Source organism: Agelaius tricolor, unplaced genomic scaffold (assembly GCF_023055355.1).
Source record: "Agelaius tricolor isolate 1412-34295 unplaced genomic scaffold, bAgeTri1.0.p SCAF_1, whole genome shotgun sequence".
Lineage (NCBI taxonomy): Eukaryota > Metazoa > Chordata > Aves > Passeriformes > Icteridae > Agelaius > Agelaius tricolor.
The window spans coordinates 23,228,530-23,516,887 of record NW_027269261.1 but is presented as its reverse complement, the minus strand read 5'-3'; the positions used below and the strand labels follow the sequence as shown (position 1 = coordinate 23,516,887).

The following is a 288,358-nucleotide window of genomic DNA, read 5'->3' as shown; positions in this document are numbered from 1 at the left end:
ATTTTGATTAAATTGATCTTTTTTTTGCTTGCTCTTATGGGTCGTAAAAGTTGAAGTCTGAAAACAGGGAGGCTGGCAAGGAGACTGAGAAATGAATAGGAAAAGTCATGTAAGTAAGAATCTACTCAAATGCTGAAATTCTAAAAAAAAAAAAAATTAAAAAAATCACTCAAATATGAAGTTCTGCATCAAAATTTTATGTTCTCTTAGCACTGGAGCTTGTGAGGCTTCCCCAAAAAACCTTTCTCTGAGGAGATGTCACCAGAGCACAGGGGTGAATGACTAATCCATCCCTGCCAAAAGCATCTCCTGCTGATTACAGGTCATGAGTGCTGCCTGCTTGCCTCATGAGCTACTTTGTGCATAAAAAATGGATACTCAACAGCACAGGTACCATAATTTTATAATCTTTTCATTACTTAGACATTTCTCCTTTCCTAAGGTGTTTCATGGGCATTGCAAGTATTTACTATGGAATGAAAACTTTCTGAAATATGCTTTTAAATCAACCCCCCTTGTCCCACAGCAAGGTGGGCTCTCTCCAGTCTCTTTCCTATCCAGCTCCTCACTGCAGCTGTGCCACGTTGCTGTGGCTGGGAGATTTTTATCCTGTAACTAAACTTTTTATGCCTAATCTTTACAAAATGTGTGAGAGTCATTCCTGGAAGGTGCTCCCTGCAGATGCCTCAACCCAGGCAGACGATCAGGGATATTTTCTGTTGATTTTTTTCTGTTCCAGAGAAAAACAGGACATAGAGGGGGAGAAGCAGTGGTGCCTGAGCAGCATTGGATCCTGGCTGGCCTCTTCTGGCTGTGGCTGCTCTGGCTGCTTCAGGAGGATTCCGGAAAGTGGAAAAAGCTGAGCACAACAAAAGGCTGAGAAAGGGGGCAGCCAAAGTGATTACAGTGATTTTTGACTTGTGGATCTCTAAATGTTTTCTATCATGTGCTTGGCTTTATCCTTCTGCATTGCCTTCCCTGCAGCGGCCGCCACTTCCCAGCTGATCCCTCCTTTCTGTCACTAAAATGAGCAGCCTTGGAATGATGAATATTAAAATTCACCCACTAACACTGCAGTGAGGTGGGGTCTGAGCAGCTCCTACCTCCCAGCCTGCTGTGCCACCCTGCCAGCAGATTCGGGAAGGCGACACCACACTGGTTTATCCTGGTTTCCTTCCCAACCCTGACAGCTGGTTATAACTGGTTGAGCGATGGCTGGAGTTCAGCACAATTCAAATGTCTCAGACAGTCTATATAAACATGGCTCCTTACTTAGAGGTCCTGTTGGAAGCTGTTTCTGTTGGACACTTAGTGAATTACAGGCTTTAGAAACTACCTGGCAATGCCTTGAACCAGACACAAAACTTCCACTAATGCAACCTTTAGAGTCTTAAGTAGGTACTTGGCTGCCAGTTGCTTTCAGGCACACTGTAAAGGGACTCTCTGAAAAAAAAGAAAAAAATCTGACTCTGGACCAGCATCACAGTTTGTTTCATCTCGATTTGGAGCGGTTAAATAGGAATTTGCAAAGGAAATGAATGAGGGGACCAGCTTCTTTCATTTAATAGGCTTGTCTAAGTAGAAGCAAGCAACAAAGGAATTCTGTGTAAGGTTTGCAATTTCTGTTGCTCTTGTCTAACCAGATTTAAATCGTCAAAAACAAAACAAACAAACAAACCCCCCAAACCAACATGAGCGAGTGCGAGCGATTTAGGCTGTATGCATTACAAGTGATACAGAATATGCATTTATGATTCAAAATTTTAAACAGCTGAGAAATAAATATGCAAAGTAGATTGTTCTGTTTGCAGATGGTAATCCTGCCGCACTGATTTTGCTCAGCTGTCTGATTTTTCAGTGTCTGCATTCCCGGTTCCTGGGATTCCTGATTAAGAAATAAAATATGAGTCATGGTGCATGGTTACCTTCTGCACATCTGAAAGGCTAACTCAGTGACTGAAAACAGATTATTAGAGGCTGATCTTGCCCTGCTGAATTCGATTCAATGTCAGGGGATTGAGGGAAAAAAAAAATCCCTTCTCTGCTCTGCCCTTCATTTTTACAGCTGTAGGATAAATGTTCCTGCCAGAGGGGCTTGCAGGAGAGCGTCTGCCCGGCCCTTGCTGCCGGGGGTCTCTGGGTGGGGCCGGCCAGCGGGCAGCCTGCAGCTCGGCAAGGTGAGGCACATCCCTTCCCTCCCTCTCCCCGGGATGACTCAGGCGGTTATTAAAGATTTCCAGCTTCCAGCTAAAAATGGCATCAGCAGCGGTGCCCCAGAGGGAAGAAGGGGAGATGTGAGAAATGGGTTCTGCTCCTGTCTACAGTGCTAACACACACACACACACACACACACACACTCTCTCACACACTTGCAGAGCTGATGTGGAGCTCATCTGGGAAAAGTTTATTTTGCAATAAGAGGGTTTAGTATTCTGCTAAAGGCTTTTGCGAAGACTGGATCCAATTTTCAGAGCCTGTTGCCAATATTTGTGAGTCATTTCCTTGGAATCCTACCTTTGGTGTTTATTTCCCTTAGAAGGAAACTTGTAAAAGAATAACAATAGCTCTCATTCTTCGTGGAAAGTAGCACAGAGCAAAGTGGGAGACAACTCGCTCTTTGTTCCAAAACACTTTTGTGTTTGTTTTGTTTACTTTCTTCGACAGACAAAAAGTGAGGAATGCAATATAATTAACTCCATAAACCATCTCATTTACGGTGCCAGTGACATGCATGTGCTGTGCACGGGAGTGAAAGTTAAGTGGGGAAGCGCTTTTAATTGGTACCTCTCTTGCAGAGCAAGTGATGAGAACTGCCTGGTGATTTGGGAAGTCTCCTTGTGCAACAGCAGGGCTTTGCTTTTCCTCAGCCCCGCCTGACTACCGGCACTCCTTTTTCTCTCCGACTTCAGTCCCAATAACAGCACTGGGAGCACCTCCTCAGTGTGAAACCCCTCGCAAAGGTTAACTAATCCGAAATGCTCTCAGCTGCAGTTTGCAGCAAGAGGAGCACCCTCTGCCCTCGGGCCACTGGAGCGTTTTGAAACCTAAACCCCCACTGAGCCAAGTGCATCCTGGACAGAGTTTTTTATGTGCAGCAAGGCCACGCAGCCACCAGCGGGGTGGAGGCAGAGAGCATATGAGACATTTTGGCTAAGAACACTGGAAAAAATATTTATGCTTACTGAAATGAATACCATGGGGCTTTATTGTTCCAGACCAGGCAGGCAAAGCAGCCTTAGGGAGATGGCTGCAGTAAATGTGATGGCACCTTTTCTCATATCTGCCAGAGCCCTGTGGCAAAATAAATTGCGATTTTGCTTGCATTTTCATATATTTGCATAAATTCTGGGGAAAACTTTAACTGTTAGAACCAGCATTTAAGAGATCACTGCATATTGGCTACCAAGAGTTCTGATAGGTGACATATACCTACAGAGAAATGAAAGAGGAAACATCTCTTCTGTCAGAACAGAAACTTTCTCTTGTTCTGCCTCATAGAAACCAAAAGCAGGAGAAAGTACAAGTGTTAAGAATCCAAAAGGACATTTTCTTTTAAATCTTTTTTTTCGATGAAACCCAGGGGACTCTGACATACCGGTCCAGAGTAACTCCATAAAGTCTTTCTGGGAACAATTCAAGTGAAAAGTATGTAAAGAAAGAAAAATGGAATATGGGAATTAGAAAAATTAGAGAAATATTTGTTTTAAATGGTGTCTGGAGAAAGAGACACTTAAGCATCTGGAGCTGCATAATCTAAATTAGGGTAGAAGTTAAGTGAAGATACCTTTGAAAAACTCCCATGAAAGGGCTGTATCTTGACACTGAAATCAATTTCTGATTTCAAGTTAATTCCTTTTCTACCAAACAGTAAGTCCAGCTCTAGAAAAAGGAGGGGGAAAAAGAAAGAAAGCAAAAGAAAAAAACCAAAACGGTGGATTCCTTGAAATTCCCTGAAGTAAGGGCCAAGAAATACAGGGAAAAACACTAGACTTGGCAGGTCTATAGTTTATCTATACCTCCAAAGGATGAAAAGCTGAATTGACCCTGTTGGCACACAGACCTGTTGTTCTACCAGTCTAGCTATTTCAGCCAGCCTTAACCCTTTCATTTTGCCCCTGGATCCTGCTTCTGTTAGACAGTGTTTTACACATTCCTGGTAGAGGTACAGCTGAAGAAACAGAAAATCATCATTGCCTCGGGCCCAGACCATCTCACTGCACCTGTCCTCATTCCCCTCTTCACCCCCTGCTGCCTCTTGGGTGACTCTCCCTCACCACACACCAGGGACTGCTCTGCACCAGCATGATGCAGTTTCAGTCTCCTCAGCTATCTTATACCAGTAAGGGAAGGAAGAAATCTCCCAGCCACGGGCTGTCTCTTGGAAGTCCAGTTTTCAATTTAAATCCATCATGGCCAACTCCAGAGGCTTTTCCACTTCTTGCAGCCTTGGTGCTCAGCTTGCCTCCAATGCCCTGAGTGCAGGGATTGTCTTTGATCCTTTGCTTTCATTTCCTGTGACTGGACTACCCCAGTGTGTGGCCCCAGTGTGCTGTGATTAGGTGTCCCTTGCATTTCCACTGCTTCATTCATAACATTCCTACAGCTACATACATATCTATCCAAACAATAAACATTTTAATCAAGGCCCTCATTATCTTCCATCTCGGTTTGCAACTTCCTCCTCCTTGAACCTGTGACATATCAGCCAGTTTGATCTATTTAAACACAAGCTCCCAACATCCTTTTCCCTGTCCGAGGCTGTGGTCAGAGCCAAGCCACCTCCTGCCTGTCCTCCTTATTTGCCTCCATCCAGTCTTTTATTTTCCCATGTGAGGTTGTCACAGTTCTGCCATAGCTGTCATCACTCCACCATTGTCTCTACAGCATGGCTCTGCTCTCTTTGCCAGTGATGCTGGCGTCCTGATGCCTTTATCTGCTGCTCCCAGGGGAGCCTTTATGCCCTTTTCCATGACACTCTTGTCCACAGGATGCCCTGCCTCCCTCAGCTAAGTTGGCGACACCAAAGTTTGTTGCATCAACCTTAAAGAGCAGGTGGTTTACAGTGAGATTAGCCTGGACTAGTTTACAGGTGATACAGTCGGGTTTTTTAAGGGAGGTACTTCAGTCTGGGTATGTGTTTGTGCCTTTCCCCTTCCTTTTGCCAGCTGTCATTGCTTCCTTAGACAGGGGGTCTGCACAGCCTGTGTGCAGTGGGATTCCTTATTGCTTCTGCATTGAAAATTTTCTGAAACACCAGAGAGGTAACAGCTACCAAAATGATGGCAATTTTGTTTTCTAAGCACTGCAATCCAGATGTTAACAATGATACAGCACAGCTCAGAAATGCTATTCTCTCCTCAAGCCATGTTGTTATGAAATGGAAAGCTACACACTATGTGATAAAAACTGAACCTGCTGCAGTACTCGGGTACAAACCCAGGGCTAAACAAGGGATAGCCATCTTAAGTCTATTCCCTTGTTTTTATTGGTCTCAGTGAGATTTGCAGCTTTATAGTCATGGGCATTTTATATTTAAGTTTGGGTTTTTAGAGGCATTCTGGAACTGTATAAAAAGCCCCTTTCTCTGACATCGCATCAGGCTTTTTGTAATGTGAATGGCATCATTACAGTTCTCTCATTAACATCATAATGGCTCTGAAGGAATAGGGAGTGAAAACCCCAGCAAATGGAGTAGCGTGGCAATGTATAGTCGTCTTACTGTGTGAAACTGAACACGGAAAAACTTTGACATTTTAACCTTCAGGCTGCTGCAGATGCCTCGGGGTGTCCTCACACTGAATGCATTTGGCTGACAAAATGGAAAAATTCTGGTAGCCTAAGGATGGAGGGCTGGGTTCAATAAAAAACTGTGCCTGGCTTCCATGCCACTGAAGCCCACACAAGGCTCCCAAATGGATTTTTCAAAATTGAATCCAGCCCTAAGTGTCAACCTTTTGCTGTAATTTTATATGGTTAATGTATTGTATGTTCAAATGTACATCTTTCATCCTTTATTTCCAGAGGCGCTAATGGAAATGTAACAATGTGTGTGCTGTTCTGCAAAGTCTCATTGAAACCAATGGGATTTTGGATGAAATCCCTCCATTGCATAAGATAATGTAATAGAAATGGGTTGGGCTGGAGGATGATGAGATCTGGTTCTATTTCTGGCGCTGACACTGATCTGCTGTGTGACTTCTGGCAAGATTCTCAGGAATGGATTTTGCCACCCTTAATGGGAAAAGCAGTAGGCTGGCTCGTGGGGAGCAGTGCCAGAGGTCCTGTTTGCAGAGCTGGGTCCAGCAGCTCTTCCCCAGTAAACACTGGCTCACAGTTCTGCTGTGTCCAACTCTACCTGCAAGGAGGGACTTTTCCCATGCGCTGGGTGCTTGCAGCTCTCTTCCCACTCATCTGCAGCAGCTGGAATTCAGTGCTTCTGAACATCCAAGGGGAACAAACAGCACAACCAGAGCCACGAGACCTTTTGAAAGGACTCATTCTCAGCTTCTGTATGCTGAAGCAATTCCTCTGCCACAAAATAGGATTTATTTTGTAGCTGAGAGCCACCTCTAAATCTTTATAAAACAAACTGAGACCTACAAGCTTTGTTTGGGGCCTTGGTTTTCTGGTGATTGGGGTTTTTTCTCCCAGGGAAGGGATATTATTTATGCCTTGTTTTTATGCAGTTTGGAAACATGGAGAATGTGAGCGGACAGTAGCTGTTTATGGAAGTGAACTAGCCTGCCTCTATTAATTTTGCATGTTGTAAATAGAAGAAACAGTTCATTTACTTTTGTGGCTGTCCAGAGAACTCAGTTTTTCAAGATAAATTAGCAGCACTGGGCAGAAGGCATCCCAATGCTTCCTTCCTTCCTTCCTGCATGTTTCTGCTTGAGCTTAGAAAGACCTGTTTGTGAGGAAATATGGTAAGAAAAAGATGCAGACTTGAAATCTCTGATTCTTATTTTAAAAAAAAAGTAAATTCACAAAGAGGTGCTGAATTCATTACGAGCAAAGGAATCCTGACTTCCAGAAGCAGCAGTGAGTTTCTTCCAACCTTTATTCTCTCAGGACAAACACTGAGTGTTGATGTCTTGCCAATGTGAGAAGATTGATGTGCCCCTGTGAATGATTCCTCCATCTGGATTAATGAGAAGAGTCTATTGCTGCTTTCTAATGACGGTGTAATCTTTTCAGATACAAAATATATTACTTTTTAGCTAGTTCTTGGGTCACTTCTTGGCCCTGCTGTTACATCAGCAGACTGACTCACTTGTTTTGACCACTCCTTCCATGTGTTGGTACTCAGCTGGTAAGAAAAGCTGTGGGGAATAAATAATATATATTGCCCATGCCAGGGATAACTTTCAACGGGCCAATCCAGTGGCTTGCCATTCCCTGTGCTCTTTCTTGGTCCAAGAAAAGGAAGATGGCAAGAAAAATGTCTGAGGGCTGCATGCAGTGTTTTAGCAGTAAATTGGCTCTGAGGAAGGGGTTTAGGCACCTGTCAGTCCGGCTGCAGCAAGGCTGGTGGCCTTTACTGAGGCAAACTGCTTGGGGACCTCAGCTGCCTGTGCCTTCAGCTCCCGTTCTTGCCCCGGTGAGGAGGCAAGGCAGATCCGTGCACGCAGGCATCCAAGACACAAACAGCGCACGCTGGAAGCCGTTTCTTAATAAAGTAGCAGCCTTGTGCTAGGATTTAAGAAAACAACTGGCAGATGTGAACGATTTATTTTTCCTCCCTCTTCTGCTGCGGTTTATTTTTTCCTCTTGTTCGAGAGCGCTCAGCTGCTAACACAAACAATTGCTGAAATTCCACCTGCCCACCTGCAGCCCCTCCTTCCCGCCGCCCGCTCGGGCCGTCGCCTTCCTCCGGGAGGGCTGCGCCGAGGGGAAACTACATCCCGCTTTCTTAGAGAGAGGAGGAGGAAGGAGAGGGAGGGGCCGGGCCGTGTCTGGGCGCATTGTTCCGCGCTCCTCTGCCAAGAAGTAGGTGACTATGAACTCATCCTTCGCTCCTCGCAGAAAGTTTGCCGCCTTCCCCCCCTGCTCCCCTCCCCTCCCGCCCGCTGGCGCGGCAGGAGGCAGCTCGCAGCCCGGCGCTGGCCCCGGAGTCCCCGCTCCTGCTTAATATTCCGCCCGCTCCGCCGATGTTGTGCTTGGCTCCGGTGGGACCTCAACTCACGGCGTGAAACCGGAGCCAATTTTCTGTCTTAGTCTCGCAGTGTTTTGACTGGAGGCAGATCCAGTTCAGTCCGATCGGGGCTAGTGGAAACAACTACCTAAGTCTCCGCTGTCTGTATCGTTTGGGAGAGAAGAAAGAAGAAAGGAACGCGATCCCGGACTGCTGGGCGCGCTCTCTCTCTCTTACACACACACACACACGCACGGCAGACACACGCACCCAGACAGGCAGACTCGCACCCCGCCGGTGCCGAGCGCGCCGTGCCACCGCCGCCGGGAGGAAATGGGAAGCCAGTGAGCGGATCCGTGCCGGTGTGTGAGCGCCGCCGGGGCTGGGAAGGGGCGGCGGGGGGAGCGGGAGCGCGGCCGGGGGCGGCGGGAGCGGGGCCGGGGGCGGCCCGGGGGGAGCGCGCACCAACTCCGGGTGCCGGGGACCCCGCGCCCTTTGTGGGAGAGGGCTGCGCTCTTTCTCCTGCCGTAAGCAGGGGGGGAATAAACCCCAAACGCGTGTCTATGTGAGCTCGATGTGCGTATGTTTTTAATATACGTGTGCGCAGAGGTCTGGCTGCCGGGGGCCGCGGGGGGCGGGACGCGGCGGGGCGGGGGGCAGGTGAGGGCGGCGGGCGCTCACCGCGCTGCTTCGCTTCCAGGTGCCGGCGCCCGCGATGACCCTGGTGCTGCCCATGCAGCGGCTGGGCCGCCCCATCGCCGCCGAGGGAGCCGCCGACCTCGCCGCCTACCGCGCCCTCTGGGAGCCGCCCTGCTGCGGCCGCCCCGGCCCCGCCGCCCCGCCGGCCCCGGCCCCGGCGGCCCCCGGGCCCCCCGCCGCAGGTAGGCACGGCAGGGCACGGCCGGGCACCGCAGCGCCGCGGGGGAGCGGGCGGCACCGGGGGCTGCCCGCGGAGCGAGGCGGGCGGAGGGCGGGGGGCTCCCGCGGGGCCGCAGGTGCGCGGGGCCGGCGGCGCTCGGCACCGGGAGCGGCGGAGCGGCGAAGTTGTCCCTGCGGCGGCCCCGGCTGCCCGCGCCGCCGCTCACACCGGCCCCGGGTCGGGCGCTCGTCAGGAGAGGGTTCATTTCTGATCGCCGCGAATAGATGCGAAAATATGCGGCGGCGTTCTCCTGTAGCGCGAAGGGAAATGAAAAGTATTTTGTTTGGAGAACCTCCGGCAAACCGCATGTCATTTGTCATATCTGATTTATTACCCACAGGATCACATTACAGGGGAATTTCAAATCCTGTAACAACATCCAAGATCACATACTTTAAAAGGAAATATGTGGAAGAAGAGGATTTTCATCCGCCACTCAGCAGCTGTACACATAAAGTATGTTTTCTAATAGTCATTATTTTTACTCTGAGTTTCAGATGCTTAGTAACACTCGATTGACCCATTTCCAGAAGGCTGAAATACTCTGCTGAAATTAGGAGAATGATCCAGCTGTTTGCTCAGAAACAAACAGTTGTCACTTCTTCACATTTATTGTTGTATTGTCATCAATTGCAGAAGAAGCAAAGGCGTTTCTGCATTAATAACAACTGCAAATGGAGATGCTGAGAATACTTTTTTTTCAGATTATTTTGTTCTTAGCTAGTTCATGCCCTGCTTACAGAAACAGATCTGTAACAGCATTTAAACGACAGAAAGGAAGAATATAAGTAAAATATTTCCCACTCATATAAAACTTTCTTTCCAGAGAGGAAAATAGTAAGAGGTTCCATATACCCCTCACTGGTCACAGATCCTCTAAAAAAACAGAATGACTTGGAAAGCGAGTACAAGTTCCCTCAGTATTTAATCATGTTTATTAAAAAGCTAATAACTCCCAAAGAACAGATTAGTAAATGAAGGAATTTTTTTTTTTGGTGAAAGTTGCCAGGGGAGAGATTAGAGCAAACATTTCCCAGGCCAGTGAATACATAAATTGAAATCTGACTTTTTTTTTGTGAGGTTTTATGCTCCTCTTCATTAAGGGCTCAGTTCTGCATGGAACTGAACGCCTGGGGTGAAGTGCTTAAGGATAGCTCATGCCTTGAGACACCATTCTTACCTTGTTGACTCCTACCTGGCCCACGGAAGTCCAGTCCCACCCATGTTCTCTTGGCAATGGGGGAGGGATTTCTGTGGAGGAGAAGCAAGCAGTAATGCTGAGCTCAGTTCCCAAAGACCTTAGAGTAGTTGAAGGAATTTTCAGCTACAAATAGAGTTGTCTGGAAATAAGTACCTGGACCAGAAAGGTGAAAAATTATTAATTCCAGAAGATGTCTGGTCTGCTGCCAAAGCAGTGAATAAACAGCACCAAGGGTGTTGCAGAAAGTGCTCTGGTTAGTGAGTGTCTCACACATGTCACATCACTCTCCCAATTTTCAGCCAGGTTTTTTTTACAAGATTGGATTTTTGTATCAGTGATTAATTTCCTTACAAAGAGGGAGAGGAGGAATAGTTATTTAGTCTTTTCTAACAGCAATAAAAAGCAGTTGTAGAGGCATTGGTAAGCTAGACCCAGCCACTGTTTTGTGCTATTGTTTGCAGAGGTGTAACATGTCAGAAATTCTGGGTCACCAATTTCTTCTGTTGAGCCAAAATACATTTTCTTCTTTACAGCACTGAGCTCTGGCACAGGGAGGATGCCCACAAGGTTTCCTTGAATTTCTTACATGTTTATACCTCTGCCACCCAGTAAAGAGTTATGTTCTGAGGCTACTTGTCCCTTAGAGGGTATAATGGAAGGGCCTGGGGCCTCTCTCCAGAGGGCTGCTGGCAAACATGTAGAAGAAAGCCTCTGACAACTTGTTCCTACTGGTGTCCCTCCAGTAAATATCTCCAGGAGCATCCCAGTTGAAGGCTTACTGGTTTGCTCCAGGCTTTTATGGCTTCACTGACTGTTGCTGCAGCAGGTACAAAGGATGCAAATGAACCTATAGGCTTAATATAATTTAAAATGAGTCATTTATTATAGAAAATTACTCTCTCTAACAAAGAGCTTCAGCTGTGAACTCATATGAAATTATGGCCAATTTTTGTTTTTATGAGGCGCTGTGCTGCTTCTAAGCCTCTCAGATATGACCAGGCTGTGGAAAGAGCTAGAGGGCTGGGGAGAGCTGAATGGATGTGAAAAGCAGCTGTGCTTTAAGCTCTTTCAGTCCTCATAGCTACGACTTCCACTCTGCAAAAATGCTGTAACCATGTGGGAAAGGGAAGAATGATCAAGCCACAGATGGGGGGATTTAGAGCAGTCTCTCTTTGTGCTGTGCTGCTCTCCTCCTACGCGAACCAAATTCTTACTAAAAATGAAAATCAGTTACTAGTGCTTACAGTAGCATGCATTGCCCCCTCTCTTATTTTGATTCCCAGGGTAGTGATTACAGTGCAGAATCCGGGGCCTCCCAGGGGCAGTAACCTGCTCATGCTGCCAGTGCTGAGAAAGGTAGTCTTGGAAGGACCATGGAAGGGAGAACAAATCTGTGGGCGTAGAGCCAGGATTTCTGCAAATCCCTGTCCTCCCTTCATTTCCTGACCTTATCCCTGCCTATCTGCATTCCCACCGGTCCTGTAGAGCACAGGGCGTAGCACACAGGCCAACAGCTGCTCTCCAGATGCTGGGATGCTTTGAGATGGGTTTCTCCCTGCCTCCCTCCCTGCATGCACTTCTGTGCACAAGAGCAGTGTAAGAGCCTGGCAAATGGAGACCTCCTGGCTGGAGGGCCCCTTCCACTGGCAGCAGATGAAATGCTGCAGCCCTTGCTGTGTGAGGCGATGGCTGCTGGCTGCCTCTTGCAAACCTTGGCGCCGCAGGAAGGACCCTTGCTTGGCTTCAGAGCTGTGCAGAAGCCCCACAGGGGATGATGGAATTGGGTCCATTTGCAACAAAAGGCCCCCCTAGCCATCACTGGAGCAAAACTGCACAACAATTTTATGTTCTAGTCCCAAATGTAATTAAAGAGCCAGATGTGTGCATCTGGATTTTACTCTCCCACCTTGGATTTCTGCCCTGCAATTGCCTCTGTGGTGTAATGCTCAGCTACTTACCCTAAGCTCAGCTGCTTAGCCCCTAAACATGGGGGAATGCTGTGGCCAAGAAAAAGCAGGTCCCCAGCTACAAGGATGTGCAAAATGAAAAAAAGCCAGTTTTAGATGCCTCAGAAAAAGAACAGAAAAGTAGTGACACAGAGGGCATACTTTACTTCATTTCCTTTCTCCTTCTCTGTAACAAAACTGGTTGCCTTCAGTTCCATATCGTGTTTTTTGCATTTTCAGACAATCTCCGTGTTTGAGGAGCGGGCCCATATTCTCTACATGTCTTTGGAAAAGCTGAAATTCATTGATGATCCTGAAGTCTACCTGCGCAGATCCGTCCTCATCAACAATCTCATGAAGAGAATCCACGGAGAGATCATCATGCAGAACAACTGGTGCTTCTCCACCTGCTCCTTCAGTGGCACCTCCCCACAAGAGTGGTTTGTGCCTCAGGACTGCCCATACAGAAAACGCCTTCGGATGGCAAAGGAGGAGTACGAGAAGCTCCACATGTGCTGCTTCTATCAAGAATGTGGCAGTCACTATTTAAATGTACCCTACTCTGTTAATGCTAGTACAGAAAGTAATTCCTCTTCTTCTTCCTCCTCTTCCTCCTCCTCCTCCTCCCCCCCTCCCATCTCTTTGCCAAGCTGTTCCCAGCAGGTGGATTATGAAGTTGGCAGCGCACCTTCTTACAGAAATGATGACCAGATACCTGCTAATGAAATATTCATCACTAATGGCAGGTCTCACAGTAATCAGGAAAAGGCAAAATTTAATGACAAGAATGGAGGTGATGAACCTGAAAGAGAAAGCATCGCCCTAAACTGTGAACCTGTAAGAGGCACCCATGCTCTTGAATGTAAAGGCAAATTTTATGACTATTTTGAGACTGGATGTAATGACAAGAGCAACGTAAGTGAGTCTTGGAAAAAATCCTTAAGGAAAAAGGAATCTTTACCAAGTAATAAAATCTGCTGCAACAAAGGAAGTAAAATATGAGGCATCTTTCTTGCTCTATTGAAGCATGCACAGCATGTTCCTTCTCTATCAAATTTTTATTTTGAACGGATTTTTTATAGTTTTCTACGAATGGTACAATCATGCCACAAACGTGACGTGTAGAGCGTAGAGCAGATTGCGTAAAGTATCTCTGCCACCCGCATCAGCAGCTATTTATAAACGTGGAGACTTCAGAAAGAACACAGTTGCATTGCTGCTGAGCACTGTAGTCTGTGCAGCTATGGTGGAGCTCTCGTCGCTGAAAATGCCAATCAGCCAGATGGGGAAAACATATCGTTTTACATGTCCCCGCCCCCAAGAAGTCTGCCATTAATTAAGAAGAACCTCCATTATGTTTACCAAGGAATTAGAAGTCTGGTAAACAAATTGATGCTACCAGCAAGGATGATGTGCTCCTTGTAACTCAGTATTCATTCTGACAAAGGACTGTCTTCATGGATTGGGAATAAACCATCCTTACGTTTTGTAGTGATACTCTTGAATTCCTGTATTCAGCATCTTGTTCAACTGACAAAATAGGACATAGCATAAAGAAATAACCTGTTTATGGAATCTTAATCAAAATCAAACATGCAGCTCAAGTTACTTGCATGTTTTCACCTCGGCTGTAATAACTAATGAGGTTTGTTGTTACACAAAGCAGGTTTTTTTTTGGTGCCTTACTTTTTGTCTTAATTTTTGCCAGTGTGAAAATTAAGTATGAATCTGATACAGCAGGGATTTAACCTAAACAGAGATTAAAAAAGAAACCCACAGGGTGGATCAATATTATTAGAAACCTTTAACCTTTGAAGTACTGAGTTCAACTTCCTATTCAAACATCTCTGTTCTTCCTTTTTGATGCTCAATTGCTTTTTGATTTGCCATCCTTAGGAAGGGATTTAAGAAACAATAGAGAGATGTCTCTTGTAAACAAGCATTCGATGCTTGAGTGTTTCTATGGCAACTGTCTGTTGCTGGGGCTCTTTTTTTTTCTTCTTCGTATAATGAAGTTCATGACCCAGTGGCATGTTTTATACTTTATTCTGTTTCACATAATTTCTCTATTTTAGATTGCAAAAGCATGCAGGAGTTTTCTATTACTTTTGCCGTTGATTTAAAAAAAGACAAGAAGGCAAAAAGCACAATGTTAATTAATAATGTGGCGATAAACGCAGTTTTATCTGAATGAATGTAAGGGGTTTAATTTTAAAAAAGAACATTTTGGAGATTTCAGTGGCTGAGGACAACATTAGGCATCCCTAGGTAGATTGATTGCAAAAGTGTACTGTGTAAAATGCCCAGAAGACATTAGTTGGGGTAGGACCAAGTTGGAGTGAGTCTTAGATTCACCAAATTAATTAGTTCCCACAGTCCCCATAACAACTGGCAGGATGTGCTCAGCAAAATAGCCACATCCAGGCCACAGCTGACTCATAAATAGCTGCCTGTTCCCACAGCATCTTGCACTGAAGTGACATCTCTGCTTGCTTCTTGCCTAAAGGGTGAAGATCACCTCTGTGCTGGGGGAGCAGCCAGCTCAGTGCAGGGCAGGAGTGTCCCCAAGGGGACACAGCCCCAGGCTTGGCGCTGGAGACAGACTCTGGATCTGAGACCTCCTGCTTTGGGTTCATGGGTTCAGCTGGAGGAGTCCTGGGCCATGGTTATTTTGGGTAGCAAAATACATTTGCAAGCTGTATGGTCTTTTTTCAGAAAGCCCAGTGGTCACGGGTAAAAGCTACCCCCCCAGCCAAGGTGAACACAAATACAGCAGGATATAAATCAGTGGTAACCTTTATGAAGTCAGGTGAGTTTAAACTGCTAAGTTTGTAAGGGTTATCATTGGGAAAAATGACAAATAAGGAAAGTACAAGTCCCGCCTGATTTCTCCAAGACAGAAGCTTTTTTATTAATAATAATAATATTAAATATAGATCTCATTCATACAGTGTATGAGTAGGATCATCATTTAGACATTTGTCCACAAGGACCAATTTTTTAAAAACCTGATTTTTCTTGTGTTATATCCAGATAGTCTAGTAATGTCTGCTCTTTTCCAATATTTGATAAACGCTTGATGTTTTAAGCTTAAATATTAGATGCTTGTATACTAACGTGTTGTTGTAGTAAAGTGAAATTTCCTTGATATATATTTATTAAAATGACCAAAATTCATTTTAATTTTACATCTCCAATGGCTACTGGGTCCTTTTCCCCACGTTCCCCTCCCTCACCAAAGAAAACACCGTTTAATCAATGTGCTCCCTGCTCTAGAGATTGCAGAGCTGTTGACTGTGCACTGGGTCTGTGAGGGAGCTCAGCCTTGCCAGGGTTTCAGGAGCATTTAGGACAGTCTGAAGGTGCACTGAGAAGCAACAGATTCTCTGTAGACTTGCACGTACAGCCAAGGAAAACACCTGGCCAAATGCTGCCCAAACCACAAATCAGCTAACACTTTTGGGGGGGCTGAAAGCTTTTTGACCCTAAAGGGCTCCTTGGTCCTCCAGAACAAGCCTGCACACATAACCTGTTGCAGAGGCTTCTCAGTTGAATTTGCACAAGCTGAAGTGATGGATCAGCAGATCTTTGTCTCCTCTGGCCTGTATAATGGCTTCTTTAGTTCCAGAGACTAAAGATTACTGGGTTAATCTGGAAATAAACCTGTAACAGCTTTAGACAGTCTTATTGTCATCAGGGTCTGTAAGGCAGGAAATGGCATCTAATGAAAGTTGCCCTACGGATAAGTGGGGCTTTATGCCTTTCTCTGGACCTTGCCTCACAAAATAATAGCAAATACTGAAGGTAGATGTATTGTAATCAGGAGTCCACTGAGTTATCCTGCTGGCCTCACAAGAGACAGAGGTATTCCACATTAGAAAAGGGAGGTGGAAACACCCTTGTCCCATACCCAGAAAAGCAATAGACCTTGATAGGATCTCCATCCTGGCCTAGACTGAATGGACCTAAATTCAATTTGATTTATGGCATGTGAAGACTGTAAGCCTGATAAGCCTTTTCCCCACTGCACACTCCAGTGCTAAGGACATTTTGCTAGTATCAAAAATTTTCAAGAAATAGTTCTTTTACAAGATTATATGAATGCCTTTCGTCCGTATGTCCCCCACATAACTGCTAAATGAATGCTCCTGGACTTGATCCTGGCCTACCTGCCAGGAAGAGCTGGACAGAAGCGCTTCTCTCTAGGAAGATTGTTTTTCTCTCTGTCATGAGACACTTTGCTCCTAGACTGTACGACTATAAAGTACTGTGCCTTTCAGCACATGCCAAACAGCAACAGAAAAAAATGTTTCTGTTGTCACATCAATTTTGCTGTCACTAGGAACAGAAGTGTCATCTTATCTTCAGGATCCAGGTAATACATTTCACTTGGAAATGCACAGTTCATTTGGGTTTAAAAAATCATGTTTCTTTTTCAAAGCACATGGCATAATATCATTGTGCTTCATGTATACTCACTACTTTTGGTAAAATTTTACTATTTTTACTGTATTAGCTAATCTGTTGAAACAGCTTAACATGGGTACTGAAGCATCCTCAACACTCAGACAGCCTCAGCTGGCAGTGATGTGCAGTGCCAGCAGAGCAGCTGGTTCTGCAGGGAAAACAGCCACAGCCTGAGCCACAGAAATGAAATGCTTCTTTCAGTCCTGAAGGTGTTACGCCCTTAAGCAAAATTGTGGCAGAGACTTCTTTCACATTTCATCTTCCTGCATGCCCTCCATCCTCCTTTTACACCCCTCATCTACCATCTGTCCTTTTGTGTCCCGCCATCATGATGACCATGACACGCTGCCAGGGTGCCACCACCCTTTGGATTTGCGCAGGGGAAGCAGGGAGCTGGTTCAGAGCCACAGCTCGAGCTAAGGCGATGTTTAAACAAAGTAACCAGGTGGCTGCTCTGGTCCCTCTGGAGCCTTGTGCCAGTTGTGACCCCCCACACCTAAATGACTTTTCCAGCTGCCTGTAGCTCAGATTGCCACTACGGCATGATCTGGTGATAAGAGAGTTATGGCTGAAGCAAAGAGGTGAAGGTGATTTCTAGCCTGCATTTGACTTGTGTCCTTTCATTGCCTTCTTGAGCAAGAGGTGTAGCAAGTGCAATGGCTGCTTACTCATGCCAGGAACCTCGACAAAAGAGGTTTCTTAAGTTTTATCACAAAAAAACCCCAAAACCAAACGGGTCAGTCACATCAGGGAAAGGTTTAAACTGCTGTGAGGTGAAGGATTTCATCTGCTGTTGTACTCAGTGAATATAACTCTCACACGGGGGCCTCCCAAAGGGACCTGACCTTTTACATTGTCCATCCCTTGCTTTGCAGCCTCTAAGACAGGGGCTGCCCTCGCTTTCTGGAGGTCACCATTTGGGCTCCTCAGGACTGGTATGAGCTTTTCTACAGCTGCACAAAGCACCCCAGAGGCTTTTCCTGGCAGGGTGTGCAGAGCCTGTTAAAATATCGTAGCCAGGAAAGTGTTTCAAAGGATCCTGCTGGAAATGTTAGGAGATGCGAATCTTCCACATCCCATATAACAGCCAAGCCGCTCAGTCACAACTACTTGGAATACACAGTAATTTCCTGTGTTTTTTCAATCTCACTTAAACTTCTCTGACAGATGGGGAAAGATGACTAAACCAAGGGAGTTTACAAAAGTTCGTCTTGTGGTGTTTGCAAACTGTCTCTGTGAGGTCCATTTTCTCTAATGTAAACACAGCCGTGGCTGGGCGCCGAGTGCCTTTGCAGCAGCTAATCCTGCTCAGCTTAAGGCTGCTGAGACGAGGAGAACCCAGGCAGCCAGTCCACTCTGGGGGCTGAACATGAACCAGCCCTGGGGCTGAGGGGTGTTAGGGGGAGACCTTCCCTTTCTGGGCTTTAAACAACGTGAGCAAAGCAGCTGTGGCTCTAAGAGCAGACCAGGTTTACTATGCCGGGTCAGAGGCTTTCCAAGGAGCCTTGGGTCAGGTGTGGAAGGTTAGATAAAACACCAGGGTAATAATCATGTGAAAGCAATTGCCTTTGGAGCTATAGTTGGCCTATTTTTGATCTCCCTAGTCTTTAAATCCCTTCCCTGCCAGGAAGGTAGTACACCTTAGGGAAAGTTGAGTTTTAGTTCCTTGGCCTTGCAGAAGTGGTGCAGAGTATGCAAAGCTTTTTCACCAGCTCCAGCTGAAAGGCCAGGTAGGCAAATGTTTTAACTTCTTTTATTGCTCAAGTTCCCCTTGCTGAGGAATGCAGGTTGTGTGAGGAGGAGCCACAGATGGGTGGTCTGTGTACACTCAGAAGTATTCATGAGCAGAAAACCCCAAACACCAACAAAAACCCCAAAGCAGAGAGATACTGAATTTGAAAAGTAACTCATCTTCTATAGCTAGTAATTCTTAATTAATCCAGCATCACTCTCCAGTTTACTGTGGAGAGCATTTATTCTGTCATACTGGCATTGCAGCAGGACAATAAATGGTTTGTCTGCTCAAGGTCAGTCCATTTACAGCTACCTCCTGCAGTGGTGCTTTCCCTGTGGAATACCCCACTAGGCTCATCCTTCTGTCTGCTGCTCTGTGTCTGCCCCCTGAAACCACGAGAGGCTCAGGTCCTTGCAGGGGAGGATGATGGACTGCCAGTAGCTGCTGGTCATCTCTCCTCCATGATACTGGCCTGTAGCTGCCACAGTTGCACTCAGCAAGCTCAGAGGGACCCCACAACATCCTTCTACCATCCCCTCACTGCCTTATATTTCTGATACAGTATTTTCCCTTGTGAACTATGACTGGTGTCAGTGGTCTCTAGCAGTTTGCTGGCTGGTATTTCAGAGATTTTTGCAGCTGGATGATGGGTAATGAGACCCTTAGCTGGCATGAGATGATGCTGTGTTATTGATTTTTGGAGAAATTGTGCCTGGTCCTACAAGCTAACCACCCACACCTTTGGTTATTCTTGCTTTTGTCTTTTCCTCATTATCTTAATCAGAAAGTTTTGAAAGACAATCCCTCTCTTCCACCCCACATTTTGTGGGACTGGCTAGTCTGTATTTACCTCTTTTAGTAAGGAAAAACCTCTGCCAGTGGGAGTTGAAGTTGTGCAGCAGATTGTTTTCAAATCTAGTTTTATTCTCGAACTCCAAAATGGTTTGTGTCTCTCAGTGTATGTGTAAAATCTGTGCTCTATTCCTTCATAAATGCTAAAAGCCCTTGTAATTATTTTTCCCACTCCACCCATTGCTTTTTCAGGGTAAAATCCTCTGTAGTTTGGTCTATGAGCAGGTCCCACTAACCAGACTCCTCATCCTCTTAGTGATATGGCTGCCATGGGGCCAATTATTTCTTTGAGTACAGTAGTATGGGTTTGGCTCAAAATGCAGTTGTCCTTTATCTTTCTTACAAACCACCAGACAGGGAACATAAATCTAAGCGTTGCTACATTTTAAGTATAATGTACTTTCAGCATTGTTTTCTTCAAACTTATTTTCTGTGAGTCTCAACAAGTGTTGCTAAAGCCACCTGCTTTCCCCAATTACTGTTAGTATTGTAATTGGCATTAGCCTGAAAATAAAATTTGACTAATTGTTAAATCTTGAGCAGCCTATGTTTTACCTGTGGAGGCTGAATATGTATTATTCCTTCTTTGATTCCTTCCTCTGTGTAACAGATTGGTTTCTGGCTTACCAGCAGACTAACTGGCAAATGATGACAAATCTCATTTTGTCTCTTCTGAAAGAAGTAAGGCACACAGTGTTAATGCAATCCTATATCTCCATTGAAAGATTGCTCCAATACTGAAACCTTAAAATAACCTGTATGGGCATCACAGGCATGAAGAAAATCTTAAAATACAAGTAGGGCATAAGCTACTGTCAGATCGCTTTCCTTACTCTGCATGCAGGCTGAGACAAGGATTTTCATTGTATGGATTTATCCACCCATTGGAAGTGCCTGTTTGCTAATGCTGAGGCTTAAAGATGACAGTGTAATGTCAGCTTTTGAGGTATTTCACTGGTGACCATTATAAATAAGGCATTCAGCTATCAAGTTTGCCCTCCATTCCCAGTGATCCTCTGAGCCTCTCAAGCTGCTGGTGGACCCCAGTAGTACCCTTCCAGCTGCCAAAGCTCCTTTTTCCCCTTTGAATATTTCCATATGCTATCAGTATCCATATTCTAGGCTCTAGAAACACAGGGACATGACAAACTGTCTTTTAACTGAATATCATCATAAATAATGGAAAGGCAACCAGGCTGATAATTCTATTCTTTTAATTGTGGATAGAGGAAACATTTTTTTAAAAATTACTATTAATTGGGAACTTAATTTTAATTTATATAATGTAACCCGTGGATTTTCTGGCTGTCATGAATCTGACACCCATGCACTAAATATCCTTCATGATCATCAGCCCTGCCCTGGTGGGTGCCAAAATCAGAACCTCAGCAGAGCCTCTGAGCATTGACTGGATGTTTTCCCACACTGCCTCATTTTTCCCCTTTGCACAGAAGTGCTTCTTTCGTGAGGAGATGCATGTGGAGGGGGGGATGGTACCTGAGAGAAAAATGTAAATCATAGCAACCTGACTGTCAAGAGGGTATCACTTTTTATTTCCTAGCTCATGTTCCCAGCAACAGCGGAGCTGCAATATTGAATTGTTTTGTTTTACCTCTCGGCTTGGTTTACCGGTGCCAAAATAGTTGCAGCCCCTCGAGCACAGAGGTAAGGGGACCTTGCAACTGAAAGCTTGCCTGGAGGTTTTGTTCCCCTTTGATAGGTCGGGCTGGCTCTCATTGCAGGAGCAGCTGGGAAGAAATAATTAGCATAACAAAGAGCTATATTCTAGTATTGCATTGTGCATTTGGAGCCTTCACATACCTTCACACGTTTGGTTACGTGCTACATAAATCTGAATTACGGGTAGAAATGGAAAAACACAAACTGAAAAAGAGCTCAACCTTTAAAGTGAAAATAATTGGAATACTCTAACTGCAAATGCAGAGCCCCCTCAGTGTTTTGGGCACAGCAGCCGTACGGAGTGCCAGTGGCTGTCTGTCTATGTGGCTGTTTGGAACGCGTGGCCAAGGAGAGCCGTTCTCCCCGAATGGTGGGGGTGGAAGGTTCTGAGGGGGTGCAGGGTGAGCTCTTCTTGGCATACAGGAGCTGATGGACCGGGGTGATGATAAACCAGGCAGCTCAGCAGCTGCTTTGTGCCCCTCCCAGCCCAGAGGTTACCAAGGAGAAGGCTGGGGGTGCAAGTACTTCATGTTTTGCTCTGCTTTCATTGTTGGCAAACAGCAGAGCTGTACTGTGGGGGCGTTGGCGATCTGTATGGGTTTAGTTGCACAAGAGGTTACGAACCCTGCAGAAAGCTCCTTTACCTGTCCAGGTCCCTGCCCTGGGAGCTTCCAGGTGTTGTGCCCTCTCCTCCTGTCTTGCTCACACAAATCTGTCCCACCTGTCTATTACTGCCCCACGGCAAAGGCTGGATGGAGCCTACTAAGGGCTGTGGTGTTTGCAAAACCCGTGGTTCCTTCCCTGGCTCATTGGGAAATAAACACACCATGCCTGCCCAGCTGCCCACTCACTGCAGCATATTTTTCTCCTCCCTTTTTTCCCCCCATTTTGACTGTTTCTTTTGCTGAGGAAAATTATCCATCCTGGGAGTTAGAAGAGAATGGAGTAAAAGGAGCAAAAATTTCCCAGGGAAGGTTTTTCAGAGCTGATCCTCCCCTGGGTCCAATATCTGTCAGACGTGCTTGCAGCACGCAGCTGCATCATGCTGTCAGAAAGAGGGATTTAAAATCTAACCCACATATGCAACTCTTTCTCTTGCTCCTTTGGATTGAGAATCCCTGGCAGGGCAGGAGAGTAAATCCCATCCTAGGAGGGCGGCTCTGTCAGCCCTGCAGGCAGCCTGTATTGCAGCAGAGAGCTGAAAGCTCCATCCCCAGTGGTAGTGATTTCTGTAAAACCTGGATGTACTCTACCCAGATACTTGTATTTGGAATGACTCATCAAGCAAGGAGATGCAAATTGAGCAAAGACCCTGGAAGATCCTAGTGTTCTGTCCTGGTTGTGCATGAGATAGAGAGGCTGCTGTGCCCCTACCTGAGGTAACTTGAGGGAAGAGCCAGAGGTAGGCTTTAAGAACAAGACCAGAGTACTGCATTAGCATTTGATGGTTCTTAAAAGGTTGTGGTAGTTTAGGAAGCAAAACTTTCAAACAGTTACTAAGGGCACAATGTTGTTCAGGCTTTATGGTTGTGATTGTGATAATATCAGAGAAACAAATTTGTCGAAACTAATGAGACTTTTTACATTTAAACCACACTGACGTTATGTTGTGCTTTCCTTCACAAGCAATGTCTAAAGAGTTGTAGCTGAAAGAGACTGGTGAGAAAAAATTACACAGATCTATTCTTTTGTTTACTTGGTGCACTTGACAGCCCTGAACACAATCAGGTTCTCTGCTTTGCCTGTACAGTCTGTCAGTCAGTTTTCTGACATTTGTTTGAGCCTTTACATAGCAGCAGAGAAGACAGAACTGGATTTTATAAGGAAAATATGTCCACGGAAACACAAAGAGTGCTGATGGATTCAGAGGTAGGGAGTGTCATTGGGTGATACTTTGCATTCATCCATTTCAGGGGAAAAAAATTTAGCAGACTGTTGGGTTTGGGTTTTTGGGGTGGGGTTGTGGGTTCTTTGGTATGGTTGTGGTTTTTGGGGGTTTTTTTGGGGGGTGTTTTTGGTTGGTTTTTTTGTTTTTGTTTTTTTTTTTTAAGCAGAGACTGCTTCTTTGCAGCCTGAGAGCATAAGAACATAAAGCACCACACATAAGCACTGATGAAATGTTAAAAAAAAAGAGTTGAAAAAACAAGAATCTCAACTAATCTCCTGGCAGGTGTGGGAGCCACAGGGCTTTAGTCCTGTCCTCACAGTGTACAGCCACAGACCCTGGGACAGTCTTCTTTGTTCATGATAAATACAGTGTGTCCCACATGTGAAAAATCTCTTTCCTAGGCTCTGCAATGGTAGTTACTCTGAGTCTTATAGAGGCACCACCAGATCTGTTTCCTCTCAGCCTGTTTCTAGCACTTCAGAAACTCTGTTGTTCCTTTCTATAACAACCATGTAGCTTCATCAGCCACATCCATCTACAGTGCCCATTTCCTACAGCTCACAGTACTTAGATGGAAAAACAGGCTCTATGACTTCTCTTATCCTAACTTCACCCTTTCATAAGAAGTGTGGTCAATTTAAGCAAAGCATGGAGCATGTCAGCCTGAGCAGAGGAGGGCATGTACACCTCCAGTGATATCAGTAATCTAGCACAGGGGCAGGCTATTTGGGCAAGGCTTGTCAGAGGAGATCTGCTGGGCCACATACCACACCAGGACACCCGTGTAGTTATTTCCTCCTTGCAGAGATTAACTGAAGAAGCAGAAATTGAGCAGGATTGAAAAGGTTTTGAGGTCAGTGAAAGCAGTTGGCTGCAGTGCTATAAACCCTTGATGCTTGCCAGACCCACTGTACTTCCTGCAGGCCAGTACTGCAGAGGTCTGTAAGGTATGAAAAACCTTCCTTGAGAAACGGGAGATTAGAAAAACCAGAGAGGTTGGTATGTGGACTTTACGGTAAGGTATATCCGTATGCATCTTCTTGCACCTCCAAGGCTTGGCAAATATTTGCAACTGCTTGGTGATTGCCAAGCCTGTACATTATGAAGGACCTCTGTGCCCAGCCCCATGTGTGGCTAAGTGGTGTTCTCTGACTGTCCATTTGTCCTGGGATCTGACTAGCCCGAGACATGAAGATTCTGCTTGAAAGATCTGCTTATGTTTGAATGAGACTTACTGGGGAAGAAACAGCTGCCTTATAGCTCTTCCATGGTTGTCTGGGGAAGAGCTGCAGGCTTGCTAAGGCTCCCAGAACTGCAGCCACACAGCATCCAAAGCTGACTGCTCTGACAGGAAGATGCATCTTCAGCAAAGCGCTCTGCTGCAGGTGACCCATGCATCAGCCCTCCTGCCCCTGGTTCTGCTCATCCTGAGTTCTCTCTGGTGCACAGAGGCTGTCAAGGGGCATCTACCGTGCCTTGGAATCTGGGAAATGGAGATGATTTGTGGTGTCTGAACTACAGCCTAACACTTTTTCTTTTTTTTTTTTGCATCAACGCTGCTTTGACTCAAATTCTTTCAGACTCCACATCATTGGACAAGAACTGCTGCCAGACTTTTTGCTTTGAAGCAGAAGAGAAACACCTCCATAATTTGCTTAGCCAGTGCCAAAATATGGAGGAAGTCTGCCATGGTGCATGCCCTGATCCTGCTTTGGGGGAATCACTTAGAGCTGTTCCTGTTTTGACAGAGCTCATTTACCTCTCCCTAACTGCTGTAATCTCTTAAGAGTGCAATTGAGGTTGTTAATGAGAGTACCTTCATAAAGAATTTCCATATGCAAATTCCCAGTCTGAACTTTACTACAACAAAGTCTGTGTTGCTGGAATATATTTCTCTGCACCCACAACCATCATCTTTTATTCTCTGTGCACCATACCCTCTGCTACCTGCTCCGAGCTGCTTTCCAGAAGCTGGAAGTTGTGAGTGTGAGTCTAATTTCACCCTTCAGTAAGCAGGGAATTCAGAAAATTCAGAAGTGCTGGGATCAACACCAGGCACTCACATCTGTGATGGCTTTTGGAGTTAAAGCTGTGCGTGTAGCTGCTTCACCATCATTTGCCCTGAGTGGGAACTGAAACCTCAGTGGAGCCGCCTGCCCGCAGGCAGCGGGAGGCTCTGTTTGGTGTGCCCGAGGGAGGCTGGGTGTAGCTTGTTGGAGAACATGCACATGTGTGCACACATTCTGTGCTGGGCTGTTTCCTGGAGCCCTGGCCGTGTTCTGTCTTGTCTCTGGGCTCCTTAACACGAGGGTCATTAGGACTGTTCACTTTGGCATTTGTTCAGCCACGTCCTTCTCTGTATTAGACAATGTCTACCTTGTAGTGTTTGATCCCGATCCAGCAGAAAATCTTCCATTAACGTGACTTCAAGAGAGGAACGTATTTTTCCCGGCCTTGGTCTGTTGGAGTTAAAGGCGGTGTTCTACTTTGTACATTATGACCTAATCAAACTTCCTTTCATCAGCACCAGCTGAGGTGCTTTGTGCCTAAGCTGGGGATGCAGAGTAAAAATCTCAGGGATCCAAGTCAGCAGGAACTGACCTGAAGTCATTGTGCAGCCTCAGGTCGAGTCTGCATCTATCTCCTGCTGTACTAAGCTGTCAAAGATGAGTATCTCAAGAAAGCCTTTCTTGTATATTTATATTTCATTAATTGGTGGGTCCTCTCAAGCTGGAAATGACATGCGCAGTCAAACAGCAGAAATTCAATGTCATCTCTCAAAGAAAGACTAGATTGATTTAATGAAGGTTGGAGAGGGCATAGCATACATGGAAGTATGCTACTTAGTCTCTGTTGATCTTGATCTTGGGAAATGAAAACAGAAAAACAGATGTGAATTTATGAAGTGACATAAGGGTGGAAAACAGCAACACAAAGACGCAGTGGGAAAGAGGACTATTTAAGATGGCTCTTGGCTATAGAATGGAGCAAGATGAAATTAAGTACATATCAGCAAGATCTGCAACAATGTTGGAACAGCCTCCAGAAAAAACCTGGGAGAGCCTTTATTTGAGCCATTCAACTAGCCTGAACAAGGTGCTGGAAGAGAGGCACTACAGCAAACAATTCTGCAACTGCCATAGGGCTGCAATGATCTAATAGTTCTTTTCCATCTTTAATCTCTGTGATCCTACAGTTAATCATCACATATTCATTGTGAAATCTCTGCTCAGACCATTTGTTAAGCCTCTATGTAACTAGTGAAAATTTTATACTCTCTAGAAGAGGACAAATATAGGAGTTTTTATCCAAAATTACGCCAGCCAGTGGGCTTGGAGCCATAATTTTGCAGGCAGAAATTTCGATCTAGGTCCAAATTTTGTGTCTCTACAATGGGCAGATATGAAACACAGCTTCTTTGTTTCTGTCTTGTGCCACTGTAGTAGCTGCTGCCAAGAAATATAGATAGTGAATCAGAGATGGGTGCTTTTCTCAGAGCAGTGACAGCAACTTGCAGTTGCAAAGAGCTTTGGACTTTTGAATGTAAGGGTGTGAACGGAGGCTGGATTTTCTTCATGCTTTTTTTCCCTTACATCTTTTCCCCACCATTTCAAATGCAGAGAATGGGTCTTAGGTGCAATGAAGATAGAGGTGGCCAGAAGAGAGTTCAGGCCATCTGGAGCTACAGAAAATGCTACGTCTGATTTGTGACATGCAAAGCATTGAGGAGGCAGGGGCAGCTGTGATCCAGGAATTTGGTTTTGTCACTCTGAAAGACGATTATGGATCTGTAAGCAACCCCGTGGCACTGTGTAGGCTTGCACAGCAATTACTTCTGGAACTACTTTTACATCACCCTGCTGATTGTAAACTTTAGCATATCCCAGAAATAAGAGTGAGTTTTGGGCTGATGGGTTCCCAAGCAATAAACTGTCAGATGAGCTGTGCCCTGTTGCTCTTCCTCAGCTGTGGAGCAGGTGCAAAGGAAAGCAAGTAGCACTGCTGTTCCTCCTAATCAAAGGCTCATTGCTGGATGTTGCCTGTAAATTGGAGAATGTGGTGATGGCAAAAGGGCTGCCAACAGTGGACTGAAAGGACATCGAGGGGGAAGAGAAATGTACTGGGTCATGACTTGAAACATATTTCTCTGAAATTTGCTGCCTTCCTTCTCTGACTTCAGTCACGGACAAGTAACTTCTCATTAGAATTTCCATTTCCCTCTATTTCACCACCAGCTTCACATCACTCTTCCTTTGGTTTTCTTTGACCTGATCTTCTCCCTGATAGTCCTTTTCCATATGCATGCACTAGTCTTTATGCAGCCACAACAGCAAAGAAACCCGCCCTGCTCTTAACTAAAACTTTCTGAACATTTTAATTGATAATTCCCTTTTCCTTGAAACATTACCAGAGGGTCCTGACAAACAAATTGCGTAACTGACTTCCCTTGCAAGCTTAGCATTCCATGTTCACTCCATGCAGGACAGTAAAGAAGCCAGGTTTTTCCATAAAAGTTGATACTTTGTGCTCCCCACAGTGGATATGACAGGATATGGTTTAGCAATGTAATAATGTCTTGATGATTTTTTGCATCCACGTTACCACATTAGTAACATGAGCAGCTCCTGGGTATGAGCAGATGTGCTTCTCATGGGGTTTTCCACTGTGTCAAGCATGGGAAGCAGGAGAAGCTGGAGGAACAGGAAGGAAGCAGTTTTGCTTGTAAAGACTGTAATTTTGAGTTCAGATGGTTATGTTTTCACCCAGAAACTTCATAAACTGAAGTTTTCAAGTGGGTTTTGCATGTGGGTTCATTTTCTTGCCAATGTTGCTTTTTGGGTGCAAAGGGGAGGCCAGGGGGAGCTGAGGCAGCTGTGTTCTGAGACACAGTGCAATGCTGATAATACTGTCCATGTTGCCCAGCCCCTGACTCGTTGGTGGCTCCAGGAGGAAGAATAAGCAGTTGGTTATCCATGAACTGCTTCAGGACATGATTGCACATCGTTCAATACATGGACCATGCATGATCATTCTGATCTGCAGATCATCTGATAAAAGGAGAGAAAGCAACTCTGCAAAAATAGAAGAAAGAAAAAAAAAAAGGAAGAGCTTTGCCTTACTGAGCCTTAATCATAGCCCAGAGCACTTAGTGGGGAGGTCAGATGACCCATAAAATACCCCACAATTCAGTTATGCCTGGGACTAGAGTAAACTGAGATCAGCAATAAAACAGCTTTGACACAAGCTGGGTGGATGCTGTAACATGCCAGGGTATTTTGTGAGCAGTGCCTTTTGGGGCTGTGTTATGGCAAGTTACATTTTGCATGGGCTATATCCAGAGATGATCTTCCTCTGGCATTTCTTCTTTTTCTGTTAATACATTTTCTGCTGCATTCAGCCACGGAGCAGAGGCAGTTTGTGTGCTTGTTTGGCATTCTTAAGCAATGGAGTTGGAAGTCAGGCTAAAGGAGTCCTAGGTAGAAAGGGCAGAGGAGTGCATTAATGCAGTAGTGCTGCATCTGCCAACAGATACACTGGTTAGAAAAAGTTGTGAGCTAAAACCCAGCACAATCTTTTGTACCATTTTGAGCCCAAGAAGAGATGCCTTTGTACAATCTTTCCAATTATACTGTCTTACTGGTCTGGTACATGCCTGATTTCTTTAATGATCCTTCTCTTCAGTGGATGTTTCCTGGAATGCTTCAGGAGATATCCTGTCTTATTTAAGAAAGTTGGCTCTGGGTAGGAGGCAGAGATAGCCTTCCTCTTGCCAACTAACTAACTTCCAAACCCACAAATTCAATCTCATGATGAGTGCATATTGAAGTGGGGCTCTGTGTCCAGGGCAATCCTCTGATAATGGCCCAATTCATCAGGAAGCAGCAGGAGCACCAGGTCCAGGCTGCAGTGTCAGGGTAGCTGTTCTCTTCTTGCCCTTGCTCTCTTCTATCTCTCCTGCTGTTGGTCCAGTTTGGATTGCAGTGGACTGACCAGATTGCAGTGGGCTGACCATGGCCAGCTGTCAGATGCCCATTCAGCCATTCCCTTGCTCCCCTTCTCAACAGGTCAGTGGAAGGAAATAAGATTAGGAAAAGCTCATGGGGCAAGATAAAAACAGGAGTATCACTTACCAGTTACTGTTATAGGCATAGCAGACTCAACATGGGGACAATTAATTGATAATCTATTACAATATATTGGATAGTGAGGAAAAAAATAAGACAAACCAGTACCTTCTCCCCCTCATTTTTCACAGGCACAACTTCACTCCCAACTTCTCTACCTCTTTCTTCATAACATGGTGCAGGGGGTGGGAAATGAGAGTTGCGGTCACTGTAGAACAGTTCCTCTCAGACACACACTACACATGTTCTTCCTCATTCCCTTGCTCAGGTGTGGGTTCTCTCCATGACCTGCAGTCCTGCATGGGTGTATCCACAGAGGAATCTCTACTTTGGCACCTCACACCTGAGGGTACCTTAGAATTTTCCTCACACACTTTCCCTGAGGTGCCACCATCATGTCTATAGAGTTCAGCTGTACCCTGGGATGGGTCCACTGGGGGGAGAGGGATGTTTGAGGGGGGTCTTTGACAACTGCATGCATGGACAGGGTCAGAAATCCTTGTCCTTCAGAGGTCACAACTTGCCACCAAGTCAGTCCCTCTCTGGCTTCTCCTGGTCAGTTGTTGCCCATGCTGTTGTACCCCAGGGCACCCTAAGAGTCAGTGGGGATTTCTCAGACCTGGGGGCAAGGAAGGGAGGATGGTTTTTTTGCCCAGGGTGAAAAAAATGGGAGCAAGAGAGGAGTTCTTGACCAGAAGTATTTCAGGGGAAGGCAGGGAGGAGGCGTGTGTGCCTGGAGGAAGGCAGGGACTGAGGCGTGTTGGATTTCCTTAAGCTGTGGGATGTGGGAAGCGCTGTGGGTGACAGACTTGGACGGGTGTGAGGAAAGGGCCCAGCACGGGGTGGGCACCGGCCCAGGAGGAGTGTCGGCCCTGCCGCGGGACGGGACCCTCCCGGCCCTGAGCAGCCACGGCAAGGTGTGTCACAGCTCCCAGAGCCGGCGAGGCTGGCAGGGAGCCTGGCTGGCCTTGCAGGGCCCGCCGGGCCCGCCATCCCCGCTCGGCCGGGCCCGCCGTGCCCGCCTGTGTGAGCCCAGAACGGCCGGGGCTCCCCGGCTCCTGCCAGAGCCTGTGAACACACAGGGCAGTGCTGCTGTCCGACCTGCAGTGACACAAAGCACCAAGTACCTGTTCATCAGCCTGTCTTCTGACTGTGTTAGCACCAAATACCTGTTCTTCAGCCTGTCTTCTGACTGTGTTTTACGTAAGAAATGCAGAGCTTTGCTGTTTTTCCTTCCTAATTAACGATTCATCAAGACAGCTGCAGTTGAGCATGGTTTAAAGTAACACGTTAACTTGGGCTGCTGTTGAAGTTTTGCAGATGGTTGCGTTTTGTAACAGATACCAACATGAACCAAACTTGGATCCAAATACCTCCCAGCTTTTAGATCTGCATCCTTTATGTTGAGAACTCTTCTACTTAATCATTAGTAAACTTGAATATTAAAAATGGTATCAAAGTGTGGCCATGAGCGAGAGGTTTTGTTGGAGTGGTTTAACCTTGGCAGTTTCAGAGCCAAAGCTTTGCATAAAGGAGAAATTCTAGGGTAAATGTAAATAACACACGTCTGGAGGATTAGCTGTCTCTTGTCCAGAAATGCCACACCTTGTAATTAAAGAAGAGGCTGTTAGTATGTGACACAGGAATGCAGAGGGTGTGGACCATCGCAGATTTACAGGCTATCAAGTTTATGAAAGAGACTAAATACTGTTTAGTGTTACAAAGGTGGTAAGACCTTTGTTCAGCATTGCCCCAAAAACCTGGCAAGCCTCTGATGGGAAAACACTTTGCAAGTAAGATCTTGCTAGAAAAAACATCTGTAGGAAAAATTCAGTAGGGAAACTCCAGCGGCTTCTGAAATGACTGCTTTTCTTTATGCACTGCAACAGGATAATGATGTATAGGCTGAATGTCAATGTGTGTGTGCAAGCTGCCTACTGTGAACTGGAAAGTTTGAGTATTTTAATTTAACTTTACAAGTATCCATTAAAATCAAAGTACGTGAGTCAATTTTAGTGCCAAAATAAGTGCAAGAGAAGCATTTCAGTAAGTGAAAAACAGTGTCTGTGATGCAGATCTGAATGCAAGCACAGGGCTGAGGAAATAATTTTGGTCTTGTCCTTTGCAGTGAGCTGCTATACCTCAGGATATTTATAGCTTTGTAGAATAATGAATATTAACACTTGTCATGTCACATCCAAAGTGTCATGTTAAAAAAGGGATTTGAACTCTAGAGATTAATGCAGTAAAAATTATGACAACACTTGGTTCAATGAAAGAAAGGCTTTGAGTTAACCATAAAAGGCTCAACATGGAAAAGGTCCGTCCCCTCCCTCCCCCTCCAAGACCACCATGGCGACTCTCTGCTTCCCACCTTTGAGACCACATCTCAGATCTCTGTAAGGTTCCTACACTCTTCTACAGGCCACTTGTAACATCTGTCATTAAATCTGGTGAGTGTTACCATGGGTTTGGTACTCATGCATGGGCTAGAGAAGAGAATCAAATGTGTTAAAAGGGTCCCAGGAAATAATCAGAGATCTTCACTTGCACAGCTGTGTTCACAAGAAGTTTTCATCAGGTCTCCTGCAATGGAGGCAAACTGAAGAGACTTTTGATTGCCTGACTTTTTTGCCAGGTGGGTATGCTTTTTCATTCTTGTGTAGGCAAAAGTTTCACTTTTCTGAAAGAATCACAGAAATCCCCTTCTCTAAAGGCAATTAGACTTTAAATGGAATAAAGAAACATTAGCTACAGTGCTCTGAGTGAAGGGGGAAGCAGCTGATTCAGATATCTAGAGACTGGAGGGCACCATTATAATTCAAAGCTTGACCTTCAGTTGGATGGTGTTTCCCTAGTCCCGCTAGGACTGGATTTGGTGGTGTCAATATAGACACACCATTGTGAGACCAGATTTTGCCCAGCTGCTACACGGGCACAAAGAGCTGAGAAAGCTGCAGGGAGCCTCTTCGTTGTGTGTTCCTGGACAGCGGCCAGCCTACCATCAAAGGTTGCTCATTCCTTGAAAAAGCACAGGGCTTGCTCCATCCCCCAGCAATGCCATGACTGAAAGGTGTTCCAAGAGAGTTGGAAAGGCTATTTCCAGTGCCCTAGTTAGTGGGCTGGAAAGGGTTTTCAAGGTGGGCTGGAAAGGGAAGTCTGCGGTGGCACAGAAGATAAGCAATGCCTGAATGGGAGGGTGTGGAAAACCATCTCTCAGGGACAAGCTGTGAGGCATGATAGAGCTTTTAATGAGTGAGCTGTCATCAAATGTCTAGTAATCTTTAGTAGTGTGTTTCCTTATGCCTTTGATTTTTGCATGCATTTGCAAAAACTCCTGAAACTCATCTATAAGCTGGTCTGCCTCTGACCAGCACAATTCTTTGTGTGTCTGTGTAAGTCTGCAGCGAATACACCCCAATTCTTATGTAAAAATTCCATGGGAAAATCCAGGAATGACTGCATAACTGATTTGGTATGGCACTGGGCTTTAATTGTTTTCAGATTTCAGTTTTCAAGGCCAAGAAACCAGAACCCTAAATAATGTTTCATTTCTATCCCTCTGCAAACGGAGTCTCTGTGGAATGCACAACTGTAGCATTCAGCCCTGTATATAGAAAAGCACTTCCAGTGTCCTGCAGATGTCTGCTCAGTAGCTTCCATATGGCAAATTACTAGTTATTGGACCAGACTCTGCTCATGCTTGTGCAATTCTGTTGCAGTTGGCGAGGAGGTAACGCAATCACAGCTCGATATGGCCCGTTGGGTCAAATAAACTCTCTGCATACTAGAGTGGGGGTTTCAAGTTGAATAATGTTGCTGGAATAATTTCCATCCCTTGCTCCTGCTGGTGCAGCCCTGCCTTCCAGAGCAATTGAAATGCTTATGGGTTCGGGAATAGGTTAAGGGGTTTCTGCCACCTGAGTGCTGGGTGAGGGTGGGAACTCTCGGATGTTCCTGGTGCAGGACAAAACTTTATTGGCCCAGTGTAATAAACTGGTGGTCTCAGTGAGGCAACGAACCAGCTAATTATAGAAACAAAATCTTCCTCCAGAAACTGTTCTCCCTGTCAAAGCTGAAATATTTTGGCAGAGGCAGCTTCCTCAGTCTCTCTCAAACTCTGTATTTTTTGTGGCTTAAGAGAACACTGCATTCACTCAGGCGTTTGAGCCACCTAATTCCATTCTGTTTTCTATTTATAATATTTTCCATGTTGGTTGTTTTTTTTTTTTTTGGTGAGACTTCTGTGTCTATGTCTGAAATGAAGACCAAAATTTGATTTTAGACTCTGCAACCCAGTCTTGCCAGTACTGGTGTCTGCACAGCCTGGCTCCATGCTCACTTGGTTTCATGCTGGTGGCACTAAGATTTGAGGAAGATATGTTTTATGATGGTGCTGAGTGATGGCTGGAAATTGTTTCTTACATTCAAAACCCCCTTTTGAGGTACTTTAGATGTAAATTTGCTGGCTTCAGGTGAGTTGCACCTGCCTGGTTCAGTTCAACCTAACAAATTCACCTGAATGTCCTTTGGAGGATACCCTGAGCTTTACAGATCCTCCATATTTAATCAAAAACTTTTCACTAAATCAAAGTTTTGTCCATTTAGAAAAGATGAGTTTGACCTGAAGCTTTTAGATAGGTACTGCAGTTAAAGCAGAGTTCAAGCAAGACATTAGGATACTGGCTAGATAAGGCAGAAACACAGTGATGCTAACTTGTCCACTTTTGCAGTACAGGCAGTGGCACACATAAATAAGAGGACTTGTTCTTTTGGCTACCATGTTTTGGTTTGCAATTTGCAAATCAAAACAAGGTAGCTCAGCTAATTGTATTGCAGGTATTTGTAGCTCAGCTAATTTGGAAATGGCAGGAAACTCCATCTAGTTACGAAGAGACACTTGCCATCTGCAGTCTAGCAGTACTTGCCAACTATATGTTTAGGACACAGCAGTCTAGGCAACAGTGGTATCATCTGACCCTAATATATCTATTTCTCAGTTTATGGTGTTGTAAGCATGTCAACAGAGTAACTCTCAAACATGGCACATTTTGAAACAAGTAAATTATAGCACTAATCTAATCTAATGCCTGATTTTGTTTTTCTGACCTACTTAATTAAAAAAAAGCATCTAAAAATGGAAATGCTGCTTAGCTTAATGTGAAGACAGAACTAGCTTTTTTTTCCTCCCAACATCTGTGTCCAGAAAGGAAGAAAAATCCTGTTTTGACTGGCCTTCCTCCACCAGTCTTTTTTTAATTTTTTTTTTTATTTCTTGTCTAAAGCAAAGTAAGTTACATAAACATTCCACCTCTTTCCATAAATTGGCTGCAGTTTCTGAACAATAGAGTTACTGTGAAGAGAAGAAAACCACAGACACACCCCACAACTGTTGGTCACACAGCCAAAGAGAACTAAAGACACATTCTTTGAAAGTACCAAAAAGGAAATCCATGGTCTTAAGGCAAGACCTTTTATGTTATGTTTGGAAATGTTTCTCATTTCTCTCTTTCTTCCCCCACCCCCGCTTCTGCTTTAGCTTTCTTAGTTCAACATGTTGGAGGGAGTGAAATAGCTCTAGACAGAACTTTATTCTTTGTCAAGATGTGTTGATAGTATTTGTCAGTAGTCACTAACCTGAGATGGGATAGTGAAAGAAAACTGAAAAGTGGGATTTTAGAAAGAGGAAAGAAAGCATGTTACTAATAATGCCTTTGAGGCTTCCTCAGTATAAAAAAAATACTTCACTTGCAAGAAGAGAGAGGCTAAGACAGAAATCTCCATTTAAAGCTGATAGTTCTCTGTTGTAAAAGTAATAATTCTCTTTGGAGAACAATAACTCTGTAGAAACATTTGTTTGCCTCTCTGAAGCATCTCAACACGCTTTCCAAATGGGAATTGACCCCCATCAGCCTGTGTTCCCCAGCTGGGCAAGCCAACACACTGGGAGGTTAGAGGGCCCTGTGAGAGTCATGCTACAGCAATAAATACACCCTGAATTACTCCCCTCTGCTGTATGCACCAGCCTGTGCAGCCTTCTAAACACTGAATACCAAGTGGTTTGGCACTGTCTGTTGATATTCCCTCTTGGAGGCTCTGGGATTACGATCTCAATGAAGGCAAAGTTGCTGCTGATTTTAGCGGGAGTTAAGCAAGCGTAAAGTCAGCAGAATCCCGCAGGCACCAGGAATGCACAACAAAGCGGTGCCCATAAATCAGCGACAAGGTGTCTGCTGGCCTCCTGCTCGCTGGCATGTGCAGGGGATACAGCGGCAGCTGTGACACCCAGATGCTCTGCAGCCAGCGAGAGGGCCCGGCGGAGCTGGCCGGCTCTCCTCCGCTCCAGCCTCCCCAGGCGGGCTGCAGCAGCTGCCCCGCTCCCCCGAGGGCTGCCAGGGCTCCCGGCCGCACGCCAGCTCTGCCATCGCAGCCCTCCCCTTGGGGCTCTTCCCCTTGGGCTCCCGTCCATCTCTCGCTCCAGAGCCAGCCAGGAGCAGCAGTCGAATTATCTGCGAGCAGCGTGCCTGCGTTTCTGAGCGTAGCTCTGTGTTACCCAGGGTGTTTGGTGCAGGAAAGCAGCAGAAGTGAGCAAATTCTATACCGTGTAAAGAAGAAAACAAAATAGCAGTAGTTCTACCAACATACTGAGACATTTCAATAGGATTGGGCCCCCTAAAATACACACTGTACATAAGCTGCTTCCAGACCTCCAGTTTAAGACAGAACGCAAACAAAGGTGGAGAAAAAAATGCAGAATTATAATCCCTTGCATGCTATTAGATCCAGATTTAAACAGAAGCTAACTGGTTTTAGACCCTGCAGTGACTGGTAGCTGCAGCACACAGCATGTGGACTGAAAAAGGTTAATTTTTTTCCTTTTGCCTGCCAAATAATTTCTCTGCTCCACCCTTGGTGTCCAACTTTCCTATCCCTGAGTCAGTGTCTGAAGTCAAAACAACCAGCTGGGCCTCACTGAACCTTTCACTGTGGGAAAGCTCAGCTCAAAATGGCTGCATTGTTTCTCTGTAATCTTATCTTGACTGTTTAATATCCTCAGCAATTCACAGAATTTTCAGGATTGTGTTTTGGCCCTATGGGAAATATTGACCTAGATGATGTAAAGTTTTTGCTCTTCTAAGAGAAAACATTATGAAAAAGTAAACTATCTATTTACTATCTTTGTTGATATAATCACCTACCACTTTTAGCAGAAAGATGCAGGACTGTGCTACAAATACTTTTTTTTCCCCCCACAATATTTCTTTAAACAGAATCTGACAATTTCCTAGGATGAAAGACATGGTAGTGGAAATGTATGTTATGAAAGAATATGTCATAGTACCTATTACAAAGAATATGCCATATCAACATCTGCTAACTAAAAATAGTTTGTCCCAAGACTTTCAAACCCCCTTACAAAATTACTCATGGGTAAAATATGCAGTATCTATTACTGTCCAAATATCGTTATATAGACCAAAAAAAAAAAAAAGAAGAAAAACCTATGATTAAAAGTTTACAGGACACAGGAAAAACGTGAGAACAAGAAGAAACATACTAATTTTGGGGATGCTATTATGTTTTAGCAACACTTCCAAAATGTTTGCTATTGGGGTACAGCAAACAAAGGCCACGTTTGAAAAAAGACACATGAGGCTCACCAAATGCAAGGAAATAGAAAATGTAGCACTTCAGTATGAGGTGGTGTGTTACATTTTGAAGGCTGGGAGGAAAGCTCTGGGAGTATTTGCTGTGTGTTGGGCAAACAGGCGTTCCTCCCGCTGAGGAGCCAATTTTTGTGGTACTAGCTAGTCTCACGGGGGGAATTCTTGGAGCAGGTGTCAAGGCAGGTCTTGTGGGCTGACCTCAGCTTTGGCAAGGAAAACTTGAGGAGAATCCTGTTAGTACAGTTTTATTCTCAGCTGTGAGCTGAAGGCCAGAAATCCTACCTTTGGTTGTGAGGCTTTTTGCAGTCCATTGCACGATGATGACCTGTTCTTATACCTGCTGTACAAATCACTTATGTCTGCTGGGGATGGCAGTGGTCAGGCAGGCTGGAAAGCAAAACCAAGGCTTTTCACAGCTCATGTGGAGGGTTGAGAGGAAAAGCCCTTAGGGTTTGCTTTGAGGGGAAAAGCCCTTAGGTTGCTCTGATTTCCTCATTAAGAGGAAATTGCTGTTAATGCAGTATCTGTGAGGATTGACTTATGATGCAGGAAAATGACATTCTGGAGCAAGTCTGAAAAGCTCCAGTGCTTCTCAGTCCTTACAGATGAATGAGTACTGCTGGAGAGTAAGTCTTAGAGAAGCCAGCCGTAGCCTTCTGCTGCTGGACCTGGATCCCCAGCCTATGCTGTTTCATAGCCTTACTCCTGTGTATGGTCATTTTTCTTTGATAAAACCCTTTTGTCTGTGGGACACGTACTTTTTGTCTATGGGACCTGTACTGTACGCTTGTATTGTACTCTGTATTGTAACTTGTATTTAACAGTGCACACTTGTAATCTAGGGGATTTGATACACTTGTATCCTGGGGATAGGAGCTCAGGTCTTGAGATATCTGATGACTGGGTATTGTTTTGTGTGCTGAACTTGGAGAATTAGGCTATAAGCATCATTGATGCATAATGAATATACTTATGTATGTAAATTAGGTTCCTGCTGTTAAACATGTGTCTGTGAAAGAGCTGGTCCTCCCATTTATGGTTCTTTCCCCCTTAGGGAAAGGAACCCATTTTAGAAAACATAGTTATCAGGATATATCCAGTTCAAGTTTTCACTATTACTTAGTGTGCATGAAAAATTACCCTTGACTCATTCCTTTGCAATTCAATGTTTGCACAGCTCTCTTCCCCAATACTTCTGAGGGGATCCCCCCTCAACAGCCACAAATTCAAAAGATCAACTGTGTTGCAATTGCATAAAAAAGAATGTTGCAATTGCAGCCACAGCACATGATACCAAAGGATGTGTTGCTGATCTATACAAAGAATGTTAAAGCTCTTCTCCAGCTATTTGCTTTGGCATTATCCATGGCACTGCCCTTGGGCACCGCGTGAGGAACTTGCCGGCGCCATAGAGGCAATACTTGGGTTTTTGGCTTTCTTAGAAGCAGTCTGCCAGACGTACCCCAGCAATTGTGCAACTGAGAATTCAAACAGATTAGACATGTGTTTTAAAGTGAAATTGGAAATGAGGAGATCAGTGGAGACAGATGCTGCATTATGCATAAAAATCTGCAACTTTGTTAGATTTGAGTTTCACATGACAGTAGATCCGCATAGAAGAGAACTTTCCCTTCTATTGCCTTTTCCTTCTTCTCCTGGTCTTTATACTGCAGTGGCCCTGAGCCCTTTTACTATCCAAATCCAAGCAGGTCTCAGACCTCAGTTCATACAAGGCCCTGTGTTCATAACAAGGCTTTTTCTATTAGTGTAATCCTTAAATCAGAGTAGCCCACCATAAAAATTACAGCAACAGCTAAACCTGTGGAACTTGTCTGCTGGCACAGCTGACACAAAGTCGCAGCTCAAGGGCATGTTCCACCCTGCAGATATGTGAGGTTACTGGGCACTCTGATAGTATTAGGAAGGAAGTTGTGTGAGGACCTTCAGGCTATTGTACTACTGAAAGATATACTTGAGACCATTACTTCTAGTCCAGGCAGATTTGTGTTTGTATTGCTTTGCGGGGTCTCATTTTTTAACCCCCCCCCCCACCCCCCCATCTTTCCTCGTGCAGAGTTGCAGCCTGGTATAGGAATATTCACGTAGGCGTAGGCAAACATCCCTATCTTTTCAAAAAGTGCTGTATTTGTGATAGGCTGTGGCCCAGTCTTGAATAGCTGCCTGAACTCTTGATATCAAAGCTGCAAGAGATGCACTCTGAGGTGAATCAGAAACATTATTTTTAAGCTAAATTATGCACAAATGTCCTTATATAGTTTATGATGCCAGTAAAACTTTACCCCATTTCTTTGTTAGTTGAACTAGGCAAGTTTGTGATGCTCTCAGCTGTAGTATAATCTACTTGTATTCCTCACTGTGTTAATTTTTCTCACAAGTATGTTGTTTTCATTTGAGAGAAATGAAAACAACATTTTCAAACAAACATTTACTTATTTAGCTTTAGCCAGAAGTGTCAGCTCTTTCTACTTGAAGTCCCCAGTCATGCACTTCCACTGTTTTTCCTCAGACCAAAACATAAGCTTTGTAAACCTTACCACCTTCTATAGCAACAAAAACATGTTGTATTTTCCATTAAAATGTCTCAGGTGCCAAGCACAACCCAACTGGCAGTCTGAAGAAACTGCCTCCCAAAAAGGTTGGTGAATATGTGCAAACATGAGCTGTTTTTCTAAAGGCACTTGCCAGAGCCCTTCTGACACACCAAGCTTAGAAAAATATTTGGCATCAAGCCCTTCTTCCAGAATTTCTCCTTTTGCAGGCAGTGGAAAATGCCTTCTTTTCATGTATTCAGATCTTCTGGGTCAATGCGTAAGCAAAGCTTTCTATCTTTAGTTCAGCAATGGCTGGCAAACACACCCACTCTTTCAGCTTTTACTAATGATACCATTTCTTGTGTAGTTGCACCATTTCAGCTCCACAACTCTCCCTTAAAAGGATATTTCCTAGGGCAGGAGCTGTAGGGTGCATGAGTTCTTTGGGCATTTTCCTTTACCCTGGGGGAAGTGGGGTCTCCTGCATCACCAGCTTGCTACTCCTCCTGTGACAAGGAGCTTACAGCATTACATATCAGCAATGATATACCTCTGCATTAAAAATACATATGCCATGTACTTTGAACAGGTTCAAAGACTGGGAATGAGGATTTCTGAAAGCCAAGCAGATGTGAAGACTCAGGGAGATGAGGGAAAAATGAACTAAGGTTACTTCTTGTGCCACTAAGCTATGACAACAATCTGACTCTCTTCATGGGTGTCTCTGTTTCTTCCCATGCAGCTTGCAGGTCTTCCTGTAGGCTTCCTGAATTTCATTAGTTACTTCTTATACACTATATCCCACCATGTGGGCTTTCCCTGTATTGCAAAATGTGGATTTATGAAGTAAGCATTGTATAAATTCTGAAGATGTCCACAGTAAGCTGGTAAATAGGGCAATAGAGCAAGCCAAACTCATATGAAGGTTTCTCCAACTATGCTGTCCAGACATATCTGCCACCCAATCCTGAATTATAATAGGGTATCACTTGGGTTTATGACTCTTTCATAACAGTGTTGGTCTCTGTCAGAAGCCATTGACCCAGCATGAAGACTTTCAGGTTAGACTGACCAGATAAAACTCAAATAATACTCGTGACTTTTTGCTAGTTTCATCTCTTGCATCTCTTATTTAAATCATTACAGAAGTCATGATGAAAAATGCCACAGGTTTATTTCTGGAGAAGCCAGGGTGCAATATCAATAGTCTTTTATTGCTAAAATCTTTATGCAAAGCAACACCTTTCTAGCAGCTGATCAGTGTTTTTCCCCCATAATATCCTTATGCTGGCAGAAACAGGTGACCAAGAAATGCAAAGAAAAAATAAATTGAGGATTAAGTTCAAAGAACAATTCCTTAAGCTGTTTATAACTCAAGTTACTCTGTGGTTGTTGTAAATCATACATGGCCATATATTCTGCATGCACTGGAGGCAGTGTGATTCCATTTCAGTTAGCAGATCCTGAATATTGCCAGCATCTGTAGGGTCAAGTGATCCTGCAAATATTTAATCAAAATCCTTGATGTTGTAATTGTCCAGCTACTACATTAATGCGTGAAGGTCCAATGGCTTTGCTGCATCTTTACCCAATTAACAAAACCAATGGCATTTTTCTGTACAGAAGGTAAATCTTCACACATAGTCATACCTGCTAATAAAGCTCCCTTGTCAATTAGGCTCTAAAGGACAAATTTTAATTTTTTAAAAAATTTTGAATTGTTGAAGTTTCCCAGTCCTCAGATGCTCAGCTCAAGATTGGATGGAGGCCAGGTCTGCTAACATATGTTATATTCATCCACCACAGTGAATTACTACACAGGCAGGTAGCAACATAGTCTAATGTAGGCAAATCCTGGATGAACACTTGTTCCATGAACCTAATTTTGCATAGCGGCAAAAAAAAAATATTCAGAGTTATTGCTGTGTGCTCTGAGTGATAGTAAATTAACGAAAAGAAGGGGTTTGCCTTTTTTCCTTTCACTTGTGACTGATAATGAAGTGTAAAATGTCTTCCTGAAAGGTCTTTTCATAGCTGCAGAGAACCATAAGAGATTGTGAGATATGGGCCTTCCTGATTTATGCCTGCCTACAATTTCTAGCAGCTGTTTGTCTGCCTAAAAACCTATAAGGATGGGAATTGCACAGACTCCTTTGGTAACCCGTGCCAGTGCTAAACTATCCCTTTAGCAACTGCCTGCTCTCTGATGCCCTGAAACAGGTTTGGCTCTTCAATTTGTTTGTTCTGCAGACATAGCAGGACACTGGTGACTCATCTTAAAGCATGCAGATAATACGTGCTTTTCAGGGAAGAACATACTTGGATGAACAATCTGTAAAGCTGATGTTTCTTCCTTTTTTGATTAAACTGTTTGGCAAAAATAGGTATTAGCTTTGCTTTCCTGTTTAAAAAAAAAACCAACAAAAAACTGTTTAGGAACTCTGTGGGAACTGGTCCCACCCAGCTTGCAACCCAGCTGCTTGTCAATGACTATAATTTATCCATGGGCCAGCTTTCTTGTCACAGCCCTGCCAATGTCCTCCCTTGTGTGCTTCTGCTGTCTTGCAGACAGGTTGCAGCCAAGCTGCTTTGTCCCTCTCACGTGCCCAGACTCAGTGCCCATGACCTCTGCCCAGCTGTGGGGCCAGCTGTGCTCTCCTAAGGGTCTGCAGACCTTGGATAGGTATGGACAGGATAATCCTCCCAGGCAAAAAGAAAAATTCCTTGCAATTCTCAACAGAAACATAAACTAAAGAGAATTCTTCTATGTGCCTGCCATTTTGTCTGGCAGCAAACAGAGACTGCCTGTTTCACACAGCTTGGCTGGAGGCTATGTTTCTCATCTGTTTCCCATAGTAGTTCTCTGTCAACTACCAGATCTTTAAAAAGAAAGTCACTTTTGTCCCTCTGTTTCAGTTTCAGAGGCCTTTGTTGTGCCCTGAGTGTGGAAATGTGGATTTTTGGCTTGAAACTGGAAACTATGAAAAACCAACCAAAAAACCTTGAAAGAACAACACAAAAACTTTTCCAGAAATTAAACCACCACAACTAAAGGATGTGTGGGATTTTTTTATATAGTCTTTATATGTGGACTGTTATGTGACCATGCTTTACTATGATTTTATTTTAGTAAGCTTACTTTTTTTTTTATATGGAAGGGATTCTCAAAACTCTCAATAGGTTAAAATTCACTTGGATATTGTAACAGCTGGCTTAAGTATAATTCAAGTTTCTGCAAAATACCATTTTCCTTGGAGAGTTCTCTCTGTCAATGGCAGTTAAATAAGTAATAGACAAAACAAGTGCTTCCAATAAGGTTGCTTGGGGATTCTCTCCACAGGCAATGTGAAATACTATGGGCTTGGGAATTTGGTGTTAATTCCTCTTAGAATAAGCATGATAAAACTGTGTGGGCCATTTATCAAAGCAGGAATTTCCCTCAGTGCAAATACACTTCCAGTCATCTCTCAGACAAACTGAAAGCCCCAGGAGAGAGAGAGAGAGAGAGAGAGAGCAGTGTAGTTGGTGGGCCGTACTTGGCCTCCCTTGACCCTTCCATGCATAGGAATGGCCCAGGGTGAGCATGCCCCATGGCACACAGCAGGGTCACCCCCTGTGTCACAAAGGTGGGACTTTGAGGTGGCCTTTTGATAACAGCTTGATGCAAGAGATGGCTCACAGAGATGTGTATCTGCATTCCTCACACTTGCAGCACTTGCAGGCTGTGGCAAGAGTGCAACAGGGCACCTTGGACTTCTTGGAGAAAAAGAGACATTTTGTACAAAATGGAGAGAATCTAGTCAAAGGGACTGTCTCCTGTGAAAATGGGGAGTGTAATGAGAGAGGAGGGAGTCACTTTTACTGAACAAGCAGCTGGGACAAGGGTGTGATGAAAGAGACTAATCCAAACCAGAGGCCTGTCTGGCAATCTTTGATCCTCCTCAGAGATCTGGTCTGTTTTCTCTGCAGATCCAAGCACCAAAGAGCTTTGTGTAAATAAAGAGCTGTTTCCATTTTTCTGGGGATCAGGAGACTGTACGGTATTTGCAGGGAGAGAAACCACTAAAAACATTGATGGTGCTGTGTGTTTGTTTAATTTGGTTTTTCCCAGTGGGGTTACAGTTTCCATTGTTTTGTGCTGCATTTAGGGTTTGTGATCTATTGCAGTTGTACAGTTTTACTCCAGCAGAGTTTTATTCAAGTATCAGATGGTACTTAATGGATGTTTGAAATCCTAGAAGTATTTTTCCCCTATATCTTAAGTTGACATTGCCATGCATATGCTTTTCCTCTCTCTTCATGAACATCCTGATGATGTGGTATGATGGTATGTTCTGGTAATAGGCTGGAATAGTAAAACCACTTTTTTTTTTCCCTCTTTTCTTTCTTAGAGAGACACTCCATTAGTAAAGATGATGCATTTATTCTTAACCTCAGTTGGTCCTTTCAGGCACTTATCTAATAATATAACCAGTTATTGGGTGACATTCCCTTCAGTTAAGTTACATGCTTGCCTTTCTAAATTTAAAGCTTGGTTGGTGAGCACAGACACTGGTAGGAATCCATCAGTCATCAAGTTTGTTAAGTGTGATATTATCAGCAATTCAGCTTCATGATTTTCCCTATGCTGCAGTACTGTACAGGGAAAGCAAAGGAGCAGGGGAAGTGTGGATGTTATGGAGGATAAGAGTAGAGCAGAAAGCTTCCTCATTCTCTAACAAGTGGGAATTCTTTCTGATAACATATGATTACATTGGATTTACAACCTGGCCATTGAGTTTTACTAAATTGGCGTATCAAAGCTTTTTCTCCCCACTGTCTGCTCATTGAGTGATGTTTGCCTGTTCTGTTTCCAATGAGAGGTTGGAAGTTGGTGTAGGACTTTGCTTGCCAAAGCTTGTAAAGTGACAGTGACTGCAAGGCCAAGGGCTAAGGGAAGGGGGCCACATGCACACTGGTTTTGTACTGTGGAGTAAGGAGGAGCTCTGCTGGGAGAGCGAGAGCTGGGAGGCACAGCACATGTAGGCAGGATCCTGCTCCTAGCTTCATACTGTTGTGTCTGGGGATGTACCTATACCATGAGGCCTCATATTAAAGCTCTGTCTGTTTATATTGGTGTAGCACAGTGCTGAAGTAGTCATCCACCATAAGGTAAATGGGCCTTGAGAGCACCCATTCTGGCTAGGATTTATGGTGAGGTCTTTATCATCAAGTCTGCACAAGGAGCTCCCTGCACTTTTCTATTCTTTGGTTCTCATGAGAGAATAGTCCTTTACATCCCACTGCTTAACTCTGGAAAGTTAAATTAAATGGACAATACAAAATCAAAAGACAAAATGACATTATTGCTAAGCTGTGCCTTTAATTTCAGAGTTGCATGCTGTGGCAGATTGTGACTGCACTTTTGTCCAGCAACTTAGATTTAGGAGGCTAAATAGTGAGTATGTGTCCAGGGGAGCAAGGAGCTAGAGGTCAATGGCATTGATGTCACATTCACTTTGCCTCTGTAAAAGAATTAATTAGGCTTCACACAGGCAGAAAAGTGAAGGGTGAATGAACTGGTGAATGAAACCAGAATGAAAGGCAACACATTTTGCATATTTACTCATGCTGCAAATCTGATTGAGCAAAAGGCCACATTCTCTCCCCTTTGAACCCAAGAATGGCTTAGGGACTCAGAGCAGAGACTTGTCTATTCCAGTGTCTCATTTGTGATATGGGCTAATAGCAGAGCCCTGGGTAAAATATTTAAATATTAGAGAAGCGTACAATTTTATTTCTCTCAGTATACCCTTCCAGTTTCTGGCAGTATGCAGCTGTGGTTTTTTTCAGCCAGAGATTGTGTCCTCATCTCCACGTTGAATATTTTTTAATAGAGTTTTTCAGGGCTCAAAGTTACTTAAGTCGAAGAGCTGTCTTTGCTCTTGAGAATGGGACACAGAAAGACTGTAGAAATACAAAATGACCAGTTTGCCATGAGCTGGTACTTACCAACTCCGTGTTGTGGAAATGAGTTTAGCTTTTTTGGTGTTACTCAGGACTCTCACTTCTTCAGTGTTACTCATTTTTCCTACAGATATAAGAAAACTGGGCCTTTTTAGTATATTGTTTAACAGGCAATGCTTGCACACACAGCAAAACCTTTAGATTTAGCATATGTGGTTTTATAGTCAGAAGCTATTAACCTCCACCTGTTAACAATATTTTTTTTTTCTCAGAAACTAATTTAAAATTAAAAGCTCTTGAAGCTTGCCAATGAAGTCTGTAATTGGTATGAAATGAGAATGAAGTGCACTTTGCATCACTACCTAAATGGCAGCTTCTGGTACTTCAGGTTCTTTTCCTGACCAAGGACTCAATGGAAGAAAAAATCTGCAAAGGAAACAGCTCTTTATATAAGTAACCAGAGTACTGGATATTTGTGTACAAGACTTCTTACCAGAAGCAGATTTTCTCAGTTCATTTACCCTTCCTAAACCAATTTTGGTGGAATACTCAATTCCATCAAGCCAAATACAAGGAGAAGCAGCATTTTGTACTCCTTAATTATGCAAACTTTCATTTTGGCCTTATGTTATACATAATTATGTGTGTGCCCAGAAAGAAAAAAATCATATAATCCTACACATGCCCTCAAGACCTTTCCTCTCCACCACCTCACCCCTGTATGGGTCTTTTCCAGTTGACTCTTCAGGTGACTCTCTGGGGACTACTTGTACATTGTCATTATTATGGCACACGAGCACATTGTGCTTGTACCCTTGCCCAATTGCCAGAGATTTCCTTTCAAATCAGATTGCATGATTAGATTCCAGTAAAAATCCTCAGCCTCTGTGTTACCCTAAGTTCTGTTCATGTTTGAAATATAATTTGGTCCTTTGTGGAAAAGCAGAATTTTTGGAAGAAATTTAATGCTATGATCTGATCTAATGATTTAGACTCACTTTTTTAGTAAATCACAAAAAATTGGCAGTATTCTTTCTTTGGTAATCCTTTCTTGGAAAAAAGTAAGCTTCTTAATGAATCTCAGTAGTCATGGATGGAAATTCACCAACAGCAACAGTCTTATTGACCTTTCCAAAGTGCTAGATTTAATTAGAGATTCATTAATACAGCTGTGTACAGATTAGTCAAGTCAGCTCTTTTCCATGTTTGCATGGAGGAGATTCCCAGCTCCTTTTGGGCTTGACTGGTTGTTCACTGTAAAGGACATGTTTAACTTCTGTCTGCAGTGTGCAGTGGAAATGCACTGAGCCCACTCAGACACTGGGATCAGTTTAAGTGTAATGGTGTGGAGGTGAGCAGAGGGCTAACCCAGCCTTCTTGGCAGGCTGGTCTCCACCTTGACCCTGCCCAGCAAGTGAGCAAGCATGCATAAAGCCAGCTCACTATCTCTACACTGCCCTGCAGTTGCAGTGCAGACACAAAATGCAGAGGTTTAGTGGTGCTTGGTCCTTTGCTTATGTGCTTGTTCAATCAACCACTGAGGGAGCACCTTGCACCAAAGAAAACGTGAGTTTTCCCTGTGTACTTGTCTGCTTGCTTCCATAGTTCCAGTGTCATGCCACAAGCAGCTGTAGTTTTCTCCAGCTATATTATTAGACCACTGCAGCTATGGAAACATGACTACAACATTTAGGAAGTCTTGCTAGCTTCAGTCTTATGGTGGACTTTTATCTTTCCATGTAAAGGAGAGTGTGGAGTTGCAATCATGGTAGAATATCTGATGTTACACCAAATGGAGGTATTCAAACCCTTTGTAGCATTGACATATTTATTATGAGCACTTACATATGAAATTGCTTATGGTACCTTTTCAGCATGTTTTTTCCCTTAGTAACACTGTCTGAAGCTCTAAGAATATCTTCTCATACTTAAAAATACTGGCTGGAGCCATACACCCACACACCCTAATACCTACAAATTAATATTTCCTCAGAGGTTTATTTAATTATAGAGATACAAAAACATAATGTGTTAAGGGCTATCAAAATTGATAAAGTACTTCAAATAAAATGCTTTTGTTCAGTTATTTCTTTTATCTGTTCAAAGCACACAACTCCAGTACTTTGACAGACATTTTCTTGCTACTGAAAATCTTCACGTGTCCATGTTGGAGAGGCTGTATAAATGTATACAAAGTACTTCGTGATGAGTATATAATGCTCAGAATGATAATGAAGAAGTCAATTTGACATCTTGTTCCCCAGAAGACCATACTCTTAAAAGTTCTAGGATGTAAGTTCAAAAATCCTCTGAAGTTTCTCACCACAATTTGTGGCAAGTCAGCTGTGTGAATGTTGTGTATACAGTGTAGATCCCTGTGAGCCATTCAGCCTCCCTGGATTCTCTTTAAACATTATGAAGCACTAATTTAGATCTTCCTAGCTTCTTTCTTGGAGGCTTTGATTAGTGAATTATTTAAATCTGTTGATATTCAGAATATCATTTTTCAGAAGGGATATTAGACAAAACTCCATTAGGAGGGTATTTTATTTCTGAAATAGGTTACCCGGAGAGGTGCTGAAATCTGCTCACTTGAAACTTTTCGAGGCTTGGCCAAGTCTTGGCTCTGCTGAAATGCTGCCTTTCTTTCCACTAGTGTTTTCTATTTTTCTATTCAAAATACTCTGCTTTTCCCTTGATGGATATACTGTAATTTTTGGTATTTCATGTAGTTTAAGACCAGGCTTGACCAGAGTAAAAATTTAGTCTAATCATCTGCATTACATAGACTGCAGAATTTTACCAGGATTTCCTGCTGAAAGCTCTCTGGTAGTCAACTGGCAGTGTGCACTGTAATGAAGAAATTCAGCCTTTCTTTGAGAGTTGTGTGTGGTAGTGCATATTCTAGTAATGTGGAGGGTTGACCCACCATAGAATTAACCCTACAGCTGCTAATCTGAAGTTTGTCACCAGAATTTTTCAACTTTTACTCCTTGGTTTCTCTAGTAGCTGACAAAATCTTTCTCTGCAATGTTTACAATCAGTTAAGACATTGTTTAGTACATTTCATTCCATTAATTCCTATTTATAGGAATCTTCTTCTTTTTTTTTTTTTCTTCTCTTCTCTTTTTTTTTTTTTTCCTGGGTGGCTTTAAGGTGGGTACAAGATCCAGAACTCTGTTATGATTTGTATTGATACAAGCCTGCAGAAGGTTAGTTACGGGACATTGCTTCTGTCTACTATTGTGTTATGAAGCAGTAAAGCAGAATTCTTGAACAAGTATTTACATACATATTTATTTTAAACTGCTGTGGCCTCAGAAGGGGCTTTAGGGTACATTCTTTGGGAAAAGATCATCAGTGTAGTTCATTTTCTGTTCCTCACATTGAGCAAGATTAAATTGTACTCCTCATCTACTGAAATCCCCTTTTTAGACTAAAAATCTCTTCATAGCAGAGGGCATGATTCTTGTTTCCTTATGAAATCACTTTCTGCTCCTTCAGGTGCTATCAGATAGATAAGAGGTGCCATTTGCTGAGAAAAATCTTCTGAAACAGTTACAGAATCACAAAATAGTCTGAGTTGGAAGGGACCCAGAAGGATCATTGAGTTCAACTCTTTAGTGAATGGTCCATACAGGGATCAAACCCGTGAACCTTAGCATTGTTAGCATTGTGCTCCAACTAACTGAGCTAATCTCAGATCAATTGTTGATTGTTATAGATTAGTAAAAGTGTGTACTAAAAGTAACAGGAAAGAAAGCATTCCAGAATTAAAACCAGATTTTTTCATTCCATGTTTTCTCAACCCACTCAAAATGGGAATCTATTTGTGGCCTTTCGTAATCTGCCTGGATCAAAATGTGTGTAAACATAATTCCTGGTGTGATTCCAATGATATTGCAAAACATAAACCCTTTTGAGGACTACTGTGGCCGTATTGTTGAGGGTATCATCTCATACATTGGTTGACTGAATATGTAATCTACAGTGTGGATCAAACCCAAGGCTCCATTACTGGAGCTTTTCAAGATCCCACAAACCAAAACAAACACTTAGACTGACAGGAATCAGCAGTGCTGAGAAAAATATTGTAATGCTGGGGAGGGGTAAGGACAAATCCAGACATGGATGTGATAGCTCCTGTGGGGAGGTGGGAGTTACACACAAGTGTTCAGTGTTGTGTTGCTGGATCGTGATGGAAAAATGAAAGCTCAGTGATTTGTTTTTTCATTGGTTAAGTGTACTGTCATTTGATACCCTGATGGAGAGCTTTCTGCAGGGGAGGGGTTGAGCCCTGTGAAACCTCAAAGCACTTTCTTTCCATTGTGGGCTCACTTAAGTTCTTATTAAACTCAGCTTTTTCTAATTTTGAAATTCACCTCCAGACATTTGCTTTTGCTCCAAACACAATATTAGCTGTAGATGTTTGTCTGTGTGGTATGGGTTGTTTTATTGTTTGTTGTTGTTTGGTTATCCTTTTCTACTGACAGGTATCAATTAAATATTTTTATCCTTCTTTGGCTAAAAAAATAGCTTGCTAATCATCAGACTAATGTTCTTGAATTCAGGGTTTAATTGAGGTTTACTAGTGAAAAAGACATATATTTAGGTGCATTGGAAGGAATGTGTTCTTATTGTAACTTTTGTTTACATACAATGGTCCATAAACTGTATAAATCTTCTGGCACTGAAGACAAAGTTAGTTGAAGCAAATTCATTTCAGTATTATTTCTTAATCCACCAGAACATGCTTCCCTTTGCTAGAGTAAGACTCTTTTCAAGTCAGTTGCTTGAAATGTTTGAAGTGATGAACTGCAGATAGTAAACTGAGCATTTGTTTGAGTTCATGCTTATTACAGCAGTATTCTGGAAAGTGTTTGTGCTCAGGCTTTTAATAAACTCCCTCTAGAGATCAATTACTGTGATTTGTCTAGTTACTATGGATAAGAGGTTTTGGGGGGTTGTTGTTGAAATGTTTTGTTAAAGTGAAAGAGTCTTGAATGCTTTTATTCAGGCAGAATAAAAAGAGAATGGGAAGCAGAACACAGAACCTCCAAGGAAAAATTATAATTGAAATAGTAAAAGGACTCTGCAACATTGCCAGGTCTTGTAGGACAATTTTGTCTGTGTGTTTTAGGCTTGTTCACAGGTAGCCCAGAATGTAGGTCAGCAGGGGAAGACGTGTAAGAAGGAGGATAAGCAGCGATAATACTCTTGACAAAGTTTCCTCACTATAAGGTTTCAGTATAATCAAAACCAGTTTAGCATTTGAGGAAAAGCACCATGAAATGGAGTAATGGAATTAGCTTTTATGTTTTTCCAGGAACCTAAACCACATTTCCTGTCACAACTGTATATTATTAACACAAGGCATCTGCTAAGTCGGAGCTGCCCTAAAATGTGCACACATGTAATACGTCTGGTGCAAATAATTTTTTTTTTTTTGACGTTTGCAATAAAAACATTAAAGCAAGATGCTGCCTCAACCCATCATAAAAAAGAGTATGATTTGGAATACTGCAAGTTTTCAGCATGGTCTTGCAGACAGATAATATAATTCTGTTAATTTTGCTGTTACAAGACTGTTACTGCCTGCATTTTTATGTCTTGCTTCCCTTTCATTTTGTATTCTGTGGTTGCAGCAATTAGTTTCCAGTCACAGAAGGAAATGAGCAGCTATCTTGAAACTCCCTCTGTTTCCCAGCCCCTTGTCATTTAGAACTGGGTGTAGAAAGTTGTTTGTTGTCTGATTTTTGGGGTGATGGTGATGACACGTGTCATCTTTTCTCATGTTGTAACCAGCCTCCACAGTCTTAAGGCAAAAGGCACAAAATCTGCTAATGAAATGGGATATATGTGGGGAATATAATGTGTGGAATATGATTTCCCAAGGGACTAATGCCCTACGCAGAGATTTTTCCACATTAATACCCATTCTGAAAAAAAACTGATTACTGCATTTGAGTGCATTTCTGTATAGATTGCTTCAACATGTACCAAGAATGACTGAGACTTCTCTGAGAGCCAGTCAAGCCTGGAAGTCTGGCACCAAGTCCTGGATTGAGAATCATGACAAGACAACTCGGAAATTCTTGTGTAGTTTCCCTAGCCCTCTCCCAAAGGCCTGGGGGGTGCACTGGATGGTGTTACAGGTATCTGTCCCTTTGTGCTGTTCTTGTCACGTTAGTCTTTAGTATGTGCAACAGTGGGAGTGTATGTTCCCACTTGGTTACATTAGATGGCTTCCCAGAGGCCTTGCAGATTGGCATAAACTTCAGCCAAATATGGTTGTAAGCTGAGATAACCCAAGAGCTCTGATATGGAGAATCTGAGAACAGTTTATTGATAGAGGGTACGTGTTCCTACTGGCGCCATTTTTTGCTAACACCAGGCCAATCTTCTTTCTCTTATGCTTGTGGTGCCAGTGTTGTTTGACTACCTTAGCCTTGGTCTTTTCTCTGTCCCTTCTAAACAGCTGCTACCTTTTCCACAAATTGCGCCAAGAAAAAAACCAACTCCAGCACTTTAAAGGAGTTGTTCTTTGTGAAAAATGAAAACATACTAAAACAATGTACTAGTTTGAAAGCAAACCAGTGGGAGATCCCAAGTCAGAACTACAATTTAATAGGAAGATTAAGATAAGGCAATAATACAGAAACACTGGCTTAAACTGACAGAGTCAAGATACAACCTGACAGCCTGTTGGTCAGGGTGGTGGTAGCAGTCCAATTAAATGGTGGCTTCAGTCCTGTTGAAATTATAAATGTGGTTGTGTTGAAGCAGTGATCCTGTAGAAGGGTCTGTCTTCCTCTGAAGATCCAGTGGTGGTTTTTGGCCCTTGTTCTCTGGGAACCCGGTAGGAAAGGCTGCTTGTGGTGTTTCAAACCTCGGATTATATCCAGGTAGGAATTTTGTTTCTTCCCCTGGGCCAAGCATTTCACAATGGGATGATGTAATATTATGAGTCAGGCAGTGAGATTCGATGGCCCATTAGCAGAAGATAACTCCCTGGAGGGGATAGGGGATCCCCTCATCAGGGATGAGTCCATGGAAGAGATAAAGAGCACCTGTTTTTAGCAACTTATGAAGATGGTGATAGAACACATACTTTTGGTCACATCTAACATTGTAACCTAAGACAAACAAGCAGTTTGTGAAGTCTCTCTTCTGTCCTTTTAATTATTGAGCTTCATCTTTTTTTCATCCTGGGTTTGGTGTGATCCCTTGGGTGTGTTATACCTAATTTAGGGGTTCTGAGATTAAAAGGACAGAAGTCTTGGTTAGTTGATGTCTGCAGTGCTCTGCAGGTTTACACCAGGGAGCACCTGAATTTGATTGTGCTAAAAACCCTTTTACAGTGTAATCAAGTGACAGTTCACATCCCAGGGAGTAACCTGCCACTCCAGCTGTACAGCTGGTTTGAGCCCTGAATATTGGGCTGTAAAATAACAATGATATTTTATAACCTTTTTTCAGAAGAGATTGGAGGATCTGAAAGCCAGGCTGGGTGTTTTAAGGTTGGGACATCTACCAGGATAAAGATTTTGCCATTAGGGTTAATTAATAATTTCCTTGGTTGATGAAATAAAACCAAATCCTACTCTTCCAGTTCAGATTGTGTAAAAAGAAAATATTGTTTGGAACTTACTCTCCAATGGGGCTAATTATTCTTTATATTTCACCCATCACATTATAATCCTTTTAAGAGAAAAGAAAGAAGAAATGATCTGATTAAATTCTGAAAAAGGCATTTTTTTCTGACAAGTTGCTCTTCCTTTGAAGAGGCTAATATCCAATGATGGAAATTTTAAAGAATAAATAAAAAAGCTTAGTACAGAACAATTTACTTAAAATTACACTGTCAAAAAGCTTTTCATAATAACTAAAAGAATTCAAAATGTTTGTGATGAAAACACTATTGAAACTGCAACCTGCTTGCTCACCTGGTGGTATTTTCATGTTCTTACTTAATGAACACACTCTGGGTTTTGTTATTGTAAGGCTGCCTGGGAGAGCTGGGCTGGTAGCATTGATTCTCTCCTCAAAGACAGAAGTCTCAGTTGAGCAAATCAGTTCTATACAGCAATGAAATTAGAAAAAAACTTGAGTATGCTCTCATGTTCTATTAATTCAAATTATTTTCTAGCCTGGAGACTAAAAGGTAGGTCCCTAGTAGCTACCATACTTTTGCTCTATCTTTTTTTTTTTTTTTTTTTTGCAGTAGGACCAGATATTTTGGGCACAGTGCCTGTGTGTTGGGGTGATGGGGTGGAACTGGATGGGAATCCTCTCCTTAGTAGCTGTGTACACACAGTTCTGGTTTCCCTGTGAGAGCAGTGTGTGTTGATACCCATGGGAGACTGTATGGACTGCTTGGATATATGAGAGTTACCTCTTATACAGGACAGAGCAAAGTCTAACACCTTCAAAATCAAATTGTTCTGGTACCATGCCAATTCAAACATGAACTCCCTTAGAAGGTAGACATGGCCAAATGAGGCTTGTGTGGACCATTATGAACCTGGACGTTTTCTCTCCAAGAGTAACTTCATCATTCCTTCAACCCCATCATGTAAGTGTTTTTGATGAAATGTACCTCTTGGCTGCCAGGTGAAGAAATAACTTCTCCTTAGTTAAGGCCTGTCTGTCCAGATGAAGAAAAGCAGATCCATACTTAGTAGATCTATTTATATGTATGAAACACTGTAACTTAGAGCTCTATGATGTTCCTATCTGAACACATGAAAAAAAAAAGCTTCCCTCTGATAGCTAGAAAAGTCTTAGCTGGGAAATAATTAATCTGGAGAAGTGTAGTTTTAAGCAGGGAATAGTTATATTCTTCGCCCACTTGCCTGCCAAAGTGTTACTGAGGGAAGAAAATGTTTCCAGAGAAGTTCATGTCCAGTTTTGGTGATACTGTGGTTATAGACTTGTAACAGTTATATGAGGACAGGTATAAGACTAAAAGGTGATTGTACCAGTTTGAATGAAGTCCCCTGAACAAGAAGTCCATGTTTTAAACAAGCTTCCTTACCCTGTGCCACACTCAGGGTGCTCTCCCTTAGCTGTAGCATTTCTCTGTAGCTCATTCTACTCTCAGCCTCACAGTTTGTCTCTGCGGGTACCAGGTCTGGATCCACAGACTGTTGCTGTGTCCTCTGTGAGTTCTACTTTACAGCTAGTGTTATCCCTTAAAACAGGAACCATTGCTTTTCTTTTTCATTTGCATCCTTTTTCAGGCTGACTTACTTTTCATATAATTTTCTAACACAGCTACTGTCTGGTGATGGAAAGATACCACTAAGGTTAGAAAAGTTATTGCAAGGGCATAATGGCAGGTACCACAATTGCTCACTGTACACTTTTTGAATCTAGTCCAGCCCTGGTGATGGGGATCTTGACAGCAGAGACAAGCTGCTGTTAGAGTAGGGGTCAGAGAGCTGCAGAGCCGACAGCTCCAGGGACACTGTCCCTCACAAAAGGCATTGCAAGGGCACCACGGCAGGGTGCCAACATTGCTGTCTCCTCACTTCCTAATCTGGGTCACCTATGGCAGTGAAAACCTCTGGTAACCTGCCAATAGGGCTAGAGTTGAAGTTAGGATTTAGAGAGGAAAAGGACCTATGTCTCTGGACACAGTGGGGTGAGAAGCAGCATTGCAAGGGCATCACGGCAGGGTGCCAACATTGCTGTGTCCTCACTTTTTAATCTGGGCCATCTATGGAGATGAGGACCTCTGCTACAGTGCCAAGCTGTCATTGGGGTTAGGATTGAGAGAGTAAAAGAGCCTACAGTTCCAGGCACACTGCAGCTGGAAATGGCATGCCAAGGCAATGCAGGCAGGCAGGGCCCCAGCTCTGCTGCTCCTACATCATTCTAATCTAAACCACCATGGTGATGTAGACCACAGTCCCAGCAATAAAATGCCATCAACTTAGAGGTAGGGTTGAGAGAGGAAAAGAACCTAGAGCTCCAGGGACACTTGGGCTGGAAAACACATGCCAGCAGGGTCACAACATTGCTGCCCCCAGACCTTTAGTATTAAGCCTGTGCAAGTGGATGGGCACATAAGCCACAGGCCCAAGCTTGATTACAAGTTAAGGTAAAAAAAAAAATTCTGAAAAGAAGTGAAAACAAATTGAATGAAATTAAGTACAGAGCAGTGAAATAAACTGAAACTTAATGAAATTATACTCATTGTAATCTGCAGATTTCATTTCATTTCATGAAATGTTGAGATTTCACTACATGAAAGGAAATGAAATGAAAAATCATGGAATGAAAGAGAAAGAAAGGAAAGGAAATATAATGAAAGGAAATGAAATTGAAAATTATAAAATTACTTATGAAAAGGAAAATTATTGAAATGCAATAGAATGAAGTGAAGAAAGGAGCTGAAATTTAATGAAATGATAGTCATTAAAATCTTAAGATTTCATTCCCCTTCATAAAATGAAGCATTTTCATTTCATGAAAGGAAATGATACACTGAGATTTCAACTTTCTAATAATTTTCAAAAGTACATTATTTTACAAACTTTTATTTTAACTTTCTGCACTTCATTCCAATCCACTTTTAATTTTGTGAAAAGAAATCTTGTGAATTCAATGATGATCAATTGGGCAAGGTTTGGTCTGTTTCCCTGTACTTCATGTCATCCCATTGTCTTTTTATTGTTTTCACTTTGGTGCAGATTTTTTTTAAGCATTTCAATTCATCTATTTCTTCTCCTCTCTTTTGGATGGACTTTGTTCACTGATTTCAAAATTTCAGTGAGTATAATTTTTGGCAAGTTTTGGTCCTTTTCACTGCATCTCATATTGTTAACTCCCTTGAATTCTCACATAACTTTGGTAAGTTCTAAGGGGTATCGTGAGAAAAAAACCAACCCACCTTTGTGTTTAATAGCTGAGTACTTAGAAACTTAGACTTAAACATTGATGAGCTATCATTCAGACACAATTAATATAGCACAGTTAAACTTCACCCCAGGTGTGGCCCCCATACACAAGTGGTCTCTGCATCCATGGTGAGAACAAGGATGGCCAACCTTTATTACAACAGTCATTTCGTGGGAGGGAAGAATTGGTTATCACTGAAGAAATCCCTTAAAAGGCTCTGAGCAGGAGCTGTGATTGTCAGGGCTTTAGTTAAGAAAAGCAGGTAGTGTATTGATGAGGATGCCTCTGAGATGTTCAGCATGAATCCAACATTGAGCTGCTACAATAGGTAATAATTTACTGTACTTTTTCCAAAAGCAATTTTATGAATTCCCATTGAAAAGAGTGAAGATCCTTTTCCAGACTCAGAGCGTGAAGCAAGTTCTCAAAGTTATAAGGGACTCATTAAATGTGCACAGAAATGGTAACTTCGCAAATTGTAAGCCTCTCAATATAAACACTATCTACATAAATATGGCTAAAGGTGATGAGGAAAAAAATGATTGGCACTTCACAACAAGCCCATTTCAGGGCTAGGAGTCAGAAGAGAGAGGAGCCTTTAAAGATGGGGCTCTGTAATGCTGCCAGCCTAGTGTAATGTCCACTTTTCATTAAGCCAAGCCAAACAAGACAAAAAGGATAAACTTGCATGTTGTCTCCCTAGAGTCCACAACTCCGGGCTTGAGATCTCCAGATGGAGGGTTCACATTAACCTCCACTTCTTAGTGGAAGTGCGTCTTCCAATAATCAAGTTAAAGTCATATTTAACTTGGTTATTGGAAGACTCACTTAGCTCTCTTTGTACATACCATGCCTTTCATATATTTCAGTCTTCCAGTTTTAATACTGCTGGTTTGCTACATGGAGATTTCTTGTCATGGCGGTGATTTCTCCAAAATATACAGAGCTTAGCCTTCTATCTGCTGCTGAACTTCTAACCTGCAAACTCTCAGTGGGTGCTGATTGTGTCCCATCATTCAGATGCTGCATGCAGGGGGCATTGCTGTGTGATTTCCAGAGGGTGAGTGAAAGCAAGAGTCTTGAGTCAATGTGTGAGATCTCAGCCTGGGAGAGAAAGCTCTAGGGCATGTAATCCCCATTTGGACTTTATATTAAAAAATAAAACCAGTGAGAAGCCCTATGCTTTAGCCTCCTTGAGAAATGCACTGCTGGGTTGATAAATACTAATTTTGATTTCTTACCCAATGTGAAACCAACAACAATTGCAAAACACAGTTTCCTTAAAAACCTGATATTTGCTTTATTTTCCCAGCTGCAAAATGCCTCATTTTCCCACTTAATTGTCTTCTACAACTCCCACCTTGCCTTTTATCCATGGCCATGATGAGGCCCTAGAAATAACTAGGTTCTCCTCAGCCCTGGTGAAGCTTCTTCTGGAGTGCTGTGTCCAGTTCTTGGTGCCTCAGTACAAGGGAGACATGGAGCTACTGGAGTGGGTCTAGAGGAGAGCAACAAAGATCATTAAGGGACAGGAACATCGCTTATGAAGAAGGAAGGGCTGAAGGAACTGGGCCTGTTATGCTTGGGAAGAGACAACTGAGAGGGGACCTCATCGATGTCTGTGAGTGTCTGGACTGGGGGTGTCAAGAAGATGGACCAGGCTCTTCTCAGTGGTGCCAGGCAATAGGACAAGGCCAATGTGCAGAAACTGATGCAGGAAGTTCCACTTGTATATGAGGAAGACTTTCTTTACTGTGTGGGTGACAAAGCACCGCAACAGGTTGTCCAGAGAGGTTATGGAGTCTCCCTCACTAGAGAAATTCAAGAACTGTCTGCATGCAATCCAGTGTAATGTGCTCTGGGATGACCCTGCTTGAGGAGGGAGGTTGGACCAGATGACCCACTGTGGTGCCTTCAAACCTCACCCATTCTGTGATTATGTAATCAAGAGTTTTATAAAAGCTCACCTTGCATAAAAAGGCAAAAGTAAGGGCCTCTTTAAAAGGTCTCCTATTACCTCTGTCCTTTTTCATTCTGGATTTTTTTGCTTAAGTTCCTGATAACCACTTCTCAACCTGCCACATAAGAAATGGAGACTTTGACCAAATGGCATTTGAACTTTACAGTCAAAACACAACTCAAGTGCTATGCCAGCTTCAGAAGTGATAGAAGTTAAAAAAGGGGACATGAACATCTACTAGGGACAGACTCTCCACTAGTGATGCCTGACCCAATGTGCAAGATGTCTGATCCTCTGTTCATGGAGGCAGAGGGGAGGACACTGCAGCCATTCTGGAAATGAGTAAGCACAGTGAAAACCTTCAAACAGAAGAGATGCTCCTAATTTGTACCAAGAAAACATCTCTGCCATCACAAATCACTCTGCCTAAGGCTGATTGTTAATTTTGGCCTCAGAGAAAGCTGCTGTGTGTACACAGAGTAACACTGCTTTCTTCTCAAAGGGCAAATGCTTTGAAGAGTCTGCCAGGCCTGTGTAGCTGCTGAGACACAGGGCAAGGGACACATAATACCTGTTACCTCATTGCTGCTCAAATGACAAATAGGACTTTCTACTGCCATTTTCCTAGAGTTTTTGCTCCCAGATTCCACTGCTGTCTGTCAGTGACTATAGGAGTAGTAGAACTTGCTTTTCATTTATGCCATCTAAAACTGTGAGGGCTGTGTCAATGCACAGGTATTTGTGCTAGTGATTTTCAGCAGCTCAGTTTACAGATACTCATGCAAACTTGTTCACTGAGACTTGTCATGTTGTATTATATAAAATAGCATGAATAAGGGTGGGAAAAAAATAATAGTCTAATGTAGAATTCCAGACAGTGAGGTCTTCCAGCTGGGGCAGTTGTCAAGTTTGTCAGTGTTCCTGCTCACTGGGCTTGGCAGTGACCCTTGTGGAAGGGTAGCTGATCACCTGGTCCATACAGGGCTTTTGAATGCCACCACATAACTAGTGATAAAGATGTCCTTTTCAGAGTAACCTGATGTACAATCTGTACCTTGTTGTACGCATTCCCTTTCGCAGCTGGCAGACTGCTGGTGTTATGCAGCCATCTAGAGGGCCTGGTGTCTGTGCCGGCTTCAGACAGGTGACCAGAAACCACAGAACTGCAGGAAAACAAACTTTGCTGACCCTTAGTGGCTGTAACTCAGCTGCAGTGCTTTGGAAATGTTTTCACAAGTTCAGGGCTGCTGGTTTGGTGCTGTTTTGCAGTCTGTTGTCAGGGTTTTTTTTGGCGGGGACGGGGGGAAGGTACTAACTAACCTGATGAGGACAAAAGACTGGGGGAGCACTGTCAGCAGAGACTAGCATCTGGGCATCATAGAGGAGAACATCCCTAACCCTGAGATTTTACAGCAGCTCCACAGAGTAAATGCAATTCATATATCTAAGGGCTATCGCAACTGACACCATAAACTGAAAGTGAGTCATTCTTTGGCAAAGAGAGGCAGAAAGAAAAAATGGAGGGAAAGGCAAAAATCATTCAAGATTATCAGAGGCTCTGATGGACAAATACAATTATTGGAGCTCTTAGGAGATGCATGTCTGATTAAGATAGGGAAGACAACTCCTTGTACTGATGGGACTGATAACTGGAGCTGAGTGGCTGGAAAACGGCGCAGTGGAAAAGGATCCAGGGGTGCTGGCTGAGAGCCAGCTGAACATGAGCCAGCGTGTGGCCAGGTGGTCAAGAGGGCCAATGGCATTCTGGCTTGTACCAGCAATAGTGTGGCCAGCAGGACTAGGGCAGGGATTGTCCTGTACTGGGCAATGATGAGGCCACACCTTGAGTGCTGTGTCCAGTTCTTAGCCCCTCACGACAAGTAAGGTGTTGAGGCACTGGATCATGTTCAGAGAAGGGCAATGGAGCTTGTGAAAAGTCGGGAGAATGAGTCCTGTGAGGAGCAGCAGAGGGAGCTGGAGGTGTCCACCCTGGAAAGATGATGCTCAAGGGGGCTGTATCACCCTCTTCAACTGCCTGAAAGGAGGGTGCAGCCAGGGCACTGTCAGTCTCTTCTCCCAGGAAATTCCTGACAAGACAAGAGGACATAGCATCAACCTCCACCAGGGGAGCTTCAGGTTGGACATTGGGAAGAATTTCTTCATGAAAAGGGTAGTTAAGCATTAGAACTGGCTGCCTAGGGAGGTGGTGGAGCCACCCTTCCCAGAAGTGTTGAAGAAATGACTGGTTGTGGCACTTAGCACTATGGTTTAATTGACATGGTGGTATTCAGCCCAAAGGTTGGACTCAATGATCTTGGAGGTTTTATTCCAACCTTAATGATTCTGTGATTCTTTGATTCTATGCCTTCATCTGGAGTATTAGGTAGAAGTCTGGCTTTCAAAGATCCAGAAACAGGAATTGGAGGGTGCAGCCAGGTGATCAGGGGAACAGAAATATTATTTTGCAAGAGGAACTTTAAGATCTAGCAAGAAAATGTCCTATAGGATATGAAGTATTTCCCCCCATTAAAATATGACACCACTGATCTCAGCAACAGTGAGGATTAAAAGTCAGTGCAAGATCAGATGAGCATAGATTGCTCAGAACCTTTGGGATTGGAAAGTAAGTATGCTTTTCATTCTAGGAACAGTGAGGTTCATTAGTCATGTCTGCAGTGCCAGGAGGAGGAAGCACTTGCTAAAATGCAGGTTGATCCAGGAGGGAGTTGTCACCATCAGCATTTCCAGCCTCATGCTCTTGCTTTGGTGGTGCTGTTCAGACCTGCCGATTTATCAGATTGTGCCGTGATAATGGTAAAAACAGTGTCCCAGCATAAATGTGCCTTGTACTCCGGTGAGAGTGGGCGAGAAGGCTGTGAAAGGCTGTTATGGACACCCTGGGGTGGTGTGTGCAGGCTGGAGGTGTGTGTGAACCCTGTGTGTCTGCACTCTGTAGCTGTGTGCAAAACCTATGAGTGTATTGACACCCTGTAGGTGTATGCATGCCCTCTAGGGGTATTTACACCCTGTGGCTGTGTATTTACACCCTGTAGCTGTGTATTTACACCCCGTAGCTGTGTATTTACACCCCGTGGGTGTATGCACACCCTATAAGTGTATTTACACCCCGTAGCTGTGTATTTACACCCTGTAGCTGTATATTTACACCCCGTGGGTGTATGCACACCCTATAAGTGTATTTACACCCCGTAGCTGTGTATTTATGCCCTGTAGCTGTATATTTACACCCTGTGGGTGTACGCACACCCTGTAAGTGCATTTACACCCCGTGGGTGTATGCATGCACACCCTATAAGTGTATTTACACCCCGTAGCTCTGCATGCACACCCTATAAGTGTATTTACACCCCATAGGTGTATTTACCCCCGCAGCTGTGTATTTGTCCCCCGCAGTGTACGCACACCCCCTACCTGCCTACGCCGACCCTGTAGCCGCGCACACCCCGTGGCGAGCGGGCTGCAGCGCCGCCCAGCGTTCGGCCGCGGGCGCGCAGCGCCGGCCGCCCGGCTCCGCCCCGCTCCGCCCCTGCCGTCCCTCCGCGGGGCGGACCCCGGGCACGGCGGCCGCGGGGTCGCTCCAGTGGCGGGAGCGGCCGGGCGCGGGGTCGCCTTCCCGCCTGCGGGTGTGGAGCCTGCGCTCAGCCCGCCCGAGCCCGCTGCTGCCGCTCCTTCCTCTCCTTCCTCTCCCGGCGGCACAGCCCTCCTCAGGTAAGGAGGCAGCGGCCTCTCCCCTCCCTTCCCGTCTGTCCCGGGTGGGTGAGAGCGGCCGGGATCCGGTCCTGGTTCTGTCTCGAGGGTCCCGCCGGCCGCGGGCCGTGCCGAGCCCTCGGACCCGCGGCCTCTGCAGCCGGCGCGGCCGGGCATGGCTCGCCTGCCCTGCCGGTAGCTGCGGGCGGAGCGGAGCGGGGCCGCCCCTGAGCCCGGGCCCGGCAGCGAGCGCGGGCTCCTGGAGCCGCGGTGCCGTGTCCCGCTGCTCGGTGCCCGTCTGCTCTCCGCCAGGACACCGCTCCCGTTCTCTCTTTCCCCGCAGGGAGGCGGCCGGCGGGAGCAGCTCCGTGCCCATGCTGCTGCCGGCCTGGGAGCTGTGCCTCTACGGGCTCCTGACCGTGGGCTCCCACCTCTACGCTTTCTACGAGGCGCACCAAGTGTCCCGAAGTAAGTGTGCGACGTGGGCGGGCTCGCTCGGGCACAGCTTCCCGCCCGTGGCTGGCCAGGCTGTTTGGTGTGAGTTCTCCTCTCTGGTCGCTTTCTACTTTGTTCCTGTGCGAGGAGCCCCCGTGTTCTTCCCAGCTGCCAGCCTGCTCTGTGCGAGGAAGCAGTAGGCAGATGCCACCTGAGCTGAGAGCTTTGTCCCAGGGCTTTTTTGCCTTTAAGTGCTAGGACTGCCCTCGGTAATGCTGTACTCGGACGTGGCTGTCACGGAAAAGATGAGGGAGACCTCTGAAGCTCAGCTACTCAGATAGGGAAAATTCAGGAAAGTTTGGTTTGAATTCTCTTGTTTTCCATGGGTAGTCACCAACAGCCCCTTGCAGGTGGGTGGTTCAGAAGCAGCTGTGCCTTCTGATGGTACTTGCCAGGCTCTGAACCTAGAGAGGCCCTAGGGCAAGTTGGTGCTCCCTGCCTGGAGCTCTCGTGCAGGACTCAGAGCAATGGTTGGGTTGTCTGTAGAGTTTTGTGGTCAGCTTGTTTCCAAACACCTACTTCTGCCTTGTGTAACCTCTTGGTACCTGCTGTGGTGGCTTGGTTTGGAGCTGTGGACCTATGTATTGCAGAGCAAGGGCGGGATTTTAAACAAATTAAGTACAATTTGTAGATGAAAAGAAGCTGTGTTATTGCACATTGGTATTTAAATGGAAATAAAGGTTGTATAAAAAGTATAAAGGTTGTATAAAAGTATAACAAGCTACAGAGGCTTTGCAGAGAATATATATTCCATCTTATTAGGCTTTAGTTAACAAAGTTCTACATTAATGACTACCTGGCTCTTGAAAGCACTCAAAGGAAGAACAGAAGTGCCAGATAGGCGTTTGCAGAGCAGTGGAAGAAGTTCTGTTGTTGGAACCCAAGAAGTTCCTCTAACTGCCCTGCAGGACTCGAGCCCCTGCCCAGGGGGCTCAGAGACTTTGGCATAGAGCCCAAGACCCCTGTGCCTTTGATTTAGCCTTTAGAAAAAACAATTACCAACCTTACATGAAGAATTACATGCCACGAAAGTTTAAGTAGAATGATAGTGAATTTATCACAGAGTGAAAAATAGATTTTTGGGGTTTTTACAATGGGGGTTCAGGTGGCAAGATGGAAGAATCTGGGTGTGTCTAGCCTTTCTTCTTCTTGGCCTTCATCTTCTGCTGTGATGTTGGCCCTTTTAGATTGGTTTAGAGTAGAAGCTCACTGTCTAACATAGATGATAGTTATTGGAAAGTAATTGTAAACATTGTACACGTAGGTTTTAGTATTCTTTGTAACTGGGTACAAAGCTGTGCACCCATGGTCCTGTACCCAGCAAGTCTTCTGCAGAAGTGGCAAAGTGTGGTGGCAGTGGGCTCTAGAGGCAGCTTCTCTGAGCAGCTCTTCCCTGTTTTGGCTGTACTGGCCACTCTTGAGTCTGTGTCCCCCTTCTGCTCTGGTGGGAGACACTAGGCAGTTCTGGAAAACGGTGAGTGAGGATTAGTGCAGGTCTTGTGTGCTAAAAGGTGGGTGTTGCTGCTACTGTCCCTATGGCCAGGGGGAATCAAAACACTGGTTCTGGGAAACTGCTTTGCCACTACTATGGGGCACAGCTGTGGTGCAGCTGGGCTCCCCACCTAGTGAGCAGGGACGTGGAGACTTGCCCTTCCCTGGATATGGGTATCCTCACTGCTGGAGACCACATGGGGAGGTGTTGCTCTTGAGCAGCAAAGAACCCACCCCTGACTCTTCCTGCTCTGGCTGCTGTGTCCTTATCAAAGGTTTGCTCTTCCCTCAGAGTATGAAGCTGCAATGGACAGAAGGTTTGGGCTGGACCCAGGGATTCTCTTTCGGGGGCTAAAAAAGGTAGGAGGGGTGACAGTGTCTTGCTTTGTGGGACTAATCATGCCTCCCTGCCCTTTGTACATCCAAGCTTCTGATTTAGCTTTAGAAGTTTATAGTAACATGCAGATTTGAATCTTTATAGTTAATTTTAGTCTGATGTTTCTGATGGGGAAGAGAGACTGGCTGGGTGTGTCTGGATCTAATAATCAAAACCAAAGTTCTGTTTCTTTTCTTGATCCCTGGCTTAAGTGTTTATCCTTTGCTATTTATCTTGATAACCCTCTATTTTACTGTTTGGCCTTAAAACTCTGATCAACCTTGACACTTCTTGCGCCTTCTCCCCCTTTTTCTTCTTACTGGGTGATTTGGATAATCCTTAATGTCAATTAACACGTTTTTCTCTTGGTTGGCCTGTAGTACAGCATAGAGGAGAACAGATTTTAAGGTGTAAGGTCTTAAAGAAACATAGTTGGTATTAAAAAAACCAAAACTAAAACAGTAAGAAAACTGGCAGTCCTCTACCCCAAACAAAAAACCACATCCCTACTCCGCTTGCTTGCATTTCTTCAAAAGTTTGTGAGGTCAAAAGCAAATAATGCAACTAATCTTAAGGATTGCTTACACAAAAGCAGGAATGCATGTCTGTGTAAGTGTTTTGGTGTTTAGGCCTGCCATCACTGCTGGTAATGGACCTTTGATATGTGCTTTTTAGAAAGCTTTAAGGCAGTTGAGGTGAACTTTTAGTAAGGCTCTGTGTTGGACATGGGGCTACTGGCTGATCCCTCTTACCTAATTTAGATAAAAATCTCCTGCCACAGGTAACTCCAGCTGGCCTAACTCCATCTGATTGCAACTAGACTTTGCTGAAATGGGGAGTTACACTTTTCTTCCAGCAAAGTACCTTTCTACTGAAGTTTTTGGTATTCCAAGGCAGAGCTGCTCTCTGAATCCCTCAGGAGAGCTGAAGTTGCTCAGCTTCAGCACCAGTGTGAGGCTGAGGAGTCACTACACCATCTAAAGCTCTGTTTTCTTGAACTTTGCCCCACTGGAAGTGAAAATGGTGCTGAGTTCACTGCTGTAAGTGATCCAACTGGATTGCTGAATTGGTATTCCTGAGATGTGGGAGTTCTGTTGGGTACCACACAGCAATTTTATTTTGGAGGTATTCCTTTGTCCCTTATGGCCAGGTACACATAGTGACCAGTTCCCTTCATGCCACAGGACCCCATGGACTTTGAGTGGAGCTACTGGGTTGAATGGGGAAGGGAACGTATTCTTTGGCTTCTGGCTGGTCACCTGCTGGTATCACAGATGTCCAGGCTCTTGGTGGAGAAGGTATGTAGGGATTTTTTTTCACAGTGGGGAGTTTCTGATGGGTTTGTTTACTGTGGCCATGGGAAGCTATGCAGTGAGGCCACTGACAGCAGTAAATCTCATGCTGTGGTGTGTAATTGTGTGTGGGGGTTGGTTGCCTTAATGTTTGGAGACTTCAGCCTCCAACCTCTAAAAGCCTCTGCGTTGTTGTAAGCCATTAAACAGCATAGTTTGATTTGTACACATGAGAGGGGTGCAGCTGTTCCTTTATGATGGAAGTATGTAAAGTGATGGCTGCTTGGGTTTTGGCATGATTGCTAAATGATTGTATGATTGTGGGAAATGATCTATGTGTGGTGTCACACCTGCTAGTCTGAGGAAGGAAAGGAAGAAGTTATGCTCTCCCTCAAATTAGGGAGGCTCTGGTTTTCACGTGATGCTACTACAGAAACATCTTCCTTTTCACTTTCAGGGTTACAGTTGGGTTTCTGTGTTTTTCATGTGTGTTCCTCACCTGTTGGCTATATTTGTCTCTACTGCAGAACCTGTGTAGGTAGCAGAGGTATTGAGTGCCTTTTTTCTTTAGAAATAATTAAACTAAAAGATTGTTAACTTTTCTTTTTCTGACAGTATAAACCATGGTGCTTGATGGTTTATGGAATGGCTGCCTGCTGGTTGTTACTGGGAATCAAAGGCTTTGCTGTCATTTTGTTACATGCAGCTATTTCCTTTGCTGTGGCTCAGTTTCAGCTGTCACTCCTGACATGGTTGTGCTCTCTTATCCTTCTGGCCACTTTACGCATACCAGCTGTGGAAGAAACCAAGGTAATGTGAGAAGGACTAATTAAGCATCAAATTAATTATGGTGGTGGTTGTCTATAGTGGCATCTATCTCTATGGCAGCATACTGTGCCTTCAGTTGGTATGAGCAGGGGTTGGTTTGAGGAATCCTAAGCAGTAGCACTGCAGTGACTTGTGCTGGAGCTTCTCCAGTTAAAGTCACATTTCTCTATCATGGTGGCCAGTGCATTGGAATAAAAGTATGTCCCTTAATGTGTGAGTGGTATTCAGTAGCACTGGAGTGTGATAATACTTCACTAGTGCTCTATTAAACACATTTCATTGGAACTCTAATCATGCCAATTTAAGGTGCTGGGTTTTGGGTTTGTATCCAGGAGTTACTCCAGGAGTTAAGTGTGCCTGTACTTACTGGTGACTGTGACTTCTGCAGGGAGGAAGACTTTCTCCTACAGTTTGAGTTGTACAAATGAGTTACTTGCATCAATTAGCTGTAAGCAAGCTCAGTTTTGCTCTTTGTCTAGTGGCTTTTTCTGGGTAGTACAGATACAGAAAAACTGTTAACAAGTTGTGAGAAAGTGTCCTGTTGTATTTCATTGGACCAATGGGAGAAACAGTACATTTGTTATAAGGGTTGTTGCCCTGATGTTCAGGTGGAGGGGGAATGAGTATGTAGAATCTCTTTTTGTGGTGTGGTCAGTTTTGTGATTTGCTTTGCTGAGGAAGGGGCCCGCTGCCATACAAATTGTCAGTCAGCCAAGTTACATTTGCTGATGTTTCCAAGTTTTTTGCCATGATTGGTTTTTTTGCTGGCCAATGTGTGATACCAAGTGTCAAAGAATCAATAAATGCTCAGTAGTAACATTTTTCCAGCCTGAAGTTTTCTCAGGAGTGACTGATTCTCTTTACAGCCCTGGTAGTCCCTTGGCTATCAATTGTGTTGCCAGCTGGTTTGAATATTGTAGTACTGGACTAAATCTGAGGTAGATAATGTTTCATTTATGTGAGAAGAGCTCTCCTGCTGTCCTGGTACTTCACAGCCTGATGTGTTTCTGAAACCAAGCTGTTGTCTCTTTATGCTGGCTGCAGTAGCTCTGGGGGACCTTTCTCCATCAAAAGTCAGTGCTTGTTGTTCATGTGTTTAGTGCTGTTCGCTTTAGGTTCTTGTTCTCGCTGCTATTGGCTTTAGTTTCTTCCTGCTGCTGACCCCAAAAGCTGAGATCTGAGTAGACATTGCTGTCTTGCCATGCAGAAAGCACAGCATTGCACAATCATGATCTGGTTTTGTTTTGTTTTGCAGAGAAGGTGGTACGACACTGAAAATGAATATTATCTGCTGCTCTTCACGGTGTCTGTCCGCTGCCTGTTCTGCACTAGCTTCAGCCTGGAGTACTGCTGGCATGCACCTAGCCAGAAGTCATCCCACTCCTTCCCCTGGATGCTGGCATATGTGTTTTACTATCCTACATTCCACAATGGACCCCTTGTGAATTTTGATGAATTCAGTAAGCAGGTAACAGTGGTTGTTGTTTGGTTGTCTAAAGCTGTCTTCCACAGAATTATAAAATCAAGAAATAATATTATGGGAATGTTACAATTTTGAGTAATCATGAGAACTTTTTTAATGTCCTGGATATCAGTTTTTAACATAAACCTGTCTCCCCAAGTTCTTCTGCTTCACAGGATGCTCTTGTCTGACATCAGGTTCATCCCTTCAACCCGGGAGCCAGTGACATGCTTTGTTACATTTGGAGAGTGTTCATAATTTTAGCATGCAGCTTCTGGACTGTTTTTTGTTTTCTTCTTCATCAAGTGAAATAATGCCAATGTCTTCAGCATGAACTTGCTCTTAAATCTGAAATGGATTTCAGAGCCACAGAAAGCTGATAGATTGTATTGGGAATTCCTGAAAACTCCAGTTTCTCCTCACATTGATGTGAAAACAGCTGATGACTTACTAGGAGCACTTTGCTTCAACCGACCAGCTTCTTTAAAATATAAAACCTACAAACTGTACTGAATGCTTTTCTTAGTCCCTTGCAGGCTTCTTTTCAAGCCTGCTTTTTACATGATGGGAGAAGTCCATGTTTTCATCCTTTATTGCTTTCCATATTTTCTTACATACTTGAGTAAGAAATGGCATCACAACCTGTTACATCCATGGTTAAAATTATTGTGCCAAAGTAGATTAGTGAACATGTCAAACCATAAAACTGCTTTTTCAGTTTATGTGTAGAAGCCTAGGGATTGCTTGCTTCTGTTTATATTTGGGAATTTTCTGTTGAAGCCAAAGCAAATACTGGGCTTTATGAAAGTGAAACTAGTGGATCCTTGAGTGAAAAGTCCTATGCTCATTTGTTTTCTCTTGCTTTGGAAGATGCAAGGTTGAATGTTATCTTGGGCTGGATATTGTGGGAAAAGTCCACATAGACTTGCATAGAAACTGAGGTAGTATTTTTTTACTAATTATTGTTTTGTAGCTTCTGAAGTGTGTTAAATTCTAACTAAATCCTTGTACACCAGGAGAGGGACAGTTGTACTTTCTTTCCAAGGACTGTTTCAGAAGACCTATGAGACTCCAAGCTGAAAACAGCTTGGGGATAGCTGATAGGAAAAATTGGGGGAGGCTTGCTTTGAAATTTAGCTCACCTGATATGGCTCAGCAAAGAACTATGCAAAGAGCACACGTATTCTTGGTGTGAGAAGAAAAAGAAAGATTGAGAGTAATATGTCTGTATTTGCAGAAGGTTCTTCTTAAATATGTACAGATATGTGTGGTTAAAGCCATTAAAAAGATGGAACAAACTGAGCAACCCTAATGTGTTTGCTGAAGGGTATTGTCAGAGCTCTTACCTGAGCAGAGGGTATTATTACCTTGGCAGATGAGATCAGAAAAGGGTTTCCAAGGATGCAGTGCCCAGCAGTTGATTCAAGATGCACAATACAAAGAGAATCTTTATTGATGCTCTTGTAAGAGACCCCTCTCAGAACCCCTCAACTGAAGCTGAGCCTGGGATGAGGGCTCCTGCTGAGCACACTGGAAAGCAGAAATTCTGGAGCTGGAGACAATGGACTGCTGTATGACCCAGAGAGTGCAATAGCAATTCTGGCAATTGGCATCCACTGCCACTTTGTCACTGGCCTTGTGGAATTGCTGAGTTGAAGCAAGCACAGCAGTTCTAGACATGGGTTTGAAGGCCTGTTGTGCAAATCCCTGTGATAAATGGTAGTCTCCAACCTTTCAGATTGTCATGTAGCTGATACAATGGAGCCCTCCAAATGAGTGTGCATGTTAACTGTACTGTGCTTGGGACTGAGGCCTGTGCAGATGAGTTGGTTACTTCTCTTGTATGTGCTTTTTTGGGGGCCACTTAGAGATTGGAGAAGGAAATGTTGCACACAATGATGGATCTATAACACATGGCTGAATTTTTAGGCAATCCTGTGTTTCTGGTTTTTGATTCTGTTCTCTTTTATTGTGGAAAGGTGGTGCAATAATAATATGCCAGTGTGTTTACTGCAGTCAGCAGTCTAAGAGTTTGGAGCTTCTTGAGAAGCCTGTCAACTGCAAGCTTTGCCTTATTGGATATTTAACTCGCACTTACATTTTCTCAGCACATTCTGTAGATCTTGCTGACTTTGGCAATGCTATGGGAGGAAAATTAAGAACTGTCCTCAAGTCATTGATTCTCTGCAGTTGGTAGAAGTTGGAGATATTTTAAGAGTAAGCAGTTATTGTTCCTGTTTGGAAGGGCTGCTGCTTGGAAAACCTTCTTCCTAGCTGTAGTTTCTTTAATCTTTTTATATTATCTCCAGAGGTCAAGTTGCAGGAGTTAAAGTCTCGTGTCTGGATTCTGTTCAGGTTAACAACAGTTAGCCTTTTTTACAACAGTGAGGTGCAATGTACATACACATTTGCCTTCTTGTTGGTTTCTGCTGCTTACTGAGATTGAGAATGGAGAGACTCCCTCTATAGAGAGTGTGTGAGGAATTTCTAAATGGTGTAGTGAAAAGTTCCCAGGATAAGTATTTTGAGTAAAATGGTCAGTTTTGTGCCAGGTAACTTCTTTGGATTTCTTCTTTAGATGAGGAGACAAGAAGCTTTCAGTGTGAAGACCAATCTCATCATCTTAATTGTGGGCATAATTCGTATTTTCTTTTGGTGGTGCCTGGCTGAGCTGATGATTCACCTCATGTATATCCATGCTCTCTACAGTAGTGCTCTGCCTTTGGAATCTGCATCTTACTGGGCCTTGGGTGAGTATAGAAACAATAGCAGAAATCTTTCTTCTTCCCCCAGTTCAAGAACCCCAGTCTGCACATTATAGCCAGCCACTATCAGAAAGGTGGTCTACAGACTCTTAATATAACATGTGGATTCTCCATAAGCTTAGTTGAACTTACTGAGCTGCTTCCTAAATTAAAAAATATTCTGTGCTTTTTCCAGTCTAGAGTATGTCCCTAAACTTTGGTCTAAGGTGATTCTTCCCCTCAAGTCATAGAAGTGGACACTTAAAAGGAGTTTATTAATTGTGGGGATGAAGAAGGGGAGATGTTAAGAATGATTTTTATCTCCTTCTGATTGATGTTTCTATGCATTCACGTTGAAAAGTAAAAGGACAGAACTTGTAAAAATAGTAGAAGGAAGGACTTGCAAATAAGGTAACCTGAAAGTAGTAGTCAGTGCCTCTCAGTTCTATTTTCCTGCTTGGCTTCCCCCCCTTCTACCTTGTCTGCAGCTCCCTGGTATTTCATTAAAATGCCCAGCTATGAGGAGAAAGAGTGCTGACAAATGCAGTGTAAATCAGCAAAAGTTTTAGGTCATGGTACGTAAGCAACTGGCATATGTGCTTGATTTGATTCCTGCCCCCACTTCCCAAGCTGTCTCACCAGGTAGGAAGGAAAAAAGCAAAGAAACTCCAGACCTTAAAACTGGTTTCTGAAAAAGCCTTGGTGATTTCTGCCTTGCAGGAGGTGTCCCTTGCACCAGGGATTGATACACAGACTGGTATGGAGCTCACCTGTGTCACCACAGTGTGTGTGTGTGTTGGAGAGCACTTGGACTGCACTGGGCTCTGGTCAGCAGAGGGCAATGTGAGCACTCTATGTGTACCCATGTGTGCATACATACACACTTGATACATGTTTTAGTATATAATTTTGATATCTAAAAAAGGGCAAGGGCAGATGGAGAGCAAGAAAGGGAGAGGTATGCCTCAGTGGTTTGTTGTTTGTTCCACTCCTCACTCAATCACTGTTTAGAAAGGGGGTTCTGAGTTTTCTATTCTAAACATTAGTTCATTGATGAGTTAAATCTGTTAGCTCCTCGTGCTTGTGTGTGTTACAAAAAGCTGGCCACTTGATAATGCAGGGAAGGCTCCAGAATTAGGCATGAAATATTCCAGCAGTGGTGCTACTGATGGATTCCTCCCTCCCTTCAAGACTACCAGTGTTGATTTTATATGGAGGGGAGAGAGTTATGTTATAGACAATGGCTAAGTTGTCTGTGTATTTATTTGATGAAATAAAGTGTGTTATCCCTAAGAATTAAAATACATTTTGAACAGAGGGTTAGAGAAGGTGAAAATGCCTCAAAGCAACAGGAGATGAAAGCCACTGTTAGAGCAAGTTTGGACTGTAAAGGTACCTATGTCAAATTAAATTTTTGTATTCTAACAAGCTGCCTGTGGAGACCCTGCCTTTAGTACAGGTGTTCTCAAAGTGTAACCCTATTCTCACTGAGCTTTGTTTTTGTAGTAATCTAGGCAGGTATTTATACTATAAATGAGATTTTGAGCTAGAAGTTGGTCACTTAATTTTCTCTGCAGGTTTTATCACATTGATTATATAGGTTTTCTTAGACTCAAATCAGTGGTAGGCCACTGTTGTGACTTGCTTTAGGGAACTACCAATATATGAGTATGGGTACTGGAAATAATTTACTTTTAAGTCTCACTGGACCCTTATGGATCTCAGCATGCTTCTACACCAGTTCCTGTACAGAGCCAAGCTCTCTCCTCTGTTACTTTGCATGCTGTGTTATTTGAACTAATTTCATCAGATAACTGAGTCTTAAGACCAAAGAAGCAGCTTGCTGTTGACTCAGGAGGATTATCCATGGTATGTAAGCCTTTCTGCACTGATGGGGTTTGTTCATTTTGGGTGTCCTGTTTGACTGCAGCAGCTTCAAAACAGCATGGAGCATCTATTTACACTGTGATGCCTGGCTGCCCTGATAGCCTGGTAAACTTAAGGGAAAGGCTGTGAGGCTGTTCTTCACTCACTTCTAATTAAGGAGCTTATATCCGCTACTGCATTTTTTTTTTCTGGGATAACTTTGAGCAACGGGCAGTAAATGCCAAAAGTGCAGGCAAGGCAGCACTGCTGTGAGGTTTTGCTCTCAGCACCTAAGGGTGATGTCAGTCTACTCCTCATGACTGTGAAGCTAGAGTGTGTTCTGCATCCCTGTGTGGTGTTCCTGTAAGGTGAGACATCAAAGAAATAAAAAAATACTCCAAAACTAAATCCTGAGTAACAATGCTTGTTAAAAAATGCTAGTGTATAACAGTGCCATTTATGGCCATGTAAAGCAGAAATGCTAAAGTGATCTAAACTAACATTGCTAAGGGCACACAGGTATAAAATTAAAAAGTAGTAGGAGAATGTAACCCAGCAGTAGGAGAAGTATTTTCTCTTGTATGGATGGAATCAGAGGCAAATGAGTTTCTAGAAGCAGCAACATACCAAGTGGTGCAATATAGCTTTTCAGTAACCAAATATCAGGTGCCACATCCAGAACAGAATCTAGAATATGATTGGGCTGTGTCCAGCTCTATGCCTCTTTGCTATATATGTATGGTCCTTCAGTTTGTGGAAGGGATGTGAATTTCTGAACACAGAATTAATTTAAAGATGCCAGCTGTGCAATCACAGAACTTTTATTTATTGGTCCCAGGAAGCCATTGTTTGGAGCATGTGAGCATTTTCCAGAATTCACAAATCATTGTGTCTCTGTTCACAAATGTTTGTGTCTGTGGATGGTTAGTTGTTGACATACTGAGCAATATCAGGGCATTTGTGCATTTTAATGATGACTATCAAATGCAGTGTTTATAGCAATTCTGTGGTTTTGTGTTGGTGCTGCATCTCGTTCTGGTAGCATCAGTCAGACTGGCTGAAAGAATTGGATGCTTTCAGAATTAATGACACAGCAGGAAGACTCATATTCCATGTTAATGGAAGCCATGATAGTTCATTCTTCTCAGTTTTAACATTAATTTGGAATAATTTTCTGCCTTTACATTTTACAGTGTAAAATGTAGATTTGCAGGCACCAAGAATAAAAGCCACTATGAATTCCAGTAATCCTGTATCCTGATGAATTGCAGCATACCAGAACAATAGCTACACTGTGCCAGAGCAGAGGTTCATCTGTTCTACAGAGTAATTTTTGGATATGCTATGTAATGAAGCAAGAGAAAAGAAATGAGTAAAAGACAGGTAGATTGGTGATCCTTTTCAATGTCTGTTCTTCAGGCTTCTGCAGCTGAATGACAAATTCACTGACATGTGGTAATGGGGAGCTTAATAGCATTGGTTGAAAGAGCTCAAATTGAAACAAGTGATTCTTTTTTTTCTTTGCTATGACAACGTGGACTATCAATGGTAAAATTCACTCTGCTGAGGTACATTCTATTGTATAGAAACTGAAATGTGTGTTGCTAGGTCATTTGTGTGTTAAGTCTGATTCTGAAAATGCAGATGTTGGAAGAAACACTGCTGTATTTCCCTGACGAGCCTTCACATTTATCCTGGTGATTCAGCACCATCTCTTTATCCCTGCTCATCTGAGCAAAGCTTCACATCCATCTGGCAAGGTGCAGGGAATGAGGGAAGACAGAAATGTGTATGAAAATACGTTGTTGAATATACTTGTTGCACTGGATTCATCTTAATAGCTCTTGTAGTTGTGAAAATATATTTTGCTAGGAATCTGTCTGTGCTTTGCCAGGGGTGTGTGATGTATAGATGTGCATCTGGGCTGTACACACCTGGTGGAATGTTGGGAATTCCCTGTGGGTTTCATGTATCTGTCCTAAACAGGTGCAGTCCTTTTGTTCTAGTGAAGCATGCACAAGGTAGTGTCAATTAGCTATCACTGTTTTAATTATTAACTAGGCTCTACTACTTCAAAAGGGTAATTTCATATGAGGGGCATGTAAGTCAGTCTAGAATATGATCTGTTCAAAGGTAGAGCCACGTGGCTTAATCTGTAGTTGCTGATCTCATGTTTTATTTTGTTAGAAGAAGAAATGTTATGTATGTTCTTCTTTGACACTTAGACCTACAGAGCAATCTGTGTAAATTGGATGTAGGGTTCTGGTTTTGATGTGTTTGCAGTTTTTTATGATAAATCCACAGATAGGAAGTAGATTTCTGAGTTCATTTTCAGAAGCATGCAGCATTTTGCTATTGAAATCAGGGGATCTGTTCATCTAAGTAGTAGTGAAATACTAAGAGGAGTCTTAGATTTTTTCCATCCTGGAAGATAAAGATAAGGAGAAATTGATGAAATATTTGGATCTTGAGGTCTGTTTGAAAACTGGAAATATAAACACAAACCAGAAAACTTCGATTTTTTTTTTCTAGAATATTAAGTTGTTCCCTGTTTTGTTGAAAGAAGTGTTCATGTGTGTAAGTTGTCTTTTTCTAATCTTTCCTGTAGGCTAAACTTCAAGATCCTATTGGCAGTTAACTTACTTCTATGACTTTTCTTTTTACTCATGCATATTGTGGCTTAATCCCAGCTAGAAACTGAACACTACACAGCTGCCCACTCCTTTTCTTTTCTTGGAGAGGTGGGAAGAGAACTGGAAGAATAAAACTGAGAATTTATGGATTGAGATAAAGACAGTTTAATAGGTCAATTAAAAACTGCATGCACAAGCAAAGCAAAACAAGGAATTAATGCCTCACTTCTCTGGGCAGGCAGGTGTTGGATCTGCCCCAGGGAAGCTGGGCTCCTTCGTGCACAATGGTTACTTTGGAAGACAAATGCCATTACTCTGAACATCCCCCCTTTCTTTCTCCCCCAGCTTCAGATGCTAAGCATGAGTATATGGTATGGGAGACCCCTTGGGTCAGCTGTCCTGGCTGTGCCTCCTCCAAGCCCCTTGTGCACCCTCAGCCTTCTCACTGGTGGAGGGTGAGGAGCAGAAAAGACCTTGACTCTCTGAACTCTGTAGTAACAAAAGCATCTCTCTGCTTTCATCAACACTGTTTTCTGCACAAATCCAAAACACAGCCCCACACTGGCCATTTTGAAGAAAATTAACTCTATCCCAGTAAAAAACAGTGCAATGTGATGACTCTTGGTTTTTTTAGAGAGCCTTTTCCTGCAAGTATTTTCTATAATTTTCTATAATTTTCAAAGAACACAATGCTTACAGTAGATATTTTCATATAATGGTTTGGGTTGGAAGGGACCTGAAAGATCATCCAATTCCAACCCCTTTGCCATGGGCATTCCTTCCACTAGACCACGTTTCACAAAGTCCTTGGGAGTATTCATGGTAGGTGTCTTTAAAGCATGTGTGTGCTTGAAAAGCCTTCTGGTTTACTTTAACTTGGAAGACCTGTCTATGCCTTGATTGAGAGTCCCTTGACAGTTCTGTTTAGTCTTGTTTAAGTAATTTCACTCTGGAACCTTTATATCCATTCATCTTTCTCTAAAAAGAAGCACTTAGCCTCCAGGACAAACACTGTGGTACTTTCCTGCCACTCCTCCATCCACAGAAGGATATTTCTTGCTTCTTGTGTGCTGCTGGAAGGCTGAGATATTTTGAACTTGGTGATATGGCCCCAAATTCTGGGCTGTTAGAAATGTCTGCTTCCTATTAGACTTCCGCTATGTGTCAGAACCCTTTTGAAATGTGACTGCATATTTATCTCTGTTTTCTAGTGGAACCTGTGCTGGTACTTGACAGAAACAAACATCTCCAATCAATAATGCCATAGGGTCAATGTAGCTGCAAAAAGGGTAAAGTTGTGATGTTGTGCTCATCATAAAATTGCCTTCTAAGTTACGGTTGACCATGACTTTTGGTATTGTCTTAAGGACAGAAAAATGTCAAGTGTGATTTGTAATATCTGGATGCAAACATTTTGTTGTTTGTTTATGAAAATATTCTGTTTGTTAACTTCTGTCAAAAACCACCAGTTAGAATTTTGAGAATGTGTAGACTAAAATTAAGTCATGTAAATATTCTAATTTGTCATGATCTTTGTTTCAAAGCTCTATGCAACTTAGGAAATGCAGTTCTGCAGTAAACTTAAGGTTAAGGAAAATATTTTAAGGTTTTTAAATATATTTTTAAAGCATAGGAAAGCTTAGAATTTTTTAAGGATGGGAAGATGATAAATTGAAAATACCAGCTTCTATAAAAGTAAATTGCTTTAGTCTGGGACTTCAAACAGCTTGACTGTTGAAATGCATGGGATTAAGATCAGGTACTTTACCTTGATATTTTATCCCTTAACACATTCTGTTTTAAAAAAAATAATCTCAACTTTGAATCCTTTGAATTAATTTATTCTGGAGAAAAGATAGAATCTTGGCGGTACTTTTTCCTCTCAGCTGTGTTATAATACACATTTGATATGGCTTGTTTCCAATTTAAAATAATGCTCATGTGTGTGGAGGAATTATTATATGACAAATTAGAGAAGAAATTGTGATATTGTTAATGAATTTGATTGTTAATTTCATGCTTCTAAATCGGGTGAAGCAGTCAGTTTGCTTCTGGCTACTTTGTGCAAGTGAGTGAAGCAAATGCAAAGCAGCTGGAGTGTCTCAGGTATGCAGGAAGGTTTGAAGCCTGTGCCTGTTGCCACTGCAGCCCAGCTGTTGTGTGGCTGTGAATCTTGCCCTTAGTTTTCCCAGTGTGGCCAGAACTTTCCTACTGCTGGCATGAGCCCAAGACCAATGAGAACTTGATCTGTGTACTTTGATAGGGACCTTTGTGTTGCTGTTTTTGTGAGTCTTAGAATTTCCACTTGCAGAGTAGCTCCTGTGCTGGCTGTGACTGTGAGGTGATGTCTGTGTTTAAGATGCCAGTGCTACTGAGCTGCCTGTTAGTTACAGTAATGATAACCTACGTGTGTATTATTGGAGAGGGTGAAAATGCCTTTTTTTCCCCAACTTGCATATTATGACTTTGTATCAGTGAACTCAATCTTTCATCATTATATTTAAAATCAAATGTATTGATTTTTTTTGGGTCTCAGACTGGAAGCCTGTTTCTAAATACCTTCCCATCAAGCACAGCCAAAAGATTTTGAATTTTACTACTACACAGACAGCTATGATCTTCATAAGTGGTTTGTGTGGGTGTCAGTGTTCAGCTCTCCAATGAAATTTGTCAGAAAAGAAATGAGACACTGAATGAGAAGGGAATTAAAGCAGAAATTTGGCTGTACAGATGATTTAGCAGTAATCTAATATGGAGCTAATTGGCTAGTATCCAAATTGTGCTTCTGATTGTTTGTTTTCCTCCAGGGGAAAATGTTATTGAATACTTGATGCCTGCTGCCCTGAAGTAAAATAACATAAGCTTCATGTCTCAGTATTTTTTTCTAACATCACTTTTTATCTTGTATGGCACAACTGTTTCTTATCATGTGCATGGATTATGATATCAAAACTGAAAATGTTGTACTGTTGTAGGAAAATACTGGCCATGTGTAGGTCAGCAGGAATTTTGCATTTGACGTTATTACTGCCAGAATTTCACTTTAGTACATGAATTTTTAATATTTAGTTTTTGGTTGTCATCCATAGTATACTCATTGGTCAGCAGAATGCAATAGAGATGTTCCCCCCCCCCCCCCCCCCCCCAAAAAAAAAAAGACAGGTTACTTAAATGTTCATGGAGTTGTACTGCTACAGTCAGATTAAAAACTTTGTCTCCAAGGACAGTCTGCTGGAAGGCTTTAAAAATGTGTTGAACGTCTCGAGTCCTTCAGTCAAGTTAGGTAATATAACTGAGCAAAAGCAGAGCACTGAGGTAGAAGGAGATGTAGCAATTGCAGTTTATAATTTTTTTCTGTATTGAAGTATAATTTTAGTTTCCCTTCTTTGTGGTGAGATTTTCTGCATGCCAACTGTCAGATGGAGAAGTTCACCAAAGTCATTGGGTCCTTGAATGACCTCACCAATTCTGTAAAGGTGTTGGCCTCTGCTTTTTACTGGATTTTTACTTATTGGTCAATACTACTTTTTTCAACAAAAAACATTTAGAATATTAGTAGGAATCACCTTCCTTTATAATGCATTCGAAGGTTGTTACTTGCATGAATAATAATAATAATGAGAATATGTATGATTTTCCATCTCAGATCTGTGTAAGATGCTGGAGTTTGTGTCATAACCTGAGGTTGTGAGCAAGCACACTGATGAAATTTCTCCTTTGGAATTAAGGCAGCTACAGGACCTTAAGGAGACCTTGTCTGTGGGTTTAAAAACTGAAATATGCTTTAAACATTATGCCAATGGAGTTCCAGTTTTCTATGCTTTGGATGCAGCAGAAGGGGATCTTGTAATGATGCCTTAGATTTTAGCTTTTATGTTTTTCAGATTCTGTACTGCTTTTTTCAGATTCTGTACTGCAGTTCTGAGCTTCATATTAAGGGATGGTAAGCTCTCTTCACAGACTAGGTAGATAAACAATTCCTTTCCTAGCTTTGCACCAAGGACAACCACCCCAATCTCAGGTCCAAGAGCATAAACAATGTGGACTGAAGAGAGAAGTAAGAAGGCTGGGACTTCATAACCTAAAGCTATAATTGGACAATTAACTCCAATATTCTGGTGGACCAAAACTTATAAAAGTGAGAGACCTTGTGACTGGTTGTCCATTTTGTGACCATTTTGGGTCCATCTTGGGTGTAGCCATGGCTGGGCTCTTGTACTGCCCAAGGTGTATCCATTGAGGCCTTTTCATAAATACTTCTTTATTCTTTAAATCTGTCTAGCCCCTGTTCCAGGTCAGCCTTCACAAGGCATCAGCAGGGGTTATTTTCTGGGGACTCAGTCTAGCAGGGGATGGAGTGTTCGTGGGGATGTCAGGATAACGTGCAGCTATAACCACTGGTTATGGCTCTTCTGGAGCAATAAGTGTAGAGTGGTTGGTTGGGGTTTTTTTTGCAAAGATAAATTTACTGTCCCTGTGGTAAATGTTCATTGCTTATATTGGTATATTCTGATTTTTAGCTCGACATAAGTCAGTTGTTTGTTTTTTTTTTCATAGCAGTCAACACCCACAGTCCAGAGATTTTGGAGACTGGAAGTGCAGATGCATATTTGTGCCTTCATGCTGGAATGAGGGTACCATTTTGTATATGTGCCTAATACCCTAAATGCATGGGTTTGTGTGCTGTGTCTCTTGTGAAGAGACAAATGTTATGTATCCTATCAAGAAATGGTGCTTGCCTTAGTTCTTAGAACAATTGCTGTTTGGAGATCATCAGTATTAACAGGTTTTTTAAATGTTTCAGGACTTGTTTACTGTATGCAAATTTGTTGTTTTTTTTCTTTTAGGTGGCCTTTACTGTATGCTTTGTTGTTTTTTTTTCTTTTAGGTGGCCTGGCGTTAGCTCAAGTACTTTTTTTTTATGTGAAATATCTGGTTCTGTATGGTGTTCCTGGCCTTCTCCTTCAAATGGATGGACTCAAGCCTCCAGCTCTGCCTTGCTGTGTGAGCCTGATGCACAGTTTCACTAAAATGTGGAGGTTAGTCATTGCTGCTTTTCAGGCAGTTTGTTACTGATACATGGCAGTCAGTAAGAGCATGCATGTTCAGACTCACATATGTGTTTGCTTTCCTGTCCTTGTGCTTTTTCTCTCATCCCTATTTTTCATCTTTAGTGCTTTTTAAATGGACTTCAACTTGATGGTTACTTTTTTCACACTGTGGAGGGATAAGGGCAAGTACCCATTTCAGCATTTTCATCCTTTTAATTACTAGAGTTAGACTCAGCCTATCTCGTTAATATAGTAATTTTTTTCCAGTTATCTATTAAATGATTTTTTTTTCAGTCTGCATTTAAACTCCATCCTTCCAAAGACTGAAAATAAATGCTTGGTTAATCACATGAGGAAAGCTGTAGTTATAATATTTTAACATGTAGAGTCATATGGTAGAGGAAGTCTTGAATATATTAAAAGTACCATGAAAATTATACTTGTTTATAAAGTAGGATGGATTTCTGGATCTGCTTTGCTTTTACAGGAGTTCCAGCACAATATTTTTTTCAGAAACCTATGAATTTTTTATCTTATGTTTGCTTTAAATCAGTGTTCACTGAAATATTTTCACCAAAAACTGTCTCCTAGGTGGATTCTGCTTAATGTTTACCTTCTGTGTAAGAGTGGATTCACTTGACTTCTCTCCTCCCTTATTTTCCTCTGCACTAGCCAATATTCCTTCAGGCTCTGGGGCTCTGTGCCCCATACTTCTAAAAACAATCCCCTAATGATTTAGACTTGTCTGTCTTTTAGTGCAGAGGCTTCTCTCCTGTTGTGTTAGTGCAGAGCCTGTCAGAACAGTGCTTACTCCATCTTGTCTCTGACTGCTCTGCAATATGAATAAAGCTTTTAATTTTAGTCATTAAAACAGTGGGCCTGCTGTTATCAGAGTTTTATTGGATGAGATTTTAATTTTGTTTTCAGCTTGAAGCTAGTTGTAACAAGAAGGCTTTATAGTTTATAATAGTTGGCATGTGTAGATCTGAAGTATTCAAAGAAATGCAGCAGGAAGAGTGCAGAAAACAGATGAATTATTAAAAATTATTTCAGCTACTAACAACTGCTTTGGTTTAAATGCTCTTTCAGAGTTTGCACTGAACTTATGACCTACAGAGTTAATATAGAAATCTGTCATTTTTACCAGGCACTCTCATGAGAACAGCATTTCTTGGCCTCCTGGCACTTGTAGGCAGAGTTGCAAACAGCAGCAATTTTTCCCCTTTGTCAGTTCTTATTCCAGGGAATCTGTGTGTTGCACTGGAGGTGCCAAGTGAATTTCAGCACAAATCCTAATACTGTGCCAGGTAGTTATAACAGCCATGAAAAGGTGCTCTGCACCTGCAAATGTGTGTGGTGTATCACAGTAAAAAAACTGGACATTCCTTAAGATATTCATTACTCTTGTACAAAAATTGAAACTAATATCTAAGTAGAAAGCCTTTCTTTACAGAAGGAATAAGTGTCAGGTGCTGATATTAATCTTTTGCCAGATTATTTAATTTCTATCAAGAATTCATTGCCATAAGTAATAAAATTATTTCACAGATTGAATTTGTTTGCTTTGCATGTTGAAAAACGTCAGTTAATATATACCTGGCTTGATTTCTTGCCCTCAAAGTTCTTTAGTAGTAGATTTTTCTGTGGCTGCTGTGTTATGGGACATTCTCAAATAAATAAGGAGCTTTGTGAATGCCCTGAATGATGATGTCCTTATGCCTTTACAGTTAAACTCTTCAAACACTCCACCCAGAGGCTTTGCAGTCTGATGTGGTGCATCAGTATCTTGTATAGGAGTGTTGTGTTAGAAGTAGGAATAGCCCTTGTTTCTGAACTGTATGACTGAAAAGGACAAAAGTTTGCAAATTATGAGTTTAGCATAAAACTATGAAAAAAGGGGAAAGTAAATGGCTTACGTTGTGAAACCTTGTTAACCATGACACTGTTTCCCTAAAGTTCTAAATGCATTTTGATAGTTTGTAAATACAAGACTTTAACAGAAATGTTCCTGACAACTTTATCAGAGTGTGTCAAATTTAAATATTAAGAATGCCATGTCTGTTTTAATCTGGCAGTGTGAGATTTCTACCAGACTGTTTTCATTAAATAGTAGTCTGGTAAAGCTTATTAAAGACTTCTTAGGGCCAGGCTGGGACATGGAGTGGATTGGAATAATCCAAATGACTTGGAGTTTGACCACTCTTACCTTCTGTCTGGCATCAGGGACACTGCTCAGGAAAAAGTGCTTGTGCATGCTTGGCTTACTCTTCCCCTTCTTGCTGGTATCCACTTGAGAATACTGTCAGGAACATGTAGGCTGGACTTTCCAAGCCCAGTATTACAATTTTTGTCTCAAAGCTTTTAGCAGTGCACATTTTGAAGGAGAGAAGGTAGCCTGGAGAGAGAGACAACGTGAATGTCACAAATATGCTACTAAGGAGCCTTGCACCACCACCTGGTGTCCTTTGTGCATAACAACAAAGCTTTTGATGCCATCTGTCCAGACCTGTGTCACTTCTAGTCAGTACATGCTGACATAATTCACTGTGATACAGCACGTGGAAGAGCTTTCAGTCAGGAAGGTAAGAAAGATACCACAGTGTGTCTAAAGGTGTCTAAAGTTTCTCTAGAGCTGAAAAGCAAAGCAGGTGTTAAAAAACCAAATCAAGTAGTCTGCCTCTCTATGGTACTAAACAATAAACCAAATAGTGTTCACTCAAACCTAAAATAAAAGACTTTAATTAAAAAAGTTATCAAGCCTATGATAGGTTCTCCCTAATTCACATTTAATCAGGACAATCTCTAGAGTCAAAAAATTATCAGTCTTGTTTGCTGCCTCAAGACAAATACAGGTGTTGAATGTGTTACTCTGGTTTCATTTCACCTGGATATCATTAGCTAGCTAAATATGCAGCTGCATAGGTAATAAATGCATGATAAATACACTGCTATTCAAAGCTTTATTATAGCTGTGAAAAGGAGTCTCTGAGCTCCTGATTTCCAGAGAGGATAACAGTTCAGTGGCATGCAGTCTTAGTTTTTAATGTCTGCTTTACCTTAAGCCATGATGAATTAAAACTTAGTTTTTGTTATCAGGGTTAAAAGCAAGGTAATGAATTGTGGGAGAAGAACCAATGTTGTTGGAAACTTGTGCCTTAAAAGAATTAGTCAAGGCTGATGCTTGCCATACAATTTCTCAGGTGGTGGGAATGAATTGTGTACTGCAACTAGAAGTAGTTGTGTTACTGCTGAAACTTACAAATTGAAATATGGAAAAATATCCTAGTGGAGGAGTAATGGTTTGGAAACTACAGAAACAAAAGATAGTATATAACTAAATCCTATATAAAATTTGACATATTGGTAAATTATCTTGGCAATGTATTCCATAGAGGAACTTGTCAGTTTGTAAATTAGGACAACAGTTGGCTGTTGTTCATGGAAAAATAATCATGCTTCCATTTTTTATTTTTTTCATACTGTTACAGGGTATGACTCTGCAACAAAAATGTTGGACACATTAGTTAGATATGTTTTGCCATGCTGTGGGAGCAGCATGACATAAACCCCACAGTTATTTCTAGTCACAGACTGATTTGAAATATGCAGAAGCACAACACCTTGATGATGTTCCAGGGCTGGAGCACCTTGCCTATGCAGATGGTTTGAGAGAGTTGGGTTCACCCTGGAGAAGCAAAAGCTCCAGGGAAACCTCATTGCAACCTTCCAGTACCTAAAGGGGGCTTATTAAAAAGAGGGAGAGTGACCTTTTTATGCAGGCAGGTAGTGATAGGCAAGGGGAAATGGTTTTAAAGTGAAAGAGGAGGGGTTTAGATTAGATTGTAATAAGCAATTCTTTAGTGAGATGGTGGTGAGGCATTGGAATATGTTGCCCAGAGAAGCTGTGGATGCCCTGTCCCTGGAAGTGTTCAAGGCCAGGTTGGATGGAGTCCTGATCAGCCTGATCTAGTGAGAGTTGTTCTTACATGTGTCAGGGGCATTGCAACTAGATTATTTTTAAAGGCCCCTTACAACCCCAACAATTCTGTGATTCCATTACTTCTTCTGTCTTTCCACCTTGAAATCTTGTCATTCTCAAATATCCCAAAATAGTTTGGAGACAAATGTGTTGGGGATGAAGTATGCTAAAACTTGATGCATGTTTAATATAGGTTAGTCTCAGCAAGAGTAGAGGCTTTTCAAGAAGGCAGGCAGAAGTAGCATATGAAACATAGATTTCACTGTAAACAGTATTTCCTCTAGATTAAAGAAAATGAAGTTGAAGAATGCTGCCAGAGGAAAATAAAAAATGCAGTGATAAAGATCAGGTCATTTTCAACTACCATGCTTTAGGTTTTAGATTCTACTCTGTGTTTAACATCCTGATTCTTGACAGACAAGAGCCTGACATTAGGCAGCCCCTGATTTTCTTGCATGCCTAAGGGGTGGACTAGGAGGGCTGTATTTGGCATGTATAGACACACACAGTTCTATACAAGCAAGTTAAATTTATGTCAGTGATGTTTTAGTAACATCCAAAAATGGCATCTGGGTTATGATTTGCCATTGAAATTGTCTGCCATTTAGTTTAGTTTACTGGCCTTGTTACTGCTTAAGATTATTCATATGACCTGAAAAAAAGTGGTCTTTGTGCAAGGTCTCAGTGAATTGCTTCAAATTATGGATTACAGTCTGCTGTGGTCTTATCACTTTCTGGGCTATAATAATGTCATATAAAAATAGATCTACAGATAAAAATGTAAATGTATTTGCTTTTGTTTCTTCCTCATCCTGGTACTTTTTGCCTACTTTTACCATTGATCCTGAAACTTTCCTCCTTCTGGAAACAATTCCTTGTATGTCTGTCAAAAAGGACATTGCCAGGGTTTTTTCCCTGGGTTTTCTTGGATTTTTCTGGGAAAAGGCAAGTCTGACACTTATGTGTGAGTGTGAACACAAGAGATCACTGTGACCACATGCAGTAATTCCAGAATGATGAATAGGCTGCAAAAACTGTCTTTTATTTCTGGCTTAAACTCCTGATAGTGTTGTTCAATTGCCTATTAGTTTATGGTGAGGACTGAAATAGATATTTAAGAAAGGAAAATGGACTTCCTGACCTGTAGAGGTAAAGTAATTACTTGAGTGCTTTTTCATCTATGCTTCTTATTGTCTCAACCAGTTTGACATGTACTTTCTGGTCTTGGGCTTCTGATTTTTAGTAGTGCAATAAATAATCTTGGGAATTAGCTTGTTAAGTATATCAAAACAAAAAAGATGCTGAAAGGCTTTGTTAAATACCATTAAAGTAATTTAAATAAGATCAGAATTGGAGTTTCTGTCAGGGCTTGACTTGGAAAGCTTGCCTCCTTAAATTCCCAAATAGCCAATGTTTGGCACAAGTTAACACAAACATAATTGTGTGTAACAATAGCAACTGTAGCTGTGCTGCAGATCTGTGTAGTCAGGATGACATCCTTGCCTCTGGGCTCAGAGTAATGTGCCTTTGTGTGTTTAGGGGCTTGTACTCTAACAAATGGTGAAAGGTTCACTCTTTCTGTTTGGGTCTTGTAGTGCTCTTTTGTTGTGGTGTTTCTGGATAGGCTGATGGATGGTCTGAAATAGGAGATAGCAGATTTTGCTCCCTAAACTCTTCCTTCCTATGAGTTTAGTTCTCTGATTACATGTTAGTAATAACAGCAAATTGCTGTTGTGCAACCTGTCATTTGGAGGTAATTGTAGGGCAGAAAGGAAGGATGATAGGTTAAACTTCTTTACATTGCAGGTATCCTCAGGAGTAGTTAAGTTATCAAGCCTTGAAAAATTTGCATGAGGGAAGGAGAAAGAGGCAGTGAAAAGAAACTCCACATCTCCATGGCAGATGGAAGGAGGGATTCAGCATGAATCACCCAAAGCCTGTAGAAATTGGAATGGCACATCCAGATCTGTGGCTCACACCTGTTGCCCACCCTGCTGTGGAAGGGGTTGCAGCAGCTGCTTTCCAAAGCTGTAGGAAGACTTCCTCTGAGGTTCTGTGCCTGGGGACAGGGTCAGTCTGGGGATTAGAGCCAGGACAAGCCTACTTGTACTATGACCACAGAATCTAATTTTCAGTGCTGTGGGAGGCCTACCAGTCAGCTTTAAGAGGATGAGGTATTTTCCAGGTGGTTTGTTTTGTATTTGTCCTACAATTCTAGACAGCTATGTTTTTGAAAGCACTCTACTCCGTGTTCGTGATGGGAAGTACTGAGCAGCTGGGATGGAGAGACAAGAAAAGGAAGGACATGCTTATGCATGTTTCCCTTTCCTCTAGAGTTGAGGATTGTGTCTTCTGGTACATTTTTACCCTTTGATATTTTCAAAGAAGGAGGTTGTCCAGTATGTTGTAGACAGTGTATCAGGTAGAATAAATGTCTTTTACCTAGGTTCTCACTGGTTTTAGACTTAAAAATATTAATGCTGCAACATTTCTATTCCAAAGTCAAAATGCATATTTTCCCTACTGTGTTTTGGAGGTGATATCTTAAATATAAAAAAGATTATTTAAAAGGGTATTTGGACTAAATACAGTTATGCCCATAGTGTTGCAATAGCCTAGTGCTCATGAGTAAAGGAGAATTTTATTGAAATTAAGATTATTGCCAAAATGTGCAGAAGCCCACATACTTTAACAGACTTCAACACTGTGAAGTCATAGGATTAGGTTTCTTGTCCTGTCTGTACAAGTGTACTGGATCAGATCCCAAATCAGTAGTAAAAATAACATGCAGAAGACCAGTTGTGTCATGGAAAGCTTTTGTGCCTAGAGAGGTAGGTGATGTGCTTTAAAACACTTAAAGAATATTAAGTTTTTATTCTTGAGAAGATTTAACATGGTCTTTGAGGATGCTGAGTGTGAATCTTGGGAGGGAAAGTGCTTTCTTCCTTCTCTTGATACATAAAGTTGAATGTAAGGCAGGTCTCCCTGTATGTTCTTGCCCTCTACAACTCCTGTGGTATTCCTAAGCAGAATGATTTGGTGTTAAATCCACAATCACAGTGTGCACAGACAGCTGGAGTCAAGGAAAGCTCTCCTTAGGCTGTGGAGCTATAACTAACATTATAGTTAGTTAAATATTGCACCTGCTTACCAATATCTGAATGTTATCTGAATAACTTCAACTTCTTGCCAAAAACTTGGCTATTTAGTTGCAGAATTAGTGCATATCTTTAATTGTGGAATAACTTGTTTTAAAGTTTAAAAATAAGTCTCCCTGATTTACTGTATTTTTTGTTAACCGTGGTGATGCTTAAAGCTGAATGTTGATCTGTGATGTTTCCAGCTAAGATGTCACCTGAATATATGAAAGTTTTGGACTTGTTAGCCATTCTCTCTCTCACTGATGAAGACAGAAGATTTAAATGCTTTCAATGTCAGCTAAATTAGTGCATACTGCAGTTACCTGCTGTACTGTACAGTTCAATTTGCTGGTTTCATCAAAGCTTTGAAAGGCTCCTTAAATCTCTTCAATAGAGAAAAAGAAATCTGTTACTCTGGAGTGTAAAAGGAAGTGAGTAATAAGGCACCCTAATCCTTCTTGGATCTAAATTACATAATTATTGGGAATTTATTTGTCTAATGACTCCATTGTCACTGTAATTTGAAATTGCTGGGTTTTTTAACAATCAAGCTAAACCCACCTACGTCTTTTCACCTGTGAAGCCCATTGCTCACTGTATTTGATATGAGCTCTGTGTAGATATAAACTATTACTGCTGCTCACATTTGGCAAGCAGCACTCTGCCTGCTCACAACTTCTGTAGAAAATGAGTAATGGCTGTTAATAAACTTGTTTGCTGTGTTTGCAGTAAGGATGGAGATCTCACAGTAATTGGATGATCACGCTGCAGTGCAGGAGTCTTATGTGACAAAGACTGAGGGAGAACTTCCCCTATGGGAGTTTGCCACTAATGGGCATTAGGTTTCATCCACTCTCCATGAGCTACTACAGGCTTTTGAAGAATTGGGGAAGGTATAAAATTAAAGTAATATTTCTTCTGAAGGGCTTTAGGAGATATTAACAGAATACAAATGAGACTTCGCTTTTTAAAAAAGTGTTTGCTGAGCTGTATCACCAAGATCCAGTGATTGGATATGTGAGAAACAGAACCAATTTGTTATTTTAAAGCCTCCCAAGCAGGCAGACTTGTGTGCAATTTACATACACACTGCCAATGGCTGATGCCTGCTGAACATGCTGCTTCTCTTTCTGTCCAGGAGATTACAGGGGTGAGGAGGAGTCACTGCCTAGAATCATTACAACTTTCCTCAGGCTTTCTGATATAATACAAGTTCTGCATTTAAACTGAAATGAAACAACAAAACATATTAGGTCATGAATTCAATTTGTAGGCTGGAGGCCGCTAGCATTGTGAAGTGTTTCTCTGTGGTCCTCAGAAGAGCTTTCTCCTTGTGGGTGTCTTACTGGAGGTTAATTTTACTATGCAGGTCTCCAGCCTGAGTTCCCAGCTAATAAGCAAAACTGTGCAGATGAAGCTTTGAGACTTACTAATAGCTTCTACTTGGAGATGAAAGTGTATCTAACAAAATGCACACTGAAATTGGACTGTATTCTGCATTATACAGACTGTCCAGAGTCAGTCCAGGTGTATTTCTGCTTCCCTTGAAATCAGTGAGGGTTTTGTGCTCATTTTGATGGTGTCAGTATTTCACCGTGGATTTCCACCGTTCTCCTGGGTACAAGAAGCCCTAACTTCTCCCTGTGGCGCTATGCAGTAAATACTTCCCAAATAAAATGTTTAGGGCTTTTCCTTAAAGTGATCAGACGTATATAGAGAACTGTTTCTGTGAAGTAATGTGAATGTTGGTGCATTTGCCATATTGGTGCTACAGAGCACTTACAGCACTGACCAGGAACCTCTGTGTGGAGGCATCCAGCACAGGCACAAAACAGCGGGAGCTTTGGTTATTTTAATAATGGAGGAAACCAAAAGGCAAGTTGGTATACTGCTGAATCATTCCAGAAGGAAGCACAACAGGGATTCAAAGTGTTTTATCTAAGCATGAAGTGTTAAAATTCCAGGGTCCTTAAGCGAGTGTCAGAGAATGATAAAGGTATCTTCATGTATACACAAGTTCCGCTTATTATTGCTGTAACAAGAAATTGTTTGTCAAAGATATGATATGGAACCATTTGAAAGTCTTCATATTTTCTCTTTCAAATTGCATAGATTTTTATTTTTACTCTTAGGTGCATTTTTACATTGAAATAAAAGGAAAGTGCTGCTAGTTTACTGCATTGAAGATGGTTAAAGTCAAAGCTTGCAAACAAAAGGGTCCATTGAAGCTTGAGATCTAGCCTTACCAAGTTCTTAAGATCTTGATGTTTACAAGAACATTCTCTTAAACAGGAATCTTATCATTGGATTGAGCTATGAATTGGTTTTTTCTAAGTTGCATGGTAAGAGTGGAGATGCATGGGAAATTGTAGGATTGAAGAATGTTTGGAATGCCAAAAGAGTTCCATATATGCATTTGTTCCTAATTTCAATGCCGTATCAGTGGGCAGACTAAAATCTGTATGTGGGTGGAATTCACCAAGTGTCTTGCACAAATTGAAAGGCTGATCGCAAAAATGAGAGCTCCAAAAACGTCCTTGTATGTGGCAAAAGAGTCCCCAGAAAAAATTTAAAATGTGACTTTAAAGGCTTGGTGTCCAAAAGTGTATTCTATAATTTAGGTAACAGATAAATCCAAACCGATAGTTGTATTGGACTGGGTTGTGTTTTTCATCAGGCATCTCTGTCTTCATTTTAAAAACTAACACTCTACACAGTATTCACAGTTTAAGTGAATATTTTCAGTTTGCTTACTCTGTTTCTCTCTCCTGAAAAATCTTCTGTGACAATTTAATTGTTGTTTTTCTATTTGAAGTTGTACATCAGCTTTCTAAATAGTGTATTCATGTATGAAGGCAGTTATGTTATTTAGAAGAGGAATTGTGCTGCTCGTCACTGAAGAAACAAGCTTTACCTGAAACCTACACATTCATAGCAAACTTGCAGAAAACTGAATGAACTCAAGCCATGGACAGGCAAAAGTGTCTTTTAAAAATACAGATGGCTTTCCCAGATGTTTATTTAATAATCAAGGTGATGGTGAATCAATTGGTGGCAGTCACTGCTTGAAAAATACTTGTTCTGTTTGGTAGACTGTACCCCCGCCAGGGGATTTGCTTTAGCAGAGTTTTATAGCTCATTGAGACATTAAATAATAGCACTTACAAAACCTGCATATAGACTTCAGTATCTGCTCTCCTGGTAATAATCTAACTCTTCAGACAAGACTCTGAAATTGCTCCAGATTCACATTGGATGCTTGTAATTATTTGAAATTTGGAAGCACTCATCTTTAAGGCATTGCCTGCTGGGAAGGTTGCCACAGGCAGCATTGGAAAAAGCATGAGCAGATTTAGGAGAATCCAGAAAAGTAGCTCTTGTAAAAAAGCTAATTCTTTTTACAGAGTCTTTTGGGCATCCCTGCTGTAAGGGGCTGCTAAAAAACAGGGGCAATGAAGCAACTTGAGTGCTGTGTCAGTGAAGGCAGCTGTCATTCAGACTCCTCAGTCTCCAGTGCAAAATATTCTGGTGTGGGAGAGACTCTTGCTCAGCAGCTCACTGGCTAAATGCTACATTTATTTGCAAAGACAGCTTATGGAAATGCTAGTCTTGCAACCAATTCTGCAGTTCAGTAGGACAGGCTACTCTGAAGGTATGGGAATGACTTTGACTTCCTAGTGTCAAGTTCAGCCACATTTTAAAGAAAGGGCCAAGAACCATTGTTGAAGCATTGCAGCGCCTACAATGCTTTTTTAAAGAGATGTTGAATACCCAGAGTACTGAAGCCATAATAAATAACCCATTTGTTGGATTTCATCACTGCCATAAGTGGCAACCAGGCTGATTTGAAGAGATTTAAGTGTAATTATATTGTTTGATCCTCTCCCGCTTATAGAAATTACACCATTCCTTTCTGCATTCAGAATTGTTTATGTTCAGTGGCAACATGACTGTTTTTAAGGTGTCTGGGATATTTCTGTCTGCAATGCAATGCAGTCTCTGGGTGCACAGTGTCACTGTTGCCTGTCTCCATCTATGTTACTATATATTTTTTTATTTTTTTTTACAAATGGCAAACTATTTACATAGCTTTACTCCTCTGAAAGTAGGGCCCAAAGTAAGAACCAGTCCACTATCTGATTTTGAGTGCTGATGTACTGACTGCTTGCAGAACACCTTTCTGAAGTCCATGGTTAGCCAAATACTTCCCAGATAATGCTGCACACTGTGCTGTACTTTGTTTCCAGGAATAGTGTGCAGCCCAGCAGTCCTGGGCCAGAACTGACAGGAGATAAAGCTGTACTGGTTTCTCTTCAGCACATGGCTTAAAAATATGGATGCACAAAATCAGAGTTGGGCAATTGACATTATTGGAATTGGTTTCATAAAATATGGCTCTAGTAGCTGGCTTAACTTTGATTCTTGTAATCTTGTGTTCAGTATTTACATTTTTTTATATCTTTATAAATCCTTGGGAATGAGATCTCACAATCAGACCTTGTGAGATTGGGGTGCTTTAGTCATCATGCTGGAATTGTAAATTGTTGTACCTAACACAGCTAATGAGTAGCTGTTTTCATCTAGGCAAGTCCTTAAATATGATAGGCTGGTGCACTTGATTGAATATAAAAGCTGTGTACTAGAGGCTCTCACAATTCTTCTTTTGAGGAACCAGCATTTAGATTTCAGCTAAAGGAAGGCACAGCTTTGTGGAAAGTGGGATTATAAACAATCCACTGGATGCTATGTGCTTAAAATTTTCAAGTTTTTCCTCCATCATCTTTGTTCTGAACGAAGATTGAAGACAGGTTGTTGTAGAATGCATTTAGCTTTCAGAGCAGAAACTGCACATCTGCAATAATTTTGAAACCTCTGCCTGCAATCATACATCCTTCTCCTGCAGGTACATTTTCAAAGATTGTATTTTGGAAAAGGTCTTTGTTGGTTTAGTGTATGAATATTATTGGTCACCAATCTCTGTAGTTGATGTACTGGGAAAAGACAAGTTTGATGATGAGGGATTGTATGTGTAATGTTTCATTGAATTGTATCAAACTAGAGCTTCCATGCTTAAGAAAAGCATGAAAGTTGTGTAAGAACTGATCCAAAACTGCCCTACAGAGGAGCAGAATTAGGGATGCTTTTATAAAGAAAATAGCTATCAAATTGTCTGTACTGTCTATAATGATTATGAAATTGAGGTTAAATATATCTCCCTTTTATTGTACCTTTGGCTAGTTAAGATTTTGCTTTGTTCTAAGACCATTGCTATTTTGATAAACTAGATTTTACTTATTTCTCCAAAATTTGAAATACTTTATAGCTATTGACATTTGAGCAGTGTAGAGAATTGAGCTGGTAAATCATTTTTTACTCGTATAGTTGAGGATATCCTTTCTCTTGTTATTTTAGACTTCATTGAAAACATGTATTTTGAAAAATTGCACTCATTATAGCATTTCTGAAACTTACATAATTGAGGCATTTCTGAAACTTATGTGACTGAGGCACCCTAAATTGCAAGAACCACCAGCTAAATCCTGTATTTTGCAGAGAAGTTCAGGATTTAACAAGTTGTGTGAAGTTGGTTATAAACTTTGTTGTAATATCAAGTAAATATGGGGATCTTTTATAGGCAGTAGATAATCCTGTCAGTGTGCATATGGCAGGTCTAATTGTGTGCTGATTGTGGGGGACACTGCCGTGCCTGATGGGTGGAGTCCTCTGTTGAAGGGATCACTATGAAATTTTTAATGCAAATAAATTGTGATTATTTGTACTCTTTTTTTATTTTAATGAAGTTACTTATTTCACCCCAAGTTGCAGCCTTAACACTGCTGTACAAACCCTCTTTTACCTCTTTTTAACATTTCTATATAAGAATGGAGGGATTAATTGCATCTACTAGATCTGTTTCCATTGCTGCTTCACTTTATTTTCTCTTTACTTGTGGACTTAACTGCAGTATGTATTTAAATATGAAAGAGAAAAATAGTAAAAAGTGTCTGTAGTAATATTTAGTCAAAACCAGTCTCCCATGATTTTTTCTTTCAGTGTTTTTGCCTTGCACAATGTTTCTATTCATTATCCCAGGTGTCTGTGGACAATACCCATAGCCTTAAGTAATGCAACCATTTTTCCCATTTACAATTTGAACTTGTTCAGCCTTGATATTCTTGCTTTTGGAACTAATCAATGATATAGTCTCAAAGTGTCTTTAAGATCTAACTGCACACTCAGACAATGTTGTATAATGTCAAAATTCTGTTGGTCATAGTGTAGTTACATCTTAAAGGGCTGCTTACACTGTTTAGAATTCAGGATTTTGGGTAGACTGTTGAACTGTATCAGTACAAAATCTAACTGAGGAATAATGGGCCCTGTCTGTGTATGCTGAATTATATCTAGTGAGGTTACGATAAATTTTCCTTCTTGTTATTTATTATAATAAATTGGTTCTATGCATGTTTATTTTTAATACTTATTAAAAATATTTCCATGAAACAGCCAATAGCTAAAGCCCCTATGAAATAAACTTACAAAACTTTCCTAATAGCAAGTGTTTTAGATATATGTTTTATATAAGTATATATGTTTTTTAAATGATGTTTTGGAAAGGGTGAAAAATGAGGGAAAAGGTGGCATGTCATGGCACCTACAGCAAACTGTCTTGTTTCCCTCCCTGTCTGAACCCACTCTGCCTCAGCTTTGTCCACCCCAATCTCCTTCAGCTCTGATATTTCAAGTTAGCAGGACCATTCACTTTTTCCTGCTTTTGGTAAGCCATATCCTTTGGCTTTTGGTTCATTGTCAAAAACAGTGATATTTTTATGTTCCACATGCCTGTCCACAAGCAGCTCTGTGTGTGTGTCCTGTCAGAGACTGTAGCAGGTTTGGTGATTGCCATGGAGAGCAGCTGGGAGACTTTGAAAAGATCAGCCTGGCTGAAGATGTGCAAGGTGGCTGTTTAGCATACAGCTCTCTCCTGAAACTCTGCAAATTTCTTCTTCTCCCCTTCCCAGCACAAATGTTCTGAATGCTTGGTCCTAGAAGGAAAAGGTTTTCAGAGCTAAAAATACAGACTGTGTCCAGCTCCAGTACAGAAAGCTGTCTGTACAACACCGAATATTTTAGTGAAGAGAGGGAGCCAAAACAGTATGTATCCAGGCAGGAGGAATGCAGAAAGATAACTGGATGCACTTCATGCAGTTTAATTGCACAGTAATATAACAATAATATAAAAGGTGGAATGATTTCAGGCAAGAAATGAAAAATTTAATGATGACCAGGTACATGTTTCTGGCAGGATGTTTTTCTGTTGCGAGGCAGCTTTTCAGTGAGAAATTTGTTGCTCTCCTATCTGCCCTGCTGAACAAGTGGAGTTTTCTTCCCTGTGAAACTCCTAGAATTTTCGCAGCTCTCATTATCTGTCTGCTGTTATCAGGATGCCATTAACTATGTGATGATTTCTCTTGCTCTTTCAGTTAGAAAGCAGCTCACAGCAAGCACAATAAAACTGTGTTGTACTCAAAATGACCAATTAGGTTTTTTGGAACAGAATGCTCAAGAGATTAGTATATGCCAAAATGTTTTCTGTCTATGTGAAATATAAGCCCATTCCAGATCAAGTCCAGTATTGGGAATAAGACACTTGCATTTTCCATTTGTGCCATTATGCACACAGCTAATCTGGGATTATATGGATAGTCCCATAAAGCTGGCACATACTTCAGATATTAGGTAAATGTCTCAAATCAGCAGATGCCTTCCTGTAGTGTCAAGGATTTGCCAGTGCATTGTTCATGAGCTTGGTTCTCCTGAGGAAGTAGGAACCAGAAAAGGGGAAGAAATGTTGACAGCTACTGTCAATGTATGTTGTTTGGGCTGAAAATTTCAGACATGGTTCTTGTAATTTAATGTGATCTAACTTGTACTTACTGTCAGAAGTCCTCAAAGTTAACTTCCTTACTGATGTGAGTGGAACACACTTGCAAAGTCTGCTTCTTGGAAATTCTATATTTGAAGGAGACATAAGGGGTTTTTGATAATTCTTTATTGTGGGGAGAACTCACGGCAGTCCCTTGCATTTTACTGCAGTACAGAGCAGAAAAGGGGAAAGGGGCTCCACAGCAGTTTTGCACAGAGGATCTACTTGCCTATAATAGAAAATATACTGGTGACTAGGATGCTTACATTATTTCCAGTAACAGTATATGCTTTATGTGTGTTATAATACTCTGAATGTTAACACTTCATTGAATAAATACTCCAACAAGAGATTTGTGAGCTTTTTAACATGCACCTAAATATTTTCATATGATGATGATCTTAAATTCCACACATCATAACAGAAAGGAAGTTGTGTGTTACACCTTTGCTCTTTGCTTCATCAATTCTAGTAACTTTATATTTGGTATTACTGTTTTGAAACACAGTGTTTGTACAATACTCAACAGAGTAGTGTTTTTTAATAATTAAAATTTAGTGTATTTTTTTTTCTTGCAGAAGTTTTGACGTTGGGCTGCACCGCTTTCTGGTCAGGTAAGGTAATACTTGCTTTGAATTGCACTCCCAAATTGCTGGGGTTGAACCTCAGCTGGAGCCAGGCCCCATGCACGTTCCCTCCCTGCAGTGGGATGGGGGACAATTGGAAGGGTAAAACTGAGAAGAGTTGTGGGATGACAGAACAGTTTAGTAGGGAAATTGAGCCAAGCCACACACAGGCAAAGCAAAACAAGGAACTCATTCACTCCATCATGTGTAATGGTGACGTGGGACAACAAATGTCACAACTCTGAACATTCCCCCTCTGCTTCCTTTTTTCCCAGCTTGGTGTGCCAAGTGTGACACCACAGGGTGTGAGATATCCCTTGGGGTCACCTGTCCTGACTGTGTCCTCTCCCTCTCATCCCCTTGTGAACTCCCCAGTCTACTTCTCTGTGATGTGAGGAGCAAAACAGGCCACGACTGTGTGCAAGTGCTGCTCTGCAGTAACAAAAGCATCCCTGTGTTTTCAGCAACACTGTTTTCAGCACAAATGCAAAACACAGCCCTTTACTAGCTGCTGTGAAGGAGACAGACCCTATGCCAGCAAAAACATTAAAAAGCATTTCTGTTGTTATAAGTAGAAATCACAATGTGAATTCAGTATTACTTTATACTTTTTATGGTAAGTTCTTCTTTTGTCCTCTGTTGGTTTTTAGTTTGAAAAACTGTAACTATTTGTCTTTGCAATCTACTCAGTGTCACTCTGTATAATGAACTTCTTCAGGAAAACACTCAGAAAACTTCAGTAAAATGTGAAATGTAAAAATATTAATTTTTCTTACACTGAAGACAAGCTTTAAAAAAAACTCTTTTCAATTGGTAACTCTAGTACCTTCCATACCTTGTAAGAAGTGCTCGAATTTTACAGAAAATTTGGAATGTGGAGGGGAGTAATATATTCTCATAAGAAAAACTAATTTATTCAGTGTGTGCAATGGACTGTTCTGAAGATGAATAAGGAAAATGGAGTCATTGTTTGAGTGCTTTGGTTGATGATATTTAGAGAGATGAAGCAATTAAAGAAGGGCACTTCAGCAAGAAAAAGGAGGTTAATGCATTTGAATTCTACACTGAGAAACTTTTTTTGCTGTTTAGAGTTTTTTGTGTGGGCAAAGTCGCAGATGTTCACCAAGAATATGTTTGCCTTCATTTTTAATACAATACCTATTACCATCTACTCATCTTTACAAAGAAGTGTAGTGGGTACTGTGAAGGATGAATTTTTCTGTGGTCTTTGGACACTTAGAGAATTAATTCTGTCAGTTATTTCATCCACTGCAATGTCTATCAGTGAAGAACTCCACCTTGGAAGAATGAATCCGGTATGTATGAGCCACAGTATACTGGTTGGGTTCCCACCATAAGGATCAGGTGGTGTCAGCCTTTCCTCAAGTTGGCTTTGCTGCTGGACTTTTATTTTAGGCTACCATATTTTCTGGATAAAGACTGTCTTAAGCCTTCAGACATGAGTCCTTGTGGCTTTAATGCAGTGTTTTTTAGCACCAGATATGAGATGATACAAGCCTAGGTTGCAAGGAAAATCGGGTTTGTTTTAAGGTTGCACGGGCCAACCCACTTCTCATAACCCGTGAGCTGTAGACTTTGTGTATTTCTTTCTGTGTAGCATTACAATGTTTAACAGACAACTCCCTTCATAAGGGCATTGTGTCAATATTACTGAATATATTTCTGTTTTACAGAAGTAAGCAGACAACTGAAATTATAAGTTCAGGTATCAGTTCTACAAAATTAGTTACATCTATATTTTGACAAGCAGATTTTGTTTGTAAATAATTGTATAAGAAATTGTAATCTTCAAATTGAGACATGGTTTTAAAGATGCTACTTTATAAAAGAAATAGAGTGTCCAAGAAAGTCTTCTGGGAATGCATATGACTACTTAACCAAGAGTAGAATCATGGTAAGCATTGATGTACTAAGTTTGAGACTCTGGTAATGCTTCTGCCATAGGATATTTTCATTTGCTTTGTACAAGGAGTGTTATATTATTGTCTCATACAGCATTGCTTTGTCTCCCAAGGAGATGATGTATTTAAGTTGTATGTTGTGTGATCCTGGACTGCAAATAGTCATGGGATTGGCATGAGTTGAATGTCATCTTTGACTCATGTATGATTTTTTTCAAAGCCAGCTGTGTGCTGTGCAGTTCCTCTTCTAACCTTAACTTAGACATTTTCAGCCTGTTACCTACCTCTGTTAATTATTCTGTTAACTACATCATCTGCTTTCTCTGTAACTGTGCTGCTAAGGAGGAAGTAATTTTCTGTTGCACCAGAATGAGTTTTGCCTAGACAGTCTCTGCTCTTGAGAACTTGCAGTTCATCTCCTGTGTTCATAAAGTATCCGTCATACATGTTAGACTGTTCTCTTCACAGTTTTCATTTCCATGTGAAATTAAACAGTAGGAAAGAAAAAGCCTCAAACAAACCTGAGTTGCAGGAAGCATTGAAAGTCTATGAGGTGAGATTTGAAATGAAAAAGAAATTATATTGTTTTAAGTATAATGGCTCGACCCTGCCATGGAACAGGGAACCCAGTATGACACTTGCAAATACAAAGTACAGGGACAACAAAATTAAACATAGTCTCTGCTAAAAGGACAATCTGCCTAATTAAATGCTGATTGAAGGAACTAGGACTGTATGTACTGTTACCCTTGTACACACAATGGCTTCTCCAAGTGAAGCATGACGCAAAGTATTACAAAGAATTACAGCTACACAAGGTTTTTTCTCTGTTCTTAGTAAAACATTAATAGAAAATAATTTTCCACCCATCTATGTCTTGAACTGTACTTTTGATACTCTTCTAAGATAGCTTGGAAAAGTTTAAAAATACCATGTTTTCAAATGCACTATGGATAGGTACATATACTGTAATGGCTAATAATGTGTTGTGACTTGGACTAAACTGGGTTCAGGGACTAGATATTTAATTACTGCTTGCAAGCTGAAATCAAGTGGTATCATGGAACTTATATTTGTGAAAGTAAAGTGCAATTGAGGATGTGGGGATCTGGGTTTTGAACATTTGTTAACTGTACCATTATATTTGAAGCAGGGATCCTGGAAACTCACCAGGGAAGGATCAGTACTTTTTTGATGAAAACTGAGGTTTGTAGTACTAATGGAAAATATGCTACTATCCTTGGAAGGTTATTTTCCCAATATTTTCACACAATGATGTGAAAGGACCTATTTGTTACTACTTTAGGATTACCAAAATTATTAATCATGTATTTAAATCACATGAGTGCTATACAAAGTATACTACACATGGGTAGTATATATTACTGCTATATAAATGTAATATATACATATTTTTCCAATGTGACTTCAGGAAAAACAACCCTTTTTCACCTAAATCAGAGCATTCTCAGAATGGAGCAATAGGTGTATTTTCAGAGTTAAAAATATATAGAAATAGCCTTTAGCATAGCAGTTTAGAGGAGAAAGAGAGGCTGCCTATTGCTCTTTGCTCAGTGAAGGTATTTTATCTAGGGATTTCATCCAGTGCTGAGAACAGGGCATTGGATGAAATAAAATTGTTAACTTGTGGGAATATTTACAGTTCTGATGCCAAACAGAACTTCCTTTAGGACAGCACTGATGAAGACAGTGGGGAAGAATGACAGTTCCTGCAGGCATGATTCTTTTGAAAAATCTCTATGCTTTCAGCTCTGCTGTGCCTTTGAAAAAGTGTGAATCATACTCATTTCAGCAGAGATCTGGCTTTGAAGAGAGCTGCAGGACCACACACCCCCAGTGTCTCCAAAAGGCATCCATCTGTTAGCTGTGCTCTCAGCTTACCCCATGGTTTGCAATTACTTCAGCTTGTTTAGAGTTGCAGGTTATTTAGGTTAGCTTAGTCCTGGGTGCAAAGGTACTCTGAATACAACTTGGAAATCACCCACTTTTTAAGTTTTCTCAGGTAAAGCATGGCATGGTATACCTCTAGGATCAAAATCTACTGTGTGGTGACCTCTACTGATTTTTAGTTAGGAAAAGGACACCTCTGTGTAAGGGCAGAATGATCCCATGGTGAGAGAGGGTATTATGGTTCTAACTAAGGTATGATTATGAAAGAAGAAATGGAAAAATCTGTTCATCATCTGGCTCAACTCCTGTATTAGTTTGCTGTGGAATCCCATGGGATCCCACATCTTCAAAGCTGTCCCAAGCCAAAGAAATCTATGCTCCTGCTTAAAAAGAAACTCAAGCAAACCTTTTAATCACTGTATTGAAAAAAAAACCAAAAACATAAAAACTGACCAAGAAACCACAACACACACAAAATTTTCCATAATAACAACCCCCAAACTTCTGAGCTTCCCCTTTCTCTTTAATGCACACAGGTCCTGGAAGGTCAGCATATGCTGCAGCAACTCCATTGCTAGGTAAGCTCAGTGATGATTCTTGGCTCCAAGAGCTGGACACAGATTCTGTGTGAGGTTCAGTGTAGCACATGGCCCTCTTTTGGGAACCAAATACCACTGCTAATACTCTTCATCTCTGCTGCTCTTTTGATTGTAGCTGCCCATAAAATGCTGTTGATGTGCTTGTAGCTGGGCTAGACAGTGCAGTATTAATGAGATTCCACTTTTCTTCAGCAACATTGATAAAGGCATATGGATGACACCTGTGCCTTTGAAAGTGCTAGCTATCCCAAGGATGCATTCTTTTTTCTTTGTTTTGTCAAGAGATTTGACTTTTTGGTTCGCTCTGTGTCCTGGATACCTAGTGAGCCTTAAAGCATACACAGCATTCATAGAATCATCCAATAGTTTTTGTTCTAAGGGGCCATTAAGGATTGCCTAGTCCCTGGAATGAGCAGGTACAGCTTCAGCTAGGTCAGGTTGCTCAGGGCCCTGTCCAACTTGACCTCAAATATTTCCAGGCATGAGGCATCTACTGCCTCTCTGAGCAACTTGTTCCAGTGTTTCATCACCCTCATTATAATGGAAGATTTTTTCCTTCAATCTGTTTGAATCTACCCTCTTTTAGCTTGAAGCCATTATGCCTTGCCCAGTTGCAGCAGGCTCTATTCAACATCTGTCTGTCCCCATCTTTCTTGTAAGCCCCCTTTAAATCTTGAAGGGTTGCAGTAAGGTCTCTCTAGAGCCTTCTCTAAGGTGAGCAGTCCCAGCTCTCACAACAGTGTGTGCCCAAGCTGTTTTCTGAAGCAAACCACAATGTTTTCTCTAGAACAAAAATCTGTGTGTGGTTCTGGGAGTCCTTCACACCAAGAGGCCACTCATTTCTCATAGGTGGTGTGGATACAAATACACCAACTTTGTCATCCTGTGCCATCACCTCGTAGTTCCTTAGCAGTTTTTACCCTTGAAACTTCTATTATCAGGCTGGCATTTTAGTCAGCCTTTTGCCATAAAATATGTGCCACAGTGCTGCACTCACCTTCCTTCAGAGGCAAAATGTGGTGCCCTATAGAACAATTTCTGCATTGTATGGATTTGGCTGGTCTATTCCAAATAAGGTTAATCCTAACCAGTATTGCCAAAGCTTTGTACTGCTTTCCCTGAAAGTCTTGGATGACTGGTTGGAGCAGATCTGTTTGACTTCTATGTGTACCTGTGTCAATGGGAGACCTACAGAATAAAAAAATACTCTTTTCTTTAGTATAACCTGTGGTATGTCTATGACAATTTTATGTATCTATCTCATTTTTCTCACTTGGATCAGTGCTTATACAATAGTATTGAGTGAACAGAAATGTGTCTGGATGAAGAAAAACAGTTTATATTTATCTGTAATCAACAAAGTAATGTAGCCAGTAAAAACTGCTAATGCTGCACATGATGCACTGCATCATTCCACTTAAATCTACTGATAGGCTTCCTGGGGAAGGATCCAGTGATGCTGGTAATTTGTTTGTCACGTGCAGGTAGGACCACTGGGTGTAGAATATGTGTAACTGCTGTACTTGAGTTCTCTTTTGGGTAATTTCTGCCTGCAATTCCTTACCTAGAAGCAAAGCAAGGAGACTTGCAGGGTATGAGACTCTAGTAAGTATTCTAGTCTTGAATTCCTGGGATCTTTGTACTCCTCTGGAAAAGTGCAGATAAAGCCAGTGGAGATAGCAGAAGCAGTATTTTCAGTCAGGAGTGTCCTACCTGTGATACAAGGCTCTGGAGCAGACTAACACAGAAATGGGCTGTTTCCAAAAGGTGATTCTTCCCATCTTTGGGAACATTGTGATGTAGATGTGGTGTGATGTGCTGGAGACAGCTTTTGTAGGGACTTACTTGAAATTTTGTGATTGTAAGCATAAATTAAACCTAAATATGTAGTCTTGTTTGTAATTAACACAATTGTAATAATCAGTAGATGTGATTGAATTGGCTTCATGTCTAATTTATACATCATTTTAAGGTTAAAGCATTTATTTCATTGCTGTGAAGAAGTAGTGGTATTAGCTTAGAGAATTCTTTCTTACTTTCAATATGGGGCCTTAGGGTTTCTGCAAAAATCATTTTAAAGTTTTAAACCAGAAAAGAATAGCAGCTAATCCATCCATAGAGATGTCTGCATGGAGAAGTTGAAAAATATAGCTCTTTTTATAAAATACTGCAGTTACATGCAGCTGTATTGCAGACTCCTGTGAGCTCTGCTTTCAGATGCACTGGAACTTTTGCAATGTTTGCTGTTGTTTGTGATTTTTGAATGGGTCAGCACTGGTCTAAATGTGTTCCTGTTGAAAGCAGTGATGAGAGCAAAGTGGTATTAATAAAAAGGAGAAAAAAAACCTCAGTGAAAACCAACAAGCTGGATAGTGCTTGGAATCTTCTAAAATGTTCCAATTTTTAGACCAACATGGCCACTGCTAAAAGGCTATAATTAAACTCCCGTGGATTGCATTAGGAGGCTGTGTGACTGTTCTCCTGTGTGTGTATTGAGCACAAGTGTGAACTGTACAAGTGACCATGATGTGCGAAATCAGTTCAGGTGTCTTAGAGTAGGACAGTGTCCAAAATACCTTGTTTGTTTTAAAACAAGCCAACCTAAAAACTTGATGAAGCAGTAATAAAGACTAAGTGCTAAATTGCTTCAGAGGAATTGCAGTCTCTCAAACACCTTCTCAGAATGAAACTTTTATTTTTTTAAAAACAGCAAACAATCTGTTGTTATATAATGAATTAGTGTAGAGCATGTTGCAAAAATAAGGCTGGGGTTTGTATAAACAAAACTGAATCTTTATGTAAATGTTATGTAAATGTGACATTTAACTTAAACTGTTGGAGTGGGGAAGTTGGGATTAACAATGTACAGATCTCATCATGTTTATGTGTTGCAACTGTGAATTAAAACAGTTTGTTATTTTTGTTGCAGGGTGTTTGAATTACTATCTACAAGTAAGAAATACACTGTGAAACATGAAGTATTTAAAGATTCAGCTCATGCTACTTTTAAATAATTTTACTGAGTATTTTAACAGAGCTACATCAAATATTGCATTTCAGTGTGTTGGAAGAAAGTGTGTGCTCAGCAGTCTTGAACCACCTGTGATTTTAAGGATTCTGAATTTATTCTTTTTGTAGTCCAGGAAGTTATGTGCACAGGTACCTTTTGTCCCTGACTCTAAGTGCCAGAATTTGGCTGGAGTTTACATGTGATTTCAGTCTGAAGGACTTTGGATCTTATATTTTTATGTATTGCATCAACTTCCACCAAGCACTTCTAGTTGAAGCAAAGCATGTGTAAATTTCCCTATCACCTAGAGTATAAGTTTACAGAAATCTGCTTAATTTTCTTTGCTTTTTGGTTAATTCTTTTGTCTTTTACCCTTTTAATGTTGTCTCTTTTTTCTTCTTGTGGTAGATATTTGTACTTTAGCATTCTGAGAGACATGATTACAATTTCTATATAGGAGGATGGGGCTGGTATAAACTTCAGTCTCAAAGTTGTTGATTGTTGTATTGCAGAAACCCCTATGCTCTTCAAAGTGGAATTGTTAAGATGTAGACTAGAGCCAGAAGAAAATAGGATGAAAAGAGTACTCTTTTCTACTCCAGCTTCTGGTAAATTAGTTGCATGCAGCTCAGTAAATGCCATCGCAGCCAGCACAAACCTCAGAGTGTATCTTTGTCACCGGCCCTGCTGCTGCTCTGAGCTTGCTGTCCATCCCCCCGCCGAGAGCAGAGCGTGTGCCGAGCCTCCCGCCTGTGTTCCCTGCCGCGTGCGGGAGAGAATAAATCCCTCGGTGCCCGTGCCTTTTCGCTTTCTGCCGGGCGGCTGCTCCGGCCCCGGGGCAAGGCTCGGCAGCGAGCGGCGGGGCCGGGCTGCGCTGTGCCGCCGCCGCCGCCCGGGGGCGCTCCTGCCCCGCCCGCTAACCGGGCCCCGCGGGAGCGGCGGCGGCCCCGGGAGCTGCTGCGGGCGGGCGGGCGGCACCGGGCTGGCAGCGAGTCCTGCTGCGCTCGCTCCGCTGCTGCCCGGGGGCGGTCGGACTTGGCTCTCTCTAGAACCTCTTGGGGAATGGCATGCGAGTCCATCAGGCTGCCCGCCTGTTTTTTGGAAGATGGTCCCGCTTTAGGAGATGTGCGTTCTAGGAGATGCGGTCTATTATACAATCTCCTCCGCTTTTGTGCCTTTTCCTCCTGACAGCACGAGATCAGACAGGAGGTAGTTCATATAAAATACAAGCTTTAAGGAAGAGCTGCTCAGAATAACCTATCTAGCTTAGCACCAGAGAATACAGAACGATTCCCTTTATCCCTGTGGGCAGGGAAGCTTGCATGCCTTTCTCTTCCTTGGCTACTTTATTGTGTGGAGTGTTTTGGAGATGTAAGTGTTCTGAATCCTTTCATGAAGATCATGGCTCATCCTTGTGCACAGGGTCAGCTTGCTTCACCTTGCCTGGGTCTAGAAGTAGATTTGAGATGGTTGTGATACAGCATGTCAAAGCAATAACCCCCTACATTTAATCCAAAGCTGCAAGCTACAAAGGTTTTCTCACGTCATTATATCTGGGTAGAAAACCATCAGGTGCATTGTTGAAGCAGAGAGAGAGCATCCTTCTTTTATGGCCATGCAGCAGTGTCTGGCAGTTTCAAGCAGATTGATACCCTGGTAAACTGTGTGGTTGTTAGTACACAGTCTGCTTTCAGTCCTTATCTCCAGTACTTGGTCCCATGTTCTCTGAATGGTACAGGAGAGTTTATAGAGTTAAAGCAGTCTATGAGTTTGAACATCTAACCTAGAGCAAGGTGCAAAGAGAGAACATGGGAAACAAATCAAAAAGAGGAGAGGAAAGGATGAAGCGGGAGGTTTGATAACTCATACCTAGTTCAGGTAGATCACCTAGATCAGGTAGTTTTAGCGTTTGTATGGGGGTGAAAATACTTTGAGACACCTGAGTGGGAGCATCAGACCTTGGTACCAGTATCTGTCTGAAGCAGTATGGATTTCAGTAGTAAAGCCCAAGCACAGCACTTGACTCAGTTATTTCCACCACTGATGGTAATGTTGGTGTGTTTAGAGCTGTAAGCAAGGGAAGGGTGAAGTACAGTGTTTAAAAGTGCTGCCTGTGTGGGGTGGGAGGTGTTTTAGTGATTGTCAAACTGAATAGGATACCATATTGACAACTGCATTCTTTCTGGATTGATGCCTAAATGGTGTATGGAATTGCTGAGTGCAACTTACACGCCACCAGTGTTATGGAAGGCTCTGGAATCCATCTGCAGAGATGAATGCTGTTCTGGCTGACCAGTGGTACTGTCATGGGACGTGCAATTCCAGCTTCACTGTGGGAATTCAGTGAGATCCAAATTTCACCCTGAAGATGTCCAAAGATATCCTGCTTTTCATAGATGAAGCAGGATAATGGTCATCCTTTGTAAAGTACTTTGAGATCTATGGATTAAGAATGCTATATAAGAGCTCAGTGATGTTTAGTGTAAGCACTTTATGTAACATCAAGAACAGATGATAAAACAGGACAGGAAGGAACTATTGGATTTAGACTTGTCCTGTTGCAGATATGAATTTAGAGCCCAAAAAAGGAAATAAAGTGATTTCAGTCTGTATGTGCTCTTAATTGTATACATTTAGGTGGGTTATATATGTAGATAGAAAACTATAGTAAAAAGTGCTCTTTTAAGCAGCTCAGGTAAAATCAAGAGAGCACCTATAAAATACACAAGTTAACATCATTGAAAATATGTGTTATGGTGTGTTGTTCAAGGGGAAATTCTCCTTTCCTAGCTCCTAAAGAAATTAGGCTATGTGAATCAAAATGTCATGCAGACTTCCATCTTAGAGGTGGCAAATAAATAATTGCATAGATTTCATGCTTTTGAAGGAATGAAGGGTCAAAAGCTTCAGACTTCTATTTATCTTACTGTCTGAAATAAGTGAGCAAAATAACATACTGTAGGCTTCCTATTCTAGCCCCAAAATGTAATTGCAGTACTTCCATGCAGTGAAAAATGAGCTAAGGTCGTGGCAACCAAAGGATAATTCTTACTGTCAGCTGTCATACAGTTCTTGCTTTCTTTGTCCTGGAGAAGATTTATCACTTCCTTGCAAGCAACATAGCTGGGTACTTGAAAAGTTGATTCCACTTTCCAACCATCGTCTGCTGCTCTGTTCTGTGTGAACAGCAAAATGCAGTTTGCTCACCTGAGTTACGTGATGTAATCCCAAACTTGAAAAAACCCATTAAATAAAGAAGAATTCTGAATTGACTGATGTAAAGAGAATCAGGTTGTATAAGTAATAACTATTGCTCTACAATTTTTTGTGAATACTAATGCTGTGTAATGAACATTATCTCCTGTAGCTATAGGGATAACAGTATTCCATGTGCTAGTGCTTTCAGAGACAGTTGTGGTAGATTTAGAGATTATTTAAAATGTATCTAGCATTTTGGTACAATGAATTGCTTTTCAAATCTGGATTAGACTATTGCTCTGAAAATATTAAATATTGGACATGTACTAGTGAAGCACAGTAGTTTTAAAACAGTTTTCAATTTTTTGACCAGTGATGGGGAACTGGCATTAATGTAAAGAACAGTAGTGTTTATCTTTGAGTTACTCATATATATGTACATGTGTGTGTATATGTGTGCATATATACATATGTATTAGAAATACATGTATATATGTAAAATATACTTCCTAGATGGATGGAAATGGAGATTCAAAACAGGCCATGTCTTGCTCAGGTAAATGTTCTTGTTTGAATGCCCTCAGAGTGTGGCAGCAACTCAGAGGCAAATATTGTTCAAGAGTAACCTAAGTAGAGTTGATCCTGCCACAGAGAAGAGATTAGCTGATCTCTGCAAAATTCACAGGTTGTCTAACAGAGTAAGTGTGTCATGGACAGAAATTTTTGCAAACACAAAGCAACAGTGAAATATAGAATTGCCAGTAGGATGGTAGACAGGCTGATAGTGTTTAAGCTACACAAGTTTCCAGAACACTCTTTAGCTACAACACAGCAGGAAAAATGTTGCTTCTTAGAAAAAAAATGTCTGTCTCTGAATGTTATGTAAGTTGACTGTACAGTACTGCTTGAGTCACCATCCCTGGAGGTATTTAAAAGACATGTAGTCATGGTTCTTAGGGACAAGGTTTTATGGACAAGGACTCAGCAGTGGTGAGCTAGTGGTTGGACTTGATTATCCTAAGATCCTTTTACAAACTAAACAATTCAATGATTCTAATTAGCACCTTTTGCTGGGATCAGTACTGCAGGACTGCTGTCACCTGTCACTCCCAAAGTGAGCTGTGCTGCTGTGTGATAGCTGTGCATACTTAAGGCCAAGTGCTGCCTCCTAACTGAATGAGGTTGGTATCCAAACATCAAGGACTCCAAAATACCTCCAGAATTTTCCATGCTGGGTTCTCCATATAGAAATTCTGAGCTTTTGATGGTATGTCTGGAATCTTCCCAGTACTAGTGGTACCACAAAGTTCTTGTCATTCTTCCTCCAGGCAATAAGAAGCCTAATTAAAAAAAAAAGTTTATAGGAAATATAAATGACCTGGTTTAGATGACATTTTTGCTTCAAACTGCTGTTATACAAAATTAACCTTTCATTTATGGTGATGACTCAAGATAAGAACTCCTTCTTTATTAGGAGTAAATTAGAAGTAAATGATTAAAACAGCAACTTTTGAAATGGATAGAACTGGAGAGCAGCCTTTGATGATCAGTAAGTTTTAGCTGATAACCAGGCAAGAGCTTTTACTTACATGCAAGAAACCTGCAGTTTTATCATTGGTTTCAAGGCAAGGCATCATCTTCTACTGGAAATAAATTACTGATGAAATGTTAGTAAATGAACTTGGGTCAAGGGCTTCCTCTGTGCACATTCAGTAGAGGTTTGTCCTATGTAATGTACCTGGTAGGACCAGCAGTGAGTAAAGGTCAGTGTGTCTTAGGGCTCCACTGGACAGTCAGCTGTTGAAACAGATATGACATATGGTGGGAGCTTTCTGTTGTGTAGATCTTAATAAATATTTCATTTTTTCTTGTTTATAGTGTCTTGTTTATAGTGTCTTGTTTATAAACTATGTAAGCAGCAAAATGGGGATGGTTAACAAAGTAACCATGGAAACCTCCTTTATCTCCCTCTCTCTGTGGAAACATGTTTTGACAATAGTTATGATTTCTTCCCCTCACTTTGATTTGAACTGGACTAACAAAATAACTCATAAAAATTGTATTTTAAGTTATTGGTTATCAGGTGACAACCAATATTTGTATGATCAGCATAAAGAAGGATTTTGCATTCATTCTCACTGCAAGAATAAAGTACATGCCTCCAAATTGCTGTCTGTAACACTAGCAGCAAGCCATGGCTGGACAAAATACACTCCTGCATTTCTGAAAAATGGCATCTTCCAACTTGTGATTTAAACACTTGGTAGTGCTTAAATTGTGGATGAAGTGTTTCATACTTTTTGGATGATACAGCCTATTGTCAAAGTACAGGCAGCCTTTGCAGAACAACCACCTCTGAATCTCCTGACAAAAAGCAATGTGAAAGGGAATAGTGTTTTATACTTAGAAGCCATTAGGCTTCAGCATTAGAAATACAGAAAAAAGAAGGCCAGTGTTAAGGTTAATTTGCCTTTCTAATTAGTTCCTTACAAAATAACAATTGCGGATAGAAAATACATATTTTATATAATCTGAGACAATTTTAAGAAACATGTAAATATGATAAAATTTGGTGGTAATACTTCACATTTGTATTTTAGTTCTGGACTCTCATTTCAAGATGATTCTCTGTATGTTAGCATAACAGTAATTAAACTTAAACTCAGCAGGAAGGGTTAGTACTCTTTAGTTTTTATTAAATGAACAAACTGTTTCACTAATTTAAAAGCAAATTACTTTCTTGGATTAACTTTGTTTCAGTGATTAGATACAACACAATATCTATTATCTGAATGCTTTTATTGCCACTTGACTTACTTGAGAAGTCAACTCCAGAGTAACTTCTACTAGTCCTTTAGTGTCTATTGTTTATTACAGTACTACTTGTCCTGGATTCTGTCTGGTTTTAAGAACAGCTGTTGCCAGGTTTTGTATCACTTTATGTCTCTGCTTTTATGGGCACAATCCTGGTTCATCAGAGGTGGATAACCACCTCTGGAAGATTTTCCCTGTCTTCTCTTGGTCCAGATTCCAGAACTGAAGGTTTGTTGATGTTTTGAACTGTCTGATCAGAGCTTTGCGTGACGCAATTGTTATAATGAATAATTTTGCAATTTATTATTAATGTTTTTGCCTTTTTAGTTTGTGATAGTACAGGGCATTGTCTTATGTAGGTTTTCCACTGCCTACGGGACTTGTTATAACAGGCAGTATTTAAGCCCTGACTTCAAGTCAAGAAATTTTATAGAAACAATCAGTATTTCACTTCTATATAAAAGATCAAACTTGATAGGGACAAAGTGTTTTGTACAGCAGGAAGAAATTGCTCCTGCAGACCAATCTTTTGTTATTTGTACTTTCCTGTAGATGTGATATACAAGTTCTTTCTTTTGGTTTTTGATTCTCAAAAATTAATAGCGACAAGTTGGCACAGCTATAACTAAGTGAGAAGTTGTGATTGAATTGTCTCTGATTGAAGGGTCTGATACACGAGTTCTTTGAAGAGCATCTGAGAGCACAGGGGCTGTTCAGTCTGGAGAAAAGAAGCCTCAAGACTTTATTGCCATCCACAACTATCTGAAAGGAGGTTGTGGCAAGGTGAGTGTTGGTCTCTTCCAGGCAGCAAGCGACAGGAGAAGGGAAAATGGCCTCAGGTTGTACTGGGGAGGCTCAAGTTGGATATTAGGACAAATGTTCTTCACTGAAAGCATGGTTAAGCATTGGAACAGGCTCCCCAGGGAAGTGGCTGATTTAACATCCCTGGAAGTTTTCATAAAACAAGTGGACATGGCACTTCACAGTGTGGCTTAGATGATAAGGTGGTGTTCAGCCAAAACTTGGACTTGATGATCTTGCCAGTCTTTTCCAACCTAATGGTTCTGTGATTCTCTGAGTTTCTGATCACAGTCTGTGTAAAAGTTTTATGGTGTATGCCAACAAAACTGCAGATGTAACACAGTTATACAGTGATCGCTCAAAGAAGATGTGATCTTATTAATGTTACCAAGTTAAAAGATATTTTGGTGCTAGGAGGGAAGTTACCTGTATTACAGAATATTAATCTTTGTTGCTTTCTGGACAGTTCTTAGAGAGGGGAGTGAAGGTCAGAGGCATAGAGCTCAGAAGGGAATGTTAGAAAGTGAGTGTCTAATACCATACATGCCCTTTGTCCCACTGAAAATTATTTTTGTGCCTAACATTGCTGTTTTCAGCATAGTTTTTTTTCCTCCTCTTGTGTTGAAGTGGGGAAAGACAAAAACTTGATCCATCTCAAACTAGGAGCAGTGGCACATGGTTTTATTAAGTGCTGTAATGTGCATAGAACAAATCCATGGGGAAGGCCTGAAATGATTCTCAAATTTCTTCCACCTTAACAAAAGGCTTAGAAAGCAATATTCAGGCAGGAGTTTCTCACTTCAGCTGATGGTGTCTCTGAAGACTTCAGAAATAAATTACAAAAATAATGACAGCTTTCATTAGGATGTTTCAGCTGTGGAAGTGAATGTCTAGGAGTTACAGGCTTTTGCTAAAGCTGTAGGAGCACAGATCATTCTGGGGATCATACTGACAAATTATTTAATCACAGAAAGCTGACATATCTTTGTGCTGGTTATGCTCAGTGTCTTGGATGCAGCTCCATCCTGATGGGGTCATTATCATTTAATTGAAGTAGTGCAGACCTTCCAAGAGCCTGTGCAGGGTGGTCACAGTATCCTGACTCCTCTCCTCTGTCCAATGGAGACACTTGAGGGCAGAGTAGGAAACACAACTTTGTAGTTATTAAATATTTAATCATCAGTTCACAGAATTGATCTCTTGACATTTTGATTCCAGCTGATAGTGATAAAATAACTTTTTTTAAAGTATAGTAAAATGAATAACTCTGCATGTGTGTGAGTAAATTTTAGTTCACTTTCTTATGAATCACAGAATCATTCAGGCAAAAACTGACCTCCAAGATAATCGAGTCTGACTCTTGACCACTCACCCTGTTGTCAACTAGACCAGAGCACTAAGTGCCATGTCCAGTCATTTCTTAAAGGCTTCTAGGCATGGTGACTTCACTGCCCTGGCCAGCCCATTCCAATGCTTGCCAACCCTTTCTGTGAAGAAATTCTTCATTGTTCCCACCTGAACACTCACTTTATTGGATTAAAGTGATTTATTTTTCTCCTAATAACAAAGTTATTAATGCCATTATGTTGGGCCATAACATTTTTGTGCTTTTTTTTTTTTTTGTCCTCATAACATGTAGCTTCAGACCCCGAAATTTTATCTCTTCCAAGATCACATTTGTGTTGAGATCAACAAACTTTGTTCTGTTTCTGTATGTTTTATAGAAATGAAGGTTTTGTTTCTCTATGAAAAACGATTTGATTTTAGCTCCTAATGCTGCCCCCAAGAACTGCTGATGCAGAAGTCTGCCCAGAGGTGCATGCAGTAGGCCCTAGTTTTGTTAGAATGATTATTTTAAAATAAACCAGCAATCAAAATATCCCATTGTTTAGCCTCATAGGTCCTCCAAAGACTAACAACAAAATTAGTACTTGCACCTCTTTTTAGCCTCCTTTTGATGTGTGAGTTCAGTAAGGAGCTCCTTGCTCTCTCACACGCTACTTTTGCATAATTTCTTATTTGTCAGGATGGACCTTTCCTGAGCTTGGAGGAGGTAATCTCTGAATATCAACCAGCTTTCCTGGGCCCATCTTCTCTCCAGGACTATATCCATGAGGTTCTTATAAACAGGTCTCTGAAAAGGATGGTGTCTGCTCTCCTGAAACCCAGGGTTGTGGTTCTGCTTACTGCCTTGGTCCCTCCTCTGGAGATCCTGAAGATCATCATCACATGGCTACTGCAGCCCAGGCTGCCTCTGACTTTCCCACCTCTGACCAGTTCTTTGTTGTTTGGAAGTACAAGGTCCAGCAGAACATCTTTCCTTGCTGGTTCCCCAGGTTAGGAAGTTATTGGAATAAATCACATGAGACTCCATTTTCTTCATGGTAGAAAAAGCCCATTTTTTGTTCACATAATTCATTTTTATACAGCTTTACAGACCTTGTGTGTGACTCCATTTGGTTAGTAGCTTTCTTGCCAATTACTTTATTGGTTAGTAACAAGTTGTTACCCTGTATTGATTGGTCACTCAAACCCCTGGTGTGTATGTAGTTAAAGTTGTTTGTGAGAGTTTTTATTTTTCTAACAGTGTAAAAACAGTTTATACAGGTACAAGTTTTTTATACATGTACAAGTTGTTTTTCACCCAGGAGTAGATTGTTATGCTAACAAACTGCTCACACAGGATTGCTTTCACATGGGAACTTGCAAAGGGCTAGCCTGACAAGGCCAGCCATTGATTTTAACAGAGCAGGCCTAATTTTAGAAGGCTTTTCTTTATAATTTTTCTACCTTAGTGCAACAGGCAGTTGTCATTAATGCACTCCAATGCTGCATTGCCCGAGTGCTGCTGTGGGAGGGGGAGGTCTGTAACAGGGACACCCATCCCCAGGCACAGCTCCATGAGCTCCAGCTCCTCTTTCACAGGGAACAGGTCCCTGTCCAGGCCTTCCCATGCTGTCCTTCCTGAAGAGCCTGTACGTCCATCCCTCACAGCACTCCAGTCATGCAACTGCACAGAGACTTCTGGCTCCTCCTGTTTGTTTCCATGCTGCCTGCATCAGAACAGAGGTGTTTCAGAGAGCCACCCAAGCATGCTGAGTCCCCAGAGTATGCTTGGGAGCTTTCCCCAAAAGACCATTCCCCATTTATTGCTGAGCAATAAATATACTGTACAAAATATACTGCAAATTACACAGGAATGTGTGGTAGTAGTCCTGAAACAAATTACAGAAGCATTTTAAGTCAATATTCTTTTTTGAGCATGTCTCTTTCCTACATTTTAATTTATGATCAACATTAAGGAGATATGGGGTTCCCTTTCTGTGTAATCAATTTAGTCTTAAGCCTTCCAAAATTATGTTAGTGATGAAAGCTCCCAAATGACTCCATTTAGAAGAGCATTGGATGCTAAACATGGCCTCCTTTTTTTTGCTGGTTTAGCTTGGTTGGGATTTTTGGAAATCAGTGTGATGTTTGTGGAAAGATGCTTAATCCATGTTTTTTATAATAGAAAGAAATGAAAGTGATCTCTAAAGAGATGATTTATTATTTTATATGTAATAAACTAGTAATTATCTGACTTATTAATTTATTCTGAGTTTGATATCATTCCATCTGTGCTTTTTTGAGTTGTTGCTGCTTAACAAAAATGTATCAATTAAATATTTATATATGAGCACCTGGCAACCAGTTGTGCAGGGTACATTTGTGCTAACTTCATGAGAAATGTCAGCACACAAAAGTTGTTAGTGACAGCCTGCAGGGAGGGAAGCACTGACACAGCAGTGATCTTGCAGACCTGATAGAAATGGACAATACACGTTGTCAATCACTAGACCTAGGAAAGGAACCAGGGAATGCAAAATGGGGGAACAATAAGGCAGAACAAACAGAGGGCAGGAGGGAAATAAAATCTGTTCCTATACCAGTTGTCTGAGACAATTCTTTGTCTCTGTGGTGTATGTGCTTCTTTCTCTTCCCTGTTTCTGTAGAAAGGGAAGATAAGAGTATTAAGTAGTCCTGTCTGACTGATGGCACTTTGGAGGTAAATAAGGAGACTAGAGGAGATTTTTTCCTCCATCGCCATGGGGCTAGGAGGAGGAGAAAACAGGACAGTGCATTATTTCTGTTGCATACACAAATGACTCAGAAAACATGATCTAAAGAGATTAGGGGCTTCCAAGAGTAATGGGCTTTGATTCTGCTTCACTTTACAGAAACCATAGTCACAACATGTACAAATAGGCTGAAAATTGCTGTGGTTTGCTTAGAGAAGCATCTTCTAACTCATGCTGCCAAATGGTAAATCATGACACTGGGCATTGGAGAAGCAATTCCTCTGCATTCAGGGGAAGAGTGAAATGATGGGGAGTAGGAAGATGGTGCGTGGATTGAGTTCTGACAGGGTGTCAGGCTGGGCTTCTTGGAGGCAGATGGCATTAAAATGTCAGAGCATTAAAATAAGCATGTCAGGAATAGGATTGGGCATGTAAGAGGTAATTATTCCACAGAAAAGTGATATTTCTATGAAACAGATTCTGAGAGGATTTAGGATGGTTGCTGCTGTAATTAGCTATGTGAAGCTTATCACCCTGTCTTTCAGCTCTGGCAGGAGACTGCCACAACCACTTTAGCTGACAGACTCAATTATTTAAATAAAGGAAAAAAGGAATGGATCTTCCAATCCTACCTTTATGATCTGGGAAAGAAATACCTTTGCTGAAAAGGTCTTCAGAAAGTCTCCTTTTGGGTTAATTCAAGAGCTACTTTGAAATAGGTTCCTATTGATGATTTAGACAAGAGTATTGTTCCTCAGCTGATGTTCATCATTTTTTCATTTTTGCACCATTTGCTGTTAAAGCAGGACCATCTATTTTTTATGTCTTACCTAAGCTGATGGCCCTACTCAACACTGCAGTAAAAGGTGTCTGTGAGTGAAGGTAAAAGTACTCTGTAAGATGTGGCCTATAGATGTTCTTTTTTTCCTAACACAACACATTGAAGGCTATGGCTTTGCATCTGAACTTAAGCCAAGTTTTTGGCTGTAAATTGTCCTCTCAGATAGGTGCAATGGGATAGTTTTGTTTCAGGACTTGGCTCTGGTGTCCACTTTTCAGTAGTCTGGCTGTAAAAGAAATGCTGTTCATCTAAACTGCTGAGGCTCAATTCATCCTACTTATCATGATGGCTCTTTAGGCTGTCTTGTGTGTCTGCTCACTCAATCCTTGTTTTGAGGCAGAGCTGCTGTAGGGTGAGACCAGTGCACTGGTCTGTGTGACTGTCTTCTGGACAAAGAAAGGAATCTCCCTGTCCCTGCATCCCCAGCTACTGTGGATGCTTCAAAAGAATTGTATAGGATTCATTAATTAATTTAGGGTTTTTTCTACAGATGGGCCTTGTGTCGCTTCATTATTTTATTATGAGGAATTTAATCTATTTGTTACTGTAATGTTGGTCATTTAAAACCTCCCAATGTATTCTGAAGAAGGGAGCTATTAAGCATTAGCCCGAGTTAGTTTAATTCAATGTTCACACCCATTGCTTTTACTATGGACTGCCTACATAACTGAGGTTGAAATTTGCATAGTCTCTCAGTTCCTCTAGAGCTCTTTGTATTAAACTGTCTGAGAAGTCCTCCAGTACTCCTTTGGTACCTTTCCTGTTGTATGATGCCAAACTTTTCTAATGTGATTTGCAGTGTACATCTAATGAATAGAATTGTAATAAATTAAATGCAGTAAGTTTTCATTGTAGGGTGAGAAAAAAGCATTGCTTTGTTTCCCTAATGTGTGATAGACAATTTCAGGCAGCCAACATTACCATCTTATGCCTCTTTTGCCTTAGATTTTTCACAGGTTTTGATGCTCTTTGTCTAAAAAATGAAAACTTCTCAGGAAAATTACTCAAACTTGTGAAAAGCAATTAATTAGCTCTGCCTTTCTCTTTTTCTCATTCTAAGTCAGATAGGTTTTTTCCTAACTTTTATAATTCCTGACACTCCTAACTTATGGATTTGCCCTTTCAGCTCACCTGCTTGGTGCTGTGGTGTCCTTCTCTAGCCACTGTCTAGGAATAGTTTTTGATGGTGATGATAAAATACAGCAGTAGCAAGGATGACCATTAATTTCAACTAATTACAGTATCTGCTCCATGTCAATCAGCCTCCATCCAGTCTGCTTTCTCACATCCCAAAGGTCTACCTCATTAACTTTATCTTGGTGGCTGGAACAGACATGGCACTGATGGACAGCATGCATGGCATTGTGGCTGACCTGAAAGCACTTGTTACATCCCTGTGTTTCCATAGTATCCTATGGGATGTGTTCCTGTACTCTGGTGAGCAGTTCAAGGTTTCTCTAAAAATATCCGTGTTGAACTGTGGTTACACATCAAACACACATGGAAATACTGAAAATGTAAACTCCTATGGTTCATGTAGGTTGCTCACTGTTACTCAGTGCTGTGGCTTGTTTGGGTGGGATAATGGCAGTGAGCTCTGCTCATTTTGGCAGCAGAAGGTGATGCGTGTTTCCCTGCCTCCCAGGGTAAGTATTTAGATGCAGTTAAAATGATGAACAATTGGCTTTACCCCTGGAAGGGTGACTTTGAGGGTGGTTCTTATTATCTTTGCAATGGATTGATTTAGGTTGTTTACAACCTCCTTGTCATCTTTGTTTCTTTCCTCTGGTGACATATTATGTTTGTAGGCTGTCATTATGCAATGTTTCATATCTATAGATGGCATCCCTATTTTCATACATAGTTACAAAAGTATAATGGGAAATGTGATAAGCAATTTTCTCCTGTGGTGCAGTCAAGTACTAGCTTATACGACTCAAGTGTCAGGGGAGGACAAGACAGGATTTGGAACTAGATTCTGGTGCAACACTGTTTGATTTTGTGTAGTGTTTTGTATTTTTTCACTGATTGCTTTTTATACCATGCAAACAGACTTGATAATCTCTAGCTTAGCTGTCTTCAGCAGCACAATGTAGTGTGTCCTTGAAACCTTACTCTTACACTCACAGAATGCTCTGTCTTTTTTGGCTTTTGTTGCTGAGAACCTTTGTTCCTGGATAGACTGCCACAGTGTGATCATGTACCTGGAATGGTTCAGTTGGTATTGAGTACTGAACTCTTTTCATTACCATGGGCCCCTAACATTCTATATACTTCTACCCTGCTCACTACTAATCAAGTTCAAATTTTGGGCCCTGTGGGACTGAGAGATACAAAAGATTTCATTGTGAAGATGTGGGAAGCCAGCCAAGGTGAGCAACCCTAACCCCCAAAGATAATGAACCTTTCTACATGCCGGTTGAAGATTGATCTTTCCAGGAGTTTAATTCATTTGGTCATAAAGTCACTCCTTGGTAGTGAGCACCTACTCAAACTAAGGGCCGTGGTATCACCTTTTTGTCCATGCATTTTGGAAAATGCACGCAGTCTCCCTTTGTGCCCTACTGCTGTGCTGTATTGCACACACATTTTTCCCTCTCTGATGAGTGAGGAAGCCACAGAGTGTGGTGGGTTCAGTTTCGGTTTTTTGTGGGTTTATTTGTTTGTTCATAAGACACAACCAGAGTGCATTCAGATACTGTAGCGGTGGCTCTAGGATAAGAGTGTTTGTAGAACAAGCACTAATGTCTGAACAAGCACAGACTGTTTCAAATGAAATACAGAACACTTACCAATTTCAGTGCCTGAAATTGACTTTGGAACAAACAGAGGTCTTTTGAGAATTGTTTTGGATAGATATAGTATCCTGACTCACACAGGACTTGCAGAGAAGAAACTATGTTAAGATGACATTCAGTGTAACTTTCTTGTGTGACAGAACAGAATCTGCATTTTAACCATGACAGTTATGACAAATCTTGTTTAATTTGGTATCTGATGCAATAAGGCTTTCCATGTATTTATTTCATGCATCAATATATGTGAAGCTTTACTGAACCTTATTAGATCAGATTGCATATTTGAAAGGTATTTTCCTAGGCATTTTAAGACTGATTGCAACATGGTAATTTATCTGCCTTGAAAGTAACTTTCCCAAATATGCAGAAGAAAATGATATCTCTTTAGAAAAGTCTAGAAATTTGTTAGAAAAAAATCTTTAGCATGAGACACATCAGTGGAGAATTCATAGATAAGCTGAAGGTCTAGGGAATAAGGACTACTAGCTGTGTTCTTCCTATATGTTCTTTCACCCCCAAAGAGATACGTGTTCATACATTGATAATAATGAGACTTTGGACTTAAATAACTTTCTAACTTCCAGGTGCTGCACAGGCTTTAATTAGTGTCTCACCCTGTTTCCAGTCAGCTCATTCTCATTGAGTCAGAACACATTATTCCTCAGTATGCAATGTTTCAGCATAATCAACTTTCAGCTTGTGAACAGTCTAAAATCTGTTCTTTCTACTGTACATGCAGTTCTTAAGAGTTATACATGGCAAGGTCAGTTGCATTTGAATAATTATGATATAATTTGAAAACATAATTACCATATGGGTAGTAAATCCATTTCCATCATTATTGGTCAAATGTCAAATTTCTAGGATACACTTAATTTCTGTCTCTCATTCCTTCTTCACTCTGCTTTAATTTTAATAAATTGAGTCTTTTATTTTAGTTGTATAGGAAGAAAATTATGCTGAAAGGAATATTATGCTGTGGTTTTTTTTCCTTCTACTGTTCATCTCCACATTAAATTCTTTTCACAGTCTTTTCTCCAGTTCTTCAAACCTGCTGATGAGCAGAAGTAGGCTGCTTGCAAATGATGCCAGCACATTTAGGTGAATCCTTACCTGTGTTTGCTTTGAAGTGTGAGTTTCAATCACTTAGCTATTAGATGAAGCTGATGTTAAAACTTTGGGTCTAAATGAAGTGGTTTGGGGAGTTTGTTTAGTCATGTTATTGCTGTTGGTAATGTCAGAATCATGATAACTTCAGAAAGCCTAGGATTTGAAGGTGGACATGCCAAACAATTATTTTCATATTATAACAGAGGTCAATAGAGAATATTTGACATAGTCAAGTGCTGTCAGTAAAATATTTTCTTCTGTCCTGGTTTGGGACAAATTTGGAAGGGAATTATCAAAGGGATGTTCCCCTAAAAGGCAGAATTCAGCGACTTCTTCCCTGACCAGTTCAGGAGTTAATCTTCTTAGGGAAAAGTGGTAAAAACTATTTAACAAACAATGTATTCACAAGCATGAAAAAGTGAATAATATTGAACAAAGAAGCCTCTTGTTGTTCTGAAGCGATGGCAAATTCAGGAAGTCCTTCTGTGGTTCAGAAGAAGAGTCCTTTTGTAGGGTGTGGCTTGCCTTGCTCTGTCTCTCTCAGTCCCTCTGGGGCTCCGACCTGGTGTCCAGGCTGCAGAGCAGCTGGAGGGTTGGGGGCGAGTGTTCTGGTGGTCTGGACTGGAGAGAAGCCAAACAGTTCCAGAAAAAAAACAGCCCTGGAAAAGTCTTTCTTGCCATAGCTAATGAGGAAAACTAGCAAAAAACCCAAGGAAAACTCCCAGATTTTCTCTCTCTCTCTGTGCCGAGAACTTGGAGATCACTGCCGGGAGCTCGGAGAAAGCTGAACTCTTATTTCTATGTTTTGAATATAGCACGAAAAAATTCCACCACTCCCCCCTTCTCTCTCTCTCTCTCTCTCTCTCTCTCTCTCTCTCTCTCTCTCTGGGCCTAGCTTAAAGCAACATTTCTGAGCAAAAAGACAGACAATGGGGATGCCAGCATCATAAAGTCACCCCAGGACATTTTCTTTCCTTTTCCCTCTCACATGTACATGGAGAAATTCCCATGGAGTTAGGGGAATGATGGCTGGTGGGATACAGGCCTTGCTGTGCTCCTGAGAGCTCTGATTATCCCGGTACAGCGTGACCTGGCACAGAGATACTTACTCCATCAGAAATGACACCAAGGTAGCCTCGGAAAACCCTGCCCAGGGCTCACTCTTTCCTGCCTAAGTGTTGAATGTTGGGTCAGGGACATTGGGTATTGTCTTGAGGATGGTGGAACTGCACTGTGCAAGTCACGATGCTGTCCTAGTTTGTGACCTTTTCCAGAGGCAGGGATGGGATAGTTGAATACTTCGTGCTCAGTGCTGGATCAGTCTGTATGCTTTAGATTTGGTGAGTGGTAGTCCTAAAGGGGTTTGGTTTCTGAGAGAGTCCTCCAGGCATGGTAAATAAGAGGAAAACTTGCAGCAGTGAGTATGCTGGAAAAAAGTACTGTCTGTGCAGTCCAGGAGCCTGTGAGAAACAGAAAAAAAGTGCTGTCAGTTAGTATTTGTTTAAAATAGGGTGAATGGAAAGTGCCTTGGATCACTTGAAAAGGTTTGGGTTTTACATGTTATGTAAGTACATGTGTCTGTTGTTAAGCATGTACATGCTATCCAATTAAGCAAGACAGGTCTGTGCCTAACATGGCAGTAGAGTTTAACTCAGTAGAGTTTAAATACACCACTGGTTTGTACTAATATCGCTTGCCTTGTTCCTTCACATAATGGCTTTCAGAAAGAGTAATGGCAGAACAGGGTTTGTACTGTAAGGATTTAATCTGAACTGGCAAAATGTTAAACCTGAATAGCGTTATCAACTAGAAAATTTTGAAACATGGACAGGACAGACTTGTCTCACACGTCAAACACTGCGTACAGGCTGCTGCCTGATTTTGGGTACTATCTACAGTCTGACATGGCTGTGTGGTTTTGTTGATCCTTGCAGGATTATGTACAGAGAAGATAAAATACTTGGATTCAACAAAAACTTCTTTGCTGCTTTATTTCTTGCAATAAGGAATGTGGAGGAGAATGCTGTCCTAATTACTGAGTCTCAATGACTAGACTAGAAGTGATACTGAAATAATGCTGGGATTCTAATTTTCAATATTAAACTTCAGTTTTAAATAAAACAGGACAGAAGTTGAATCAGTTGAATAGATTGCACAGTAAACAATTGATGCAGTCCATTTCTTCATCTTGTTTGCACTGAAGTGCAAAAAAACCCTAGAGGGAGGAATCAAGCCTGCAGCACACAAAAAAGTATTTTCCACATGTTTGGTTCTCAAAACCAAAGACTGATCTTAAATATGTTTTCTTGATCATTTTACCTTTGAAGAATTCTGATTTAAAATGTGTGGTAGTTTTCATATTGCTGTAGAAATATCCTGTAGAAAGTGGAAAAGCATAGCAAAGGCAGCTGAAGTTAGAAGATGGAGAAGAATGCCCTTGCCATTGATTTTAAACTCTTCCTACTCAGCAAAACAGGAGTCACAGGAATCACAGGTAGGCTACCATCATAGAATGTACTCAGATTTAATATTGAACTCTATTAACAAGGTTAAAAAATTTATGATAATTATGAACAGGTTTTCTTTCTCAGATGCAATGAGCAAAGCATGATACCTGTCCTGTGCAAAGATCCTATTGAACACAGGCATTATCGTTGTGAAGAAATGTGTATTACAGAAGTAAAATTACATGTAAAACTCAATTTATCATTTAAATGTTGCCTGCATTCACTTTTGTTCATTCTTTGTGGTTGTTACACTAGGAGCTAAAAATCACCTCCAGTTCTGAATGGCAGCAGCCCTGCTGGAAATCTTCAACCTTCTGCCAGCAGTGGAAGCTTTAGAGGTTGTAACACCAACTTTTACTGGCTTTATGGTGTCCCCTATAGCTTTAAAGGGATTTTGGAGCTTGCTTAAATGAATGCATGTTCAGATCTTTTGATTTCCAACCTTTCTCATCATGCCAGGCAGGAGCAGAAAAGCCATTGCCTGATGAGATCTCAGGAGTAGCTGCGGCAGCTTGTGCGTTCCAGCTCGGAGGAGAGGTGATGAGGGAGTGAGGGAACAAGGGCTGTCCAAGAGGGATTACCTCAGGAGGCTGTGTCATATGCTCAGCTTGTCCCATAAAGGCACAGAAGAGAGTCTGAGCTGCTGAGAAGAGCGTTTGTATGTTTGCTCTTTAAGGAAAATTGGAGCTTAACAGTGATACCTCCTAGCTTAGCTGCCAAGTTAGTACCATGGATGTATTTGTAAGAGGATTTAACTGGCAGCCTTAATGTTAAGGACTGTAGTTTAGTTTGCACTGTATTTTTTGATGGTTTGATAATTACTTCTCAATAAACATGCAAGTAAAAATATCAATAGATTGTGAAAGCATAGTAAGAGTGAACATACAGGAAGGTTTAGAAGATGAAAACTCTTCAGCCAGGTCATAATTTTGTACTTATTCTGCCCAGTGTATAAGATGAGAAAATCATTGTATCTTGCATGTGGTATTAGGTTTTTAGAGTGAAGAGTTCTTAATGTGCAAAACATTGGTTTTAACTATAAAATGGAAATCCTTTAATGCATGTGCTCTGGAAATTGAACTAACATTCAAATGGAAAGAAATATCTGTCAAGTTCACTCTGCTAAATCCTATCTCCAGACTAAGTTAGTGGTAAATTAATATATTTTTATCCTGGTCCTTTGCTAAATGTGTGCTCTTCTTGATGAACCCTACCCCTGCATCCACAAACCTCACAAAACATGCAGAACATTTGTGTGAATACATATAGAAAAATAAGTACAAACATACAATTATTCAATGTTTTTTTCTCTTGAAATAACAGTTAATTGTAGCATGGTCTCTGTAACTGTGAAAGGTCAAGAAATCTTTCTGATTATTCAAACCTTGCATTTTGAAAATATTTTGTTCGGCAAATTTAGGGGTAGAGAAGAGGATGCTTGGTGCAAAAGGTACTTGGAATGAAAACAAGCATATAACCCAGATCCTTATCTGAAACTGATGAACAAAACCTTGCTGACAATAAAAGAAAATACGGTCTGGCTTTTTCCTTTAGGAGCAAATAAATTCATCTTAGTTCTCACTGTACAGGATAGACTGGAGACTGAGACAATCATGGAATTGCCAGATGGTCACAAGAAGAGGCTGGAGTGGGCTGCTGTTGTGGGACTAGAGGATATTTAGTTTGTAGAAAAAGATGAGACACAAGTGAAGGAAGCTTAGCATTACTAATGGTAACTGTGCATGCAAGTAGAAATGAGAAAGTATCATTTTATGCCCACTCAACTTCACATTAATTCTCACTGAGCATTAATAAACCGTACTGTAATGATGGATCATCATTATCAATCTCTGCAGTGGTTCTGTCAAACAAAACATTAGCATTGTAAACAGAAAATGTTCCAGGATGTTGTCAACAAGCTTGACCCCACATAATTACATTTGGCTTTTTGGTATTCATGAATTCTATGCATATGGCTCTGCTCTGCCACTGTATGGGCTCATAACTGAGAATTATGAAGTTTAGGTAAGAGGTAGGGGAGAATGGGAGACTACTCCTTAAAATGGCTGAGCATTTCTACTCTGCTTCAGGGCAAAGTGTCAAATCACTGGTGAGGGTACACCTGAAATTCAGGTACCTTTTCATTGCTTCTTGGCTTTTGGTCTAAGCCAGGAGCTGATGGATGCTGTACCCCCACATCCTTCCTTCTGAAGGAAACTGTCTGTGGAAAGGGAAGGGGCTCTTGGAGGCAGAGATTTGCTGCCGTGTGAAGGCAGAAAGTGTTGGATATTGCTCTGCTTGCAGCTCCCCAGGCTGAGTGATACCCATGGGGGTGATGGCTTGTGACTGGGAAAAGCCATTTGCCAGTGAAGGAAAATGCCATCTGCAAGATGGTGGAAAATCAATAGCTGAGAGCAGTGGGTGCCTACTGAGGCTGGGGTCAAGGACAAATGTTCCACCTCCATCCAGCATCACCCATGGCTTGGTGTCCAGAGCCCCATGTGTGCTTTTAGTGTGGTGGGATGTTGTCAGTACATGCATGCACTTGCTTTTTTTGTCATCTTTACTGCCTCATGGCAAAACTGCAGTAGGATGGAGGGATTTTGTGCTGTCTGATTCTCTCCCAGGTGTGGAGCTTTCAGCCCAGGGAGGTACTTGCATCCTGTTACTGAAGGGTGGCAGTTATTGAATATTGAAGCACTTTAAGTGCTTTGTTTAACATTTGGTGAATAATTCAAGCAGTTTAAAAGCTGTCTTACCATGACATTCTTTAGATTGTTGGTTAGACTTTAACTGACAGGTTTGGTTTTTTCTTGGGATTTTTCAGTGAAAATAAGCCAGTTTGCTGTTGATGATTCTATTTAATTCTTTGAAACTTCCTTACCTCTTTGAATGCTATTTCTTAGCTGGCTAGCCCTTGGTCCTAGGGATGAGGTGAGCACAAACTATTTTATAGTGTGTTCCCAAGTACCACCAGGAATTTGCTAAGCAGTTCCCAAGCTGGATGAAATTTTTTTATTCTTGTTGGTTACCTCCACTTTTGAATAAAGAAAATGAGTTTGTTTGCTTTTTACAGTCTGTTGAAATCTCAAGAAGCAGAAAACATGAAAAACAAGAACTGGTGACCCAATGTGTAAACCAGACGCTTCCTTGAATACCTTTCAGAGAATTTCATCAAGGCACACTGGCTAGAATGCTGCTGATATCCTTAATGGTCTTTAACCTATTTTCTGTCTTTTCTGGCCTACATTTTTACTTAACAGTTAAAACTAGTTTTGTTGATTCACCATCTTGGAGCTTTTCGTGAGGATAAATGCAAAATTGTTACTTTATCAATCATTATTTGTTCTGTCTTTCTAACAAAAAGAATACCTTTAGACAACTGGAGAGATAAACAGCTCAGTGTTGTAGCAGGATAAGAAGATTTATGGTACATTTTCTACTTAACTTTCCATGACACCTTAACTGATGATTTTTTCCCTGGCACTTTGACCATTTCCTTTTCCTTGAGTATGCACCTGGTTTTTGTCCCATTTTTTTTTACTGTTTTTTCCCCATCCTTACATATAGATTTATATTTTTGGCTGTAACTACAGCATTTCTTTCTCAAGTTCTACCTTTGCATTGGAATAATTTCTTGCTCTATGTTTAAAACTTACTGGTTTGTGTAGCTCTAGCCTCTGTTGCTACTGACTTCACAGGAACTGACATTTTCCACTTAAGTTGTTATCTGGAGTGAACCATGTTCCTGGTGGTAGTTAGGGGTGTGTGTCTATTCTTTGTTTACAAATGAGAAAAAAGATCATTATTTAAGGGTGCTACTTCAACAGAAGTAAATATTTTGCTTCACTTTGCTTAATTAAATTTATGTTCATTCTCACTTAGATGGATTTGGGTCGATAAATGTGTATTGTACTCTACATCAGAGGTGATTTAACTCTGCTGGTGTTTGAAGGGTTTTTGACAAGAGGCTGGAGAGTGTAGAGAAGTTCTTTATTGTGGAAGGTGCTGTATAATCTTAAGTGATCCCAGCTTTGCCTGGACATCTCAATGCCTTGGCTGTACTTTATAACTAGTCATTTCCCAGAACTGCAAAGTGCATTTTCTAAGAAATGTGAGCTCAGGAGAGGTGAGTGAATTACTCTGCTTGGAATAATGTCAAAAATCTAACTCTTCAAACTTTGTGCATGTGCAGTTTGGAGGAATATGTAATGCTATGCTCTCCTTAAGCAGATACTTTGACATTCCTTAAGTTTCCTGCCAAATTTATGCATCATCTCTGTATTTCTGCGTTTCATTAATTACATGCCTTTATTTCAGAGATTCATTGAAGTACATTTTGTTGATTTTGGTTTAAATTTGAAGACCCAAGTCTTCACTGACTTTGAGTCTTTGAACATTATTCTGGTCACAAACAAATTTGTACCTCTGATGCACCCTAGTGAAAGTCTTTGACATCTTGATTTCTGTTTGTCTATAGAACTGTACAGCCCAGTGAAGCAAAGGTATTTCATGGTTTGGTGAAACTGCTGTGTGGTCTGTGGATACTAACAGTGCCCTTGGACATGCATGTGTACAAAGGGATATAAAAATGCAAAAGAATTATCAAACTCTTCACAAAGGAGTCTGCAAAGATTAAACAGTCTTTCTGTTACCTAGCAAATTTTAGAGGGCTATTCAATTTTATTACCTTGTCTCCAAGCAAAAATGGTTTAATGAGGAAAATAAATAGGTTCTGTTGTAGTGACTGCATTTTGTGCACTCCTTTGACAGAGGCATGCTGGAAAAAGTAGCTGTTAAGTGCATGGTGATGAGTGTATTTTAAACATCTGAATTCACACATGCAGATGAATCCACATTTTTTCTGATGTACCTGGCATACTAAGATTAGCAGAATGGCTAAATAGCTTGTGCTTACACCTGTGGAATTTAAATCAGCCTTCTAAGATAAGGGAGAAAATACAGTACTTTATTCTTGTTGTGGTGAAAGCAATAAATGACACATATTTAACAGTTTTTCACTAACTGTAGCACAAACAGTTTGATATGTGCAGTCACATGCAGAGGAAAAGCTGGTCTCTGCTTCAGAGAGAAGAGATGGCAAGGGATGAGATTTGTTGCAAAGGGTTTATTTGTGTGGGAAAATTTTGCCTATGCAGCCTCTGGTTGAGGTATGCAGAGTTCCAAATTTTGAGCTGGGCCCTCTGATATAGAAATAGTCCAGATTATAAACTCTCTAACACAATTTGAAATATTAGAAAGTAGGGATTCTTTATTACAGCACTGGACACATTTGGAGGATTTTTCCTCTAATTGAATGTGTGTTGCGAAACTTTACAGCAGTATTTAATCCATTGTGGTCATACACATTCATTACAATGTACTTCCTAGCTAATAGATAAACATGCCTTTTCATGGAACTAATTTACATGCCTCTGCCCCTTCCTGGAAGTCTTTTGATGGTTCTAGAGGGTCATCTGAATGGGTCTAAAGTAGTCATATCTACTGAGCCCCCAGTTTTGCAAATGACCTTGCCTTGAACTTCTCTTAGGGCATGCACTGTTTCTTGTTATATACCTTTGCCACAAAAACCACTTAGGTTCCTCATGATCTGTTTATCCACTGCTTCCAACTACATTTAGCATCCTGTGTGTCTACTTTTATATTCTTTAATCTGATTTTCTAGCTAGTCTTTAAGCTCTATTTTATAACTTCAAAGGAACTGAAAGTTTCTATTCTCTGTGTTGTCTGTCAAGTCTCCCCTTTTCTTGAGACTGTCTCTTTCAGATAAGTCTCAATACTTCATTTTCCAGCACAAAGTGTTACGACATCTCTAACACTGAATCATAATACAAGCAAGTTCTACAATTAATACAATGACTTCCATGACTACATTTTGTAGCAGTCTCCAATTTGGTAGCCATGAAGTAAGCCAATCTCACCAAGAAGAATGTTCCTCTTTCTGCTAATCTTCTACTGCTCTTTCTATCTGTCTCTTGGGCTTCAAACCCATCACTGATGTAAGTGCAAGACTCGTATCCTAAAATAGCACACATTCCTCCCTGGCTAGCAAGCAGGTAATCTGAGGCCATGCAGTTCTGTACAGCCACCATTCATGTCTGTTGGAGCTCATAGGATGTGCTATTTGATATTTTAATAGTATTGTTCACCATTTCTTCTAATAATTGCTTTAGCTTGTTAATATAAATTCCATAGTGCAAGGCAGCACACAGGGGGCATGGAGTGAACCATAATCTTTTGCTTCCCAAAATCAAAGGAGTTCATTGTGGATTGTCCTGAACTCCCTGGATGGAAAATGCTCTCCTGGCCCTTGTGTGGCCCACAAGTCTTCCTTGTGGTTGTAATGCCTCCCCAGAGTTCCTTAAGGGGAGGCATTAATACTGCTTGGCAACAGGAACCAAGCCATCCTTTAGGAAGCCATTTGTAGGTCCCATTCCCAGTATCAGAGGTCTGATTTCCTATTTCCCACTGTTGCAGTGCTGGTGGATCTAGGGCTCCTATGTGGGCTTCTCTTGTGTGCTTGGTGCAGTGAGGCCAATGGAGTTTCACATGGCATTGCAGCTGGGAGTGGTATAATACTTACACTGATTTGTTTTAGCACTCCAAGTTCTATTTCTATTTTGAGTAAAAGCATATAAATCCTTTCACTTTATGACCCCTAACTACAGTAGTTTTAGGTTTCTTCTTAAGGGGAATATTAGTAAATCCTGTTAAATTTATAATTATGTTTCTGTGTTCTATTGTACAGTTTTCTTTCACTGTTCCTTCATTGACTCCATTAAAAGTCATAGCCCATTACCAAAGTTCTTGCCAGCCCATAAGGGTGAACCATCCAAAGGAACCCTGTGCCTCCCAGCATTATTTGGGAACATATCCATCAATTACTTACATTTACTATTTTAGCTACTTTGATCTTTAAACTTTCATAAGAATTTACAGGACTAATCCCTCAGTGAAATCTAAAAGTCTCCTTGGCAAGCAAAGACTTTGATTAGCTATCAAGGTACAACTCATAGGTATAAATTATACTTCAGTTAAAAGGTTATTCATTCTTTTTCCTCATTGTTTGTATTGGGGACAATAATTCCATTGTCCATGGAGCTGATGCCTTTTTGATTCTAGAATAATGCACCTGAGGTAAGGACCTCAGGTGCATTATTCTAGAATCAAAAAGTCATCAGCTTCATGGACAATGGAAATTATTGTTCAGTTTTACTGTTCAGTTTTACTGTGATGTATGTGGTGTACTTGGTACAGTACTTGGTGGTGTCCCTTTGGCTGGAGAGGTGCTAGATCCCTGTCCCTAAGGTACACTCAGTTTCATGGCTGGAATTTGTGTGCTCGTGCCTCCATTCCCACCATTCCCCATCTGGTGATGACAACTGCCTATCATAAATCCTGCAGTGTTTTACCTGAAGATGTGAGATAATTACTGAGGTCTTGTCGCACCTTTAGCATGCACATCCCTTGGGATGTGTGGAGTTTGATAGGGCTGACCCTAGAGCAGCTTGTAGGGGCTTTGTTTTTCCCTGCCCTTAGGTTGGATCCTAATTCTCTACAAAGCAGTTGGGAGTGCTTGAACCCAAGTCAATGAGGTTTCTTGACAGATTTTATTGAGTTGCAGCTTAATAGTGTAATTCATCCTTTCTGCTTTTCTGCTAGCTTGTGGTCAGTAGGGAGTATGTAATTCCCACTGAATTTCTCTGTGTTGTCTGTCACATCCAGTGTAAGAGCTGGGAGAAGTAAAGAAAATAAGTGGGGAAAAAAGAATTATTTTGTTTATGGTGTTACTTATGCATTTTGTCTAATGATTGTTTAGGGCACAATTCCTGGTGCAGAAATCTGGACTGGAATATCTGCACCTCTCTGAGTAATGCCCTAGCCACAGACTTGTTTTTTTCTTGCATATTCACTCTTTGACTCTCATTTATTTTCTGCCTTGTGGCAGCCTGGTAGCAGACAGCTGGAGCACTCCTCTGAGAGGCAAGATATGTTGGTCTCCCTGGCAAAGAGCCTGACCTCTACCATTTTATAAGCAGAGAGTGACAGTGCTATTAATAGATCCCTCTTCTAGCTGTGTTTTCAAAGGAGTATATAGCCTGCCTGTTGTGCTGCTGAGCCTAGATACCATCAGCACATGGTAGGTGTATTGTGAATATCAGGAGTGAATTGGGCCCCTGAGGGGAGGTGAGTTCAGAACAGCTTCAGGGAGCTCTGCAGATCCTCATGGGAGGAGGCAGGAGTGCCTCCTGCCCAGCTCCATCTGTCAGCTGGGGACACAGCCCTCTGCCACCCAGTAGCTGAGCTATAGGTACTTAACTCTAGGTTGTCTTGGCAATAATATCTAGGCTTCTACTGTCAGCAAAATGTTTGGGGTGCTGGTTTGAACTTAATGCTATAGCCAGTCTTTTGGCTCTTGGGTCATCTGGAAGCTCTCCCATTTCCATTCTGATCAAAGGCAGCTCACTGGTAGTTTTGCACTTGACTGCAAACAGGTGGTTATAGGCAGGGTTTCTTTCTTTCCTAGATACAGCTGGAAGAAAACTAAACACAGCAGTCCACCAGTAATGAAACTTTTTCCATTAGAAGGAAATATTATGATTTAGATTAAAATTTCATTTTAAATAAATGAATCTCTTTGAAAACATGAGCTTCCTTGGAAGAGTGAATTCAAAATGATTTATTCAGTATTCTGCAGTTACCGGCCCTTGACATATGGACTCGACTTGTTTTTTGTGTTGAAAGCAAGAGAAGAAAAGTACTTTAAACACTTCTCAGTTTTTTGGTAGGAAACTTCACACTCAATCTTTGCTGGGAAACATGCTAACAGTTATGAAGTGAATGAGAATTCAGGTCATATTTGTAAAGCTGAGTGTTCCTTCATATGAATATTCTCATTAATGCTTTGTAAACCAAATGGACTTAATTTCTCATTAAACATTTTTGTGGTAATGCAACAAGACTTGCCTGCAGCCAACATCAGCTTAAATATTTTAAAGGATCTGCATTTGTCAGGGTCTCTAAACATCAGGTTAAGCTGGTGAGGTGAGAGAGTCTCTTATAGAGCTTAAAAAGCTTTACCAACAGCCAGCAAAATTGCTAGGCTGTGAGAAATGGAGTTTAACAGAATAAGGCTTAGTCTCCTAAGAAAACTTTGCAAATGGTATTCCAAATATCTCTGGTTATTTCTTTATTTCAGGTGCAAATATGAGTGGCTCAGCCTTCAAAGTCATGTTTACGGGAGATGTTTCTGTGATTTAAAACAAATTATTCCTGTAGGACCCAGTCTTGCAAAGACTTACAGGTGTGCTTTATTTATGCACTCTGTGTAGCTCTGTTCAAGTCAGTGTCAGCTTGAAGTGACAAAACAGGAATCGTGAGAACTCACCCACAAGGAAGAATTTGCAGAGCTGCACCTGACATCTTTTTATTATGCAGCAGAAAAAAATCAATGGTTTAAGGCCATGTAGAGAGTATTAAAAACAAATGAATTAAGGAAGCCCAGCACCAGCATAATGCTGCCTGGACAAGATTTTTCACACGTGTCCACAGAAGAGCACCCTCCCTGTACAGAGCCTAAGGGGTTTCTGGTGTCAGGATGCAAGATGAAAACTGCATTATTGCTTTCTAAACTTTTGCTGTGTTGTCTCTGTAATTGCCCAGTTCAAAACCCTATGATGGTCACACACTTAACCCTTGAATGCTTTGAAACTCACAGAGACATTGGAATGTTGCCTGAAATAAAACACAAAATCCTCATATATTAATTGTATTTACTTTGCCATTGCAAGCAAATTAACTTTTCCTTTTTTTTAATTTTTTTTTACCTTTCACCTCATTCTGGATTAAATGTTCCAAGATCAATGCCTAAGAGAGGGAAAAAAATAATGCATAGCATGCACCTTGCAGTATTACCTTACTTCAGGAGGAAGTTCAGGCACATGTTGAAGAAAGGTCCTGGACAGAGCAGCAGTTAAACGGATGCTTTACTTGCACTTTCTTCAAAATTTAAATATGTTTAAAATTACATGTGCAAGTAAGAGCAGTATGTGGAAGTCTCAAGGAATAATAGCCCTCCTGAATGATTCTTAACTGGTTAAAATGCTTCTTTTAGAGGTCTTCTGAAGTTACCAGAATAAAAACTTTGTAATGTAGTGTATTTTTCAAGGGAATGGTTGTCAGATCTCTTATGATTGTTCTGGAGATTACCACTTCAAGAAAACTAACAAAATGGTTATTGGATTTAAAAGGTATTCTCTGTAAGTAAATGTCACTTTTAAATACTTTAGCTATTATGTTTGTGTTTGTATTACTGTAGGGATTTAAATGGCACCATTTGCATATTTTATCCAATTCTCTAATGTTCACTTAGTGAGTTAAAATGAAGATAAGTTGTGTAAATGAAGCAGCTTGCTGGCTGTGGATAAGGTAATTTAAACTGCTGTACCTGGACAGTAATGCACTTTGGGGAAGACACATACAAAGTACGCTTTGTTTGTGAAAGCAGCATGTTTAATTGCATGTAAGTTTTAGTTTGAAATCGAAAGAGAAATAGAAAGATAGAGAACACCAAAATATGTTTAAGACTGACGTCTTTGCCTTGGGAGGGGAAGGCTAGGAACGTATGTTTAGTCATGTCAGGTGTGGGGGTGTGCATGCAAATAATTTTTACTATATAACATTCTCTCAATATTTATGTGCTTCTAACACACCCCAAATGTTTTGGGATTCTAATGACATGGAGTTCTCTTCCCCTTCTCTCCATGTTACGTACATAACTTTTTCCTCTGACAGCATGAAGTATCTTCCTTTGTTGTCCTTAAGGGAGGTCTAGCCAGCCCCAGCCTAGGGATGGTTGGCAAAGCCTGGCCTGTGGTGTTCCAGTGTTCCTCTCTGATAGTCTGCCTAGAAATCACTGCTCCTTCACCTTCAAATATCTCCTTTGAAGCTCTGGCAGTGATTGACTTTTGGCCCCCTAAGTTAATGTTTTATTTTTTAATACTCACCTAGCCTGCATATTTTTGGTACTAAGCATTTTTCACAGGTCTAATCTTCTTGTCTGTAAATTTCATGGGTCCTAAGGGGCACCATTGCTGGCCATCCCTCTAACACAGCCTGGAGGAACATGACCAATTACTACCCTCAAATCTACTTAATTCAACATCCTTTTCTCCTTGCAAAATATTTTGCTGCTTTCCTTTATTAGCACACCTTTGGCTTATTTACCACCAAGTAACTGCTGAGTTTTCTTTTTCTGTGTGTGAGTTAAGATAAATTTGTTGTATATTGGTGCCACATTTTTCAGCTTTTCTGCCCTCCTTACACTTGTAGAATAAATATGTCCTCTGTTCAAGAGCTGTTAAGAAACTCTACTACAAGGGTGTTCCTTTGAGTTGAGTTAGGCTGTCATGAGTACCCATGGTTACTTTTATGTGCTAATAGACTCCAAACCAGGGATTTTGAACTTCTGTGTGGATTTTCTGTGATTAGAAATGGGAATAATCTTAAAAGCTGCATGGAAGCTTAAAATGAGATATTTATGTAATGCTGTTCTACTTATGGTGCAGCAGGTCAGCATGTTCTACAGCAACCTCTCCATTTGTGTAAACCCTGAGTAAAATACAGGGTTTACAGTACAAAGGGACTGCAGGGAAAGACTGCAGGTAGATATAAGCATTGGTAAGAAAAAGAAAAGTTAGGAAGCATGCAGATATAAAAGACATCGATTTGTAGTAGCCATTACCCCTTAAACTATTCCCCTGCCTCCTTCCTTCCCTCCTCACAGATTTTCTTACTAAATTGGAGGGCAGCACAACTTTCTGAATGCACTGTAAGAGGTTCCTTTTCTTCCCTTGGGGAAGGGTGAACGAGGGACTGTGTAGGGTGTAGCTGCTGGACAAGTTTAAACACAACAAATTGTTAGTTACAAACTGTGTGTTGTGTTGTAGATAATACAGAACTAATATATTTCTTCTGTCATCTGGCTTAATAATGGTTTTCCCAGGGTTATTCTCCCTCACACTTAAGTGTTTGTGCAGCTTTTTGTAATCAAATATGTATTCTTCTGTGTAAACGTACAGGGGAAGTATAGAGGAATGAGATTCTAAACTACCAGGTTGCTCTAAAATAAGCAAAATGCATCTTTGCAGCAATGAGAGTTCTGGCATGGTTGTTTTGCAAGACAGTTTTGGCTGTTGGAGTGTTTTGGTAATGAGAGAGCACAAAGTGCCTGGTGTTGGGCCAGGCTCTGCCCCTGCTGAGCTGCCTATTGCTTGAAGGCAGGGCCTGCCAGTGCAGCAGTGCATGCACACCTACACCACTGGGGATGATGTGCATGGATGATAAGGCAGCAAGTACTTTTTTCCCCTGATGTGTTCTGTAATGTAGCAATGACTTTTTCACATGATTTTTCTGAGTGAAAAATACAGGAATTTACAGAATTGCTCTTCACTCTGTTCAAGAGAAATGACTCAACATCTATCAATCCTTTATAATCACTGTAAAACTGCCCTGACAGGGGAAGGCAAGACACATGATCTGAGAGTGGTCACTGCCCTTGTGACAAGGAATGGAGCCAGCTGCTTGTCCATTTCCTCATGGCACTAGCAGGGAAGGAGAGAGGCTTTGCTTTCTGCTTTCCATTTCTCCTCTGGGGCAGGGAGGCAGGCTCTCCACAGTGCTGGAGGGGAAGGTCAGAGTGTTAGTAAAGATTTTGTTATTCCTTTTGGCTTCTGTCCTTCAAACAGGTCTTCAGGTAGTGGATTTTCACTTGCACATTTGCCATCAGCCTCCCTACAAGCTAAAACTTCACTACCCTTTAACATTAATCAGAATTATGAGTTGTTGCTGCTCAATTATCTAGCTGCTGTTGTCAAACACTAAAAATCAGAAAATAGCCTATTTTTCTCTGCACAGTAAGCTGAAAGCCCTTCAGGCCAACCTAAACTGAGCTGCAATTGGAAACAAATGTTTTGATGCTGCTGAGCTCTTCCTGGCAATGCCATTGCCAGTGGAGGCTGCCTGTGCAGCTCTGCTCTCTTTACCCTCTGTGCCACAGCCCTGCAGGACATTCACTGCTTGCAGACTGCTAAGATAAACCCTTCTGCCTTTAGATTAATGGATTGCAATTGCAATCCATTGTGTCTGTTCAAACATAGGGAGGGGAGAGAGAAGAAAAGCACAACATAAATAGAAACTGTGGATCTTAATTTCTATTTATTTTTCATATGCTTAGTGAAAAAGCACACCTATACTGAAAAACATGTAATCAGATGTGCCCTGTAGCAGATTGAATTAAAAAGGTGTATTGATGTTATGCTAAGAAAAAATTTAGAGCACTTGACACTTGGTTTTTTAATGACTTTTTGTTTACCCTTTAATTATGTTCATCACTGTATTTTATCCCATTATTTATTTTCTTACTTCCTAAGATTAGGAATAAGCAGTGTGTTAATTTCCCTTTTAAATTTTTAAAATGATATTTATCCCTGAATGTGAAAACTGATAACTAGAGATAAAAATTTCACTGGAAAATAAAAAAATCCCCGAATTATCTTAGCAAGTAGGAGTAGTCTCAGATATGAGTACAGATATGCCAAAGGAATGACAGCTGAGGAGAGCTGTCACTGGTGGTTCTCAGATACCACATCTCCTTGCTGGTACCCATGAGCTGGGTGGTGACTCCCCTGCCTGATGGGCTTCTTCAAAGTGTTGACAGAAATATCCAACTCTTTCAGACAGTGTCTGGCCAGTCGTCATTCCTTAATCAGAAAATGATGGGAGTGGATGTAGCTCTTCAGGCTGGAAGTGAAATGACCCACAAAATAGTGTCAGCTTTCAGAATCCCATTGCTTCTGGTATTTTTTCTGAAGCAGCACTGTTTTCTGGACACTTATAAGCATCAATTAATGACTAAGGTTATGACTCCTGAGTTCAGTTTAAATGCAGAATATAATTGCATGGAGAGTGTTCCATATGGGTTTCCAGGCGTTTTTGGTATGAGTCCTCCAAAGGCCATCAGACTGACATGATCCTGAGAGTGTAACAGAAGAACCAGATAGGAAGTATTTACAGTTCACATAATTTTAATGAAATATTTTAAAGGAAAGAAATTACAACCTTTTAGTAATAAAGTATGTTTGCATGCATCTACATTTCTGACATATGGGAAACAGTCTATGGGTTGTGACTGTATGTGACTTTATATAATGTTTTAAATTTTTTGTTAATAATCTTGTAATTTAAGTTCACATGGAGATTACAGGTAATTTCTGTAGCTGACTTAGAACTATTCCAATTTAAAAAAATCAAATATTTGCTATTTGCAGTTTTGAGAATATAGTTTGTGCTATATATTTACCTAATGCAGAGTTCCCAGGACCACAAAATTGTCCCTTTGCCAAATGGTACATGCACATGTTTCATGAAGTGATCTACAGCTTTGCAGAAAATAGGGCAAGCTCTGTAAATAGAGCATGTCAGGTAGTTTTTTCACATTCTTTTCTATGCTACAAATTGGCACATTTGTTCTGTGGTGGATGTTTTTCTGAGATTTCAGTGAAATCTCTAACAGCTCTGCTTGTTTGTCATTTCACCTACAGGTACATTTATGTTCCAATGGGAGGATCTCAGTCCAGTTTGCTTGGAACACTCTTATCTACAGCCCTCACTTTTGCCTTTGTAAGCTACTGGCATGGAGGACAGAGTTATTTGTGGTACTGGGGTGCACTTAATTGGCTTGGAGTAATTGTGGAGTATGGCACCAAGAGGATACTTTCCATTTCAGTTATTCAAGATTTAATTGTAAGTTGAATCTTTCTCCATTTCATGTTCTTGTTTCCTGGCTCCATGCTCATTTGAAGTTGCTGGTTACTAGTTTGGTTGAACCAAGATTAAATAATGGATAACAGATAGAGTCAGGATTCCCTTGCCCACCCTCCAGTATCTGAGGTAATAATAGTTCATATCACTAGAATTTTGCAATGTAGCAGCAAAGCAGATGGTGAAATATGCATGGTCTTAAAAGCTTCCTCTGCAGTCCTAGAGTAAGCAAATGCTTGTCACGTTGTGTAGGGATGAAGAGAAGCCAGTTTTAACATTTGTATTCTGATTTCACTCAGGATGGCCTTAAAATATTCATCTTCACTAAAATTAGGAGTGTATGTTTCTAACCATGTGTTTCCTGGACAAATGTGTGTGTAGCAGCTGCTTGCATCTGGGAACAAGCTTACATTGGGAAATCTTATGCCACTAAAGAGCCAAGTAAAGAAAACGTTATTTTGCCTTGAAAACCTCTGATATTTTCATTTTGCTTATACTTTTGACCTTCATGCTGTAATTTCCAAAGGACAAAATTGACTTTGACGTGCAATTAGATGCAAAACCCACTACTTTAATTTTGATGGTCATTTTAATCTGCAGGTTTGCTCACTACTAAATCCCAAATCTTCTAATAACTGTTTGTAAGACTAATTTTTATGTCTTGCTTCCTTACTAGTGATAATTGCACAGAATTCACACTCCTGTGTATTGTTGTTTTGGTGGAGAGTCAGTCTGCAGCCTGATGGAGTCCTGATGCTCAAGGAATGATGCTTGTTGTCCATCCTACCTATTTCAGTTTTCACTGTTGTGGCATCCTGTGTGTGGCAGCTGATACAGCTCAGTAATTGTAAAAACTGGCTCAAGTAGTCAGTGCTACCTTACATCACCCAATTGTCCATCACTGCAATTTCAGTGATAGTCTGGAAGCAGATTTTTACCTTCCTAGAGAATGAATTTAGCAGATCCATAAATCCTCCCTCTAGGGGGAAACTGAGCTTCACCATCTGACCAGCTGCATATGTGTGTCTCTGGACTGCAAGACAGCATAGTTTTTTAGGCATCCAGCTATAGGAGGAAATAAAAGTGTAGGGGGCTTGCTTTTTGTATCTTATGTCACTGTATTAGAAATTTTAATAAAACTCCTAGGGAATTGAGTTCTTAAATATCATAGAAATTATAATGATAATGACATTATAAAGGTGAGGTTATATATGTTGGATTAATTTCTAACACGTAGTTCTAATTATAGTTAACTGATGCTGGCAGTAGGCTTATTTTTGTATAAATTAAATCCCTAACCAAGTACATTTTACCCCTTTTCTCCACCTTGTTTTCATCCCTTGTTTTTAAAGGCCTATCCAGTGTCTTCCATGTTTCCTTTGTTTCTCATTTCTATTTAGAAATATGGTTGCAGACCTTCTTTAGAAGACCCTTTCATATCTTTTCCTGAAATAAATCTGAAGCCAGAATTTTTAATATGTGTAGTTTTGGCATCTACATTAGTGCATGAGGCAGATCTCACTGCAGCTATGGCTGAGTTATGATTTGCCTTGTGCCTTGAAGGTTTCTCTGCAAGAACATGAGCTACAAACCACTCATTGTTGCTCTCTCCTCACTCTTCTAACTAACTCCCATTTTCTCCTTGAAGGCTGATGCTGGGGGACAGATGAGTGGTTGGACTTTGCATTTTCCTTATCAAGGGATGGAGTGCTATGACATTCTCTGAGATGTACCACATTTAAAAGAAACTGAAAATTTCCCAGTGCCCTGTATAAATTTCCTCTTCCCCCTTTTAATCTGTTTCTTGGAAACATTCCTATAATCCTGTCTTGCTGAGGGGTGTGCTGCAAGTCCAATCACTGTGGTGTTGAAGACCCTCTTCTGGGGGATGGGTTTTTCACTTAAATTTCATCTGTTGACAAGCTGAAATCCTTTGCATTCTTGTGCTTCACTCAGTTGCTGTGTTGGCTCTTGAGAGCTATTTTTGAAAAGGAAAGTCTATTTTTGTCTTCAGAATAGCAGATGAGTTTTTGAAAAAATACAGAGCACAGGTTTATACTTTTTTTAACCCATTCTGTTCAGCAAACCTCCTCATATATTATCCTTAAAGTTGAGATATATAATTCAGTTGAGCAGGTGCTTAGTAAAAAAAATCTAGAGGTATACGTTTAATTTTCTTCTGTTTTTAAGATTGAATTAATCACTAAGAGTACCAAGAATAGTATCAAAACTGCCTCTTTTTTTTTTTTTCCTTACTCAATATTGTTTCAATTTTCTTGCAAAGGGAAGATTAAAAATCAAAAAAGAGCATATTTAGCTCTCATCTTTCCCTGAATCTTTGTGCTAGCTAAATATATATATATGTATATATCACCTATATTTATGCAGATTTTACAGTAGTTTCAGTCCCAGCGCTTGAGACCAGCACAATATGAAAAAATGACACTTTTGTAGCAGTCTGACAGGTTTAAAATATTATCTCAGGCATATTGAGCTAGAATGAACAAAGCAGCACTGTCATTATTTGTGAGAAGTAAAATCAGCATATAAACAAATATGTACTGAAAACAGTAGATTCCCTGACCCAAAAAATTGGTTCTAGAACTTTTAATTTGAACTGGTTTCAAACTGGTGCCTGGCTTCCTGCACTCAGCTCTAGAAGAGCAGATGATCTTTCTTACATCCTTTTCAGCTTACACTCCCCTGAACTTTAGTGTTTCAGTAAGTTGTGTGAGGAGAAGTTATCTCCATGTCTTTTTTTCCTTATTGGTTACTTTTTAGTTCTCAGTAAATTAGAGCTGAATTAATTAACTTTTTTGTTTTTTTCAGCAAAATGTTGTATATAAAACAACAATAAATTCTAGGTTTCCTAAGATAGGGTGAATCTGGGAACTTTATATTAATTGGGAGAAGTTTCATTGTGTTTTTGTCAGATCTTTTTTTCCTTTCTTTTTCAGGTGATATTTAGATCTGTACTGAGCAAGGTGGTGCTTTGCTTCACTGTTTCTGTATTAATTTCTTATGGATGAACAGACTCAAGTAGTAACTCATTTGAAATCAATGACAGAATTTGTATTGACTTTTAATAAATAATGTGTCTGATTTATGAAAGAAAATGCTAATGGCTAACATTCTCCCAGTGATTTCAAGTTTTTCCTTCTCTTTCTTTAAGGAAAATTATCTATAGAAAAGCAGATCTTTAAAATATTGGATTTTGGTATAAAAATAGATTTAGAATGAGTTACACCTTAAGAGTAGCTGGCAACACCTTTAAATCAATGGTTTTTGAAAAAGAAATATGGGGAGATTATCCAAAAGGAAGATGTAGCAAAGGGAGTAAAGCTGACAGATTGATAAAATTAATGTTTTAATCTAAATTGAAATAGCAACATTTATCTTTTTAGTTCTTCAGTTAAGTGAAAACATGTCATTCAGTCTAGTAAGATTTTTTTAAATTGAGACATAAAGATCTCTCTTCTGAAAATCATACTATGATGAATTTCTAGTTTAAGGTTTTATTTTTGGATTTATTTGGTAAGAAACTTAAATACACCATAAGCAATTCATTTTGGGAAACCAGCTACTTTTAGGTATGGCATATTTTAAATTTTTACTATCCTTGTAAGTGTTTTGTTTTTTTGAAGTAGAGAATACTTTGATTTCTACATTTTCATTTATGGCTGCAATGAGGTGCACTAATTAACTCCATTCCAATATGCTGTCATTTCCTACTCAGCCCCCCTTTGCAAAAGGGGAAGCATTTTATATGATGTCCATGTTTTCCTTAGTGGTTTAGATTAGACTTCATTAGTGTGTTAGATTACTATTTTCCCCAGAGAAACGAACTCCATACATTTGTCTCTGTAGTTAAAAGATCACCATTTTTTTGTGCACCAAAGATGGGGTCAATGACAACTGGTATCCTCAGCTTTCCAGAAAGCAGAATTTTAGATGATTTCCATAGTTTGGATGAAGTGAGGCGTTTTTTGGCTGATTTTTTTTCCTCTGCTTAATTTTGTTTGTCCTATTTGTTCTGCTAGATGCATTAAACTTTCTACATTTATTCATAATAAGTTTTGCATTGTACAGTGATCCTGCAGACAGCTGGTGTGGAGCATGGAAAGGTTCTGACTAGTTAGCCTGACCTCTGATTCCACAGGGAATTAAGCTGATCTAAAAGCTCATTGCTGTTGAAGGGGGAAAGGTTTAATTTCTCTTTCCTCCCTTCCTTGCAGTCTCACCTCTTCCTCCTCCTCACGCCTTCCTGCTGGAATCTTTGCTCAGCTGATCTGGTTCTTTATGCCTGCAGAAAGCTCTACTTCCTTGGGTTGTTTTATTGCTAGATGCTTTAGCTCATGGAGAGGAATCTGAAAAGTTCCCAAAGCAATACAGTGAAGAGACAAAAGCCAAGGAAGGGAAATGGCAGGGGAGGAGCTCAACTACTTGGAACCTCCCACTTGTAAAAGTGCGTAAACAGCGTGGGGTAGCAGACTGAACCTCTGTATTTAAGAGCAGTGAAACAAAGAAGCTGGTTGGGTTCTGCTGCATTAATTACTCAGGTTATGCTAGGGCACACATTCAGCCTGACCAAGATGGAAGTGCCTGTGTATTTCACAACCATGTACATATTCAATGTATGTGTCCTATATACATTGAAAAATGAGTAATTATTTCCTTTCAATCTTTTTGCAGATATAACTCACTTTAAACTACCATGAGACAGTAAAGTTTCCTTTTTCAGTAGAGACGAGATCTGACTAAACATTATGAAGTCATTCGAGGGAGGTGTGTTTGTTGATTACCTTGAAAGATTAAATCTTTAATAAGATCTCTGCAATAAATAAAAACCCTAACAGCTGTTCTTCAGCATGCACTGGGCTTTGATCTTCCTCTTACTTCATTTGGTGGAAAAATACTTATATCTCTTGTAAACTATTGTCAAGCCAGTGTGGCCTTTTCTTTTTTCCAATAGTTTTATATAATTCTTACACATTTTTATTGCAGCACAGTGATTTGGTTAAGTGAAAAGCATTACCAATCGTACTTGCTTCATCACATCTTTATGTACTTGCTGTAGAATTGTGTTTGAGTTTGTTGCTGCACTTTCTAAGAATGAACAAATTCCCTTAAGCAGACTCTTGCTCTCTAATGCAGAATTGTTTTTTGAGACTAGGTACCAGCTATAGTGTCAAAACCCAGACTAGGGGAAGGGGTTTGCCACTCACTCCCTACTGCCCACCTTGACATTGAGTTCAGCCATATCATTGCTCTAACCAGAAATCTTTACTATCCAAAGTAGAAGTACTCTGACTCAAAATAGGTGGAAACTTGTTCTTCTAGATGTGAACATTAGTCAGGGCAGATATGTGACTACTGGTCTTTGATACTCAGAAGCAGCAAGCTGAGTCAAGATGCTCTTCTGTACTGAGATGCTGAATGACCATCAAAGGTAAATATGGGTTGCCTGGTACATCCTAGTCAGTCCAGTGACTTCTAGCTTTACTAACAATAGTTCTGAGTCAAGCAATTCTTGCCATGTTTCTGCTTTTGCATGATTTTATTTTTTTTCTCTCTTCTCCACCCTTCTGTGGTAAGGTTTCATTTGTCTTAATGGAAGTAAATCCCATAACCTTTGAGTGCCCTGCTAAAAAGTGCTCACACAGTCACACACTTGCATTGTGGCACTGGTTTTCTTTGCTGAGGGATCTTCTCATCTCAAACTCAGTAACAAAGACTGAAAATGTAGTAGAGGGACAAGCATATGCACTGTGATACAGAATTCTGTGTGGTGAATGACAAAAATGATTGCAGAAATAATTCAGAGAGAATATTTTATTGTTTTCTAGCTTTTGAGGCTTTTTTTTGCCTATCTTTGCAAGAAATATTATTTTTGATGCCAGAAGTGGAGAAACCACTGTGATTTCTCTGATATGGTTACTGCTCTGCTCCAGACAACAATGTCAGCTGTCAAGCCCCTGGCACAGCTGCTTGGTTGTCATAAAAAAACCCCAAAAACCATTCATCCCACCTACCATCATTATTTACTTCCTCTTCCGTTTTGGAGACATTGGGCAATTTTCTGGTGCTAGGTCATTAATGCTGTTTGAAAAGCAACTAAATCATGCCACAGTGGAGAACAAGGCAGAATGATGCTGGTTATGTGCTTCTTTGTTACTGTTACATGAATACAGCCTCCCTCTGTGGTTTGCCTCAAAAATTAGTCCAGGCAATAGATGTCAGCAATTACAGAAATAGGAGTTGAAGTCCTCAGGAGTGGTTGCACTCTGTTCTTCCTGCTCTGCCTTGAGCTACAGAACATTGCTGCAGGGAAAGAATGGTCTTTATTTGCTGGGAGTGTTTGTCAAATGTCTCCATAGGGATTATTACTGTGTATTATTTATTTGGTAACATTCATAAGGGGCAAGATCAAAATTCAGTACTAATGATTGGGGAAGTTGGATCCCTTCCCAAATGGATTACAATTTAAAAGGTAAAAATGTTAAAATGTGGATGAGAGAACTGAGAGAACAACATGGGCAGAATGAGAACCCAAAGAAACAAAACCAGGGATGTCAAGGACCTGGACACAAAGAGTGCACAAATCTCTCGATCAGTGAGAGCTGAGACACATTTACAGGAGTATGAATACTGCCATTACTTGGCTAAATTCCCTGCTTTAAACATAAAACAGAAAAGAGGATGGTGAATTTCAGTGCTGTTCACTTTGTGCTTTTCACAAGCTGCCACTTAAAAAAGAACAAATGGGCAGGTTCTTTGAGAGTGAAGAGTTAAATGTAGAAGTAGAGAAATTTCCTTGTGTGTATGTCAAACTTCCACACATGCATCTGTAAGTGTAGTGGATACATACGAGCTGGTAGGAGGCTTTCTTCAAACAGAAGGGGGAGTTGGCTCTTTGCTGAGAGATGCTATAAATGTAGATCTTTTGGAAAATCTAAAAATGAAATGGTGCTAGTGCAAGACAGCGTTTTGTTGAGTGAATGTTTAGTAAGACATCAATAGAGAAGATGAGTATCTTCTCAAATACTATATATAGCATTTATTCCTAAATTCAGAATCAAGTTCTATTTGTGAAAATAGATCTTAACTGACAGCTGCTTGATTTTAATTGTGTGATCCTCTTTTTTTAGGAGTTATGTAGGGAATTACAGGTTGTTTGCATCATCCTGTCTCTTGGAAAAATGCTGTCAGTTCCTGCTTTTGTGTGTGAAGCTTCCAGGAGCTAATTTTTACCTTTGCTTTGCAAGGAAAGTATATAACTTGAGAAGAAATGGGATATGACCTCAAGCCACAGTTCAGGTTGTGCAGAAGAGAGGGAAAAACTGCAAGCAAGATGAAATGCCAGAAAAATGAAGCAAACTGAAGTAAAGGGGAAGTTTCTGGGTTAGAGTTAGGTGAAGAACAGAACAAACAGGAATGATTGCCATGATTACTGAAGGGTACAGTGTATGTTGATGAGGAAGTAAATTTATTCTTCTGCTTAGTGTGGAAGTTATTGATGGATAAGATCTGGTAGCACATCTTGTTCGCTTTCCTCTTGCAGGCCTGTTCTTATCTTGGTACATTGCAGCCCTGGGGATTCCACAATTTCTTTTAGATGATTTCATAAATTAATATTTTGTACATGTGTTCAACCAGAATTCTTTATTTTTGTTGCTCTTCTCTTCTGTGCTACAGTCTCTACTCTTACTCTGTTGAACATCTGTCCCTCAGCTTCAGAGTGCAGGAATGTGTACCATATTGAGATGTCAGGCTCTCATGAGCTGCCTTTCCCTGGCTCCTGTTGATCTTCAAGCATAACTTCTGTAATCCTTAATGAGCACGTGTAGTCCCTCCCTTTGTTTCTGCAAAGGGAGTCTCCCAAACTCACTTCTGTCGCTATGACCCATTGCCCACTGACAATGTGTATTAACAAACATAAGATGCTCCATTGCTTGGACCCAACCCATCTTTATTTCTACTGCTCACTTTAAAAATTAAATAAATTGACATTCTGTTTGGCAGAGCTTTGTCACAATTTTCAGCCTTTCCTCCGTCCCATCTGCTCCCCCAGCTGCTCAGTCACACCCTGCCCTCCATTTTCAGTCTGCAGATAGATAAAATAACCAGGAACTGTTAGTCAGGATGTGTCGCCTCCCTTCCCACTGTCCCATCTGCTCCTCGCTCTCTTTCAGCTTTTCACCCATGCTCCTGGTTTCTGCTGTCCTGTTATTTTTGGCAAATGGCTGCATTGCGGATGACCCAGATTCAGGATATTTATTAGGGTGTTCGCTCTTGCTGTAATGTGGTGATTCTTGGGGTTCAGGGGCTTGTCATTTACCTGAGCACATTTTCTGAAAGAAAGCACTTGAGGAGGGCTGCCACCTTTAAGATTGATTGAGTGGTATCCCTTCTGTCAAAAAGTATGGATGTTGTGAGGGGGGCTTAGTTCTTTAGTGGAGGGTAAAAACTGAAGCTCAGAAAATTGCACTAGTAAAAAGAACTTTGAGGTTTTTTCTAAGCGCTTTGCTGATATGCATAAGCACACCACCTGTACCCCTCCTGTATTGGGCAGCTTTACTCACAAACATCCATCCATCCATCCATCCATCCATCCATCCATCCATCCATCCATCCATCCATCCATCCATCCGCTCCCTGCAGAAATCCTTGTAAACCCTAAATAACAGACTGTTGCAAAGAAGGTTTAATTTTGGTTTTGTGACGTAAAGATGAGTCAACCTTGCATCAGATTTTAAGCATTGTTTGTCTAATAAAAACCTTGAGGAAATTGAAAGGATGGAATTGTAGGAAGCACACTTAGTCTCCTCTCATAGCAGGAGAGGCAATGAAAGATAATGCAGGACTAGGTGTTATTTTCATGGTAGTTAATTTGCTCTATTTCTCCAATACAATAAATAGTGCAGTTTCTATATCTTATTTGGCTGATAGGTTTGAGTGGGAGAGAATGAAGTCTGTAGAACGGATAGTAATAAAATATTGTATACTTTTAAAAGAAGAAAGTTGTTCTAGGTTATTTTGATCCTTAAAAAACAAAGGCAGATGAAAATCTCTAGTTTTGCAGTTTGTAGTATCAAGTATGTTTCATGTCACTCTGGTCATAGTATCTGGCAGTCTTCTTCCACAGTGCATATGTTCACATAAGAGATAATTCAGCTGCTTCTCCAATTTTATCACACACTCTTGTTTTACCATGTGCTTGGATCATCAATTCTCTGGATGGGTAGTTCATAAAGATATAAATGTTGTGAATCTCTGTTTTACTCCATGAATATAGACTCTTGCTTAAATTGCAGGAAATTTAATTCCTTTACATGGGACTTGTTAAAGTATTTTCAGTATAAGCAAGCTCAATAACATCACTGACTTAATGGAGAAGTTTTCTTTAATCTGTCCCAGAACAGCTGTATAAAAGAGATGTTTTGCAAATGCAGCACACGTAGATATTTTCCATCTTATGAGTGTTTGCCAGGAAGTTACCAGCTAATGTCTGTCAGGGGAGACTGCCTGCCACTTGTCACTCTGTCATTGAGCTGGGTTTGCAGCATGGTGGCAAACATGTGCCCCTGTTCCTGAGCCCTGCCTAACCCAGTGTGCAGCTGTGGACCTGGTCCCAGAACAAGCCAGTGCAGTTGGATTTGGCAGCTCTCTCAATGAGAAGCCTTTGGGAAATGCCAAATCACCGCGATGCACCACTTTTCGAAGGAAAAGCTTGATTGGTTGGTGTAGGAAAATGTAGGGTTGCTTACCTGATAAAATACTGAGGGATCTATTTCTGTAAAAAACTTCAGTGTGATATTGTGTATGGGACTGCCTACTTTCGACTGCTGTACAGAATTCAGTTTTAGGTGTCTCCTCAACTTCATAGAATTACAGAATAGTTTGAGTTGGAAGGGACCTTAAAGATCATCTAGTTAAAACCTCATGCCATGGGCAGGGACACTTTCTATGAGATCAGGTTGCTCAGAAATCCATCCAGCCTGGCCTTGAACAGTTCCAGGGATGGGGCATCCACAACTTCTCTGGGCAACCAGTGCCTCACCACCCTTACAGTGAAGAATGTTTTTCTAATAGCTAATCTAAAGCTATGCTCTTTCTGCTTGAAGCCACTCTCTCTTGTCCTGTCACTACCAGCTGCCATCTGGAAGACTGGATTACTTATCCTGGTCAGTCTTCCCACAGTGTTTTCTCTGTTGTTGGCTAGCTCCAAGAAATAAATGCATTTACCTGGACCCTCAATTTAATCTTTTCATGCCATTCAGTGCTATCTTTGTGAACACTCCTGTAAAAATGCAAATTTACTGTTGGTAGCTCTAAGTGACACTAGAGAGAAGTTCCTTTAAATTCTGCTCTGCTGCCTGAAGCCACTTCTCCTGCCATGTTTGTGTATTTTGTGCTCATCGAGGTGTAATTAACTTGCATAGCAAATTAAATAAGTATTTTCTCTCTAACTCAAAATTCCACCATGTCCTTTACCTTAACTCTTAATTCTCACCTAAATGTTCTATTCTGGTGTGTGTCTTCATCAGCTTTCTCAAGAGACAGCCATTATATGAGCTTCCGATTTCTGGCTTAGTTTTCTCTTAGAGGCTAAATGTGACATGCATGTGTAAGTGGAAATGGATTTAGGAATGGAAATGTTTGGACTGTGCAGTTTCTTTTCACGCCTGTCTTCCTCCTCCACTCTCAAATGCATAAGATTTGCTTGTCAGGGTATCCTACTACATCATACTGCCATTTATTTTTGTAAAATGGCTGCAAAGGCTGCAACACTGGGAGAGCTCTGATGGCAGCCAGTTTTGTTAGACCAAACAGTGTGCAGAGGGAAGATTTTCCCAATATCTGGCAAAAATGTCTGAGGCTGATCTGCATGAACAGCAGGAATGGGTTTGGAATAATAACCTGAACTCCATTCAATTCCAGGAAAGGTGGCCTGAGCCAATGTTATACAAGTCATCTTCTGTGTCATGCTGCATACAGTTGGCCTGAGTATCATGATAGTATGTCTATTTTTTTTGGTGGGGGGGGGGGGGGTAGTTTAAGCTACAGTCACAATGTGTGGGGGAGGTGGGGATGCTGTTGATTACTAAAAGTGAAGTATGGTAAATTATTGATGTGAGATTATAAGATGGAACATTGAGGAGAGATGCAAACCAGAGTTTCAGCCAGCTATGGTTTCATTGTCATTTTAAGACAAGATTGCCATTCTGTCTTCTGGCTGTGTTTCCAACAAGAAGGAGAAGAGAGAAAGAGACAGCAGTAAAATCCAGAGAAACATCACAAATCCCTAGCAGTTGTTTATATTGATGTAATGGAGCATATTGTGAAAAGCATTAAATGGCATAATGAAGAGTTGTGGGTGTGGAGAGTTTTTTAAAGTTTGCTTTGATGTAAACAATTAGCTGTACATTCACAAAATTTACAAGCTTGTAAATATTTAAATAAAATCGTTGTTATGAGTTATTTAACCAATGTCATTTCTTTTTCCTTGCTAAATAATGCTTTCAGTATATTAATTTGAGCACAGTACCTGCGTGGGTACTTTCCCAGTTAGCTTATTCTAGATGGCTTGAGATGTTTAAGGAAAGTTTTCTTTTTTACTTTTATAGCAGCTGAGTAAAATCTGCATTGCCATCAAAGACTGTCAGGAAAATGTTTACTGTGTTTTGGACCAATGGCTAGCCAAGCTAATGGAAATTAGCTACAGCAAAACCCAGTGAAGATTCAATGCTTGTCTAAACTGTGTCTGTCATAAGCTGCTCCTTTATACCTTATAAATGGCTATGGGCTTTTATGGTCTATACTACATTTAACTTGCCTTGTTTAATGTGCAGCACTTCTGTAAAAGGTGATGTACTATATGTGACAGTTTAATTAGTTTTTTTAGTAACTCTATTCATTAAAACAAAAAAGGTAGCGGAGCTGTTTTAGCTATTTATATTGTTTTAGTTCTACTGCTTTTGTTTCTAGAGGCAAACTCTAGAAAATTAACAAGTCTGATCATTACCTTGATGAAAAATGCAGTTCAACACCAGCTGTCGGCTGGGTTGTCCATCTCCAATTCTTTCTATTGTTTAGCAGAGGATTTTTTACCTTTCCTAATTAAAACTGTTTTTCCTTAGAGTTGACAAGTAAATTTGACAAAGGGAGAGTGAAAGGTAGTTCTGATGATAGAAAATGCCCTATCTGAGCTGTAGCTTAATCCAAGCTACCATGATCATAACTTGTCCTTACTTAAACTTTGCTGTTAACATGGATTTCATAGCAAGGTTTCAATTGTTTTCTCCATGTGCCTACACTTACACATTCTGAAAAGACATACATTTTTCATGTGTGGGACCATACATTGAAACTATGCCTTTCAGGAATAGACAAACTTAAGCTGTCCTCTGTGTGTGTGTGAACAGAAGGAGAAGGTATTGGAAGTCCTTGGATAGCTTTGGAGATGTGAAGTACTAGAAAGGGAAAGCTTCTTTCACTAACTCAATTGTCTGTGTCTGTGAATATTTATATAATTTTTATATTCTCTACCTCTTCCTATCATGCCCTAGTTTTCATCCAGAATTTTCAGAGAGAAATCTCAGTCTCTGTTTTCATTCATGACTCTTATTCATAGCATTGTGTGGAAGATTGGCTATTGCTCTATTGTACATACTGACTGATACAGAGCAGTCAAACCTTATCTGTCCTCATTTTTGTGCTGACTCAGACTGACTCATATACTAGATATAGTTCTGACCAAGGCTAACGTTCAATTTCCCAGAGATTACTTTGCAGTAATATGTTGAAATTTTATTTCTATGCCTGTAACTGTCATTTATTTGAAGATTTGTCTCTTTATAATCTAGCACTTGAAACATTTGTTTTGATGCTTACAGGAGGAGCAATTTAATTGTCTAGAAATGTATTTTTCTGTGTGTTTTGAGCATGTGTTTATGTTGTTTCAGGTATCTGAGCATGAATTCTGGCCTGCCTGTAGCTATTAAAGATTAATTACTGCTCTTTTTTTGGGGTTTTTTTTTGGTGCTGCAGTCACAAGACTTTGCTTTCTGCAACATCACCATTTATGAGATGAAGGCTGAGCAGTCCCTGATACTTCCCTTATTTTCCATGCCCTGGAAAATGGTCATCATTTCACACAAAGCATTCAATCTTTTGTAAATTCGAGCACTATGTACAGAGGCTTTCAGCCTGGGGCCATAATGTACAGGATATTCTTCCTTGTGTAGTAATGAGACAATATTTCTTGGTGAAGTGCTGTAAATGTTCTTTAAATTTTCCTCTAGCAGCTGAATAACGGAGGAAGCTAAAACTCCCTCATCCTTCTTTTCCCATCTTCTTGCAGTCTCCATGCTGCACACACACCTCAGGTGACAATGCAAAATACAGATTTAGAAAAATGTAAACTATTATATGGCAGAGAGAGACCTCCTTTATTTGTAGCATTAGTACCAAAATATGGGTAATTACACTTCTTGAACATGAGCAATAACATTTGCACTGAAAGAAAATTTGAGGCTGCATGTATACATGAACCTTTTTTTAGAGGTAACTATTTGTTAAGAGTCATTGCTATAACCAGATCTAATCTGATCCTAGAATCTTTCAGTGATGTCTTATTAATCAACCAGAGGATTGATGACTTCTGAAGTTGTTTGATGCTGTTTGCTGTGTACTGAAGGGTTTTACTCTATATTGGATCCTATTGGAAGTATCACCCACCCTAGAACATTGCTACTGCTCACATCTGTCAGCAAAAATTCATCAAGGAGCATATTTTGTAAAATAAGAATTATCCACTGAATGTATGGAACTGTGTCCCCCTTCTGGGCTCCCCACACCAGGGACATGGACATGCTGGAGTGAGTCCAGCCAAGGGACTGAGAGTAAAGGGACTGAAACCTCTGCTGTAAGAGCAGAAGCTGAGAGAGCTGGGACTGTTCAGCCTGGGGCAAAGAAAGCTCAGGGGAATCTTATCCATGTGTATAAATACCCAACTACAGGCTTTTCTAAGTGGTATTCAGTGACAGGACAAAAGGGAGGGGGCACAGACTGAAATCCAACTAAAATATAAAAAAATCTCTTTTAAGGTGAGGAGTTGCCCAGTGAGGTTGGGCAGTCTACATCACTGGAGATATTCAGAACTCAAACAGAGATTCAAAAACCAAATAAAACCCTGAGCAGCCATCTCAAGCTGACCCTGCTTTGATCTCTAAGTAACCTCCAGAAGTCATTTCCAGCCATAACTATGATTCAGGACTGCTTTTAATCAGGAAGCCTTATTCCAACTTGAATGGCATTGGTGAGAGGTTCTGTTTGATATTTTAAAATCTTTGGGATCTGTCCCATAAAGATTTGAACTTCTGTATGAAAGTTGTTTGTTGTAAATGGCAATGTCTTTTTCTAATGCTGCTTGAAGATTTGCAGGGATTGTTAACTTCATGGACACCTTTTGTTTTGCCCCTCAGGAACGTTTCTTCTCGCCAAGATTTCGTCGTCGACTTCATGCTGTCCTAGCATCTGTTAGCACTTCAATGCTGATTTTATCAAATCTAATATTTCTTGGAGGAAATCAAGTTGGAAAAATCTACTGGAACAGGATCTTTATGGAAGGCAAGTTTATTTTTATGTGCTTTCTAGATAACAGAATGTTCCAAATGTTACCTTGGGTGGGCTGAGCCAGTTTTTTCTCTCACTGCACTAACTGGGAGTTAATTTTTTTCTGGTCAAAACTATCAAAAAATCTGAGAAAATTCAAATAACTTTACAGGCTGCATGACTACAAAGAAACATTGCTTTTCTCCCATTCAGTCTAGAAGGAGGGCTGTCAGGCTTCTCTGACAAGAGAAATCACTGAAGACCAAGTAATAAATCCGTGACAAGCTACCAAGTTGAATTATCTCCCCACTCTGCGTTTCACACGTGTCAGTAAGGATGGGCATACTAAAGCTATCTCCATACCTTCTGTGGATAACATCTGCATAATAGAGCATAATTGAGCAAGCATTCATGGCTATTTTTTTGTAGTGAATGTGATTTCAGGCTGGGGACCTGCTGACTATTGAGGACAAGTGTGGGGACAGGGGAACTTGGGTGACAGTGTCAGCCTGTGCTGCTGCTGAATAAGCAGTATGGGATGTGCTCTGAGCTGACTCAGGAGACAGAGTGAGCTTTAATTGTTTTGCCAGAGGTCAGTGTAAGTAGGACCAGTTTTCTTTTTAGGTTCTTACTGCTGCCAGTCAAATGAAGATCTTGTGGAGGAATATTTCTTCCTCCAGAGGGAAGTACTAATAGGCTTCTGTGCCTAGTAGTGTTCTCTTAAAAAGACCACCACTGTCTATTGCAGTGTTTTCTCCTCTTGTTCCTTTCAATGGCTTAGAAATCAGCTCTGGAGTTCCAAGATCCTACTTAAGCATCCCAAAATAGTGAAACTCTTTAAGAGTAAGTTATATATATGAGTGGAGCAATTTATCTTCTGAACTAAAGGAGAAAAACCATTCAAAGAGCTTGAAGGAAGGAACATTTTTAGCATGAAATATAGTGAAGCTTTTTGTTAATACTGGGCAGGAAAGAGGGAGTGCTAGATTTTGCTCTTTAAAGCATAAAATACATGTTTTCTTTTTTTTGAAAAATTGTTAAATTGTTTCCTTCCAGTTGGTTGGCTAATCGTAGAAAATAGGCTGAGAGAAAAATTTGAAAGTAAATTTGAGCATCTCTTCTTATTTATTAAAAGAAAAAAAAAGGATTAGTGACATTATCTAGCCCAGGCTTACAGCTCCATACAAATTATTTCCATAATGCAATCTGTATATTATTTGAGAATATGTATCAAGAAAGCATGCCTTCCTTGTTAGAACGGTTAGTGGTTGTGCAGAGGTTTGCAGCTGATGAAGGATAATGTTTTATGAAGTATAACAATATTTAATTAAAACAGAATCAATCAATTATTGATTGTGTTTCTAGGTTTGTTTTTTTTTCTTGGAGGAGATAGTTCTTTGATCTATTCCTCCTGCACTTGAATACATAGAGTTACTTAAGATTAGGTACCAGTCATCTAAGGCAGGAATAGGAAATTAGTTTAGTCATTTGCATCTTTGTTTCCATGATGTTTTAATCAAATTAACTTTATTTTTAGAACACGAAAGCTTTTGCTTGGCGCAGCTCATACTCCACCAGTAGAAATCTCAGTATTCAGCTCTGTGAGCTTTGCATGCCTCTAGTATTTGATCACTCAGATGCCTGTGAGTGTATTGTTTAACTGCATTGTTGTTCTGACAACTCCCATGTACAAGCTGAAACATCCACGAAAATTTTATTGCATCTAGACACTTGATCCATTGTGGTTTTCTTACTGTGGAGCAAATGGGGTGAACTCTGGTGTCACTCCAGGGTGGCGATGAACAGATCGAGAGCAGCTCTGCAGTGAGAGACTTGGAGGTGCTGGTGGATGAAAAGCTGGACATGACCCAGCAATGTTCACTGGCAGCCCAGAGAGCCAAATGTGTTTTGGGCTGCATCAAAAGGAGCCTGGGCAGCAGGCCAAGGAAGGGGATTCTGCCTCTCTGCTCCCCTCTGGTGAGACCCCTCCTGCAGTGCTGTGCCCAGCTCTGGGGTCCCCAGCACAGGAAGGACATGGACCTGTTGGAGGGAGTCCAGAGGAGGCAACTGAGATGGTTAAAGGGATGGAGCACCTCTCCTGTGAGGAAATGCAGAGAGAACTGGGATTGTTCAGCCTGGAGAAGAGAAGGCTTCAGAGTGCTCTAATTGTGGCCTTCCAGTACCTGAAGGGAGACTACAAGAATGATGGAGAGGGACTTTTTACAAGAACCTGTAGTGACAGGACATGGGGGAATGGCTTCAAACTGAAAGAGGGTAAATTTACATTAGATACTAGGAAGAAATTCTTCCCTGTAAAGGTGGGGAGGCACTGGAACAGGTTGTCCAGAGAAGCTGTGGATGCCCCATCCCTGGAAGTGTCCAAAGTCAGGCTGAATGGATCTCTGAGTAACCTGGTCTAGTGGGAGAAGTCCCTGCCCATGGCAGGGGGCTGGAACTGGGTGGTCTTTCAGGTCCAGTCCAGCTCAAGTCATTCAATGATTCTATGATTGAAGACCAGTCAAATCTAGAAGAACTATTCAAAACTTGATCTTCAGTTTCAACTAAATTTAAGTGCTGGTCTGTAAGAAAGACAACAAAAATCTACATTTGGAGTGTGCAGTGGTAAAAGCTAAAGTTAAATAAATTTGTTGGTAGTCTGCAGTGTTCTGGTGAATCCAATTCATCAGTATTTACAGACTAAACTAAACACTATAAATATGTACCCTTTGATCATTCCTTTGTCAGCCCAAGAACAGATGAGATGATCTAGCTACTTGGCTTGAACTCAAGCTTTTGTCTTCACCTTTGGAAAAATTCAGTGGAGTTATGCTTGACTTGTTAGAACTAAGGGTGATGGTGGTGAGTGGGTGTTCTCTTAGGCAGAAGGGCATTTGTGTGGGTTTTTATATTTGTACTTCATTTCTGGCGTGATGCAAGCAATATAAAGTTCCCAAGAGTTAAGATTTTCTTTTGTACATTATGATTCTGGAGAGCTTTGATTAGAACAGATGTTGATATTCTGTCATTGACTTGTGAAAAATAGTCCAGAAATCTGGCAAAGGACCCCCAGAGCTCTTTTGTGTGTAATACCCAAATCTGGTATTGTGATAAGTGAGTCATTTCACTCTGTAGACAAAGCAATGTTACAATGTGCAGTAGGTTACTGAGATCTGCTAAATATGTATCTAGTTGCTTTGAGTCAGTAATTGTTAGCTTTGGGTCAAGAAGAAATAGAATATTCTGAATTTCAGGTTAAAATATTAAAAATAATATTCTCTATTTAAAAGCTTTTTGATCTCTTTGAAATTGACCTTGATTTAGGAAACCTAAGCAGGGTTTTGCACCACTCTAAAACCAGAGAGTAGACATTTCCATTGGGAGGGCATCTCTGCATTCTCAGGAACCCCCCAGCAGGACTTGACATTGGCTGACTGAGGTGGCAGAGGGCTCTGCAGCACTAGTGTGCCATAAAATCCCTCTGAGGTCAGGAACAGAGAGATGTGGAAACAGAACCTCCCATCTGTGCACTATCAGCTGCAAAGAGTAGTCAGTTCCTTTCCTTTGTTCAAATCCCACAGAATTATGTCTATAAAGATCTGTACATGCATGGGTAGGAAAAAATAGGAGAATAGATGTGTGCTTCACAGTTTGTAAATGTAATTGGCATTTGTAGATCACTAAAATGTAGTCAAGAACATATAGGCTAAAGTCCAGTGATAAAATGCATCTCAGAGCAGAAATCAGATCTGCAGGTTTAGGTGCAACATAAGATGTTGTGTGTGGCATTTTCATGTCTGGCAAGTAAATGAACCTCAGAATATCAGTATTGTAAGGCCCTAAATGCCCAGCATTTCATGGTCAGAAATTAGCAGTTTTGTTGTATAATACTGACAAACAGAGCACTGAGGAGCAGCTTCCTGCTAGCCTGTGTGTGACAGTGATGCAGCTTTAAACCAACAAGCTCTTGAAGGAAAGTTTTACTGAAGCTTAAGATGTATGAAATGCACTTCTAGGTTTGCTCTTTGGTTACTGGGAGGGATCTACTCTGTTCTTTTGTAAAGACTGAGTATTGTGAAAAATCTCTACAGTTTTTGGAGAGTGGAGAAGAAAAGATATGGATATTAAAGCACTTAAACCTCAGAGCCAGCACAGTCAGTTCAAGGAGAGCCATGCAAGTGGGATACCTTTGTTATCAAAGGTTTGTGAATTGCATTTTAAGAACAGGATTCAGATGAAGTTTCCTGGGATTCTGATTTGACTGATACTTGTTTTGAAGTGCTTTGGCAGTGTTTTCCACAGTTCCTGTACCACAAACAAGGGGAGTTAATATCTGAGCATGTATTCTTTAGTATTTATTTGTTTCCTTTTGTGAAAAATAGATTAAATTTATCTGGCTTGAAAAATAATTTTGTGCATCATTAAAATCACTGGTGTCAAAATTATGAGAGCAGAGGTCTGCGTGTCTTGTGTGTATGAATATTTGTTCTTAATTTTGTTCTGAAAGTTCTCTCTGTTCTTTCTGTTCAGACCAGCCTCAGTGCTTGTTTCTAAAATGTAATTTGGCCCTGTTATTTGCAAAGAAAAAAGTTCCTATAGCAAGCATTTACTTTGATCTTTCTTAGCAAGAATTTTCTCATGAGGGACAGTGTTACATGTCTAATAAGAAAGTAGGAGAAATGTCTTCTTTGTAACAAACCATTTTTAATCCTGTATTCTCCATAATTAAATAATGCTCCACTTCAAAATGAGATGCTCCAACAAGAAGGGCTCTCTTTGGAAGGGCTCACCCCTGCAACCAGCACTGTGCAGTGCTTTTGGTTAAGAGACTGAAATATTTTATCAAGCATGGACAAAGGCATTAGGCTGGGAGGGGACATAAGAGTATTGGGTGATAAAAGTCTAAAATTCTTCCTGGTCTTTTTCTGGTTTACCAGGAACAGAGTCCAGATCAAAGAGGAGAGCACACAGTGCATTTCAGGTGTATTTTACTTTAAACAGCTGTCTGAAAATTGGACAGCTGTGATTTAACTTAACTGTAAGCCAGTACTTTAGCTATCCAATTTACCTTGCCAAATTGTGAGGAGTGCCTCTCTGGAGGGCAGTTCAGCCCATGTACATCTGTCTTAGCATGGGATGAGATGCACTGTCACTTTTCAGTATGTTCAGGGGCATTTTGTACAGCCTAGTTTAGATTAGATTGAACACCCAACCTTTGAGAAGGTGTCCTTTAGTAGACATCCAGCAAAGAGTGAATTTCACCCTCACTTAGGAGTGATTTACTGCAGGGGTACAGAACAGCAGGCTGGGCAGAAGTGCTGCAGGGAAGGATGTCTGACTGCTCCACCAGATTGTGAACTTCCTGCATCAACAGTGTCGTACCACCTACAGCAAAAATAGATCTTGTGCAAAGATGCATTGACAGCAGTGCAAAATGCATAAATGCTCTTCTGCTACATGATGTTCTGAAGGCTAAAGTTAAAATATGTGCACTTTTGGTTACTGCAGTTTAAAAAAGCAGTAAGCTGACAATTAGGAAGAAGGAAATACAACAACACAACTGGAAGTCTAGAGCCATGGTCCTGAATAAATGATATTGCTATGTTTTGAGAGAAAAGTATTGAGGGGAGAAATGAATACATAAAGGTTTCTGCAAATTAAATTTTACAAAAATATTCTGATCAGCAGTGGGTCAGGAGAAGGGAAAAAACCCTGTAAAATGTAGCAAGTACTTGCACTTTGGTAATCCTTATGGGTCCCTTCCAGTTCCAGCTCTGGATATTCTATAATTATATGACATTACCTAGATAAACTGTTGAATTGCCAACTTCAGGGGATGGTCCCCAGGTAGAAAAAAAATCTGTCAAGCAATGTAGGAAATACTGATGTCATCATGATGAGGGAGTAATCTCTAAATTGCCTCCAGACCCATTCCAAACCCTGTTTTCATTAGGCAGCTCATGAGCAATTAGAGATGTTTAAGGCAAAACTAAAATTTATTTCTCCATGTCTAATATTTGTTCACTAAATGAAGATGGCGATGCCTTTATTTTGCTTCCAGTTTTCCCTTTTTGGCTTGCTTTGAAGCAAAATCTGTTCCTATGCTAATCAGAATTCAGATAATTGATTAATTCATAGGGAAAAGAAAAGATGTTCTCATTAGCACCTTACCTGCTTTACAGAGGCAGAAAGCCTTTGGACTTCTCCCCAGCTGTGCAGCCCAGCAATCTCGGATTGTAGTTTCACAGGGCATCTTAGGCACAGATTTGCAAGTGGGAATTTCCACAATCATGGCATACAAAATTCAGAGGTATGAGTGAAACAAAGAGTTTGGTGTATCACATCTGTTGTAACATGCCTAAATGTGGATTTTTTTGGCTTACTTTGGCAGAAATAGTGGACCATTATCTTATGATATTAAAATAAAATGATGCAGATTTGTAAAGACACTGTATCTATCACAGGATTGAAAATTATTCTAACAATTTCTATTTGTTTCATTTTATGGAAATCACTTTGTGCATGAGTCGAGAATTGCAATGGTACCAGTGTCTCTCAAGGCATTGTCCTGATCTATTGTTGCCTTTAGAAGTTTTGCCCTTGGTTGTGAAGACAGCGAAATTAGATTGTGGCTGTATAAAAACTCATTTCTATATTAGTAGTAGAGATGCCTGAATTCAACATCTAAATAATTTAAAAATTATGAGTTACTTATTGTGCAGCTCCACTGCTGTGTGAGATGTCAATAACCAAAAGGGTGAGAGATTCCTGTACTGGTTGTATGTTCGAGTCTGGCTCATGCAGGATCATGTCTTCCCATCAGATAAGTTGTTGACTGTATGCCTCATGTGCAGGCAGTGTAGGTAGAAGGCCTCAGGATAAGGCCTTCAGAAGTTCATCCTTCAGAAACTGAGTGCTGCTGGTCAGATTAGGTCATACATTTAGCACATTTTAAGGGCTGAAAGAAGAGGCTGAGGAGCAAAGTAGTTAGAACTTGTTTTCCAGCAGGGTTTAGTTGGACATTTTAGCTCTGAGGTCTTGCCAGATAATATACAACAATGTCTTAGGAGCCATTTTGCTTGTAACAATTTCTGAAATGGGTTAGAATGATAATGTAATTATCTAGCTGTGAAGGAGCTTAAAGGTGCAGGAGGAATGAAATCATTCAGCAAAAGAACTCAAAGGAATCCACAAAACCTGTCAGCTGGGGCGTCCCTGTGAGTGTGTGATACTTCACTGTCTATTCTGTGCATCTCTTGCAAAGTCATTGTTCAAATTTCTTTGCAGCTGGATGAAAAAGGAGGGCTGCTTATTGGCAATTCAGAGTTTCAGATGGCCCTTGTTTTAGTATGGAAAATTCTGTTGTAAGTAGCTGGCATATGGTCTTACAGCATTCTTGTTCTGTGGAAATTCCCCCTGAGGGTTCCCCTGATGGGGAGACCCCTAAAAAAGTTCTGTTCCAGGACTGAGAGACAAATGGGACTTTTGGTTTTTTCGATCTTCAGGTTGCTGTTTATTTTTCTCTTATCAACAATTCAGCACACTGTCTACATACCAGACTTAGTATATGAAGAGAAAGGCACCAAAAGTCACAAGACACACAGGTTCAAAGTCTTTTAAAACTATTTTGCCCAATTAACTCTTAGAATGTATTTTGTTTCTACCTTTCTACCAGTAACTAATTATTTGTCTGTTCATGCAACATCTGCATTGTGGCGCTTTTTAACCAATCACTCTGTGGTACCAACACTGCAGAAAAGGGAGTAGATGAAGAACAAGAATGAGATCAGACAACACCTGAAATCTTCCATCTTGTCTTCCATCTACCTCCATACTAAAAATCCAAAACTCTAAGTCTTTCACCCTGTAATAAACGACACTACTATCTATTTCACACACTCAGAGATTCCAATTCATCCCAAAGTCTTGAAAAGCCTCCATGGACAAAGGTTAAAAGCAGTGCTCCCCTGGGGATCAGGACTTCTCAGGATAGGCAGAGAAATATTCCCTGTGCCCTGGGTTCCAATATTGTTCCTCCAGATTTTCAATTTCAGTGAGAAATCCCACTTGCTGCTGTTATGCAGAAGCTTACTTAGGGTTTTTTTCCAGAAATACATTTATGAACATTATATTGATGAATTGCATAATTTAGAGCAATATTGCATAGTGGCAGAAGTATTACTGAAGATGTCACATTTTTCTAAGTGATTCATTCTTCTTCATGCACAAAGGAAACTTGTTTTCACAATCACTTATGTGACCTTGCTTAGTGGGTGCAGTTCATTGGGATGTGAACTGGCATAATACCAAGAAAAAATAATTTTGGTCTGCAGCAATAAGGAGCCAGTATTTGGGTTTTTTTCCTCCTGAATCTCCAAAAGGATGACAGCTGTATAAAAGTAAATATTCTCATATTTTTGGGGGGCATTTTCCTCAGAGTTTAAACAGTAAAGTGTGTTCTGCCATTTTCTGTTAAATCATGTTGGTTTGAGACTGTTCTACGTGAAAATTGTTGGAGAATTGTTATGTTTAAATTCAACTCTTGCTGTTTAATCTCAATAGTTTACCATTTGTCTTTAATTTGTCTTTAGATTCTTAGGACTTGATCCTGCAACCAAATCAATGCAGAAAGATCTTTCTGTCTAGAAAGTTCCAGAATATGTGCAGGGATCAATATGATTCCAAGGACAGAATCAGTCATAAATAACCTATATTTCATATACCTTATTAAAGCCTTTATTTATTTGTTTAATAAGCCTTAAAGGCTTATTAAAACTTTTATCTTATTAAAGCCTTTACATAGTGCATGTACAAGTGAAAAAAAATGCGGGTCAGTGCACACTATGACTGCACATAGAGTTCCCTGTTGTCCATTGTGCTGCATCTGACCTACAGAACTAAATAAACTACTCTGCACACAGAAAATGGGGAGTTGCTGAATTGTGCTGCCTTCTTGTCAATTTGCAGCTCTTTCATTAAAATACAAGTTTGCTACTTTGTGAGTTTTGTTGATCACAGGCAAAATGCCCCAGATTTTCAATTACTTTGGCAAGGTTCATACAACCTTTTCCAAATTGTTGTGATCTTGCTAGTGAAGTACAGTATGGTATGATGAGCAATTGTTATAGTAGGTTGGCCAAGTCCATCTTACAGATGTAACCTTGCTGATAGCAGCATGCTTAGTGTGGAGGCTGGAATGAGTGATGCCACCAAACACACTTGCCCTGCTGGTGTGGCAGGTCAGCATCTGCTGGTTTAGCATAGTCTTTCAGAGGCTGAAGCAGTTTGAATGCGTGGATTATTTATGCCTTAAACATAGCATTTACATAAAAAGAACAAAACTCATTTTTCTGTCAAAAAGCTTAAAATTGCCATGACCTCATGACTGCTCATCAGAGGGTAATTCAGCTTTGCCTTCTCATTCCTCCTGTATATTTGCCATACATATCAAAGCCTCACAGTGGCCCAAAGTAACATAGCTGGGTATAGAATACTTTAAATGCTGTGGTTCCTATGCTTATTGGGAAATTTATACATAAATGGACTCATGGTTATGGTGGCATGGATGTGTCTGATTTACGATACATTATTTCTGCTAAGATGTGCAACAATCAAGAAAAGTTTTCTGAGGAATGATGTAATCTCTTTCTTTTCCTGTACTCAGAAATTTCCAGGAGTCTTGTAGGTCTACTCCTATCTTGTCATTGAATCCTGTTTCTTTTGTCTGTCAGCCCCTTTCATTTGTCCTCAGATTTGAGCTAGTCCTGACTCGCACTTATTTTTAACAAATGCTTTTTGAGAGAACAGTCCCCACACACAGAAAGTAACCTTCTCACAGCAGGAACTGGAACACCAGCTGTATTTAGCTTTGCAATCATTGAGACTTTCATGACAACTTTCTAAGTTGTTTATTTCCTGAAAATAGTGTTAAAACAGCATTGTGGTATTCCACAATTACTGCCACTTGGAGCCTGCTAGATCAAATTTTCTCAAGTTATAGCAAAAAAAAAAAAGACACCTTTTTGTTTTTGCCCCAAATGCCAGCCCTGCATATCAGCTTGAGATGTAGAACTCTAGCAGGTTTCATTCTGGTTCTTGCACCTCTACCAGTGAAGTCAGAGGTGAGAACAATCCTCTTGTAAAGATGCATGGGCCACAAAAGGGGCTCATCTTTTCCTAAAACGAGTGTTCCCTGTGCACAAGCATGAAAAGCAGTTAAGAGCTTATTTTTCTTACTGAGGAAGTCTGAGAGGATTTTTACTATGCTATAGCACAGTTCTGCTGCATTTTTACACTAATGCTGTTTTGCTTGTAATTTCATTCTAGGTAAACAAGCAAAAATTGTTGTCTCAGATTATTTTAGCATCTTTTCTTTTTAATCTCTGAATGAATTTATTTCAGCCATCTTTAAATAGCTGCTGCTTTAAAGAAAAGAGGAGCTAAAAGTACAAGAACCCAGAAAAAAATGAGTTGTTTCAGCCTTGTCTTGACTGTTAGATTTTGGGAGAGGGTTTGTTTAGTGTTTGTTTGGGCTTTTTTAAGAGGGAGAGAGCAAAGCCTTGTATTGGTGTTCAATAAAATTTATAGACTTACACCCTTCTAAGTGCTGGCAGTTCTGTAAAATGACTTCTATCTCATGTCATTCCATTTACTACTAAATTGCATGCTGGGACATGTTTTCTTAAGGCACTTTGCATCAGCCAGCAAAGACCTGAAACTCTGCAGAGCTGGGATTTGAGTTCATGCTGAACTTGGAATGCAGCAAACTCTAAGTGGGCATTATCAAACCCAATGAGAAGCAGCCCCATATGGTGGAGCACACGGCTCTGCTGTCCCCAGGGAAGCACCATGAGGCAGAAGTGTGTCTCCTCCCTAAACAGCTGCATTTTTTCCCTCAGTGCTACACCAGTCACTGATACTGTTCAGTGTGGTAGCTGTAAAGGATGGATAAGCAGGGAAGCATGTGGCTCTGCTACGTTTTTAATCTCTTTGGGCATTGTCTTCCCCTGAGAAAATGGAGAAATATCTGTTGTCTCCTGAAACCTTGCTTCTGTCTCCTGCAGAGGCTGCACCCCTGGGGTACAGTGCTCTCCAGTGCTGTCGTGGGGGTGACTTGTAATGACCATTTGGATACATGAAGTGCATGGTTTGGCTCTACCTAAGCTCTGTGAGATCTGATAGAATTAGAACACTAAATGGGACAGTTCCCAGAATTGATTTAATAATCCTAGAAATATTACAATTTTCTGTTAGTGCATGTACACCCATCTTTGAGTAACAGAATGTACCTGAGATATTAGGCTAAATAAATGCAAGAAATATTAATGCCTTAAAGCCAGTCAGAGATCATCATAAGCATTCCCAGTTATTGTTACAAATTACATCTGATGCTTGCAGTTCATTCTGTAGTGAAATAATGATAATCTTCAGAGCAGAGAAATTCCTCAAGAATGTTTCCTCCAAGAAAGTAATGGATTTCAAATACTAGGGTAGTTTTTGTTTAATACACTGTCTTCCATTCTATCTTTTTCATTTCTCATTTATTGCTTCTAAATTTCCTGATCTAAGGTGAGCATGTACTGAAGCCCAGTAGTGACCTGGTGGCTTGTGGCTGTGTTTGTAGGTGTTGAATTTTCACTGTTGGTAGCTTAGCTTAAAAGCCTGTTACAAATGCCTTGGCTATCCATGCTTTAACAAGATCCATTTTATTTCTGACAGTTGTTGAGATACCTGACAGAGATTTTCCACAAATCTCTGTCAAGCTGCCAAACTCATGTATTCCTGCCCATTCTGAGGGCATGCAATAAATGGTGTGAGTCACTTGAAGCTACAGACCAGCAGCCTGTGTTTAGGCATCTTAGGCAGAAAAAATGCTCTGTTGTTAATAACTGATTCATAATTGATTTTTCTTTTAAAGCTACTTGCTTGTTTTTGCAGCTTGCATCAAAAACTGGTAAATAACATGATAAGTTTTTTGTGTTGTTAGCATCCATCCTCCCAGCCATGTAAGAACATTGGACTATTGATTTTTATCCTTTCTGCCCTCTTTCATGTGGTTTTTTATTAGACCCACAGCTAAGTCCTCAATCAAATATAATAATCCATCTGCAAATTCTGACTTAGGCTTTAAAACAATCCTTGGAGAAGAGTGACTTCTGTATTATACTAAAGTATCCATAAAAACTCTCCCAGTGGTGGGACTTTTATGTCTGAATAAAGATTCATCTTGCATCTAGATTGAACACAATCTCAAATCCTTGTACTTGTGTGGAGTGTTGTTGTTGAAGAGGGTTTCTTTGCTCTTGAAAAATAGTAGCAAGTTGTTACTGAAGTAGTTGCATTGTTCAGAAGGAAAACCATCATCTTTAGTAGTCCTTAACATTGAAAGAAAACTGTACATATACTATTTCATTGCCTGCAGGTTAATATGTATCCTGCAGTGAAGAATAGTTTGCAAATAATTGAAAATGTTTTAAACTTGAATCTTCTGACTATAATGCTCTGCCAATCCCTATGTCTATTATTTATAGCGAAAGTGTCTTCTATTTAACAAGTAGTTTGCATGTAAATACTTGAAAATCAGCTTATCAGAGAACCTTAATGTTGTCCCAGTTGCTATTACCTATGGTCTTTGTTTTAAAATGGTTAGAACAGTGATCCTTTTTCTAGCATGTCTGTTGCACACAGCTTAGAATGTTACATATATACATACACACATACATATATATATGTATATATATGTATATGTATTTATATGTGTATATATATATATGTGTATATATATGTATGTATGTATATATATATATATGTATATATATATCCTTTCACTGCTGTGTATAAACACTGCTTCAGGTACTTTTTTACTGCAGCAAAAAGAAAATTAAATCCTATATTTGCAACAGCATCATCTTTAAGACAGGGGCACTGTTCATCACATCTGAAGTCCGACTTGTGGATATCTTATTCTTCACCCAGCATTGAGACAGGTGACAATTTGCACATTTCTGGCCAAATGGCAGGTTTAAATGTTTTAAGAACTGTCAACCTGTACCAATGTGGAAAATGAAATGCTGAAAAACTCTAGAGAGCTGCTAATAGTGCATACAGGCTTTCACCTTAGCTTCAGTTTATATTTTTCCAGGTCAGAAGCACCTTTCAGTTTGTACCACCTGGTAGTTTTTTCTGTCCCTCTGCTATACAACTGGGAAGAAGGGATTGGAGAAAGTTGCTGTTGTTAACACAACCTCAGCAATATCATGGTGGGTCTGCTGATTTCTCTAGGAGTGGAACAAGCTTGGAGACTGAACTCTTGCTCTTGTCAATAGTTTGATCACTTGAGACCACAGCAGCTTTCATAAAAGCTATGAAAAATGTCCAGAAAAATGTCCATCCCATCTGGATGTGCCAGGAGGGGAATTTACATGGGGGTTTGTATATTAGTTAGAGTAGCACAAACAGGGTCACTCTAATGTATTGTATTCCAACCCTTACTAAATATATCCTAGCAGAATGAGATTCTCTTTTCCATCATTTTCTTACCCAGAGTGTTGCAGTTTCATCAGATGTAACAGGAGATCTGCATGACTAGTACCGGAAAGTGCCCTGTAAGTCAGCACAAAGAGCCAAAACAAGGATCACCAGGACCCTCAGAGTAAAAACCATCACTAGACCTCTGATGGAAAACCATCAGTAGCCCCCAGGCCTCTTAATATTATTTGACTCAAAATTCTATGAGAGAAGACTGCTGTATTGGTACATTTTTAGTCTCCACATGCCTAAAGCCCTCACTCAAAGTGTTTACTGAGGTGTGTAAACACTATTGTGACCAGTTTAATACAATCTTCTCAATGTGGTTTGGCCAGTGTTGCATATTAAATTAGTGACAAAAACAAGTAGATGGAGAAATCAGCACTCCTGGGTCCTATTCATTAAATCCTCCTTCCATGAAGACTTAATGGGTATAGTTTGAGCTGTGTAGTTCATATTTTGCATCAGACCAGCCATGTGATACACTGATAGTGGCTCACCTTTCCAGTCAAGAGGAGGAATTTCATGAAGGGTCTGTGCTCATTTTCCTTGGATGAACATTCAGAGAAACACAGAAAGCAGTATTTGTTAGTTAGCTGGGACTCATTCAAGTTTTACAAGCAAACTGTAAAGTTGGGCTGTCGCTAAAGACACTCACTACTCTTTTTAAAAGTGCAAATATTCTTTCACCATTGGGTCAGACCAAGTTTTAGTACATTGTCACACTTAAAAATCAATATTTTTGTGGTCCCAGCTGTCGTGGTAGCTTCCAGAACCAGATGTTCAAGGCAGAAATGCATAGGGAATGGACCAGGTCTGGAGAGCTCAGGACAGCAAAAGCTTTTGTTACAGTGAGAGCCATTGCAAATGAGATGAGTGAATGTGTTGCTGACAGTGACTGCAGTGAATGTCCTCATGCACAGGGCAGGACATAAATGCTGGGCAGTACTTGGTGGTGCATAATGTTACACCTCCCAGAAACAGCAGGATTTAATTTCTCTTGGAACTGAGAAAGAAGTCATTATTTCTTTATCTTACAAATATGTGTTGGGTCTCTGCACTCTTCTGCTGTTGACAAAAGTCTCAGATATTTTGGCTTAACTACAACTAAAGTGTGAGAACAACAAAAGACAAACACTAATTAGTATTCTTTTGACTGCTGTTCTGAAGAAATGGAGCTGTATTCTCAGCTCCTTCTTAAGCTCCAATGGAGATTAAAAGAAGGCAATGACTATGAGGGAGGACCAAAAAAAGAGAAATGGGAGCAAGGCAGATCCAGACAATTTCTCCACAATGCAAATTTATGCAAATTAAACCTTGAAGAGAGACCTGCATTGAACCATTGCTCCATCTTTGCAGATTTCCTCCATGGCTTTTGCAAAGGCTCTCACTCTTTGCTTGGAGAAAAGCTGTTGTCCAGTTCCTTTTACTGGGCTGGTTTGTGGAGCACAAAGTCCCATTGCAAAGAAGCACAAGGAGCACGGATGGCATTTCATGCAGTGCAGGATACCAGTGGGATTAGCACCTGGCTGCAAGAGCACATTGTGTTGAATGAATTCGTTATACCTGCTTAAAAATGTAATGCAGACCAACATTTTTAATTTGTAAAAGCAGAGTTCAGCTTCACATCTGCCTGTGGCTGCATTAATTAGCTTGTGTGGCTGGCACTGACAGCTGCTGAGGATACCCCCAGCAAGGTGCCTGGTCTTGGCACTGGAGGGCAGCTCACACAAGCTGTGGAATTACTGGCTTTTTCTTGGGGTTTTTTGTTAGAGGGACTTAGCAATCAAAGCTCACATGCTGGAAACAGAGGTTTTTTTGTCCAGGTTGTTTCTCTTAAAAGAAGTTAAATGGACAGGAGACAAGATGGACAGGAGCTTTTTGGACTCTCCAGTAATGAAGACAACTTTTTCCTTGGTGATAGAGGTTAGAACAGCTGTAAATCTTTTTCATTTTCTGCAGAAATTTGGAACAAATTACAACAGTTTTCAGCAGGCTGAAGATTGCAGAATGTAATAGATTCTACTGTAATTTAATGAAGTTCAGCCAAGGCCTAGAAAAGATGTAAAGTCCACTTACTCTGGCTGTGCCACCTCTGATCATTTGTTCTTTTTCTTGATTGCTAAACCAAAAAATACTCATTTATCATGTGCAGAATGACTTTTTCTCTGCTAATCTTCCATTTTGAAGAGGAACATCAGAAAGTATAACACCTTTTAGATGCATTTCTCTTTAATTTTCCTTTTAAAAAAAAAATCAAAACCCTTAGAAATGAAAAAGTCCTTGCCTACAAATAGTGTCATCTGGAATAAAATCTAAGCCATATTCAGTCATCTCAGATTTTTACAAATAGGTAATGTGCTTAACAATGTTCTTCCCTGCATGTTCTTTCCCTAATTCCCTGAACAAATAAACCAACTAGTGGGTTGAGACTTTATTATCATTATTATTAGCAGAGCTGACTCAAGAAAAACATACATGAGTTTGACTTCATCAACACCTACATTTTACTGAAATACCACAAGACATTAGGGGAGCTTTGTGTTTAGCAGGCACTCTACTTGCAAAGCATGAAAGAGGCAAATTGTCCTTATTTTCTTCTTTTGGTCATATTTTAATCCTTTGAAATCCTTTTCCTAAGTCATTCCCAGAGAAGAATTAAAGGCTTGACTACTTTATGACTACTTTTATTTTTTAAAATTCTTTAATGGATTGCCCCTTTTGACGGTTTTGGATTTTCCTTGTGGTTGTTAAAAGGCATCAGGATTCACTCTGGCTAGAGGATGTGTGGTCCATCACTCTTGGCTGACTGGCAGACTGACAGGAATATTGCTCTGCAGTAGCTGCCACAGATCTGTTTAGGATGTCATGACTTTTATGGGTCACCCCTCCTAGTCCCAATATCACCCTAAATATCTCCTTGATACAAAAGAATCAGAATAGTTTGAGGACATTAAAGAGAAAACTGCCTGAAGAGGCTGAGTAGCATGCAAATGAATAATGAAATTACCTATTTGGCACTACTGGCATTATGTTTTAGATAATGTATTCAGGAGGAAGTAAATCAGTAAAGGGATTTAAGAAGCACAAAAGGAGATTTCAGTATAATGAATTTCATTCTCAGAGGTGATACCAAATATCTATAGATATTACAGGAAGGGTTTTTGTGTGAAGCACAAATAGCTTACTCAGATTTTTAACTCTGTTGAGCACTGGATTGGTACAGTATCTGTTGAAGATGGCATTAGTGCTTTGTATTACTTTCATCATTCACCCTGTTTCTGTTGGGAAGTGAGTAAGTTTCCCCACCATGTAAGAAATTACAGGACTTCATTAATCCTTTGATGGCTGCTTGAAGAAGCTGAGAATTTTATAGCACCTGAAATCATAAATCTCATTCCTCACCATATTTCCAAATTGTTTCATTGAAGGAAACAGCACCAATGTGAAATCTTCAAACTAGTATGCCCACATGTTCAGGGGTGCTGCAGAATGTACTGTTAATATTTCATTAAAAAAACCCTGTGATGTGATATGGCCTCAGTTGCAATGGGGTGATTTCAAAGTTTCCATGTTTTTAATTGAAATATCTACCCATGCAGAATTGGTTTGATACAACTGTCTTCCCACTGACTAATGGAGGAGGGGGAACTGCTTGCCTGATATCATTTTACTGTAGGCTAATTCCCGATGAAGAGATAAAGCAGATTTGCTTGATGAGAGTAGTCCAGTGCTTGGTTTTGAAAAAGCTCCTGTGACAGTCCCAGAGCTTTTGTAAAGAGAGGCTGATTGAACATTTTGGTTTATGCTGAACTGTTTAGGAACAGGTTTGGTTATGCCATTGTTGGCATCAGTTGTACTGAGCTGGAGTAGGAGTGCTCACATGGTCATTTCTGCTTAATTGAAAGGAACTGAAAACATACTGTTTCATTAGACCATTATAATCTACAGTTTTGTTTAGGAAAAGGAACATTAATAGGATTGAATATTAGCACTGATGTAACCATGATCCAAATAGATGCATATGCACAAAACCTTAAACTGAAATGACTCTGCCATTTTTCCTTTTACTTACCATAAGATGAGGGAAAACTCATGAGGTAGCTACCACACACTAATGTATACACAGCAGCTTTTCAGGGTTGATCAGGTGTCTGAAATTACCTGTGTGCTTGAGTCAGGTAGAAGTTTCCCTTGAATATTGTCTGAAAAATTTCTTAATGCTCAAGTTTTCAAACAGAGGAAAGGAGTGTTAAAAAGCTGAAAGTATTTTATAAGATGCCCTCGGGAAACCTTCTTACACATAATTTTATTTTAATCTGATGTGCTGGAGCTGCTTTTTAAATTTTGTTGGTTTTGTGTTTGGTTCAATTCTGGTGGCTGTAACCTCCTGCCTTAGCAGTGCCCTCTGTGTCTCATGGGGAGTGGTGGCCAAAGGTGAGTTCACAGGGCACCTTGCTGTTTCCTGATAACTTATCTGAAATGTTATGGACTTATTCCAGGATTTCATCTTTTTCCTTTATGACAGTGATTACTTTTCTGGATTTATCTCTTAATTTGTCATGCTACCAAATTTCTGTTTCTTAAAATAATCATTCTGTTGCAATGCTTCTAATTTCAGTTATTATTACAGCTCATCTGTGTAGAAAAGTAGTGGCAAAATTCCAAATTAAGGAATCTTCAATTTAAGGTGCCAGAATTAGTACAGAATAGCATATTCCTGGTCAGTGTTACTGAGCAGAAAGCCTCTCCATTTTGGCCTCCAGAACATAAATGTGCACTGCTTCATTGGCAACTGAGCTGTGCTTTCTTTTAATCTGATGGCATGGCATTTTTCCCTTGAAAAGGGAGGAGAAAGCAGCTTGCTGGAGACATGGCACAGAGCTTTTCAGCCCAACAGTGAGTTTTTACCCTGTAACACCAAAGGAGACACAGAACTGTTGTGTCATAGATAGCCCGGATGCTTCAGCAAGTGAAAAATAGCTTGACAATGTTCAGTGTGAGTGAGGGGTGGGCAAGTTACAATTTCTGAAAATCCATGTATTTTGAAATATATTTCATTAGAAATATTAGAAATTAGAAAATTTCCACATTAGGAATATATTTCTGCCACTTAGGCAGAGGTCAAGTACATTTTACTTGTGAAACAACATTCTGACTTTTGGTGAAACAATGAAGAAGCCCTGTGGCTACAGAAATCAACGCCCATGGTAATACAGTAGGTTGGTTTGGACTTTGGTTCCCCTCCCCCCAGATGAAACAGTGTTAAAAACCTGTCAAAATCTGGGTTTTTTCCCCTGGCAATTCAAATGATGAAACTTTATTGAAGCTGAAGTAGAACTTGCATTGAAGGACAAGAATTTCGTTCCATAACTTAAAACAAGCAGCACAGAAGAATCAGCCACACAATTTTGCGTAACAAGGTGATTATTACTGTGTTAGATTGCTCCAGAATGCTGTATCAGCATCTGAATTTTGGAGGACGTGTCATTTATTTCCTTCAGTTAATGGCAAAGTTTAAGAGGCAAAATTCACTTTCCTGTTGCTCTTCCCACCATTCTGCTATTTGATATAGTTCTGACCTGCAACTAATTATAGTTCTCTAAGGACATTTAGGAATTCTTTTTCCAAGTTTTGTTGTTTGCATTTCCTCCAGAATGTCAAGTATAACCTTGTGAGGATAGTTTGACATTTCTGCAGCTGCACTCCATCCCAGTATGTTTTGCTCATGACCAGATTTAGCAAATTTCCTATGTTCTTTTTCCAGAAAGAGAATAGATTTATTGGACATAATTAGTTTGTTTTAAATCATGCCTACTTATCACTCTTACCTTTGTCATCACAGAAGTTGTTTGTAGTTTTTGTTATCTAAATATTTGTGGCATTCCTTTAGTAATTATACATGCCAGCATTTACAGCTGCTCTCCATTAAAATGAGCCTGACTGCTCTGCAGCTACTTTTTCATCATTTAGGAAAAATTGGTTTGTGATTTGGAAGGGAGCTCTACTCATTTGGCATCCTGGAGGTGTGTCATGTAGCTCTTGGATACTCTGGAGTGTCAGTGGAGAAGCATTGGGTGTGCCTGTTGAGTCACAGGCTGGATCAAGCAGACAAAGGAGAGCTGCATTTCCACTGCTCCCTGTCCTGCTAATCATAAGTGCACCTAAGAAATGGGGGACCTCACGGATGATGAGTACAATGTCTGCATAACTAGATAAAGTTGAGCTGATTCAGACTTTCTGACTTACAGGGGTTTTCTCCTCTGTATAGCTGTCTGCTCATTATCAGTATAGAGTAAAGAATGCCCAGCAAATGCAGCCAATTCTGTGAATCTCAGCTTTATTGCAAAAGTAAATAAATCTGGGAGAGGTATTGTAAAGGATTAGCAATGGAGTGTGTTGCAGTTATAAATAGTCACCAGGGTTCATGATTGTGAGCTGCATTTACACACTTTCCTCCCAGTGACAGAAATAAATTGAAAGGTGACAGGAAGGTGATGGATGAAGAATTGATGGATGCAACTGTCCTCTCTTGGCTTCTTTTTAAAAAAGGAAAGCATTTTGTATTTCTGTCATGCACAAAGCCAGTACCTTTCTTGAGGACCATGGAAAAGGTAGCACAGAATTCAGCTTTGTATTTGCAGTTCTGGAGCTTGGGGGTCACACACTGCTTCATTAGTTCATGTGTAGGAGTGACAATTCAGGGCAGAAAGGAGATTAGCTTCTATTAATTACTGTAAATCCCTTACAGCATCTTCTGTGGTGGAATTAATAAGCAATTAGTTGCTGCTGGAAGCTATTGAGATTTCAAATATATAAAAAAGTAATGATGAGTCAGAACTGTATCACATTAGCTTTGTATGAATGTTGAGGTTGAAGATGACCATGAAATTGTGACAGTGACAAAATCCCACCAGCCATCTAGACAACTGCCATTTCAGACTGGTGTTTGTAAGATCTGAAGCATTTTTAATTCTCCTTAATTCCTATTCAGGACCAGTACTGAAGGGATGAGTTTGTATTCAAGGGCGTGTTTCTTGGCTGTCTGCTGGAAGGGTTTTGCTGAATGACTTATTTGGGCTAATGTAATTAAGCTTCTCTGAGCCAAGCCCATACCTGAGTGAGTGTGCTGTGGGGCTCCTGGGCACGCTGTCCTTGCTCTCCCTGCACACAGATGGCAGGGCAGGGCTGGGGCTGCATCCCCAAGCAGCTTTGTGCAGCACAAGCAGCAGGTGACACCAGGGTCTGCTGATTGCAAAATGCTCTTGACAAGAAAATTGAAAATGTTAACGTGGTGTAACACTCTGAAAGCAGAAACTCTATCTTAGGTGCACATGCAAAATTTCAGGCTTGAGAGGATCTTTCTGCTCTCTCAGATATCTAAGGGGAGGGTGTGGATAAGACAGGAACAGAGTCGCATCTTAGGGTTGCAATAATAATAAGGACAAAAGGCAAAAGTCACAAGTTGCAAAAAGGGAATATGCAATTAAATTTTCTGGGAAAAAGTTTCAGAACAGATTGGCCAGAGGAGATAGTGGAGCTCTCCTGACAAAGCCCAGAGCAACCTAAACTGGTGGTGATGACACTGAGGGAAGATAAGAGACCCTTCTGACCTAAATTATAGTCTATAGTCCTAGACTACCTTCACAAGTCCTTGCATAGTGTGCTTCATGAAGAGGTTACTTCAAAGAGGATTTGTTGGTTAGCACTGGGAGGTTTTAGTTTCAGCAGAGAGAAATCCACTGCAGGCAGATTGTGTTGCTCTGTGATGCTTTAAGCAGAGGCAGGCAGAGGATTCACTTCCAAAGCATATCTTTTCATTTTTAAAGGGACTTTTTTTTTTTAACTCTCCCTTATGCATTTTGTCAGGAACATCTAGCATGAACTAGATAAGTAACTCTTACACAGGCTCAGATCTATTGTTTAAAATGAATCACAAGTGAAAAACTGTTGTTGCAGAACCACTCTGTGTAACAGTCTGGAGCAGATTGGAAAAGCTCCAACTTGCTTCTCATACTCATATATTTTCATGGTCTCTGGTGCTGTGATAGATTTTTGGTTTCTGAGATTTGAGTTTAGCTTTTAGATTTACTTGAACTGCTTGAACAATGAAATGTGGTTGTGTGGTGAGGCTTGCAGCTGAGTATGGCAGATAAAAGGCTTATCTGTCTCCTAGTGCATTGTTCAACATTTTTAAAAGTTACTTCTAATTTCAAATGGGAACAATACAGAGAGGATTAGCTTTGTCTTAACAAATGCAACAAAACAGTACAAATTATGTGCAAAGGCATCTAGGCTGAAACTCTTACTTGTACCTCTAAGGTGCATGCAGTGTATGGATGTTGACACACAGTTCAATTTTCTTCTTTATTCTGGCCCAAATATCTGCTTTTTAGACTTTTAATTTCATCTTTGTCTCTTTTTCTCTTTTCATTTTCATTTTCCTTTTTCCTTTGCACAGACCATTTCCTTATACCCTGTCCTCAGCTATGTCCTTATCTGCCTATCCTGCAGGTACTTCCTCCCTTTTCTTCCTTTTTGTTACCTTTTTTCTGCTCTCTTCTCTGCCACCCTCAGCATTAGTCATGCACAATCCCACTTTCATTTCTACCCATAGTTATTGTTACACAATTGTGTAGTCTCTTCTTTATGCCATTTTCAAGCATGGAAGGATGTGATTTTTCTTCTGCAGAAAAATCCCCAGCAGTTCACTGAAATGGCTCTTTGCCAGCAGTAATGATCCCACAGACCCCAGGCCTCCCCCCTCCAGGGCAGCACTGAAACAGAACAAGCTCATAACTGGGTGCAGCTCCGTGGGGTCTGTGGAGGTTTAGGGGTCTTTGGAGCAAGCTGTGAAGTTTGTGCTGTTGGCCTTTCCTGAGCTTGCCCTTGCATGCACACTCAGCAGAGTGCTGTGCTGATGCCTCTGTAGGCTTTCTCTTGTGCCTGCTCAGGGTGACCTGTCCCAGGCTTCCTTTCCAAAGCAGATTTCTTTTTCTTGTCACCTCTGATTAGTGTGATATAAAAAGATGTTTCTTCAGTCTTCTGTCTGCCACTGATTTATTCTGGTCAATGGCAGCCTCTTGAAAGTTTCATTGCCCAGCTTCATTTTTGCACATTAACTGAGTTCTGTAAATCACTGCTTGCCCTGCCCCCCCAGTTTTTCATTATCTGATACTTTTTGCTTGGGGCAGTTATCTACATGACAGATCAGCAGTAGACCTTAAATGAGTTATGGCTTTGACTCCTGAACCTGGTACTTAGAAATGTGGGAGCAGAGAGGCACAATGTGTTCAGCTCCTGGTTTTCTGGCTGGTGTTACAGCCATGGTGTGGGCTGAGTCAGTGTCAGGTCCAGAGCCAATACAGTGATATTGAAAGGTGCTGGAATCCTATTGTCAACAGTGCTTGTCATCCTCTTTGTGAGTTATATGGCTTTGTATGGTAGAAAACCTTCTAGCTTTTGACTTGAATTTCACATATTAAAAAGGAGAAATTGAAGAAATGCTTTATTTCCCAAGTTGCCTTTCTTTTTTACAGTAAAATCAATGATGGAGTGAACACAATCTACCTGTCTTTTTGCTCTGCTGTTTGCCAATGATGCATCAAGTTGCAGGGGAGGAATTTGAGAGCAGCTCATGGTGGCATCTGGCCAACTCAGTGAGAGAGGCTGCCTGCAGAATTCTGTGGCTAATGAAATGGCCCATTTCATTGATAGGTATTGATCAGCATTGCTGTGGGTTTCTGGGGCTGATTGCACAGAAAGAGACATAGGGAAGGAAACAAGCTGTACATTATGGTGATCGACCTTGGTGTCCAGCAAAGCCACTCTGTTGCTTCCCCTTCTCAGCTGACAGGGAAGAAAATGTAACAAAAGGCTCATGGGTCAGGATAAGGAGTGGGAGAGGTCACTCAGCAATTACTGTCATGGGCAAAACTGACTCAACTAGGGGAAAAATTAACTCAACTTATTACCAAACAAATCAGAGTAAGGTAATGAGAGATGAATCTTAAAAACACCTTCCCCCCATCTGTCTGTTCTTCACTCTTGATTTTTCTACCTCCTCCCACCCAGCAGTGCAGGGGGACAGGAATGGGGGATGTGGTCAGTTCCTCATGTTGTCTCTGCACTCCTTCCTCCTCAAGGGGATGAGTCCTCACATCCTTCCTCTGCTCCAGCATGGGGTCCCTTCCATGGGAAACTGTCCTCCATGAACTTTTCCAGTGTCAGTTCTTCCCATGGACTACAGTTCTTTGTGAACAACTCCAGCCTGGGTCTCTCACAAGGGGTACAGTCCTTCAGGAGCAGGCTGCTCCAGCCTGTGGATCCTGTGGGTTACCCCTTGTGTCCCCTTGGTGTCACAAGTTCCCTGCAAACCTGCTCCAGCATAGGCTCCTCTCTCCATCATTCAGATCCTTTCAAGAACCTGTTCCAGTGTGGTCTTCCCATGGGGTCACAGCCTCTTTTGGGCATCCACTTGCTCTGGCATGGGATGTGTCACAGGCTGAAGGTGGATCTCTTTCCCTCATGGACCTCCATGGGCTGCAAGGGCCTTCACCATGGCCTGCAGGGGAAACTGCTCCAGTGTTTGGAGCACCTCCTGTGCCTCCTTCTGCACTGACCTTGGGGTCTGCAGAGCTGTTGTTCTCCCATATTCTTACTCCTCTTTGTCAGCTGCAATTGTGTAGAGTTTTTCCCCCTCTTCTTAACTGTGTGATCCCAGAGATGCAGCCACTGCTTTGGGCTGGCTGGCATTGACTCCACTAGACACAGGGAAAGCCTCTCACAGAAGACACCCCTGTAGCCCCCTGCTACCAAAACATTGCCATGCAGCCCAATACACACCCAGTACACCTTGGGTTTGCATCTTGGGCTTGTGGAGACTTTGCTGTAAGGGCTGAAGCAGTGCAAGAAGTTGTGAGACAGGGAGGAGCTAAATGCAGGTCTGTTATGATGGGCAGTGACAACTCCTAATGTTCATATCAAGTCAGGTGCTGAGGACAAGGAGAGAAATGGTGGCAGAGAGGAAGGTGCAGGGCAAGCAAGTGACCCTTGTGTCCTATAAAGGAAGGAGCTGAGGGAAAGCAGTGGCACCAAGTGTCTCAATACTGTTAGGTCTGTATTGTTTAAGCAACTGGCAGGAATGCTGTGTTTCTGTGCTTGGAATCAGTAGAATGCAAGCTCACCTGTACTGCAGGACTGTAGTGCTTGCCATCACCCTTAGAACATTTCATTGAGAAGCCTTCTGTCCCTGTCTCAATTGTGTCTTGCCCATGAGATACAAGTGCAAGGTCATAAGGGTTGTTCCATAGTCCTGTGCCTGACAGAGGAGATGAGCCTTGTAGAAATTGTTCTTTCTTTGTAGAAAAGCAACTAAAAAATGTATTGACAGCATTGTAAGCAGCACATTGAGTGTCTTCCTAGACAAGGGGCTGGGCATCTTCATCCTCTAAAGCGTCTCAAACTGCAGAAGCTACAGATAAGGGGAGTTTAAAGAGTTACTCATTTATTACAGAATTCAGCAAGTTATTGGGTAAAATAGAACAAGGCCACACTATATTCAAGGTATTGAATCCAATTTATACTGCTGATAAAAGTCAAGGAAAATAGGACCTCACTGTAGCACCTAACTAATAAATCTATTCTGAGAGAAAGAGCAGGAACCACAGGAGTTTTGTTGCTGAGAGTCACTGGATTTTGTACATGGAAATTAGTGGGATTCTGCTCACGCTGCTATCGAGTGACAAAAATCTCCCTTTCATGTAGGTAAAATAAGGCCGTGCTTTGTAGTATTTCTGTGTAATGATGGGCTCCCTGCTTCTCTTTACTCTGCTGTATTTGAACTGGTTATAATTAGCAGTGACACACATTTGGCAGGCAGCGGTGGGCAGGTGGCCATGCCACTGAGCAGAACTGCAGCTTAGGAAGCAGTGAGTGCTGGCCCAGCCCTGCTCTGCCAGCTCAGGTGTGGCAGCTGACCCTGCTGAAACCCTGGCTCCCCCAGCTTCTGATTTTTGTGTGGGAATTCTGCTGGTGAGCCAGACTTCATATCTTTTTTTATAGTATTTGACAATGGCTTTCCAACAACATTCAGCACGTCTCTCTATTTGAGCAAAATCAGGCTTTGGGAAGAAAATAGCTGTGTCATGATGTACAGAGGAGTTTATCAGCTGGTCTGGTACTATTTTCATGATGTCTGTCATTAACTCCATTACTTCTTGTTGCCATGCAGTTTTATTAAAGGGCAGTAGGGACCCTTATAGCTTGTTAAATCCAGTAGTAGTCAACTTTGAATAAACTGTAGTTAATTAAAAATTCACTTGGAAACCTAATGTGATGTAAAACAGAATTACATAGTTCCCCTTCCTCTGTTGTTGTTGTTAAGTGTTTTTCCTACTAGTCTGGTATTCCCAAAGAACAGCGTCTCATTTTTCTGTTGTTTTAACTTTCCAAAGTAGCTCCCTTGTACTTTCAGAGTGGTGATTCAAAATAAAGGCTAAAATTTTAGGAATTATTTCAAATGTCTGAGGCAGTCCCTGTCTATCTTCCCCCCTTACTTGAGCAAGCATTGAATGTTAAATTATAATAATAAATGTTAAAGGGGAAAATGTCACAAAAGAACTAATTTGGTCACAAATTAAGACATCTCATGTTACAGTGAGCTGCAAACTGGTTTCACTTGGATCTCCTCCTCAACATTGCCAGATGTAAATATCAAAATACCAAAAGTCTGATTGCACAAGGTGTGTTAATGTCTTGAAAATAATTTTAGAGCTTTGTTTCATTGGCATTTTCTATCATGATTTTGATATCTTGGCCATTAGCTTTGGTCCAGTTGTGTTTCAGGTAGCTTTCAACAAATATCATGGCTGAATGCAAACTTTAGTTTCAGTGAAAAACTGAGTTTTTAATGCAATTCCAGCACCTGGGGCTTTTTAAAAATCTAGTTTGCCCAAGATAGGAATTTTGCTTTCTGTAACTTTAGCTAGAAGTTGAACATTACGACTTCTTTTTGTCTCTGTGTTTGAGCTGATTTTCAGCTCAAGAAAGAAAACAGAAAGTTGAAGGTTGAAATAATCATATCAGGAGCAATTAAATGGACTTACAGAGGCCGTGGGGGAAATGTATTCCTTTCTATGTGCCAGTGTTAAGTTCTCACTCTCCTAAGTACTTGTTTTTTGGTTGGTTGGTTGTTTTTTTTTAAATTCTTAGTGCTATTTTGAGAGAAGTGTTTCTTTGTTTTGGATTTGGTTTTGGGCCTTTTTTTCAGGACAATTATGACCTGCAAATTTTGCTTTTCCAAAAATGGTTTGGGTTTTTTTTTTAATTTGGTCATTTCATGATAAAATGAAATAGATAAACGACATTTATAACTCTTCCCTTGACCCTGCCATAGTCACTCCACCGTGGAAGGGGATTAGGCTGGTCAGGCAGTACCTGCCCTTGGTAAAGCTGTGCTGGCTGTCTCAAATCACTCCCTGTCCTCCTCGTGCCTTAGCAGAGCTTCTCAGAGGATCTGTTCCAGGATCTTCCCAGGCACAGACAGGTCACTATTTCCCAGGTTCCTCTTTTCTGTCCATTTTACATCTCTGTTTCCCTTTTTCCAGTCACCAGGGACTTCACCTGATTCTAAGACTTCTCAGATACCATGGAGACTGGCTTGGCAGCTACAGCCAGTTCCCTAGGACTCTGGGATACATCTCTTTAGGTTCCACAGAATTATGTATATTCAGGTTCTTCTAGTGAGAGCAAACTTAATCTGCTCTTGCAGTGGGAAGGACTTTGCTCCCCCAGTGCCCTTCTTGTGGTCCCTTAACTACAGGGAACTGTATGGAAAACTGGTAGAAAATGTTCTCATACAGAACCTCTTATTGCCACATATAGAATGGAAACTAACCTGTATTCATCCCTTGGCTGTGGTTGCATCTAAGAAAATGCCTTTTAAAGTTATGGCACAAGCTGCAATCATTCTGAAGAAAATACTCTGGAAAGGCTGTGTAGAAAAAATCCCCATGTGAATTCTAAAACATGCATAACAAAACTCACCTTCTGAACCTGTGCTTTTTATATCTTGTGGTGACTGTGCTCTTTTGTCCAAGTAGCCTGTGTACAGTGCAGCAAATGTGACCATATGTTATATTGTTGGGTTCTAATAAGGTTCTCCTTGAGATGAAATACTTCAAGCAGCAATAAAGAATGATGGGAAGCAAATGCACTAAATAAATAAATGGGGTTGTAACAAAATTGTCGTGCCACATCCATATGTGTGTATCTGTGTGAATTCAAAGGAAACAAATAAGTAAACATGACATCCTAGCATCCAAAGCTTGTGCCAGATGTCTATTCTTGAAGTCCTACATGAATCAAGAAAAGCTGTTGAGTTTAATTAAAAGTCGATTCTGATCTACTTAGCTTGTTCTCATGCTCAGTAGAGAGCTCATCAAGCAAAGACTACATCTGTGAAAGTAGGAAAACCCCTGTTGTGTTGTCCTTGGTGTGTGGTTCCCAGTATTTAATTCCCACTGTACTTAATGAAGTAGAGGAAAAAAAAAACCCTGATTTTAGTTTTCTCCAATTCCTGCTGGTATCCAAGGAATTCTCTGTGCTGGAGAATATAAATTCTCTAATCCCTAGAAATGAGAAGTTAGGAAGCTCTTGCTGGAGCAGTGAGGGAGCTGTTGCATGCCTGATACCACACATCCAGCCTTTTTGGATAGAAAAGGAAATTTCAGGGCTGATCTACAGACTGCTGTTGCAAACAGGGCAAATCAAAATGCCAATGTGCTCAAATACAAATGAGAATGATAGTGAGGTCTACTCTTCATGGTTCACATTACCAGTGTTCATTGCCATTCTTTCCTCTAGAGAGAGACTCCAAAAGACAGACTAGAACTGTCAAAAGTGAACAGGAATAATGGTAAATTTGGAAATCTTCCAGGAAGACCAATTTGTATGGACCACAGCATATATGGGATTTACTGTAGTTTGGTGTTTATATCTTGCATTTCATAGAATCATGGAATGGTTTGGGTTGGAAGGGACATAATGACCATCTAGTTCCAACCCTTCTGCCATGGGCAGGGACACTTTCCACTAGAGCAGGCTGCTCAGAGCCCCATCAGTTCTACAACAAGGACACAAAACTTCTAGCTGGTGCAGAAATAATTACAATATATGGTGAAATTGAAAATTCTTATCTTTAATTTTACAGAGGAGGAAACAATGAGTTATTGGGAGGTTTCTGCTCCTTGGTCTGAGTGTTGCAGAGCCAGAAAGAAGATATGGATTGCATGTTCTGGTTTTCCTCTTTGAAGTACTCAGATTCTGCTGGGCAACTTTGAAACAGAAGTAAAAGGGCAGTAGGTATTTGAGACCAGTTTGAATTGGAGCAGGTGTGGTCTGGGTCAAGGTACACGAGTATCTGATTCTGTTCACAGGTCAGAAGGGTAGATACCTAGTTTGTGGTACTGTGCTTCAAATTACAAGGTTGGGTAATGGGAGAATGAGAGAAATTTTCATGGTTTTCAGTGATGTCACCTCAAACAATGGTCTTCAAAGTAGATAGGCAAATACTAAATTGGTTTAAAAAATTGCAAGATCAATATTTCCACTATGAAATACAGCAGCATCCACTGGAGTCAGTTCCCATTAAAAGGCTAAGTTACTTTTCTTTGATATTGGGGGCTCAGCTCCCAGAGAAAGGGAATTAGTTTGGGAAAGGCTGTACCAGTGTGGGAGGGTTTCTTTCAATCACCTCAAACGACTTCCTTAGATAATCCTGCTTCCTATGGGGAAAGTGCCAGAATAAATATGCCTAAATTAGATGCAGGAGTGTATTTCAAACAATGCTCATTCAGAAATCCTGCCTGGTTTGTTCAATGTGCCATTTGTTACAGCAAATATGCAGGATGGCAGGAAACAGCTTGCTGTGCATTTCTTCCCTGCTTAAATGGCTTGTTGAGCTGATAATTAATAAGCAACAGGACATTAGGTTTATTGTAACTTTGCTGGATGGACGGTTAATCACTGGAGGTAGAAAGTACAGGAAATGTCTTATCTATTAAGGCTTTTCAACATCTGTAGGAACTGCAGCCACTGATGTGTGGAGTAGTACACTCCCCAAGAACTGTGATGTGCACATGAATTATTATTGTGTGAAAATCCTACCTGGGGTTCTTAAGGTATTCTCATTTTCTTCAGCTGAACACCAGGTACAATAGTTTAGAGTGTCTTAAAATCACAAGGTCTTAAAATCACAAAGTAAGAGAAATTTGGGCTAACTAGCAGTCATATATGGCTTCTGTGGATCCATCTCCATTGACATTCACTTAAATGTAAACAATGATGCAGGACTACACTGAGATTAGAGTATTGCCTGCTAAATCCTTAAAAACCAGAAGCTTCTAAAATATCCTCCAATTTTCCTTTCCTAATTCTGCTGGGATCTGTTTCTCTTCAGACGCGGCGCTCCAGGGAGGCTGTGTCTCCTGCACGCGTGCCGAACGCATGGTGTAGGCAGTAGAACGAGGCAGGCTTGTGTTCAGCAGGACAGGAGGCTGACATGCAAGGCATATCCTGTGGGTAGGTCCTGCACAAACAGCTGGGTGCTGGGGAGGGCTGCTGAGCACGGTCCTGCTGTGTGCGTGTCCTCCAGGAAGACGGTGGAGGGGGAGCAGGTGCTGCTGACTTACAGGCTGATGAGAGTGCGGATGCTCATCATGAGCAGCTGGCTGTGAGTAACACTGCTGCACAGGAAGCCTTGCTGTGCCTGTGGCTGTCTCTCTTAGCAGTTTCTGTTCTTGTTTCCTCTTAAGGTCAGCTCTTCTGTTAAGGTGATCAAAGTGCATCTTCAAGGCGGGGATGAGAGAAGCTCGGGGCGATGAGCGCGTTGATCGCGCTCGCGCCTCCTGCTTGTGGATGGCAGCGCTGGGCCTGTACTTTAACAACGGGCTGCATCAGTGACTCCCTTGTGTGCTGATGAACCCACCTGCTCCTCAGAGCTCCCTTCAGTGTGCACACAGGGGATTGCTCATACTGACAGCCTGTGCAGTGCACTGGGGCTGCCTCGCCTTCTGCAACTCAAGTAAAGCTGCGAGTCAGGGCATTGCCTTGTTCCTCTCTTTTTGTCACTGCACTGCAGCTTGTGGGAGCAAGTTCTGAGTGTTGTCCCTACTGAAAATAAATAAAGTCCTAGAGTCTAAAGGTGTCCTAGAGTCCTAGAGTCTAAATACAAAAGGCCTGGTAAAGTTACAACACTCTACACTCATTGTAAAATTTCTTTTTGCTGTTAGAGACAGGTAAAAGAATTTGAAGGATTTTCAGTCCTTTATGAACAATATTCACTCCCAAGCTTCTGCTGGGGCATGGAGTAGCAAGGGCACAGCTGCATATTGAAGGCCTTTCTCAGTTCATGCTTACTTAATGTGAGCATCACTAAGCAGTAATGAAATTTTTGCATTTGAACTGTTTAGTTCTTTGGAGAGGCACTTTTTAGTTCATCTTTAGAAGCTTGAGGACATTTCTTCATGGCAGTCTGCTAATGCAAGGACAGTGCTAACAGGTTGGGGCTGCAGTGTCGGAGTCACTGAGGAGCAGCAGTGAAAGAGCTGCATGATCAATCAGATAGGACACTTCATTGTCTCTGCTTTGGAGAGCACCAGCTGCTTGGCTGCTTGGAGGCACCTTCTGAGCAATGGCAGATGCTTGACCTGGATGCAAACAGCAAGGTCTGTAGCAGATAGGTGGTAACAGCTTGGAATTCCCTTCCTCCTGAGAGGCAGCAGGCACTCTTCCACTTCAAATAGAAATTATTGGCCAGTGTCCTGTGCTGGACTTGTTCTAATCCAAAAGATTCTTTCTTGGATGCCAGAGCAGGAAGTGGTTTTCTTGTCTCAGGGAGGTATTGAATCTCCAAAAAAATATTCTCTCATAATATGGGTTAAAACTAGTCAAAAAGCAGTTAGTTTTCCTGACCTGTCAGATAGGGTCTAGGGAGGTGTGTTTGCCTTAGATTTAATCTTCATTTAGATTTGAATTTTTTTTAATTGAAAAATAAAATCTTAGCTTGCATTTCAAAACAAACATTTGTGGGCAGGGATTACTCTTCTATCCTGATGTAGGAAATGGAAAAGGTTTCATTGGGGTTTTTTAAAATGAGAGACCATACACAGAAAGTTTGTATAAATTTGGCTCTCTCTGTCTAGAGTTGCAGCCCCAGTGTGAGAGTATATTTTGGATGAGGAAAGTTCTCAGCTCATTACTAGTAACTAAATACCTTGTGTAGAGTACCAGGACATTTCAGTGATCTCCTAGTACAACATATTTGCACATGTTGAGTTTGAATGTTTCATTCTGTAGGCTCAGCATCAGATTCTTCAAAGGGAGAGAAGAAGTTCAGGCAGAATTGCAAAGATTAAGAAATCCTGGATGGAGACAGTAGACTGCAAAAAAGCAGCAGGTGACCTACAGTTCTCCTCCAATTGCAGTTCTTCAGCAATCTTTGCCTTGTTAACCATTGGCAACCAATGCAGTGGTTTACTCCTGGTTGTTTTCAGTCTGTACCAAAATGTACCAGATTAGACATTGGTCCAGTTTTAGGTATATAGTGTAATATAAATATATCTTTTTAAAATTGGTTTCTTACTATCTCAGCTTGGAAACGATGCGTGTGGCTGGTGAGTGTTTCCACTCTGTGCCTCCAGCTCTGACTCAAATTGCTGCATGAATTCTTACCTGCTTAAGGCATTAAACAATTATCTGAAGAGGAAGGATTTCAGCAGGGCTGAAGCTCACTGCACTCTCTCCAATTCTTACATCTTGTTATCCTCACTTTGCTAATTGTCTGGCAGACAGATGTGCTCTTCTGTTGCTGTCTGCATACAAATATTTAATTAAAACAGGAAGTGGTAATGCTTCTCAGAGGCAGCTGCTGTCCCCATCTCCCAGTGCCGTGTCAGTTTAATAATAGCTTCAAAATGCCGAGAACCAAGGAGTGACCTGGCCAGTGCTGGCATCTGGTGCCTGTGCAAGGAGGGACCAGGAGCAGTGTCTGTCCATCAGGGCACTTGGCAGTGTGGTTGGCTGCAGCCTGCCTCGGGTCACACAGCAGCAGCCAGAGCTGTCCTGCTGGAGAGCAGGATGTTCATGGAGGAGCCAGGCTGTCAGAGAAACAAGGAACTTGGGGGTGCTGCGAAGCTGGCCAGACTTTTAAAAGCAGAGGAGCTGTGATCACTCAGTAGTGAATATAGGGGATAAAAATCAGTCTGATGGTTCTGCTAAAGCCTTCAGCTGCCCTCCAGGCCCCTTTGATGAATCATCACACTCAACAGCATCGCAGTGCTAACTGGCATCAAAGTGCAGTTTACCAGAAAGCAGCACACTGAAAACTGTCACTAATTTTTTTGTTTGTTTGTTTGTTTGTTTTGGTGCAGCAGAAGCACTTTTGGTGTGTGAGGGCAACAGCACTATGCTGACTGCTGCCTTTCTTGTTGGAATGTCTTGGCAAAGATTATTGAAAAGCTTCCTTGGCTTGTTCATCCCACAAGCACACAGGCAGGATATTCAGAAGTAGGATATTTTAAAGAAAGTCCCATATGGTATATTTTTTAATAATGAGAACCATTTCTCTGAGTTATAATCAAAACTTGGTATATTTATATATGAAAAAGTTTTGTACAATTATCACAGAGAAGACAGAAAATATAAAGATACAGAGAGAAAAGCCATGAGGGGAAAAAATTCCTTCATTATTGTCTTCTTGCTTTGATCTTGGATTTTTTGATGTTAAGAAATGTTTCAGTTAAAAGCAGGAATTGTCTAGAAAATGTATATATGCACTAATTCGTTAACTAGCCAGCAGGTGAACAAGAGCCATAGCTGGAGAATGAGTTGCCAATTCACTGTATAACCTGTTGGTTTTACCAGAATACAGTATTCCTGACAGTGATGTAGAAGAATGATAGTCCTTTCCAGGACAATATGTTCCATGCTGCAGGCTTAATAAAAAAATGAAACTGAAAGGGAAAAAAAATGTAGTGAAACTGAAAGGGAAAAAAAATGTAGAGAGAGAGAAAAACCCACACTCATTGAGGACTAAGAGGCAAGTATATGGAAATCAGATCATAATTCCTGTTTGTCATTTTCATACAAAGTTTTGAAAGAAAAGTAATTAAAGTAATTGAAGTTATTTCTCTTGGATTGGCATCTATTAAAATCCCCTTGAATATGAAATGAACGTGGTTAATATAATAAAAGATCTCTTTTATTCTGTCTCTCACCTTACCACTTCACCCTGCTGTTGAGTGCTTGAAAATATTTTTTTTCTTAATCTAGTAATGACTATACAAAGCATTTGTTACAGTTCTTCCTTTAAAATAGAAAAAGAGCAAGACTATTTCACTTTTCAGGTTTGCTGGGCATGTTTTAAAATCAGTAAACATGGTCAAATGTTCTCACATAACAGAATGCGTTTAGCTGTTCAGGTTTAGAAGAAAATCTCCTCTTGCAGGTGTGTGTGTACACATGCACACACTTGAGTGAATCTGGTATTATGACAGATTAGATGCAGCATCTGATTTGGAGTCCACTAATGAGAAAGCAGCTCTGCCTTATTTCCACTCCTGTTTGTGATGAGATCCCATTCCAGTAATACTGATTAGCATCAGGTAGAGTTTTCCTTTAAGAACTGGAGAGCATCCCTGGCTTTTTCCCTACAAAAATAGCTGCTAGTTGGTAATGAGCTTTTGCACAAGCTCATGAGAAAAAAAGAAAGAAAAAATCTTGATCCAGCTGCTTCTTTTTCTTTCTGCTCCTTTATCTGATTGAAATTCACAATACAGTTTTGCCCAGAGAATGCACCTCTCTCACTTTTGCTCCCACTGGTTTTTTGGTAGTTCATTTCTAATGGTGTTAATGAAGCTCACGGTTTAAACAGATGAACTAAATTAATAAAAACCTTAACATTGCAAGTGCATAATAACTAGTGATCAGTACAGTACCTTGCTCCTCAAACAAGACAAAATCTATTATTCTATTTACACAACAGATTTTTAAGAAATCGGCCTCAAGACAAGTAACTCTTTGATTTGATGCCTGAAAAAGAAAAAAAATTCTAATACTGACTTTCTGTATTTGCTGCCATACTTCAAAATTTTCATTCTATAAAAGCTTTACTCTTATACATGGCTCTAAAGTGTCTGTGAAAATTAAGCATCAGGACAACCCTGCCTTCAGCAAATACTTTAATAAAAGTGCCTTAAGAGAATGAGAACAGCTGGGATATTTCATCCTTTTATAATCCTTTCAAATCCGTGTAATTTCTCTTCAGTGAGGCAATTTGACTACCAGTGTTCTCTGAAGTTTGACATTCCAGTCACAGAATTGACTGGTTGCAGTAATGCTTATTGGTTGGTTCCATTTATTATAAATAGAATTCTCCAGATTTGCTTCAGACTTTCTGTCTGACATCGTAAATCACAATTTTGGAAATTAAATGCTAAGATTCAGATTTTTAGCTGAACTTTTCTTAAAAGTCAGTTTTCATGCAGAGACTGCATTAAATTATATGAGTTTGGTCAAAGAAACATATGCAGTAAGCATTGATTGCAGAGCTCTACTCATTTTTGAAGCAAATAGTCTTAACTAGGTTTGATTAAAAATATGTTGAAGCTGTGTTCTTGGAAGTTATGGGTGTCTGAGCACTATGTTTCAATTCTTGGACTGTTTAATCAAAATATAATGATGGGGTTTCAATAAGCTGAACAGGAAGTTTCTCTGCATAAGTGAATATCATGTATCACCTCCTAGAAGATAGATGGGATAAGCAGGTTCTATTTTGTCATATTTCACATCATCACTGAAAAAGAACTTCTCTTGAAATGATTTTGTGAAAAAGCTTCAGCTGTTTTTGTAAGAAAAATTGAGCAATCACACGCAAAAAAAGCAGAAGATGATGATGATTATTGTTGTTGTAAAGTGTGACAGTAGATGACCAAAAGGGATTTCCAATAGCCCAGAAGAGTTGACAGTACCTTTGGAAATTTAAGACCTTCAGAAAGTCTGGCCCATACTGAGTCCTTAAGGGCTGAGAGCTTTACAGCTCTGCCAGTTTTGCTTTCAAAGAGTGGTTGAATGGTTTGGGTTGGAAGGGACATTAAAAACCATGTAGCTTCATCCCTGTGCCATGGGCAGAGACTCCTCCCACTAGACCAGGCTGCCCAGAGCTCCATCCAGCCTGGCCTTGGGCAGCTCCAGGGATCCATCCACAGCTTCTCTGGGCAGCCTGTGCCAGTGCCTCACCAGCCTTAGAGGGAAGAATTTCTACCTGCTGTCTGACCTGCGCCTGCCCTGCCTCTGTTTAAAGCCATTCCCCCTTAGCCTCTATCTGCCTCCTCATAGGCTTCTTTCCTCCCTTCAGGCAGGCTCCCTTCAGGTACTGGAAGGCCACAATTGGGTCACCCCAAAGCCTTCTCTGCTCCAGGCTGAACAACCCAAATTCTCCCAGCCTTTCCTTGTATGAAAGTATGACCTACTACATTGTAGGTACTTTGTAAGTAAGAGGAAGATGGACACCAATTTTAGATTCACATTGTGTTTCTAACTTTTGGCTACTTTTAAAAAATATAAAAATATCTTCCTGCATATTTTCTGAGAAAATAGAATCTGAAAATTAGTTAGGACAAAACTTCTTCATTTTCATTATCAAAATTAAAAATACTTGCATTTCTAGGTAGAAAAACACTTCGCACAGGGCATAAATTCACTTAGTTACTTCTATCACATTATTTACTGCATTATTATAGAACTCGAATTGACATCCACAGCTACAGCTCTTACTTATTCCATTCCTACATTTGTAAAAAATCATCACCTTTTAACTTATTAAACTTTACAGCATGATTCACTAATACAGTATTTCTTATATAAATTTCTTCAACAGATTACCAAAAATATTAGGTATTCAATAAATTCACCAGTGGTTCTTATTAAATTTTAAAGGAATTTGTTTAAAAGGTAAAATGCATTAAAACATCATTTACATGGTAAAAATTAATTCAAAATTAATTCCTTCATCTCCATGCAATTGTGGATGCAACTGTTTAAAGGAATGGTTCTTGAATATTGGACTGTATCTTTCATCAGCAAGTGCTGGTGTCCACTGGTTTTGCTCCATTGGCATCTCCAGTCTGAAGTCTGAACTCTTCCTCCTCTGTGTCTCCTTCCTTCACTGCTCTGTGTAAGTTCTCCTCTCTGTTACACCTTGTGCCTGCACCTCCTCTTTCTGCTTTCTAAGATCCTACATGGAAGGAAATTCCAGTGAGATTCTGTGGCTGCTTTCTGCCAATGGATGTACATACCATACATGTTCATTGTCCATCCGGATGCTCCTTCCACATCCACATGATGCTTCTGCACACAACAATTGCTCAATTAGGTACAGAGTCTGAAAGATTTTTACAGGGATATTGGTGAGATAAGGAGCAGGCCCTCAGGGAAGCTGCTGCAAGTCTCTTGACAGGGAGTACTTACACCAGAATTACTGACAGGTCATCCTGACAGAGGAGCATTTTATGTTCCCCAAGTCTTTTATTGCAGCACATGTGGGGTCTGTAAAGTGCTTTGATGTTGGAGCTGTATTTAAGTGCTGGGCATTTATTGTCTTGAATCCTTTGGGTTAAGAGTTGTGGACATGGGAGGCTGGTTTTTGTTAAGCTTTCTGTTTTATCTTCTTCACACATGGTCTCCTGCTGCACGGACTTGGCTTAAAATTATAAAATGCAGAATTAAGTATTAAAGAGGATTTTGGAAAGGTCAGTGGGTGACTGATGAACAATCTGGACTTACCATGTAAAATCACATGGAGGAAAAAATCCTCCCAATGTGAAACTGGAAGGACTTCTCTTCCTTGCTCTGCTCTGGCATGCCATGTGCCAGCCTGAGCGCTCTGCCTCCAAGGTCGGGGCTGAACTAATGCCTACCTGAATTCACAAAACTAACAGAGAGCACCTCTTTTTCTCAGAAACAGAAAATACAGTTTCCATTTTGACTGTTACACTACAACTGTCATGTTAATTTGTAGGAAACAATCCTGGGTAGAAGTTGCTTTGTATACAATTTCCTGATAATTCCTGAAAAGACCCTTTTCCTTTACTGTGAGCCATCTTTTAGTTCTGTGTTTCCAGGGCTGTTTGTGTCAATGTATTTCTGTGTTCAGCAAAACCTCAAAAGCCTGGAGCTGCTCATTTAAGAGAGTTTGATGGTGATTGCTCCTGCCACCTCCAGAGATCTTCTGAAGTGGAAGGAAGATTGGAAAGATCAGAGGGTAAAAATTAGGTTTTAATGGCAGTTCCAAGAGCACGTAGGAGAAGTAGATGTGAGGCTCTCTGTTGTTTTTAGCTGGATTGTGTGCTTTGCATGCAGAATGAGGGGAAAGCTGGGTTCACAGTACTCTGTGTGTGCTTGGTTTTTCAAGGCTATCCAGTCTTCTCCACTGCTGTTTCCTAATCAGTGACTGATTCATGCGATAAAGAAAATTCCGAAGAGGCTGCAGATTTTGGTTACTGGAGAATTACTTTTGGTACTTTTTTTCCAAATCAGAAGTACCTCAAGCACCTGAAACATACTAAGGCAAAACCCTGAGTGCAGGTGATGCCTAAATGGCCAGGAAAGTCAAGGAGTGAGACTTTGAACACATCTCACTGGCTGAGTGAGTCCTGCTTAGGCATCCTGGGATAGACTTCCCTGTTGCCATATGAAGAAAAGCTACCAGACCTTGTAGAAATCTGGTCTCTTTCAAATCTACTCCAGTGGGATGAGCTCAAGGAGAACCATGAGCAGTTTTCCCACCTACTAGTAAAAAGCAGGTAAGAACTGAGAGGCAGAGTAACTTTGAAATAATATGTTTAACCTAAATATTTCTATACATTTCAACCCTAAGCACTTAGTCATGCTGAAATAAGACTGCATACTCTTAGTTTTTTCCAACAGTGATATTAGAAAACTGAAGAATAACATTAACATCTCTGTATTATAATAAACCTTTAAAAAAATGAATTGATGTATTAGTATGGTTAGGAGGACCTCACATTTCTTGCTACAGGACCATTAATTGTTTATTTGCTTTTTGGCTGCTTTTTTTTAGTTTTTATTTCTCCTTTCCCTCAGGCCAATTCCTAGAAGAAACCACTCAGACAAAACCCTTCAGGCATCTCTAAGTGTGGGGCTGGAGTACATACTGCCAGGTTGGCAGGCTTCTTTCAAAGGCTGGAGGCAAGGCTTGACATTTAGTTGGAGATGAGGAAAAGGAGAAGGGAAGTGTGGGGAGCACTTCACATTTGTGCCTCAGAGGTGAAGAACAATTGCCTCTGTCAGCATTTGGCTTTTTGTCATGTGGGAATTGACCACTTTTTTCTTACTCAGAAATTCCTGCTGAAGTTAGCAAGGGCTGTTTTGTTCTTTTGATATGTAAATGTTATTTAAGTTATTTACAGAGTCTGAAGTGAAACTGTGTCAGGATGCAGGACAAAGCCTTAATGCTGGTGAATGCTGTGACTTCTTTGCATCTTTCTGTCCTGCTTGTCAGTGCTTGCAGGTGATGCACTGTGGTCTAGACAGAGATGCAGCCTGGAGCAGACACCACTGGACTGTAAAGGTGACTCTGACTTTGTCCTGTTCTCTCTCTGGTTTTGGGGAAGAAGAAATCTTTGCCTGGGGGGCACATATTGCTGCTCTGCTCAAATCCTGTGCTTGGTGGTCCACTTTGTTCATGAGAGTAAGAGCATGCAGCAGAGCTTGGCAGGTTTTGGAGAAGAGCAGGAGGGTGGTGAAAGGATGAGATGATTTCCATTTACAGGATTCTGAAGATAGGTAAATTTGTAGCTGAAAGGTAACCAAATGCTGCAGTAAGGAAGTCGAGTAGATGGAGAAATTACAGCAAAATTGGTTCAAGTGAAAATTGCAGATTCAGAGCACACAGGTGTCACCTTTTGTTTTCTAAATGCTTTTCATGGAAGTTAGGAGATCTAACACTTTTCAGAAGTCTGACAGTTATTTGTTAAAAAAATTAATTTGACAGAAGTATTTTGATCTATGCAAAATTGTGTCCTTTTTTCACTGAAGTAGACAAAAAGTCGTTTATTTTCCTGTACTCTACTCCAACTGTTTTACTAGAAAGATACATTATTTTAGCACTCAAGTGTTGCTATTTACTAAAATATTGAATTAACTCCTTTTCTCAGATGGAATGGTGTGGGGGACAGTTTGCAGGGTGGGGCAGGGGAGGATGGTGAGAGAAGGTCCTGTCATGTACTCATAAGTGGGAAGTCCTGAAAGGACTGTTGCAAGCAAGCAATGTGTATTGCCTCATTTCATGAGGTAGGCATGAATATTTCCCCTACTTTCAAGCCAAGTCCCTCCAATTACTGAGTGCTCAGCTCCCAGCTGAGTTGCTGGAAGTGGTTGTCACTGTACAATAAAGAGCATCATACCCTGGCAACCCAGTCATATTTCCTTTAAAACTGGTAGCAAATCCCCACTATTTTGTCAGTACCAGATTTAAATGTCTGAGTCTTCTTTTGTCAGGTAAACTAATTTTCTACAAAGACCAAAGGATTTAAATCTGAGCCTTATTATGTCATATGAAAATTTTAGTAGGAGCCTATCCTAGATATGTTAAACCTTCTATTTACTGCAGTCAGCCTTGTTTCTTTTGCAGACACTTTCATAGCCTTAAAAAGCACCATCAAGGTGTTGTTTTTAAGAAACCTTCTCCAAGCTGTGAGACTGTCTCACAAAAAGCTAATTTGGGTAAGCTGCATGCTGGATTTTACACAGCCTGCTTTCAATGCACTTGCTGCTCTGTGCTGGCCTGAAGATCTGTTGCTTGACTCCAAAAATGAGTCCAAGTTTTGTCACATCAACTCTCTGCAGGAAGTTGCTGTTTTCAGCTATTGAGCTGCTTCAACTTGTGTGGTGGCAGTTGTGTCTTTTACCCATAAACAGTTCAATGCCTTTCTTTTATTCTGGGTCATGCTGCAAAACAAAGCAAACAAAGAAAAAAATCTAAAGGAGCCCAAAGTTAATTTTTACTTGATAGCAGCATGACAGTGCTTCCTGGGGGGCATTACTAATGGCTGCCCTTGGTGTAAGGGACAGAGGGCCTGGTTAGAGGGAGAGCTGTTGTATTTAATTATGTAAATAATTAAGCTCTGGTCCACGCACTTAGGAGAGGTTATCCCTGAGTGATGCAAAGTAACCTGAAGATGCCAAATTTCTCAAGGACTAATGGCTTCCTAAAGAATGTCTGGAGTTGGTCTGGGATTCCTTTGGAGGACCACTTTTCAAAGAGGGTAAAACCATGAAGGGATTTCTGCCAGAACCCAGCTGAGGCTTGGTTCTGTGCTCTCACTTTGTGTGGCTGGGACCATACCTATGCAAAGGGCACCTTTGCAAGGGCAGGAATGCCCACAGACTGTACCACCAGGACACCTCACATAAATCCATGCCTTGTGCCATTTCAGTAAAACTCTTCCTTGGGCTGAAACAGCATATAGTGTCATGAATGTACTTGTAGCTTTTACCAGCACAACTATGTAAAACAGGGATTGAACCTTTTTATACTAGTGTGCAGCTTAGTCATAAGGGCCACAGAGTTTTGCTAGGGCATTTGATGCCATTTTTCTGCTTTATGCTGAACATAAATGCTGTCCCAATCACAGCAACCACAGTTAAAACCGTTTTCTAGTGGCAGCAAGATAATTCTGTTGTTTCTCAGGCATCCTTTCCAATGAGCCTGATGGTGACACTATCCTGAAGCTCCGTGCACATCACTGTGTGAGCTAACCTGTTTAATGATGCATTAAACATTAAATTTGCATTAACCTGATAATGCTAATTTTACATCATGATGCTGTTTCTGAAAATAAAAATTAAATAGCACCTGTCTTTATTTCACTAAAATGTCTCTTGCACTTAGCAACGTTAGACAAAATTGCTCAAAAGTGTGCCAAAACACCTGTCCTTATAAACCTGGTTTGTCAAAAATTGTTACTCCTGAGGAGAGAGCAAGTGAGCATGGTTTCTTCTCCTAAATTCATTTGAATCTGCTTTGGTCACTTTAAGGTTACAGTAGATTGCCAGGTTTCTTAGCAGCAAAATATGGCACTAGATGTGTGTATCCTCTTGTTGTCCTCTATTGTACTTTTGACCTAAACATTTGAAGAATTTTGTGATTCCAGTTGCTTTACAAAAAGCAGAGGGAAACAAAGGGATGGGGAGAAGTAGTAAGTCAGTAGTGAAACTGGGAGTAGATTTTGGCTCTTGTGCCTGATGTCAGTCAGTAGTAATTCACATTCATTTCTCCCTGTAATGTGCTTTTCCACAGCCCTACTGTGACACCACATTCTTTGGGGTTTGTGAGTGGAGCTCAGTAAGCACAGAGAGATGAGCAAGAAGTGGTCACAAAGCAGAAACTTCTGACACTAAAATAGTGTTAGAACATCCTTTCAGTGCTTTGGTTTTTGTGCTTCTTGAGCTGCCAGTAGTCTTCTGTGGCAGCAGTATATGAAAAATCCACTGTATTGTCTATAAAAGGGATTGCCATGAACTAGCCATTTCTCAATTTGTTTGACTTATGCCAGATTTAGAAAGGTCAAGTCCTTGTTAAAAATGTCATCAATGCAAAGGTGTCTTCTTTTTCACTGGGATAAGCATTGCTGCTCTGTCTCTCACTGAAGCTGGCTCCTGCAGTGCAGTCAAACACACAAGATCTGTCTCATACTTCTTTTGTAAGTAACAATATTGCTGATGAAAGGTTGTGAGATGAGGACAGGAGAAGCTGGGAGATAGAGTCAGCATTTACTTGCTTTGACAGTCTAGAAGAATTGTCAAGATATATCTCATGAGATGAAGTAGCTCTTTTGGTTGCATCCCCCTTTTTCCCTCCAGGATTGTCTGTCTTAGTGTGTTTGTCATGCATAGGTTAGGAGTCCTTTATGATGCTTTTGTTTTCATTTGTGTGGTTTTTCTCTTCCTCTGAAAATCTGCCCTCACCTTTGCTGCCCACTGCTCAGGTAATGTGGAATAGTGAGATGTTTTTCTCCGTGGTCTGGGCTCTTGATGCCTCCTGGGGAGTGCTAAAGACTATCTGGAAGCATCTGTAAGCATGTAGCTTCTGCCAGTTCTGGGCCATACTGGAAAATCTGATTTACTTCAAGTATTTACTGAGTGGAAACCAAATGTAGTCTGGGGAGCAGGGAGAGGACCACTCTCTTCCATTTTGCTACAGTAGAGTGTGCAAGCTGTGAGGTTACAGAAAATGCTGGGGTGTTTATGCAGTGATTCTAATTTCCTTTCAGGGGAGGCAAAGGGCTGTGCCCAGCACTGGGGGCAGCTCCAGAGGGAGCCTCCAGCTGAAGCTTCCTGGGGAGAAGCATGTTTTCCTTTGAGAATCTAATCCAGTATCACTACTACCCCATCAAATGCTCATTGTTGCTGCAACATGGTTTGCAGGTGCTCCAGTGAGCATGGCTACTGACAAAGTGAAAAAAGAAGGAAGACCTGCCACAGACCCAGATGTTTGGGTCTGTGGCAGGTCTTAGAATGCTAAGTCTTCAACATGATTCTGAGAAAATAAGGAGTGTTTTAGAATTTTTTGTCTTGCTTGCACTTTGCACTTTCTGTATCTTCCCAACTGTCTGTGGTGTTACATAATGTATGATTTTATCTCAGGGCAGGCACAGTGGTGCATCCAACTGCACAGGTCTGCCTGCAGTAACCTTCCTGCACTTGTGTTACCAGAGTAAGTGCTGACCCATCAGATCTCCTGAAACTGAGACCATGGCAGTGCTGTGCTTGGCCAAGGACACACAGTTTATGAGAGTTTTAATCACTGAAGTTAATTACATCAAGACCTTGTATTACATGCAGTACTTTGACAAATTTGTACTGGGTTTTAGGTAACACAAATTACTTCCATGACAGTTCATAGATTATTCCAAATTAATGTATAGTGTGATTAGATCTCCATTAGTCAAAGACAGTGGTTATTTTGTTGAAAATGTTAACATTTACTTAAGACTTTTTACAGAATTTTTCTACCATCATGTGAGTTTTGCAGGAGTAATTTAATTATTAATTCAATTCAGCTTCATGTACTGCTGCCTTCATCAAAGAAGTTGGCTACTGACAGCACTTGTATTTAATGTTCTGGTAAGCCTGATTGAGATACAAGATTAAGCCCACTTGTATCTCCAAGGGGAAGGCAATAAAATTTTTCTGCCTTAATGAGATGACAGCTATAATTAAGCTGCTGGTCAACCTGTGCCAAGCCTACAACTCCTCACTGTAGACTGTCTTAAGTCTTCAGACTGAAACAAAACTGGCATCATTAGCTCTGAAAGAAAGCTCAAAAGACTGGACCTGTCTTTTTATCTGGTAAAGGCCACCCTAGTTAGTCCTAACTTGGTATTACACACTGATCATTTTTGGGGGTCTCTCTTGCCACATGACCTTTGGTATCCATTCTGCACGTATGGGATGCAGGAATGCACCAAAGGCACGAGGCAAGCTGAGCTGGCTGTTGTCCCTGCTGAAGGCACTCTTATGTGCTTGTGTTGACATACAAGCTTTCTTTACTTTTATGGCTAAAAATAACCAATTCAGATTTGAAAAAATATTTTTTCATTGAATCTTTCTTACAGTCTACTTTTCTAAAAAAAAGTATTTAAGTATTTTTTAACAGAAGTACTTGAATGTTTTAGTCTCTCATAATGTACTAGATTAAGATAATTTGTCATCTGAGGTGACATATAGTGCCCATTCTTTGCCCATATTCTAAATGAACTGTTAGATCAGTATTGATGAGCTGAGGAAGCCTCTTATGTCTTCTTTTTTAGTGAAGAGATAATTTTTTTTCAAATCTGTGAGTTTGATTCTTGCTTCCCATCTTTTCTGTTGCTCTTTCCCTAGTTTTGTTCTCAGTCTACCCGAGACATGTCTTCCTTTTTACTGAAGATTTACTTGATCACTTAAACTCTTAAGTGTTTCATATTTTTTGTCTAGAGTAATGCCAATGCATTTGAGTCACCCTTTTGCTCTTGTCCTTCCATTTATTGTGTTTTAAGGTCTCCAGTAGCAGATCAAAATGGAGACACAAATGATGCCACAGCTTGTCAAGTATTCTCCCCAACAATTATAACATCTGTTGTAGTTCAGGTTAGGATTTAAAACAAATTAAGTACATCACTCTCTGCAGAATAAAAGAATAGTTTATTATTATATTTATTATATAAGCCATAGAAGCTACAAGGACTTCAGCAAAAGGGAAGGTAGAGATGTTAGTAAGTTGGTAATGACCTTGCTACATCTGCCAGGGTAATTTTTATCCCTTGGTAATTGAAATGTATTCAAATGTGATTGAAAGGTCATCAAGGATGCAAGTCAAAGACTTAAGCACAGTTTCTGATCAAAACATTTAGTATTGTCGTCGACTTTTATGAAGGGCTGAAGGACTCTGCCAAATGGTAAATTTCACTTATTTAATCAGGCTTCTTTGTTACAACAAACTTTGACTGCAGCTGAGCTCTTCACTTGAGGCCAGTACTCACTGAAGGACAGACGAAGGTCTTTCATCCATAGTTATCTTGCAGTTCTGCAGAAAAGTGAACACTGAGGCAAATCCCAATGCAAAGGAATTCTTCAAAGGGGAAAAAGGACTTCTTATCAAGAGCAGTTTTGACCCATATGAATGATGAATACAGTGTGAGCAGATGTGAAGAATGTTAAACTTGTGTTGCAAAATTTGATCCAAACAAAATTTTCAAAATCTATCTGTTCAAAAGATTTTTTGAGAGGAATTAGTTAGGTGATATATGGTGGCTGTGCAACCAGATTGTGCTTTTAAGATTTTCAAATAGGTAAAAGAACCAGTAAAACAAACTAATACTTTTCTTTTTAAATGTCCATTTCCTGTGCAAAAATCAGCTGCAGTCAGTGACCATGCATAAAATTTGCAAAGCTCTTCCATTTCATCCAGAATATTTACTTCAGCATGAGGCGTTGATTTTTAGTAATAATTCATGTCAAATCAGTAGAAGAGCCAACTGAAAATAAAGGAGAAGGGAAGAAAATGAACCCTCTGTCCTCTCTGTTATGTATGCTAATTATTGCCAAAGAAATTGGCATTACTCTCCTTGTCAAGATCAGGAGTGATACTGCCTTCAGGAGAAAAACAGCCTATTTTGGCAGGGTGAGTCATATAGCCTGTCCCCCTGCCCCCAACCTGGCAGAAAGAAAGGCAATCTTTTGGTTCTCCAGCTAGTCAGGGTAAATTATGGACACTCTGCACTCTGTCCTTCTTCAACACTGGCTTTGCCATGCCCAGCCAACCTCTGTAGCCACCGTGCTCTCTTGACTGGGCATCTTGGTATTTCAGTTTAAAAATGAGGATCTGGGGAAGTGTTGTTTTGACATGTAGTGATTGTAAGCAAAGGTATTTGATCGCAGTCTGGGCCTGCTTGAGATGCAGCTTTCATTTATTAGCCCGTATTTATCTGTAAAATGACTAATCTGTGTAGCCACATCGTTGCACATGGACTGTGATCTGAAATCAGATCAGATCCAGTTCTGTTCTCTTGGATCTTCTGAGCTGATATGATGATTAATCAATTATTCTGGTTGTGTGGCTGATCCCATAAAGGCAGCGAGCACCACACATGCTGGGGAGGGATTTGCAGAGATGATTGTTTAGCAGAGACTGTACATATGGAAATTTGTTCTCATTTCTTCCTTTGTGCTAGCCCATTTGCAAATGGAAATGACTGCTTCGTAGCCAGTTCTCATTATATTTCTCTCCCAGGAGATGTGAAATTAGCTCTAGGAGAAGTCCCACAGTGGTTGGGAGTGAAGCCCAGTCTCTGCCATTGGAGGTTGCCCCACCAGGAGGGGGGAGCAGGGAGTCAGTGAGGCTGGCAGGATCCTGCCCTCTCCAAAAAGTCTCAGCCAGCAACAGAAGAAGAGGAAACTCGTTGGAGAGTACAGAGTTCATGTGTACAAATGGATCCCTCCAGAGAGGTGTGGGTATATGCTGGTTTTGTAAGGAATTAGTAAGATTAGTAAGATGGTTTTTAGCAAGATATGTATATTGGTGTTAGTAACAGTCATGTTAAAGATTTGCAACACTGCTTATGTTACACTGAATAGAAGAGCCCAGGTGGGACAGAGGGTACAGCAGCCATGCATCAGATCTTATTCCTTGCTAGCTTTAGTGGGCCAGAGAAGCATGTGGAAAGATTATATCTCATTGCACTAAACTGCACTTTGTTAAATAAGGCAATTTGAACACAGGCAAAAACTTTCTGACAAGGCATAGTAATTCTAGAACTTTTTACAGTTTTATGAAATTGAAATGTTTTGAGAGTTTTTTTCCTTCTAGAAAAGGGAATATGCTGGTAAAGATATGCCAGTTTGAAAAGATGGGGTTCTGTGAGATCTTTTTGTAGTTGCAGACTTGTTTCTGTGTATGCTTTGCTACACCAGGCAGCTTACCTGAAAGGAGCATTGTGAGAGATTCCCTTCAGCAGCTGCTCAGGAAGCTTGCTTAAAACAGGGGAGCAAGGAGAACAGCTAGGCTGTTACAAGATTTAAATCTTTCCATTCCCAGTCTCTACATTGCTCTAGGCCAGGTACAAGGCAAAGAAGGGCTGCATCTCTCAGCATCAGCTTGGGCTGGCAGAATGGTTTTGATCTCCATGACCACGCCGGTAGTAACTCCTTCAGATTTGTGCTGGTCAGATTTCCTCCCCTTGGGTGGCTGCTTACTGGCCTGAGACCACATCCCAGAAAAGCAGAGCAGGGCTTAGCAAATGAGATCCCTGTCCTTGCAGATTTTGCATGTTGATATAGCTGCCTGGGTGTTTCTAATCTGTGTTTTCTGACACAAGTGATGAATGGTTTAGCAGCTTTTGCTTCTGTGCTTGCACAGCTCACCCAGGTAGGCCTGTTTTTTCAGATACTCTCTGGGCTCTGTTGCCCAGCTCACACAGAAAGCAGAGAATAAGGTATTCCCTCTCCAAACTCAGTAGATGTACTCTTGATATCCAGAATGTGTTTTCTGGGAATGTACAAGCAAATTGTCTAATTTTGTCCTTGAAGTCAATTAAATATTGACAACATTCAAGGAATTTTAAATTAGTTTTTTCCTTTGTTTCAAGTGGTCTTGATGATAGACCAACACAGATTTGTTTTTCCCCCCAAAATTAAAATGAATTTACTCTCAACCACAAGCTGTTTATAATTTAACTATTTTACTGATAATTCTTCTATTTATTTGCTATGATTCTGTGGGCTGCAGCAAGATCAGGTCAACTTGTGCAGGTAAGTGAAACAATTGTTCTTTCAAAAAGTGGTCAACTGAGGCAATCCTGTATGGGCCTTTTGCTCCAGATAACTTGTGTGCAACAATTCCATTTCATGGAATATGCCACGAGTGGGATGGAGATTGTTTGTTGTCAAGGTTTTCTGCTGGCTCATGGCCACCTTCAGGCATCACTGTCTCTCTGCCTCCCTAAATCTGCATCAGCCCTCTTCCTTGCCCTTTGGTGACAATGTGAAAATGAGACACAAGCAGAAGGGGAGTAACTTCATCCTGCCTGAGAGCAGCAGTTCAAAATGCCTCAGTCCTGCATCGATTGCCATGGCTCAGTAAATGACTGCAGGATTGCCTGGTTACCTTATCTGTGCACTTCCATCCCTCAAGATATTTGTATTTCTGTTAAGTGAGAACTCAGCTCAATGACCTCACTTGTAGTGTTAGCTTTACACTGATACAGCAATTATCAAAATGCAGTGTTCATGTAAATTAACACTGTGCTCTCAGCCCTTCTCTTACTGCACTAAGCTCTAGTAGTTAATATAATTTTTATCCATGGAGCATTTCAGCTACAAGAGCTCTGTGATAAAGAGCTACAGTTTGTTTGTTGCTAGTGTAGCTGGTTGTAAATACTTGTTAAATTTGTCACACTGTCTGCTTTTTTCCTAATTCTTAATGCTGTGAAGACACAAGACAGCACCATGGAATAGCTGCAATGGTCTTGGAATATGAGTGGTTTTGAGGATGACAAGGAAAAATGGCAGATTAAAAAATGGGTTGCAGGTAGGAAGGGGATTGTGAATAATTAATCTTTAAATCATTCTTCATATTTAAAAATTAATTATTTTATGGTCATTTAAGCATCTTATATTCATGACCACTTCAGGGTACCTTAGCCAGAAATCATGTTGAGGAAATAAATTATAGTGCTTCACCTTTTTACCCAAATGTTTGCTGGCTGGTGATTGATGGCACGTGTCTGAATCCCTGGTTTAAACCCTCTTCTTTTGTGAGTATATAGCTTTGATTTCTCCAGAGCTCCCTAGTACTAAAAGGCAGGAGAAGGAGCTTCATTGTATGTGAAAAGCCTGACACACAAACCTAAATCCAAGAATCCCAGTTAGACTGGTACAGAAATCTTCCTGAAATTTGAAGCTGTAGTAGAGGGGAAGTTGCTAATTCACCTTTCTGCTCAGCATGTCCTTCTATATATAACATGGGCATCTCTCTGCTCAGTAAGAGGCAGATGCTCACCTCAGGATCCTGCCAGGCAACAACAATGTTCCCAGCTCTGCCTTTGGGATGTTCATGTTCTCCTGGGGAGTTAACTCTTCATTCTCCTGTAACAAAAGGAGGCTTCTGGCTCTGGTGTTTCCATTGGTGTATTTAACACTCAGCAGATAATTACAACTGAAAAATGCCCTAAAATCTTGGCAAGTCTCATCCCTATGTACTTGTTCACACCATATTTAAGGAAGTTCTGTTGGGAATACCAGAGTCAACATTTAATGGTAAGCATAGTGCTGTCCTAAGCCAGATATATGACTCTAAAATGGTTTTTTTTTTGCAGAGTATTTCATAGAGGTAGCTCTTTTGCCTTACTTTGGGGTGAAGATGGATCTTTGTTTACAATAATGCTTTTAGAAGCTTTTCTCTCTGTTCTAAAAATAAATGAGCATTAAGATTTCATATTTTGTGGGCTTTGATTTCATATTAGCTGTGTGTAGGTCTCAGTTTAAGACATGGGAGGAGAGGGAAGGTTGCTTCTGCTTTACAGATTCACCCCTTCATAATCTGAAAACTAAAGCTGGTTAGTTGGATTTTTTTTCCTTCCTCATTAGCAGTTTAGGCAGGAAGATTCCAACAGGCAGTTTTCATCAGTCTTCCTTACTGTTAATTCAAATTCAGCAGTAGCATGAATATGGTTCTTTTGATTTTAGTTGAATTACTCCAGAGTCAACTTGATATGCATGAGACCACAATTACTGCCTAAAATACCAGGCTTTTTTCCACTGACTAGCTCTGCTGGGAAAACTAGTAGAGGGTGAAGATTTATTTTAAAGCATAAAGCAGAAGGCATAACTCCTGTGAAATTTTCTTGTGCTTTATACAAGGGTTAGAAGTAAAAATGCTTAAGGTAGGATTGTATCACAAAAACACACCAAGAAATATAGAGTGAAACTATCCTGCTTGTATGAGGTGATACATACTGGGGAAATAATCCTTCTAGTCTACATTGTGCAGCATCTGGAGAGCTGGTAGTGGTCATGGTGTTTAGCATTAAATGAGGTTCTAGGTCCAAAGACAAAACAGAGAATCTCTGGCTACTTGCATCCAGAGCATTTACCAGCAAATAGCAGAGCATGATGGTAGTGGGATTTTTTGTTTTGGTTTGGTTTGGTTTGGGTTTTTGTTTGTTTGTTTTTTTCTTTCATATACATAGTGCAATGAAAATAGTTTTGGTATCATACATAGTGCAATGAAAATAGATTTGGTATCATCACTGAATTGTGTTGGGAGGTGCTTTATAAAAGCTAAAGGATAGGCCAGTCTTTTGAGCTCTACCTATGGATTTGTTTATTTGCAGCTTATCTAATTAACAGGATAAAGCATTAAAGCATGCTCAGCAGCCTTAGCCCTGACATAAGTTAAATTGATATCTTGTTGCTTAACAAAGTCTTTTTCAACACACAACTTTCTTCAGGGCCATGAAGCATAAAAGTAAAATTATTTTAGCTATGGTAAAGCCTAGTTCCATATACAGTAAGAACACAGGAAAGCCACAACTTTTGTGACCTCTGTCTACTAAATCCAACCTATTTGTATTATGAAAACACTAAGAGACTTTGGCTTTTTGCTTTCAGTAACGCTGATCTGAATGATTTGTTGTCATCCTGTGTTGCAGCTGATGGTCTTGGACTGTTATCTCTCCATTTTCAGTTTTTCACAGCAATGCTAAGTACTCAGAAAGCCACAGATGTAAGCATTCTTTGGGATGGCTTGATTTAAAATTCACATAAGTAGATTACTGTTACACATTTGTTAGTGCCTTTTGCTGGAATCTGATTCACGTCTACTGAAGAGGCAGCTTTTGTGGTTACTGTACCTGGCTGAGGTTCATGTCTAGGCCTGGGAGCTTAGAATTTTGTCCTTCTCAGTCATCTTTCCAGATGCTGCATGGGACAGAGCTGAGTTATCCTTAGAGCATTTCCTTTGAAAACTACCTATTGTACAGTAATATTTATTATTAATATTTGGATCTTTTCCACACCCACCAGCTAAAGTGCCTTCAGTGCCTGGAAATCTGTAGGAATAGGTCAGGTCAGCCTTACCTAATCTCCCAGGCTGGTTCCCAGTGGTTGAGCTTCTCTGCTCCCAAGGTGCACAATGGGTGGAAGGGAAATATGTGAGAGCTGTTAGCTGGGGGCTCATGATGGGACAAAGTGGCATCTTGACTTTACAGACCCTGTGCCTGTGTGCTGCTCTACATGGGCTGGGAGGATGGAGATGCCCAGCTGGGACTTGGAGGGCTGTGTATTTGCTGGCAGAATTTATTGTCTGTCCTTTGACACATGTGCTGTGTGGAAGCTGAAAGTAGCAGCAAAAAAACCTGCAGTGAATCATGTTAGGGCTTTGCTACAACACAGCTGAAAACAGGTAGAGTTTTCTTTTCCAAATATCTGAAGACTAATTGGGTATCAAACTGCACCATGTTTGTAACACATGCTGTGTGACATTCCCTGCTGTATTGGTCAGACAGGTCCACCTGGAAGTGACAAAAAGACATGAAATTAAAATTTAAAAATGCAGAGTTTATCTAGCCCAACATTTGGAGGTGCTTCAAATGTTGGGCTAGATAATAGGTTTCTTTCAACAGAAAGTAGTAGATCTGCAGTTTGGAATGTGTTCTTTTTTTCTGAAAAAGTGATGTTTTTACTGATCCTCTACCTAAGTATGTTAGTAATTGTAGGTAAGAATTGTCTTGGCCTCAAATGCTGGTTTGCTTTGGCTTTTTATTATGCTTGACAGACTGGTGCCTGTTCCCCCTCCTTCCCACCACTGTGTCTCTTTAATTCCACTTTACAGAGGAGTTGCTTCAGTGTCTTTGTCACATTTGAACTTTTGTTTAAGAATAAATTTTCCTGAGTGCTAAGCCTTACAGCAACTTAGGTACTTCCAAATCAAAGTCAGAGTAGATGTATGCTCCTCCAGCCAGGCTTTTCAGGGAGATTAGTTCTTCTGACTTCAATTGATTTAATAACTACTCTGCACTTGAAGACTTCTGAGGACTGTGCAGCCAAGGCACTTCTAAAAATAACATTTAGGTCCAAGAGCCACTAAAGCAGTTTTGGAAAATGCAAAACATAACTACAGCCCCCTTGTCTTACATCTCACTGGTTGGAAGGAACTAAGGACTGTTTCCTAGTGTTTTGATGATGATGTGAAACCTGGCTATGCCCAAACCATTGCCAGTATGATGCTTTTTCATTACTGTGGGTGATGAGGAAACTTGAAAGAGCTTCCTTGTGGATACATGATTAAATGTTGCTTCAAATTATTTGAACTGAGGTAATAAGGATATAACTGGTCTTTTGAGAGCTGTGATCCACTGTTACTTTTCAGTTGAAAGCTTAGTTTTACCCCACTCCTATCAGAATCCAGAGCATGCTAGAAGCATGAGCTTTTCTATTCATTTGCAAAGTATGCAGAAATACTTTGGAATGAGAGATAGGAAGTTGAAAGTGTAACTCCAAAAGCTGTTCCTGTGGCAGCAAGTTTGTATCAATTCTCTCTTGATCATGTAATGAAAACAAATCTCCTGCTCATTAGGCTGAAGGCTGAGTACATAACATACCAAAATGTGGTTTTAACCAGCAAGACTCCTGCAAAGTCCATGAGCTGTGTTGGACAGAGCAGTGCCTCAGGCCCAGCTGGGACTGAAGACTTCTCTGGGAGGAGGTTGGGTGAGAGATGGATCAAGTGCTGCTGCTACCTCTCTACAAAATTTGCACTCCTCCTCACAAAGGGGCTTGTGTTTGATGTTTTGTGAAGCAGCGCACCTTGCCATAAGTTGAGAATTTGATTGTGATTCTCACCCAGTGTTCCTTTGTTAAAAGTGATATCCAGCTGTCTTAAAATAAATTTCTACAGGTAAAGCTCACAAATATTTCTGGATTTTCAAACAGCATATGAATTAGCCCTTGTTTCTACAAATGTTAATGAACACAAATTCATCTTTCTGTGAAAAAAACTATGATAATCTCTGTAGTCCCATGAAACTCAGCCTTCAAGCCCAAAATCAAATTACTGAAACCAGTCAAGAAATTATGAGATTTAAAGTGGTATGTGACATGGTTTTGAATAAACAGACTTAGCTCAGTCATTTCCTAACAGCCTAGTGCTGAAACTAATAATGTTTTGAAGAGTACATTCTATGTATGACTTTACAGAGAGATACTGATCCAAAATGCAGGCATGTATGCTTCCAAGCAGAGTTTATAGACTGGTACAGCACAGGTGAGGGTGCAGGGGTTTAGGGGAGATAAGGTAAAGCTGAGGAGTCTCCAAAAAGAGCCCCCTGAATGGTGTCTGAGAGTAGGAGCAGAATGAGAGGCAGCAAAAGGCCTGAGGTACATACATAAGATACAAACATACCTTAAGATGCTGGCCAGGATAAAAGGAGAAAATTTCCTTGGAGCTGTGCATCCAAGGCCATCAGTACTGTTGGGTTGTTTGGGTTTACAAGGAGAAACTGTGGAAGCCAGAAAAGGCTTCTGTGACCTTACCTTGCAAGAGAGGAGCTTGTGCTGCTGTTGGATTGTGGAGGTCACCTACAAGGAAAACACATGCTGGGCAGAATTTGAAATTGCACCCTTGCTGGATTAGCATTGCTAATCCATAATTTATCCTTCCTACATCGTCACCTTCTGGAGACCAAGTTCCTCAGATTTTTCAACAACTTTATTGTATATCCAGTCCTAAAATGGAAGAGATTAGAGAAAACACTTTAAAGGTCTCCTGCTTGCTTCAGGCTGTCCTTGGGCTGCTTCTCAAGTGTGGATTCACCTGTGCAAATCTGCCTTGAGTGGGCTGGAGCAATCTGGGATTGCCAAGGAGCAGAACCTGAGGCCTTTGCTTCACTCAGTGCATTTCCCCACACCCAGCAGCACTGCACGAGGTTCCAGTGTGGCAAGAATGGGCAAGGGCCCCTCACTCCTGCTTGGAGCTGCCTCCTACTTGTGCAGCAAGAAATGCTTGGGATTTGGGCAGCACCTCCTAGAAGAACTATAACAAGATTTTTTTTTTAATCCCCTTTTCCTTTGCCCATATTGGGGTCACTTTTTCTTCCCCCTTCCCTCTCCCCTTCATTAGATGAGCAGGAGATGATATCCTGAATGCCACCCCTGACACTGTACAGGACAGACTCCCTGCATTCCAGGAGGATTACCACAAGCTTGATTATTGTGGTTAAAAACCCTGTGAACCCAGGTTCTGGGCACTATGGAGGAATATTATCAGAAATCTAAGACATCTAGAAAAGATTTCCAGTGCATAACTTTGTATTCTGACAAGATCTCTGATATGTTGGCTGGGGAGAGCAAGCAAGGCAGCTACTGTTGGCACATTTTCTGCGTGCCAGAGCTTTACAGTATTTAAAAATGCAAAACATGTAACTAGCAAATTTCCAAAGTGCCCCTAAAACAGAACAATTCTAGACTCAGTCCTTTTTTTAATTTTCTGGCTCTGTCTGTATAAAGCAGCCACCACAATATTGCTGCCAGAAGAGGTATGTTTTTATTACATCTATTGACATACTTTCACATGCAATTTCAGCAGAGACAAAGCACAGCTGGGCTTTAGCTTGCTACTGGAGGTGAAACCCAATCTGCAGTAGGCTAATTTCACTGAAATAAAAACAAGACTTTTATGGTTAAAAATCCCCTTGGAGATACCTCAGCCAATTTGTTTTGTGAAACAAATAATTAAACAAAAGTATAATTTCACTTCAGGGTGTTGTGAAGACAAGGGATTAATATTTGCAAATGTCTCCATGAAAATCAGTCAGGTTACAGGACAGTATTTCACCACAAAGCAAGGCCAGAATAATTAGAGGCTCATGAAACAAACACAGCTATTTATAGCAGGGGGATGGAACTTTTTCTGATCCTGTTTCAGGATGAAGTGTGACCCTGCCCAGGTCTTGGAGCACAAGGGAAGGGTCCCAGCACGTGCAGGACTGAGTCTGGGGCTCTGAGTTCTGCTGAGGGCAGGGTATTGAAACAGACTTTTCAAATTATTTACAGCTCTACTGGAAAGCAATAGACCTTTTGGCTTGTGACCTCCTGCTGTTTGCTGTGATAAGTTTGAGTGAAAGGATGGTGGCTTTTGCTAAAAAGAATTTGAAATAGTAATGAAACATCAAAAAAAAAAAAACTTTCACCAGCAAAAGTTTTATATATTGGAAGAGTCTTTATAGTTAAAAAATAACTTGGGCATTAGGCAAATCAGGCAGAGAGGTCTGTCTGTTCTTCACTGACACACATTAGCTGTTAGTGGGCTGTACATTGGGCTTTGCACCCAGCTGCAGGACATCCAAAACAACCTTAATCAGAGATTACCCCAGACTCCTTTTGCAGAACAGGTAACTGGACTTGTTCAGATTTTAATAATCTTCATTGTGGCTATACATCCCTTTGTGCCTAGGAAGCACCACAGACAGCTTAAAGCATCAGGGTTCATTGGGGGAATCTGCTTGATAGACAAACTCATTCCAAAGGAGAGGATCAAAACAGACCTTTGTAATTCCACAGGAATAAATCTGGTCCAATTCCCTGAAAAATGAGAAAGACAGGGACTGCCAGGGGGTCAGACAACCCTGGAGCTTAGATAATTTTACTTCTCAAATTTTGTGGGTTGACTCTACTTACTTATGAAGCTGAATTGCTAATAAAATTAATTAGAAGCATCATAAGTTGGCCATCCCAAGAGTATTTCTATTTGAAGCAGTCATTAATTATTCTGACTAGGATTGTCTGTCTTTTCTATTTATAGGCTGGCCATGGGCGACACTGACTGTTCTTGGGTTCCTGTACTGCTATGCTCATGTTGGAATTGAGTGGGAGCAGAAGTGTGCTGCACACTAGGAGTGATGCAAACCATTATTCTTGAGGCAGGTTGATGGTTTTTCTACACTGGATATTCTATCTGCACAAGGGTGAGCCAGACCAAGTCTTCAGTCCATGTATTAGAACCAAGAGTTCATTTAATTGATTCTGGATTGCAAATGCAGGAATTGAACTGCAGAAACACTGATGGGCTGCAGCAGGGGGTGGGGAGAAATTATGAAGCATTTTGACTTATGTTATTTTTGTAAAACAGCATCTTTGTGACTCTGTGTACATCAGAAGTGTGCATCTCAGAACAGGTATTTTATATATGTTGGGGTTGTTTTCATGTTTTGCTGCTCATTTTGAGATGTGAAGAAAAAAAAAATTCTACCTTGGAGAATTCAAAAAACCCAATCTCTCACAGATGGTGTCCAGGGGCATGTAGGGCTGTGCCCTGCACTTACACTACTCCATGAAGGGCATGATGCTCATCAGTTCTTCTTGACTGCTTTCCAATATAAGCTAGAACATTCTGTATTCTCACTGACTGGAGTAGTTCTGCCTTAAGCTACTTTGCCACCTACTGTAGCAAAGCCTACTTTTTCTTTTTAATGTCTTCTTTTAAAATTTTGCCTTTAAAATAGCACCTTTTTGGTAACCTTAGAAATGGTTTTGTTTCTTAAAAAAGAGAGAGTAGGAAGGAAGGTCTTTTCTTAAGGAACAGTTTTCCTTTTTAATCAAACATGCTCTTAAAGCTCCTTGGACTTTAGATGCTCTCTGCCTTGTCTTAGAGCTAAAGCATTAAACACTACCTTTGTTTTGGGGCTAATACCACCTTCAGACTGTTCAGTCTGCCTCTTGTATTTTTCTGTTACAAAAGGAGATATCTCCAGTCTGGTTTAATGGTAAATCTGTTCAGTCTGCTTCATTCTCTGGTGTCCAAGCAATCAGCTCCTGCAATATACTGCAGACACCCTGGGAGGAACTTTTTAAGACCTTTAGAAAAAACCAGAGTGGTCCAATAGAGTGGCCCCAGATTAGCTGGAGCTCCATGTCCTTTGGCCACACAGACCTGTTACAGCAGCATCTTTGCCCAAAGATTGTGCTGCCCAGAGCTGGGAAGGTCACAGCTGCAGGTGTCCAGCTTGCAGGAGTGCACACATGCTGTTTACTAAGAGGAGACCCTTCCCCAGCTGATACTATGGGTGTCTCCTACACTGTTCTGTTTTAAACTGATACTGAAGAGCAGCCAGAAGACCTTTAGTCTTTCTAAAGTTAGATATTCCCCCTAGGCATGGTCAAAAGGCCACAAATTCTGGAGTAGACTTCTTCCAAAAGCAGCTTCCTCCACCCAAAGCATGTCAAAACTTGTTCCATGCCCCTGGCAGACACTTCAGCCTGTTGGGAATTAGTGTCCTACTGTCCATCACTCCTGCAGCTTCAGCCAAGTCTGATATAATGTATCCCTTCCACAAGAAATTCAGTTCCTGAGACAGGCTTCTGCTTATTGCCTGCATTTCTGATGTCTCTGATGCTCACAACTGTGGCAGCCTTCTTGTTACTCTCATTTATTCCTGAAGAAATAAGGGCAGAGGCTTCAGCTCTATCCATCCAGAGAAAAGCCCATCTCCTTCTGTTTCAACCAGAAGCTCCAGCCTTTTATGTTAAGAGTCCCCCAGGTCCCCCGCCATGACAATGCCATGATTTCCCCTGGAAGCCATTTCTAGGAGACACCATGGCCTGCTGAAAATAACTTACCTTGAATGCTGCCTGGCCAAAGACATGGCTCTCCTGACTGACTGGATGGTGATTGCAAGGATTCTCTCAGCCACAGAGTACATGGCTCTAAGCTCTGAATTTTCTAAAACCATCTGAGACTGGTCTCCATTTTGGGGCAGCACTGAGCTAAGGGCAAGAACTTTCTCAGAGTTTGCTCAAGCTTTGTAAATCAGTAGAATTAGCATAAGAGCAATAAGTCATGAATCTGTTCTTCAGTCTTATTGATTACCGTTATTACATGAGCTGAGGTGCTACTGAGTGACTGGATTCCAATTTGTATGCATGCAAAGCTTCCTGCTCCAATATGGAAATGACCCTGAAGGTCATCTAGAGCATGGTTATTTCTGAACTAAAATTGTTTTCTATTTTTTTTCAGTGCTTTATATATCTTTCATAATTTTGTATCTTTTTCTGTTTCTATAAATAAAGCTGAAATGCACTGTTGGCTTGAGAGCTGTGTCTTGGAAAACTATAGCCTTGTGTAAGAAAAATAAGTGTTCCACTGTTGTGGAGAAACACCACTATGCACTGGAAGCCTGCAGGGTGGGTGCAATGCAGACTGGTCACTTTTATCCCTGCTGTTCACTGCATGGAACATGCCTTCTTCCCTAATGGTGGGAGTTTAAAAAGCAAATCAGCCTTTTGTAGCTGGGTCAAGGAAAGACTTCAGCATGTGAAGTTTCTGAGAAGAGCAGCATGCACATAAAATGGTGCTTCCCACTCACAGAGGTCCTTCTCAGTCCTGCATACACAGCAGTGTCAGCATGGGGCACGTTCAGTCAGACAACACACAGCTCTACACCTGAAGCACTTCAAACTTGCTGCTCAGTTGCTCCTTCAGCTTGGAGACACATTCCTCAGCATGGCCTGAGAAGGGACTCTTCATGTGGCACCTGGTGTACTTGTGTGGCAGCCCAAAGTGCCATCCTCCAGGCAAGGCCTCTCTGACAGTCCTGGGGTGGGGGGGAGTTTGCAGAGACTTGGAAGAAACTGCAGTAGCCATGCCACTTCCCAAAGGAAAAAAATGAGGGATGTGTGAGAAAGAGACTTCCAAACACAGAGAAAAAGCTCGCTAAGCGGTGTAGGAAACAGGTGACAAGAACAGACATGGCCAAAGTAACACACTGGCCATTTTGCACCAAAGGGGAGCACTTCTGCCTGGGGTGAGAGGAACAGCAGACACTGACTACTACTGCTGTGAGACCCTAAAAGTCACAAAAGTGCAATGAACAAAGAAACCCCAAAGGTGGTGGCTCTGAAAACAAGCTGGACAGCTACACGATGGCGACTGACAACAAGAGTTCACAAGTGATTTTGCAAAGCTGTCTAAGTGATGAGCAAGCATAATCTATAGTGATATAATATAATGTATAGATGGCTGTAATGGCTACCACAAAGCTGTAGTAAAGTCCCTTGCAAACACAAACATCCACACAAACCCCCAGCCCCTTGCTCTAGCCCCTCCTTAGCTAACAGAGCCATCATCATTACTGGGTAGGATTATACTGAGTGGCTCTTTCTTTAATTCTGCATTGATTAGAAGGTGAGCAAGGCTTTGCTCACGGATCTCTTTCACATCTGAGAGCTAAAAGCAGCTTAGTTGGAATATCCAGCTTACCAAGGGTCAGAAGAAAAACAGCTTAACTGTGAAAACCTGCAGCAATTTAGTTATTAGTCACAGCAATAACACAGGGCCTGTCCTTTCTCTTGCACACCCACCTGATTGCCTTTGTCACCACAAACCCTTGAGCTGGTCACAGTTTGCACTTGCTGAGGGGGGAGGCTCTGCTTCCTCTGCCTTGGCAGCAGGGTTGTCCTCAAGGAGCTGTGAAGAGCGAGGAGATTGCTATGCATGGTCTGTCACAACTTCTCCTCATGGTTCTTTATCATTTCCCCCCCTTCCACGAGTAGTGCAGCTCATTATTGCTTTCCAAAATAACTCCCAGCACACAGGCACTTGTTAGTCAAGGCATATATTTTAATCCAGCAGGGATAGCTGAAACACTGCTCCATGCAAAGCCTGTTTGGAGAGTGCTGTGGCTGTTGCACCTTGAGGAAGAGGGGAAATCTGCATTACAATAGATCATTTCTTGTATTATGGGACCTCTGAGAGCAACCCTCTCTGGTGGGTCCCCATGGATGCCCAGGGCTGTTCTGTGCACACTCACTGAATTCAAGAGTCCAACCAGGAGCTTCTTGTGGAGCAGCTGCTCCATTAGTTGTGTGTAAAAGGAACAAAAAATGAAGACAACTTTGTTGGTTTTTGATCTTCTGCTTCATGCAAATGCAGCCACATCCAACACAGGTCCTGCCAGAGCATCTGAGAGCGAGTCCCAGCTGCCTGTGGCACCAGTCACCTACACCCATCCTATGGATGGACAATGTGGCTCAGACATCCCCAGCCTGGGGGACATGCACTGGCAGCTCCAAGCTTGAGAGGCTTTCACAGATGCCACCAACACCCAGGAGGACAGGAAAAGGAAAATCCCAATGGGTAGGAAACACTTTAGACACTGCACAAGAGATGGAGCTGATGTGTCAAGGCTCAACTTTGAGGCAGCCTCAGCACCGCTGCCTTTAGTTCCCCCAAGCTTTAGGAACATAAGTGAAGTGCTCCAGGAGGAAAAAGGTGTGTGCAGGCTGTACCCAGGAGAGATAATGCCAAGATTGGAACTATATTCAAAAATCTCCTCATTCCTTATGCTGGGAATCACAATGATCTGGGTGAGAACAAGTTAAGCTAGCATCAGGATCTAAGAGGCAAATTTGGATCGCAAATTAGGTTCCACCACCTTTCTTAATATCCAGGGGCAGCTCAATGTGTAAATAGCTTTAGGTAGCTGCATATCAACACCTTTCAGGAACAGAGCAAATTAAATGGGCTACCTGTGGCCTGTGTCTTCCCCAGCAATGGTCAGCCTGCAGGTAACAGAAATGCATTCTATCCACAGGGATTTAAGAAAAGCTTTTTATATGGTTGGGTAGCTGAAGTGAATCATTGCAGACAGGTGCATCAGCCAGCCACTGAAAAATTAAAGTTTAATGAAGAAGTAGCACAGAAATATAACTTCAGTTACGACCTGTGGCATTTAAATTGTATTGGCACTCCCTCTAGAGCTGATCTTTCTTGACAAAATTAATTAATTTTTATGGACCATAACATTTTCATCCCTGCACTAGCACATTTGAATTTCCAAAATTAGGTGACAATAATAGAAGAACTGGAAATGATACTGGAAGACCAGAAACAGCTACACTGTTCATAAATTAATTAAAATGCAAGTCAGGGAAAAAATTAGGTCCAGTTGATTTTTTATTTTTTTTTCAGACTACTGCCAGAAGGGTTAAGGTTGCTTTAGGGGCTCAGGTATGTGGGAGGATTACCATATAGTAAGCCACAATTCAGAGATAAAAATAAGCATTTATGAGACAGTTCTTGAAGCGATGGTATTGCTAATTTATAGTTATGTGTTTCTTTACTCTTGCAGTAATAGTTTTGTGCTGAGGTGGTAATTCATGATGAAATTGCAGGCTAATAACTTGCATTTGGTCATGTACTTGCTCCAGGCCACTTGTGACCTCTCCACTGCCTTTCCCCAGCTCTTGACATCCTGTCTCAAGGCTACCCTTGGATCCAGCTCTGTTGACTCACACTTCACACACCACTGCTGGTGCCATCTGCCCAACCTTCACTCAGGTTATTCTTCTCAAAGTTCCTCAGTTTGATCAAGTCCTGCCAAACATCACTTGGTAAAAATAAGAAACCTAAAAAGGGTCTGAAGATGTCCTGCTTGTCCTGAACAGTTCTGCCAGTAACCATTGACACCATGAGCAACTGCAGGTTGGGTCTGAGGCCAGACATAGGTGTAAGGCTTTAAAAAGCATGATGGCCATTCAAAATAAAATAACACACTGCTTTTGGAGTACTTGGGGGCTTTGAACTTGGGGGCTCTTAGTTCATGCTGGTTGAGGAAACTTCTATTTTAAGAAAAATGACATTTTCATACTAAAAATGTTTCCAAGCTAAATCTTTAAAACTTTAAGGCTGCTGGCAGTAACACAAGGGCTCTCTCTGACACTGGCAGAGACAACTGAGGCAGGGTAAAGTATCTCCCAGCTCCTTCCAGCAGGCAAACGGTGACTCAGAGGGCTACAGCTCCTTAGAACCTCCAGCCAAAGGAGCCTCCTGGCAGTCAGTCCCATTTGCCCTTGGGCCTTGTGCCAGTGTTGTGCTTCCCTTTCCTGCTCCCTCCCTAATGTCTGCCCCCTCAGTGAGTGTAACCTAAAATCCCCCCTCTCACAGTTCATTTTCCAAGGTTTTCCCTGGATGCTTGCGTTACACACAGACAGGTTTGCTCCGTAACAGATTATCCTGGGTGAAGGAAATGCAGCAGATTCAAGCTACAAAGACAGGTACCCAGGGCTGTTCTTCTGCTACATTATATGCTGCTTCCATTTGCTGTTGTGACCTTAGACTCTTCTCCCTGGTCTACACTGGGGTCAGAGCAACCAGCCTACAGCCTTTCAGCACACCTGGCCTCTATTTGCTGCTCCCAAATGAGAGGTGCCCACCCCCATTTTACAGAGCTATTTACGATTGGTGTTGGCAGAATTGTAATTTCATGCACACTTCCTGTACACTTTCCTAAAAGATGCTTTTTTCCAATTTAGCTTCCAGCTGAACAACTTTACTTTATATTTTTGTCTGTCCACTTCCACTAGCCAGGTTGCATGTGCAGTGTTATCATTCTAAAGGAAAACAAAAATAAATACTTTGACTTGGTGCTTCATATGGATTATCTTAGCTTTCTTTCCAGTTCTCATGCTGAGAGTGTTCAATACATTTTCCTTATCTTTAGTTCTTCTAAAATACCTTCTGCTTAACCATAAAACTCACTAAAAAAAGATTGCTGGAGAGCTTTGAAAGCAATCTACTTCTCTTCTCTAAGCCCTGCTTGCAGGGAGCCATTGCTTGTTGAGCTGTCTGGGTCCCATTGCTGAGCACACAGCAGCTCCCAGGCTCAACAGTGCCCTCCCTGTGCTGCTGCTGCTGCTGCTGCTTAGCATTTCCCCCCCAGTGGCAGCCCCTGACGAAGAAGAGGCCATAATCTTCCTCTTATAGAAAATCCACATGTGTAATAGATACTCCAGCACAGTTTCTTTCTGCCCCTAGTTTTGTAAGCTGGGAGATTGGGAATGTGGAAGGAAATTCCAGGGCAAAAGCACAACTCCCTGGGATTTGCACATAGAAACTGCAGTGACATTTACAGGTGCTCTGTGTCCCCCCCAGGTAGGAATTAACAGCCAAGCCTCACACTTTCCCTCATCCCTCTCCACCTGAACAGAAACATCTTCAAGAAAATCTCTACAAGTGAGCAAGGCTTAAAAAGAGCCAAAACATCTTCAAGGTTTCTCAGACACTCCTGCCTCCATAAGAACTTAAAGTGAGGCTGCAGGGAGAAAGCTTTGGAATTGGTAATGATGGATGGAGCTGCCAAAGTTAAGCTTGTTTTAAACCCACACCTTGTTTTAAACCCCACACCCCCACACCTGGGGCAACTTAAATTTGAATTTGGCTGTGCTACATAAGGACTTGAACTTAATTAGGAAAGGGGAAGCAGGAATGGAAAAGGAAAGGAAAAAAAAAAGCAAAAAGACAAGGCTTGAGCACATGTATTTTACAGATACAGCTGTGCATGAGCATCTTGATAGCTACTTCTGACAGACTTCAGAAGTTCACTTTCCCTAATGCCTTTTTTGGATTTCTCACAGGTTTTTACTCATCCTGTCTTTCAAGAACAGGAGAGGTTAATTCCCCCAGCTGCCACATACCAACACAGAAGTTGTGGTGAATTAGAATGAAAGAAGCACAGACTCAATCTTCTAGGTGAAAAAGATCTGTATTGGCTGAGATTCTCTATGTGTGTGTTGCAATTAAACCCCTGACACCACTGGCAGCAATAAATACCATAGCAACACAGCATCCTTCCAGCATGTTGTGGTTGGATACACAGCCTCACTAACCAGCCCAACTCCTGGAGCAGAAGGCAGGCACAGAGAGCAGCTAATCAGCCAAGGTCCCCTCAGCCTCAGTGTTGGGGCACAGTGGGCGCTGGCTGAGGGGCCCAGTGCTCTCCCTGAGTTTTGGTGGGCTCTCCTGAGCATTGCCCTGCACCAGGCACACACTGAACAGGAATAGTTTTGATGTTTCCTCAGTGCTCTGGGAGCAAATAATACCCATTTCTATTGCATATGTGTGAGGGGAGGGATTTGCTGCAGTTCAGTCCCACTGGCTCTCGCAGCACAGAGGAGCTGGTTTGTGCTGGTTGTCTTTACTCCAACAAAACAGCACTGGAGACAGAGTGCTTCCACGTTTAACACAGATACTAAAATGCACCACAGAGCAACTGAAGAGCCTCTACTGCCAAATGCAGAACTGAAAAGTGTGTAGGCAGCACTCACCTCCCTAGAAGCCGATGCATTGCTGACTGTCCCCAGGAGTTCCTGCTGCTGCCCCAGGACCACACACCCCCGGCAGGGGTCCCCAGCAGCTGCACACTAATTCACAACCAAACAGAAGAACCTGCAGCTATGTCTGAGAAATATCAGAAGCCACGGGACACTGCCTGTGCTTTAGAAACCTGTCCCTGCTGTGAATGTGCTCCCAGGTGGAGGGAATGAGGAGCAGGGGCTGGGCCCAAGGCTGCTCACAGCTGCTGGGGCAGCTGCTGCCCAGCTCAGCACAGGGAGATGGGCAGCGTGCACAACACCAGCCTTTGCAATCTGGCACCTAAATCTGAGCAAAAAGTGCTCTAGGTAATTATCCTTGGGTTGAAATGCTGTGGGGCTGCTGAGGGGAGAGAAACTCTGATGGGGAACATTGTGTGGCTGGTGTTACCCCTCCTGTGCTCGCTGAAGCTTGGAGCACTGCAAGAGAGGCTACGAAGAATGCAGGAGCAAAGAAAATAATAAAGAATTCAGAAAATGAGCACAACAGCCTCTAGAGACCTCAAAAAAAAAAAAACCAAAAAAAACCCAAAAAAAAAACCAAAAAAAAAAAAAAACCCAAAATCAAAAAAACCCAAAAACCCAAACAAACAAAAAACCAAACCAACCAACCAACCAAAAAACCACCCAAACAAAAAAATCGCAACCAAAATAAAACAAAACAAAAAATACCCCACACAACAAAACAAAAAAGCCCAAGTGAAAGTACATGCCTTCACTATGGTAATTTTCCCTTTTCTAGTAAGTATAAGGGCACTGTATAACATGATGCGAAAGAAAGCTTGATTTTCACGCTGGCCAGAGAAACAATGCGAGTGACGAGAGCTCCTGTCACAGCACACAGGAGGACAGTGGATGCAGAAATGGTGCTAAAAATAGCTCCTCATTGTGCTGCTCTCTGTACAGTTCCACCCCAGCTCAGCAGTGGGAAAGCTCCTGCTGTACTGCTGTTCTTTTGGAGATGAGATTGACAATCCCATGGAATGTCTTGGTACAGGTGGCAGCCACATTCACCAGACCCTTGGGTGAGAGGATGGAGAATGAGCCACAGAAATGGCTGCAAAGCTTCAGGCTGACACCCTCAAGAGTCAAACTTTGTATGCACTTCCAGCATGGCTTCTGGCCTGCAGGAATGACTGCTGGCTGGGATCCTGTCACATGTGTCCCTCCTGATCTGAAAGGATCTCCCATTCCCATGACCTTTGGTTATCCTTTGCTGAGGTAGCCAAGAAAATAATATTCACTGCTGCCTGTTGCAGCAGTGTCACTGCCAGGGGCTCCCTTGTGGGAGCTAAGTCCATGGTGAGGTCTCTCTTCTGCAAGCAGGTGACAGGAAAGCAGAAGGTTCTTTGATCTCTGGTTTCCATGAGTTTTGTAAAAGTTCTCAGATACTGCAGCAGTGAACACAGTCTAAAACACAGACCAACTACAGACATGCGTGCATTCAGGACATGGGATGATCATTTCAGACAGGTCACAGCCAGTCCTCTGGTGATCTCTTTTTGCTCAGCAGATACCTGGGCTAGACTGAGGTCCACAGCACAGGACACTGCCTGAGGTGTCAGGATATTCACTTTAAAGGGCACCTGAATTTAGTTTACAGTAAGCCTGGAAATGTGAATCCCTTTGGACTGATACACAGCAGAAAGAAATCTAAAAAACAACCTGAATCATTTACAGTCAAAGCAGTAATATCCCACTGCTCCACTGGTAACACTTGAGATACAAACCAACAGCAACAAAACTGCTAGCCACAAGTTCCAGAGAGTAATTTAAAACCACCTTGCTGATCTTGTGAGCACATATTCAACACAGAGAAAAGCACACCAAAGCAACTGTAATGTATAAAATAGTTTATTACTATAATAAATAAAATTAAACTTCTTTTTTTACAAATATTATTTGTGCTTGTTTAAAAATGTTGACTAGGGATATCATTAATGGAGGTGGCTGCATTTGTATCTGAAACATTCCCAGACAGTGCGTATACATAGACACACACACTGTCTATCTACTGGCAGCTGCTTTGCTGACCACAAAAATAGTATCTACTCATTCTCTGTTTCTAGTCATGCTTCATTGAACAAAGTGACAAATGCAAAGAAAAAGAACTGAGAGTATTTGGTGGATTTCTGAAAGGATAAAAACAAGTGAAGTACACTGAAAAGCGCCAAAGCAACTGCATTAACTGCATATCAATCAAGTGTCCATGCAGTGGTGGCTAAATATTGAAATGCAGACAGGTCTCCAACAGATGTACAAATATTGATTGTATGTAGGTACAGTAATATAACACATTCATTGGAAAACTTGTTATTTCTTTATATAGCAGTTCATCCTGATACAAGATTATTGAACTTCTTTCATCTACAGCTAAAATGATTCTTTTTCTATGTTAGTGGTCACAGATTTAGTGGGAAGAAGAAAGAAACCCATGAGCCTTTCAGAACAGTTAGTGAAAACCCCGAACTGTTTTGTTAACATTAGGCATTTGGATCCAGTTACAGAGATGTTCTGGGATTACACATCAAATATGTTTACACAACACTCAACAATCAGCTTGGAACAAATTACAGTTGCAGGTAAATTCACATTAGCTTTGTTGATCTGTAAAAAAAGCCTCTGAAACACTTTTGCAGTATGACAGGTTGGCTCCCTGATATACAAAAGTGTTCAGACAATAGCTATGTCTCTTTGTTTTATGAGGGGAGAGGGCAATTGGAGTAATTAATTATCCTAATAAGAAGGCAATAAGTGGAGAAAGAAATGTGATTACCAGCAAGTGATTTCCATTAGATTTAGAAAGCTAATCAAAGTGCTTCATCTTTAGGCAACACTGTAAATACTACAGAACATTAGAAGGAAGAAGAATGGAATCACAGTTTGAATTGTATCACTTATGAAAGGGTCTTAAGGCTAAATGCTGGATATATCTTATTGCAAAAAAAGCTTTATTTTTATTTAATTGAATCAATGCTTCCCACAACAATGTGGTCAAAATGATGTCAGATTGGAGGATACAGTATCCTACTGTGCCTCACCTCAAATTTCTGGAGCTCCCCCTGCATGGGACTCTCTCTGAAAGGTTTATCTTGATTTATCACAAGTGCAGCAAAAACACAGACTTTGTTATTGCAAATACACCCACAGGAGACTATGTGGAAATGAAAAATTCAGTAGAAGATGCTTTTTGCCACCTAACACCAGGACAAGAAAGCAGAGCTGCAGCAACCATGTGTTATGCTGCCCATGAGAAGAAGGATAGGCTCAGCACCTTTGAGACAGCCCCTGGTACCAGAAAAAAATAAATCCATCTATTCCACCATCTCTCTTGCAGAAAAAGCCACGATAAACACTACCAGGGCAGCTTGGCTTCAGAGATACTGTGAGCAACAAACACCAGCTTGTAAGTCTTATCCCCACCAACTAGGATAAAGCATTTTTCCAATTTCACATGGATTTCTCTTTCCTGACTATCGTGACCCTCACCAGATCTTCTCTTAGTCACACTATTTACCAGACTCACAGTATGAAGTTGAGGCCAGCTAGAAAAATCAAAAATCACGGCCTTAAAAGTTCAACAGTTAACAAACAAGACACTAACAGGACACCCAGTGGATGTCTGCTGGGAAGATTTAAGCTCCCTTCTTGGACTGGAATCAATGAGGAATGTGCTTTTACTTAACAGAAATGCAATCCATAGACTTATCTATACACAGATATTATATATATATATGTGTGTATGTACACGCATCTGCACAAGCGTAATCATACACCTTGTTGTTTATATAGTAAAGACAAATTATGTAGTCAATTTTTTCACAGATTGGTTAAGAGTGATTGAAAATATATCAGCAGATAGTCACAGTAAGTATCTTGTTCAGTTCATTAAAGGGAAGTGCTGTAGAAACAGAGCATCGCCTCCGAAGCTGTTAAACAGGGTGTTCGCTGGGGCTCAGGGCAGAACTGTGGAAGAGATTTAAAGGAAGAATGGTGTTTTCAAAAGTATACTTGTAATACCAGACAAAAGTAACTGTATCTGAACAAGGTAGGGGGGAGGGCTGGGGTTTGCTTTTTTAATCCTTTTTCATGTGCTGCATATTTGTATTCTTTGTAGCCATTTAAGCATGAACTTTCAGAAGTTCCCATTTGACCAAATCATAATACAGGCTCCTTCCCTCAACTACCTTCTTTTGGCTGAAATTTAATTACACCATATAGTCAAAATGGAACACATCATTGCTTTTAGAATGATGCAGGTCGTTTAGCAGGTTGTTAAATAGCAGAAGCACTATGCCAGAACACAGTTAAAACTGAGGCTTTGGTTTTTGTTTGGGTTTTTTCTTTATGCTATCTACAAACATTTGCTTGTGAAGGGGCAGAGTCTTATTTTCAGAGATCCTTCAGTTTGGAACTGGAAAATAATTAAGTGAAAAGGCTTAGCCAACATGTAGAGAGGAACAAGAGAAAAAGGAAAAGCTGACAAATAAAATCAAAGAACTAATAACATTTATGATAGGTCCACATGCCATCCAGCCATAGGCATCTGAGTGTAAGGCTCAGTGGAGAAAGACAGATTTGTAACACAGGGGCTTTTAGCTACTCTTTAAAGGAAAAGTGCTGCATCAGCAGAGCCTGAGCACCATAGCACAGGTTCAGATTAGCCTGGGGTTCAAAGGAGTGGGCATGGATTTGTTCATTATTGAACCACTCAGTAGTCCAGGGAATCCAAACTCCAAAACTCGTCCTAGACGGTATTTTTTTCAAATTCTCTTACAACAAATACAGGTTGCTGAGGGATGATGTACTCTTCTACAACCAGTTAGTGCCTGACAGTTCAGAATAATGGACCTAATCTCAGTTACAGCTGTACAGGTCTGACTGACACTGACTCCTGTCAGGGCTCACCTGGAGCAGACACCCTGAAGGTGTCACTGTAAGGAGCAAGCAGAGTTTCTCTGCCATTTCATGACCATAGCAAAGTTAAATTTGGCCATAATCTTCAAAGACATTAGGTTTTAAGTAGAATTCAGGTGTATGTTACAATCTTTGAGGGCTTTACAAATAATACATGTCTTTATAGGCCATTGTAAGAGCCTGAAAAAAGCCTTAGAAAAGGACTGAGTTCGCCCAATCACTGTTATACAGGGTAGGGAGGAGTTTGGAATCATTCTGAGCATCAGGCTACACAAGGAGCATCCCAGAAAATGGGGACTTGTCTGCCTTTGTTCACAGGCCTGGGCAGTTATTACAATTAGGGGGCTTCTGGGGCTGGTCCTGCTGGGGTTCCAGGCTGGGCAATCAACAACAGCAGAATAACCTTTAACATATCCCTGAGGGCACACAAAAATATCACTGAGAAACAATTCAATTCAGTATCAGCAACAAAGGGCCAGTAACCTGCAACTGCATTTACTTTTAGGTTTGCACTGCAGTTCTGGAGATACTAGGCACATACTTGGGAGGTTGTAAACATTTCCTCCCTTGTCCACCTGGGATAAGCTCAGGTCCATGTTTATCCAACTGCAGGTAAATGGGTGACACTTTCACAAAGGACTTGCTAAGACCTTCAGCCTTTCAAAAACTTTATGAAGAAAAGTGTTGTGAATATCATGCTGGTGAGCAATTTGCCTGGATCAGGAAACTGACTCCAAGGCAATCTCTAAAAACTTGCTGGAAATCAATTACAAATCCTTGGGTATCAGTACACCTGGGGTTTACTTAGGTAGTAGTTACTGTCTAAGCAGACTAGAAAGAAAAAAAAATCATGACAAAGTTTCTCACAGAAACTGTGGATGGATGAGTTTCTCACAGAAACTGTGGATGGATGGGTTTCTGTGGCAGCCATGCCTTTGCTGTTGCAGGTAACTGCTGCCACTTACAGTGATTAAAGCACCAAACACAAACAGCGTGGCTTTGGTCAGAGAGTGCCTTCCTCAGCACTGCAAGTCTGCAGTGAGCAACTGGAAAAGACACCACGTACCACTGGAAAAACCTAAACATGGAACCAGAAATAGTTAAGGAAGTACCTTCTTGGTTTCAGAGCAACTCACCTACCTCCCTGCTTGCCTTTTCTTGTGGGAGGGAAGAAGGTAACCTACAGGTTTGAACCTGAGAGTTGTTTCTCAGGAGTATTTAAATCCTTGGTTATGAATTCACAGTCTGTGGGCACCTCCATACCAAAGCAAGGAGAAAGGCAATAAAAGCCAATCCTAAACCACCTGCCTCTGGACTTAGAAATGGTGGTGCTGGCTTGGAATAATTGTTATCTTTGAGAGCAAGGGCAGTTACTGCAGGAACAGGTACAAACAACCACTCTTGACAGCAGGACCTGAGCTGGGAGCTTTGCACAGCACAGCCTCACCACTGTGCCAGTCATCTGTGGACATCCCAGCTCCCCAGGGATGTCTGGCACTGTTCTGCATTGCACTGTGCAAACATCAGGCCAGCAGAAATCATTAAAATTGATCGTGTTCCTTGCCTCTTCTGTACTAAACATGAACAAAAATCATCCCCCAAAAAAATCCTGTGTTTCTTTGTAAATGACTTAGTACCAAGGAAAAAGAACGAGACTTAACACACACAGCATTAAGACCTGTTTACATTAAAGATGGAAACCCTTTAAAGTGTGGTATGGCACCATGCTTCTGAGATCTAAGCTACTGTTAAGCAGTGAACATACCAGATCAGTGGAGTGAATGTATTGTGAATATACACCTGTATCCCAAGGTGAGAACACAAGTCATGATACCATCTATGCTACCCTATATGAATAATGAAGACTAGTTTTGGTAAAGTGCTTCAATCTTCCTCTGAAAAAAGTTATGAAAATATAGGTTTTGGAAACATCTCCTTCTTTAAGAAGCAGATCTCTTTGTTTCCTTGCTACAATAGCACTTGCATACAGTAAGCACTGAATTTCTGCCTCTACTATCCATTTGCTTCCAAGCTAGATTAGATCAGGAACAATATGTCTGGATGTAGAGGAAAATGCCACCATCTGAAACTGTTAAAAATTCCATGAAAGCCTTTGGCTTCAATGAACATTATCAAAACAGAAACTTCTGAGTAATAATTAACAAGAATTAAAAGAGCAGATTCATAGCAGAACAGGACATAAATGCCACAGTATATTTTCATTGGGAGGCAAATCTGCAGACCTGTTAGTGATATTTCAAATATGTTGTGCTGAGGGCTGCTCTCAGGTACACTTCACACCCAACCCTCCAGCAGCTGGAGTTGAAAGCAGAAGTATCAAATGCTGAAAGACATCTGAGACAGAAGTTTTTTGAAAAAACATAAAAAGGTTTGAAAAAAACATATCTTTGATTCAGTGAATGACTGTGGAAGATCCCATTTATTAACAGATCTGAAATACCGTGGCTATTTTTGAAGATGTTACCAAATGTAATTGTTTTAGCAATATGTCAGTTTGAAATTAAAAAGCACAATTTTTTTTTCATCTTATTAGCCCTTTCTTGACTACCCAAAAGAAACCTAAGCACACAATGAAATACATGTCTCCTACTGCTCTTTGCATTATTACAGCTTTATGAAAATATACTGTGACATCCAACATGTTGTAGAGGTGACTGAGACAGTGACAGCAGCAACAAAACAAAAAAACAAACAACCCACCAAACACTGAAAATATAAGCACCCTGGCAAGTGCTTATTCATATAGGCATGACCCAAGCTAAGGACATAAGGCATGCTCCAAAAACCTCTGAGATCACCTGGAGCTCATGGGGATGGCTGCTGCTGTCAGAATTCTAATTCCAACATCCCGAGGGAGAGAAGGAGGCTGGGGGGGGGAATGAGGACAAAGGGAGGAAAGAAAAACTTTAGAAACTGTACCCTTGCTGTCAAAAAGGCTTCAAAGTCAGCTGCCATCTTGACATGAGGTTGCAATTCCTGTTACCATACCTTTTTAGACAGAGGGAACATGCTTAGTGAACGGATCCCTCATTTGTTTTCAAGAAAGATTAAATGTAAAGTGTTAGGGGGCTGTTTCTTTGTTTGTTGGTTTGTTTGTTTTTAAAAAGAAACACCTCAGCTAGCTCCAAACACGTCTTTTTCTGATTCTGGAGACTGGGGCCTCGATATTTCAAACAACTCCTGGGGTGACTGGGAGCTTCTTCTTGAGGTCAATATCCTAAGTATCTCAGCAAGCTGGTTTTCTATATTGGTCATTTTTGTGTTTAAAGCCTTGATGTCCTCTTTCAACTCATGCTTCACTTCTAGCATGGTGGCCTGAAGAGTCTGTTCTGGGATGGGATAAAAGGAATGCTTGACCTCGGTGAGGACCGGGCTGTGGTCCTGCGGGCTTCTCGTCTCCCCGGCGTTATCCAAGCGCAAGTCACTTTTTGTAATGCCACTGTCACAAGAGTCTGTCTTCTTCAGGGTAGCTTCTCCTGAAGCTTTAGTTCTCTCAGGTAAAGTCTCCATGGACTCTGCTTTAGAGACCTTGTTCCAGTCTTCACCCTTCCCACAGGCCTCCTTGAACTTGGCCCAGCCTTTCCGCCGGGGGTATTCCCCCGAGGCCTTGCAGGCCGCGTGCTCCGCCGGCGGGGCCTGCAGCTTGGCCTGGTCGGAGGCCGCGGAGGTGGAGGCGGGCTGGTAGGACACGGGCGTCGCCGGGCTCTCGCGGACCGTCACCACGCTGGCCTTGACCACGGCGCGAGCAGAGGATTGCTCCCCGACGGCATTGCCCTTTTCCACATCCAGCTCGTCCGGATCGCGGCCCCTCTCCGCCGCGAGCCGCGCTTCCTTCTGCTGCCTGAACCTCTGGAACAGCCGCCGCACCGGGTGGTCCGGGGGCAAGATCAGAGGCGCTTCGTTCTTCCTCTTCATCCTCTCCTCTTCTTCCCGCTTGACGTCGCTGATTTTCCGGAACACAATCTACAGGGGGAAAGAGATTTCACTCTGTGATTAACTGCACGCTTGTTAAGGGGAAAAAGTTGGAGAAAGAATTGTTTGAAAGAATCTAGTTTAACTGAGACTTGCACAACCTCTGCACATTTATAGCAACATTTTCAAATGTCTTATGTTGTGTGGAACATGGTTAATTTCATTATTTAAGAGCAGACACCATCTGTCTTATAAGACCAAAAAGAAAAAAAAAAAAAAACAGAAGAAAAATACTTACCGAGCTCTGAGAGTCAGAGCAAGGCAGTGCCATTGTAAATATAATGATCCCAGGAAGATACTTGTTCTATTTTGTGTTTAAAAGTGACCTCTTGTATTTGTTTTCCTGACTATATGGTTTAGTACCAAGTTTCTAATGTTACAGAGCCGTTCCCATCAGTCTCATCTCAGAGCTCACTCACTGCAAATGATCTGATTCTATTTTAGTGCAGCTTGGCCACTCGTGGTGCCAGTACAGCAGAGACTACTCTGGACTCTTCAACAGTAGTTTGCAGAGTGCTTCTTGCCCTCCCTTCCTCCCACATATTCTTTTAGAAGCAACGTGCAGTTTAAGGATGCAAAGCTTGAGTCAATCCCAAAGCCAGGGGAGCTGCTCATGGCTTGATTACCTCAGAAGCTTGTAGAGCTTCATGCCTTAATTTATCTCTTTATTCCTATGCAAAAGAGAACATTTTTGCACAAAGAAGCATTAATTTTCCATCTACCCTCCTAATTATATCTTCCTGAGGCTCTAAGGCTAAGTGCTCTCTATAGGAGCAGCCGAAGGATCCCACAGTACTAAAAAAGGCCTCACAGCATCCCAACCTGTAGCCAGGCAAGGTTTCTTTCTTGCATGTGATAGAAATACATTCCCTTCAAAAACTCTGTGCATTTTACATTAGTATTGGTATTTTCCAGGCTAATGAAGAACCAGTAAGTAGCCTACTTTGAAAATGATGGGTCCCCAAAGCTAAAGTTTGCAATACAGAGGGTAAAAGATGCAGCCCACAGCTTCTACTGAACACTGATACCTAATCCCTTTAGCTGCTTTGGAGAAAATCCACTTAAAGACCTTACACTTCAACGCAGAAATAACTTTGAGATTCAAATCATTATTAGGAAATGTGTAAATAAACCCATCCCTCTGTTGCAGACAAATTTAAATTAAGCTAAAGTTAATAAGACTTCTTCACTGGCACACACAAAATTAATGTTTCTCCAGACTCCAATGCTTCTTGACAGTTTTGTCATTGTGTAGCAGGGAGAAAACCATCTTAACAGTGCATCTTTGGAAGGAAGAAGTTGTCAGACTTGGCAGCATTTTCCTAAATACAAAAGAATAAAATTAGCAGGAAGGATATTTTATTTCCAAGCTGTAATTAGGAAACCAAATATGAGATAAGAATAAGAAAACAGGGTACTTGACAGTCTTTTTTTTTCTTCCCTCCAGGAAACTTACTCTGCAATGAGCTCAGTAGAAAGTGGACAAAGCAGTGTAATCCTTAGAAGTGAAAGACTAGCACTCACAGTGGGGGGAATTCAATGCAGTCCTGCAGGCTAATGGCTTAACTAACACAATGCCAGTTTCCCACTTTACCGGAGGGATGAGTGCCAGCCCAGTGTTAGAGCAACTGCTCCTCTTGCTCTGCTGGAGCCAAGTGATGCCAGGCAGGGTCCCAGGGGGTCACTCCAGCAGCATCCTGAGGCTGGCTCTGGGGACACAAAGCCCCAGCACACCAAGGCAGCTACCTGACCAAGCCAGGTCAATTTGTCCCTGCAAAACTCTGTGTCCCCAAGCCTTCCCTCTCCTGGGGCTTGTATGTTAGGTATGGATATCCACATCTGTGCCAGATGTAGCTAACCGGGCTCACTTTGTACATGAGCATGTTGTCTTGGTCTGACCTATGGATCAGGACTTGCCTTAAATGCTCAGAAGGGATGTGTGACTGACTGGTGCAGTGGTCACACTCACAGGGATCATCAGGGAAGGCTTTTCAGACCCAGAGGCCAGGATGCTTTGCAGAGTCCGTGTCTGGGCCAGCCACTGCTCCACACAGCCCAATCAACACTTGTCTGGAAAGCACTGGAGCACCTCTCGCTATTTAATGCCTGGTTTTTGCAACATAAATGGGTAAGTTATGTGACAGAGGCTATCTCTGCTACAGCACCATGCAGGAGAGACAGCAATGACCAAGTCTCAAGCAATCAATTCCATACTACCGGCCTGGCCCAGTCCATATTAGCCCTAGCCACTGCACCTCCAGCAGTTAGTGATCTCTGTGGTGGAGGACACAATGAATGTACCAGAAATGCAGAAAGGTGAGCACTGATAGACAAGCTGTTGGCAGCACTTATCCACCCACAGCCGCCACTGCTCTCCATGGCACTGCCTGGAGAGCCCCCCTTGTGGATGCCAGGCACACTTGGCCAGGGAGGAGCTGCCATCAGCCTTCCCACTGTGTGGTGGCCAGCCTGAGAGACCCAAACACACCTTCCCTGCTTTGCCTTCGGGAGATCCCACTGCAGCAGGAGCAGGCGTGTGCATAGAAGGAGATGTATAAACACTGCCTTTGCCATGGGTACTGCCACCACGCCAACGAGACCCCTGATTTCCATTTTCCACAAGGCCTTACACCAGCTCCAAGGGAAGTGCACCAGGGCAGCAGCCACTGCACGAATGCAGAAATGCAGCCCTTGGGTCTCCCACCCTGCCTGACATCTTCCACAGATACACATTTATGTGGCAAGCTGTGCTCACACAGTGCAAGTCAAACATACACACATTTGCCAGGGGACGTCCCTCCAACTCTTGGATTGGCTCCTTTTAACTGACTCCTGAGACACTGGAGAAACAGCTGTCAGAAAGCAACTTCTCTTTGGGAAGCTCAGACAAAGCTGTCACTTGTGTCCCTTTCTGCAAGTTCCCCAATGCCGTATTTTCTCCAGACAGCTCCATATTTATGTTGTAAGCAAAAATATTATAGCTATGCAAAACTCAGCAGTAATTGAAAATGCATTCATAAACTCCATTTTGGATTTTTTCTGCCTTTTTTTAAGACTAAATGCTCCTTATAAATAAAAATACACATAACTTTAAAGTGGACTCTTTTCTTACAAATGCTAAGGAAAATACTATTTTCAAGTGGTTTATCTTCAGCAGCAGCCAAGTTATTCAGAAAATTTGGTTGGTATGCCAATGGATGTACACCTGCTCCCAGAAGCAGTAAGAGTACAAAGGAAAAGAAAATAGATTTCATTTGTTATAAGGAAGAGAAGTCTGGATCTACACAGAAATTTTCATATGGAATTTGATAGGGCTACAAATATGGACCTTAATCAAAGTTAAAACCCAAATATTGTGGCAGAGATCCCAAGCTAGCTTTTAGAACAGTCCCTCTTTATCTCTTTCTCCAAGCATTCATGTCTGTCTGGGAAGGGACAGAGCTTTATACCCTCAAAATCTCCTAACCCATGTATCATACACTGCTCAAACACAGGGGACTTCACAAGTGATGCAGTTCTCCAGAACACTGCACTCTTCAAGACCTAAGCACACAGGTCCCACAGAAAAAACCTAGTGGGAGCATTTTAACAGTATGTCAAAACCAAAAGGTTGACAAAGAACCTGAATTGAGATGAAATAACATGAAATTTAAACACCAGGCTTAAAGCTGCATATTTCACACCTCCAATCTCAAATCTCACTTCATGATTCTACTTTTATTAAAAAGGTGCTGAATCTTGTACCTCCACAGGGAAGTTGCCCAAGCTGCCAGAAGTTGGAGTATTGTGGAGGTATCAACCTAGATTTGCCAAAACCTTGAAAAATAGCCCTCTTAGGCACAGATTCTTGCAATTGTATGAACATTTAACCAAGGCATGCAGTGATGAGGACTCAATAACAATTTCATTTTTTGGAAAATTCACTCAGAATAGTGGAGAAATGCACTGACACGTCCTGGTGCACTCCTGCTCCCCTGTGTCCTTACAGGCCTATGACAGAATGTTCTCTGTGACCATATTCCTGCCTGTGCAGGAGTCCTGTCCAAGAAAGAAAGATGGGGTTACAACAGGCACTTTCCCCTTTCCTCAGTATTACCTAGTTGTGAAGTCTTAAGTGACTTTGGGTAAAAATTCTGCCTCTTTTGAATCATCATAGAATTTTCAAGTATTTCATTTCTAGAATAAATGTTTTTACAAATTAAAAGGGAAGTATTAAAAAATGAGGTAGACATAATTGAATACTTGGTTGTGAAATGGGGAGTACCCAGCACTGAAACCCAAGCATCATTTAAATAACAGAGTGTGGACATTATTTGTGAATATGACTTTCATAATTTCTTTATGATAAGACCAGGAGAACAGATGGCAATGTGACCCCCAAGATTAAGGCAGGCCATAGGATTCCTCTGAAGGGGCATTCCCTGGGAGGAATCTTGTTACCACTAGATTGCATCTTTTAGAAAAACACCCAATTTGATGGCAAAAAAGAATCCATCATGACATCTAGATGAAACATTGCTTCAGTTTTTGATTCAAGGCTAAGTTTCATTGAATAATAGAATTATAGAATCATAGAATGGTTTGGGTTGGAAGGGACCTTGAAGATCATCTAGTTCCAACCTCTCTGCCATGGGTAGGGACACCTTCCACTAGACCAGATTGCTCAGAGCTCCAGCTAACCTGGCCTTGAATGCTTCCAGGAATGGGGCATCCACAGCTTCTCTGGCTGGCAACCCTCATAGTGAAGAATTTTTTCCTATTATCTAATCAAAACCAACTCTCAGTCTGAATCCATTCCCCTTGTCCTGTCACTACAGGCTCTTGTAAGAAGTTCTTCTCCATCATTTTTGTAGGTTCCCTTCAGGTACTGGCAGGCTACAATGAGGTTGCCCCAAATCTTCTCTTCTCCAGGCTGAACTCATGGGAGAGGTGCTCTACTATGTTGTCCACTGTCAGTAGCTGTTCTTGTCACGAACAGCCCACTGTTGGTTGTTCACAAACTCCACCAGAACAGTGCTGCCTGCCAAGTCATGGCAAGTCCATGTTCTTTGCCTCTCCTCACACTGCCAGAAAGGCAATCAACAGAAGGGCAAGGCAGGAACGATGTATTAGCCACCAGATTTTGGACTTGCATGCCAACACTGCATGAGACAGACTTAAAGATCAGGGGATAGATACTACATTTAGACATATTGTGAATGTATTGAGAACCTTCCCCTGCAAATCCTGAAAGAGACCTACCTGCACCTGATATGAAAGGATCTTTTAGTCTCGTGCAAAAAATCTGAGGTTTTTTTCAACTTCGTTTTGGAAGGATTGATCCAAGGCCCACAAGAATAGATAGCAGTAGCATTTAGAATATATAGAAGTACATATTTCATCATGTTTTGAATCAGACTGTCATCATGGGTTACAATTATGAAGCTTCTAGCCACAAAGCTGCTGCTATTATTAGCTCTGCCAGCTTCCCTTCTTTCCACCTCTATAGCATGCACAAATACTGCAAGATTTGGCAGGTCTTCCTCAGCATAACAGCAAGTAGCATGGCATTTTTCTCTGGTGCTTAATAATTCTCTTTCATAGATACAGAAACATTCCCAGAGTCTGGAAGTGCCAAATATCATAAACAATTAAATGCTTAAAATTACTTCATACAGTGCTCACAGAAAATGAACTTAAGCGTGAGGAAAACAATCATGAAAAGGCATTCATTATTACACAGTCCATCCAGGATCTGCCAAGAACTGATGAAAATATCTTCAGGCTGATGTTAGTCCGATGAAAATTGGATCCAATCTTTCTTCCTTTTTTATTTAGTTTTTTTTAAGAAGCAAAAGGGGAGGAAAAATGGAAAGAGACAGAAGGCTCAACAATAAGAACGCTTTTGACACTGATGTTAAAGAAACCAAAGCTGCACGTGATCAACATAGAGTGTGATGATGAGGAATCCCTATAGCAGTGCATTAGCAGGTGTCAGGGCAAAAGGAGCCTGTGTCTTTTGCAATTTTATGGGATGGCTTGTCAGAAAGGAGGGAATCACTGGTCCTATATTCTCATTAAATACAGGATCAAGAGAATGTGCAAAAATGTTGCAGATGTCATTAAGTTCTCTCTAGCTTTACTGTCTATAACAGCAGGATTTCATTTCAGCTTCTGAAGAGAAACGAGTTTCTCTCCAGCTAAAGCCACATCCCTTCTGAGCACTCTCAAATATTTCTAGTTTTCATTAATTATCTGAAAATTCAAAGCAAACTAAGATTCAGAAGGTCCTGGCAGTGGGGCTGTACAGGGGTGCTGGTGTCAGCAAACCTCAGGGATCCCTGGGAGACACCAAGCCCAAGGGCCAACATGTGGATGGGCACAGCCCCTTGTGCTGTGGGGGGTCATCACCCTGCCCTTCAGACAGAGCAATACCCAGTTACCTTCCAAAAACCAGGCTTCTGTGCACTTCATTAATAAACAAGTGCTCAGAAGAGACACAACTTCATCGTTTCATGAGCATCCAGGCTACCCAGATGAACAGAGGAAACAAGGGTTTCAGTCTCTACAGAACAACATCTGGGCTAAATGTTACTGTCAGGAGCACTATCAGCTTCAACAGTGCTGAAATTCTTCCCTGTGACAGCCTGCTTTGTAGCCTGATTACAAATTCTAGAAATATCAACTCAGATATTAGTGTTTAATCGTGTCACTATTACTTATTTAGAAGTTCTACACAACTCAAGGCTCCACTTCTCTATGTCAAATTCCTCATTCTAATTCAGCTTTACAGGCTGTGCTAGTGTTGAGAGAAAAGGGAAAAGCTTTTACAAAAATACTACTGAAAACAAGACAGAACTATGTCTAAAGCAATTAGTGGAAATAATAAAAAAACCCTGCCTGGTCTGCAACAGACTCCCTAGCAGGTTTTGAGGCATTAAGAGATGTCTCTTCTCCAAAACAGATTTCAAAACACCGTCAACAGTAAACTTAGACAACTACACAACTAAAAACCACACTGATTTGAATAGACACAATTATAGCACATTATAGCTAATTTAGCAACCTCCTTCACTAATAGAGAAAGGATGCAAGAGAAACAGAGAAAAAGAAACCATTGAAATACATATATTGCTAAAGATCTACTAGAACTTCATTATTCTGAGATGAAAAGTAGCTGTCACAAGCAAATACTTAATGTGCAAACAAGAGCTTAGGGAAATTATGCCAGATCTGAGTGGTGGAATGTTATACCCCCTGAGAACTACTATGTCCATCAAAATGTGAAATGCTCTGTAGGACATTCTTGTTTCTAGTAAATGAGGAAAAAAAGAATGTTTATGGGTTTTGACAGCCAACTGTCAGCAGTTTCTAGCAGCAACTCCTATAAAATACTATTTTCATGTTTGTTTGGGTGGGGGGGGGTTTGCATTGTTTTGGCTTTTTTAATCTTCTTTTTTAGTACATGGAGTGCTTTTCTAGCTGTGGGCAGACATCAGACATGCTACCAATTCATGTAGTGTCATCTTTTATTCCAGATCAACATACTACCTGCATTCTTGGGCAGACAACACTGCCTCAAAAACTGCTTTAAGGAGAGCCCAAGGCACAGCAGGAACTTACCTCTCTGTCACCTAAATTACAACTATACAAAACGTCATATAATCTGTACAACGTGCTTTCTCAGGACTCAGAGTCTGTTTCTCCAAGCTCCCTGTGGCTTGCTGCCATTTACTAAGTGTTTTCTGGAAGAAACCAGGCAATTTGTGAGTCAAGGATTTGGGATTTTTTTTCCCATCTCTAACTCAGATGCAATTTCACTTGAGATCTGAAATGGATGCAGAGGTCGTAGAGCTGAGAAAAGCAATGACGTGTTGAGGGAATAGTTAAATTGTATAGTTTGCTTTCTGTGATTACATTTGGATACTAGCTTGCTATTAAGATAATTTCCTCTTAGCTAGTGTCTTCATTCCCTTGTTTTTCCTTCTGCTTTCACTTATCTGCTTTCTGTCATTAGGCTTACAGTGATTGACAGGTATTTTACTTTCCAAGAGAGGAATCAAATGCATTTTCAAATGTATTCAAATTAATCAGAGCTTACCAAGAGCTTACAAGTCATTCAGCTACCTTCAAATGCCCACTCACAAACCAATCCACACAAACACAATGCTCCGTGCTCCCAATGCACAAGGGTTGTGCAGCTCTCAAAATTATAAATTGAGAATTACACTCAGATGAAAGTTGCCTGCATAAATTGCCTAAGATAACATGAACTCTCTTTTAATGTGTCTCTCTATGAGTTGACAGGCCTAAAGTTCAGCTATAATATTGAAGAAAAGCAAACTAACCTGCAGCCCTGCACAGAAAGAGAATAAATCTTCTACCCAAGTAGGTGGCCCAGTATGGCTGCACAGTCATGCACAGCCAAGCACCCAGTGCCACCCAACTGGTCTGTCCTTTTCCTGTTCAAAAGCTTGGATAACATTATGTGAGAAGGAAACAAACTACCAATAACTGAATGAGAATCAGCAACAGAAAAGTGCATTGCTCACCATTTCCCAAAGCAGCTGTCAAACCCTCTCAGCCCTAACAGCCAGGAGCTTAAAACCTTGAAGGGAAGACAAGAATTGACTGTAGTGAGGTGTTTCACACTTTTTCATTACAAGAGCTCCTCTAAACTCTCAGTTCCTAGAAACAATCTCTGCCAGTTTGCCACAGCCCAGCTGGTTGCAGCTGGTGATGGTAAGTGAGGGCCCATCTCCCTTATCAGTTGTCAAAACTGATAGCTGTCTCCCATCCACTAAATCCATAGGTCAGCTAATTAAAATAGCCAAGGACTGGCTGGTCCCTCCAAGTAACTTCACACAGAATCCTTTAGAGCTGAATTTCTTGATTTTGTTTCAGGTATTTTAGTTCTGTGAAAGCAGACAGAACTATGTCCCATGCTGAATGTAGATTCCAATACTAGCAATGCTTAGGGCTCTATTGGGATTTCAGCTGATACACACACAGAGCAAAATGTCATTATTCAGTGAGATAAAATGGCCTGTTTCATGGAAGACATCACAGGCCCAGCACATATTGCAGTGTTTCATGTCAGCCACACAAGTATTTATCAGCAGTTTGAACTGTTACTTGTGCAAGACATCCTTTCTGATACAATTGGTGAGAGTTCACTCTTAAAAGTTTCAGATAAGAGATCCTCAATACAATTTGTCCAGTGATTTCAGACACGCTAAACTTTTATTAATTTCTCCTGAAGAAAACACCTGCTCTACAAGAGGAAAGCCAGGATAATTCAGCAGGAGAGCATTGTTTCTTCACAAGCAGACTGAAACCCTCATTTTTAAAATATTTACCATCATCTGTATTCAAAGAATGACAAAGATTTGAATACTGAAAACCTTTAAATATTGAAGATATTTACCAGGAGCAGTAGGAACCCCAAACTCCAGACTCGCTGAGACCATCAAAGGAGAGTCTAAAAGCCAGCTTTGACCCAGCCTTTGTTTGTATCACACCTCTCCCTCTTATACAGACATGGGCAGATACACAGTGGTTCACTCATCCCCAAATGACTTTTCAATCACAATCCAGGCTGCATTTGCAACCAGTTTTGGTAAAAGACTTTGTTTAGAAAAAGTGTGTGCTTGCATCTGACTCTTGGGACACCACGGTCAAGGTTTTGTCTACCTTTTTTTTCATGAGTAGTTGCCAGTACTCAAAGACAGCAAAAAGCAAATTCCCTTCTCCCCTCTGCCAAAAGGATTTGAACACCCCTTTAGGAAGCACATCTCTTGTCACCACATTATGGGGACAAAACCTCAGTTCAAACTCTGATGTGCACAGAGATGCCATGAGGGAAGCTCTCCCTCCCCTTCCCTCCCTTCCCAGAGCTTTGCCCCATGATGAGGTGACTGTGATGAGATTCCTGCCCACTGCAAGTAAGACACAGGCCAGGATGGCTGAGGTTACCCCAGGGAAAGCTGCTCCAAGTCTACCCTGTGTGTCATTTTGGAAACACACACAACAGGACATCACCAGAAGGGTGGGATCCCCACATTCTAGCTCCTGCTTCAGCAAATGCCTCCACCACTGATTCAAAACAGAAAAATCTCAGCTGGGGAGACAATGACACCTAATCCCAGAACCCTCCTGGACAGCAGTTTTACCATTCTCTTCATCTTCTCAAATCAGTGAAAAAAATTAACTTCCTGAACCTGAAAACTATGCCAGTTTTATTGAATAGTCCCCTCCTTCTGCTCTGCAACTCTAACCCTTCATTTCCCCAAACTAAAATTTTCATTTCATCTTACAGACAGCTTTTCATTTAAGCTTTCTCCTCTTCTCCTATTTTTCCACTTCACTGAGACAATGCAAAACATTTAATTTTCACTGGAGAGGCAGGCAGGCTTGAAGAGTTCAGCTTCAGTAGCTGAAGTGAGGCGAGCACAGAGTGTACGCTGCCGTGGTTCGTGCTTTTAAGAGATCAATAAAATATTGATTGTTTAACTATCGTGCTTCGCCATCTCTACCTTCCCTGTTCTAACGTCACACTGGGCTAAACTTGAGTACTTCAGGTGACATCTCCTTGCTTCCTCCTAAGGAGCACTGTAAAATCAGTTTTCTCCTTGATCCCCTGTCTGAGATAAGAGAGAGACGTGGCACAGAGCTCACCCTTGAGCAAACTGCTTCTCTTCCACTGGTAGTACTGGGACATTAAGCCTTCACCTCTAAGCATCACTGAAATGGGATACATTCAAGTTTCAGAGTTGTGCTAGTATCCAGGAAAAGCCACCACCAGTGCCATACCTCAGATTAGGAGTGCAGAGAAGCTTTGTAATCTCAGCTTAACTCCTCCTCGCACTGCATCACAGGCTCTTTAGTTCCCCATGTGCATTTATGGTTTATATTTACACAGCATAATCTTCTTATTTTTAAAAGAAGAGAGGCATCTTTCAAGGAGCCTGTCATATTATGTTTTGTTACCCATTTCTAGTCTCATCTTTCACATGAAATGATTCTTATCCCAAGTGTAAAATGTAAAACACCACCATCCTGATCAGAAATAAAGTCTGTGAGCAGTATGCTATACTCTCACTTTCCTGAAAACAGGAAGAACTACAGCCATGGAGAGGTTGGAGAAGCTGCTGGAAGTCAGGTGGGTTTCATGTTGCCACAGACCCATTCTGCTTTGTCACCACCACATTGCAAAGTTGTGCTTGAGGAGAGGAAGGCAAAGGTTTGCCATGTCCCTCATACAACTTGGGGGACATAACCAAGGCCTCAGACACTTGAGATCCAGTTGGGAATGGTTCCCAATGCAAAGCATTACCTAAGAGTAGACATTTCAATGGTGCTGTAAAATTTTTCTGTTATGACAATGATTGTACTTGACTACAGTATACAAATTTGTTTGATTGCTCAGAATTAAGTAAACAAAGGCAAAAATCCCTCTCTTCCTTTCTCCATGAGAGCACTTCTCTCCTTTCTGCTTTCTCTTATGCCTTTGTAAGGCATCTAGTCTGCAAGAATTACTAGTCCCAAAATTCACTTAAATTTGTCCTGGTGAAAAGATGTATGATCCTATACTAGAAGCATAGGCTGAGACATTAGAAATATTTATCAAGGGAAGGAAACTATTTCCTTAGCAACTGAAGAGTGCAGCAGACACTTCAGCAGTTAAGTAAGCAGACTCCACAAAGAGAGTATTTCAATATAGTGGAAATAGTCATTTCATGAAAAATGCTATTTTGAGATCCAAAAAAGACAGTGTTATCCAAAATAATGTTAGTCATGGATCTAAACTCAAGGAAAGACAACAGCAGATATGGCCAGTGCATCCCCCTGAATCTGAGTAAACAAGGCTTAGATCAATCTGTTATGTGTGCACACCTGACAAAGACACAGCTGGACAATCTAACAGAGAGCTCAGAGAAAATAAAAGTGTTTGCACAAACAGCAAACCATGCTGAAGAATCTCTTCTTGACATTGTTTTCAACTAAGAGGTTACAATCCTCAGAAACACAGAGCAGTCATCATTACATAACCAGCACCAGAAACTGAAAGCTGGATTTTGGCAACAGCTTCATCATCCCACAGAAATGAAAAGTGCTCTTAATATTTTACATAATGACTAATCATAATCCTAATCAAATGAACTGCTTTTAAGACCATCTCCCTTACTGCATAATAACCCCATTTCTCATGGGAACTCTTTCACCAGTTTGAATTTGCCACCTAACTTCTGTTAGTTGCACCCACTTTCCTGTGCCATCACAACTCACGGGCAGGTGGCCCCAAGCCATCGCTGTGCTGTTCTAATTGCAGATTATCCCGGGGCTGGGAAGGACTGACAGATTTGAGAGACCCAGAGGCTTGTCAAAGATGCATCTCATCCTCCACCCCTGCTGTCCTCTCAAATGCTCCTGAACTCTCCCAACATGCATCTTCATCACCAGTCTACCCACAGCATAGAATTATATCAGGCTTTATCTGGCCCTGTGCTACTGATCACACAGGGGCCTCGCTGCAGAGATTTTGGCACCAGATTCATAAAAAGAAGCTACAGTGCTTTCAGACTTCCAGCAGGTTTTTCAAAAGTCAACAGGAAGGAAACATTTTATCTTGAGATGAAACAGCACAATTCCTATAACTCCTGGCATGGGGACTCCATGTTGACCCTGCTGAAGCAAGGACACACATGGCACACACATACACCTGGGTTACTCTGCACATAGTATGCGTGCTTTTAATTTATCCATTTCCCAACACTTGCAGCTACTATTATATATACCAAGTAAAATCTAGAGAAACTTTAAAGATGTGACTTCCAACCCTCCCTTCATGATTTTTATCTAATGCTGCACTTTCTAGCACATACTTGACTGCAAAGGCACAGAAGGGGCAAAGAGATGGTGCACTCATTACACCAGCACGCTGGCAAATCTGCTTCATATTCAGATGGAAACCATTTGGCTCAGAAGCATCATTGCATAGTAAATCAGCTGTAATTTCCATTATTCTCATTGTGCTGCAGCGGCATCCAGCCCAAAACGCCTGTTTGGCTGAAGTGGATGGAACCACCAGGCAACTGCTGGATCCAGCTTTTGTTCTTCAGTGACAGAAGGCTCTGGAAAATGCTATCAAGGAGGGCATGGCAATGCTGGCAGAGACCATTTAATCTCCCTAAACTCCAAAAGCTGCTCACTTATAACTTGGATCTGATGCCAGCTCTCAGGACAAGAGTCCTCCTGGCAGGATGCCAGTACTGGAGCATCTCTTGACATGCTGCATGCTTTCATTATGTGGAAAAGCTGTCCTCCAGCTCAGTGGTGGGTAATGAGCTCCCCACTGTGCTCCTCACCTGGGTGCCTGTCCCCATCCTCAGCAGAGCCCTCACAACCACCAGCCCCACAAGCAGAGGGTGACACATCAACATGTGGGGTAAGAGTGGTGTCCTCACTGCAGGGCAACATGGAGAGGAGGAGGCAACAAGCTCAAGGGCTCTCACTGCCTCCAAAATGTGTCTGAGAACAGTAAATACACTGCCTGCCTTTGCCCTCTCAAAGCCAGGTCTTGCACCAAAGGAGGTCAAGAATTAAAATATTTGCCAACATCCCTCTTCTCTCTCTCTCTCTGCTCCCCAAAGCTCAGAAGCAGAACAGACAGGGCACAAAAATCTTTTTTCCAGCACACAAAGTTGAACACACAAGGCCCCTCTCTCATGCACAGACAGTAGGGAGTGCTGAAGATCACCAGTTTCATCTGCAGCCCATTTATCTCTAACACTGTGCCAGGACTGAAACTTCTTAGAAGAGTTTGGGAAAAAGAAAATAAAAAGAGTTTTGAAAAATAAAATAATAAAATAAATATATTTGACCTCTCAAATCCTAGAGGGCCCTTGGGAAGATTTGTCAGAAATGTCCTATGCTGTTGAGCATGGGCACTGGGAGGAGCAGGAGCTGTCTGCATGGGTGTGATGAGCAGGGTGGTGGGAGGTCTGCAGGCAGAGGTGCAGACCTTGGCAGCACATGAGCCCAGCTGAAGAGGCACTCCTGTGCACACAGAGGCAATAACTTCCCCAGCAGACCCAAGCTATAAACTGTGGTTCAGCTGTGATGTTGGACTAAACGAAAACACCCTTTGAACAAGTGGTGCTCAGGAATCTTTTCAATTTTAGTTGCAAATTCACTTCCCCCCCCTCAAATAATCTGTCTTACCCAGCTAGAAAAAGCCCAATCCAGCTGCTATTAGATATTTTTTAACAGGAGAGTTTATGAGATCTGGATTTTGAAACAGATTTTGTCTTTAATATTCCTTTTACTTAGCATTTGCTGTTTCATACATGACTTCTTAGGAAATGTGGTTTATTAATAAAGAGGATTATTTCTAGAACATTAGTTTGCATTAAAGCAACTAAAATTCAAAGTGCCGCTCTTCAAAATCACCATCCTCAGAATACTATAAATTGAAAAGCTGTTGCTTCAGTAAGTCATACAATTTTTAGCATTTATCTTAAACATGACTATGTATCATCACCTGTTCTGCAACCCAGCTGCCCCCAGCACACTGTCTGGAACTCAGTTTGCTAAAAATAAGTCTCAAAACCTGCAGGTTTATCTTGCTTTGCTTTTTTTTTTTTTTTTAATATACATTTATAGCATCTTCATCCAACCTTCCAATCTTGCTCAGGTGCAGGAGTGATTAAAAGAAGATCCTTTAAACTTTGTTATTAGAACTTGTCCCCTGTGAGAGGCCCAGGTTTGCTGCTAAAGGGTGCAGAGCTGCCTGTGAACAGCTGGCTGCCTGCTGCTGCTCTAATGTGCAGACCCAGAAGGACTCAGCAGAAGCACAGGATGCTGCTGCCATCACTCCCTGTTAGCTCAGTTAAATTACTTCACAGGACATATTGTAACTAATCAGCACACAAACCTCATCTTTGCCCAACTCAAGAGAAGAGGATTCCCCAGAGAGGAGAAGTTTTTCTGTCTTAATGGATGTTTGGCATTTCATATTGCATTTGATTATCTTCTTAAATACATCATTTGCTGGATACATCTACCATATCAGAGCTTCAAAGCAGCAGTCATCAGGAAGATGAGACGATTCAGATAACGAGGAGAATACTTTTAGCCTGTACCTTGGGTGCAGGGAGAATCTAGGCTCATTTCTGCATCACAGGCAGCTCTGAAAACACTTGGTCCTTGTGCCTGCATTGGTTATTGGGAGTGCATCTTGCCAAATGATCTCCAGCACCGGTGCTAAAGCCGTGAGTCACTCCTGATTGCCCGAGATTTTCCAAGGCATTTACCCACTTCAATACAACATTCTGTTCTTGTTCTCAGAGAGGCTTCTTCACACTCAAACCTGTTCAAGGACAAACCTACTCCAGCAACTACTGGCAGCAAAGCAGCGCTGAGACACCCCAAAATTTGTTGTTGCTGTTGGCTTTGTAGTTGGTTGTATTTGTCACAGACCTGTCAGAAGCTGAGCACTGCCCTGTCAGTGCCGCACGCAGGGCTGGGCTGGGCTCAGAGCCCCGATCAAACGGGAGGCAGGGAGAGGAGGGAGCAGTGCAGGGCTGTGCTGCCAGCTCCCTGCAGCAATTCACTGACCAATCACCTCATCTCAGATGGGAATCTCTGCTCAACCCCACTGAAGTGGGAGTATGAGACAAGGCTGTTCAGTATGATGGCAAGGGTACCTCAGGTGAGACGAAGAAGCGTCCTGAACTGCATGAAAACATTTTGATGGCAGTGAGGACACCTGCCAAAGAGCTGAAATCAAACTCCAAACAGACCACATTATCCTTTCTCTACACACAGACCATTAATTCTCCAAGCTGTAGTCTGGCATGATGATGCCATATCTATTTTATGGAAAGGGAACAAAAGACAGAAGAAAATAAATTATTTCTTAAAGGCTGCCAGAGGCAGGTTTTTGCAGATCAGAGATGTAGACTGGTATCTCCCAAGTCTCACATAAATACACTGCACAAAGGTTGTTCTACCTCTTGCAGGCTTGGACTAAGTGATCAGAAGCATTTATGATACCAGGCACATACTGATACCAGGCACTGCAGAGGTCCTTGCAGGACCTGAGTGCTGCCCAGTGTCTACAGACTGAGGCACTGACAGGGTGATCCAGCTACGCCCCACTGAATTTGTAGAGAGCCACATACAGGAGGCCAACTCAGAAGGCTTCTGGCTAACCAAAATGCCTCTAAACACAGCCACAATTCACAGATCAAACACCCAAGTGGAATACTGACTGGCCCATGTTCTCACTTTGACTGCAGGAATAAATCAGGCAGCAAATCTGCAAATGCATCATACACTGCATTGAGATGTGTTTTGCATGTAAGGGAACAAGGACTGGGATACTTCAGACTCCCTGTGGCTGATGGCACCATCTCATCTGTTTTTTTTGTTAATTTGCCTTGACCAAAGGCACGAGGGTCAGGAGGCAGGACAGAGCTGTGCTCACTGCTGGGCAGGTCAAGCACTCCTGGGCAGCACAGGATGCAATGGGAAAATTCATCACCTCTGATGAGGCCATTGCTCCAGTGAGGTCTTTTGACTCTGATGGTTATAAAAGGAGACCCAAATGCCTGAACAGGTGAGGATGGCAGTTGTACTTTCTCCTTTATGCTCTCAAAGCTGAGATAGGGTGTGCACTCTGCTGCATGTCTTCTGTCTGCCCACACTTCACTGCCAGATTGAGCCCTAAATTTTGAGTCTAACTATAGCTGATGGCACCCTCTTAGCACTGGCAGTTTTAGGCAACAAGCAGATGTCACTGTGCCTTCTAACACATCGGTGGACACAGCTTTAAAGCATCATGATTTTGTTGAAAACTTCTCCAGTTTGTATTAGTATTACAAAACCAAACAAGTAGAATAGAGACAAAGTTCGAAGTGTTTAACAGACAACGAATTCTGCTTCACAACACCCAGGAAATACATATCACAAACAAAAGGTTCATAAAATCAAAGCCTGGCTTCAGCTGAGGAACCATCCATACCATTTCAATTCCTGGTCACTTTCTATCAATTCTGTAAATATCTGGCAGTCAAAATGTCTCCTTCACTCTGTCATCTATAAAAAATGGTCCCAGAATCAACAAAAAATAATTGTCAGAAGAAAAACATCCCAAAACCCAACAAATAATTCAACTAGAGTAAGTGTTGAATTTTTACAGGAGTTTTCATGCTGGGATGAATCACCATACTTAAACCCCTCTGCAGGACGATTACAGCATATCTCTTAACTTTTTAGGTCTTCTCTCCCTATCTAAAAAGATCCTTTTTTAAGATGAGATCTGGATTGAAGTTCAGCTATTGTGTCTAGGTCACTAAAGATGTTTGGATATGCTCCAGCAATCACTGTCCTCCTCACAGAATACTCCAAGAAAAGAGCATTCAAAAGCTCCCACTGATGTAATGACAGTGAAGAGGAAGACAGGAGGTGTATGTGAAGCTCTTCATTCCAGCTGGAAAACTAAGCACTGTCAAAAAAGCAACCTTCCTGCACACATAAGAATCAGTCAAAAATCCCAGTAAAATCCTTACTTTAGGATTTGATCTAAAATTTATAAGCAACAGCAGTGAATTTCACCTTTTTTGCAGGTTTTGTTTTGGGTTTGGGTTTGGTTTTTTTTTTTTACTACCGATCTAGGCTGTGGAATAAGCTTTAGTCACTCAAACACCTTTTGCCTGGGAGTCTTAAGAAGATTCAACTTTGTAATAGCTTCTGAGGCAAGGAAACCACTGCTTTTGCTGCCTGACTGGAGAGTAAAGAGAGTGAATAATCAGCCTAGCCTTTAAACTAGATGCCTGCAGTAGAATGAAAAGCAATCCTTGTTTTCCCAGCAATACAGGATGTTCATTGTAAGAATAAATGTTCAAAGGAGTCATATATGCTTGCAGAACAGTTACAGATAGTGCACTGAATGACCAGTGCAGTAAATAAATTACTTTGACTTGTGTAACACAACAGGAATAAGAAGTCCCTACTTTTAGTTCATTGTGATGGGCTGCTTCCAGGCAAAAAGAAAGATATGGTGGTAAAGCATCAAACTGCTACCATCTTAATAGAAAAGTTAATTTATCCAGTTTGATTTAAAAGCTTAAACAGCTCCATTCTCAATGGAGCTGAACACCCTCAGCCTCTCCATTGCTCAGTGGCTACAGAGTGCTGCTCATCACTGACCTTAAGCAGCTTCTCAGCCTCTGAAACCCCCCCAGGCATCCCTCCCTCCCTCACACACACACACATGGAGGCAGGCTCAGGAACTGCCCTGGGGGAGGCTCAGGCAGAGCTGCAGCACCAAGAAACCTCCAGCTGTGGCTGCCTCTGCCATCCCTCCTGTCTGCCTGATGTTTCTTATGAAAGCCCTGCCCCTAGCCAGGGCTCCTGTGTAGATGAGCAGTGCTGACTTCACCTGGAGCTATTTTTCACAGGGCTTTGCATGACCTGTCTATCAGCCAGCAGCATCCAAACCCTGCCCAGCCAACAGAGCCATTTCCCCACGGACTTTGGGGGTTGCAGGAGCTCTATGCTTTCCAAAGATTAATGAATTCCCCTTTGCAGTGCCCTGTGACATTTTACTACCCATTTACCCACAGAAGAAGGATTGCATGTCTGCTCCTAGTACGTACTCATGCTTTATAATTAAGCCAGATTGTTTCTGTAATATCAATACATGCAGTTCAGTTCATCCTTTAACTTAAATCAATATGGATCCAAACAGGTTATAATTTCTATACAACAAAAAAAAAGAAAAGAGGTTTGAGACAGAGCGTGAACAGCTGTATGGATTTTGTTGAGCCTGAAGGATGGCTTTGTTAAAAGCATGGAAAGTTGCACATTTTCAAGTAGTCAGAAAAGGATGGAAACGTCATCAGCTAGTGTCAGCACAAGTGCACCTCTCAGGAATGCCAGAAACTAAACAGGACTGGGGAAATGATTAAAGCACACTGCAATGCAACCCTCAGACAGACACCTCAACCCATACTCCATTATATGTTAGAATTTAGGGAGAAACCATTGAACTATGCCATAATCTGTCTTCTTGTAAGATAGGTGTTTGTCTTTTTTCTAGGCTGCTCTTTTGGAAGAGCCAGATATGAAGGAGAAATAGCAGTTGGAAGCAAGAGAATTCCTGAGAATTTTATTTTCAAGAAATCTTAAAAACATCCAAAAGAAATAAAACTGTGAGTGCATTGACTTTTTTTTTTTTTTTTGTAATGAGAACCATCCCTTGAAAATAAAATAATTTAAAAAACATTCCCCAAAAGCCTTTGCATGCTAGGCCAATAGAAATTTTCCTCAAGTCTAAGGAAAACTGAGACAGAGCACAGCTATTACTCAAGAAGATGTGGCTTCCGCAGTGTCTGCGCTACCAGTTTGATACATTTACATTGAAGAATGCTAAAAGCCCTGTGCAACGGAACAAAAACATAAGAGGCATGAGTCAGCAACAGGACAGGATCATCTTTCTTCTGATTTGAAAGAGCTTGAAGAAACTCTGAAACACAGAAGCATTCAGATGTAAGCAATTTGAGGAAGATTATATTTTTTTCAATCTATACAGCAGGACTGACCAGACAGAATTAATGGGTATTTTGTAAAAGCCCTGCAGTCATAGAAAGATGATTCATGCTACATTGTTCTTATACAGCATAAGTGCATGGAAATCTGTTTATCATATTTAAATGCTACACTATATTCACATTGTATGCAAGATTTCATGGGATCAGAGCAAGAAGCTTCTCTACACTGAAAAAACACCATTTGTGTTTTATTTTAATACAAGTGATACCAAGCAAAGAACAGTCTGACATGCCCATACTGTGTCATGCCACCCTCCCCATGGAAAGAAGGAATTCTCAGCTTTCCAAAAGGTACCTGCTGTAACTCTGCACTATGGAGAGATCTGATGGGGATTTCATTCAATGAGATGGCTAATGGGGATTTCATTCAAAACAGGCAGTGAGACACCACTGAGCTCCAGTAAGGAACTACTTCCACTGCTGATGACAGGATAATGGAAGAATATCCTGGACAGATAATTTTTTGAGAAGAAACTTTCAGTTAATCACATAATGTGGAAAAACTGTACTCAGCTCATTTCAGATGGTACAAAAAGGCCAGATTTCTGAGACTGGCCACACAGAACCACAGGTTTCCTCAGTCTCCAGACTAGCTCCACCCCAGTGGCATTCATAAAATCATACAACCATAGAATAGTTTGGGTTGGAAGTGGCCCTTAAAGCTCATCTAGTCTGAGCCTCCTGCAATGAGCAGGGAAATCTTCAACTAGATCAGGGTGTTTAGAGACCTATCCAATCTGACCTTGAATTTTTCCAGGGATGGGGTATCTGCCATCTCTCGTCCTGTTGCTAACAGGCCCTACTAAAAAAGTCTGTCCCCATTTTATAAACCCCTATTCATACTCTCCTATTCTTAGTTTTAGAACAACATAGTGGGAACATCTCTGTGAAGCATCACAACATGGCTGTGATGCTCCTAAAAGAAAATTGCAAGGTAAACATGGAACAGAAGCCAAACTTCTTAAGCCAGAGTGAAATTAAATGTCTGACAAAATGGCTGAAGTGAGGTACTGAGTCCTCAACATATCAAGATGGCAACTTGATTGTTTGGTGCATTAGAATTACATTTTCAGAAGTCAATTTAATCCCTTACACATGTCATTGCTTTGTTTTGGTTTTCCTGCTAGACTGAAATCTGTTATCTCATACATTTTTAATTATTTTGTCAAAAACAGAACTTATTCTCCATTGGTTCAATCACTCTTTACAATGAAAATTTTAGAAGAGATCATTTTTTTGCCTTGGCTTCACTTATTTTATTATGTGGGAAGGATGAGGATGCTGAAAAGGGGCTTGTACACCTGCTGTCAGCAGAGCAGGGTCTCCTCTGGTAAAATGGCCACTTTAGGAGGGGCCAAGCCCCCAGTCACATCCTTCAGAGGTGGCAGCTCAGCATACCTTCACTGGAGCTACTGGAAATATCTAAAGATGAAAGCAGATACCCCATAACTGAAACCCCTGCTTTCAGCAGTAAGAATAAATCTATACAAAAATCTACACATGGAAAAAAAAAAAAAGAAAAAAAAAAAGCAATTTTGGAAGATGATATTCCACCTTTATCTCACTTCACAGCTTGGCACCATCTCTTACCAATTTCTCTAAAAGAAGTTTCACAATATCTTTGTGGCCACAAATATAAATGTTACAAAGTATCTTTAAAGCTATAGTTGAAGTCACTTCCACAGCAAGCTGGAATCAGGAGGCCAGGGGCTGCAAGCAGCTGTAGTTGGAGCCATTCTGGAGTTCTTAGGACACCTGAGACACGGCACTCACAGGATTAAGTTCCCTACAAGTCACCAGCACCTCTGTTGAAGTGCTACATACCTTCATAGCTTTTAAAGGGAAAAGAAAAGTTTTTGTGACAAATTAAAAGATTAAAAATTTTAAGTATCTGACAGCATCTTACAGTGATGTTCAAAAGTTGCCTCCATGCAGTTATTATTCTGCCTTTATTCACTGACCCACACCACTTCCTTACTGTGCTGGATTTTAAAGCCAATGAGAGCACAGTCTTTTCACATTCATATTTTGCTCAGTCTGAATCTTGAAATGTCACTATTTTATTTCACTATTCAAAATAAGTAAAAAAGTCCAACTGAACAGCAGTGCACAAATGAGTGATTCTGCTACTTATTGAATTAATCTTTAATCTATCTTTCCCATCTGAGGGATGCTTTAAAGAATCAGTGTAGGCTCAGACCTGCAGTGCCAACCTGCTACAAATTCAATTCATAGTTCAGTGCAAGTATGCAGCCCAAGCCTGCATTTTTGAGAGATGTAACTCCTGGGAGTGAGAAGTAGTCAGGAACTCACTTAACCCATTACCATTCTGTCCTGCCTTTAAAATCCTACCACAGCTGGTGAGGAAAGCAAGTGTGTGCACATGAGTGCTGTTCTGGGTTTCTCTTTCCATTCTACAAAGGAGCTCTTTTGAGGTTTTCTGGTCAAAAGTATAGATGCAGATGTTCAAAATTTCAAAATTGGATGGGTTTCCTTGGAGTTTTTAAAAGTGCAGACATGGAGGAGTTTTGTTTGGTTTTGGTTTTTTAATTTTTTGTTGGTTTAGTAGCTCTGGAAATCAGGTCCAAACCCAAAATATAGCACTAGAGATGCATATGGATTTATTATGGGCTTATGGGTTCAGAATCCAAAAGATCATATTAAAACACTTCTCACAGATACACTTTGGGTTTCCTGTGAAGTAGATAAAATCTTATTCCACTACTGTTCTGGTGACTCACGAGAATACAATGCCAATTTTCTTTATTTCAATGCTTTGGCATTTAAGCAGGTAAAAGGTACTGCTCAGGCTCAATAAACTGGGAAATACAGGCCTTATTGCTCATCCTTATGAGATCAGCAGTAAGGCTACAGCTTTTTAACTTTTTTATAACTGCATTTGTTCAATTGCTGCTGAAAAAAACCCTCCTGTGCTTGAAGTAGCAGATGTTTTTTGCATTATTTGTCCTCAATTCACACATAAGACAAAAGAAATGCCATTGGAAAAAACAACAACAACAACAACAACAAAAACAGCCAGGACAGAGCAAAGTGAGGGGACATCACAATTGAAACAACAAGATTATGCCTTGCGTGCATGACCCTTGTGTAAAAATACTTCATTTGTTTCTGCACGATGCTACCCCATAAAAAGGTCAGATCTACTGTATTACCAACCTATAAATAATTCAGGGTTCTAAAGCTTCTTATCTGATGTTGAAAATGCAGAGGGCACACAAGAGTGCTTTTTGAACAACGTCTCCATGAACCTTGTGAGCAGAGAATTTTAAACCGCCCAGCCCCAAAGAACGATGATGCACTGTTCCCTGAGCCCGCACAGAGCAGGTCCTGGCTTCCCAAGGTGCCAGGGAAGATCCACTGCAGAGCAGCTCAGCCAGCCCAGCTCCTGCTCCTGGGCTGAGAGCACAGCCCAGGCTGGGCTCAAGAGACAGGCAGAAACCTGGGATTTGCATGGAGGCTCTTTCACACCAGACTTTGGGCCAACACGAGGGAAGAGCCCATGTTTTCCACAATGAGTTTTCATCTAAGTGCCTGGGAGAGGAAGATCCACTTTCTACCATCACAGTCCAGAGCCAGGTATTTATCAGAAACCAGGCTAATATTAACTCCATATGTCCATCTCCAAACCCATACACTGCTGCACCTGAAACATGAATACATTCTGCTGACAGCTCTAATGCCACTACCCATACATGGCAATTATCAGTGACTGTTGCCACTTGCTTTCACTGGCTCCCTTCGTAGAGAAATTTTAAAGAGTAGCATCAAAACTTTGTTTTCACAACTACTCCAAATATTTTAGCAAACAGTTCTTCGTTTTGATGTTAAACATCAAAAGGCTAGTCATTTTACAGTACTTGTCATCTTCTGAAAATTGCTAACAAGAATTAAATCCTGTTTCTTTGTTTTCCTTACTTGTGACTTAAAAAATTCATTCTGATTTTGTATAAAACAAGGAATGAAGGAGATGGCTTTGAAAATGACTGGACTTTATTAGCTAAAACAAAACTAACTGCTTTTCTTTCTCGATGATGCTTTAAAATATTTGCAATAAAGCAAAAATACACCCTTAATCTGTTTGAACCATTTTCCCCCTGTATATATTTTCGCACTGTTTTTATGGATTTAAAAAATGCATCGAGATGAAACATCTGTTTGACCTTAAAGCATACAATCTGTCCATTGTCTCCTATGGAAAACAGAAGTTATATTGATTTTCCAGGTTTTTTTCCTTCTCTGCAATGAAAAATGAAAATTACTTCAGCATGCTTAGACCTTAGCCTAGACATGGAGGGCCCAGCTAGCAATTCTGTAGGCTACATTGATTCTTCAGGATTTTTTCTACCTGTGCAACTATCTTTTCCCCAGAAGAGATTGGGAACAGCTGCAGGGGATGACTGCTCAGCCCTGACAGGTGACTGTGTCTGTTCCTACAACCCAGACTACAGCCACATGTCCACTTTGGGGGCAGGAGTGGGGTTATGATGCACCTGAGAGGCAGTGCAGCACCAAAGAACACATCAGTGGGATATGGGGGGGAGATGGAGGGGCAGCACCATCCATCTCTACCAACTCATGGGCATGGATTTGCAATACTTTTATCTGAATATGACACTATCATGACTGACTGGTTAAATAGCTACTGTGTGCTCTACAGGCATGCAAAAAGAAAAATCCTTGGTTTAAAAGAAGGTGTGCTGTACAGCTAGCACACAGAGGCAGCCTGAATTGAATTGCCTCCTCACATCTTTGAGCACACATGGAGAGAAATGAACAACCTGCCCACCTGACCAGGGGCAAAACATGAGGGAGCCAGTCCCTGCCTCCTACTCTGATGAACCACCCACCCAAGAAAACGGGGAAAACTCCACTGGTCAGGTCAAGTAACAAACACAATGCTTCTCCTGGAGGCTGCAAATTACAATTTTCTCGGAACAAAGTGGAGAGGTGATAATTTTTTTTGGACGGCAAATCCTTTCTAAGGTGCTGTGAGGAGCAGCACAGCTACATACTGCAATTTATAGAAAGATGATGAACTGTGACCAAAGCCCATAGTCCCCAGGTTAAATCACTGCTTCTACAGGACTGAATTCTACCAGAGACCTACTGCAATCAATCACATTCTCATAGAGTTACAGCACCAGAACGTACAGAGGCACAGCAGCATCTCAAATGGGAAGAGGAAAAGGAAGAAAGTCTACAAGCAGCAATTGTCATGACTTTCATTTTCTCAGTTTTATGCTTCCTTTTCACTTGTTTATCTTGTTCCAAAACTCTCATTTCTCATACAAAACAGGAAAGTGGGTCCCAAATGCATTATATAAGTGCCTCAATAATATAGTCTTAAAAATTTAAAATGAGTGCTTACAATGTTGTTTTCATTTTACTTTGGTGAGAGAAATAATTAATATTAATGCAGGGAACACAGTATCATTTTACATTCATTTTGTTAGCTGTTAAATTGCTGCACATTCCCCACTCACTCTTATTACTCATGGCTGTTTTCCTGCTCCCGTGGTAGCTGTAGGAGTGAACTCCTGGCTGCTGCCTGTCCACAGCACATAGCTGTCTCTCAGTCAGCTTCAGAGCATTTGCAGTCATGCTCTGATAAATCTGCCATGGTAGGAACAGGATTTGGACTTATGTTACTTCAGCAGGATCAGAACTAAGCCTTGAATCCTTGCATATGTTACACACACAACACACGCACACACAAACGTGCCAGAAAGCAAAATACCTTCAGTGCTTCCAGAGCCCTGTAGCACCTCAGCTTTGCACCATTTGTTATAAAGACTACTGGGCAATTCCATGGGCAGGAGTCCTGTGCTGTGAGAGTCATGGAGCTCAAATGAGTGGGACAAAGGAGTGCCACTGTGGTGCCACGGCAGAGCCAGGGACAGTGGGTCTGCCCAGGGAAAGCACAGCAAGGGATGCTGAGCACGAGGCACCCTGCTAACAGCCTGACCTGCCCCTGCCAACAGCTTGACCTGCCTCCTTGGCTGCTGCCATGCACCAGAGAATGGCTGAGGCACAGGTGAGTGCCATGCCCAGAGAATGGCTGAGGCACAGGTGAATGCAATGCCCAGAGAATGGCTGAGGCACACTGAGTGCCATGCCCAGAGAATGGCTGAGGCACAGGTGAGTGCCATGCACCAGAGAATGGCTGAGACACAGGTGAGTGCCATGCACAGGTGAGTGCCATGCCCAGAGAATGGCTGAGGCACAGGGGAGTGCCATGCACAGAGAATGGCTGAGGCACAGGTGAGTGCCATGCCCAGAGAATGGCTGAGGCACACTGAGTGCCATGCACAGGTGAGTGCCATGCACAGGTGAGTGCCATGCACCAGAGAATGGCTGAGACACACTGAGTGCCATGCCCAGAGAATGGCTGAGGCACAGGTGAATGCAATGCCCAGAGAATGGCTGAGGCACAGGTGAGTGCCATGCCCAGAGAATGGCTGAGGCACAGGTGAATGCAATGCCCAGAGACTGGCTGAGGCACAGGTGAGTGCCATGCACAGGTGAGTGCCATGCACCAGAGAATGGCTGAGACACACTGAGTGCCATGCCCAGAGAATGGCTGAGGCACAGGTGAATGCAATGCCCAGAGAATGGCTGAGGCACAGGTGAGTGCCATGCCCAGAGAATGGCTGAGGCACAGGTGAATGCAATGCCCAGAGACTGGCTGAGGCACAGGTGAGTGCCATGCACAGGTGAGTGCCATGCACCAGAGAATGGCTGAGGCACAGGTGAATGCAATGCCCAGAGACTGGCTGAGGCACAGGTGAGTGCCATGCACAGGTGAGTGCCATGCACCAGAGAATGGCTGAGGCACAGGTGAGTGCCATGCACAGGTGAGTGCCATGCCCAGAGAATGGCTGAGGCACAGGTGAATGCAATGCCCAGAGACTGGCTGAGGCACAGGTGAGTGCCATGCCCAGCCAGCAGCTGAAGAGAACCAATCCTGTGAAGAGTTCTGCAGGTGGCAGCTGTGGGAGCAGCTCAGACTGGGTCCTGGCTGCACAAAGACCTGAGGCTTTGCAGGAGGCTTTCTCCTCACAGCCCCTGTGCTGAACACCCTCTGGCAGCCCTGGCCAAGCCTCCTTCCAGGTGCATGGGAGAGGAACACAAAGGGACACATCCTGCATCAAACCCCTAGTGTGTATATACCCATAACCCACGATTTGGGGAACAGGAAAGCCTCCCATGCTCACCATAGCCCACATGTTAATCAGTTTTGCCTTAGAGAGCCAATAATCTCACTTATCCAGCTGCAAAGACATGGCCACACACTATAGAAATGGTGTGAGAGCAAACAGTATGTTCTTGAGATCTCACAGGACAGGACAAAATTTGTTTTCAGGACTTCTATTCAAGTTTCCTGTCATCAGTCTCCAAAGGCAACTGTGGCTTCATGTCAGCACAGACAACTGTGACCCCCAGGTGGGGCAGAACTGCAATTACAACGTGAAATCACAACTAACTGGCTGTACCTACAGCTATCTCTTACTCCACAAAAGCAGAGTTAGACAGAGACAAATTATCACACCAATATATAAAATGGAAAAACCTCTTTTGTGCAAAACACACAGCAAGAGAAAGATGTAATGGGCAGATCTACTGCTTTGTTTTCAAAGGAAATCTAATTTTTTGACATAGTAAAGTACTTCAAAAGACCAAGGTAAATCCTCTGTCTCCTCTAATCAAACGCAGATGCAACTACAGAATGAGCAATGGCACCAATGAATATTAAATCTAGAGCAGTTAACTGCTTAGCTGAGTGGACAGTCCACTTGAATATTTGGCAATCATACTCTTTTTTCAAACCTACCTGGTAACAGGCACATAGGCACACAACAAGATACTGGAGAGAGACTTCTCTTCTCATTGGCCTTAAATGTCTGGCTAAGCTACTCAGTTAATAATAATTCTGCAGTGACTTGTGAAACTTAAGATATCCGAACAGATAAACCTTGCTGCAACATTAAGGTAATAGGAATTTACTGTTTCCTCACTATAAGGAAAAATATGATTAATGCATTTTCAAAATAAAAATGGAATAAACAGATGGAAGTAGTCATTGCAACCACTACTTAACATGTTGCCTTAATTTGTCTTAATCTTCAATCACTCATTTATGAGAAAAGAGGGAATGCTCTTTGATGGCACATCCCAGGCACAGCTGGCTTGGGGGCACATGCTCTCCCCATAGGCAGTGCCTGACCTCTGTTTTTGCTATTAAACCCTGAAACTGCCGTGCAACTAAACTAGATATAAGCAGCAATTGCCTGATGATCCACTTGCAGTTACACTTTGCATATTAAAGAAATTATTAAAGAAAAACAATCAGTCAGAAAGGGGCAGTTTTAGTGTAGGGCAAATGAAACTTCTAAGCTTTCCCTTCCCCCTAAAAAAAGCTATTTCAAGCTTTGCTTTAAAACTGGCTGAAAGATGTCAGACATGCAAATTCCCTCCCCCAGCATCAGCTCCAAGAGGAGCAGAGCTGCAGCAAGAAGAGGAGCAGAGACCAAAGCTGAGCATCTGCTGTGTTAAGTGGGAGTTCTGCAGCCTCCACAGCTCTCTTCACTCCTTCCAAGCCCCTCTGCCCTGCACCACCCACCTCTCCTGTGAGCCACTGCTGTAAAACATGGGCCCTCATCCTTTATTTCTCCTTCCAGTCCTGCAGCAGCTTTCTTGGAGCAGTTGACTCCTCTGCTGGAAGGTGTACTGCTCTTCTGAATTAGGAGCACCCATCTCCCCCATGGTTGTCAGACAAAGCCTGAAATATTCCAGGTACTCTTCTCAGTGAGAGAACACTGAGCAGCTTTTGGCTGTCACTGCTGCAAAAGAAAGTGCTACTGGATTGGGGAACCATTTTGGGAAACCTCAAAGGGTCAGCAGAAAAAGGGCAAGCAGAAAGAGAAGCTCAGCTCAATCTCATCTGTAAAGCCCTGGGCTGAGTATTGCTGTATTCACTGTGTTCTTCTGGGACCTGTGTGTGTGAAAGGATCAGTCTGTGACATATAAGTACATTTTTTCCAGAAAGCACCTTTCCAGGGAAGATGCTCACTGAGCTCCAAGATCAGAAACTGTGACTTCCATCACTGTCCCAAACAACATTCATTCAAATGTTTGTGTGGTTTGTCACATCAGCCACTGGCTGAACATCCCCTCCCACCTCATCAGAAAGCAGGAAAGCCTCATTCTGTTTCTGAGGAAAGCAGCATCAACATTTGAATTCAACAACAGCAAACCATACTCATTCCTGCAGAAAAGCAGAGGCAAATCTCACATACCTGTGTAAGCATGCAACATCTATCTAACCATGAGGCAACACACTGCCTTCAGTGTGTCCCCTCAAAAAACCTGGAACATGTCCCTGCTCTCCAGCAAACCATTCTGCAGGCTCTGGTGAGATGCTTCCCAGCTTTCCCTCAGAACATGCAAGGGGTTTTTTTCAGCTCAGTGGAAGGGTTTTAGAGCACAAAAAGGCTTTAGACACTGCTTTTGTACAACAGAAAGGATCATCAATGTCCTTCTCCACTTCTCATATATATGCTACAGATGATCTCAACAACTAAGGACTGATATATTTCACTTCAAAAAAGGAATGAAAAATTCTGATGAAAATCTGTTTCTGCTTCTCACAGGAGGCATTTTCAGAACCATTGCACTAGTATGGCACAGCTGCCCACAGTGGGCTTGCAACAGAAGGGCAAAACAACAGGAAAGAGGATGTACCAGTAGATAACCTTCCACAATAGGCAATATTCATTTGTATGAGACACTGTAGCAATCCCTTTAGTGCAGACCTCAAGGAAGACAAGAACTAGCCTGGCTGGAGAAAATTGAGTACCTCTCTCTGCAAGGTCTAGAGGATACATCCACTGACACATATCTGGGCACAGAGTCAGTACCTGCCACTGAGATTTCATTCAAATAATTTGATAAATAACTGTATATACGTCACTTCTGTTGCATTAGTCAAACTGACAGCCCTTGCTTATAAAATATAAATAGGATAGATAACAACAGGATTAGTTCAGTTTCATCTAACTCAGCACTGTTAATATCCTTTCATAAAAATGCACTCAGGAGTCTGCCTTGCAATCATCCAGGCATAACTTTGTTATCATGAACTAATTATTATAGACAGTTTGCAATGGCTACACATTTCTGTCTCTAGTAAACAGATTAAATCACTGAAAGATGTCTACAGCAATAATCATGCGAGACTTTCATGGTGAAAACTCCATTTGCTAATTTTTTCCTTAATGCTCTGAATATTACAAGGAACTGATTCACTGGTGAGGCCTCCTGTAGGACTGTTCACACAGTGAATGCAGGACTGTTCATCTCTTCATACCAGTGAATGTTCTAGGAATGTCATAGGAGGAAATGCTGACATCTTTCATGGAAGAATGGGAGAAATATAGCCTGAATTTTGCAATTTTTACCTCACCATGATAAAACAGTGCTACAAGGCACACTAAGTTAAAGAAAGTTCATTGTCTACCACTACACACATGATCAAAAACCACAAATACCAGCAATACAGGACAAAAGAGAGTGGACAGCCCACAGTAATGCAGCTACAGCATTGCCAGTGACCTATCTACCAATGTGCCATGATGTAAATGAAAATCCTCATCTCACTGATGGTTAATTTTCTACCTGGGCCTCACCACTCCCCTATAAATTCTTTCCTGGAATTTACTGGAGTTGATAACCGCCCAAGAGGCAGAAAGCAGGCACACCACCCATACAAACCTTTTCCAAAGCAATTCTTTGCTTCTGGTGTTTTGGCAGCTCCAAGTGAGTGACAATAAATCACAGCTGTTGGCTGAGTCAAGTGCTGCTTTAAATGCCATTGTCTGTAAAAACTCATACCAATTTACTGGTGCTATGCTCTGATGAATGGAAGACAGCAGTGTTGAAATCCATTTTAGAGTGACACCTTTACTGTCAGTATTTTGCAAACAATGCAGAGGCTGATCTGGGTATCAAAAAGGAGCATGTAAATATTTTCTTACAGCATTTGTTGATAGCATTTTATAGATAAATAAGTAAATTATATGAATGTATATACATAGAAATTGCATTTAAAGGTCTTGGTTGATTTTGTTCAATCCCTTTGTTATTTGAAGTAAAATTCAGTCTTGTAGAAACCTCACAGTATTGTGAGCATATGATTGGAAATGGTTATTTTCCACCATTTGCTTTGGTTATCTCCCACAGAAATTTTGTTGTTCTGCTGGTGATGAAATAAACTTGGTCCAAAATTCCAGACATTAGTGACACGTATCTGCAGAGCCTGAATTATAGATTTTTCCAATATTCAAAAAGAAAAAAAGCAGAAGTGGGTTGTGTACACAATGAACAGCTTTTTACCTTGGAATTAACCTGAGGCTTGAAACCAGACTGGCTCAATAATCCAAGAGCTTCCAAAAGGCACTTTTATGAAGAGGACAAAAAAATGAACATAACCGAGTATAATGCAACTTGGTTTTATCACTCAATTGTCTAGAAATTACCAGGTACATTCCCACTACTGTTGGAAAACCATTATCACTAACAACCATATCGATTCTCACTTACAAAGAAGTCTTTGAAAAAGATAATTGCCCAGTCTGACTAGACAATTCCCTTTTAACCACACACAGAAATATGTGGCGTTGCAAACCCCCTACACAACAGTGAGTTCTCTACCTTAGCTGCGAGTGAAGCTGCAGTAAAGAAGAGCTCTGTCCTCTTGTGATCTATGGTATTATTCAAGTGATGGCTCTGCTTTCTCCTTCACTGCCCTCCCAGTGGCACTTAACCAGGCTCAGAAGAAGGTATGTGGTATTTCTGTCTGCTCAAGCTGATGTTGTTTGTGCCAACAAACTACATCCAGTGCCTCTGCCTTAAACTGACAAGCAACTAATGGCTCTTGCCTTGGGATGTACACTTCCCCTAAAAAGGGGGCTCTTGGTACTGCTCTGCAGGTCCTTTAAAAAAGGAGACGGTGATGGCTGAGGTGCTTTGCTGAAGGGAACACTTTGTGTCACTTGGGGGTCCTGCTCAGATTTCATCAAAAGCTTGGAACAAATGGTTTGGTTCTGCCAAGAGTCTGGCAGCATGGTGGGGCAGACATCCAGGGAGGAGTGGAGCTGGCCAGGGGTGCTGAGCACCCACACAAAAAGGCAGAATCTGTTGCTAATTTTGATCTTGTTGCTGGTCTTGTGCCTACTGCCTATTCCTCAGATCAGTCTGTTCTGAACTCCTCGAGGGAGGAAGAGCAGCTATCAGGCCAACACTTGACCCCACCTACACAAAATCAGCAGGCAGTATATGTTCTTCCCAAAGCAAGCTTTAAAGAAATTACAGATCTCCCTGTGACTATCTCTTTCCTGGAAATAAAACTTCTGAGCTACAAATGTAAAAGCATAGACCAGTAACAGTGTCACCATCTTCAACAAGGATAATCTGCCAGCAAATCCTAGACTCTTAATTTGAGAAGGAAATAACATTTTTAAATTACACTGCAGGTTCAACAGTTCATAACAGATTTCTCTCAATTTCTATAAGGAAAAGCTTTTCTCTTTAGTTCTTTTATAATGCTTATTTGCTTTTAACTAGTTTTCCTGCAGGCATATGCTATAAAGCCATAAAAGCGGATTTTTATACTGCCATATCTTAAAAGTTGTGTGTCTGCAGCTACCTTAATGTTATTCTTTATTGAAGTCAGCCCCACCAAATTTATCCTTTCATCATTTGTAACCCTCATATAGCTGATACCACTGCATGAAGATCCAAACACATTTATTTCCAATGCATCTACATTTAAACCATTTATTTTGCTTGACTGCTGACAGTCCTACACAGTAATAGAAAACATTTTTGATTAGCTGAAATAAAGCACCCTTCTAGCAAATGAAGTCTTGATGAGGGTGTCATTTTCTATCATTGACTGAATTTGTTGAAGTTCTCAATATTTAAAGTTGTTTAGACTGGTGGTTCATTTGGCCTGAAATTTCATTCTTTTTACCTATTTGTGCTGCAGTTTATAAATTGATCCTGAATGGAACATCTAGAATGAAGTAACAGAAATATTTCAGTTGTTGTAGACTCAAATGTTTACAGTGCCTGCTTCTGTGTGCAGTATGGAGCCAGAAAGATCTTACCCATTAGAGTTTCTGGGATTACATTTTCTTACTATTTTAAACCAAGATCTTGGCTTCTGCTTTTTCTCTATATAACATTTCCTACACATCCTCTTATCCACTAGAGCCCCTCAAAACCTATAGTTATTGCCCACTCCATCACCTGTATTGATCCTCTCTGGTGATGTGACACAAACCAAACATTCTTCCCTTCTTCTTTTCTCCAGGCTAAACATCCCCAGCTCCCTCAAGTGCTCCTCATAGGATTTCGTCTCCAGACCCTTCACCAGCTTTCCTAAAGACTACACAGAATCAGCAAAAATCTAAAAAACTGATTGCCTAAATAATTCTATAAAGGTTCCTTTTCTGTTCAAAAATGCAATTTCAGCTAAACACACCCTACATATGTTGGGCCTTACGCTCTTACAACAACTCAGCACTGAGATTTGCATTGTCATCAGCCTCTGCTGCATCCTTCACACTTCTTCCTTACTGTGCACTGGAACAGACTATCCAGAGAGGTTGTGGAGTCTCCCTCACCGGGGATATTCAGGAATCTTCTGGAGGTATTTCCATGTAATGTGCTCTAGGATGACTGTGCTTGTGACTCTGCAGGTCAATTGGAACAGGAATGCACTTCTCCCCATCCCTTAGAGGAAAAGGAACATTTCCAACACAAAGCAGCAGAGAACTTCCAAAATCCCCCTGGAAAACCCATGGCCTCTCCCTAGTTCTGTTCATCTTTTGTACTGTCCCTGACAAATACCATCAGTGAGTCCAAAGAAGAGGGATCACATGCTTGGTGGGCTGCTGTGCATGGTCCTCAACTGAGGTTCCTTGACACCTTAAGGACCAATGGAAGGAGAGATGACATTTATGATTATGGCATATTTCAGTTTCCCTTGGCATTTAATTCCCCACAGTCATCTTTGCTCCATCCTGACTGCTATTCTAAACATCAACTCCTCGTTGCATTGAATGCCTCTGCATTCCCAGCACTGCAAGCTCCTGCACTGAAAGCACAGGTTCTGTCAACTGAATGGAAACAAAGAGCAGATTTGGAGTGCAGGGATGGAGGAGGGAACAGGGAGAGGTGTTCCCTAGCAAACAGCTCTGAGCTCTTCTATCTATAACATGACAGCCATGCCTTGGGGAGCACTAACAAGATCACGGCTAAAAATGGATTAGGAACAACATCACTCTTCTTTGCTGGGTTGTGCCTTAAATATGCTAGATAGAAGTAAATTAGTTTTGTAATTAATGGAGAGTTAAATCACAAGCCATCTTTTTATCTCTTCATCAGGAATACTTTTGCATTGACAAAACATTAAAGTATACACTCAAAGTTAGCAAACAAAACCTGACACTTGTAATGAATGTTGTGCTAAGATTGATTTTTAGCAGGGCATAATCACCAAGATAAAGACCCTGTTACTGGAAGCCACAGTATAAAGCTGAAATCCCTTTAACATTGACTTTTCAAGTCATGCATAAGTGATAAAGAATCATGTAGACTTTTAAATGTCTGCTTTCTTAAAGTCTGAACTGCTGTACTTTTGTTCTCTGGAACATATTTGAACCCCAATACAATAAAACCACGTTTAAAATTAACTAGCAACACAACTTTTCCATAGAATTGTAAAATCGTGGAATGGTTTGAGTTGGAAGGAACCTTTAAGATCATCCTGTTCCAAGCTCCCTGCCATGGACAGGGACAGCTTTCACTAGGCCTGGTTGCTCCAAGCCCCATCCAACCTGGCCCTGAACACTTCCAGGGATGGGGTATCCACAGCTTCTCTGGGCAGGCTGTTCCAGTGCCTCACCAGCCTCACAACAAAGATTCTTTTCTTAATATCTAATCCAAACATATTAACTTTTCTTTATCTAGAGGAGGTACAACAAATTCCCACTTTGCAATACTACAGCCTTGGCAACAAAGCTTATTTTTACTAAGCTGTTATTTTTGCTGTTTGAAATCCATTAACACGACCATTTTAAACCAAGCTACCCTATTTTTGCATTTTAATATGCTGCTTTAAAAAAATTCATTAGGTTATTATCAAATAAGAATCTAGTCCAGGCTACAGAATAGACTTGAAAAGCAAAATGGCACAGAATCAAAACATAGTAATTTAACTTTCTATTCTGTAAGAGAAAGATTTCACTTATTTAATTGTCATAAATGAAAACACACACAAAAAAATATCCCTTAACTTATTCCCTTGTGGTAAGGAATCACATTAGAGGTTGATAGAGTGTTTCCCTCTCACTCTATTTTCAGTGTCCAGGCCAGACAGTCTATTGGCAAGAGGCAGATTTAGCACAGGGGGTGATTCCAGTGACTCACAGACACCTCACCGTTGTATAATCATGCAGAAGAAGATGCAGAGGCTTCTGCACAAATTGCTTATTTGTGGAAGCAATTTCAACTAAGAGCAAAATAAGAGAGTTGGTAGATACATTTATGCAATTATTCAGGGGTGATGGATGCAAAAACACAGGCAGGACATTTGCTGCCTAAGTCACTTGACTGGCGTCTCAAGACTGATAAAAACAAGGAATGAGACGTAAACAGAAGAAAGTAATTCTGGAATAAACACTAAAAGGGGAGGAACCATAGACATCTCAAGCCAAAGACTGCTGCACAAGTGTGTGTGTAAACATTTGTACGCTCTGACCTGTCTGTGTAACAGCAGCAAGATTTGAGAGGGCAAAGGGAAGGGAAGAAGGGAAATGCCAGACATAGCTTTTGGTCCCTTCTGGCTCTGCCAGCGCCTCTGGCTGGGAAATACTGTGAAACACAGAACTGACTCAGCAGCTTTCAGACTTTGCACCTCCAGCACAAATCCCCTCACATAGGCACGATCCTAAATGCCCATGTGATTCCTCCAGTAACATGGAACAAACAGAGCTATAAAACAATTCTTGCCAGCAGGACAGGGAACACAGGCTTGGGAGGCAATGACACCTCCTCCAAGTCCAACTGCGTGCTGTCACAGACAACTGCAACCTCTTCATTGGCTTCACAAGTTCTGTCTTTGACCTAATTTGACTTTTACTCATATTTAAAAGCCAGTTTCAACATCTCATCCTTTCCATAATAAGAAACCTGATTTTGAATTCCATCTAAATTTATCCATGATCAATGTAGATCTATTTGGCATTAGCCTCACTCTATTTTTAGTAAGCAGTGGTCATCAAGTCACATTTTATTTCCTCTTAGAATCCACCACTATGATATTTTATATCAAAAAGAAGACTATGCCATTCTCTGCTTTCAAATTAAAGAAAACATATTGTCAGAAAACTATCTGACCACCAACTCTAAAAGAGTTGGAAGAACAGTATGTCTTAAAAGCCCAGCACATGAAAAACAATGATTAATGGCAGATGCCATATTGACCTTGTTGCAGCCCATGGAGCATTCGTTGTGGCCAGGAAAATGTTTTCAAAAAGCCAAATTTGGCAGCAAAGGCAGCCTTCCAGCTGGCTGGGAGGTTGCTCTGTACCTGCTCTGTACCCTATTTCCTATTACTTGGAAATTCTCCACAGTTTCTCCAGGTAGCTTTTAATGGGTTTTTTTGCTTTTGTACTATTCTTACTTATTAATTATAAAAAAAAGAATATTCCTAAAAGCAGCTTGTCACAATATGTTTGTTTGTTATTCAAGTAAATACAGTAGGTGGAATTAAAAAAAAAAAGGTTTAGGGCCTATTACTGAATATAAATTTATCAGTAAAGTGGAATTTCTACTTAGGGCTGTAATCAGATGCCTACAAAACTTAGCTGTCCATGCATAAATATATATATATGTTTACATACATAAAATATATAAAACATACTTCTTCTATATGTGTATGCCTACATGTCTAGAACACAATAAAATATATTTCTGTGAAAACTTTCTCATATCCAAAAGCTTTAAAGTCCTTTGTCTTGTGACTACATTATTTTTCGTGTCCTTTATTTTATAATGATGTAGCTATTTTATAAATATCACAGCAAACAAATATATTTTTTCACCATTATTTTAGTGCTTTTAAATTAAAACTTACTTAATTTAAATAAAAATAAAATTGATGATTTAAACTATATTGGTTATATACAAAACAGAGGATCAATATAAGACCTTGAAAATTAATGCTAAGATGGGTATAAAATAACCTTGACGCTTTTTTCTTCTTCAAAACCATGAGAAGACTATGGTATCAACACTAGTATTGCTTATCATGCAAGTAGGTTTGGAATTCACAAGATTAGGAACCAAAAATACCCTGCTTTTTAGGTTTTGTATTACACATTATCAAGTATTTATAACTGTGGGATTCCTAAATGTATGAGTTGTGTTCCTTGCATAGATGCTTGTATCCAGGAATTGTGCCATCAGGGGGAAAAAACACCAAATGCAATCTTTTCACAAAATTACAAGAGCTGGCAAGCGCTGCAACTCTTGCTATTTTATTGTGAATCTTAAAACATAAAGTGGGGGGTTTTGCAACAGCCTAGTTCTCAGAACCAAATGGTGCCTGCAAATGAAAATCCTTCCAAAAAGCAGAAAGAATGAACTTGCTGTTGGTCTGTAACAGGAGGCTGGCTGGCACTCCCAAGTGTTACTTTAAATACGTGGCAGAAGAATTCTTCACCATTGTGTGAAATGAGATTTCTGGCACATCCTGACCCCTTCATCTTACACCATCTGCTCTGCCTCTCCTATCTTCTGCAGGCAGCTCCATGCCCACCTTCAGCCTCAGCGAGGCAGAAGAGGTTTGTGCTGCTGAACATTGGGCCTGTGCACCATTTTCTTCTCCAACTCTTCCATCATCAGTATGACTTGTTTTCCTAACACTGTAGTTAAGGAAGCAAACCAGTCAAATGCAAGCCATCCATCATCTGGACAGAAAGAATGCTGAAAAATTAAGGGGGGAAAAAAAGAATACATGGGTTTTTAACAGAGGTAAAAAATAAAAGTCCCTCAGAAAACAGGAAAACCATTGAGAATTTTCACAGCTTCACAATCTGAAAAATTCAAAGCAACCAAAGGGCAAAAAGGAAATAGTTTGGAGAGTATGTAGATTCATTACACCTCATTTAAGGTATTAATGCAGCCTCAGGTGGGTTTAGGAAAGGTAAGTGTACCTCAGAGTTAAAGGCTGCTCAGAGCAAAATGTAGTTCTGCATTAGGATTAGATTCCATGCAGCATTCCCATCTCAGCAGAACCTGGAGGCAAAACAGTGGCAAGTAACAGAAGCAAATGAAGAAGGAAGAGCAATAAATGAGTAAGAGCTTTATGCCATGTTGCTGGAGTGCTGCTGTCAGTCTCTGCCTCACCATTTATTTAGCAGATCTCAACTAGGAAGAGACTTTTCTAGAATTCCAAGTATGTTTTACCTTTCCTTCAAATTAAAATTTTAAAGCCCATGCCAAAAAGCAAACAATTTATATTGTAATATTTTCATTTTATTCTCTCCAATTTGGGAGGTTCTCAGTACTGAGGCTTTTAAAGCAATATCAGAGACATTACAACAATATAAGGAAAATCATGGGCTTTACTGCAGAAAAATGAAGTCAATTAAGCACCTGAAAAATTACCTGAATGCTGAGATACTGAAGTGCAAAATGAATGGAACCAGAGTAAAAAGCATTCATTGCTTTTGAGTGCCATGATGAGGTACATTTGGAAAATCAACCCATTAAAGCCATTTCTATTAACATCAATGACTTACTTTCAAAGGAATTACTCAGACCAGTTGCTTATCCCCCTTCCCCAAGACTAATCAGTAACTCATCTGGAGGGCACCATGAAGAATCTTATTCAAAAGACAGATGTGCAAGGAGGGAAGAGGGGCTGGGAATGGAGGAGCCAGCACTGGAATTGCTGTCATTGTGAGAGAAGGAGGCAGAGCAGGGTCAGGCCACAGTAAGCAATGAAGGGTCACCTGGAGCATCAGGTCACCCCTGGCCCTGGATCTGAAAGCTGGAGCATCAACCTGAAAAGGCATCAATGGGAATAAAGAGCGCACTCCAACGAGGCTGGGTGAAACAGCAAAGCACTTCTCAGCCAAAGTCTTCCAAGCAGCTCCCCTGCCACTTCTGGTTGTACAGAAAAGTGTTAACAAGCCTGGACTCCACACAGCTCTCTGTGGCCTGGGAGCTGACCATTTTCCATCAGAAAAACTGATTTACTCGGACTATGCTCTGAAAAGGCTTGAAGCAGCTTGTTCCCATCATCTCACCCCTTCCATGTTCAGCAGCTCCCCAGAGCTCCTCGGTTTAACAGCAGCAAGAAACAGTCCAGGTCACTGCTCATTTTGTACCATTTCTCTCAGTATTGTTGGCAAAATAACACTGATGATAATATTACTGATTGCAACCAAATGCAATGAATTCATTACAGATTTCATTTCATAAGTAACTATTTTGCTCTTGCATTCTTTAGATGCTTTCAGAAGTAATAAATCAATTAATAAACACAGCAAGTCTCTTCTTTTTCAGTGCTGACAAGGTACAAATTTTGTTAATTGTAAATGTCAAGGTCTGTCATTAAACTAGTAGGCATACTCTGCATAATAAATACCAAACAATCACCCTTAATTCTAATTTAATTTCTGCACTACGACACTGCATTTACATTTAGAAAAAAAAAAAAAAGAAGTTGAAAATTATGTCTGCTGTGACTACATATCATGAAAGAAGTGAGAGGGGGAAAAAGCAACTTGTTATCAGATTGTTTAAATTTCATTATCTATTTTTTAATAATTCTACTTTTTCCAAACAAAACTTTGTTTCTCTCTGGAATGTTCTGATTGGAAATCATAGAACATGTAAATTGGTCACAAAATTGTAAGCAAATTAGAAAACATTGGTAAGAACAGCAACAAATAGGCAATTCAATTAGAATGCCTGCTAACTATGAACTATGAAACAACTGTGTGCTTTATTCTGTCTGGAAGTGTTGATTTACAAGCACTGGGGCAAGTAATATGGTTCTAGAAGGACATTTGTGTCTCATAGCAAAATGGATATTCACATCGTAGCAACAAAAATATTATTTCTTTGGTATCAGAGGTAGAAAAACTGCAACCGAAGCACTAGAAACTGGAGGGAAAATAAGCAGACTTGGCCTTTTTAAATGTAAGCCCAGAAAACTTGAAAAGGGCCATGTTGGGAGGAAAGTGCAAAATGGCACCATCATGTTATACTGAAACACATTGGAGCCCCTTGCTCCATGCATCTGATTCCAGATATGTTTCAGAAAGTATTTCCATAGTGTCAAAGAGCACAGGTTGAACTTGGCTTTTAAACTTATTACTCTATACTGAAGAAAATGTTTCTTCATTAAAGACTTCTAAAAATCACCTCAAAAAATTTGACGCTCATCTGCAGCATGTTTACCTTCCCAGCACAAAGTAATATAGGCAGAAATCTGATCTGATGCTTTTGTTTCTGAAATGCTCAATGGTATAACTCAAATGCAACCAAGAGAAACATGGAAAGTGATTTTGTCCATAATGAACATTTTTATGATCATCTGAATTTTGTGTCACTTTACAGGCCATGTACTTTTCAGAACTTAACAAATTAAACATGTCAGATACATTCAAAAACATTGTTAAAAATTTAAATAGCCCAGAATTAATTTCGGGAAGAAAGGAATTTTTTTTTTTCATTTAGAAGTCATAATAATGAGTATGTTTGGGAAAAAATCCTGTAACTTCAAATGTTTTTGAAGTTTTGGAAGCTGTTCCCTGTCAGTAGGTTCCTTCAAAATTTCTGCCACGCTTTTTGTAAGATTTACAAAAGGAGTTTGGATTGGTGGGGTTTTAGGACAAAAGTAAGATTCATGTAACATAGCACTGTCTTGCACTTCTACATGCTAACTTCAGTAGTAAGGTTTATTTTTAAGTTACTTTTCCAAATTGGCTCATTCCCTAATTTTACTGACTGAAAAACTATGGAAAGCAGGGGAAGGACACTTAATTTTCCTCCTTCCAAGTTATTTTTCAGTGCTTCTTTTGTTTGTTTTCTTTAACAGGATAATTCTCCAAAGGAAACTTCTAAGGAGAGAGCAATCTTTTTGGTCATTTGCAGCATTGAATACCTGAAGGAAATGCGAGCTTACAGCAACAGCTCCTCTCACAGCTCAGACCATGTCTGATTTCTGATATCTGCTGATAAAGCACTGACTTCCCAGAAGAGACCACTGCTTAGCACTACACTGTTGGTCATCTCACAGGTTCTCAAAGTGCTGGTTGAGCTTTCAATTTAATTCATGGTTACATTAAAGTAATAAATGAATGGAGGCAGAGCATCTATACCCATAAGTTCTTCAGTGTATGCTCTTCAAAATAAGTTGTTCAAAAAGCATAATGCTGCCCAAAGCAAAATGATGCGGAATCACAAATGAAGGTCACTGCAATGGCAGCTGAGCCCCCTTGTCCCTCTGTCCAGCAGATCCACTGCAAGGAGGAGATGTGGTTGAGTCAGGTTCTGCCAGTAGGAAGCACACAGAATGATCTGGGGGAATAACTTTCTATTGCTACCACCATGGATGAGGTGGCTCAAGGACACACAGCTCCCCTACATGCAGTAAGCAGAGCCAAATGGCTGCTAAACATGACCACTATTGGCCAAATATTTGTGCCAAAAGCACATGACACAGCCAAACTTTAAATATAGGTAACTGTATTCACCAAGAATAAGATTAACAGCAGTAAGGAAACAAGTATTTCATGTACATTGACCATCTCACATGTTTTGTCACCATGCTATGGAAACTGAGGTTCACATCTTCAGTATAATTTCAATTCTCTGCAAATACAACTCTGGTATAGAGCTGTGATATTCCCACTTCAGCCTTCACATAGACAAAATGAGTTACATTGGCTGCCATCACAATGTTAAAAATGGAAAAGGGAGAGAACTGCCCGACCACCTATTTCATTTCTGAGCCAAGGAAACATTTTTGTTTGCTTAGTTTGAGGTTGGCTTTTTTTTACAGTATATACTTCAATGATCTGCCAAGAATAGATGGGCAATGTGATTTACATTTCTTTTGTCATACTTTTTAATGAACTAATTAATTCTGGCAGTAATGACCTAGATAGTGCTTGAAATTCTTCTTGCTACAGGAAACCATTTGCATAAAATAATAAAACAAGAGATTTTTTTTTTCTTGTTGGACCTGCACTGAAATATGGCCCACAGAAAATCTTACCATCTACCATGTTGCAGAGGAACGTCTATTCATCTAGGAAATAATACAGACCCCACAAAGAAACACACAAAAGTGCTTGTCCCTTACCACTATTGCTATTTGTGAAAAAGCAAACTGGGAGAGACCCAATAGTTGCAATCTGCTGGCTTTGAACTACCCACTCATTGCTATTCACACAATTACCAGCCAATATGTGCATTTCAATTTCTCATTTCTTCTTGGAACTAATCTCTGAGCTGAATCATAACCACATGAAAGATGACTTTTCCAAGACAGCAGCATTTCAAAATTTAGTGTGTGCATCAAATATGGCTTGCTTATTTTGATCACATTGCTTTTACTGAACACTCTCTGAATTACTGCAAATAACACCCCATCCCCTGCTACTCCTATAAGTCAGTGGACTCTCTGCAAACCACCTCATAATGAAAAAAAGTACAAAGGTTTTGGTAAACAGGTACTTTTTGGGCAGTCTGTCAGCCTTCCTCAGCTATAACAAAACAGACCTGATTCCCTACATTCTCTTCACAGGCAAAATGAGCCACATGATGAAGATCCTGGTTATGGAGGTTTCAGACAACAGTGAAAATGCTTTTTAATTGGAAAATCAATCCCAGCATCTTAAAAGAAATGAAATCCAAATGTTCCAGAAAGATAGAGCTGTAAGAAGTTCTTATGAAATATAAAACAAGGTCTCCTCTTTGACATACTTACACACACATCTCACCCAGACACTCCCATCTCATATGAGGGACAGGAAAGCAGTGACTGAAGGTCAGTCAGGCATAATCCAAAACCAGATTATAATAATAATCCAAAACACAGATCCCTCTGTGTTCCCACCCTTGAAGAGATGCAATGCATTACTCTAGAGTATTATTAGGCCTACAGTTGTACTACTCATGTTCTGGGTTTAAAAACAAGAAGTAAATTAATAGAAACATAAATCTGAAAACAACAGTGGGTTCCAAAATCATTCACTGTTATCCTGCTGGCACACAGATTATTTGTTTTTAATTTCCACCCAGTGAGCTGAAAGCACCACGCTCTTCCAGAATTTCTTACACACACATCCAGCATTCAGCAGCTCACTCCTCTGAGTGACTTTGCATTGCCATCTCTTGGTTTTCAAAATGCCTCTGCTGTGTGAAAAATAAATAGCTTCCCTCCTCCACAGCACTATTCACTTAGCATTGTGGTGTTAAATAAATATTATTATAAGACTAGGCTTGCACTGTTTTATTACGAGTAAGTGGTACCTTACTCTGCAAATATTTCCATTCCCTTTACCACAGCAAGGTATTCCTGTGCACAAGTAAAGGAGGCAGAGCCTGGCTCAGCCCAGCAGCACCATTTACTCCTCTTGCCCCAACTCAGAGCACCAGGACACCCGAGCACACCAACCCCTTCCAGCACAGCACCGTGCAGAACCCTCCTGCGCCTTCCTCTCAGCGCCTGTGAGCAAGGCCAGGGGACAGCAGGCTGGGCCAGACATTCCCAAATTCAGCTGGCATCTAAGCTGGACCCACTTAACAGGCAGGCACAGAACAGTGTGACACAAACATGCACTTTTATGCACCTGTACCTTTTTTTCTCTCTTGGGTTACAAGAACAGAAATCTAACTCTCCTGCTTTTTGAGAAGGGGACAAAATACACTGTGGAGTCATGCAGGCTTTTAGCCACTCACTCACCTAACCAATTCACCTTGCTGCATATTGTCAGTTTGTAAAATATCCCCCTTGCTTCAAAGACTCATCTACTCTCTCCAGTTTTACCCTGTGGTACTTAGAATGAAACACCAAACACTATGTTACTCTGTGACATTTCTCCACAGTAAAAAACGTTCAAAGCTGCAGCTTCTCTTGCTCTTATTTTTCTGCTGTTTGGTTTTTGTTTTCTTTCTTAACCATTTGTATTTTAATGCACACTGCATTTATTGAAAGACCATATTTTTTAAAATAAACTGTCTAAAGGTATTTAATCATTTGCCACATTCTGAATTTCCTTCAGTTGTCTTCCAACATTGTTCTAGTAACAACAACATGCCAGCAACTAAAAGTAATACCTAGGTTCATGCTATACACAAGTTACATTTTTTAAAAAGCACATAATTAAGTTTGAAAAACCCATCATTTTCATATCTGCATCCCCCATTTAGTGCTATTTTCAGATTTTCTTCCCGATTTATTACGCTAACTTCTCTAGAAGCTGTTGACCATATGTTTTTCTTCTTTTAAACAGTGGTCTCTGACTTGCCACTTTAAGCTTTTTTATATGCCTGTGCTGCTTTGGGCTGGGATAGAGTGAATTTTCTTCCCAGTAGGTGGTGAGGGGCTGTGCTTTGGATTTGTGCTTAACACAGGGTTGATAACACAACATTTCCACAGCAATCTCTGTTTCAACCATTTTAGACTTCTGATTGGAGACAGGCATAGATATGCTCCAGCTCACTGAAAACAAGGTCCAAAATATTCCAATCAGACAACCAAAGATCTGGCCACACAAAAATCAGAAGTATCAGGCCATGAGTGTTCAAGCAATCTTTATGAACACCTCTGCCTTAGTAGCTAGGAGCAAAATAATGTATCCAACTGCACAGTGTTTCATATTTATTGAGAAAAGTCAGATATCACAGTAATTAATTCCACAGAGTAATAGAGAATGTTTTATGATTCTGCAGGTTAGCTATAAACACAGATTAAAGCTAGCTGAATATACTGGGAGTTTCTGAAGTGGACAGTTTGGATGTAAGAAGACTAAAATTTGCCTTGTGTACATATTTGTCTGGAGCTTTGTAGTATTACCACAAAAATAAAAACTGAAAAAAAGGAGAAAATATTTAAGCTGAGGGCTCTTTGTGCTTTATTTTTAACTTTCTAGTAAGCAGTCAGACTGAAGCTTTCACAATTAAACTGATGATTAGACCACAGTTAGATGTTAAAGCAGTCAGAAGAGGGATGGCTACAAACCAGACCTGGCAAAAGCAAAACTTCTTGTATCAATATGTGCATAAAGGCTGCAGGGAGACCAAATCCTTCATTGTGACACCTGGTTCTGAGCAGACCCTGAGCATCCTGGGTTTTGGCTAGAAGATGGTGTCCCACAGCTGGGGTGGAGCCAGCCAGTGCTGCCAGTTTGACCTGGCTCCCACTGTGGAACAGGTGCAGGTCTGAGAGCTGAAAAGCTGCAGGGCAGCACAAGGACTGAGAGAGACAATTCACTTCTTCAAAAGAGAAAACAAAATCCCTGTTATCTGCTACGTGCACTCAAAAAATTGAAGTAAGCTCCTGAAAGCATCCTCAAAAGATGTACTTTGAGGCAAGAAAAATGTTTCATTTTCTTCTCCATTTTTTTCCCCTTAATTATATTGCTTTGTGTTTTAATGTGTTTCGTGGTTTAATTTAACCATTATTAAATGAACAGCTGACTTTGAAAATGTGAAAACAATTTTGCATCATAATTTTTTTCTCATCACGCTTTATTAGTCAAATTCAACATGAAGCTGTGAATGACAAGTAGTCTCACACCTACCTTGGGGGTGGGGGAGAGGGAGAGAAGAGAGGGAAGAAGAAGGAAAACATGAAGGTGTCTACAGAGAGCTATAAAATCATTAGTGTCACATTAGAGGATGGCGAAATGCTGCTGACCCTCTCTTCTGGTGATGAAGTAAGTGGTATTGAATGGTATTAGCAGGTTCAAAACAAGAAAGGCAGCTTTTTTCACACAGCTCTCTAACCTTCTGATCTCCCTGCCATGGACTTTATGAATTTTTAAGTCTTAGTTTTAAGAGGACTCAAAAGGTACCAGGACAAAGTCACAGAAGAAAAATACACAAAGGATTACTAAATACAAACAGACTGCTTCTGATCCTCTCCCCTAATTGGTTGGGTGCCAGGAGATTATTCCAAACAGCACAGTGACATTTCCCTCCTGTACTTGTGCTGTCCCCTAGGCAGTACAGCTGGACACTGTCTCACACCAGACACCCAGTTAGAGGGACCTCTGAGAGGAGCAATCTCTCCATGCTTGAAATCTCTCCTAAGCCAGTTGAGTAAATATTTAAGACACCAACTCAGCCTGAGCCCCATAACTGTGTGTTACCGTCCTGGACCACACTTGTTTTGCCCCATTTTACATAACCGAGAGGAAAGCAGAAATTCCACTGGCTTTGCAAAACTGCATTCCCCCCCCCCACAGATGAAGGTTTAGAAACCACAGCATGCAAATACATTCTCAAAAGATGTGCTGGTGAAAATGCAAGCACAAGCATTCTCATTTATCAGGACAAACTGAACGACTGCATGCACAGCTCTGGAGCAGGAATGAGCCAAAGGCATGCATGGGAGTGCTTGAAGACAGAAAGGACTGTGGAGGAATCCTGGAGCTGCCTCCACCACCAAGTGTGGATTGCAACACTGTACATCAGCTTTTCACCAGGTCAAATTTCTTTAGATGTTTTAGGGCAAAGAGTTATTTGCCCTTACTGTGTTCAGGCACCGTTACCCTGCATAACTGACAACTGACAATATTCTTTGGACTTAGTAACAAAGAGTGCATATTTCCTAAGAACATGATGTAAGCTTTTACTAAGGTAGCTAACAAAACTCACAGACATCAGTTTCAGCAAAAATGTAAATTAAAAATTCCAAAAAGTCACAAAAAGGAAGGAAAGAATTGTAATTCGGGGATTTATACATAACAGACTTTCTCTTGATGTGCAAAATGGTTTCTATTATGTTGCTTTGTAATCTTGAAATTCTAATACAACAACACAAACCCTAGAGCTGGAGGTGGGCTGCATGTATCCCTACAAGTTCCTTGGACTTTACTCCAAACCTATTCCTTCCGTGCAGAAGTAGGAGCCAGAAAGAGATGTGATTTATTTTTAACAGTTTACAGATCTATTAAATCTTACTAAGCAAACATGTCACTGAAAAGCTACATGCAGCCTGCTAACCTTTATCAAAATCCCTCCTTAATTCAGTGCTTATAGGCAAGGGACTGCCATCATACCAAGATCTGAGAGAAAAGCACAAAGATGTTTGCAAGAGGCACAAGATTTATACAAGCAATTGTTATTTGCACTACAAAAAAAGAGGCTCAACATAACAGTGACAGATTACAGGAGCGTCCCATTGTGATTTTTGATAGAATAAGAAATACTTAGCATTCAATCAGAGATCTGTACTGTAATGCAATAGAAGAATGTAACAAAGGTGCAGAATCCTCCACTATTCAGGCTGATGCACAAGGCTAGAAAGAAAATCAACATTTCTATTTTTGGTGTCTGTGACGTTGAGTACAGGAGGTGCACGTAAGCCCAACAGCCACCATTTACTGATTGAAAACATTCAGCAGGCATGCTGACAAACTGTGGCTCTGCAGAGACAGTGCCAGGAAGGAGCCAGAACTGAGAGAAGAATAACCAAGGAACAAAGGACGTTAGCACAATCCCACATGCTGTATCTGAGCCTGCTACCATAGATGCAGCTCAAGGCACCTTCACACCCCAGAGAAGGGTGGTGAGTGGAAGCTCAACATGGGGAAACCCCATCCAGCCCTTATTCTGCTCCTGAGGGGCCCAATGGGAAAGAGCTGGGTACAGCACCATCCAGACTGTCCTTGGAGGTTCACAGGTTGGACAGTCCTCCTCTAGGCAATTGATTTTCAATCTCATAGCAAGAATTTAACCAAAAAAAAAAAAAAAAAAAAAAGGACTTTAACTATTTTATTTTAGTGGCTGCACTGGAGACAGCAAAACTGTGTTGCTTGGATCTCTCTTAGGGCGACAGAGCTCTGTCTCACTGTCTGAGCTGGACCCAAAAGCTGGCAAGAGATTCTAGCTCCAGCCAACTCATAGAGAAAACCTCTAAAGGACACGGTGCCCCACTACATCTTGAGGCCAAAGTCAAACTGCCACAACAGCACAAGGCACAAGTGAAATTAAATTGCAGTCCCTCACTCTCTGGAACTTTACCATCAGATAAATGACATCACCACAAATTAATCATTGTAAATGTATATAATTAAGTCAAGGTCAATCGTCTCCAGATTGGATTGTCTAGCTAAGCATAGGATTGTGATTAAAGTAAGACTCAGAGATTTCTACAATTCAATATTTCAAATGGTAGCTTTCAATGATGTGTCATTAAAAGACACACTAATACTGTGCAAAAATGGCTACAAATGCAGGTCTGCTTTGTAGGTTTCTAGTTTGAGAGGCATTATGATTTGTAGAACTGCCACTTGACCTACAGTCTCTTTTTCAGGTCTAGCTTACAAAGAGCCACCCCAGAAAGTGCCTAAGGACCTGGAAAGGGAATTTGGCCATCTGGGTTTAGTACCTGGGTCTGTCAGAGATTTCCTGTGTGAACCTTGGCAGGCCATTTAATGACAAGGGACATACAGTAAGAAATATGTAGAGCAAAACTATTAATAAGGTTAACTGACTTTTATGGGCAACTGGACCCTGAGAGGCTTAGGAAATCCCACAAGGCACTAAACTCTGTTCTAACTTCCAACTCTACAGAGAGAGAGATTAATTCCTTATCACTGCAACAGGAATAATGCATCCTCTGCCTCAACCACTCTTGCTTCAGAGCAGTATCTTGGACATGGTGACTGCAATAGGCAAGTCTGAGGGTCTCAATTTGCTAAGAACATTTTTCTGTTACCGATCTGAAATCATGAAACATCACCATCACAACCACTGTCCTCAGCCCTCAGTGAGGGCACAGATCAGCAGGAACTTCTCAGCACCCTGCAGTAACATGAATCACTGACCAAACCCAACTTTTAAAAATGAAATCTGGAATCAGAATAGTGTCAAGACAAGTAAAATAGCCATCACTGGCATATTTTGTGTTCTAGGACAGATCTCTTCAAGTTGAAAAACAAAGTAGGTCTGTGGTGGTTGGCATAGCAAAGTCAATTCATCTGCTCAGGAGGAGTCTGTGAACAACAGTACTTTGACCATCTCAGCTGTCTGACAGAGATTCTTTCCTTTCTTCTTTGATGCTGAGCTTGTTAACTCATCTCAATTCATTCTTAATTAGATTATTGACTGACACAGTTTCTAATTATTGTAGACTACCAATGCAAATCCTCAATACCACGATCTTTTGTGATAAAAACCTATATAATCTCAACTTCTCACTGAATTCTTAAGGAATGTAAAACCTTGCTCAGTTTCCCATTTTCTCCCCAGCTCCATAACTTCCAGGGCTATGTTAAAAGCATATCAGTTCTAGAGGAAAACACTTACAAAAGTCTTGTGTTCATTGGTATGGAACTATTTTGTGCTGTAAAGGCAAACTGAACTCTCCCCCAAGGAAGAGGAGAGAGAGGAGGCATGCTGGGCACACTGCCACATGGCCTAGACAGGAGGCAGACCCTGCTCTAAAAACCTAATGCAAGAAGCTGCCCAGAACCTGAAAAAAGACACAGGAATGGCAGCATGACCCACAGCTCACTGCAGGACTCCACAGAGCTGGCAGGCCAGAGAGGGGAAAAGGCAGCAAGAGACAACAAACCTTTTTTTTCCATAGGGAAGATCACTGCAACAGTTGAATCTATTGGGTTGTTGCTGCCAGAAAGGGGGGAACCTCACTAATCTTCTTTCCACTCCAGCAGCTTCCTCACCCCCGCTTCCCAGCCACCTCCTGTCCCTTTCCAATACCCAGTGGTGCTCATCAGACTGGAATTCCCATGACCCATCCTCTCTCTTTCTGCCACTTCAGTGACCTGAATGTGGCTGCAGAAAGGGTCTGAAGAGTGTTGGAGCTGCCAGACACAAAAAAAGTGACAGAAACATGCACAGAAACAGGGAGGAGGAGACAGCAGGGATTGCTTGCTATCAGCCACTGAGATCTACCAGATTCAATCAAGTCACCTCATGCAATTTTAAATTATTTGGGACTACTCAAGCTTTTCAAATATAAATTGTCTTTAAAGAACAGCCTGAGAAGGCCTCTGCATAACTTTTTGCATTGGTGGCATGTTCCAGAATCAAATAGAAGAGAATGCATTTTCAGAAGATTACAGGACTGCTGGAGTGCAGAAAAACTATCCCTCTGAAAAAGAATACAGAAAATCTCCCTACAGTCCTGAAATGTAATCCATTCATCATTGTTCAGTGGAGATGCAAAGCTGTTTTTATTGTGAATTACTAAGATCTTTATTTTTATATATACAGAAAAAACTCCATTTTTCTTAATACTCACATAAGCTCCTCAGGTATGAGATTTCATAGAAGGAATTGCATGAATGGCTCCTTACCTTTCCCAGAAAAGTGGAATGCCTAAACAGGTCATAAGAATGGTAATAGGTCTCAAGCACTGAAGAAATGATCACAGCTAATGAAGAAGAACTGTTCTAGGAGAGGAAGGCAATTCAGAGTAGGCTTCAAAGTGACTTCCTGCAGTTCCCAATACTATTAAGGGATGAAAAAAAAGAAATTTGAGTAAAGGTAAGACAGATGAAACAAAGAGGGTGAAGATTAAAGAGCTATTAGGAATGGAAAGGACAGGAGCTATAAGCAAAAAGAAGAGTGATTTTCTAGCTTTCTTAATGCACAAAGTACCGGCACATTGAAGGAGGTGACGTCTAAAAGAAGCCGTTCCAAGGGACACCACCATGGCTGTGCTCCTGCAGGGACCCAGCTCATTAGGAGATGGAATGAGCGTTGGGAGAAGGATGGAGGAAGCGCCCCGAGGCTTTTCCCTGCCCGGCTCGGCCAGTAGGTGTCACAGCAGTCAATGCTATCGTGCACAGCAACTCCAGGCCACAGAGGTGCCTAGTCTGGAGAACGCCAAATTACTGTACTTAAAATAAATCGGCTTTAATTAAAATTAAAGGTAAAAAAAAAAAAAAAAAAAGGAGCCATTAGTTATTTCTATGACTTTCTATCAGATATTTCAAGTATCCTTAAAGAGTTTGGAAAGAACGCAAACAGATTGCCAAACATGTCAGCAAATACCACAGCTCTTACACCTGCACTTAGGGCTGTAGTGAGGCATTAAACACTCCGTGCTGGCACAGCTTAAAAGAACAGAGATGCTTGCTGCCCCCTCCTCAGGTCTATTAGCCAGCCTAAGCAGCACACAAGGCTGAGGTTTGTTCCCAGACATGCCTGGTCTGAGAACCACAGCCAGAAAACATGAAGCTGTCACAGCACAAACACACAGACAGAGCTGTACAAGTTGCAGAAGCAAGAGAATTTTAAATAATTTTTAAAAATTTTCTACTTTAAAGGAAATTGAGAACATATCTAGGAGAGCTCCTTGGGTTTAGATTCTTTTGTCCTGGTGTGAATGCTCCAGCAGCAAAACTTAAGGCTGAGTGTTTTCCTACCCTTTCCCAGCACCAAGGGAAGCAGATGGGCTCTAATCATGCTCTGATATAGCACAGAGAAGAAAAGCATATGATGGCATTCCCCATCATGAGTCTGCCTTAATGCTTGCCAGTCAGCTGTGCACATATAAAGCAATCATGACTTTGTTTGGCATTTCCTCTGGAACATATGGTGATTTACTATGCAGTTTCCAGCATGTATTGACACTGTTTTGAATCGCAGTTACATCCTTCCCTACTACACACAAAAGTGTAAATACATGTGGTCTATGTTCAGGGTCATGTCTACCTGATAGCAGAAGGGTCCTGCCAACAGGTGCTGCCAGCCCCCCGCCCACAGAGACCAGAGACTTCAGTGGGGAAAATGGCTTTGTTTTTGGGGGAGGCTCTGAGAACCTGCTACAAAGCAAGACAGCTTTAAACAGAGCACCTGTGCCTAGAGGGCCCCCACTGCCTGCCTGAGCACACCAAGTGGTGTCTGTTTATCAGCATCCAGTCCTGCCCTATCCTTTCTGCCTAGTCCCACTGAGTAGTGGGTTGCATAATGATCCAAAAATAGATCACTACAATATGAAAATTATTAGACATACTTAATAATAATCCCTGCGGCTAAATTTTTCATTCCAGGCAATTGGCTGGCAGGTTACACAATACGGCATCCAAGATGTGAGTCAGAGCAAAAAAGAGAGAAGCTGCAAGAACATCAGTTAAAAAAGCCCCAGAGACTTAGACAGTGCTCTCAGTTCATTACCAAAATACATCAACTGTGGCAACTGGACCTTCAAACCCTGTGCAATTTTGAAACAAGCAACAGTTTTCTCAGTAGTTGAAGAGACTATGCAATAATTAATATTCTCATGTGAGGAAACACACTTTTTTCTTCAGTAGCACTGGTATGAAGAACATAAGTTAGATTTATCAGAACCACTCAAATTTTGTAAAATCGAGAGAAATACCAAATAAAATGCCCTATGAAACACCAAGATGGAAATATTTTTTTATTATATGTTTTTCTTGAAACAAACAAAAAAGGAAATCCACTGGATTGCCATAGTGTCTGCTGATCTTTGCACAGTCATATTTGTAACACTCCTGAAACACTGGAGAGAGGAAACATTGTCTTTTAAAAGACAGAAGTAATTCCAGCGAACAACCCTTTAGCCCTTCACTACTAGGGAAAATAACCATACTGCCCACAAGATGCATCTCATCAAGAAAATGTAATTAGGTGTAATTACTTCACCTTGCTTTTAAGAAGCTATTACCATTTGCTGTTCTTGGTGCATAGGCTCCACCTTCTTTAACATACATGTACTAAAAATCTTAACCAAAGTAAACCAGGATACTGAATATACATTTACTTCTCTAAGGAAAAGAGGTGAGAAAGAATAAACTACATAAGGCAGATGTTCAGATATTAGTGGGTGTGCTTTGTGCTTCACCAAAAGACCCTGGGATAACACAGTGATAAAGGCAGTGAAAGCCTTCATAAACCTGGACAGAACTAGAAAAAGAAGAAAAAAAAGCAAATATTTTAGTGGTACAAGAACTGAAACCAATCAGGTGAAAACAGGTTATTTATAGAACTTTTAGAGCCTGAAAAAGTGCCATGCAAGCAAGAAACCTGCCTTTAAACGTTTAATCTTGGATTGCATTAAGCAAACCAGATAAGAAGCACTCAGGATCGCTCCAGGCACTTGGGTGAGTGGTTTGCTCACCCCAAGCTCCCACCCTGCTGCAAAAAGCTGCCACTGCTGCTTCCAGCTCTGAGAAGACCTACAAAGGCCCAAGAGTGACCTGAACAAGAGTTCTTCACAGTATCACACCCAGTCATCAAAACCTTGGTTTCAACAGTGGCCTTATCAAAACAGGTTTATCAGTTAAAATTGGGCTATTGTTGTTTTCCAAAGCTCCAGGCTCAGCTAATGATGCACACATGCAGATCCCCAGCTAAAGGGGTAAGAAAAAGCTTGGCTGTTCTGCATTCAGTGCTTTAAATTACAAGCTTTGTAGAGCCCTGTAACTCCATCCCTCACAATGTAACTCACGCCAGGTTGTAGAGGGGAGATGTTTTCTGGAAAGCACAGGTTTCAAGGGAAATCAAATGGGAGCTCCTGCCTGGGTGGCAGCACTAGAATCATAATCAAGGAAATAAAAGGAGCTTGATGGCACCCTCACAAGCATGAGTCAATGTATTTCATGCTTGTCTGCCATCAGGAAAAGCAGAGATGCTTTACCAGTGCCCAATAAAAAGAGCAGTTTAATTTCCAAAGTCTAGCAAGCAGCTTGTTCCAAATCTGTTGTTTGTTTCATTGGAGTATAAAACAAAATCAAAATTAAATCATTTGTCTGTTTCTCTAAATCACTTAGGATGTCTAAAGGCAATTGAAGCTTTTTAATGTGGAACAAAGAATATTTATGTCACAAAACAATCTTAAACTATTAATATTATGCTATTAAAGTGTTACTTTTTTCTGCCTTTAATGCAAGTTGCCATATCAATACTCTAAACAAAAAATAAAATGGGAAGCTTCCTAATGCAATCATGATTAATATGTCCTAAGATAAGCATGTGGGAACTAAAGAGTCATGGATCCAGCAACAGGCAAATAATGACTAACATTAGCTTTCTTTACATTACAAAGGTAATTTGTATAGCTTATCATTGTTATTACTGTTGCATCTTTGCACCCTACTCCTATCTGCTCAGCCTTGCCTTTCTGAACATGCAGAATACATATTCAGCATTTACAAAATAAAGAGACTAAAAACCTCTGGTTAAAGAAGGACCAGGAATTTCTTCAGTAGAAGTGTTCACCACTGGTGTCAGATCCATTTCAGGAGGCTCCCAGACATAAAAACTAGTCCTTTTTTTTTTTTTACTACACAGCTCCATAAACCATGAAATACCCTGCACTGAACTGTGCTAGATTTCAAATCAAGAGGTTTTCTTTTGAACAGTTTGTGCTAGAAACCTCCAAATAGCTCAGAAGAATGGTAATTCTTTGTAAAAATCTTATTTTCTTCCAGATCAACTAGCTTTGACGCTTCTATAGTAAAATTACCAATATTCACTGTCAAGCTGCCCTTTCAGAAGATCTGCACGTGCCAGATGGCCTCAGGCTGGACCAGGATTGTTGTCTTGGCTGCTGCCCAGCCTGGTGTGTCCAGGAGGCTGTACCTGGTCTTCAGTGCATCCCTGAGAGGGGACCTACTGCCCCAGGCCCCACCACCCTTGGCAGCTAAGGCAGTCTAATCTGACTACAGACTGGTTGTCCTCACCACTCCCACAACACAAACCAATCCTATGGAAGGGATCCTGCCTAGCTCGGCTACCTGCCAGCATCTCTTCAGGCAAGGTGAGGGAAATGGAGAAAGAAAGCAGGAGAAATCCAGATCTCTGAGAGGTCAGCCTTCCTTACCTGACTCCCCAGGCTCATCAAGGACTGCTACATGAGAAGCCAACCACCTCTGGTCTCTAGCAGCTTGCTCCAGCAGACCTGTTTGCTCATGTGGAGCAGAACCACCCTTCTCCCTGCTTCCTCAGGCTCCTGGTTCCAGCCCTGTTCCCTGAGAAGATGGTCCCACAACTCAGAATATGACTTAATTCATGGAGTGTGAGATGTCCCTCCTGTCTGAAGGGACACAGCTGGCCCAGGTCACCTTCAAAGGCTGCTCAGAAGGTGTGGGGCTCAGCTGCTGGTGGGCAGAGCACAGCAAATGACACATGCAGAGTACATCTCAAAGGAAAACATGACCTGCATTGTGCTCAGGCAGGGGTAGGCAGTGAGCATGGTGTGACAAGCCACTCTCATATCCCAAGCACACACAGTTGCTAAGTGAGTCTGGGGAGCCTCAGCAACCCACAGTTGGCACTCACCCAACAACCACAGAGCAGCAGCTCAATCACATGTTGTTTCTCTAAACTGGGAGGGCTGCAGGATGCAAGTGTTATATCTATTCTGGTCCTTAAAGCAGCTTTGTCACTCATATTCACACAGGAGGAGCAGGAACACCAGGATCAATCATGCACTATTTGGGTACCACATGGAAATACCATTTAAGATTGCTTTAGATGACCACTGTGGCATAGGCCCAGCAGCACAACCTGTCCAGTGGGAGACATGGGCCTCATACCCATGCCACACACACCTTTTGAAGCAGCATTTTTTACACAAATGGTAAATCATGGGACCAGGTTGCCCAGTGAGATGTAGATGTTCCATTGCTGAAAACATTCAAGGTTAATTGAATGGAACTCTGGACAACCTGATCTAGTTGAAGAGGTCCCTGCTCACTGCAGGGCAGTCAGACTAGATGACCTTTAAGGGTCCCTCTCACTATTCTGTGATTCCATATTGGGCCCTGGCCTAAGGATGTGTCATGGTAACCATAAGGCACAATGCAGAGGGTACCACTGTGGTCTCATGTCAGACTTTCCAAGTCTTGGGTACTAGACCAACTTTGGATACAGACAGCTGAAAAAGGACCTCAAGTGCAGTAATGTCACCAGATTTCTTTATCTTCTTCTGCTGATTGCTTTAATAATATTCCTTGGGGATCATGAGAGTGTACATGTTGCTGTACTGCAGCCTCTATTGTCAGGAAGGAGTGGCAGTCAGGCTGTCAAATGGTGCAGCCTGAAGGGGTTCTTTGGGGGCCAGATAGGGAAAAAGTTGGTGAGATAATTTGAGGTCACTCTTTACTGTTTTTATTGTGTCTATCTGGTGTAGTAAAACTCCAAAACACTGAGCTGTCTCTCTCCCCAGTCACCAACTACTGTCCTATAGCTTTGTGGATCACAGAGCATCAGCTGCTCCATTCATCCAGATTTCTTTCACCCACCTCCATGGAGAGATACCAGATGCTCCACTCATCTCCTGCCTCTTTCTCAGTCTAACTAGCTCCTCTGCCGAGAGGCTCTCTTGGTACATGCAGCATTCAACAAGGGGAAGAAGGCCAAGCCTGTGTTTCAAGCACCTTTTTTCTGGCCTCTCCTGACAACCCTGTCTTTGTTTTTGCTCATTCAGCTGCTTTCTTTAGCACACTTGTATGCACTATTAAATACTTACAGGCTGGGTTTTGTTTCAAAGCAGACACAAGGCCGTTTGCAATACTGTAGCACAAAACTAGAGTCTGTTCTTCCACCACACAAGGCATAATTTGACATCCTATGCCACGTGCTGCAGACCTTCAAAGGTCTTCTACACAGAGTAGAACATATGGCTAGAGAATCCTGGTTCCATTCCTCCTTGTCACTGAGGATCACTGTACAAGGCAGCAAGTCACTTAATCCTCTACATTTCAGCTTCCCCTCACATAAGGACAATAAATCATTCAGTATCTTATAAAAAAGAAATATAGCCCCATGTGAGCCCTCTGTATGAAGTACTTCATCTTATATCTTAAGTAAAGAAATTCCAACATGTAATACAATGAAAATATTATTAAAGCTAATTTGGTAGGGGCCTTATAATTCTACAAAGTGTGCTTTTTCTGAACAGTTCTCTGAAGAGCATGATGGGGTTTGGAAAATCTTACTGATTGGAAAATGTGATGAAACAAGAGATATGCAATATTTAAAGAGATTCTCAGACAGCATACCAAGAAACACCCCCTCGGTATTTTTGAAGTTATGCCTTCACATCACTAACAAATATGCTACATGAATGACAGAGCAATTGCAAATTTAGGCAAATTTTATAAATTTTGGGAATATATTACAAACCAGAAGCCACAAGTTCTCCAGACTCCCTTCATGGTTGCATCTGTGTTACAGAATGGTTTGGGTATGAATGCTGAAGGTCATTCATGAACTATTTTGACTGTCAAACACAAATGATCATTTTCAAGGTTGCTGAAAAAGACCACTACAATGCTTTTATGCTACAGGATATAACTGATCCCAAATGACATTCCAAATAAAAGCTTTTCATTATTTCTTCTTCCATTCACTCCCATGAATTTGTCATTGGACTAAATGGAAATCTCCTCTTTCATAAAGGGTACAGGATAATTACTGAAAACATGTAAGCCACTGAAACTTTTACTCCTACAAGACTTGCTGCTTGAGCAATTTGAAAAATTCAGGCAAGGAAAACCAAAGGTTAATATTTCTCGACTACACCAAATTTCTAACGGCAAAACCAATAACCATTTGTTAGAGCTAACATTATTTTCTTCCTCTGTTATTGCTTTGCATCTTAGCATGACCAAAGGTTACAGCATCCTCATATTTCCACTCTAGCCAACCATCTGATCAAGTATGTGATGGAAATCAACAGCAATTTTGTTTTCATTAATCAAGATAATAACTGGCCATAAATAACATCTTTCAGTTACTGTGAAGTAACAGCAAAACCTTGGAAAACAACAAGTTGCACATCTCCCTACTTAGAGGATGACTGCAACAAGCTCACTTCTACAGCACTACAAAGAATGCTTCAATTTACATGACATTTAAATTTTATACTAAATCTAGGCATCAGCTTTGAAGGTGGGAGACACAGATGTGTCTATGCCAGTCAACCTGGGTATAACATTAGATCCTTTTACAGTAATTTGTTTGGGTTTGGTTTTTTGTGGGTTTTTTTTAAGAATCAAAGTGAAAAAGAAGGTTCCAAAAGGGGAACATAATTCTATATTTTCACACAAAGACAATACTTACAAAAGTAAATCATCTGCCATATCACAAAATTATTGTGGCAGAAATTTTCTTGGGTTCTCTGGCATCAGCTGTGTAAATGAATAATGAAAAAAATTTGTTGTGCAGTAAATTTATTACAGAGCATATGGGAGAAATGACCAACCATGAAGTATGCCATAATGGTGGAAGCACATCCTCTGAAATTTTAAGATGGAAGAACAATATGTTTAGATGAATTGCAAGGCAAAGCCAGGTTGGGGAATGCTGGGGAAATGTAGATGTGGTTTGCCAAGTCACAAAGAGTTGGAAAAGTGCATGTGTGGAGTGTTTGCTTTCTGTGCTTGGAAAAGACCCCAGGAGATGGCAACAAAAAGAACTACAAAGGTATATGGCAGTATTAAAGTCCAAACACTTCTTTAATTGGGTATTGGGTTTTCACATTCATAATGCTGAACTAATTAAAAATAGATTTAGCAGACTTAGCCCCTCATAAAAACCTGGTGAAAACATTATGCAGTCTCAGAGCTGCATAGAGAGACAAGGGGTTTGGACCTGTGGTTAATTATGATCCCTTCATGTCCAGCTGCATGGCTGTTTGTGGATAGTGAAATTCCTATTCCAAGTCCTATAAGGACAGCACTTGGGCACACTGAGTATATTCAGAGTAGCCTACCACTATATATATACATATATATATATATATATATATATGTGTGTGTGTGTTTGCCCTTATATTTTTATTATTTTTATATATACATATACACACAAGATGCTGAAGTTCACGCCCCATTTTGTAATGTAAAAAGCAAAAGAGAAAATTAATGGGACCAACAAAAAAAAAAGCCACTAAAAGAAGGAGAATATTAATATTTTCAAGTGGAGCTAAGACTCCTCTGCAGTCTGCTAGTTTAGCAAAAATGACTCAAAAAACCCTTAGCACATTCACTTGTATAGGGATTTTACATTCTACATCAGTGTCAGATTTCTGTTTGAAAATCTGAATTCAGACAGATGTTTGTCATAGCACATAACAAAGTGCACTTCCTTTTGAGGAAGGAATCATACACAGTTTGAACAAAAACCCAGTTGCTGGCTGCAAAATTAATACCAAATAAGAGGGGATGATTTGTCATCCTACTCTCCATGTATTTCTCTAAGTTCTTACATTGAGGCACAGCTCAACACACTCCTTAACACTTGACTTTAGCAGAAGGAACAGTTGGTAGTACAGTTACAGCAGATGACTGGCAAGGTGCCCTATCCAGTTTTGTTTGCAATTGGTTCATTCCCATGATGGCAAATCGTACTCGATTTCAAATTCAGAAACTCTCACAAGGCCACACCTTGTTGTTACTCCACTTCAGAGGCAGCAATCAAACACTCCAAAGCCTGGAATGGCAGCAGCCTGTAGAGCAGGCTGACATCAGACACCCTGGTACCTGTGTGACCTCTGGCAGCAGGCCTGAGGCTGAGCAATGTGGCACGCTCCTGGCTGCTCTCCCCCAGCAAGATGCTCATCCAGAGGCAGCTCAAAGGCTGATTCTCAAGGATGGATACAGGGAAAACATCAGCTGTCTACACACATAGGTTAGTTTGACCTCTCAGTGTTCACTGTTTCTCTTTTCCCAAATCAAACTGGGAAACTGCTTTGGTTCACACAAAATCTTTACAGGATTTGCTGCATTTAAGGTGAACTACTTCTTTTATGCCCATCATGTGGCACAGCAAATAGAGCCCTCAAGAGAGCCCTCAGAAGAACTATGGAGACCTGGCTGAGGCACACAGAGGGGAAGGACCTCCTTTGTCTCACTGTCCAAGAGCTCATAGTTATGATAAAAGTCTCAACTTTTCAGCAAGAAAACAGGAAAGAACGTTTCAGCAAGAAAAGAGGACCTGGAGGAAACATTTGGTCTGGGGCAAGGATCACAAAGTCTCTACATAACAAGCTCCAGAACTTAGCTTCTTCTGTTTTCCTTTTTTTGCTTGCTTTCCCATGGGGACCAGTTATTTCAGCTTTCATTGCAGTGCCAAAAAGGATCAATTGGATCACTTAGATCATAAAGTTTGATTGCTCAAGCATGTAGGTTAGCCAATGTAACTCAGCTTTCATATTGCACAGTTATCTACGTTTTCTTTCCTTCATGGAGTACCTTGAACAGGTTGTGTTTGGATCTGCAGTCATATGAGTTCAACCCTTAGTGACCCTAGAGAAGACCAGAAGGTCAAAGCTGTTATGCCAGGAAATCATTTCCTTTTAATAAGTTTTGTCCTGGACCCAGCTGCTTCCCAGACCAGAAAGATCATTTTTAGAAAAAAATGATACAGGAGGGTATCAAGTCACTGTTCTGTCATTTGCTTGGTCAGTAGTGCTTTACAGTGAAGCACCATGTTATACCAAAACATAAACCCACCAGGCCACAGAGGTTACCACGGCATTAATAAAATTAGTACAATTATAATACATGATAGAATGTGGCACACACATGCAAAAAAGCCTGGGCAGCAGCATGAATATATTAGAAAGAGTGTGTGACATTGGAATTACTTGGGAGCTTCAGCAGTTAAGTCAGTCACTGTATTTTTTTTACACATATATATATATATATATATACACACACTCTTACACACAGACAGAGATGGCAGGCACCAAAAAAACCCTTGTACCTTGTTTTTTAAATTGGAAACACAGAAAAATTTTCAAACTCTCGCCATTCAGGCCATTCAGTCACAGTAAGCAGATAACTGCTTTGGAGAAAGGGTAGTAATTCCTTGAATTCTCCTGGAAAGTCTCCTCTTTGCAAGCTTGGTGGAGGATTGGACCAAAGGACCTCATTCCACTTGACTGTGAGCAGGTGGTGGAGTGCACACGCATACTGAACACACCACACAGAATATTGAACACACCACACAGACTGACTACATATTGCACTTCTACTTCTCTAAATCAACACATTAGTAAGGAAAAGCATAAGTTTAAAATTGGGATTAATCCTTCCTTTCACTGTTTTCACAAGGAAGACTAGATTCCCAGACTGTGTAAGAGAAGCTACACTCTTTTGGATTATTGTCTTCTGTCCCTGGTGGTGGGCCAACATTTAGAACTTCCTCAGTTCCTAGGAAATGCATTTTCTATTTTAAAAAGGCTTGGGGGAGCTATTCTGGGGAATCCTCATTCACTCTGAATAACCTTTCTCTGTATTAAAATTATTTCTACGCTTTAGTCTATGTGGGTGGAGGAGGGTAAAAATCAAAGTAATGCATTTTCTTCTGTTGGGATAAACAAGTTGGTGTGGGTGTGTGTCTCATGTTTAAATGAGACAAAACCTTTTTTTAATGTCAACTTTCTATTACTCATCTGAAAATAGCTTCACAAAAGCCAAATGTGTCTTTTTTAAGGATTAAAAGAGTATGAAAACAAATTTTATTTTAATTCACCATCAACCTTGTTAAGGGTATTTTTCATCTACTCAAAACAGCTTTCTCATTTATAGAAAAACTTTACAAACACTCGACAGATTTCAAAAAAGTCGCAATTTTTTATTTTATATTTAAGACTGAGTATTTTATGGGTCACTGATAAAAAAAAAACATTTCAAAGACAATTCAAGCAGGTCTCCTCAAAATGTGATAAAAACAAACAAAGCATCAATTCAGTTTCTGGATTGATGAATGAAGTGCTTAACCCCAATTTCTGGTTGACCAGAACGCTCTCTGTTTACTGCATTTTCCTTCCAAGTACTGACATAGAATTGGAATGTCTTTATTGACTTAACATTGACATAGTTTTCCATGTTTTTATGTTTCCACATGTTTTTATGTTAGAAAACACATTGTCAAATAGTCAAAATTCTGGGCTTACAAATTTAGTCAGCACAAATTTAATTCCTAATTCAGTGATCAGAGTGCAAATGATAGTTAAGAATTTAGTGACCAGCATGGGAAAACCTATAAATCTACAATAGCACAGAATAGGAAATATTCTCTTTACTGAAGATACCTCAAGGCAGTTATGGTTTTAGCATCAGCTTCATAAAAGAATTATATTCTTCCATTTTAAGGTGATTTGGAAGTTGAATTTCACCCATAACAGCTCTTCCATCAATTTTATTGATGATTAATAATATCTATTGATGACTGCATTACTTTTAATGGGATTTGCTAGTGAATGGCCTATCAGAACTTCAACAACTCAATATTTCTATGAAGAAATACACAGCTTGCTCTGCATGGCATACTAAGTTACTTCTTTATAACAACTGCGCAGACATTATACTACAGCACCTAAATGTATGAAAATTACTCATTATTCATAGTAGCAGAAGGCATCTCAAACATGTGATGAATTCATTAAATCAGTTTAGAAGGGATTAGTCATTTAAGAGCATTCTGAAGAAGCATTTTGCTACTTACCCGCAGAGCTTTATCTAAGTCACAGCTAAAATTTACATGACAACATAGCATGCAGTGAGCAACAGAACAGCTTCGTTGTGCAGCTTGGGTCTATGTGGTGAGGGTTTGATAGCAGACAGGCTGCAGAGGTGGCTTCTGTGAGAAGGCACCAGGACCTGTCCCCATGTAGGACCCAGCAAGTTGTGGTTTGCTCCAAGGCAGACCTGGCTGAGCCCATCAGCAATGGCAGCAGCACCTCCAGGGTAACACATTTAGGAAAGAGTAAAAAAGCACTGCTGCACTACAGCAGCTGAGAGAGAGAAGTGAGAACATGTGAAAGAAACTCTGCAGACAACACTGGCAGAGAAGAAGGAGGGGGAGGAGGCACTCCAGGGGCTGGAGCAGAGATTTTCCTGCAACCCATGGTGATGACCATGGTGGAGACTGTGGAGCTGCAGGTTATCCCCTCTGGCTCATGGAAGCCCACGGTGGAGCAGACATCCACTTGCACGCACTGAGGGGGCCTAGGAAGGAGCAGGTCCTCCCTCTGGCCAGGACCTGTGGCTCCCCAGGGGATGCATGCTGGAGCAGCTCGGGAAGGACTGCCCCCTGTGGAAGGGATCTGCACTGGGAAGTTCCTGAAGAACTGCTGCCTGTGGGAAGGACACACATTGGACAAGTTTCTGAGGGACTGTCTCCCATGAGAGGGACCTCACGCTGGAGCAGGGGAAGAGTGTGAAGAGAAAGGAATGGCAGAGAACAAGCATTATGAACCAACAACAACCCCCATTCCCCACCTCCCTGTACTGCTCAGGGGAAGGAGACAGAAGACTTGGGAGTGAATTTGTGCCTGGGAAGAAGGAAGAAATGGGCAGAAAGTGTTTTTTAGATTTTTTTCCTTATCTGTCATAATCCCACTCTGATTAATTTGTAATAAATGAAATTATTTGTTTTGCCCTTGATGGCAATTGGTAAGTGATCTCCTTGTCCTTATCTTAACTCACAAACCTTTCATCTTATTTTCCTCTCCCTGTTCTGTTGAGAAGGGGGAAGTGATAGAGAGGCTTGGTGGGCACCTGGTAACCAGCCAAGGTCAACCCACCACAGTGTTTTATACTTCTTAGTTAATTATGTTTTCTACTGTACATACACATCCTCACTATGTAAACTATTTGTAGCCAGATATTCCTCTCTCTAGGGCTCCAGGCCATAAACATTAAATAGAACAGAAACAAGTTTAGAAATTTGGAACTTTTGGAAAATAGATAATGGAATTACTTTGGCATGAACACAATCACATACATCAACAACCACTGTGGGTGTATGAATGTTAAAGGCTTGCAGCTCATCAAATCTTCTCTAAGGGTGAGTGGTAACACTTTACCTGGAGGGATCCAACAAACTACAGAGGAGGGGAAGGAAGAAATCCAAGGGCACATCCTCCTGAGAGCATGAGACTTCAATTAATTGACAGACATAGCACTAAAATCATCCACAGAAGATGTGTAAACTTTATGACACAAACAGTGCCTCAGAGCATTTTCAGTACAGTGTAAACTCTATTTGACCAAAATTCTGAGGGCTAGCTAGACAGTTCTCTGACAGAGACAGAAGTTAAGATGTCCAAGGCCAGAGAAAAGATGCAGAAATGCAATATGGAATCTTATAATGATGAACCAGAATAAAATACGTTTTGTTTAGATTGACATAAAGAAACTGTGTACACAAGAGCATCCAACTCCCTGAACAGCTTTTAAAAAGCAGCATGGGAAAGAACAGTGTGCTTAACTGTTAATTTACATTTGGACAGGTTTTTTTTGAAATTGACAACTTTGCCTCCTTGGGAATTTGGCATAATTCACAAGCCACAGGCCCTTCCAGACATCTCAGTCATGTCCAATGTCCTCAGTTTTCAGTGCTCTAAGATGCATGCCAGTCAAACATCAAAATCCTCTTCCCACAGGATTTGCGGGATTGTTTTGGTGAGTACAAACACAGGAGAAAAAAGCAGGCTGTCAGTTTGACCATTATGAAATCCATCATCAAATGGGACAATATTCCAAAATTAAAACCTTTCTCTTCTCAGTGTAAGAAAGCTTTGTTGAAACCTTCCAGCAATTCTGGTTTTTGTGTACCAGAAAAAATTCTGGGATACCATTTTGAACCTCTATCATGAAAAAGAA

At 41.2% G+C, this 288,358-nt stretch overlaps 3 protein-coding genes across 5 annotated transcripts in view; 2 read left to right on the top strand and 1 right to left on the bottom strand.

Annotated features, from left to right (window-relative positions):
* The first annotated feature begins 8,375 nt into the window (after positions 1–8,375).
* SERTAD4 (SERTA domain containing 4) lies at positions 8,376–15,388 on the top strand. Its single transcript, XM_071426750.1, has 4 exons — positions 8,376–8,496; positions 8,835–9,015; positions 9,394–9,509; positions 12,441–15,388. Exons 2-4 carry the CDS (start codon positions 8,850–8,852, stop codon positions 13,200–13,202), a joined length of 1,044 nt encoding a protein of 347 aa, XP_071282851.1. The 5' UTR covers positions 8,376–8,496; positions 8,835–8,849; the 3' UTR covers positions 13,203–15,388.
* A 46,153-nt stretch (positions 15,389–61,541) lies between these two features.
* On the top strand, positions 61,542–208,846 carry HHAT (hedgehog acyltransferase). Of its 2 annotated transcripts, XM_071426730.1 has the most exons (12): positions 61,542–61,706; positions 62,029–62,153; positions 63,964–64,031; positions 65,232–65,345; positions 65,955–66,149; positions 67,423–67,635; positions 70,208–70,379; positions 79,761–79,911; positions 95,548–95,583; positions 135,786–135,987; positions 150,492–150,636; positions 206,561–208,846. In XM_071426730.1, the coding sequence occupies exons 2-12, from the start codon at positions 62,060–62,062 to the stop codon at positions 206,650–206,652; spliced, it is 1,482 nt and encodes a 493-aa protein (XP_071282831.1). In that variant the 5' UTR covers positions 61,542–61,706; positions 62,029–62,059; the 3' UTR covers positions 206,653–208,846. The 2 variants fall into 2 exon arrangements, with proteins under 2 accessions (XP_071282831.1, XP_071282839.1); XM_071426738.1 differs by lacking the exons at positions 61,542–61,706; positions 62,029–62,153 and having other exon boundaries at positions 63,989–64,031; positions 65,198–65,345.
* A 7,894-nt stretch (positions 208,847–216,740) lies between these two features.
* KCNH1 (potassium voltage-gated channel subfamily H member 1) overlaps positions 216,741–288,358 on the bottom strand; it is a 180,121-nt gene continuing 108,503 nt past the window's right edge. The window contains exons 11-12 of one of the 2 annotated variants that reach the window (XM_071426719.1): positions 222,639–223,803; positions 216,741–218,868 (exon numbers count right to left, since the gene is read on the bottom strand). In XM_071426719.1, the coding sequence (XP_071282820.1) occupies positions 222,955–223,803 (849 nt within the window). In that variant the 3' untranslated portion in view covers positions 216,741–218,868; positions 222,639–222,954. The remainder of the gene's footprint in view (positions 218,869–222,638; positions 223,804–288,358) is intronic. The other variant, XM_071426708.1, reaches the window with a different exon arrangement.

Coding starts and splice junctions, on each gene's coding strand:
- SERTAD4 (XM_071426750.1), top strand. CDS start 8,850: ATGACCCTGGTGCTGCCCATGCAGCGGCTGGGCCGCCCCATCGCCGCC. Junction 9,016..9,393: donor CCCCGGGCCCCCCGCCGCAG/GTAGGCACGGCA, acceptor TATTACCCACAG/GATCACATTACAGGGGAATT. Junction 9,510..12,440: donor TCAGCAGCTGTACACATAAA/GTATGTTTTCTA, acceptor TTGCATTTTCAG/ACAATCTCCGTGTTTGAGGA.
- HHAT (XM_071426730.1), top strand. CDS start 62,060: ATGCTGCTGCCGGCCTGGGAGCTGTGCCTCTACGGGCTCCTGACCGTG. Junction 70,380..79,760: donor TGCATCTTACTGGGCCTTGG/GTGAGTATAGAA, acceptor TTTTTCTTTTAG/GTGGCCTGGCGTTAGCTCAA. Junction 79,912..95,547: donor AGTTTCACTAAAATGTGGAG/GTTAGTCATTGC, acceptor TTTTTCTTGCAG/AAGTTTTGACGTTGGGCTGC.